Below are 268,446 nucleotides of genomic sequence, written 5' to 3' on the forward strand. Positions count from 1 at the left end.
TGTCTGGTTTGTTGTATTTTTCTTATGAAATTGGGACATATTTGTTTCTTAGCAAATAAAATGTAACTACAAGTGCCATCCTTTCTCTGGGAAATGTAAATGAATTATTATTACTTGCTAGGGAATATGTACATGAATACACATATTTATCCAGTCAGTCAGTAAATAAATATTTATTAAGCACCTACTATGTGCCAAATACTAAGCACAGGGGATAAAGGGAAATGCCAGAGACAGTCCTTGCCCTCCAGGAGCTCACAACCTAATAGGTAAGATAGCATTCAAAGAACTATGTAGAAACAATTGAATGTAGGCTTGTTCCCAAAGCCCATTGTTATGAGACTCTCTATTGGTGAAGATCCATGACCTGTACCAGCTTCAGGGCAGGGCAGAGTTGGCAAAAGTAGGAAGCAGAAGAGCTCTTCAGTTCTCTTCAAGTTTAAGAGTCTCTTGAGGTCACTTTAATTGATTCAGGTGCTTTCAGCTTCAAAAGAGAAGATAGAAGATGCCAGCCCCACTTCAGGTTGCTGAAGGAAAAGACTCTGAAGAAACTGGCATGAGAGGACCTGGTTGTCTTCATCATGTCCCTATCCCCACCTGGAGAAAACCTCTGTCTTGATTAAACTGATCTACCTTACTCCCAGGGGTAGAGCTCCTAGACTCTGTGTTGTCTGGTATACGTTTCACATGTATACTCCCTCGGACATCTATTTTGCTACCAATTTGGATAAATGGGCTTCTTGGCTAAGTGTTTATTATGAAACTGGTATTTGGTGGGAAGAGAGCCTTCGATATGAAACTTGATGTCTTGCTTCCCCCCATTAATGAAACAGTTAGCTTGAACCTGAAAATTATATCCCCTAAACTAATAATATTTAAGGGAACAGTAGACATAATTCTAGCCATGTACCTTTTCTCTCTGAGGATAGCAGGGTGGCCTAGTCTCTTTTCTCCTGCTTCCCCTCCTGGAAGGAATTAAAGCCTCCCTTGAAAGAAGTGGAGGTAGAAGAAGCTAGTCTCTCTTCAAGCAACACAATGATAGTTACATGCCCCATAACACCTGGCATCATGGATAGGCTCCTCCACATTTCAATTGTGAGTCAACCTAACCAATCCAATAAATTGGGAAGCATTCCAGTTCCATATTCTCATCATCCTCAACCAGTTACTATGCTCAAAGATCCCAAAGCAGAGAGGTGAAAATGGAGGTAATAGACAACTCCTTGCTCTCACTCAATCACCATTCTGGAATCACTTCCTGATCCCCCCACCCCCTCCCACCACCTTACAAAAAAGAAGGAAGCATCCCTGTCATATTTAGGAGACAGGACTTTTCCTGTATAAAAGAGAAAGTTGGGAGGCCATCTTTGAGAGAGCTGCTATACTACTACCCCAATCTAGATGTAGATTTGAAAGATAACAACACCCTTTTCCTATTTACAGCTGACTATAAAAAAATATATAGTCTTTAATAGATCTCATTTGAACTCATGTTAAGTCTTGTGCATGTGCTTTCTCTTTTTTCTTTACCTAATGCAGGCATTGAATTAACACACAATCTTTCATTTAGAAGGGCCATTGCAGCCAACTGTAGGAATTGAAAGAGGCAGGAGAAATTGATCAGTTCTCCTACATCTACTAGAATTAATTCACACCGAGCCCTCATTCAGACTGCTGCAGTGAATGGCCTTAATTTACCTAATAAAATAGGGGAAGCTTCATTTCTTGTCCGGTCTGAGGTTTGATTTAGGGGCTGGTTTCTTGTAGCCAGTAATAATATTTAATATAAACTTTAGACGTTAATAAGGGCCAAAGCTTGAATTAAGAAGAGCCTGGACCTAACAGTCTCCTTTGTTAAACTCAGAGAATGCCTTTTGATGTCAAGCAAGCAAATGGGACTTCCTTACCAGACCCTTCTTCTGGCATCTTAGTGATAAGGCCTGGGTTGTAACTTCAGCTTTGTCAACTCTGATAAGATACCACAACTTCAAAGGCCTGTTTAGGACAGAGTATCTGTCATCATAGTGGTGAGACTTTCTCCTTATCTTAAGTCACAGAGACATGCTACAGAAAGAAGATTCCCAGCTAGGGATCATAAAACCCAATTGACACTACCTTGTTAATTGTCTTACCAAATTTACAATGTGTTTATCTAAGAGAGCTCCTTTCTCATGGTAAAAGGTACTTAAGACAGTCAACTTCTGTACTGAGGGAGCCAGTTCTGATCCTGGCTCCATAGCGCTATGTAACCGTTATCTTTATAGGGAATTGTTTAAAATAATTAAATCATAAAATGTATGCATTTAGCCTGTTGCCTTTTCTCTAACCAAGTTTTCAGGTCAACAGTTATGTCACCCAACATGGATTGGAACTGAGGAACCGAATGGACATTTTCTCATCTTGCCCACTCCAGAACTCTGGCACCAATAGGAACCATTTTTCCTAGAGTCCTGGACCTTGACGGGGTCAGGGTAAGTCCTTCCATTCCCACCTTCCAAAGAACTCAAAAATTCCCTTTAAAGATAACTGCAGGACAGAGACCACTCTGAGTTAAATTGCCTCTGTATTAATTAGGTCTCCTCTGAAGCTCAATCTAGGGAAATAAGCTAGCTATGGGTCAGTCAAAAACTAGAAGTAGAAATCTGGCTGACAAGACCCCTGCTTCTCATATGTCAAGTCGTTACCAACCTGATGATCACAGGCATTGCTAGCACTAGTGTCAATCAACTAAAGATAGCCCTAAATTATGTTGGCCACCACAGGGCTCTTTTGGACCAGTCAAAGTTACTTTATCTTACAACCAAATTAAGTTTAAACACCAACAAAACAACTAGCCAGCAACAAGAATGTTTCATCTTGGGCTTGCTGACTTGGCTGAGTGAGAACAAAAGACAGGAAGCCTCTTCCCTGTAAGGCTGGGAGCTGCTTCAGCACCTAGCTGTATCTTGGCAAAAATCCTTTCTTCTTCAAGGGCTCTAGTCTGTCCTTCCCTTCCCCTATGCTATTCCTGTCCCTTTTCCTCCCTCCCCCTCCCCTTGAAGGCCTCTGATCTGGGGAAACTAACGGCACCTAGATGCAATCTTTCCCCCTCACCTTCCCCTTACCTGCCTTAGCCCTGAAGAAGGCAGCCTCTGTTCAAGCCTCCGTTGGCCCCCTCCTCCCCATTCCTCCTCTCCCGCTTCCCCTTAAGGACTCTGGTCTTGAAGAGGACAGTTACAATCCACCTAAGAACTAGAGGCCTGAACCAATTCCCATGGGACCTGTTTCTTTAAGATACTCAGAAACTTTGGGGCACCAAGGCTCCCTACCCCTCCAACAACAGCAGGGGTGCTCTGAGCAAAGGCTGTAGGATTCCCCCTTTACTATCAGATCTTGAATTCTTGCAACCCCATTTTCTTAGAATAATAATAGCCAATTCATGATGGGGATTTCTAACAAGCTTCTAATTGCCTTCTCTCTCTTTTGTCCTGTTGTCAATTTGTCTATTGGTATATGTCCTTGTTCCTATCATGTATGCTGCAAATAAGTCTGTTATCTTGTAAGATTTACATGCAAGCAGCCAGATTTCAAGGTCTGTAGCTAGGGAAATAGACAAAATTTTAACACTTTTCTTTGTTGTTCTGGTCTGGCCAACCTGGAATTACAATGGAAAGTTAGATCATCTTAGGTACAATCATTTTAGCAGATTTGTATGTTGTGAGATTAATCATAAAACATTTCAGGAACTGATCATTTGAAATAACTCCTAAGATTGTGGGTAGTCCACCTTTCCAGGTAAAGCTTGGAAATGCCACCTAGGTCCTAGACATTCTGCCCACCCTGTCCCAGCAGCCGCATATCGCCTTAGGGGCTCAGTAAATTCTGCTGCTATGGGAGGTTGGGGGAAACATGGAAGAATCAGGCCTGTAGTGAGCATTTTCTAAACTCTGCCTACAAAAATCACCACCCCTGGGACATCAGTTTCTCTGCTCTTGGTAAGCTTCACTTCTCTGTTCCAGCTGCAAAAAGTATTTTATCTCTGTTTGACCCATTTTCTGATTTGTAAAAGTAAAAATAATTATGGTTGTTGTTATGGGATCGAAATGATAAAATGATTGTAAAATGCTTAACATAATGACTGGTATATGTCACATTATTATCTTTCTAACATAGTTGTTAACTTTGAAGGGGTTTCAATTGCTAAAAGTAATAAGATCAATAATTTCTGGAAATGCAAATGATATAATCTGAATTTATTGTTGTGTTATTTCTAAGATTGTATTTCTGAATTTCTCTTAGATTGTGAATATTGAGTGACCACTGTAATCCAGAAATGGTGTTGATGGGGTTCAGACTCTGGGAACTTCCTTGAGCTCCCCTGGAATCTCCTCACTTAACCTGGCTTTTCGTATTCAAATTGAGCTCTCCTTGTATCTCCTCACAGAATCTGGCCTTTCATACTCAAATCTGTGACCATTGTCTGTTATCTCTTGATTGCCCCACCTGCTTCCCACCTAGGCACCCCTTAGTCTGAAGTTTGTTGATTACCTCCAGCTGTTTCCAGCCTTTGATCCTCCTTGGATTCCCACCTTGGACTTCTCCTCAAGACCCTCCCTAAACCCCTCCTCCCATCACCCTGGACTACCAGACCACCCCCCCAGATCCCTCCTATACTCTTTTCTGTATTTAAGTTCCATCTCGCCTCCATGTAGGCTCTCAGATTCAGTCCAGATCAGACTCTGTCTAGCTGAGATTCTATCTGGCCCGCTTGTGAATACAAGCATCACAAATGCTTAGGCTCCTTAAGAGGCAACCCCATTTGGCGAATCTTTAATAAACTTTGTTTTCTTTGGCTTTAAGAAGGTTTGAGTTGAATTCATTCGAGCATGACCTGGACTGTCAGTATTTTGGGGTCCCCCATCACCCCAAAACCTCGTCAGTGTTAGACAAAGCAATTTTTAATCTGAATTATGTTGCAGCTAAAAGATGTTGGATAAATTGTGTAAAACCAGTTATGTTACTTTCTCAGTCCTGCTAACCTTGTCTTATAATGTTTTGTAATTGCCACGTAGAAAACCAGGTATTTTCACCCATGTCTGTTAAAAAAGTTAAAGCTAAACAATTTGACTATCTTCTATGAAGTTGTAGGATTATTAACTAAGTTATTTGGGATTACTATTTGAATGTTGAAACCTAACGTTGTTAAGTGATTCCTATGTATGGAAAGGAGGGAATGGAGTGAAAACTTTATTTAGGTTCCCTTTGCCCATTCAGAACAGTCCCACAATGAGGTGAAAACTTTATTTAAATTCTTTCTGCCCATTCAGAACAGTCCTCCCATTCCTGTGGGTAAGATCATCAGCCCTAGGAAAGGAACTTGTTTTAGGTAGCTCATAACAATGAATACGACTTGATCAGAAGTTATAATAGATAGAGAGAATTTTTAACAATTGGCTTTTACATCAGGACAAGTTTTAAATTTGAGAAGGAAAGATGTTAAATGGAATCTCTTATGTGTGTGTGTCCTGGTAAATCTTTATTGTTTATTGTAACTCCAAGAGAGTGGAAATAACTGTTATCTGACTGTAAGTTCTGATTAGTGAGACTGGCTGTTTAAGGTAAAAGGCTTTTGGGATCGTAACTATTTTTGTTTGAGTTTACATTTGGGTATAGTTGTCTGTATTAAATCAGTATTCGAGACAAATGCCACAAGCTACTCAGAGGAAATGTGATCCTGTACTGTTAATAGGTGAAGTTTGTATCTGGAAAGGAAACACCAAGAGGACAATTCTAGACTCAATCTAGGATGGGATCCCCCTGGCTCAGTTTCCCTATTGTGTTCCTTTAAAAAGGAATGTTTCTCACCTGACTATTCCTGAGACTGGCTATGAAACAGATTCTGCATGACTGGAGAATTTCACTCCTATCTGTAAAGGATGTTTTATCCTGTCACATTTGGTATGTCACATGTCCCTGCTTTTACCTTCGATAGCAAATTTCTGTGGTCAATAACAAGTGACCGCAAAACGTGAGCCTTTTGTGTAATCTTACTGGGAAATCTAATATTATTTTTATGTGAAATTAGAACATATGCAGAAGTTTATGTAAACTGCTTAAGGGTCACCTTAAGATGTTCCCATTGTTTAAAAGAATTTTAAAAGCAACAGTATTTTTCTGTGAGTCAGTCGCTTATATCTAGGAATAATGCAATAATTAACAATTCAGTTTGTTATAATACTTTGGAAATTCATATTACTTAAGAACATTTTTGTAACAACTCAGCTTTAATGAATTCCAGTTTTAAAGGTTTATTTTTGCTTAAGAAAAAAAGACATATCAAACATTTTTAAAGTTTCCAACTAGTTTTCTTCGTAAAAGTTTAGTGGACATCAGAGTAAATTTTAAGCTGTTTTTAAAGAAAGGGAAATACTTTTAGAAGAAATGTTTTGAAAAATTATGTGTGATTCTTTGAAGGCCTACTAAAATTTCAAAATAATTTACTGTTAAATTAAGCTGTAAAGCAGAATAGATCTTGCTGTATGATCTGAATTTATAGTTATTCTATAGTCTAAGTCAGAGTTAAAATCTGCGTCTGAATTTATTATATGTAAAATATTTAATTCCTGAAGTATCTCATTCTTCCAGAGTGAGTATAATTAGAGAAGAATAACAACTTGTGAAACAAAGACATAATTCCATCAAATTATAAGTTTAGTCATTAACCTCTTTGCTTTGTTTAAGCTGGAATAGGATTTCAGGACAGTTATACTAGTAAAAAGTAATAACTTAGGAGCTATCTTGTCTTATGGTTAAAATGCAAAGGCAAATGGGATAATCTGGGTAATAGGGTTGAAAGATTTGGAAAGATAAATTAAGTTCTGATTGAAACTATGAAAGGTAAATAAGATTTGGGAATAAATATGGGTTATCTAAACCCCTCTTGCTCCTAGATAGTGTCAGTTTCAGATGGTTTAAAGTGTGAGGAAGTATTTTCTCTGAAGGACCAGCCAATATTGATTTGCTATATAAGACTGGGACTGCAATTTACTATTGTTTGAAGTTCTGATTACTGGAATAGTTGTCTAAGTTATCATAAAGCCAATTGACATGCTGCAGGCTAACGGTGGACGCTTGGAAAAGTTTTGAAGACGACCTTGGACACAGCCTAGGTAGGATCTTCTTAACTCTATTTCCCAAATGTGCTATTTCCTTTCTGAAAAAGGAAATTCCCCACCTGATTACTCCTAAGCCCTGCTTTCAGCACCTGCTAACCTCACAATTACACGTCAGATAATAGCTTATTCCTGGAAGCAACCAGAACTAAGGAAATCCTTTCCTTCTGTTAACATTGTCCCTCTTTTTCTTTTATAGCAAATCTTTATAATTAAGAAGTTCTGTAAGTACAATACTAAGTCTATCAAATAATAAATGGAAATTGGAGCATCTTTGAGTTACTATAATGGGGTGCAGGAATGAATAGCTTACAACTTTAACCTATGTTCCTGGACAAATAAATAAATATAATATAGAGATAACATCTAGGAAATTATTAGATCAGATAATAAGAAAAAGATGTAATGTGATAAATGCCTAATTAAATAGAGTAGCAAATTTTGAGGAAAAACAACAGGATCAGACTGATTCCTCTAAGAATTATATACAGGAGTATATGATTGGCTTCTAAAATTTGTCATGCATTTGATAATAAGATCTCAGATTTAGATTTTTGCCTAAAATTTGTAGAGGATAGTAGTAAAAGTAAGTGAAATTATTTCTTCTTTGTTAAAATATCTGTCCAACAATTTAAAAGGCAGATGAATTCATTTTACGGTTGAACCTTCACAGTTTAAAAGAGCCTTATTCCAGGTAGAAGATTTAAGTAACAACAGAAGCAGCAAATAAGATAAACTGAAATTTCAAAAATGGAGAACAAATTTTAAGTGATTGTACTAATTTATATTGTCAGGAGAATCTGGGAACTTCTAGATTTGAACCAGAAAGGCAGAATTCTCTTTTTGGATTGTTCCAAGAATAAAACCTATTGTCAAAGAAAAGATATTTAGGCATCAGATAACTATATGAGAAATCTGGGATTCAAAAAGTGTTTAAATGGACATTAAGAATGGATTACTGGGATACCAGGAACTTAATGTTAGTTAACATTGGTAATTGTTCAGTTAGCACTGATTTCTGTGGTTCATGTTTAAGCTTTCTTGTTTATCTTGGTGACATGTAAATTTCCCTTTCAAAACTAGTCTATTGTGAGCCATCTAAGTTTTAATCTGTACCTGACTTAATGTAAAAATGCAATTTGTGAATTGTAAAAACCAAAAAACAAACAAACTCCATTGTGTTGTTTGAACCTAGTCCTGCGCGGCTGAGAAACTGAACTATTGCTAAGTGCCTTTAGCCATGTTAACTATGTTGTACTGTTACATCTCAATTATCAAATCATATGTTTTTCTGGGAGACCCTGTCAGGTTTTCTGTATGGACTCTTGCATCTATCTGTCACTTCCATTGCCCTTGCTCCTGAGTGGACCATGCCCTCCAAGTCTGAAAGGACCTGAAAAAAATAACATCAGACAGAGATAGCTTTCCCAAGACCTACATGAAGATTTAGTTTTTCATATCTTTGTTGGTCTACAGGCAAAGCCTTCGGCTTGCCTTTGACCAAAAGGAGGGAATGATAATATTTAATATAAACTTTAGACGTTAATAAGGGCCAAAGCTTGAATTAAGAAAAGCCAGGACCTAATAGTCTCCTTTGTTAAACTCAGAGAATGCCTTTTGATGTCAAGCAAGCAAATGGGACTTCCTTACCAGACCCTTCTTCTGGCACCTTAGTGATAAGGCTTGAGTTGTAACTTCAGCTTTGTCAACTCTGATAAGATACCACAACTTCAAAGGCCTGTTTAGGACAGAGTATCTGTCATCATAGTGGTGAGACTTTCTCCTTATCTTAAGTCACAGAGACATGCTACAGAAAGAAGATTCCCAGCTAGGGATCATAAAACCCAATTGACACTACCTTGTTAATTGTCTTACCAAATTTACAATGTGTTTATCTAAGAGAGCTCCTTTCTCATGGTAAAAGGTACTTAAGACAGTCAACTTCTGTACTGAGGGAGCCAGTTCTGATCCTGGCTCCATAGCGCTATGTAACCATTATCTTTATAGGGAATTGTTTAAAATAGTTAAATCATAAAATGTATGCATTAGCCTGTTGCCTTTTCTCTAACCAAGTTTTCAGGTCAACACCGGAAAAAGGAATAGATACTATTTACTAGACTGTAATATGTGGCTGAAGGTTGGGAGGTGGGGCAGTGGGGAGTAGAAGAGGAGGGAGCTCAGAAAGAGGAGAGACAGTTCCTACTCTAGAGCTGTCTCTTGGGAGAAGTGGAAATATCCAATCACTCCAAACTACCAGCTTCAAAACCTAAAGCCTCTTAGGCTCAGAACAAGCTGAGAATGTTTTCTCTGTGCCCTGAACAATGACCTCTAGCACCGTTTCGATTGTCCCTTCAAGAGCTCCCACCTATTAGAATCATTTGTGTCCATTGGAGAAGTGTGATGACCTCAGATTAGACCAAAAGCAATTACCCAGAGTTGAAGAGAATGGAGTCTCCCAGTAGTCCAGGCAGGCCCCCTGGAGCCCAGTCTGATTTAATCCCCGTAATGGAATATGATTGAGATAACGCTTTTATCGGCCCGCCTGGGCTGCCTAATTCAGTGGATGCATCAAAGCAAGGAGCATTTCAGCAACTGAATGCTTTGCCTGCTTGACCCTGGGAAGATCTACTGGAGCCAGGATCTGCTGGGAAGGCAGAAGGAGCTTTCAGACAATAGTTAGGAGTAGTTTGCTTTGGAAAGGGTATAAAGAGAGGATGTAGGAGGAGGGGTGGTGAAAGATTCAGCATCAGAGCTAAAAAGTGTTGACCTGAAAACTTGGTTAGAGAAAAGGCAACAGGCTAGATGCATATATTTTATGATTTAATTAATTAATCAGTTCCCCATAAAGAAAACAGTTACATAGCTCTATGGAGCCAGGATCAGAACTGGCTGACTTAGTACAGAAATTGACTGTCTTAAGTACATTTTGCCAAGAGAAAGGAGTTCTCTTAGATAAACACATTGTAAACAAAGAGGCATCAGTTGGGTTTTATGATCCCAAGCTACGGGCATCTTCCTTCTGCAGCATGTCTCTGTGATTTAAGATAAGGAAAAAGTGCCATCACCCAGATGACAGATATCCTGTCCTAAACAGGCCTTTGAAGTTGTGGTATCTTAACAGAGTTGACAAAGCTGAAGTTACAACTCAAGGTATCTGTGTTTTTCCCTATCACTAAGATGCCAGAAGAAGGGTCTGGTAAGGAGGTCCCATTTGTTTGCCTGACATCAAAAGGTGTTCTCTAAGTTAAACAAAGGGGACTATTAGGTCCAGGCTCTTCTTAATTCAAACTTTGACCTTTATTAAAGTCTAAAATTTATGTTAAATATTATCAAAAGGCAGGGGAAACTATAAACAGATTGGTGCCATCTTATCAGCCAGAGAAAGAAGCGACCCTCCTAAAGAAACTGCACCTCCATCCTCCATGACTTGTAAACCCCCGCTCCTCTAGAGAGTCCACCAAGGCCATAGGAACTGAAGTTTCTACCAAACACCCCAGATATAACAAAACGGAAGAAGCAGAGGGAGAAAAAGTATAAATGAACGAGAACTCTGCTTTACCCACCCTGTAAATATTAGGTGCTCAATAAGTATTTATTGAAATGAATTACATTGAAGTGGTAGCTCCCTCCAATTTCAAAGGGTATGGCATTAATATGGGCATTAAAGGTGCAGTTTCACCTCATACTATAAGCAATAATACTCGTCTCAGAGTTATGAGATCTGGGTTCTGACACTAACCAGCTGTAGGACCCTAAATAAATCACTTCGCCTCTCTGACTCCAAGTTTCCACAACTGGAAAATGGAAAAATAATATTTACATTACTTAATTCACAAAGTTGTTATAAGGAAAGCACATAGTAAACTTTAAAGACTCTACAGAAGTAAGAGCTATTATTATTCTGTTAAGTGCTTCCCCTCTCTACCATCTATTCTTTGCTCTCTGTTCTATCCCTATCCCTCCCAGTCTCTTTGACTCTGTAAGTGTAGACACAAAAGGCAGGAGTGTGAAAAGATAGGAGAGAAGCTAAACTTCCAACATTGGTTTAGGTACAGTTAGCCCTTCCACCTCAAGACTCTCCTCATTGCAGTTTCAATATCTTGTGGGATGGTGTAAGAAATTAAATGATAATTTTGGAGGAATTTTGCAGAAGCCACAGATGACATGCGAAAGCCAGGAAAACACAGAAAAAGTTTAGAAACTCCAAAATGAAAAAAAAAAAAGCATGTATAGTATTATGAAATATCAACATTTTTTATCTTGTAATGCCTTAGTAATTTAGACTTCTCCAGTACAAAGGGAGGGCCAAAAATTTTTATTGGATTTTCCAGATCATGAGAAGGGGGAACAGTCACACCTCTAACACCTCCCCCCTATATAGAAGGGATAAGTGTATATCTCTCTACCTTCCTTGCTCCTCCCTCAACCACTCCCCCATCCCCATTCCCACCACCACTCGTCTGATTCGGAAAATGGAAGGAGTTTGAGAATTGAGAAACTGAGGGACTCCAGACTCAGAACAGCCTTGACAAATAAATAATAATTAGGTGTAGTCTAGTTTTCAGTGATTAAAACAGGGAAGCATAAGAAATGCTCCCAAAGTGTCATTCCTTTTGACCAAGGACGTGGAGTCAGGAAGACCTGAGTTTGAATCCTACTTCAGACACTATCTGTGTAACTCTGAGTAAGTCACTTAAACTCTCTTTTTCTAATCAGTAAAAAGGCATTTAATTAATAGTAGCACCTATCTCACCAGCTTGTTATAAAGATCAAATACGAAAATATGTGTAAAGTGCTTTGTAAACCTAAAGGCTCTATATAAGTGTTAGCTATTGTTATTGCACTTTGGGCAAGTCACTTACTCTCCCTGGGCCTCAGTCTCCTCAAATATAAAATAAAAGGGTTGGACGAGATGGCTTCTGAAGTCCCTTTAAGCTTTATATTGATATTTACTTATGCTCTTATAAGCATCAGTGGGGAAGAAAAGAAACATACAGGAAATGTGTGGCCAGGTTGTACACAGCAGGGCATATGGGAAGGAAGGAAGGAAGGAAGGAAGGAAGGAAGGAAGGAAGGAAGGAAGGAAGGAAGGAAGGAAGGAAGGAAGGAAGGAAGGAAGGAAGGAAGGAAGGAAGGAGGAAAGGAAGGAAGGAAGGAAGGAAGGAAGGAAGGAAGGAAGGAAGGAAGGAAGGAAGGAAGGAAAGAGGGAAGGAAGGAAGGAAGGAAAGAGAGAAGGAAGGAAGGAAGGAAGGAAGGAAGGAAGGAAGGAAGGAAGGAAGGAAGGAAAGAGGGAAGGAAGGAAGGAAGGAAGGAAGGAAGGAAGGAAAGAGGGAAGGAAGGAAGGAAGGAAGGAAGGAAGGAAGGAAAGAGGGAAGGAAGGAAGGAAGGAAAGAGGGAAGGAAGGAAGGAAGGAAAGAAAGAGAGAAGGAAGGAAGGAAAAAGGGAAGGAAGAAAAAAGGAAGGAAACATTTATTAAGCATGTACTCTGTGTCAGGCATTGTGCTAAGTGCTTTACAAATATTATCTCAGTTAATCCTCATAACAACCCAGTGAAGTACTAGGAACCCCATCATACAGAACAAAACCCCAAGCACTGAAGAAATCAGGACTACTCTCTTTCTCTCATCTTAAGAGAGGGAAAACCTCTAAGAGAAGTAGGAAATGAGCATAGCAGCTACACCACATATCCAGAGGGGATGTGTCCCCAGAGCAGCCTCTTTGGAGATCAACATAGGGCAACTCCATTAGAAGTAATGTGAGGAATTCACCATCAAACTTCAGCAGCCCTGAAGCATAGGCACGAGATGCCCTTCCATCCATGCATACATTTTCCCTACACGAGGCAGCTAGATGGCACAATGGATAGAGCACTGGTCCTGGAGTCAGGAACTCCTAAATTCAAATCTGGCCTCAGACAATTATTAGCTGTGCAATCACAGCTAAGTCACCTTAAAGATAAGTCAGGAATAATAATAGCTCCTACCTCACAGGGTTGTTATAAGGATCAACTGAGATAATATTTGTAGATCTTAGCACAGTGCCTGACACACAGTAGGTGCTTGCTGTGTGCATCCCAGTAGTACATTCCCTATATGTGTCTACTTTTCCCATTAATAGTTACAAGATCATTGTATCATAAATACAAAGCTGTAAGGGACCTCAAAAGTCATCTAATCCAACCCTTTCATTTTTACTAATGAGGAGAGTAAGGCCCAAGAAAAGTAAGTGACTTGCCTAAGGTCTCCCAGGTAATATGCTTTTGTGGGAAAGTGGACTCCAAGTTTCATGAAGGATTTCTTTTACTGTTACTTTTCTTACTATGCTAGATCATTTGCTTTTATGTTCAACTGAATATTAAAGATCAACACATCCATAGGGGCTCATAAACTATGGTTTTTGTTGAGGATCCACAGATCCACTATGAATTTATGGTAGCTTTGTCTAAGGGACCTAGTCCATTACTTGAGTGTTCCTTCCCTTGAGTGCTCCACCTCCTTTCTCATTACTCCCAACTGTGACTCAACCAAAAACTTATTTCATAAATATATCTTCTTCAGCCAAACAACACACATTTACTGGGAGGGAGAATAGCATAGAGAGGAAAGGACTGGCTCTGGAATCAGAGGACCTGGCTTCAAATCCTGCTTTTGACAACACCTATGTGACCTTGGGAAAGTCATTTAATCTCCCTGGGCCTCAGTTTCCTCATCTGTAGAATGAGGAGATTAAAGTAGATGGCCTCCCCTGACTCCATTTTAAGCTCTAAATCTAGGCTTCTAATGAGTCTATTATGTGCCAGGCCCATACTCAGGAGTATTGGGGTACAAATAAATAAAACATAACTCTTGCTCTTAGGGAGCTTATGGTCTAGGAGAGAGAAGACATAAACTTTGTTCAGTCATTTTTCAGTCATGTCTCACTCTTCATGACTCCATATGGGATTTTCTTGGTGAAGGTACTACAGTGGTTTGCCTTGTCCTTCTCCAGTTCATTTTGCAGATGAGGAAACTGAGGCAAACAGGGTTAAGTGACTTCCCCAGGGTCACATAGTAAATGTCTGAGGCCAGATTTGAATCCAGGAGGATGAGTCTTCCTGACTCCAGGCTCAGCACTCTATCCACTGCACTACCTAGCTGCCCCTAGACATAATCCTAGAGAGAGGAAAACCTTTTGTCAAAAAAAAAAAAGTAGTCTTCAAATCAACTTCCTGGACAGTCTTCCCTAATGAATCCTGCCTAGCTCTGCTTCCTCTTTTCTCTCCAGGCCCCCAGCCTTGCTTAAAATCTTGGCTTCCCACAGTTTCATTAATTAGCATTTGCTTTGTGGATTTCTTTGCCAATGTTCTCATGTTTGTGTCTCTGTTTCTGGGTTAGTGGAGTAAGGTGGAATTTCTGTGCCAAATTCCAACTGCAGTAGTTTCTTCTTTGCCCCTCCCCATACCAGGGAGATTTCCAAAGAATGTAAATTCACCCCCTACTGTCCAAGTTCATAGAACCAAGTCAGGTTAAAACAAACCTTTCATTTTAACTTCATATGTTGATCTATCTCACTACTTTGACATACAAATTGCACGCAAACAAATTCAACAGTTTAATTAAAGGGGAATGAACTAAGCTAAAAATATTCAGAGTAATTGATTTGGTCCAGAAATTTTACATTTTAACTCTATAGTCATGAATATAAGGTAGGGGGAATGTAAGTCCCCCTGCAATTCAGTGGATATAGTTATAGAATGTAGTCAAATGACAAGGTTTTAATGTGGTAATAAGATATTACACTAATTATGAAATTGTGGTCGTATTAAAGTATGAACCTTTCATAAAGTAGGAACCACCTCTAAAATTGAATTAGGAGGGAACATTATGATTGGTTGGACAAACAAATTAAGAAAACTCTGAGGACTTTAAATAGATAAGTCTTGGGGTGTTTAAAGTAGTGTAGACTCCAGAGCAATTAGTCAAGGAGACTCTTAAAGGGAGGGAGGAGTGACTTTATCTCCCCTCCTCCAATTGTTCATGATGTCTAACCACAACTTGTTCTGAGAGAGAAATCCCATGTAATTGTTCCGGAATTCACCAGTTTTAGAGTTCAAAGGTACAGCTGAAATAACAGATCAGTACTCCAGACAAAGAAGGACACAGGATAACAGTCACTCCAAAAACAGTTTCTAATGATGGGACCACTGGAAGCAAAGAAAAGACCCAGCTATGAACTCAAGAGAAAGACAACTAGCAGTTGAGAATTGAGCTAATAAAAAGGACTATACAAAGAGCTCCCATGTAAGTGGAGACAGCCTCCACACCAATGAAATCACAAATCTTTGGATGGATTGAAGTACATTTGCCCAGTTCTCCATATTTTGCAATGCATTTTCATGCCCATTATATCATTTGATTCTTACAACAATTCTGTGAAGCTGGCAGAGTGGGAATTTTGATCCCTATTTTGCAGGTGAAGAAATAGGAACTTAGAAAATGGAAGTGAGTTCCCCCAAATCACGCAGCTAGTAAAGTAACAGAGGCTGGGACTCAAACTCAAGTTGTCTGGCCACAAGTCCACATTGCCTCTCATCAACAGTCACTGCCTTTGCAAGGCAGAAAATCTTGTTAGGGAAGAGATTTCTAAGAATTGAGATATGTTTCTTCTGATTTGGTAAAATCCAATGTCTTCAAATATGTAAAGGTATGGTATGATGCATTAAGAGTAGGCCTGGAAATCAAGGTAAGTTCAAAGCAGTCTCTGATTCAATATAAAAACTGTGGGGTCCCAGGCAAGTCACTCAAGCTTTCAGTGCCCCCAGATAATACTCTCCACATAACAGAATAGTAGATATGTATAAGTAGAAGGAATTTCTTGGCCTGGAATTGCCACCATCAGTGAAATCACAGATCTAGACCAAAAAACACAAACACATGCAAGAGGGATTTTATCTATTCTGTTTGGCCTCGGAGGGAAGAACCAGGGGCAGCAGAGGAAAGTTACCTGGAGTCAGATTTTGGCTTAAGCTAAATAAAAACTTCTTAACATATAACTTCTCTCAAAGTAGAATGGGTTGACTCAGTAGGTAGTATAAGTTCCTTATCACTAGAAGTATTCAAAGCAAAGGTGGAATGGACATTGTTCATTAAGATGCTATGGAGAGAATTCCTGCTTGTAAGTGGACTGGACTAGAATTCAGAGGTGTCAAACACACAGCCTACTGGGCCACATTGTAACCCAAACATTAAAATGTAATTGAGAAATATTTAACCAAATAAATAGAAATATAATGGAGCATAGATAACATTAATATGTGGTTTCCTAAGTCAACACGTTGCCAGAGGGATCCTTCTATACAGATTAGTGGACCCTCTTTCTATCTGAGCTTGACACTGTTGGACTAGATGACCACAAATGTCCCCAGCTTCATAATTTTTACTTCCTTTTCTCTCAAAAGAATTTACTGCTGAGAATTCCATATCCATGTTATTAATGAGAAAAAGATATAAAAATGAGGTATGGTTCATTTTCTTGTTCAATTGGAGGAATTAGTTAGGAGCAAGGCAATTTTCTTATACTAACCCCCCTCACTTCTGCCCCTTACCTCTGACAGACCAGCTAGAAAACCAAACAGGATCCCAATTATAGGATCCAGAGAAGTTAAGTAGTTTGCCCAAGGTTATACAGGTGGGGTGGTAACAAAGCCAAGATAGAACCCAAACGAAAGACTCCTTGAGATCAGAAAACATTGCCTTTTTGTCTTTCTCCGTCTGCTCAGTTTTTCCTCCTTCCCTTATAACTTTCAGAACACACACACACACACACACACACACACACACACACACACACACACAGAGTTCAGGACTCCTCTCATACTTCATAGTCAAATACCTGGAGAGGATGTGTGTGTGTGTGTGTGTGTGTGTGTGTGTGTGTGTGTGTGTGTGTGTGTGTGTGTGTGTGTGTGTGTGTGTGTGTGTGCGCGCGCATGCGCGCGTGCGCGCACATCCCAGGTGTGAAGAATAAGGGTGGATGGTTGGAAAAGCCCAGAGAGATTCTGGCTGTAATTGTCTCTTCCTTGCACTGCCTGGACAAGCTTAGGCAGACTGTCTCAAACTGACATCTTGTTTAGCTTTGATAACACTACACAAGGTCCAATTAAAGTGTTCCGTGCAGCCACCCCAACACAAGCAAACATTGATTGCCTTCTAATGTGTATTGAATTTTAGCTAAATAAGGCCCCAGGTACCTGGAGAGAGCTCAAGCGATTCACTGTCAAAGGCTCTTAATTCTTTTTGTATTGATTTCGAAGCTAATGACATAACCTTTTCCTCTAATTAACTGACTTCTGCATTAGGCTATTCCTGCCCTCCCCCACTCCTGAGGAAGCTCCATTCATTCCTGGCTGCAGGGCTGGGCTGGACTCTTGACACCAAAAGACACACACAAGTGTTTCCAGCAGCACTCTTCCCTGAAACCATGTAGTCCCTAAGGAAAAGCTCAGTCCCTGAGGATCTTCCTCCCCCTCACTCTCTCCTCCCCATCCCAACTCCCCACTTCCCTCATTCCCTGAGGTTGGGCCTCTTAGATCCAAACATTCTTGCCTCTCATCTATCCCTCCCAGGAGCAAAAGGGGGCCTTCCAGGGTCTGTGTAACTTATCATTCAAAGAGCTTTTAAATAGACTCTAATTTGTGTGCTGTGAAGGGCTGTATGCTATACAAGGAGGGTTACAGAGTTGGTCCCCAGAGCTAGAATTAGGAGCAGGCAAAGTGGATGGTCACTGTACTTACTTAGGACACTCCCTACAAGTAGTAATACAAGGCGAGAGGAGGGGGGAGGAAATGCTTTTTAAATGACTTTTTAAATAAATGCACATATTTTTAATGCCAGAAAATTCTGCTCTTCCTGGCAAGCAGGAATTTTTACTGATATATCATGAATGTTTCTATGAAGGCCCAAAGCTTCCAGTGGGGGCAATTTTTCAAACCAGAAGGCAAACGCTGGCTTTGTCCTACCTTTACTGGCACTGATCTTGGGGAATTTATTAAAATTTTCATGTGAGGCTCAGAGCCAAATAGTCATTCAGTCATTCATTTAAGGAAGATGTTTTGAGCCCTCTGGTTCATGTTCATACGAGCATTCCGAGCTCGTATTGATCTGATCAGCCACAGTAGGACACACGGAAATTTCATTTAATCATGGTGATGTCATTTTGGTCCTCTTTGAAGACAAAGGGCAACAACCAACCAACCCATGCTGAGTACCTACTCTGTATTAGGACCTGTCCTTGGTGCTATAAGGAAAAGCGATGAACAAAACTTAGTCCCTGATTATAGTGGGAATATTGTTCAGTCATGTCTTACTCTTCATGACTCCCATGAACCTTAGCACACCAGGCCATTCTATTCTCCTCTATTTCTTGAAATCTGTCCAAGTTTGTGTTCGTTGTTTGCATGACACTGTCATCTCACCCTTTGCCATCCCCTTTTCCTTTTGCCCTCAGTCTTTCCCAACACCAGGGTCTTTTCCAGTAAGTCCTGTCTTCTCATTCTGTGGACAACATATTTAAGCTTCAGTTTCAGTGTTTGACCTTCCAGTGAATAGTCTGAATTAATTTCTCTAAGTATTGACTGATTTGATCTCCTTGATGTCCAAAGGATTCTCAAAAGTCTTCTCTAGCACCACAATTCGAAAACATCAATTCTGTGGTGTTGAGCTTTTCTTACAGGTCACCTCTCACTGGAAAAATCATAGCTTTGACTATACGGACTTTTGTTGGCAAGGTGATGCCTCTGCTTTTTAAAATGTTGTTCAGACTTGCCATAGCTTTCCTTCCAAGGAGCAAGCATCTTTTCAATTTTTTTTTTTTTGGCTGTAGTTGAAGTCTACATTGGTCTTTGTTAACTTAGGATAAGCAACTCCATTTTGTGACCGAGTCATTGTTATGTAAGTTGCTTTTCTGTAATAAGTTAAGGACTTGAGTCATATAGTTTGGCAATGACATGTATGTTCCCCAAATTTGGTAAACAACCACTAATTATTTGTTTTTGTATTCTAAATCTATAAATAACTTATAAACATTCATTTAGGAAACTAAAACATTGACTGATGGTTTCCCTTCATCATAAGCTTAGGTAATTGATCACCAATCAGAACGCACATGTAATTTGTAAATGCCCTTAGCTAGAACTATAAAAATCCACCTGAGTCTCCCCAGCCATCAGTTCACTTTTGGGTGTCCACCAGAGCTGACTCCTGCATTACCCAAATTCAGAGACCCAAACATTGTGTTCTCCTAAGAACACTTGTCAAAACACCACCTTGAAAAAACACACAGCCTCCAGCTGGGAAGAGAGAGATTCTAGTAATGAACACCTGTATGAGACAATTGTTGGGACTCTTAGGAATCATATTGGTGGTTTATTTCTAGAGGAGTTGATGTATGTATTGTTTGCATGCATTGATTAATAAAGCTTGATTCATTCATTGAGAAGTATAAGTCTACTTTGATGTTTCTATTGCCCTAGTTACATATATAACAGTAAATCAGTTTTACGTGTATACCACCCATAACATTTGATGATAAGGATGGGATGCTGTTAAAAGCATCTTGTATGGATAGAAAGGAGTTAGTTAGGGTTGACTTCTAGCATTTCCTTTTAGATTCATGTCACTGATGAAGGCTGGGACCAGTTTTATCTACAACCACATTTCTATGGACAAGGTAAGGTAAACAACTTTGCAGACACCCCCTACCTTCTCTGGAGAGAACAAGGGGTGAGATACCAAACCCAATTCTGTCTTAATGGCAGGAAACTCCTTCCTCTTTAGATTCATATGTTGCTGCTCAGAACTGAGACTAGGTTTCATGGCAGCTGAATCTTTGCTTATATCTTTTGTCTTCCCTTCCTCTCCTCTCCTCTCCTCTCCTCTCCTTTCCTCCCCTCTCTGTCCTTGCCTGAGGTGCTCTACCCAGGGAATGGTACACTTCCATGGCCAAAAGCTTCCTTTGGGTTTACTAGCTAGATTTCTTGTTCAAACACCAAGTCTTAAACCCAATTCACTCTGGAGGACGTAGATTGGACAACAGGTCCCTGCCCACCTAGCACAGAGTGAATGTAAATACTAAATAGCAGCTGTTTCTCTATTACCCAGAAACACTAAGGGTCTTCCCCTCCCAGTATGAGTTTTTTTTTCTTTAAAAGGGATATCCATTGAGTAACTACTTAAAGAGGTCTATTCATTGAATGGGTATATCTCACTCAAAGGAAGAATCTCATAAGATCTTAACCTAAAATGGACAGGGTCCCACATTGCATCCTGGGCCATCTCCAGTCATCCTGATGAACATCAGGCCACTGGACCCAAACAGCTCTGGAGGAGAAAGTGAGGTTGGTGACCCTGCACAGCCCTCCCTCCCTCAAATAAAAGTCAACTGCAAGTCATGTCATCATCTTGATGTCATGGTTCTCTTCAATAACGAAAGACAAATACAACAATAGAACAAAGGCTTCATTACTGAACCCCTTGTCTTAGCAAAAGGGAATCTCTTGGTGTCTCTGTCTTTGTGTCTCTCTCTTTCTCTCCCCTATCAAATCAATACAATTCCTGGATCTCTCTCCTTGAGATAGGATTCTGTTAAAGATGCCCATAGAGGAAAGTAATGAGCTCAGGTATAATATTACCAAGTGTTAAGAGAAAAATCTTTAAAAAGAAAATATCATACCAGACCCACACTATACCTATGTCCTGGTAGCATAGAGATAAGGTAAAACTTTGTAAGCAGCACCAACAAATTTATTGTGTACACTTAAAACCAATTTACTTTCCAGCAGATTTAGGAAGTACTTTAAGAGGCATGGCTAGCCAAGGCAAAGATACTTAGACCAGCAGTCAGAGGCCTCATGATTTTGAAAAAATCAAAACCACTGGAACAAAAAAATTTAAATTCCCCTTTGTAAGATGTTGGAAATTTCCTACTTAAGAAATTAGGAGAAAAGAAAAGATTTGACTTTGTGAAGAAAAGTGTATCTCTTCCTTTGGAACTAGAAAATAAGCTAAGAAATTGTAAAAACAATGAGCAGATGTTTCGAGTTTTATTAGAGGGATTATGCCAAGGAATTTTCAAACATGAAGCCAGAGCAGCAAGTAGAAAGCAAGAAGGAATAGTGACCCATTTGATGGTACGTCAAATAATTCACTTCTGGGGGATAGCAGGATATGAATGACCCTTGGTGAGTTTTGTGTTCTTTAAAAAACAAAATTTTAGATAGAGAGGAAATAACCACCAACTCAGAAACCAGAGTTTATACTAGCCAAAGTTAATAAGACTTTGTTCAAAAATCAGAAGACTTAGATGCCACTTAATTGTGAAGAGTCTATCAATTATAGAGAGATTAAATGTTTGGGGATGATTAGTAAGGATAAAAGACTAATCCAAACTATTAAAACTATGGCATCAAGGTAGAGGATTAGTGGAAGGCTAGTGGGCATGACATGGATGAAGAACCAGCTAGAGACACTGAGTGAAAGTGGTTGGACAAGTAGAAGAGAACTGGAAGAGAGCAGTGTCATAAGAAGCCAGGGAAGAGAGTATTTAAGGACATGATAATCAGCAGTGTCAAATGTTGCAGAAAAATAAAGAAGGATGAGCACTGAAAAAGGGCTGTTAGATGCAGAAAAGGCTTTTGACAAAATCCAATATTCATGTCTATTAAAAACTCTATAAATCATAGTAACTACATCTTTCCTCAACATAGTAAATAGAATTAATCTAAACCCAAGAGCAAATATTTGCAATGGAGAAGTTAGGGGTCTTTACACCAGGGGAAAGCAAAGGCCCTTTACCTATTTAACATAGTGATGGAAATGCTAGCTATAATAATAAAATTTTTAAAATGAGGGAATAGCATAAACAAAGAGAAAATAAAATGATTAATTTTTGCAAATGATATGACAGTGCACTTTGAGGTTTCTAGAGGGTTAACTAAAAATTAATTGAAACAATAACTTTAGCAAAGGTGTAGGATATAAGATAAATCCACATAAATCATCAACATTCCTATATGCAACCAACAAAATCTAGCAAGACCTAAGAGAGATTGCATCCAAAATAACTATGGAAGCTACCAAATATTTTGCTTGTAATTTTTAATATTTTATTGATCTTCCTTTCTCTTTTTTTTGCATCTAAATTAAATTGCATCTAAAGTAAATTAGAGATAATCTTACTTGGTAGAAAGGCAATAGGAGTGAGGAGTAAGGAGTGGTGGGGAGCAAGAAAGATCTCTCGCAGAAGGAAGGATTTGAACTGAGTTTTGAAGGAAGGCAGGAGGCCGAGATGAAGAGAGAGACCATTTTAGGCATGGGAGACAGTAAATGAAAAGGCAGAATTGGGTGGTGGAGTGGCACATGCAAGGATTATTCAGGAATCCACTGTCACTAGAGGAAGTAAAGTGTAATGTATCTCAATACCCAAAGCCCTTTGATTTAAGATTATCTCCTTATTGGTAGAGATCCACACAAGTAGGAAGCGGAGGGTGGAGCAGTCCCTTCCCACTCTTGAATCTTTTTAGGTTCATCTTCTAGCGTCCAACTTCAGAAGAGAAGATGGGAGATGCCAACTCCTCTTCAGATTGCTAATGGGAGGAAAAGACCATAGGAACAAGGCAACTGGAGAGGAGCCGGCAGTCTCTATCATGTCCCTATCCACATTTTACTCCACGAGACACTCCAGGGAACTTCCCCTTGGATGAGATCAAAGACTGTCTTTCTTGGTTGAACTAAGTCACCTGACTCCCAAACAGAGTCCATTTACTCTGTTTTTTTTCTGGTAAGTATTATCATATGTATACTTTCTCTGATTTCTGTTTTGCTATCAACTTGAATAAATGAGTTTCTTTGCTATCTGCTCTGTGTGCTCATTGTGAAACTGTCATTTGCTGGGAAGGAAATCAAGTCTTGGATATAAAACTTGAAGTCTCCCTTTCCTCTTTTAGAAATAACAATCAAGAATTTATCTTGATGGAGACAGATTGGTGGTCGGAAGTTCAACCCACAGTCTATTGTAATAGTTCAGGCATAAGATGATGAGGGCGTGCATCAGGATGGTAGCTGTGTCAGAGGAGAGAAGGGGTGAATAGGAGAGATGTTTTGAAGGCAGAAACAATATGACTTGGCAACAGATTGGATATGGGATGAAAAATAAGGAATAGAGGATGAAACCTAGTTTGCAAGCCTGAGTGACTGGAAGGAGAGTGGTGACCTTGACAATGACAGGAAATTTGGGGGTGAGTACCACTTGGGGAAGGGGGGAATATAATGAGTTCTGGTTTTGGACATGCTGAGTTTCAGATGTCTATGGGACATCCAATTCAAGATGTCCAAAACACATTTGGAGATGGGAGATTAGAAGTCAGCGAAAAGTTTAGGGTTAGATAAATAGGTTTGAGAATCATCTGCAAAGAAATAATAATTGGTCCCATGGGAGCTAATGAGATCACCAATTGAGAGGATATAGAGGAAGAATAGGAGAGAGTCAAAGACAGAATCTTAGGGTGTGACCTGGATGAAGATCCAGAAAAGGAAACTAAGAAAGGGCATTCAAATAGGTAGGAGGAGGAGGAGGAAGAGGAGGATCATGAAAAACCTAGGGAGGAGACAGTCTCCATGAGAAGAGGGTGAGCAACAGCTTCAAAGACTGCAGAAAGACCAAGAAGGATGGAGATGATAAAAAGTCATTAATTTGGCAATGAAGTGATCATTCATAACTGTGGTATGACCAGTTTTAATTAAATGATAAGGTCTGAATCCAGACTACAGAGGGTTTAGGGGAGAATGAAAGAAGCAGAGGCACCAATTGTAGCTGGTTTCTCAAAGCTCTTAGCCACAAAATGCAGGAGAAAAATCCATTAAATTGTAAGGTCCTTGAGAGTAAGGACTATCCTTTGACTCTGTGAATCTCTAGTCCTTAGCACAGTGCCTGGCACAAAGCACACACTTAATAAATGTCCATTGATTATTGATTGATTAATATATAGGATGATAACTAATGATGATGGATGGATCCAGCAAAGGCTTTTTGAATATGGGATAGACATGGGTGTGTCTGTAGGCCAGGGAGAAACAGACAGTAGACAAGAAGTTACTGAAATTAATGAGATAGTGGGGGATAATGGCAGAGTCGATCTGCTGGAGAAGATAGGATGGAATGGGATAATTTGTTCATGAAGAAGACTTTGCCTTGGCAAGGAGAAGGCCTGTCTTTTCATGTGAGACAGAAATGAAGGAAGAAATAGTTGGAGAAGGCATCTGAATGATGTAAAACAAAGAAGAGGGAAGATGAGAAAACTCATCAAATAGCTTCAATTTTTTCAGTCAAGTCTGAGGCAAGATTCTCAACTGAGAGAATAGGGGAAAGAGTTCCATGGGCATAAAATTGTTTGGAATAATCACTGGAGTGAGTGGAATTATGAAGGTTAATTAGGGAGGGGTAAAGGTTGCCTTGTCATAGTGAAGGCCTAGTTGACAACACTGAGAGGCAATAAAATTGTGGTCAAATTTAATGGACGATATTATCAAAGTTAGAGCATACATCTTTCCTTTCTGTTAACAATTAGTAACATGGAAAATGACTCATATTATTTGTTGCAATCATACTATTCCAATTTTGCTTAATAGTTTTCCAAGAAGATACTTTGGAGGCTGGAGGAGGAGGGGAAGGAGAGGTTGTTTGTGTATTTGTCAATGTCATGTCAGAACAAAATATACTGATTATTTCTAAGTGAATAAAAAAAGATAGGGGCTTTTTTCACTCAAAGAAACTTGAGGTTATTAAAAGAACTGCAAAATTCCCCAAATACTATCCAGCCCACTCTCTTCCTTTAATTCAATTGTAGCCTAATTATTGTCTCACTGAAATGTCTGCCCAAGACATTGATGTGATAGAAAAGCTCAATGGACTGTCCATCTAGCAGTAAATTATAATCTGGGCAATAGGCATTCTTCTTTACCTTTGTTTTTCCTTCATGGAAAGAAAGGTCGAACTGAAGCAATTTTCGGATCTAATTTAGGAAATTCTTAGACTCTCAGAAGTATCCTAGGCCTTGATTTAATTCATCACAACGTCATGTGCAAACAGTAGCATCAGGAAGACCTCACCATCTGGAGGGGGCAGTGATTCTCCCTTCCATTTGAATTTTATGCTAATTTTCCTTCAAGACTGTGGCTAGGACACTTGGTGAGCATACATCTCTGTTTTATGCCTTGCTCAACATTAAAAACCAGAGGGTCATTGAAAAAGAGTATTTCTGTTGTGTTGCTCAAGGAATTTTATGCGATTTTAATATATGCATTAGAGATACTGTTTTTGCTCAATGGAATAAAATGTTTTTTTAAAAATATCAGCAAACCATAAGCACCATGGGATCTTCCTTGGCTTTATTGTATCTTTCAGTCAAGTTGGTTTATGAAGATGTACTCTGTGACAGAATACTGTTTGTGAAGGCCCATAGCACACTACCAGTGAAGATTTGGGCAACAAAAGTTATAAAAGAGATGATCAAAGATATATCCAAGTAGAAGAGGAAATGGGCTAGTCAAGTAACAAGATTAAACAGCCCAAGTACTTTCCTGGTATCCATTCCACATCATGAGACCTAGTGGAAAGCTTCTAGCCATTTCTAGGATTTCTAGTGGAAAGCTTCTTCTCCATGTCATAGATCTAGAGCTAGAAAGAATGTCAGAGTCCATCTACTCCAACTCACCTCATTTTACAGATGAGAAGACGGAGGACCAGGGAGAAGAAAGGACTTGCCCAAGGTCTCACAGGTAAAAACAACAGAACCAGGAAGAACCCTGTGTACATCCAGGATGGTTGTTGGGTAGAGATCCTATGAGAATTTATTGGGATACCTAAACAAAAGTCAAACAGGATTAGAAAAAGAAAGTATGTATGGGTATTATCTGCACTGTGTGAAAGAGTACCAATTCAACGAGGTTATAGAACTAGTTTCAGATTGAACCCAATCTCCCAAACTGTTACAATCATGCTCTGGTACAATGAGAACTAATACATAGAATTTCAACCCAATGTTCCTATAAGATATTGGCTCATCATAAAAGTATTCCATCTTATTCAATATTCTTGGTCAGTTTACTGTGCCGACAGGATCACTGGCTTAGAGCTGGAAGGAATCTAAAATCCACATAGGCCAACTCCAACATTTTACAGATGAGGAAATAGATGTCCAGGGAGGTCAAGTGACTTGTTCAATGTCATACAAACAGTGGGCATCAGACGTACAATTTGAACCCAGCTCCTTTTTACTCAAGAGCCAGTGATCTTTCTGCTGTACTACACTATCTAACAATTTGGGAAAGATTTTCAACAGCAAAGAAACAACCAGAAAGGAATTAGGTAAAACTCTGATTTAATCAGAAAATTCAATTAAGCCAAACACCCCATTCTCCAAACATTTCTGTTAATGGAGTTTTTACTATATTATTCATATCCTCTGACACACCTATTTAATAAAATACCATTCCAGTGTACAGAAGAAGACTGAATGAGGGAGTCATTTAGACACTAGGAGAATTTTCTGCAGAATTAAGTCCAAATTCAAGGCCATCTCTGCTTCAGCCTTATCTCTCCTCCCCCCAAAAATATTTCTCTCTACTCTAGGCAACTAACAATTATTAATGACAATAGTCATTTGTGTAGCAGTTTAAGACTTGCAAGGCATTTTTCATGTGTTTTATCTTATCTAACCCACACAACAACCCTGAGTTAAGTTGACTTGACTGAGAATACCTTCCCCACCTTTCTGTTGTCAAAATTCTGTCCATCCTTCAAAACAATCATGATAACATTTTTTTATCCCAATTTGCAATTTGTTACACTACCACCAATCTGCCACTTAGAATCTTACTTGGAACACTGAAAGGTTACGTGGTTTGGCCAAGGTCCCAGAGCTAGTATGTGTCAGAGGCAGGATCTGACCCCCATCTTGCAGACTCAAAAATGGGTCTGCCATCCACTTTCTCCATATTAGTCTGCAACTGTAGTAATAATAATCTCTTCACTGCCAACCATAGAGTGGTTGTGAGGATGAAATGAAATAATTGCTGTTAAAGGGCTTTGTAAATTGTCAAGGCTATCCACACTTAAGGCATTGTTACTATCCCCCTTCCTTCCTGGTTCCCATCCCATTCCTTGAAACTCCTCCTAAGACCAAGACTTCAGACAGCTCTGTGGGCCCAAAGGAAATGAAGAAAGAATCTACTTTGAACAGTCATCTGAAAGAGACCAGGAAACCATCCCCCATCCAGGATCTTGCCTGGGCCAGCTTCTTGTCTCCATCTTGCTCAGTGTTGGCACAGCCTGGGTCCTCCTCCTTTCTCTCTCCATTCTTTTCATTCTCTCCCCAACACACATACACTACAACCCACCCCCAGCTCTTCCTTAGGGAGACAACTCTCTTCTCCTTGCCTGGCTGAGTTCCTGACCACTGTCTTCCTGGAAATCAATTCCCCACGCAAATATCAACCCCCAGCTTCTTGCCTTCCAAATCCACAGAATGCCCCAGGCTCCCTCCCTCATACATCCCTACCACCATCACAGCCAAGCCTGGGAAGGAGTCCTACCCTGAGAGGGAGTGAACCATTGTGAATCAGACGGTCTGTCCCTGAAAGATTGGGAGACACAAAGGGGCTTTGTGGGGGAAAGTGGTTGGAAGGGTCCAGCAAAGAACTGCCTGAGGCAAAGCTGAGAAACAGGGTAAAGTTTGTTTTCAGTGCTATTCACCAGCTGACTTCTCTCTCCTATTTATTCCCTGTGCTTTTGAAGGTTACAACTTCATAACCAGAAGCTGTGAAAACTAATGACTATGGAGACCTTGGACACCCAGCCCATGCACTGGCCTCTTGGGGATAGGGATCAGCCTGCTCTGGCATAAAGGGGAGGCATCTCTCACTGACCTCAAAATATAAAGAAGCCAGTGAAGACAGGGTCAAAGGAAGGAATGCCTTGGACTTTAGTAGAGGGAAGAGACAGAGAGGGGTCAAGGCAGGATGGAACTGAGCAGGCTTGTTTGTCACTGTCTCCCCAGTAGAAGAAAGGTCCAGTTTTCGTTCCCCCGTCATTAGGAACTCAGACACAGCCCCTGTTTCATTCGTTCTGTCCCTCACATACAATGACCTCTGCTCTTCTCTCCACTTTTGGCTGCAGAGGAAACAGAAGGAACCCTGGGCTTGGGGATGGCAAATATAATTCAGATGTTCAGTTACTAAAGGTTCTACTCGGGAAGCCCTAGGGTCAGATATCCTGAACAACCAGAAACTTTTATGAGGTATTCTGGGTGGTCTGTCACACTCTAATGATCCCTGTGGATGTGGAGACAACCCAGCCCAATCTCCACCAAAGACCTCGAGAGGGTCTATCAGAAAACTTCAAGTCTTGTTTCCTTCCCCTTGTAGCTTGACTTGGTGGCTATTTGGCTAAAGGAAAAGAGTAGGCCCTGGGAGGACCATAGGATCCTAGACCTTAGAGGTTATCCAGTCTACCCCACCTCCTTTTACAGAATGAGGAAACTGAGGCCCAGGGACATCAAAAATAACTCGCTCAAGGTCACAAAGCTAGCAATTGTCAGAGGCAAGATTTGAATACCGTCTTCTGAGGTCAGAGCCCATGAATGGGAGAATCAGATAGGAGATGCCCTGGATAGAGAAATAAGTCTTTAGTGTAAGGTTGAGGAGATACAAAAGAGAAGGTGGAGTCAGGCTACAAAAGACCTACAGAAGAGACTCAGAGTCAGAAGGGATTGATTTCTATCCAATGAAATATAATTCAACAAACATTAAAGATCTATGTGTAAGACAGTTTATAAGACTGAAGATAAAAAAGCAAAATTTCTCACCTTCAAGATGTTGGCAGAATACAACATATGTAAGTGTAGCCGTTCCTACAAGCTTCCAGGGATCAAGTATATACAAAGTCATTTTTAAAAAGGAAAGAAAGCTAATGATCAGGTCATTCTGAAATATTAGGAAAGGTCCCAGGTAGGAGCTGGTATCTGAGTTGCGTTTGAAAAGAAACTAACAAATCTATAAGGTCAAGGGAAGAAAGCACATTCCAGATGTGGAAGACGATGATGTGGGGAAAAGGAACACATCCTTCCTGCTCTTGCACCCTGCCTGTGCATATATGCTCCCCAAAAGAGCCTCATTATAAAACAGATCTGATGACTCTCATACTAAAATCTCTCTTATCCATTTCCTCCTAAATTCTTTCCTATTTCCAGCAAGATTCCCTAATTTTATCCCTAGGAGGATAAAAGAAAGATATGTTTGACATCACAGCAGAAACCAGACTCCACCTTCTCCCATTCCTTGTGGAGGAAAAAAGTTCGAAGAGATTCCTTCAAACCTAGGGTGGAAGGAAGCCAGGGGACAGAAAGGATGGTGCATTTCAGCTCTGCAGTGTCTCCTCCTACCAGACCCTGTTGCTCCAGGCCTAGAAGGGCTGTTTTAACCAATAGAAATTCTAAAGGAGCACAAAACCCCTCAACTTCTGACACTTCTGATACCTGGATCCCAGGTTACTCAATTCCAAAGAGCGCCATCACTTAGAATATAATTTGTAGCGCAAAATGGAGCTTTGGGAATCCTTAGATCTGAGGACTAGTGCTAACTGTCTCTTTGACTAATCTGTTCATTTACCTCTACCTGGGCCCTGGGGCAGCAGTTCAGGCATACACAGCCCATTTGAGACTGTCTAATAGGCAGAGTGACATTTTTTTTAACACACACACACACACACACACACACACACACACACACACACACACACACACTTTGTTCATTTAAAAAAAAAATCTTTCCTATGATTCACTGAATTCCGCCTTATAACAAAGAAAACCAACACACTGGCCTATTTGGAGCATTCCACAATCCTTTACAAAAAAGGAGGAAAGTAAAAGCTTCCATCACCTGTTCTCTTGAATTGAGTTAGTCATTAAAGACCTGGCAGAAGGTCCCTGAGGGCATTTTTCATCTTTGTATTGGGAGTGCCTAGAACAATGCTTGTTTTTCCCTACCCCCTACCCCTTCATAAATGTTGTTGAATGAATTATGTTCATTTGATTTGTCTTTTCAGCTTGATTTTCCTTCTTATTACTAGCCAGTGTGTAGATTTTCCTGTATAATTTCCAAATATTCCTATATTTGACTATGCCTTTTCACTCTTTGTCTTTTACACTTGTCTTTCCAGTTTTCTCTGAATTCCACACATTGGTCATTTTCATAGGACAACCCTATTCCATTCCAGTCACATTCCGAATTTGTTCTGCCATTCCCTCATTGATGGGCATCCTCTACGCTTCTAAGCTTTTTTTTTAGCTATTACAAGAAAAAAGTGCTACTATGAACATTTGGATATGTATCTATCTATCTATAGATATAGATACACATATCTATATCTGTATAGATATAGATGTATATATATACATACATATGTATATATATATATACATATATGTGTGTGTATATATATATGTATATATATGCATATAAGTTCTTTCCTTATGTCCTTCCTGGGTATATTCCCATTACTGGTAAAAAGCCTTATCTCTTTTCTTCCCCCAACATGCTGGTAACCGACCCCTACCTCCCTACTCTTTCTCCTCCCCCTCTGTTGTCCTCTCCATTCTTCCTTATTTATTAGCCAGCCTAATGGCCATAACTATGTGGGTGTGACTCAGTGGACCCTCAAAGATGAAGTCTTGACGTTTCATTTCCCCACCACAGCTCTTGGCTCCTGGCCCAGAAAGTGGGAGCTGCTGGTTTGTTTACCAGGAATTTGGTACCACATAAGAGCAGAAATGAACAGCCATCTATTAGTCTAATTCAAGCACTTAGCTGTGACTGTTCGGCTCCCCTGGTCCAAGGCTAATGGAGAGAGCCACGGCAAATGGAGACTGGGCACAGGGAGTGAGGGAGACATATGTGGAGGAGTTGGGAGGAGATAGGAGCTGGTGGGTTTGAGGAGATGACCCCTTGAGCCTATAGAGAAAGCAGTCACAAAGTGGGGAGGGCCATTCAGGGGGGACAGTGTGATGATGAGAAAATTAGAGCCAAGGAACCAGGTTTCTAGTCCCAGCTTTGCCATAATCAGCTAGGAGGCTTTAGGCAATTTGCTTACCCTTCCTGTACCTCTGTTTCCTTATCAAGAAAATGAGGCAGTTGGACTAAATAGTCCCTGAAGTGTCTGGCAGCTCTAAAATTCTCTGGGCTCTGATTTTCCATGAGGGTAGAAGTGCTGGGTAGAGACAGAAGGGGGTTTCCTGGTCTAGTCTTTCTCTGGGCTTCTTCATTGAATATCCTTCCAAAGTCAACATCCTCCTAGCTCCTCTCTGCCAAACTGTACTTCACCCCTTTGAAAATTCTGCTCAAGAGCTCACTTCTTAAAGGAAATCTTCCAGGATTTTTTTTTTTTACTTTCCTCACCAACTTCTCATATTTATTTGGTTCTCCAGAATTACTCCAGAAACATTCTCTTTCATATGGACGAGTGTTTTTTCTCCTTATCTGGACTCTGAAAGTGGAAGAAGCCAGACTTGTTTGAGGGCTGAGGGCTGAAAATTCAGCAAGGGGAATGGCTAGAAGTGTGTAGGGGGAACTGATTCTAAGGTGAGGGAAAGGTAGCTCAGAATTGGCTACAATGGCTGGAGATGCCTGAGCCTTCCTCCCACATGCACAGCAGGTTCATTGTAAAAAAACCAAGGCAGAGGTGAGGGGCAGCCTAGGTAGGCATGGGGAGCAGTGAAAGAGGGGGTCCGGTTTTTCCAAGGGCTTATGGAAACTGTGTTCTGTTTAAATGTAAAATGGAGCAAAAAATATGAAAAAGAACCGAGTTTTAAACTGAAATATTTAATGAGTATATAACTGAAGGTATGGGAGTTGGGGTGGAATAACATATCAGAGTAGGGCACAGAGGGACCCACTCAGGAATGTCTAAATCCTCTCTAAGGATCTGGGTGCCTGCTACAGAACAGTCCAGGCTGCCTCTTCTCCTCTCATTCAGATTAGGGGTCAAAGGTTAGAGCAGATGAGGGAATCTTATTTTAATTTTGGTTTTTTCTACTGGGGGGAGGAGAGGGACTATCTCATTCTATCTGGCTAGAGACACAAAACTGACAAATTATTACCCTAGGTGGTAGGACAGAACCAATGTTGTACATAGTAGGCATTTAATAATTTTTTTCATGAATGAATGAAAAAATATTTTAAGTAGGGGGAGGGAGAATAGTCCTTGGGGGAAAGGGTCATACACTAGGAAAAAGGAGAGAGAAACAGGGAGAGAATTTGGCTTAGTCAGTCATCGACTAATTCTCACTGCCAGGCAATTAGGGAAATACAACTCCCCCACTCCTCAAGACAGATGATCTAGGGTGGAAGAGACAGAGTTCAAGGGAGTCAGAGTCAATCAAGATCATCCTATCCAGCTCAATATTTACTCTCCTCTTCTCTTCCATCCCTAAGGCTGTTGCCTCATCTGGAACTCAGGACTTCTGGAAGGATGTGCCTTGGAGGAATGATCATAGGATCCCCTGTCTGCTGTGGAAAGGACAGCCTCAGAGGACAGTCTCAGTTCAGGCACCTTTGTCCCTACTTTCCAGTGCCCAAGAGGGCTCTGGGAAGACCCCCCTGCTATTTGACAGATTTTTTTTCCTGTTAGGCCTCTTCTAGTGATTACTGATCACAGAAGGTTTGGGGCAGGTAAGACACAGTCTCTTTTTTCACCCCTCCAGCTTCTCTCCTCTGCATTCTTCAAACAGCTCTGGCTGGGATTCTCAAGGAGGTGATATGCAAGGGGGAAGAGGGACCACAAACAAAGCACCATTACAAGTGACCAAGGACAGGGAGCAGAAGCAGGACCAAGGTAAAGGAACTCAAGGAGATGGTGGGGACCCAGGGTTGTAGTCTTCCAGCCAGATTGTTATCCTGAGAAGAAAACATGGTGGAAAGGCTGTGGTCAATGAGGAAGGCTCTGTCTCATCACACTTTGACCTCATTACCAAACGCCCCCATCTACCTCAGGAGACCCTTCTCCCTCCCATCAAGCATCCCTTGGCCCCTACAAAAGGTTCCTCAGACACAGAGTTCTCTCTTTCCTGAGTATCAGAGAGCCCAGAGGGACCATACCCCCTCCCCAGGGAGATGTCACTCCCTACCAAGTGATCTGGGGAAGATGTTGCAAGAAAAAGAAGAGGTCTGTACCTGGGGTATATCCACGGAATAGGAGGGATCCCCTAGGTCTTGAGAGCTGTCCTGAGAGATGGTATTGGGAGAGCTTTTGGAAAGCAGCTGGTGGTGAACTTGCATCTGAGTTTTAATGGCCTTGGCTAAGAACAGGAAATAAGACAGAAAGACTTGAGAGAGGGAGATGGGAATTATACCACAGGGTCACAAATCTAGACCTGGAAAGTAGCTTAGAAGCAATCCAGGCCGACAGTCTTGTTTTATGGTTTGGGAAACAGAATGCTAAAATGGTAAGGGGGTTATCTAAGATCCCATAGGTATTAGAGATCAAAGTTAGGATTTGGACCTCTGACTATAGTGCTACTATAACAGGGTGGGTCTGTGTTTGGGGGAGGGGGTTCCTTCAGCCCCTGGAGATAAAGGTGAAGCCCGTAAGGGGCATCTGAAGGTAGGGAGAGGAATAACATCATGGAAAATCACTGAACTTGGAGCCATAAGATTTGGGTTTGAATCTCAGCTATGCTACCTAATGCTGGACAACCTTGGTCATGTTATTTCCCCTCAAAAATGAAAACTCTTTGAGGTCTGGACTGTTTCATTCTTGTCCTGGTAATCACAATACTTTGCATATAGTAGGAACTTAGTAAGTGTTTGTTGAAATGTTAATAAAAATAGTAAAATGAAACTGAATATTATGTGATTACAAGTACCAAGGTTGTTTCCCCTGAAAGAGTTGAGAAAAATGACACATTATCTCCTCATTACAGAGGCAGGGGACCATGGGTATAGAACCTTGTCTCTCCTACCAAACTCAGTTGATATGGTGGTTAGTTTTGCTGAACTTTTTTTTCTTTCTTTTTCTTTTTTCATTCTTTCTTCCCAACATACACACACACACACACACATGTGTCCACACATGCATATACATGCATGCATACACAAAACTCACTGAGACAGGGATTTCTGGAGAAGGATTCCTGTATACGCATGCATTCTTCTAGTTGGTTGCCACTTCCCTGGCAGGAACAGCTCAAAGCAACATCAGCACTGAGGTTGCTGATGTAATTGGGGGTCATAACAGTACCTGTGCAGAAAGGTGGTGGCACAGGAAAATGATAAATGTTGGAGAAGATGTGGGAAGATTGCATTGTTTGTGCAGTGTTGATAGAGTTGTGAACTGATCTAACCATTCTGCAGAACTATTTGAATCTATGCCCAAAGGGCTATAAAACTATATAACCTTTGATTCAGCAATACTATTACTAGGTCTGTATCCCAAAGAGAGCATAAAAAAGGGAAAAGGGCCCACATGTACATGTACAAAATATTTAAAGCAGAAAGGTGCACTTTTTTGAACACCAGGCCTCCCCTGCCTAACTTTATGCTACCTTATCCTTGGTCTCATGTGTTTCAACCTATGGAGATCCTGATCCACCACTCCCTAACTGCCTCCACTCTTAGTCTTACCAATCAAGCCCATATATGCCTTCAGGCACCGTCCGGGCTGTATCCCCACACAAGTCCCCAGAGGGTCCATGTGACCGCAGTGCATCTGAAAATCAGCCAGGCGGGATCTAGAAAATAGGAGAGTTTGGGAGTTAAGAAAACTCAGGGAATGTAGGGAGCTAGGGCTGAAAAAAGAAAGAGACCTCTCCCATCCCTAGTCTTAGTGAGAATTCAATTTGTAGAATCAAGCATCACTTTGAGGAGAGAAATAGCAAAGTTGGGGGTGAGGAAAAGGGCTAAGGACTAGGGAAAGGGTAAAGGTTACCTTTATTCTTGAAATTCTCATAATGAATTCTTGGAATTTAGGAATCCATACCAACTTCAAGTGTTATTCTCTAGCACAATCCCCCAAAAAACCAGAATGCTTTTTGGGGAAAAAAAACCCTTAAGATGTAACACTAGGGGTGGTTAGGGAGAAGAATTCCACCAGTGTCACTCCATAAAACTAGTAAAGAAAGGACATTTCTTCATTATTCAAGGCAATAAAGGGACTGCAATAGACTCAGCTAACAAAAAATCATTTTGTCTTTGGAGTGAGTGTACTGTAATTGGTTTGCTTACATATTTCCATTTCTAATACCTCTTGGTTAGTTCTATTTGCTGAATGAAGAGATACAGGAAAGCCAGACCAAGAACAAAAGTTTGCCACAGAAAACCACTTCCATTTCTCAGGAGGGAGAGGGAGAGGGAGAGGTTGTCATCCTGCCCCATAAGGCCAGACCCACCTGCAAAGCAAATCTTGAAGGCAGGTCTCCCAAAGCATCAGGCAGTTGGGGGGATCTTTGGTTGGAGAAGAACAGCTGGGGGCAATGGTGTTGCGCCGTCGTGCCCCACAGACATCATCCCCAGCATCACAAGGGCAGAATAGAAGTGCTTGGGCATAGTTGTCTGCTACCTGCTCAAAGAAGACACGGAGCTCCTGCTGACACTTTAGGGGCTGACATCGAGCCACCGAGCAGACCTCCCCATAGGCCAGGCGCAACTTGTTACATCTGTCATTCAGGGTGCACAGAGTGGTGGACCTCAGGCAGAGATCAGAGCTGCTTTGAGATATGGAGCCTAGGAGAGAAGGGTGGCAACCCCCTACTATTCTTCTCCTGTACCAGGAAGCTGGACATGGGGTTGCAAACCACCCAGCATCCTCTTCCTCTCTTAAACATAACCCTTGGCTTCTCCCTACAGCCCATACAGGATCTGGAACTCTGGTAATATCTGGAACCCAGACTCTCTCTCAACCTACCTAGAACCCTGATCCCCAACAGAGCCTTCCCTATAAGCCACCAAAAGTCTGGAACTCAAACCTATCCATAACTTTCCCTACAGTTCACTTAGAGATATGAACACAAATGCAGATTCCAGCCCTTCCCACACTCTTCCAAGGACTGAAGGTGGCCAGAACCTGACAAGAAAGGTAATAAGAAATAGAATCACCTGGAACACAGGCCTCAGGTAGAGGCTCGACCCAGATCATATCTCTCTTTGGCTGTCTAGGCTGTCTAAGCATTTTCAATTCTGTTCCCAACTCTACCACACCTTTGCCCTAATTGAAAAATCCAAATGCCATCAACTTACACTTCTGCAAAACATACCTCCTAGTCCTAGATTTAGTGATGAAAGTGACCTAAGAGGTCATCTAGTTCAGAACTTTCAGTTTATGGATTAGGAAACTGAGCCTGAGACAGTTAGGTGAATTACCAAAGACTGTCAGAGCTAAAATTCCTGCCCAGATTTCCTGATCCCAAATCTAACGTCTTTCTGTCTGCACCAGTCTGTTCCTAATTATTATTCAATATTACAAGGTAAGGTGGTTTAATATGAATGAAAACTAGGTCTTGAATCAGAGAACCTGGGTTCAAATTCATGCATGCCTCTGATGCTTACTACCTGTAGGACGCTGGGCAAGTCATCTAATTTCCATGGACCTCAACTTCTCCATCTGTAAAATGTGAGGGCATTGGACTAGATGTTTTCTAAAATCTCTTCCAGCTCCAGGCCTATGAATCATGCAGGGGTGGAGTCATATATTTTTATTAGCTTCTTCTCTCCCACCACCCATTTGTAGAATATCTGAAAACATTTTCAGGTATTTGAGAATATAGATCATTTTCCAGGGTGCTAAGGATGAGGATTAATTATCTCATTAATTTCGGAGCTGATGTCACACCTGCTATACCTTTGGCTTCCCTGAACTATGTGGAACTGATAGACAGATGGTTTAGTCTGCCTTCCTTAAGAATTACTGTTGTCTAATAATTGTACTGTGACAAAGACACACAGAACAGGTCCATGTGCTATCCTGACAGATACAAACAGCCCTTTGTTCTCCCTTGGCTGTAGAATTCTTTATGCTATAACCCAAGAAAAAGGATTCTCCACCCTCCCCTGACACCCAACTCAAGCTCCCATCTCCTCAGCCTAGCCTGGCCCACAAACCTGATTCAAACAAGTCCATATGATTAAATTTCCTGGATCTGCTGATGACAATTTCCTTATACGGTGAGCCCCCCAAATTATAGTTACCTAGAAAAAAAGAGGTGAAAACATCAGAGACCTGTAGAGTAAACTCTGGCAAGGAGGGACATGAGATGAGGAGATGGGGATGAAAGCACATGCTGAAGACCCTCAAAAGACATAAAGCATAGAACCCTACCCAGCCAGAGGGAGACTACAGGGAGAGAATGACGAGGAAGGGGCAGGCTGGGTTCTCTGGCCATGAGGTATTTATGTGACTTGTCCAGGGCCAGGAGACATTGTAATTTTCTATGAAGAAAAGTGATAGGAGAAAGGACACTGTTTTCTTCTACGGAGGAAGGAACAGTTTGTCCTTCAGCCTCAGCTTTTAGAAGGAAGGTAACCGGTTCTGAGGAAAATATCCCATGATGAGGAAGGTGAAATGGAGTCTGACTTGGTGGGGGAGACATAAGACAGCAGTAGCCCCCTGATAGGAATTGTCTGGGAAAGATAGAGGAGATACAAAGTACTAGGATCTAAAACAGACTACCTTGTCTCACAATTATATGTCTATGTGTCTAAGCTGGGACAAGATGACCCATAAGCTACAGCTTTAAATCTATAACCCTATGATCTATGAGAAGAATGAGAGGACAATTGAGCACACTCCAGCAGGACACTGTGAGTTCAGTATCTGGCAAAGAAGGGCCAGGTCAGGAGAGGAAGTAGTGGGTATCAGGAGAGAAACAGTTGGGACACCCCCCCGCCCCGCCCTACCCCTCATAAGCAAATGGGAAGGAGTGAGGGGAAAGAAAGGCTATAGTACCAAAAGAGGTCTTTGGGGGTATATATCTACTGAGAAATGGGGTGATTATAATGGAGGAAAGGGTCAGGAGAGGAGAGTGCCTCAAAAGAACAAGAAGGAGAGACTCTTTTGCTCTTCTCCTGAATAGCTTTCCCCTTTGTCTTATCTTTGTCCTTCTGCTTCTCTGATTAGTGAATACCCTGTCTATCAACGGCAATGCCAAGCTCCCTAGGGCCTCTGCCAGGATGATGTCTGGGTACTCAATCTGCCCCACATCATACTCTACTTGCTGATACTGTGCTACTCTGCATAACTTCTAAGTCAATCTGTAGGAGCGTGTACTGTCTTTCCAAGAGCTTGGAAGCACCTTAGGAGAGGAACCACTTCAGGAAACACTGGGTCAAATACAGTACACAGTAAGCATTCAATTCACCAGATTGATTCTCAGGAGAAATAGGAAAATAGGGCAATAGATCGGGGATCCCATGAAAATAAAGACCTTTTTCCAAACCCCTAAATAAGTCTATGTAGTGCAGGCCTCTTTGGCCAATATAGTTTACCATGTTATCCTGCAAAACCAAGCAAAAGTCTCTAAACACAGTCCCCATCTCTATCCTCACATGGAACTCACCAAGGCCGTAAGCAGAGTGGATGGTCCAGTAAATAGCCAGGCAGGTGTCCTGATTTTTCATGCGCCACTGGCATCTGCAGCTTCCCAGAGAGCTATTCTGAATTTTCTGTGCTGCCTCCAGGCAGCCCTCCAGATTTTCAGGCTTCTGAGGAGCTGAGGCCATGAATGGAAAGCAGTTTTCCAAGTAATGGAAGGGACTGCTGCAAGTGAAGTCAGCCAAACACAGTTTTTTGGCACTGATGCAGGTGTTTGTAGACATGCTATCCACGGTTGGGAGGTCTCCTGCTGATAAGAGGTAGGGAAGAGAGCTGAGAGAACCAAAAAGGCAGGAGTGTAGGGAATACACTAGGTCATATAAAAATGGCAGTTATGAGGAAAGGGAGATTAAGAAGGCGCCAGAGGTAGGGATCCTGCAGGTACCACAAGCTAAGCAGAGGAGGGCCTGAATCAACCCCAGAGGCAGAATCATGAGAGATTCACTGTCATGAAGGAAACAGAGAGAGAATATTCCAAAAGGAATCAAGTCTAGAGACACTGCCATTCATTGTGGAGAATGTAAGCCTTAATAGGACCATGCTTGGATTATGGTTGGCAGCATCACAAACAAGAAAGGTAAGAAGAAACCTCTAGGTCTTTGGAGGGTTAAGTAGGTATACCGATTGGTGTCTCCAGTCCCCAAAATGGAAGAAGTTTAAGTACCAGAGATGGGGTACCAAATGCTGGTACGGTTCTGACATTCCATAAGGTGTACTTAAGGATGGAGGGGTAAACTCCACATCAATTCCCCCTCCACATCAACTGTTCCCCTGCTATCTTCATTCTCATAGCTGGAGGGAGGGGAAGGAAGCCAAACATCATTTCCCCCTCGCCCTTCTTCACCATAGGATAACAGAAGCTCTATTTGCTGAGTCCTTCATACTAACTCAATAACCTCTTCACTTCAGAGTTCCTTCCATTATCCCACATCTTCAAGCCTGTGATGTTGAGAGATCCCTGACATTAGTGGATTCTACATACCTATACATACTAATACATACCTACACATCCTAATTGTTGGTGGAGCTGAGAATTGGCCCAACTATTCTGGAAAACAATTTGGAATTTTACCTAAAAAGTCACTCACCCTTTCATCCAGTGATATCACTAGTAGATACATGCCCTAAGGAAGTCAAAGACAGAAGGCAAGTTCCCATTGATATAAAAAAGAAATTATCGTTGCATTTTTTTTTACTAGTAAAGAACGGAAGATAAAATCAGTGTCCATCAGTTAGGGAATAGCTGAACAAACCATGGCATGTGAATGTAATAAAATATCACTTTGATGTAAGAAATGAAGAGTATGAAGAATTCAGAGAAAATTGAGAAGGCCTGAATGAACTAATATAGAATGAAAAAGGTAGAACCAGAAGAGCAATTTACATGATGATTATAATATGTAAAAGAAAACAATACTGAAACACTTCAGAACTGTGATCACTGCGATGACTAATCATTTTTTCCCCACAGGAATGATGGTGAACTATGACTCCCATCTCTTGGCAAAGAAAAGGTGAACCAAAGGCACAGAATGAGGCATACATTTTCAGATATGACCAATGTGTATATTTGCTTTACTTGACTGTACTTTTTGTTACAAGGGAAGGCTATCCAGGGAGAGGGGAAGTCAGAGGGAAGGGACAATGATGAGAGAGAAAGAGAGGGAGAGGGAGAGAGAGAGAATAAGAAAAAAAAGTGAACCTATTCTCCCAATCTGCCTTGATTTACTAGTGATAGGGAAGTGGCTTCACCTTTGCTGTCAATTCTAACATGGTCATTCATACCATTTGGGACACAGCAGAATTGTCTGGGCAGGCAAATTAATATAGCAGCTGCCATTCCCTGGAACTGCTGATGGTGTCAAATAGTTTGGCTTGGTGGCCAGTATTTCCTGAATTTCTTCTGCTTCTGCCTTCATCAAAGGCAATGTCTTGAAGTACCACCTTGTGGACTAATGCTTCAGTGCAATTCTGGGAGAGCTGGCTGGCAATCTTTCTTAGTTAAAAAACTCAGACCATGTTCTGGAGAGCAAGGAGATTTGGAGACAGAAAGAGGTTTACCAGGAGCACAATGGACTCTAGTATCTCTTGGGGCCACCTGTTCTGTCTTTTCCCAGGAGGGAGGGTAGTATTAACGGCCAGAATTGCAAGATACTCGTTCACTTACTAAAGAATGTTTAAGCGTTGTGATGTGTAAGGCACTGTGCTAGGCACAATCAAGCATCACTGAGTTATTCAAAGCTTGCAGTGCGCAAGTTGTGTTGGCATGGGGAAAGCACTGGACTTAGTTGGGTTTGAATGCCAGCGCTGATAGTTTGTAGTTGCAATGCCACATGTGACCTCCCCAAACCTGTTTGCTCATCTATAAGATGCGGGTTACAATATTTTCACTACCTCACAGGGATGTGGTGAGAAAAGCACTATGTAAACCTGAAAGTGCAATACCATATAAATGTGAGTTATTTCATTCCCCAAATTCCATTAGATATTTCCGTTCCTTAATTGAGACTGGGGATGGGGGTGGGTAAGTCCTCCTTGCATGTGCTTAAAAGAAAAAAAAATCCCAGCAGGTTCCAGACTTGGAACAACCTTGACCTCTGACAAACTCTTCCTCGAATCTAACCTAAATTCCTTTCGGTTAAGCTTTCCCATTTCTTACAGAATTGAAAGAAGCAAGCCTCAGATGGAAGCTTGTCTCTGAACAAACCCCCTCAGTGCTCAGGGATGGTGGTATGCTTGGGTATGGGGAGGGCTTCAGACTGAGGGAGGCTGGGGTAAAGAGGGAATACCACTGCCTAACCTCTCAGATCTCTGCATACCAACAGAAGAAGACAGAGGCAAACAACACTGGGACCCGTTATCTAATCCATCCTTAGCGTTCAATTTGCCTTAGTTCAGATACGTACTCTAAATATCCAGCCAGTCTCCCCGGGCGGGATTCCTCTGACTCCAACCACCTGCTACCCAACGTCTTGCGCAAAGTTTTTCAGATCAACTTCACCCTAAGCCCTCTTGGTCTTTTGGGCAAACCCTTCAAAACTGCCTGAGGCAGCCTGGGGCCCCAGACAAACATTGATTCCTTCCTCTCAACTCCTACAGATGTCTCCGGACGCAGAAACTTGTCATTATCTTCGAGGACGCTTATTCCCCATAAGTGGATCTTCCAATCCAGGAGCCTCCGTGGCACGTTCCATCCTATATTCGCTACATATGCACTCAGAGGATTACATACATACATATATGCACACATACGCACGTATACCAATACCTTTACACTCACACCTATACTCACCGGCTTTGAGGAGAGGAAGCAAGGACAGCCACAAAGCGAACAGAACGGGTAGGACGCCCGGCGGCATAGTGCTACAGGCTCGGTGTGTCCGGCCCCTCTGGCACTCCCCTCTCAGCCAGTGCACCCAGCCCAGCCCTGTCCTGTCCTGTCCTGCTTTGCCCTGTCCAGTCCCGCCAGTGCTCTCCTTTCCGCTCCAAGAGTCCGTCTGAGGCACCGCCTTAGCCTCCGCCCTTATCCCCACCCTAAGCAGCGCCTACATACTAAGCCCCCACACCTCGGCCACACATCCAAGAACTCCCATGTAGAGGGAAAAAAAGCTAATGCAAACCTTGCCCAGGGAATGGGTAGGACCATGAGAATAGACGCCAAGGGGATGGGGAACAGAATTTTCTTGGGGGCGGGGTGTGGAGGGTGAAGAGGTTTAGGACCCTTCCTCTAAAGAACAGAATGAGATGGAATGGGGTGCGGTGGGGGACAGACTCCTTTGGTTCCATGTCTATACCTTAGGACTTAATTTAGGAAACTTTTGGTGGGGCCGGTGAGTGGGGTTAAGAGATGGGGCAAAGAATGAAGCTATCTGCTTGTGCCTAGAGAAAGAGGGTGAGACTCGTATCTGGGTGGCCCCTCCTGCAAACTGCAGGTGAGCAGAGTTCAGAAATTATCCAAGGGAAATATTTTCTTACTCTCCGGTATTAATCCAATCACCCAGAGAATACCCAAGATCAGCACTAAAAAATGAAACAAAACAAAAAAATTAAATATCACCAACAAAACCAATATAAAACCAACAAGTCACCATAAAAACTCCTCCAATTTCATCTTTACAACAGCCCTAAGAGATGATGTAGGATTAGTATCATTAATCCCATTTTGCAGATGGGGAAACAGGGGCCCCAGGAGGTGAAGTTACTTAGCTCATGTTACTCGATGATTGGAGAGCTGGACTTAAAACCTATTCTCCTGCCTCCCAGTCCACAGCTTTCTCCCTCTGCCCCCACTAGTTTATAAATGTATGCAACTGTACAAGCCCATCTCCCTCTGCCCTATCAGACAGAATTTGGCATCTGGCCTGTTATTGATTTGTGTGACCTAGAGAAGTCATCTGTTACCAAAGACCCCAACTGGAGGAAGCAGGGAGGTCAAGGGTACTAATGACAGTCTGGAAAGTTCTTCCTTATCTCTAACCTTCCTTTTTCATGATACAGTTTCAGCATTTCCTTTTGTTTAGTCCACAGTGAAGAGGGACCGAATGGCAGCCCTTGGACAACTTAGTCATATGACGTTGCTTGGCTCCATGGGGTTGGATGATGTGTCTTGGAGTAAAATCACTGGGTTTTCAAGTTTCATTTTTCCTCTTAAAGAATGCAATGAGAGATTGTCGAAAAATAAGCAGGGCTGCAGAAAAGGAGAGAAGACTTTCCTTTTACTGATAATGGAACGGGGACTTTTTTTTTTCCTACCCCTATCTACTCCCCTTTTCACCTCAGCCCCCTCCCCTTTACTACAGCAGCAGACTTGGCAGAGGGCCCAAGAGGGAGGGCATTGAGAGGCACTATATAAACCCCTGAGATTTATCAGCTGCTGTGCCTGAATACTCCCATTTTTCAGTGGCCTCTGGGGGCATTTGCTGATGTAATCAGCCCAGAGAGAGAGAGCTATTCCAGGTGGGGGTGTAAATCACCCTTCATGAAGCTGAAAAGGAGACATGTGGCCCCAGATAAGGAGAAAGACTGACAGTGGCCTCCGTGTCCTTCCACCTCTCATTAGCCACTAGTTTCTAAGCTTTAATGCACTTTAAATGGAGTTTGTGCTTCATTTTATCTGTCTGCACTGCCAGCATTAAAGGGGACCCAATAAAGCAAACATCTAGACTTCTCTCCTTTCATTAGAGAGGCAAGTGACTATGGGTATAGAACGTTGCACAAGCTATCAAAGGTGGCTCTGTTAAAGTATAAAAACAAAACAAAACAAAAACCCCACTGTGGTATAAGGTAAGAGAATGAGAGATGTATTTTTAAATGAATTATATTAAGAAGTTTATCAACAAGGAAAAAAAAAAAGAAAAAACCCAGCTGGCTTCCCCTTTTCTATGTCCTCCCTTCACTGAGACTTAGGCAAAGGCTCATATAGAATGCCACCAACTCCTCTCTCATGTTGCTAGAAACTCATGAAAAAATTGCATTAGAAAGGGAAAAAAAATGCTTGAGAGGTGTAGGATAAGAACTGAGACTCTAGAAAGCTAGGGGTTAATTACACCTCCAATCTCTTACCCCTCCGTCAGAAGTAAATCCAGGGGATAGGAAAATGGAGTGGAAAGGGACTTTTGTTCCATATGTCCCTGAAGTTTCAGCATCAGTGCTACTGACCTAGTCTAGAAATAAGTGTCGGGGAAAATGTCAGTCTAACCAGCTTGATACCATACCTCAACCTAACAACTTTGAGACTGATCTTTCTAAGGCCCTTAGAATGAGTGGGAAAGTCTTTAGGGACCAAGTCATGAGATTTTGTGAATAGTAACCAGGGCTAGGGGCTGAAAGGGTAAGATTATACTAATAAACATTCCATTCAGCTAAAACTACCATTTGCAGTACTATCCCTTACTAGAAATCCTTTGTGACATTGCTAGCAAAGCAGGCGACACATTCTTTGGATGCCCATCAAATAATATGTCATCCCATTTATAGAAAGATCATCATTAGAGGAGATAAGTTTGCATTTGGGTCCCTTTTATAACCAATTTATAAGATTACTGAGGTTAGGGATAAATTCGTGGCTATGCTAACTGACTCAATGGGGAGAATTAGTACCACATTTTAATCAACTGAGCTAAGCAGTCTTTGAGAGCTTAGCAGAAGCTTTGCAGCTCAGTATGGCTATGTGTTTCTAAGTCAAAAGGCTGTTCAGCGAACTCTGTACATGAAAGATGTGGACCAGCGGCTACACCATGTCGACCAGAAAGGTTAAAAGAGGCAAATAGGTTAGGTGATATATATGTGTATTATTTGTTCCCTTAAAGCTAGCAGATACATGACCATGGAGCCAGAAGGAAACTTCTAACTGATAAAAAGAATGAGAAGGTTTAAATACGCTTTAGAACAATCCCAACTTAAATTTATGGTCTCTATATGTTTTTATCCATACCATGAGAAAGGAAGTTTCTTAGTTGAGTAAGTGGTATATATACAGTAAGATAACTGACAAAGTAGTATTGATGAGGGCTGGAAGAAGGGGTGTGAGACCCCTACCAAAACCGGGGTACCAGTTTGTCTGGAGAAGAATTTACAGACTCAAGCTTTGTTGAGATCAAGGTAAAGATTTATTACGCCTTTCAGCGTGCAAGAATTCTTAGGGAACCTGCAACCTTAAAGGGGTACAGGGAAAGTTTATATAGGATATTCTATAGTATCACTTGTGCCAAATATGCTAACTAGGTGTTTTGGGGTGGGATTAGGGAGTGGTTAAAGAGTGGTCAGTTCTTAAAGGAACATGCACTTTTGGTATCTACTCTGCAGGTATTTTACCCTAAAGTCATCAGGAAATAGCCCAAGGTGGGGCTACCTGGAGGTGTGGTTTTAGGCCTGAAATGTCACTAAGTCAACCAATGGTCAGGGCAACCTGGTCAGTCAACCAGAAAAAATCAGGTTGCTCTCATCAATGTCTTGTTAGACAAGATAAATGTAAGGGAATATAGGTATGTCTAAGTCTAGGATACATATAACTGGTCAGTGAGTAGTAAATGTTGTTATGACCCAGTACACAGCCAGTTCAGTCAGTATGCAGCTGGCTCTAAGTGTTCAATTCTATGGGTGCATCTGGTTACTATAGCAGGAACGGAGATAACAGTTGTTGCTAGGGTAGGCTGTGTCCTTGGGCTGGGGAGAAACTGCCTAAGATAGTATTTTGAGGCTAGGGAGAAATGTGATTTTTAAAGACAAATGTGATTTTGGAATTGGGGCCCAAGTACATGCACCCAAGCACCCCATCAGTGTCAACTGGAAATTATGATCCCAGGATGTCTGTGTTTCCCCTGTATAGCATATGCCACTGGGATACCAAGACAAGAGAAGTCCTACTATTCTGGTTGCAGGTCTCCTGTCCTTTATTGGATACAAACTGGAAGAAAACTCCTTGTCAGCCTTATTTGGCCTTAAAGGTTGTTGTTGTATTTGTCCTTTGTTTTTGAAGAGGACCATGACATCAGCAAAATGATGACATGACTTGCAGCTGATTTTGATTTGAGTGAGGGAAGGCTATGCAAGGTCACCAGCCTCACTTTCTCCTCCACAGTCATCTGGATCCAGTGACCATCCATTCATCAGGATGACTGGAGATGGCCCAGGATGCAAAGGTCCTGGTCCTTTTAGGCTAAGGTCTTTACCTGGGCCTTAAAGGTGCTGACACAGCAAAGAACATTTTTAGAGCAAAGCAAAACATTGTTTATTGATTAGTTCAGGCTTTGGCCTTTATTGGAGTTCAAATGATTTGAAGGGATTATTAACTATTACTCATGCCTATCTATGGGAAGTTATCATTCCCATACCTCCTTGAAATCAACATAAAGAATTCGTTGTGAAGTATACTTACTGTGGGAGGATTGAATCTAGAGCCTAGAACCAAATGCCAGACCTTTCAATCCCACTTCCCTGAAATGATTTTGTTTTCTCATTTTCTTGTCAAACTGCTCTAATTCTGTCCTAGGACCCCAAGAGATGGGGGCAGCTGATGGATGGATGGAGAAACACTACAACATGTCTTTTAGCTGTGTTTGCCTTTCATTCTCGAAGAGGACCAGTGACATCAGGAGGAGAATGTCTTGACTTCCAAGTAAATCCTTTAATTTGAAGGCAGAGACACTAAAGACTTCTAGTTGTGTGACTTTAGGTATACCCACAGAGCCTCTCATTATTTGTAAAATGAGGGGCGCCAAAGGGCAATGTGGTATAGTGGGAAGAACACTTCACTCATAGTTAGGAGACTTTGGTTCCAGTTCTTGACCCCTGGCTTGAACTGAATTTGAAGTTATGAACTTCAATTTATTTATTTCTAAAATTACAATAAGATAAAATATACATGAAAGGGTGTTACATAAATTTTACTATTGAGGGAGCTCTTTATTTGGTTATGTTTCTGTGATAATAATGTTAGCATACATTTGAATGGGCTAATAAAACACTTTAAATACATTATCTCATTTGGTTCTCAGGAAGAGCCTGTGAAGTACATATTACAGCCCTATTTTATAGGTGAGGAAATTGAGGCTCAGGGAAATTAAATGATTTGCCCAAGGGACACAGCCAGTAAACTTCAAAATTGAAATTCAAACCCAGACCTTCCTGACTCCAAGTTCACAACTCTAGTTTAATAAACTAGTTTTCCTTTTTCAAGCCTGTTTAACTCAAAGAAAGTTGTTGGTCAGTAGCCTCAATCTCTACAGATAGAGTTTCTACTGTGGCAAGAGATTTAGATTAGATTTATGGGAGAATTTTGAGGCTATGAGATTGGTTGGACTGGAACAGATTATTAAAGAGGTGGTTGTGGTAATTACTTAAATGGAAATAGACAAAGATCTTTTTAGAATGGGCCATCCAATTGTGTATAGAGAGAAAAATGGAATAGATGGTTTCTTTCCATTCCAGTGATTCACATTAGAGAACAGTCTTTCAGCACCTTTTCTTGACTACATTATTTCTAAATAATGTAAGAAAGGTGGAATAAATGCTCCATTGTTCATTGTATTGAAGAGAAACTGTGATGATAATATTCCAAAATAAACTAGGTAATCTCATTTAAATGATGCTAATGGGATGTAGTATTTGTTCATAATAAAACTAATCATAACAAATAAATAATAAAATTAATAAATAATAAAATAAAAATTTGTTCATAATAAAATTTCTTCAAAATAAAGTTAATATTTGTTCATAATAAAATAGCTTTGCCATATTTAAGTTTACTTTGCAACTTGGGGGAAATGGTGGATTTATCAATAACACTGTTTTAGAACCTCACAGACACATGTCTTACTGGGCATAGGTTATGCCATGTCATTTCTTCTTTTGTATGTATGATTTTCTTTACATTGGCTTTTAAGTGGGAGACAGTATGGTGTAGTGGAAAGAATGTTTAATTTGAGTTAAAATCCTGGCTTGGCTATTTATTACCTCTGTGAACTTGGGCAAGTTTTTCTGGACTAAGTTTAAATATTGGACTAGATGACCTCTAAGATGTCTATATCTATATCTATAAAAAAAAATCTATAACTCTATGAACTTAAAAAAAAATTGATCATGTAGCCAACCAAAGGCCAGTTTTCTTCTCTTTCTGGTATATACTGAGTCAGACTTCCTTGGTACCTGGGGGACTGTCAAGGTTTATGAGCTTTACTTCACAAAAACAAGGGATAAAAGGAAGTAGCTCAACTATTGAGTTTTCTTTCTCTCTCTCTCTCTCTCTCCACACACACACACACACACACACACACACACACACACACACACACACACACACATATCTGTATGTATACATATTAAAGTATTTAAAGGGATTTGGTTTCCTTTAATCACAGAATTTGAGGCATCATGGCACAGTAGAAAAAGCACTGGTTTTGAAGTCAGAGGCTCTGGGTTCAACTCTTCCTTCTGATTCCTCCCCAAATATGGTCTTGGACAAGTCACATAACTTCCCTGGAATTCAATTTTTGCAAAATGAGAGGGATGGCCCAAATGGCTTTTGATATCCCTTCCAGTCCCAGATCTAGGACTTCACGGTCTAGGTTTGAGAGGCTCTTTCTCTCTCTAAACCTGAAAGGAACACTGTTCTCAGCTGAGGGCAGGGAGAAGCAGTTCTTCATACCTGTATTCCCTTCCTCTTGACCTCAAACTAACATCCAAACTTAGGGCAGTGTTTGGTACCACAGAAGCTCTGTTCCTTCTACACAGCACCCCCAGTTTCTACTCAGCTGCAGTAAAGCACACTTTATTAATCGTGAGCCTATCATCACGGGGACAATGTGAGCTTGGAGGGCTATTGGACTTTAGAGCCCATCTGAAATCTTCCCCCATTCCTACAGACTAGTTCCATTCAGGGCAGCACCTTCACAAATGCGTCACTGCCCCACCCCAACTGAAGCCAGTTAGTTGATCCCCAGTGGTAACAATCACATCTGGAAAACTTACTTTGCTTGGTGCTAACATTGTACAAACTAAAGGGATGCATACTATTTCATAATGGCATAGTTTAAGTGGAACCCACTTTATCCAATAAGAATACTCCCACAAATTTATTTATAAATCAATATTTTATACATACCAGAAAAAGTTTATTATTTAGAATTTTGCAAAGAGAATAACCACTCACAACATTTGCTTTATGAATCTGAATTTTCATATAATAAGCTGACTTAAAAAACATGCCACACTTGTAGGGTTCCACCTTCCTAGGAAAGATGCCCACCATTTTTGCCTAGAGGTAGCACCTTTATCTGAGGAGGTTTCTAGGAGAGTGTCTAGTGAGCCATTAGGTCAGGAATTGTTACATAAAAGTTCCATAAAAATGGAGTGCCTCCACTCTACATTTAAAGGACCAACTTAAGGATATGGTATTCTTTGGCCACTGAAGATCTTGCCATGGTAATGAGGGGGCACACAAACATGAGGTGGTCATTGTTTCTAATTGATACAGCTGGTGGGCAAGAGTTCTCTTTCAAGATTATTGGAGAGGAATTGGGAGGAGCTACTGACACTAATTGAACTCTCTTTTTTTTTTTTTTGGTAGCTAGGTAACATGGAGGTAGAAACCAGCTAACTTAGGATAGTGTAGTAGTGCCCTCTGCTGTAAGAAGTCCTTGTCACATGTCCTGTCTGAAAATGTGCTCCAGTTCTGCAACCAGCACATCACTCCCTTGTCATCTTACTCCTTTTTAAAATTTCCCTCTTTTTCAAAGACATATAAACTGAACTGTCCAGTCAAGATGAAACAAGAGATCCAAAACAAGTCAGGATTCTCACAAACCCCTCAAAAAAGAGGAGAAAACTGCTAATAAAAACAGAACAAAAACCTTGCAAAATAGAAATTCTGGAGTTTAAGGAGAACAGGTAATTTTAACTCTAGCCTCATCTCAACAATACTTTCCTAATCTCTTGCTTCTTTCATACCCAATCAGTTGCTGATTTCCTTCAAATTTGTTCCCCAGTTCAGATTTTTTTTTTTTTACCAACTCTCATCTATACTATGGCAATAACCTCCTAGTTGGGATCCCTGTCTCATTTTTTTCCTTTACAATTTCTCCCCCAGTTTCCAAAACAACATTTAGCCAAATCACTTTGCTCGTGTTTTGTATTTACTCATCTGTTATACACCTTGTGGTTCCCACCTACTCCCCACTCCTGAGAGACTAGCTTTCTTAAGGAAAGGGACATTCATTTTTATCCATTATCTCCAGTGCCCAGCACACAGCTGGCACTTGATAAATGCTTATCAGATTAACCTCCAGTCCTGGATCACCAGTGCTTCCTCCATACTCCCACCAGTAAATGTCATAAAGTCACAAAGTTTGATGGAATCTCAAGGAGCTGTCAATTCCCCCAATTCAAGTAGGGCTTTGGTATATCCACATGGGATACTCATTTTAAGATCTCTGGGGAAAAAATGGCCTAAGTAGCCTGAGCAAGCGATGGAAAAATACTGCCAGGAAGTGTTTGGACTCTATTCTTTCTAAAATCAATCAGCAACAAGGTTCATGGTAAATACAATGGATGATACTGGTGCTACCTCATTAAGATTTAAAATAAATGAAATCTTTATTAATCAGTAACAATAGAAGGGCCATTATGTATTTGCAGCCACTTTTTTGCATACTCTTGAATTGTTTTCAAAGATGTCTTTGCTCTTTGGTTTTGTTTTAGTGGGGCTTTTTGGTTTTTTTTCATGTTTTCTTTGGTTCTCACTCATAAATGAACACTTATAGGGAGACCAAGTATATCACTAGAACATTAGTTCTGTTATAAAGTGATTTATTTAGGTATGGCTTGGCCTATAGGGTACATGAAGTCCTAACAGATTTTGGGACTAACAAAAATTATCCATAAATTTTTTAAACTTTTTATAAATTTCATCTCATTTTCTTTTGTTCTCTAGTGATGTTTCAAACACCCTGATCCCCATTTAAAAAAAAAATTATAAACTTGTCAACAAACACAAACATTTCAACATACAAAGAACAGGAAAAATTGTACCTAAAACTACGAAGTTCTTTATGTAGTTTTTTTTAAAGTGTATATTAAATTTAATTAAACAGAACTCAAACTACCCTACTTGTCTGTATTTCTTTTTTAATTGGACTTCTGCTGGGGTTTTTTTTTTTATGGTGGTTGTTTCATTAACACAACCTAATTCTTTTTGAAAAATATTTTATTCTGCCCCAGTTACATGTAAAGACAATTTTTAACATTTATTCTTTGAAAAAAAAAATGAGTTCCAAGTTTTCTCTCCCTTCCCCCCTCCTTGAGACAGTGAGCAATTTGATAAAGGTTATACATATTCAGTTATGGGAAACATATTACCATATTACTCATGGTGTGAAAGACAGACCCAAAGGGAAAAAAATTCACATAAAAAAATACAGAAAGAGGGCAGAGCCAAGATGGTGGAGTAGAAGGACAGACCTGCTCTAACTCTATGCCCATAATCTGTAAAATACCTTTAGAAAAATGACTCTAAGCAAATTCTAGAGCAGCAGAAGTCACAAAATGACAGAGTTAAAGAGATTTCCAGCCCAAGACAGCCTGGAAGGCCAACAGGTCTATTGCCTTGGGCTCAGAGCACAGTACAACCCAACCTTGGCCACATGGCACAGCCCAGACAGGACTGGAGCAGGCTTCAGGGCACTAAATCATGGGCAGCAGCTGCAGTTCCCAGATTTCTCAAACCACAAACATCAAAGACAGCTTCAAAGGTCAGTAAGAAAGCTCTTTCACCTGGGTGAGGGGGGGGGGGGAGGGGCGTAGGTCTGGTCCAAGCCCTGACCCCGACCTCAGGACAGAGGAAGTCACTGCAGCAACATCCCCTTTTGGAGCCCTCAGCCTAAAGACCCTGGGGGAATTGAGCAGATGATCTGAGTCTCAGCCCTGAGTGGCGGTCCTGGGGTAAGAAGGAGCTCTGACGTGATGGACCTGGTGGTGACTGTGGAGAGGGAATTCTACTTGCAAATCCTGGGCAGAAGAGTGTGTTTGTGGTTGCTCACAGAAAAGAGCACAGGTCAAGAGAGGAGTAAACTCCTCTCCCTTGATTGTGCCACCTTGAAGGAACTGAGAACTTACAGATCCCTAGAGTATACCCTCCACTTGACAAAGGACTCAAAAGTCAAGTAACTGGCTAGAAAAAATGCCCAAAAAAGGGAAAAAAATATAAGACCAAAGAAGGTTACTTTCTTGGTGAAAAGGTATTTTCTTCCATCCTTTTGGATGAGGAGGAATAAAGCATACCATCAGAGGAAGACATCAAAGTCAAGGCTTCTACATCCATAAACTCAAAAAAAAAAAATGAAATGGTCTCAGGTCATAGAAGAGTTCAAAAAGGATTTTGAAAATCAAGTAAGAGAGGGGAGAAAAAATCGGGAAGAGAAATGAGAGTGATGCAAGAAAATCATGAAAAGCAAGTCAACAGCTTGCTAAAGGAGATCCAAAAAAAAATGCTGATGAAACTAACACCTTTAAAAATAGACTGACCCAAATGGCAAAAGAGGTCCAAAAAACCAATGAGGAGAAGAATACTTTAAAAAGCAGAATGGGCCAAATGGAAAAAGAGGTTCAAAAGCTCACTGAAGAAAATAGTTCTTTAAAAATTAGAGTGGAGCAGATGGAAGCTAATGACTTTTTGAGAAACCAAGAAATTATAGAACCAAACCAGAAGAATGAAAAAATAAAAGACAATGTGAAATATTTCATTGGAAAAACAACTGACCTGGAAAATAGATTCAGGAGAGATAATTTAAAAATTATTGGACTACCTATAAACCATGATGAAACAAAGAGCCTAGACATCATCTTCCAAGAAATTATCAAGGAAAACTGCCCTGATATTCTAGAACCAGAGGGTAAAATAGAAATAGAAAGAATTTACCGATCATCTCCTGAAAGAGATCCCAAAAGGAAAACTCCTAGGAATATTGTAGCCAAATTCCACAGTTCCCAGGTCAAGAAGAAAATATTATAAGCAGCCAGAAAGAAACAATTCAAGTATTTTGGAAATACAATCAGGATAACACAGGATTTAGCAGCTTCTACACTAAGAGACTGAAGGGCTTGGAATGTGATATTCTAGAGGTCAAAGGATCTAGGATCAAAACCAAGAATCACCTCTCCAGAAAAACTGAGTATAATACTTCAAGGGGAAAAAATGGAATTTCAATGAAATGGAGGACTTCCAAGCATTCCTGTTGAAAAGATCAGAGATGAATAGAAAATCTGACTTTCAAATACAAGAATCAAGAGAAACATGAAAAGGTAAACAGAAAAGAAAAGCCTTAAGGAACTCATTAAAGTTGAACTGTTTATATACATGGAAAGATGTTATTTGTAACTCAAGACACCTTCTTCATTATTAGGGTAGAGGGAATATATATATATATATATATATATTAATGTGTGTGAATGTTAAAAATTATCTTAGCACGCAACTGGAAATTAAGCTATACAGGCAATGGAGTACAGAAATCTATTCTGCCCTACAGGAAAATAGAGGGGGATGGAAGAAGGGAGGACAGACTGGAGGAGAGGGTGGTTGGGGTGCATGTTGTCCTAGGGTGGGGGATGGGGAGAAAATTTTGAATTCAAATTCTTGTGGAAGTGAGTTAAGAACTGAAAATAAATTATATATTTTTTAAAAATACAGAAAGTGAAAAATCATATGCTTTAATCTGCATTCAGACTCCATCAATTCTTTCTCTGGAGGGGGATATCAATTTTTATCATGAATCCTTTCATATTGTCTTGGATCACTGTATTGCTGAGAATAAGTAATTCACAGTTGATCATCACATGGGTATTGCTGTTGCTGTGTATAATATTCTCCTGGTTCTGTTCACTTCACTTTGCATCTGGTTCAAATAATTCCAGGTTTTTCTGAAATCCACCTGCTCATTTCTTTTTTTAATGTATTTTATTTTTTCCAATTACATGTATGGAGAATTTTAAACATTTTTTAAATAAAATTTTGAGTTCCAAATTTTCTCCCTCTCTCCCCTCCTCTAAGACAGTAGGCAATTTGATACAAGTTACATATGTGCAATCATGTAAAACTTAGTTCCATATTAGTCATGTTGCAAAAGAAGTTTGCAGAACAATTAGTTTGCAAAAGGAAAAAAATCATGAACAAAATAAAAGGAAAACAGTATGCTTCATTCAGACTCTATCATTATTTTCTCTGGGTGTGGATAATATTTTCCATCATGAACCTTTTAGAATTGTCTTGGATCACTGTCCTGCTGACAAGAGCTGAGTCGATCAGAGTTGGTCACTGCAGTTGCTGTTAGAATGTACAATGTTCTGATTCTGCTCACTTCACTCTACATTACTTCATGCACGTCTTTCCAGGTTTTCCTGAAATCTGCCTGCTCATCATTTTATGGAACAATAGTATTCCATTACATTCATATTCAACTTGTTTAGCCATTCCTCAATAGATAGGCATACTCTTAATTTCCAATTCTTCATCACCACAAAAAGAGTTTCTATAAATATTTTTTTATAAATAGGTCCTCTCCCCCTCCCCCTCCTTTTAATCTCTGGGATACAGACCTAGTAGTAGCATTGCTGGTTCAAAGAATATGCACAATTTGATTACCATTTGAGCATAGTTCCAAGTTGCTCTCCAGAATAGTAATCAACCTAATTCTTGAAGTTCATTCTGCTGGGCCATGACAAGAACTGGGAGGAGAGTTGTTTGGAAAGCTAGAATGAATATCCATCTCTGGCCGTAGTCTAAGAAAATTGTGTCCAGTTAGGGGTATATCTGATTGTGAGTTGTCAATAACCCAAGTCACAATGTTTTTCTGAGGCTGAGTGTCAGGTGCAGAAGACCCTGGAGCACTTTTTAGGGTAGTAAGTGTTACTGAATGGATCACATGGAGCTAGACAAAGGCTTGGGTAGTAGGCAATGAATGAAGATGGTCATACCATGGTGGTTTAAGGTTCTTTCTGGAATGTCACAAGTAACAGGGGGGTTCTTAATTCATGTGAAACTAACATGAAATAATCTGAGCCACTCTCATCTTGTAATGTTTATCTCATTTTTTTAAACCAGAAAAGAAGAGAATGGAGGGAAATTCAGAGAAAAGAAAGAATTTACTACCCCAACTCTGACTGCCTCAAGCTGAGAAGAAAAGCTGGCTGAAGGAGGTGAAGACATACAGTAGAGGAAGGAAAGGAAGAATTCTCCTTGGTTACTGTAAACTTTGTAGCTCAAGCAAGGAAAAACAGCCTTTGGCACACAGCCCATAGAGAAGGCTCCTATTCTCACTGGAACACAGGTTGACTTGACTTTTGCATTCAAAATCTTTGATTTGTTGAGTATTTTTTTGTAAACCATTGGGTTGGTTTTTCACAGAAGTCACTACTTCCTCTCTGGGGGGTCCACAGTGCGAGCCAGTGACTTTTCTGAGGACAGCTCCCTCTTCAGCTTGAATTCCCATCCTTCATGAGACAAGCGATCTGTTCCCGGAGCTGGCGCTCCTCAGTCCATGCTTTGCTCTGGCTACGACACTTCAAAAGTTCAGCTTTATGGTCCTGGTGATGCATTGGGCAATAGCTCTGGGGTTCACACAGTTCCTGGGGAAAAGGAAAAGGAGTAAGTGACCATCCAGACCCCAGGGCAGAAAATCAGCTCCACGCTCCAAACTTTGGCCACTAAACTCTAAGAAAGAGTAGTCTACACTCACTTCTACCATTTCCTTGTTTTTCAATTATTCAGTTGTGTCAGACCCTTCATGAACTCATGGACCATACTATCCATGGAGTTTTCATGACAAAGTGTGATTTGCCATTTCCTTCTCCAGGGGATTAAGGCAAGCAGGGCTTAAGTGATTTGTCCAGGGTCACAGCTAGTGGATGTCTCAGGCCAGATTTCAACTCAGGTCTTCCTGACTCCAGGCCCAGCACTCTATCCACTAAGCCACCTACCTGCCTCCTAGGCAGACAAAGGTTAAGTGACTTGCCCAAACTCACACAGCTAGTAAGTGTCTGAGGCCAGATTTGAACCCAGGTCCTAACTTTAGGTCCAGCACCCTATCTACTGTCCCATCTGGCTCCATTTCCTTACCACCCACTTATTTCTCAGACCCTTGCAATCTGGCTTCCAGTGGCAGTATTCTAGTGAGTCTAGTCACCAAGCTCATTAAGGATCTCTTAATCAAGAAATCTAATAGCTTTTTCCTCAATCCACATCCTCTTTAACCTTTCAGTTTTTCAACACTACCTCCTCTGCCCTGTATCTTCTATGAACACTCTCTTCTCCCAGGCTTCTTCTTACCCATCTGAATGTTCCTTCTTAGTCTGCTTTTCTGTATTCACCGCCCTATCAACACCAGCAAACTCCAAGGCTGTCCTGGGCCCTCTTCTTTCCCTATACTCTCCCCCTGTTGATCTCATCTACTACTATAGGTTCAATTATCACATCTATGCATATAACTCTCAAATCTACACATCTAGAAAGTAAGAAAACCATTGAATCAATAAATGAAACTAAAAACTGGTTTTACTAAAAAATAAATAAGTCATTGGTTAATTTAATTAAAAAAAGAAGGAAACCAAATTACCAGTATCAAAAATGAAAAAAGTGAATTCACCACCAATGAAGAGGAAATTAAAGCAATAATTAGTAGTTATTTTACCCAATAAATCTGACAATTTAAGCTAAGTGAAATGGATGAATATTTACAAAAATATCAACTGTCCAGATTAACAGAAAAGGAAATGGGAAACTTAAATAACTACATTTTAGAAAAAAAATATTGAACAAGTCATCAATGAATTTCTTAAGAAAAAAATCCTCAAAGTCAGATGGATTCACAAGTGAATTCTACCAAACACTTAAATAACAATTCCAATACCATATAAACTATTTAGGAAAATGGGTAAAGAAGAATTTCTACCAAATTCCTTTTATGACACAAACATGATGCTTATACATAAACCAAGAAGAGCCAAAACAGAAAAAGAAAACTATAAACCAATTTCCCTAATGAATATCAATGCAAAACTTTAAATAAAATGCCAGCAAGGAGATTATAGCAATATATCACTAGATCATACAGTAAGAACAGGTGGGATTTATACCAGAAATGTAGGGCTAACTCAATATTAGGAAAACTATCAGCACAACTGACTATATCAATAACAAAACTAAGAGAAATCATATGATTATCTTGATACATGCAGAAAAAGCTTTTGACAAAATAAAGCACCCATTCCTTTTAAAAACACTAAAGAGCACAGGACTAAATGGAGCTTTCCTTAAAATGATAAGTAGTACCCATCTAAAACCATCAGCAAGCATTATTTATAATGGGGATAAGCCAGAAGCATTTCCAATATGATCAGCAGTGCATTATCACCACTATTATTTCAATAGTGTACTAAAAATGTTAGCTATAGAAATAAGCGAAGAAAAAGAAACTGAAAGAATTAGAATATGCAACAAGGAAACAAAACTATCACTCTTTGTAGATGATATGATGATATACTTAGAGAATCCTACAGAATCAACAAAAAATTACCAAAGTTGTAGGACATAAAATAAACCCATATAAATCATCAGCATTTCTATATATTACCAATAGAGTCCAGTAGCAAGAGATAGAAAGAGAAAATCCATTTAAAGTAACTAGAGACAATATAAAATATTTGGCAGTCTACCTGCCAAGACAAACCCAGGAGCTATATGAACACAATTACAAAGCAATTTTCACACAAATAAAGTCAAACAAAATGTCAAGAATATCAAGGAAATAAATTTTTAAAAATGCAAAGCCATACCAGATCTCAAACTATATTATAAAGTGGAAATCATGAAATCTATCTAGTACTGAGAACAAATAGAGTGGTGGATCAGTGGAGTAGGTTAGGCACAAAAGACACATAGTAATCTAATGTTGATAAACCCAAAGACCCCAACTTCTGTGACAAGAACTCATATGACAAAATCTGATAAGAAAACTGGAAAACAGTATGGCAGAAACTAGGTACAGACTAATATCTTGCACCATTTACCAAGATAAGGTCAAAATGGGTACATGATTTAGACTTAAAGGGTAATACCATAAGCAAATTAAGAGAGCAAGGAGTAGTTTATCTGTCAGATCTGTAGAAAAAGGAAGAATTTTTGAGACAGAAAGAACTATAAGATATAAAATGGATAGTATATCAAATTAAAAGGTTTTTGCATAAACAAAACCAATGCAACCAAAATTAGAAGGAAAGCAAAAAGCTTGGAAATAATTTTTACAGCAAGTGTCTCTGGTAAAGACTTCATTTCTCAAATAAATAGAGAAGTGGGTCAAATTTATGAGAATACAAGACATTCCCTAATTGAAAAATGGTCAAAGGATATGAACAGTTTGCAGATAAAGAAATCAAAGCTATCTATAGTCATATGAAAAAGTGCTCTAAATCACTATTGATTAGAGAAATGCAAATGAAAACAACTGCAAGGTGTCACCTTATACCTATCAGATTGGCTAATATGACAAAAAAGGAAAATGACAGCTGTTGGAGAGGACGTGGGAAAATTGGGACACTGATGTACTGTTGGTGGAGTTGTGAACTGATTCAACCATTCTGGAGAACAATTTGGAACTATGCCAAAGATCTATAAAACTGTGATCCAGCAATACCCCACTAAAGAAATTTTTTCAAAGGAGGTGGGAAAGAAACTACATATACAAAAATATTTATAGCAGCTTCTTCTTGTGGTGGAAAAATTGGAAACTGAGGGGATGCCCATCAATTAGGGAATGGCTAAGCAAGAATGTAATGGTATACTATTATGTTATAAGAAATGATGAGCAGACAGATTTCAGAAAAACCTGGAAAGACTTACATGAACTGATGCAAAGTAAAATAAGCAGAATTAGGAGAATATTGTATATATTGCGGCAGCAACATTGTACAATGATCACCTATGAATGACTTGGCTCTTTTCAGCACTACAATGATTCAAGACAATTCCAAAGATGATGGAAAATGCCATCCACATCTAGAGAAAGAACTGTTGGAACTGGAACACAGATTGAAGCATACTATTTTCAGTTTATTTTTTTCATGTTTTTTTTTCCTTTTGGTCTGTTTCTTCTTTCACAGCGTGATTAATATAGAAATGTTTCACATGACTGCACATATATAACATATCAAATTGCTTACAGTTTTAGGGAAAGGAGGAAGGGAGAAGAATTTGGAACTCAATATTTTTTTTTTAAAAAAGAACACTATAATTGTCTTTACATGTAATTGGAAAAAATGAAATATTATTTTTTTAAAAATCTATATATTCAGCCCTAATCTCTCAACTCTTATATTGTCAAAATGTCAATTAAGCATCTTCACCTGCAGATCCCATGAAAATTTCAAAATCTATGTATCTAAAATAAAATTCATAATCTTTATCCCTAAACCACTCCTCCAAACTTCCTTATTTCTGTTAGGGACACTACCACCTTCCTGATCACCCAGGTTCATAACCTATATGCCAAGGCACTTTATTAAGTGCTGGTATTTAAGGCTTTCCAAAATCTGGCTCCAGCCACCTTTTCTACTCCTTTTTCACTCCGCTTCTCTTTACATACTTTTCATTGCAGCCAAATAGCATCATTAGCTCTTTCCTGAACTTAGTATCCCATCTCCTGCCTCCATGAATTTTCTAAGACATTCACTTTGCTTGGACCATAGTCCCTTCTTTCCTGCCTCTGAATCTTTGCCTCCAATGCTCAGCACAGTACTACTTTTTCCGTGAAATCTTCCTTAATCCCATTTGCTAGGGTTCTCTTCCTTTCCAAATTAGTATATATTACACTTACCTATGCAAATACAGCATTCCCTTGAGCTCCTGAGTACAGGAACTGCCTTTGTATTTCCAATGCCTACCACATCGTTATTTGACAAATGTTTGTTGAACTGAATCGATGACTAAGTTTAAGAGAAAGGGCAGATATACTTTAAGGACTGAGGATGGGGGCCCAACATTGTCACTCACTGAGGGCCAGGAATTGGCTCCCTCTGTATCTAGGACCTTGCTTTGCTCCCATGTGCTTTGTTCTCTTACCACATATTCCAAGAAGAAGTCTCTGTAGCCTCCCTTCAGGATGTAGAGTTCAGGGTAGTATAGTGCAGGGTACTTGTTCAGAGCTCTGTCTTCTTCTCTTAGATAGCGGCACCTTCAAAGGGAACCCCAGAGCCAGGATTGGTGTATCAAAGAGAGTGAGGGGGACTGCTGGGCCAAGCTATCTCTGAGCCAAGATAGAGAGAGATTCAAATACTTTTGGGAACTTCCTTTCTCTACTTCCCCACACACAATTTGTCATGGCTATATCCCCAATTTTTTACTCCTGGTTGAAACCCCCTCCTCCCTCCTACCACTCAAGCAATAAAATCCCCTTCTCTACTCCTTTTCCTCATGCTCCTCATATGACAATAGAGTAAAAACAATGGATTGATTGACTTCCAGGCAACTATGGAGATACTTTTGGGAACCTGACCCTAAATTCATCCTCTGTCTCACCCAGGGCCCCATTCTCACATTCGGGGGCCCCTTTCTGAGGAGAATTCACAATGAAACACGATGATTATTCTGCTCTGGGCACTGGAAGGGACAAAAGGCTTCTTCAGGAAGAAATCACGTAGTTCTTCCTGACTGTGCAGGTTCAGAGCTCCCTGTAGAAGAGAGGAATCTAAGCAGCAGATTCCACAAGACTCCACAGATAGTACAGACACTTAGAACCCCCTAAACCACTATTCTTGGGGTAATTAGGCCTACCTCATGTTACTGGGGCTATTGAATCAGTAAGTCTAATAACAGGGAGGGAATCAGAGACAGGAATTGTATTAATCTCCCACATACCAGAGAACAAGACTGGTTTCCAAATATTAAGGTAGATGTTTAAAACTACAGTCTACTATGGCACTAAGACAGTATGAGGACTCAGTTCTGAGTAGCCAGGACCTCATGATATTTCTAAATATGCATTCTCTGTCTTTCTCATCCTCACTGTTTCCTGCTATGGAGCATTCCTATGAAGTGGTCCCTTCTTCCACATATACCCATTCAGTTCCCATTTCCTTCTTGGTGGATGTATACCCATTGCCCTTACCTGAATATGACCGCCTTGATACTCATATGGGAATCGGCAATCAATAATATAAAACTTCTCAATCAGGTCTTGCAGCTGCCCCCATAGCAGAGCAGCTACCTGCAAAGAAGCAATCATGACTAAAGTGTTGGTCGCTGTAGCTACTTTGAAGAAAGTATTCAAGCAGTGGCTTTTTCTGTGTGTGGTCCTGCATTTGGCGCCCACAGATCCTGCCTTCTTACTGTATATTCCAGAAGAAATGGCAGTGACCTCCCTTGAGGACATGCAGCTCAGGAGAGGATAGTGACTTATGCAGTTCAAAAATAACAGTCCAGAGAACACAAGATCCCAAAGCTACCGTCCTGAGGCAGGAAACCAAGGAAGGGAAGACCAGGCTAGACTAGAGGCAACAATTGGAATTACTCTCCTTTGGATGCCTCAAAAAGTTTCCCCAACCATTTGTTGGGGAAATCAGGCAAGTGATTTAGGATGACAGTGACTCAGAACGCATACTTGTCTTTAAAAGGAAAAAGAAAGGTAGGAGATAGCTTCCTTAGTGGCCAAAAGAAAAGACTCTGTCAGAAAGGGCAAAGAAAGGCAAATGGGAAGTGAAGAAGAAGATGGATGCCTGTATGAATATCTGTCATCTCCAAAAACAAACTTACCGTCTCTGGATTGATGTATTTCAGATCCTGATGCTTTCCTGTCACTGTCGGTAACATGTAGACCTAGGAAAACCAAAAATGGAAGGGAAAACAAGTTTACATGCTTCTCAAATGTGTGAAAAAATGACCATGTAGAATCAAAAATTCACTGATCTTTATACTTTTCCTTTCAAATTTCCTTAGTGCCTCAATGACTTCTCAAAACAATAGTCACTGACCTTCCCTCTTTTTCCCCATTGTTCCATGGGGCATGGTATCTCAAAAAGCCCAGTGAGCCTGGCCTTTTACTGGCACCTTCAGCCTACTCACTACCACAGGACCCTCACCCTATCACCAGGGAGCAAGTGAAGGATAAGGCATGAAGCACATCCCTCATATCTAAGCCTAAGCGCTCTTCTCTCAGGGCAAAGAAGAAAATGTCCCATCCCAAAGTGGCTGAATGAAGACCAGGATGATGATAGCCATACTCAACTTGATGAAATCACCTATCAGTTGCCTCTGGTCAGAATTCTTCCACAAGATCTGAATGGCATTAACATCACAGAGTGAAACTGTCTTCTTTAGATCTGATGCCTGTAGATAGAAGAAAAAAAGCCCCCTATTTCCAACCTCAGCAGATTTAGAGCTTAGGTACATGACTTCTCAGCAATCATTCTCCACTAAACCATTTCAGAGAGTAATGCTGGTTCCTCCTCACTCCCTGTACACAATCTAGTATGTTTTTCTCCAGTGGTAATTTACCAACCAAAGATCTCTAACTGACTAGTAGACTTAGAAGGTAAGACTAGTATGACTAAAGTATTTCTAAGAATGTGATGCAAAAAATTATACTTAGTACTGACATTCCTTATACTGCGATGTAAAGATAGAAATGATGAGACAAAGATAGGGAAAAGCACAGTAGATTATTATCCACGTATTACTGAACAGGAAGGGATGGAGAAAATGGATCAAAGCAATCCTTATCCTGTAAAGGCTGAAAGAATAATTAAATAGAAGTTCTGAGCTAAAGTTCTCACTTTCTCAGGTTCTCTGATGCTACAGCAACATTTTTCGGTAAGTGATGTTTTTTGTTTTCTACCAGCTGTTTTAGTGTTGCCTTGTCCAGTTTTCCTAGGGAATGGGGAATCTGCTGAGGTTAGAAATAGGGGGCTTTTTTTTTCCCTCTTCAGGAATCAGATCTTAAGAAGACAGTTTCACTCTGTGATGTTAATACCATTCACATCTTGGCGGTGAATTCACGGACACCTGCTCAGAAATGCCAAGTCCCCTGGGCAAGTGCCACTCCTCCTCTCTCTCTGTAACTTTGTCTTCCCCTGCCTGCCTTGGGATGCCACGAGTTTCCACCTCCACCTCAATCCAGAGCCAACTTTTTCAGCACACTGCCTCATACAAGCCCATCCTTATAGAGGAAAGAAAGCTCCAGTCTAATTCCTTCATGTAATGCTGGGATACTGACAGTTAGAGGAGAAAACATGCAACAGAGCTCAGGAAAGTGATAAAAAGGAAAAAAGTAAGGCCACCCAAAAAAAGCAGCAAGCAATGGGAGCTGGTTGCCACTTTCTGCTTAGTGATTTCTTTGGAGATACTTTCTTAGAGTGATTTCTTTCCACAGGGGAGTGAGAAAGAAGATCATTTTCCCTGCCCTTTCCTCTTCTAACCATATATCCAAACTAGCTGTGGTGGGAGAAGGTGAGAGATGAGAGGGACGTTGCAAAAGTGACAAACAAGCACATAAAGAACTTGGAAGACAAAGCAAAAAAAAAAAAAACTTTGGATTACTTGGATATAAAGTTAAAACTGTCAAGGGAATACACACAATGACTACAATGTAAATGGAAAGAAAAATAACAAAAGAAAAACTCAACATTATGTAACTATAATGACCAAGCTTGTCCTCAAAAAAAAAAAAAAAAAGAGATGAGAAAACGTACCTGCGTACCTTTTCAGGGGTGGGGAAGTGGGGGCAATGGTGGGGACTAAGGGTGTGGAAAACTGCATTTAGTGTCAAATTCTGTTGATGAGTTTGGTAATGCTGACCTACTCTCCACCCTATCCTACCTTCTCTTTTTTTTTTTTTATTTTAGGAGGGGATATATATGGAAATGAAGATGATATGAAAACAAAGGTTAAAAAGTTAAAAATCATCAAAGAATGATTTTTTCATGGCCATGGAAGCATTTGAATCAAATACTAGGATATCCCTTGTAGATGGTGATTCTGAGAAGGATGTAGAACTCTTTATCAGGGAAACAGAACAAGAAGAAATAGTCACATTTCAGCATGTGAGAAAGAAGTACATTAGATACCACCATGAACTTTCTATATAAAAGTTTATCTCACTGCATTGGTCTGAGATCTAAGAATTACATACATAGACATTTATTTGGTGGGCATGGCTTAGGTACCATTCAATAAGTACTTACTAAAAGCATCTACTGCGTACAAGACACCATTCTAGACGTTAAGGATACCCAGATAAATGGGGGGTGGGGGAACTACTCCCTCTCCTTAAGGAACTTCCATTTTTCTGGAGGTACCTAACATTTAAACAAATAAATAAATATAAAATAGTCTGAGGAAGAAATCGACTATGTGACCCCTGGAGGTGTCTCCCAGTAGATTTAAATGGGTTTCCATACCTAATTTCTAGATTTTGCTGGCATCTCTCTAAATAATTACAGCTCTGGATTAGAGCTTCTTTCCCACACACTCAACTAGCTAATTGTGACATCCTGATCTAGGAGAGGACTAGACAATAGGATGGTCATATTGAAAGACAGGTAGATAGCTCCTGATTTCTGGGGAGGGAGGAAGAGTAGAGAATTATCAATGACAATTCAATTATTGTAAACAAAGGAATCATCTTAGTAAGAATTTAGAATCATTTCAGTCACTAGAAGAGAGTTCAAACAGTCAGCATATCTGTTATCTAACACAAATTTTGGTGTTTCACCAGAAGCTTCTCAATGGTAAAGACAATATCTTCTGTGTATTTGATTCAGCTGTGATTGCAACATACTGTGAATGTTTCAAAATATTAACTGCTAAGTGTCAGAGAAGTTAATGATCATCATGATGAGTTTTCATAATCTAAGAACAAGAAGCCAAGAATAAATGGACATCAGCAGACAGGGCCACTTCCATAAACAGAGGGAAGCACTACTGTTGTAGTAGCTTTATAATTTGTTTAAAAGGAAATAAGTTATTTACCAGAACCTGGCAACTTCTTACATCCAAAATGAATGTAAGGTAATTTAAGAATGGCACTTTGGACCTTTCTAGCCAATGAATAATTTGCCATTTCCAAGAAATTGATGAAGAAAACTGTAAGAACCAGCTGTGTCAAGTTGCACCATTCACTAATAACATCTGAAAAATAATGGTTCTCATTTTTAAAGGAAAAACTGGATCTTTTCCAAATGTCTGATGGACCTTTTAAATACTAGAAAATCCAAAAGGTTTTCAGGCCATGGTAAGCCTGAATCCTACCTGCAGCTCTTAAAAGATCATTTACTTGAATAATTTTATTTATGTTGCAATGAGCTAAGACCTGAGGTATGGGGCCCATTACCCAGAAATGAGGCTTCTATATTTTGCACTAAAGATATTTTCTAATTCTTACAAGATCAGCACAGCCATTAGGTTTAGACAGCTGGTCTACCCGCCTTGAACACTACAGTTTCCCTCTTGGTAGTTCAAGTTTTCTTTAAACGTGTTTAGATGTTGTTAACTTTACTGGCTGGCAGTGACCCAATGATAACCGGGTATAAGGTTATTGGTCCTTGATCTACTTCACTGGAGATTTGATGTTGCCTCACCTACAATCCTAATACAGGAACTCCACCCTCCCAACCATCAACAGTAACTCATGTATGCTAATTTCCGATAAGTTTATAATTTATTAGATATGAACTTGTTTCCTCTCTGCATCAAAAAGAGGAAATAGAGAACAAAAGACTTCTCACACTTTTTCTCACCTCAAACCACACTTTAGAATTGATAGCTATTCATCTATCACCTCAACTATCAATTCTTCACCTCTCCCTTTCACAATCAAACTTAGAAAAAACCATATAAAAATAACTATAATAATGTAAATGAAAAGAACCCTAAGACAAAGCTAACTGCTGTGTAACTGCAATGAACAACCTTGATACCAGAGAAGAAATGAGAAAATGAACCTCCTTCCTTTTCTTGAAAAGGTGGGTGACTATGGGAGTGGAATACTGTATACATGGATATAGTCACAGTGCTAGACATAGCTAGACATAGTCACAGTATCAGTTTTGATGAATTTTTTTTTCTTTTGTTTTACAAGGTAAAATAAAAGGGGAAGGGGGTAATGAGAATGGCATATCTGAAAAGGACTGGGATATAAAACCAAAACATGTCAATACTTAAATAATTACTTATCTACTCACTGATTCCATTGCCTTAACTCCCATCTACTTCTCAACTTCTTGCAATCTGTGTTTCAATCCCACCATTCAATTGAAGCTGCTCTCTCCAAGGTTACCAATGATCTCTCTTTTTAAAAAACAGTTCTTATGCCTTTAGTTTTTTACATACTCATAGTTTTCCCAAGAATTCCTCACCCTCCCAGAAAGTCATCTCATCAAACAAATAGTATTTTCTTTTAAATCAGCACAACCAGTCAACTCATGAACAAGTCTAAAACCAAGGGCAACACCTGTGGACTTCCCACCTCTTCAAAAGTATGGGCCTTAATATCTCTTCATTTGAGTACTGCTTGATCTTCCTAATTTTGCCAACTCACTTTTGATTTTTTGTGTGAGTGATTATTTCCCATTTGCACTTGTTAGACAATCATTGCATATACTGTTTTCTTGGTTCTTTACTTCATACTCTACTCCATAGAATGATTTACTCCATTTTATATCAGTTCATACAGATCTATGCTTCTCAGTATTCATCACATACATCATTTTTTATAGGACAATAATATTCCATTATATTCATGTACTACAATTTGTTTAGCCATTCCCAAGTCAGTGGCTATGTACTTTATTTCCAATTCTTTGTTACCACAAAAAGTACTGCTATAAATATTTTGGCATATACGAGGGTTTTCTTTTTATTAATGGCTACTTTGGAGCACAAGTCCTCTCTGAGTGAAAAAGTATCAACATTTTAGTCATTTTGCATAATTCCAAATTGCTTTCCAAAATGGTTGCACCAATTCATAGTTCTACCAAAAACACATCAATGAGCCTCTCATTCCACAACTTCGTCAACACTATTGCCATTTTTTCTCATCTTTGCCAATTTGCAGAATGTTCAGTAAAATCTCAAGGTTGTTTAGATTTGAATTTCTCTTATTATCAGTGATTTGGAGGATTCTTTCATGCCATTGCTAATGCACTGCAATTCTTCTGAGAAGTGTTTGTTTCTATTCTTTGACTATTAAGGAATAGCTATTTGTCTTTTACATTTGTTAATTGTTCATTTACGTTAGATGCCAAACTCTTGTCAGAGAAGTTCAATACAATTTTTTTTTTTTACTATTTGAGCATCCTAGATGCAAAGTTTTGTCTACATAGAAGCTTTTAAGTTTCATGTAAAAATTAAAGTTATCTATTTAATCTCTTGTTAACTGCCTCTATCTTTTATTTGGTTATAAATCCATTTCCTTACTTTTATGTGTAATTGAAGAAAAATAAAATGTTAAAAAAATTTTTTTAAAGGAATCCATTCCTTACCCACAGCTGTGAGAAGTATATGATCTATTTCTCTACTAATTTAATAGGATGATCTTTAATATTAAGGTTAAGTATCCATCTAGAATGTACTGTGGAATGTAGTATAACATGCTGGTCTAAGCCTAATTTCTGCCAGACTACCTTCTAGTTTTTCCAAAGGTTTTTACCAGATAGGGACTTCTTTCCTAGGTAATTTATGTTTTCCACTTTATCAAACACTGGGTTATTGAGTTCCATTGTTTCTGATTCTTCCTTGTCTAATCTGTTCCATTGATCTCCCTCTCTATTTTTTAACCAAGACTAGATGTTTTTGATGACTACTGCTTTATAATATAGTTTGAGCTCTGGAAATGTGAGTGGGTGGGGGGGTAGGAATTTGTCTAGGGGAACTTGTTTTTGTGGGGAAGACTGATAGAAAAAAGGCTTAAGATGTCGGCACCTCCTGAATTAGTGATAAGTACGCTGTTAGATCTTACTTTCTAGTATTCTAATGATGTTCCAAATAAATATTTTGGTTTTGCCTTTGAGGAAGAGAGTTTATTAAATAAATATTTTGCAAATTTATCCTGGAAATACACATGCATATTCATAGCGGCTGCTATGGGTATCACATTTCGTTACACATCCCTACCCTTTTCCATTATTTCTTTAGCGTTCTAGAGCTTGTGTTTTTCTAAATGAATTTTGGAATTATTTTTATCAAGTTCTATTAAGTATCTCCTTGGTAATTTGATTGGTAGAGAATTAAAAGTAGAAGTTAACTCTGATCATAATCAATGATCTCTTAATTACTAAAATCACTGACCTTTTCCTCAGTCCTCAGGCTTCATGATCTCTCTGCAGATCCTGCCACTGCTGACCAATTCTCTATCCTTTTTCCTCTCTGCACTTCTATGAGACTGTTTTGTTCTTGCTCTCCTCCTACTTGATTGCTCCTTCTCAGTCTCTGATGAATCATTATCTATCTCCTGCTCCCTGGGGCAGTTAGGTGGTGCAGTGGATAGAGCACCAGTGCAGGAGTCAGGAGGACCTGAGTTCAAATCTTACCTCAGACACTTGACACTCACTAGCTGTGGGACTTTGGGCAAGTCACTTAACCCCAGCTGCCTCATCCTGGGTCATCTCCAGTCATCCTGATGAATATCTGATCACTGGATCCAGATGGCTCTGGAGGAGAAGTGAGGCTGGTGACCTGCACAGCCCTCCCTCTCTCAAAAAAAAAAAAAAACAAAGTCAAGTGCAAGTCATGTCATTATTTCTCTGATGGCACGGTCTTCTTTGGCAATGAAGAACAAACACACATCTATCTCCTGCCCCCAAACTATAGCTGTTCCCTGAGATTCTGTCCTCTTTTCTCTTTTTTCTTCTATACTTTTTTCCTTGATGAAAGCATCAGGTACTAGGGGTTCAATTATCATCTAAGCACATGACTCACACATCTATGTATTCAGATCTAATGTCTTCCCTAACCTCCAAATCTGCCATATGAACTGCCTCTCATATATCCCCACCTTGATATACCATCAAAATCTCAAACTCAACGTGTCCAAAAAGGAACTTCATTCTATTCCATCAAAACCCACTCTTCCTCCAAAATTTTGTTTATTTCTGTTAAGAGTATTACATTCTTCTGGTCACCCAGGTGTGCAACCTCAGTGTCATCCCTGATTCTCCCTCCCTCCCATTCACAAACACCAAATCCAGTCAGTTGTCAAGTATTGCCAATTCTACCTTTACAACATCTTGAACCTCTGTCAAATGGTCTTTGCTCACATGATAACCACCTTAATTTAGGCCCTCATTACTTCTTGCCTGGATTTTTGTAATAACCTAATTGGTCTCCCATCTCTTTTCTCTCTAGTTCAGTCTTTACACAGCTACCAAATTGCTAAAGTCACAGATCAGACTATGTAACTTCATTACTCAAAAATCTTCAACAGCTCTTTTTTTCCTCTACAATAAAACACAATCTCCTGGGGTAGAGCCAAGATGGCAGAGTAAAAGCAGGGACTTCTAGAGATCTCCCCACAAAACACAGCCAAATACCTACTAAAAAATGACTCTAAACAAATCTCTGGAGTTGCAGAACCTACAGAATGATGAAGTGAAGCAAATCTCTAGTCTAAGAAAACCTGAAGATTCAACAGGAAACGTCTATCCTGCTGGGTTGCAGAGCACAGTACAACTTGGGCCACGCCAGCACAGATGGGACCTGAACAGGCCTTGGGGGGAATGAATCTCTGCATTTGTGGTGGTTTCCAGACTTCACAATCCCAAAATGCTGAAGACAAATTGGATAGTCAGTAAAAAAAACAAAACAAAACAAAAAAACAAAAAAAAAAACCTTTCTGACCTGTGTGAGAGAGTAGAATAATGGAGCCCTGGCCCCCAGGGCAGGTAAGGAGGTGAAAGAGTCTGTGGCAGCCACAGCATCAGCAGAGGCAGCTGCAGTCATGTTTCCGGAGCTCTAGGCCCACAGATTGTGGGGGCATATAGCAGCTGACAATACATCCCCCACCCCCACTAGAAGCAGAGAACTACTTTGACAAAGAGCTCAAAAGTCAAGTAAATGGCTGGGGAAATGAGCAAAAAACAGAAAAAGAATCAGACTATAGAATATTACTTTGTTGACAAGGAAGATCAAAATACACAAACAGAAGAAGACAACAAAGTCAAAGCTCCTACATTTGAAGCCTCTAAGAAAAAAGTGGATTGGTCTCAGGTCATGGAAGAGCTCAAAAAGGATTTTGAAAATCAAATAAGAGAAGTAGAGGAAAAATTGGGAAGAGAAATGAGAGTAATGCAAGAAAATCATGAAAAAACAAGTCAACTGCTTGCTAAAGGGTGTAACGGGACAAGTTAGAGCCGATCCCTGTCCATCGCAGGACACCACACTAAGAGCCTGCCTAAAATAACCTGGGGGCTTGTCAGTAGGGGTGGAACTAGATGGATTTCAGGAGGAAGGGTCTTGTTTTTGTTGGCAACGTGGCAGTTCTTTGTCCAGTTCCGGATGTCCAGTGGAGAAGACACCCATATAAGGAATAGTGTTAGGTGATAGGTTCAATGTATAGGCTTAGGAATGTTCACGTAATTAAGACTATATATGCATGTGAGCTAGCTGGAATAAACGGAGTTCTCACCACCTTGTCTCCTGCCTCATTTCATTACTCACTAGATCAAGGCCTCTTGCTGGACAAGAGCCTTGGGTCGGGGTTTAGGGATTCCTGTAATGGTCTAGGGGACCCCAACAAAAGGGGACCCAAAAAATGCTGAAGAAAATATTACCTTAAAATACAGACTAACCCAAATGGCAAAAGAGAGCCAAAAAGCCAATGAGGAGAAGAATGCCCTAAAAAGCAGAATTGGCCAGATGGAAAAGGACGTCCAAAAATTCACTGAAGAAAATAATTCCTTAAAGATTAGAGTGGAGCACATGGAAGCTAATGACTTTATGAAAAAGCAAGAAATTATAAAGCAAAACCAAAGGAATGAAAAAATAGCAGACAATGTGAAATATCTCACTGGAAAAACAACTGACCAGGAAAATAGATCCAGGAGAGACAATTTAAAAATTATGGGGCTACCTGAAATCTATGATCAAAAAAAGAGCCTAGACATCATCTTTGAAGAAATTATCAAGGAAAACTGCTCTGATATTCTAGAACCAGAGGATAAAAGAGATATTGAAAGAATCCACCATTCGCGTCCTGAAAGACAACCCAAAAGGAAAACTCCTGGGAATATTGTAGCCAACTTCCAGACCTCCCAGGTCAAGGAGAAAATATTGCAAGCAGCTAGAAAGAAACAATTCAAGTATTGTGGAAATACAATCAGGATAACACAAGATCTAGCAGCTTTTACATTAAGGGATCACAGGGTTTGGAATATGATATTCCAGAGGTCAAAGGACCTGGGATTAAAACCAAGAATCACCTACTCAGCAAAACTGAGTTTAATACTTCAGGGGAAAAACTGGTCATCCAATGAAATAGAGGACTTTAAAGCATTCTTGATGAAAAGACCAGAGCTGAATAGAAAATTTGACTTTCATTACTCACTGGATCAAGGCCTCTTGCCGGACAAGAGCCTTGGGTCGGGGTTTAGGGATTCCCGTAATGGTCTAGGGGACCCCAACAACTGGTGCCCATATGCAGGGTGGAAAAAAAATAGACGGAACACAGCGCAGGGCCAAAAGTGTAGTCCTTTAGCAGGGGAAAAGACACACCTGCGTGCCCTGAGGAGCCTTGGACTGGGATCAGTCCAAGACGAATTTTGGTGCACTCAACCTCAGGAAGACAAAGAAAGGAAGACAGCAATCAGTGAGTAACCTGTTCATAGAGCAGTGAAGTAAGAGAGAAAAGAAATCTTACTATGGGGCTAGTATAATCAATAGAGACCCGACAGAGAAACTTTTGTTAAGATAATTTACAGATCAGCTAAGACACAGGGGGTCGTCATTCAAATGAAAGTGATCATGGACTTCTTAAAGGAAGTAGAAAGAATTTGTCCCTGGACAAAGGAGAGACCTCCAGTCTCTATAAGCTCATGGAAGGTTGCAGGAGAACAGTTAACTAGCTATGACTCCGAAAATCCTGGGGATCTGGAGCTAGCAAGTTTCTTTCTGTATAACATAGTAAAAGCGGCCCTTCAGGCTGCAGATGGCTGTTGTGACCCGCAACCCAGGCAATTCACGGCCTCCACACAAACAACGCCTTCTGCTTCACCAGATTCCTCCCCCAAACCATCCCATGCGAATTCTCCCAGTCCACCTTCAATTTATCCTAATTTAGGACAGCTGCAGGAACAGAATCAGAGGGAGGAGGAGAGAGAAAGAATGCAACAGGAGATAGACGAGTTAAAGGGTAGATTACGGGACTTAGAAGTGGAAAAGAAAAAATCAGTTAAGTTCAAGGAGGAAGCGAGGGATCCCGCCAGAAGGGAGGACACTGAAACAAAGAGAAGAGCAGAAGTTAGCGGGGAAACAAAGGGAACTGGAATGGTCTCCAGGGAGAGAGAGCACAAGGGAGACACCTACTGGACAAGTAAAGACATTGCAAAAGGAAAAAATTCTGGTTAAAGGAATAGAGACATCTGATGGACAAGTAGAGGTATTACAGAAAAGGAATTTTTTGAAGGAATATGAGGAGTGAGTACTTGTCGCCATTACAACAAGCGATAAGGAAATTACAAAAGGGAGGTAAAGACGAGGTTCTAGAGTATCTTGGCTTTCAAAATGTTTTCCCCATATTAGAAACACCTAAAGATGGTAATAATCCGGCACAAAGGACACACTCTATGGTGTCTCCATATCTGATAAAAGAGCTCAAAAGAGCCATAACAGACTATGGACTTAAATCACCATATGTGAAAGTCAGGATTAAAGATTTGGCCTCACATGTACTTACCCCCAATGACTGGAAGCTTGTTATGAGGGCCATCCTCATGCCAGGAGAGACGGTAGTATGGTTAGGGATGTTTTCTGAAGAATGCAGATTAATGGCAGTACGCCATAATCCTGATAACCCTCAAAATGCTCAAAGATATTATGAGATATTATTCGGCGGTGGACAGTATAGCACAGATAGGGCACAAATTCAGCACCCCATGGAATTATATGAGCGGCTAGCACAATGTGTAGAGAGGGCTTATGACAAGTTGCCAGTTAAAGGTGAAAGTAAAACTTCATTGAGTACCTTAAAGCAAAAACCCAATGAGCCTTTCACTGACTTTTGTGCAAGAGTTCAAGATGCTGTGACAAAGATCATGGGGGAAGTAGAAGGGACTGTAGTTGTAATCAAAGATATCTTGAGAAACAGTTGTAATACAGACTGCAAAAAGGCCATGATAGGATTGAAAAAGGATGCTGGGTTGGAAGAGATGTTACAAAGATGTGAGATAGTGGGTAGTTAGGTCTATGCTGCACAAGTTCGAGCCCAGGCATTTCATGATATAAAAAATAGGCCGACTGAAAAACCAGACAAAAGGTGCTTTCAATGTGGCAAGTTGGGACATTTCAAAAAGGATTGCAAAGTAAGGCCGACACAAAGTGGGGGAGCAAGACCCAAGACACCCTGCCCAAAATGTAGAAAACCGGGGCATGGGGCATCAGAATGTCGTAACGGCCCACCTCAGCAATATTTAAACACCCTAACTGGCCCCTCCCTAGCCCAGGTACAAAGAGGAGGAATGGGCTTTCTACCGCCCTCTGCCAACCAATGGCAGGACAATCCCAATGCCAGCACGATGGCACTCTGCCAGAGATATCAGGAATTGGCAGGAATGAGTCCTTTCAAATAGAGGACTTACATAGTGCTGGATATTTTTCTATTAATCCAATGACTACAGTCATGGTTCCCATACAGGAAAAAATCAAGCTCAAACCAGATAGCATAGGAATACTGTTAGCACCCGCAGCTCATGAATATACAGGCATGATACCCATAACACATATGTTTCCACCTGATATGGAGTTTCATTATATTCCAATGATGAATACTACTAATATGGAGAGTTTATTAGATGCAGGACAAAAAATAGCAGTGTTATTACTATTTCCAAAAATGGCAGATTCGCAAGTATTCTTGACACAGCAAATTACTCTGGAGAGGCCACAACTTACAGTCATTATAGAAGGGAGGAGATGTACAGGCCTCATGGACACTGGGGCTGATCGTGCAGTCTTTCCTTTAGAGCAGTGGAATTCTGCATGGCCTTTAAGGCAAGCACAAAATTTATATGGTATAGGAGGTGTTCAGGCAGCGGTCGAAGCAAAACGGCCATTGAGATGGGAATTTGAAGGAAAAACAGGAAAGGTTTGGCCACATGTATTACCAGGACTCACAATCATTCTATGGGGTAGAGATCTGTTGTCACAAATAGACCTTACCATATCTACAATAGAAAATTTTTAGTGGGGCCCCCTGGAATGGCTGCACAACCCATACCTGTTCCACAATTACAATGGATCAATGATGAACCAATTTGGGTTGACCAGTGGGCCTTGACTGATGATAAAATAGCAGCGTTAAAGGAGATTGTCAAAGAACAACTTAGTTTAGGACATATAGAGGAATCTTTCAGTGCTTGGAATTCACCTGTGTTTGCTATTAAAAAGAGATCAGAAAAATGGAGAATGTTAACCGACCTAAGAAAAGTTAATGCATCCATGCTTACTATGGGTTCATTACAACCAGGACTTCCTTCACCAAATATGATACCAAAAGATTATAAAATATGGGTTATAAAAATTAAAGATTGTTTTTACAGTATTCCTATTCATCCTCTGGATCGGCAGAGATTTGCTTTCTCCATACCTTCCATCAATTTGCAGGAACCCTATATGAGGTATCAATGGAAAGTACTGCCACAAGGTATGAAGAATAGTCCTACATTGTGCCAATGGTATGTGCATAAAGTGCTTCAACCTATGAGAGAGAAATATAAGGAGGCCATAATAATACATTACATGGATGATATTTTGGCAGCACACAGAGATGGTGAACTGCTAAAAAATATGTTACACGAAGGGATACAAACTCTTAGCAAGCATGGGCTACAGGTAGCACCAGAAAAAATACAGAAGGCACTACCAATTGATTACTTAGGGTATAAGTTATCAGACAGAGAGATTCAAGTTAAGTTTCCAAATTTTGATATACAAAAGGTCAAAACTCTGAATGATTTCCAAAAACTGATAGGAGAGATTCAGTGGTGCAGGCCAAGGCTTGGTATCTCTACCTCTGCATTAGCACCACTATATGAATTATTGAAAGGCTCTCCTGACCTTAATTCAAGTAGGGATTGGACCCCTGAAGCTCTCACATGTATTAAGAATATTCAAAATACTCTCATACAACAAACCACTCAAAGATATAATAAGGGAGAGAAAACAAATTTAACTATACTTTTCACTCCAAACTTACCAACTGGGGTTTTACATCAGCAATTAGGAATCCTTGAGTGGATTCATTTACCACAGGTAAAGAACAGAACATGTTCTCCTTATACAAACCTAGTGGCTAAGGTGATTTGGAAAAGCATACAGAGGGCACAAGCTCTTAGTGGTATGGACCCTGCAAGTATTTTTACTTCTTATACCTCTCAACAATTAGAAAAATGTTTTATGGAAGATGCAGATTGGCAAATTATAATTGGACAGGATTATCATTATGGCAATCCTGTGCCATTTGCTGATCAACTCATTGCATGGCCATAGTCTTGGTCAGACAAGCATTCTGAGTTGCCTGTAGTAGGGATCAATGTTTTTACAGATGCCACAAAACATCAACGAGCATCTTTATACATACCATCTGAAAAGAGGTTACAAATGTTTGAGACATCATTTACCTCTACTCAACAAAATGAACTATTTGCTGTGCTTCAAGCTCTTTTAATTGATGTCCTTATTAATATTATCACAGATAGTAAGTATGTATCAGGGTTAATACCCAATTTAGAGACTGCCTATATTCCTACACGTCAGGATTCTATCACACATCTTACCTTAGAAGCACAAAAGGCTATTAGAGGTAGATTTAATAAATTCCATGTTTTACATATTCGATCACATTCTAATTTACCAGGCCCCTTAACTGAAGGCAATGCAATTGCTGATGAAGACTTGCAAGTTTTTCATGTGGAGTCATCTCCAATATTAGCTCATTCCAAATTTCATTTGTCTGCACAATCTCTTAGACATTTATTTGGCATAACAAAAAGGGAAGCAAAGCAGATTGTAAAGGCGTGCACCCAATGTGCTCCGTTTCTTCCACCACCACCTATACACCCAAAAAATCCTATAGGTGACTGCCCAAATGATATTTGGCAGATGGATGTCACTCACTATTCGTCATTTGGACGTTCTCAATATATACATGTATGTGTAGATACTTTTTCAGGCTTTCTTATGGCAACTGCTCATTCCAGTGAAGCAGTCAAAGATGTGACAACTCACTTACTAGCATGTTTTGCTAATCATGGAGTGCCAAGATGTTTAAAAACAGATAATGGCCCAGCCTATATATCAGCTGCATTTAAAAAATTCTGCTATGAATTTTCCATCTATCATGTTACTGGCATTCCTTATAACTCTACAAGCCAAGCCATTGCTGAAAGGGCAAATCATTCCCTCAAGGTTTACTTGCAAAAACAAAAAGGGGGAATTACACAAGGCCCTCAGGCATCTCTCAATTTAGCCTTATACACATTAAATTATTTAAAATTTGATGATAAGAATCTTTCAGCAGCCATGAAATATGCTATTGCTATAAAAACATCAAGAGGAACTTCACTTCTAGAAAAAATACAAATAGAGAATGAAGGAAAACAGGCAACGTGGCATGATGCAGAAGAACAATGGCATGGTCCGGGAAAAATAATCATGTGGGGAAAGGGTTATGCTTGTGTTTCCACAGGAAAAGAGAAAGAACAGTGGGCCCCAGTACGCAGGCATCGGCTGATAGAAGAAAGAGACAAAGGGAAGAAAATCACAGGCCAAGAGACCGAGAGCAGCAAAGCAGAGAAAGAAGCTGGAAGAACAAATAAGGAATCTTTGTCTTCAAAATGAGGAGGTTGATTCTGTTTCTATTATTGACTCTTGGGGTCGGAGGACGTCCAACTCCAACCCAGGAGACAAGTGGGAATGCACATCATTGGACGTTCATCCCGAATCCTCTGTGGGTGAGGGTCATAAGATGGGGTGAAAAGATACCAACACCAGTATTACATGGCAGATTATCACACATGTTTGGGGGTGCAGGCTTTGAATTTATAGGTAAATCAAATGGTTCACAGCCAAGAATGAACTTTACTGGATTGATCGCAGGATTACCGCTGTCTTCAAAAGAAAGTTGATGGACGATGGACTGGCACTGCATGGGTTTTTAATAATATAGCGGCCGATATGACATGGTGTGTGAACATAACTCTGGGACATGAGACTTTGGGTTATCGAGGGGACTCTAGATTCTTTCACCTATGGACTTGGGTCATTGAGGGACAAGATATGGATCTAAAACAAGAAATAGGTTTGAGATACAGACCATATTGTACAAAAATGGATGGGGCATGAGATATGGGACAAAAACAAGAAATGATTTTAAGATCTGGACCACAATGTAGAAAGAAGAATGATCCTAATGTCTCCATTTATCGTAATTATTCAGGTTTCGTACCATTTGAAAATTGTCAGTCACATCAATGTCAACAGACTGTGTTACTCTTAGAGCATTATAATGAGAGCGTTATTTCCTGTCACAACCTATCGTATTTTGGGCCAGATCGCTATGTTTCAGGATATCCTAGTCCTAGATATGTTACTAATAAGGGTTCTTATACAGCAGGGATTGAACGGGTGATTGCCGCTATTGGGGGACAGACAGTACAAGGTTTTGTAGGACCATTTATTATTGTAGGACCAAACAGTAATATAATTACAAACCATAATAGAGGACTTTCAAGCATTCTTAATGAAAAGACCATTACTCAATAGAAAATTTGACTTTCAAACACAAGAATCAAGAGAAGCTTGAAAAGGTAAACAGGAAAGAGAAATCATAAGGGACTTACTAAAGTTGAACTGTTTATATTCCTACATGGAAAGACAATGTTTATAACTCTTGAGAGTTTTCTCAGTAACAGGGTAGCTGGAGGGATTATATATATAGACAGAGGGCACAGGGTGAGTTGAATATGAAAGGATGATACCTAAAAATATAAAATTAAAAGAGAGAGAGAGAGAGAACTATATTGGGAGAAGTAGAAAGGGATCAACAGAATGGGGTAAAATATCTCTCACTTAAAAGAGGCCAGAAAAAGTTTTTTCAGTGGAGGAGAAGGGGGGGAGGTGAGAGGGAAAGAGTGAACCTTACTCTCATTGGATTTGGCCTGAGGGAATAACATATACAAACTGGGTATGAAAATCTATATTACACTACAGGAAAGTAGGGGGAAGGGGTTAAGCAGGGGTGTGGGGGGCATGATAGAAGGGAGGGCAAAAGGGAGGAGGGGTAATTAAAAGTAAACATATTTGAGGAGGGATAGGGTCAAAAAAGGGAATAGAATAAATGGGGGGCAGGATAGGATGGAGGAAAATATAGTTAGTCTTTCATAACATGACTGTTATGGAAGTATTTTGCATGATTACACACATGTAACCTATATTGAATTGCTTGCCTTCTCAATAGGGGTGGGTAGGGAGCGGGGAGGAGAGAGAAGTTATAACTCAAGGTTTTAAAAATGAATGTTAAAAATTGTTTTTACATGCAACTTGGAAATAAGACATACAGGCAATGAGGTATAGAAATCTTACTTGCCCTACAAGAAAATAGAGGGGAAGAGGATAAGAGAAGGGACGGGTGTGATAGAAGGGAGGGCAGACTGGGGGAAGGGGTAATCAGAATGCACGCTGTATTGGGGTGGGTAGAGGGGAGAAAGGGGGAGAATATATGGAACTCAAGATCTTGTGGAGGTGAATATTAAAAACTAATAAATAAATAAATAAAAACATTTTGATAAAGAAAACACACAATCTCCTCAGCCTGACATTTAAGGCCTTCACCTCTCTAGTGTACCTTTCCAGACTCATTTCACATTATTTCTCCTCACATACTCTATTTTGCAGTCAAATGCCGTCCTCTGAGAATTTTGCATTCCATTTCCCACCACCATACCTTTTCACAGGCTGTACCTATGCCTGGACTGTGCTCCTTGATGTCTTTCAGAATTCCTTCAAGACTCAATTCAAGTGTTACTCACTATTTAAAGCCTGTTATGATCCCTCCAGTTGTTACTGCTCTCCCCTTCTCGTATTAACTTGTGTTGACATATTGTATATCCCAGTAGAATTTAAGTTACTTGAGGAAAAGGACCATTTCGTCTATGTACTCTTTGCACCCAACATTTGGTACTTTGTGCTTTGGTAAACACCTAATAAATGTGTATGGAATTGAACTAAATTAGCTAGAATCTTGTATCAATCAATCTTATATCAATCTTTTTACATTCTACCTTAAGGGAAAAGAAATACAAGAAAAAAATTTTGGAGCTCATTCCCAAATCTTCCGAGCTAGAAAACATACCAGAAAAAAATCCAATGGGGAAATCCAAGAAAAAAAAATCCAAGTGAGTCATTTTTTCCAGTCAGAGTAAGCATAAGGAGACAGATGAAGGGTCTGTAGTCCCTGTGGATGGAGTCTAATCCAGAAGACCACTGGCAGAGCACTACATAGCAGAGAGAACCTGTGATATGAGAAAAAGAGGAGGTCCAAGACTTGACCTCAGGCAGGGTACAGAAATATGTGCTGATTAACAGCTCCGTTGATCACTACCCAATTCAAAGTCACAAATTCAGAGTGCTCTAAGGAGGGAACCTGTGCCCAGAGGAGGCCTTCCTGAGTAGTAGCAGGCCCTGGGCTTTGTACTTAGAAAAGATCAAGTTCAGAAGCAAGTAGCAATGAAGTGGTGACTCAGGAGCAGAGCAGGGAAGAGTTCCAACTTCTAATCCAGTCTCAAGAGCCTTCAGAAGAATAAAGCAGGACAAGAAACTCAGACCAAAAGAAAGTCTACAGTTCTATCACTCTGTACCCACAAAGCTTTCCTGACAGTGGCTAAGTGCAGCAGTTGCTCACTGTTGCTTAGATCCAAACCCAGGTCAAGAACTTGGAGAGTTCAGACCAGGGAAATAGTACATAGATCTTTCTCCAGGAGCAGATCATATTGAGAGCACTGGAAATTTGCAGGGTCCCAGCTTCAGTTGTCCCTGAGAGCCTGGGATAATACATTACACAATAATCCAAGAAAGCAGCAACAGGACCAGCATAGACATTCCCTCCAGAAGTGCAGAAAGCCTGGTCCTAAAATCAAGTTTGAAGTCATAGAAGGGGATGGGAGAATGACTTAATACACAAATCTAGAAGAAGAAAATGACTCCAAAGTATGCAAAAGTAAATCCTCAAAGAAAAAAAAACATTTGGGCACAAATTCAACTGGAATTTATGGAAAATATGAAGAAAGACTTAAAAAAACTCAAAATTTTTAAAATAAAATGAGACCACTGAAGAAAAAATTAGAGGAGAAATGAGAACAATGGAAAAAGTACTGGAAAGGAAATAAAGAGCTGTGGCACAAGAGGTATAAACTTTGCCCAAGAAACAAACTCCCTAAAAATTAGAATGGACCAGAAAGAAAATAATGATTCCATGAGACAACAAGAAATATTAAAACAAAATCAAAAGACCAAAAAAAAAGAAGAAAATATAAGGAATCTCACTGCAAAAACAACTGACCTGGAAAACAGACTGAGGAGAATAAAATGTAAGAATCATTGAACTATATAAACACTATGCCCCCTCCCCAAATGCAGACATCATACAGTAATATTAAATAAAAGCTTGCTTCATTTTTCTTTCTCCCCCCAACAGCCTTCAACTTATCATATTCTGCTAATTAATCCACACATACTCCTATGTTTCTACATTTTCAAAACACCAGATGTATCCATTATCAACAAATCCTAAAGAATGTTTATCCTTTTGGAAGGTCATTGGCAATCCTCATCACCTCTATTGTCCTGCTCTTTGCTTCTTTTGATCTCAAGTCCATGACATTCAGCTTTATCATGCTATCCAAGTTTCACTGCTACTTCTTCCCTGGACCTGTTTCTACTTTAACACCCTAGCTCACCTTTTTCTTCTCTACCCTGAACTCTACCATCATCCTTACCAAGAAGTCACTATCTGTTATCTTCTTTTACTGCCTCCCTCTACAAAACTTCATCTCTATCTCCTCCAAAATAAACTGTTGCTGTTCTGTCATGTCTAGTGTCACTAGCCTGGCACAGTAGACCTTGTCATCATACAATACTACTACACTACTGTGATCTCAAAGTGAATGTTTCCTGTCTCTTTTACATACTATCTCTCTCCCATCTCTTAACACCCCTTAAAGCACGCTTTTCTACCCACATGGGAGCTTCCAATTACCCAATAATTCCCACTTACTGACTTCGTTAGCTCCCTGACAGGTATACCTTGGAGATATTACAGGTTCTGTTTCAGACTGCTGCAATACAGTGAAGATTGCAATAAAGTGAGTCATACAAGCTTTCTGGTTTCCCAGTGCATGTAAAAGTTATGTATACTATACTGCAGTTTATAAAGTATGAAATATTATTATGTCTAAAAAAATGCACATACTATAATTAAAAAATGTTTTATTGCTAAAAAATGCTAACCATCATCTGGGCCTTCAGTGAGTCAATCTTTCTGCTTGATGTTGATGGCTGCTGACTAATGTGATGGCCATCAGAGTGATGGCCTAGCTTTTGGCATTATTCGGTTTTTGATATGCCTTCCTCTTTAAGCTTAATCTTTTCTAGTTTTTTATTTAAATTGAGAGATATGTGGCTATTTCTTTCCCTTGAACACTTAGAGGACATTGTAAGGTTATTAATTGGCCTAATTTCAATATTGTTTTGTCCCAGGGAATAGAGAGGCTGTAAGAGAGGAACAGAGATAGGGAAACAGCTTGTTGGTGCAACAGTCAGAACACATACAACATTTATTAAGTTTGCTGTAGTTCATGACACCCCAAAACAATTACAATAGTAACATCAAAGATCACTGATCACAAGCCACTACAACAGGTATAATAATAGTGGAAAAGTTTGAAATATTGCAAGAAGTACCACAATGTGAGCACACACTATTGGAAAAATGTCACTAATAGACTTTTTCAACCCGAGGTTGCCACAAACCTTCAACTTGTAAAAAACACAATATCTACAAAGTGCAATAGGGTGAAGCACCATAAAACAACGTATGCCTGTATACGACTCCCTCTTTAACTCTGATTGAATATACTGCTTCATTATTTCATGTGAATATATCTTATTTCCATAACTGAACAGCAAATTTCTCAAGGGTCATTGCTTTGTATCTTCCTCATTGATAAACAGAACTATGAACACAGCAGGCACTCAGCAAGTATCTGCCAAACTAATTCTTTAAACCACAGAATCCATTGACCAAAGGTATAAAGTTGGAATGGAAAGTAAAACTACCCAACAACTGTACAGGGTCTCTGGAATTTTATAAACTATTAGACCTAAGTATTCTTTCCAGAGATAGAAAGAAAATAGAATTAGAGGATATAACATGAACTACTAGAGTTCATGTAGGGAGCATACCCAAGAGTAGAGATTTCTTTGACAAGTTTAACTCTTTGTTGAGGTTAATTCCTTGTTTTCTAGGTTTACACAGATGGAGCCTTATTTTGACACTGATGATATCTCTATGAGGAGGTATAAATGTGCTTTGTCCTAAGAATGACTGAGTTAAACACACTTGTCCAATAAATATCTCATTCCTAAAGTTAAAACCTGAGCTATACCCACGGATGGAGCCTTTTTTAAAAAAGTTTTATTGAAGTCTTCTATTTCTTATATCATTATAGTTATCCCCATTATCTCTCTCCTTCCCAGAGTCATCCCATATAATAGTATTTTTTAAAGTGTAAAAAAAAAAATCAGCACAACTGATTAATATATTGAAAAGGTCTGAAAACATGTGCAATGTGTGACACCAGTGGATTTCCTACCTCTAGACATAACCCAGACAAAACCTTCCTCCCCATCCCAGGCAATCGGGGTTAAGTGACTCGCCCAGGGTTACACAGCTAGTAAGTATCAAGTGTCTAAGGTGGAATGTGAACTCAGGTCCTCCAGACTCAAGGGCTGGTACTCTATCCACCGTGACATCTGGCTGCCCTTATACACATAACCTTTTAAAAGGGACAAGATGAGCCTGGAGAGAGAGAGGGAAGCTAGTCACAGGGATACAGGTCCTTGGAGGCAAGCCTTCTTCTCCATGTGGTCCCTACAAGGTCCTTTGTACACTAAGAGAGCATTTGGTCTGTGACCTCAGAGACAGCAATGAGGCAAGCCAATGAAGCTGCAGGAATTGGAGTCAGCAGCAGGGGAACAGCTTCCACGGCAAAGCGATAGAGCAGTTGCTAGAACAGTAAGGCAGTGGCCACTACATGGAAAAGGAAACCAGGGATTTTCTTCTTAATTAGTACAGTGAGTTCCATGGAGCCCGTAAGTGCAGAGAGAGGGATGTGTGGGGATATGTTGACTCTAGCAGTCCTAAGTGTCTTTCCCTTGTGGAGAATACAGGGGCTAAACTCCAGGGTAGAACCAAAAGTTTGGAAGAGCCTATGATCCCTCTCCCCTTCCTCCAATGGGCCCCACCTCCCATAGTGACCTATATAGGTCTTCTGATATGAATTAGTACCCTGGGGTGAAGTTCATCTTCAAGGTGGAGTTAACTCAGCAATGTCTAGAATAAGGAAAGTTCATACCTCACAAAAAACCCCAACACACCTGAACAAAGGTTTCATCTGCCATAACATTGTTAATAAGTGGTTAACTTTGTAAAGTGAATTTTATGTCCTTAAGGAAACAGAAGAATGATTCAAGAGGGAATCGTCCTGGGCATAACCCCTACATACATTCCATTTATTACTGCAATTGTTGGACTAACGACAATTCAGAATTTCATCTGAGTCAGATTATATAGGTGAGTTCTGGGACTATCTGGGTCATAGTATCACAAAAAGATCTAAAGCTGGACAGGATCTGAGAGGCTGAGTTCAAACCCTTCCTTTTTGTAAATGAGAAAGCTGGGGCCCACAGAGGCTAACTGGCCTATCCAAGGTCACACGTTGAGTTCGTCCTTCATTTTCAAAGAGGACCATGACATCAGAGAAATGATGACATGACTTGTACTTTGTTTTGAGCGAGGGAGGGATGTGCAAGGTCACCAGTCTCACTTTCTCCTCCTGAGTCATCTGGATCCAGTGACCAGTTATCTTTCTTCCTTCCTTCCTTGTCTTCCTTAAAAACCTTAGACCCAATGCACTCTGAAACCCACAGATTGAACAACAATGGGTCCCTGCCCAAGTTCCACTAAATGGCTGTTTTTGGACCCTCCTGGCTTAGAGTGAATGTCAATAGTAACTTTTTTTGGTCAAAACAACAACCCCCTCTCCCATATCTCCAACATTTATCATCTTCCTGTTTTGTCACGTCAGCCAATCTGATAGGTGTGATGTAGTGCCTCAGAGTTGCTTTGATTTACATTTCTCTAATCAATAATGTTTAGAGCATTTTTTCATATGACTATAGAGAGCTTTAATTTCTTCCTCTGAAAACTTTGACCATTTATCAATTGGGGAATGACTAATTCTGTGTTGGTGGAGCAGTGAGTTGATCCAAGCATTCTGGAGAGCAATTTGGAACTATGCCCAAAGGGCTACAAAAATGTGCATATCTTTTGACCTAGCAATATTGCTTCTAGGCTGATGAATATCTGGTCACTGGATCCAGATGGCTCAGGAAGAGAAAGTTAGGCTGATGACCTTGCACAGCCCTCCCTCACTCAAAACAAAGTCAAGTACAAGTCATGTCATCATTTCTCTATGTCATGGTCTTCTTTGAAAACATAGGATGAACACAACCTGTGAGTAGACTGAGCTGCCTGAGTGGGGACCTAGCTAGCTGGGTAACCTAGCTCATCCTCTCCCTTGTCTCCCTCTCCTCTTCCTTTGGGGTTTACTGGCTAAATGTCCTTCCTTCCTTTCCTCCTTCCTTCTTTCTTTCCTTCTCTCTTTGCCTCCTTCCTTCCTTGTCATTCCCCAAACTTTAAACACAGTGCACTCTGAAGCCCATTGGTTCAACAATAGGTTCCTGTCCAAGCTCCACTTACCAGCTGGCTTAGAGTGATTATCAATAGTAACAGTTTCTGTTTCCCTCCCAGTTTGATTTTTTTTTCTTTTGCTCATTAAAAGGACCATTCCCTGACCAGTTCTTAAAAAGACCTATCCTCCCCATAAGTGAGTACATGAAAAGGCCTAGCCTAAAAAGGCCAAGGTCTCCCATTGCATCCTGGTCCATCTCCAGTCATCAAAACAAAGTCAAGTGCAAGTCATGTCATTTCTCTGAGGTCACGGTCTTCTTCAAAAATGAAGGACGAACATGCAACCAACAATCGCTTCTAGGACTGTATCCCAAAGAGGTCATAAAAATGGGAAATGGACCCTCACGTACAAAAATATTTATAGCAGTTCTCTTTGTGGTGACCAAGAACTGGACATTGAGGGGATGTCCATCAATTGGGGAATGGCTGAACAAATTGTGGCATATGAATGTAATGGAATACTATTGTGCCATAAAAAACGATGAACAGGAGGACTTCAGAGAGGCTTGAATGGACTTATATGAACTGATGCTAAGTGAAATGAGAAGAACCAGAAGAACCCTGTACACAGTAACAGCCACAGTGTACAAGGACTGTTCCTCGTAGACCTAGCCCTTCAGAGCAATGCAGAGACCTAAACATTCCCAAAGGACTCTTGCCAGGCCTAGAGGCCTGTGTGGGCTACCCGAGTCTTCTTACCTCACCTCCGAGGTCTTCGGTTGGCCAAAACCGGATGCTCATATGAGAGAAAGGACGTTCCAGAGTCGAACAAGGGTTGAGCTTTATTTCAGGGTCTAGTTACAAGTGCAGGGGGGTCTTCCTTAGGAGGAAGAGGGGGAGATTTCCTAAGGAGGCTAGGATCTTAAGGGATTGGAAGTAGAAGTACAAGCGGGGAGAGAGGGGGAGGGGAGAGAGGAAAGAAGAAAGCGGAGCCTACTGTCCTCTTGGCTCCTCACGTGCTAAGAGAGCTTTCAGGCTTCCTCAATCCTACTTAACCTTCAGCCACACAGTTTGCATCTGAATACCGTGCTGTTAGATAACAATAGTGTGCCCAGATCCGGGACGACCTCGAGGGCAGGGAGACTCCACCCATCACGTATCTCCCGGGGAGAGGCGGAAATACCCGAGCTAGCCGAGCTAGCTCAGTCTGACCTTCTCGAATCCCCGCTGTTCATGGAGGGCCTCGTAAGACTCTAAGATTTAGAAGTCCCACTTTTACCCGCCCGAGACCGTCCACACGGAATTGAGCTTCCAATCCCAACAGACTCTTGAGACAAAATGACATCCACGTACAGAGAAAGAATACAGAATGCAGAATGAAGCAGAATATTTTCTTTTGTGTTATATTTTGGTTTGTTTTTTCTCATGGTTCCTCCCATTCATTTTAATTCTTCTATGCAACATGACTAATGGGAAAATGTGGTTAATAAGGATGTATGTGTAGCACCCATATAAAATTGCATGCCTTCTGAGGAAGGAAGGGGGGAGGGAAGGGGAGAAAATCTAAGACTTACGGAAGTGATTGTAGAAAACTGAAAACAAATAAATTAATTTTTTTAAAAAATGGAGTACTAAAAAAAATAAATAAATCCTGTAGACTTAAAAAAGAAAGAAACAACAACCCTGAGGCTCCAGCCCCTTCCAGCCTGATTTGTTTATTTATTTATTCTTTTCTATTTAAAGGGACCATCCCCAGGATACTTTTTAAAGAGGCCTATTCACTGAATGGGCATTACCTCACTTTAAGTGAGTACTTGAAAAGGCCTTAGCCTAAAAGGCCAAGGTTTCCCATAACATCCTGGGGTGTCTCCAGTCATCCTGATAACTATCTGGTCACTGGATCCAAGGTCACCCAGCTATATATCAGAGGAGGGATTAGAAGCCAGGCTCCTGACTGGAGGATTATCCCAGGACATTCCTCATTAAAGTAAATGATGTTTAAGTAAAATATCCACAGTATTCCACTCTATCCCGATGACTTCAGGCATTGAGAATCATGGAATGACAGATTTAGAACTGGATCCCTGGGGGCCTTAGTAAACATCTTGAATCTTCACCTTTTAAAGAGGAGGAACTTTGACCCAGAACAGGTAAATCCCTTGCCCAAGATTACAGATGTAGTAAGGGACAAGGCCAGGATTTGAACCCAGGTTCTCTAGCTCTCCTTTCACTATACTTTCAAGAGTCTTTACCTTGGCTTCTTGCTCTTTCAGGAAAACCTCCATTAACTCAAGTGAAGTCTCCCCTGCACAGCCTTCCTCCCCATCCTGATGCAGTGGAATCCTGGTAATGGGGCTTCCCAGATCATTCATTTCCCCTTCCACAGAGTTTCTGCCATCCTGTCAAGAAAAATGATATCATAAGAAACCAACTGGCACAGCCAGAGACCTAAAATCTGAAGCATGATAACTGCACTAGCTACTTAAAATATGTATGGCCACTTTTCTACTGGGCTGGAAATAACACAAAGTTTGAATTCTGATCTAAAAGAAATGTGAGAGAATAAAAATAAATCAAATCACACTCTAGATCATTTCCCCATCTATGAGACACTGTACATCATCTTTAAATTAAGACTGAAAGGTCTAAGATGGTTATCTATTATTTTGAGTCCTTACTGATTCTGAGATGTGATTCAAGCTGATGGCAGTTGTGTCAGTAATTATCTGCTCTGCCTAAACTGTTTGCTCTGTTAGCCTTGTCCCACTCCCACTCCTCCAGACCAGTTTGAAATAACTAAATGTGTAATGAGTCCAGGTCTTCCAGGAGGTATACTCCTTTGCAGATGATCATCAGGCCCAGAAAGCTAACACTTACCAGTAGAGAAAGAGGAGACAAGAGCGGTCTTCTTGATCTTTCTTGAAGCCTTAAGGACCTGAATTTCGGCTGTGGAGGGTATTCCAAAAAGCTGTTCTCCTGCACACAAAAACAGAAGAGCTGGTATTGAGTTGGGAAAGAGTGAAAGAGAGGTGCTAGCAGGCTTGACCCTGCTTCTCATTTTACTCTATAATGGAACAAATTATTCCTTTCCATTTTCCACAGCATATAAACATTTTAAACACATCTTTTAGTTCCTTAGACAAACATTTTATGACACTATGGGATGTGAGTGCATTTTGGATGCTAATTTTATCATGACAGAATGATATACTCACAAGCTAAATAAGGCTATAGAAAAGAAGGGTGCCTGGTAGTAGAAAGGAAAGAGTGAAATAAAGAACCTATTGAAAAGAGGTAGCAAAAAGGAGCTAAAATCTAAAAAAGGGGATGCTAGAAAAGGATGAGAAAATTTGAGGTCAAAGACACTGCCTTGGGTAAGAAGGCCCAGGGAAATGGATCAAAGAGATATTAGTCAAGACATTCTGGGGAGCAAACAACTAGCTTAGTGCTCATATAGCTGTGGAAACTGTAAGATTTGTGCTTGGGGTCCTAGTACAGAAGACAGAGCTTCATCAGAACAAGTTTGAAGTAAAAAAGTCAAATTTGCATATTAGACCACACCAAGCAGTGTCTGTGACTAAGTTAAACCACTGTTAATCTGCTTTTCTGTATAGGTTCATCAATTTCTCCCCTTCCAGTACAGGGAGCACCCTTAACAACTGAATGAACCTGAGGTTCTTTCTGGACCTGCAGCACCAATGTGCAAAGGGAGAGGCTTCAAGTGTAAATTTACAAACTAAAGAGAAAACAAGGATAGGGATTTAGCCCTGTTACTTCATTAATATAAGAAGTCACAGATGAGAAAACTCCCTCTACCATGCAGGTCCATTTAAAGAGGACTTCAAAGAAGCTCAGCCAACTCTTCATTTCCCATTGCTGTTCTCCTTGGATTTGACTCCCCTGTCATAATGCCACTGCCTCCCCCTCCCCACCAGGTACCTTCCTCCTCCTCCTGCATCTCCCTTTTAGCTTCCTTCCTAAAAGCTGTCTTCACCTATGTAATTGTAAGCTCCTTGAGGGCCAGGACTATCTTTCCTTCTCTTACTGTATTCAGAACTTAGCATAGTGCCTGGCACATGATGAGTGCTTTAAAAAGATTTATAGTATTGTGTCATATTCAGGAATTGTCTTAAGCACTGGGGAACAAAGTGACTCGCCCAGAGTCACACAGCCAGTATGTGTTAGAGGCAGGACACAAGGAAAATTCCTTATATTTCCTTAGTTGGAAGCAGAAAAGATTAGCAGAAAACACAGGTGCTTCTATTTGCTGGTGTCCATCTCCAACCAGAACAGGGGACAGGAATGGTAAGCTCGCCAGGCAAGCCTCCATTCAGCAACTCAGGTGGCACCATGCTCACACAAATACTAATTTCCACTCAAGGGAAAGTGATTAGTGGAGCTCTCCCTCCCCAAAATACTTGGAGAAAAGGCAAAAGCCCCAAACCATTGAGTTTGTGAGCAAACTGGCTGGTCCCTTCCCCATTCACACTGAATACTTACATTTTCTTTGTCTGATGAGGAGTTACCTGTTGCATCTGTCTTTTGGCAAAAGGAACCAGGAGCAGTGGGAGTGCTACATAGTAGCTGTGCCTGGAAGAGATCCAAAGGGCAGTTTTGGAGGGATGCTGACCCACATGCAGCATTCTAGAGCTACAGTCTGATTAGCTCACCCAGCCCCCATCTCCTATGAGAAACAAACCTCATAAAAAGCCGATACTCACAGGGATGCATTTCCTAATATGCTGAGGATGATCCCTGCAAAGGACAAATTAGAGGTCAGTGAACCCCTCAAACCAAACTCCTCTTCTTTTACCATTTGGAAAATTCCAAAATGCTTCCTTTTCTTCTATCATAGGTACTCTGGACTGAACCTAGCCCCTTCTTGATCATCACCTGACATGGTAGTATTATATGTGATATCTGAGGGATAAGGCTATTCTCAAGTATTTTTTTCTTTCATCATTTCATTTGAAAAACTATATGCATAGTCATATCTCAATGATGAGTCATTCTGAATCATTTTTTTAAACTTTATTTTTAAATAAATTTTTATTTGTATTTAAACTTTATTTTTAAATAAATTTTTAAACTTCATTTCACTGGTGTATGAAATGCTCAGTGAGGAAACTTACTCTACCAATTCAGGTCACAAAAATTGCTTACTAATTTACAGTCTGGGGCAGGGATAGGTTAAGTGACTCATTCAAGGTCACACATGCATTCTACATCAGGGGCAGAACCTGAATGTAGCTTTTCCCAACCAAAGTCAACTCTCTATCACCTCTTATGTACTTATCTTGGACTACTTGTAAATTTTCATATATTTTCTTTATTGTCTCTATACTATTACCATCTATTCCAATTTCATACTTGGCCTTTGCCTGAACTCTTCACATTTTAAGCCAGTCTTGTCTATACTACACTGGTTGGCCATGTAAAACAAATGAAGGGAAAAAAAATTAAGATTTTCATATGTGTTAATAAAAATTTAGTGTACTGAACAATAGTATACAATTCACCTAAATAATTAAGTGGCAAGTTCTGAAGGGATACAGACTTCTAGGTCCTTTTGCCCACTGCCCCCTGGAGAAGCAGCCAAGTGAAATATAAAGGCTTATAGGACCAACGGAGGTAAGAGACCTTAGAAATAATTTGGTACAACGCCCTAATTTTACAACTGAGAAAAATAAGGCCCAGACAAGTTAAGTAAATTGTTCTAGCTCACATAGATTGTAAATAGAAGAGACAGGTTCTCAATCCAGATCCTCCTGAATTCAACTCCTTTGCTCTTGACACTGTAATTACTTTGCATTTGCTGAGTACATCCACGCTAAAAAGAGGTCACCTGGAATGTGCCAGGTAGCAAGGGGAAGGAAACTGATTTGCCATTAAAATTTACACCTGATAATCCATATGGAAATACAAGTATAACACTGTTTTTCATATTCAAAGATAGTATGACACCAATGACTAGTTGTATCTATGAATAAAAAGATCTGAAGTCTTTTCCACACTGCATATATGCTATAATATCTTTCATTTTATTGCATTCTTATGATATCAGTATTTTAATTATGCCTTGTTTCAGGAGTGGGGAAAACTTGAAAAGAGAAAAGCATTTAGGCCATAAACACCACCTGCAACCTAAAGTGAAAATTTCTTTATTTTACAAAATTCCTGAAAAAGATAAAATCCAAGCTGTCCCTTAGAGAACCTGATATGATTAAAAAAAAAAAAAAAGCTTGAAAGTGGAGGTATTTAATAAGTCCCAGGACTAGTAACTTACATTTCAGCCAACTGTACTTCCTGAGGTCCTGAGGAATTCAAGTTACCTGTAACCAGACAAGAAGAATCCATGACAAGCCAGCAAAATCTTCTGGCTCAGTGTTTTCGAACTCTAGCACTGAGATACATTAGTATACCACAAAGATGTCAATGGCATGTCACAAGTTAGTTTTCCTCATAAGTCAAACTCAAGTTGCTCCTTTCTTTGCCCATGTGCTACTCCCATTATTAATCTATATCACTGATAATTCACCCTCTAGAATGGACACCAAATTAGGAGTTAGCCAAGCATAAGTAGCATGCAACTATTCAGAAGCAGCCCAATTCAAAACAACTAAAGGATCACTATTGCTAGGTTCTATGTATACAGGTTCTATGTATGCCTTGTCAGCATACCCATTATTTTCTATTTTTTTATACCCATTATTTTTAAAAACTGAATTCCCCATTCCCTTTAAACACAGCACAAAATGTGAGCTCACTGACAATAGAAAGTATCCTTTTTATACCAGTATTTCCAGCACCTAATATGGAGGAGTCCACATGGTGGACTTTTGATGAAAGTTTAACAAATGACCAATTTTCATCATTATCAAGTTTCATCTAACACATTTCTTCCTCCAACTAAGTATTCTATGGTAATCTTGTAAATTTCCAAGTGTGTCATAAAAAGAAAAAGCCTTACAAACACCTATGGATGTTTTCCACAGGAAGGAAGGGAAGCTACAGAATTCAGGAAATCTAAAAGTAGATCAAATACTGGGATGAATTCTGAAGAAAATAATCTTCAGTCTAAAGGACAGAAATCTTCCACAAATATCAGGTTTTGGTAAAAAAAAAAAGGGGGGGGGAGGGGTCTCTTTGCTATCGACCTACTCAGTTCTTTAGAAACTACTGCAGCACTAAACCAATCTCACCTGGGTCACTGGCTTCTCACTGTCAATCAATCAAGAAAAATTGGATTCTCTTCCTTGAGTTAGTGCCACAAGTATTAATTGTTATTATTGTTCCTTCTTAGACACTGCTTTGAGCATGTCAAAATATTTTAGAGAGCCTTCCTAATTCCCCTCAGATAAAATTTCTAGTTTTTTTCCAAGTTCCTTTACCAACTTTCCCCATCTCAGTTCTTCTCTTCTATCCTTAGATACAATTAAACTATCCTTCCTACAGACATCTTTTTGTCTCTTCTTCCTACCAGTTTCATCAAGGTCTGGCGATGTGGTAAGTTGGATGGCAGCCGTCTCCTCAATGCTAATATTTGACAAGTCAAGGCAACGCTTTGGAGTTGCTCTGCAATCATTAAAAAAACAATATCAAAATCCTTGTTAGAATGTAACCTCCTCAAAGGCAGGGCCTGTGTCAATGTCTTATTTTGTAACACTCCAAAGTATCTCTGTGTTCAGTGGATGTAGAGATGCTATATAAAGAACCAGTTTTGGTAAAATTCAAGAAAAAAGAGGATCTATTTACACAAAAATATTTATAGCCAAACACTGGAAACTAAGGGACTGTCCTTCTAGTGGGGAATGGTGAAACAAATTATTGTATGTGACTATAATGCAATATTACCATGCCATAAGAAATGATGAAACAGACGACAGCAGAGGGAACTGCAAAGACTTTTATGAACAAATGCAGAGCAAAATGAGCAGAAGAGAAGGATAATTTATACGATGATAACATTATAGAGGAAAACTCTTAATGACATTAGAACTCTGATCAATGAAGATGAAATATGACATTTACCTCCTGACAGAGAAGTGATGAACTTAAAATACAGAGAGAAGGAGACATACATTTTTGGATATGGAAAATATGGGAATTTATTTTGTTGAATTATGTGGATACATATTGAGGGTTTTGTTTGTTTTTAGCTTGCTCAATGGGGAGGGGAGTAGAGAGAAAAATTGACTAAAAAAAGTTTGAAACATAAAGATAACAAAAAAAACGTTCAGTGTCCAAAATCAGATCATATTATTGGCTCTCCAAATTCTACAGAACTACCAAAGGACAGAAAAACTGAAGTGAATGACAAAACTAAGAAAAACTCTCATTTCTACACTATTCTAATAGTTAGTATCTCTTATTTGATTATTAAACACTCCCCCCTCAACATCATCACCGGCCAGGATTCAATTTAACTCAACAAACATTAAGCCTCTGCTATGTGTAAATCACTGGGTCAGACTTTGAGGACACATATACGGTTGGAGATTTTTGAAAAGGGAAGTGACAAGATCAGATCTACATGTAAGAAATACCAATCTGGCAGATATGAGGAGAATGGAATGGAGATGTGTGTGTTCATCCTTTGTGGCCAAAGAAGACCATGCCATCAGAGAAATGATGACATGACTTGCACTTGACTTTGTTTTGAGTCAGGGAGGGCTGTGCAGATCACCAGCATCACTTCTCCTCCACAGCCATCTGAATCCAGTGACCAAATATTCAGGATGACTGGAGATGACCCAGGATGCAGCAATTGGGGTTAAGTAACTCGCCCAAGGTCATACAGCTAATGAGTGTCAAGTGTCTGAGGTGAGATTTGAATTCAGGTCCTCCTGACTCCTGCATTGGTGCTCTATCCACTGCACCACCTAGCTGCCCCTGGAATGGAGATGAGAGACCCTAAGAAGGAATCAGGGTACTATTACACTTGATCTGTCATTCCCAGATAGCTATCATCCTACCTCTCACCTCCCTTTCATGGCCTTCATCATCTCACACCTAGACTATTGCAATAGCCAACAGAAGACTGGTCTTCCTGATCTTGAATCCTTCTCCCTCCCAGTCCATCTTCCCCTCAGCTGTCAAAGTGATTAAGGTGCAGGTCTGACCATGTCATCTTCCCACTCAATGGTTCCTTATAACCGCCAGGATCAAATATAAAAATTGTCTGTTTGGCTTATAAGCCCTTTTTAATCTTTCTAGTCTTCTTACACCTTATCCCTCTCCACATACTCTGCAATCTATCAGTACTGGTCTCCTTGCTATTCCTACCAAATGAAACTCCATCTCCCTACTTCATACATTTTTATTGGTTGTTTCTCATGCTTGGGACATTCCCTCTTCATCTCTGTCTCCTGATTTCTCAGAAATTATCAACAATTTACACTACACACACACATCATGTTTGTACATAGTTATTTGCATGTTTTCTTCCCCATTAGACTGTGAACTCCTTGGCAGCAGCAACATTTTTGCTTTTCATTTATCTCTATCAATTAGCATGTTGAATGGCACTACAGGAACTTACTAAATATTTGTTGATTTGATTTGAATATTGCAATAGTCCAGGCCAGAGGCAATGAGGTTCTGAACTACAATACTAGAATTGAGAAGGTTTGGATGTAGAGAAAGGAACAAATGAAAGAGTTGCTGCACAGGTAGAATCAACAAAATGTGGCACCTGATTGAATAAAGGGGATGAAGGAGAAGAGTTAGGAATGAGTGACTCCAAATGTGAGCTATCTGGACCAGCAAACAAATATAAGAAATAGTAAAGGGAAGTAGTGAAAAATGGATTTACCCTGTTAAAGAACTGAGGTTTCCAGAATCAACAAGGAACTTGCTAGATGGGGTCTTGGGATGTTCTGAGTTAAAGGAAAAGGAAGCATCTTTCTCTAGAAGCAAGTTCAACTTCTCTCTGAAGTTCGACCTGAAGCAGGATCTGAAGGCAGTCTCAGACATGGCCTCAAAAGAATCTTATCCTGGGGAAAAAATGAGTCCCTGAAAATCAAAGAGAAAACATACCTCAACCAGATATCCAACTCACAAGTCATAACCCTCTTCTCTTGTGTATTCCCTTCACCCAAATTACCCATCAAGAAGACAGCAACCACTAAGATCAACAGTAGAACCAAAAAGAAAAATCAATAGTCCCCAGTTACCAAAAGGAATGGGCAACATGCTACTAGAGTGAAAAGATCACTGGATTTGATGTCAGAAGACCTGAGTTGCAGTAAAGGATCCTACCATTCTCTATTTGTGGGACCTGTGGTCAAGTCCCTTCCCCTCTCTGAACTTCAGGTTTCATATTGTTAAAATGAAAATAATAACGTCTGACTTACTCCACAAGGGTCTTGTGAAGAAAGTATACTCTGTAAACTCTAAATTGCTACAGAATGAGAGTTGACTAGGAACACAGGCTAGAACCAAAACAAACTCTCTGCTGCCAAAGGTTCAGAGCTTTCTTCTCTCCAGGGTCGACCCCTTAAAAACACTCTGGATATTGTGTGAGGACTAAACATGGTATAGTATAAAAAAATTTGAATTTGGAATCAAATTACTATTTACTGCCTGTTATTTACTATACTTATGATCTTGGGCACAAGTCACATCCCTTCACCGAGCCTCAGATTTCCCCTCTGTAAAAACAAACGGGCTGGTGAATGGAAGATTGTGTAATTGTACTAATCAAGTTTGGTCAAGAGATAAGAAAAAATACACCTCTCTCCCTTCTTAGAAGGGGCTGATGTTCTGAGCCAGCCCAGTGATTTAGGCTTAGAATTGGAAGATATTATCTAATCATAAAATACAATATAAATGATTAAAGGCAAAAGTTAAAAAGGATACAGTTCCTAAGGTTTAAAAAAGATGGTAATCCACCCAACAACCTTTCACAAAAAGGAAACCACAGGCCCTGAAAAATAGGAATTCCACTAAAAATCTTCCATACCAGCTCCCCATTGGCTGGGCCCCAGACGGCTAAGAAGCCAGACTAATGATAATCTCCAGAATGGTTTCCCCAATTAGCTCAGCCTATATAAAACAGGTGTTGCTCATACCACAATGGGGGACCGTGGGTGTAAGAATATTGAATACATATGGTGTCAGGTTTGATTGATACATTAGTTTTGTTCAACTGCATTCTAGGGGCCCTTCCCTGCCCTGTCCCACCCCTTAAGTTTTTACCTTCACTTTCTACAGGTGAAATAGAAAGTTAGTTTCTACTGCTGGAGACCAATGGTTACACAAAACAAATACATGATTATACATTGTAATGTCAAAACACAGCTACACCTTTCAAAAGGTTAGAATAAAGGTGGGTGGTGGGAAGTAACATCCATTAGGAGGCTGTTCGCACAAATTTATCAAAATTATATAACAAAAAGTTTGATCGTTGACATTTATTCTTTCATACTTGCTTTTCTGATATACTATACATTCTCTTATTGTTTAGCTCTCTAAAGGTGCTCCTGGCCAATAAAGCCACCAACTTCGTCATTGGAAAAATCCTTTTCCCTCTCTCTTAGTTCACTTTAGTTAGTACTTTAGGACATTAGCCACGTGTATTTACTTATATGCATTTAATCTCACTTATGAGGACAGGTATGTTATCCTGATGTAATAGATTGAGGTTTCTGACTAAAACCAGAGGATGGAGTGCTGGTTAAACAAAGAAGTACATGAATATATGAGTGCACCATAAGAAACAATGTATTAAGAATTCAGAGAAGCCTTCGAAGATTCGTGAGAAACTATTTAGAATGAAATAAGCAGTACTAGGAAAATAACATACTCACAATGAATTTAACAACATAAATTTAAAGTAACAAAACCATAAAATGAATAATTATAATGACCTACTGAAGGACTGAGAAAATGCAACTCCTCTTGCTCGAATAAGTGAGGGAACGCAGCCTGCTGCCCATATCATTAAATTACATGTAGATTTATACACATTCACCAGGAACTTGGATGTGCGGGCTTGTTATAGTGATGTCTCCCAGGGAAGGGAGGTGATATATTCCTAAGCGGAGGTGATGAGGTATAAACCAGTGATTGAAATAAAATATGAGAGAAATGAACCAGGTATTGACAGTAGCCGCTCACGCTTAAATAGATAGTGCTTTACCTAGTGCTGTTTAATCCTGACTATCCCGCGAGGGAGGTAAGCAAGTACAGTTCCCATTTTCCAGACCAGGGCACCGAGGTCTTCCCCCGGTAAAACGAGGGATAGATCAGGGAATCTTACAGATCCCTTTCGGTTCCTAAAGCTAGGATCGAGACCAGGCAAACATACCTGCTTAACTCCGGGGATAGGAGGGCGTGTAGGGGGGAAATTGTGGCGGATGTACAAAGAAGGACAATTCTGGCAGGAGGTAGCAGACAGGAGCGTGCGCCGGATCCGTGCCTCTACTCCCCGGGACCTCCAGGGTAGGACCGGGAGCTATAAGTCAGGACGCAGCCCAACAGCTCGCCACACCTAGAAAGTTCAAACCTTCCGCCTGCCCCCAGAGCTGCGCGAGGAGCCTCCCGGCCAATCGCCGAGCACCTCCTAGAAGTCCCACCCCCAGACGCCTCCTGACCAATGGCCGTGAGTCTTCCCAGCGAATCCCACCCTCCCTCCCCGCCCCACCACGCGCGCCTCAGCCAATCTAATCTAGTCTGTAGACCCGCTCGCTGTGGCGTCACCTGCTGCTAGGCAGGACCCAAACTCAAAGAGATGGGCGGGACTCGGGATTGGGCGAATCTTCCGAGCAAGCGCGAGTCGGCGGCGGATTGGCTACGAGGTTACGGCGAAACCCGAGCTAAACTCCGCCTTCCGGGGAAAATCGGATACATGATTGGCTCATGCTTTGGCCATTCATCCCGTCCGCCCGGACCTCGCCCTTCCCACGCCTTCCACCCGGGAGATTTAAATCTCCACCCCCCTCACCCCCTCCCTTCGCTCCCTCTCGCCCCGCCCTCACCAGCTTATTTCTTTTGAATGGTGAATTTGAAAAACCTGGTGAGTGCAGGTGAGGGTTTCTGGGCTGTTTTATTCCCCCTACCTTCCTTTTCGCCTTAGCTAATGCACCGACTCCTCACCTTAGTGCTCTGAGAGGTGATGCGATGAAATGGAGAATCTGCCTTTAGAAACTCTGGAATTGAGGAGAGAGAGGTGTGTATTGGGGTGTGCAGGTTCTCCATTCCTTCCTTGGAAAGGAGTAGGGGAACGAAGGGCTTTTCCTGCTGCTGTCCAGTTTCAACTATTGTAGCCTGACCTCTCCTTTTTGCACCTTTCCGTGCTCTAAGCACGTATGGTATCGTGAATGACTGACTACCTCTGTCCTACCAGACTGTAGTTAAAAAAAACATCCTGAAAGGAAGAGAGTGTGTCTTATCTGAGCTCGATCTCCCCCAGGACCTGCAAACAGTAGGTGCTTAATAAAAGTCCAATGTAAGTTCGTTTGCTATTTATTGAAGCTCTGAGGATTGTGGAGGGTGTTTTAGAGATGTGGACACTAATTCAATCTGGCTGTCCAGGATCCAGATGAAGGATGTGTTTCTTTGGAAAAAGCACAGCAATCACCTAGTCATTCTGATACCTTCTTTACTTATAGAACCGATAAGAACATGCTTGGGCTTGGGAATTCTTCCTCTGGAGTGAAGATGGTGAGTGTGGGAGTCAGCACAGAGAACAGCTGCAGAAGGTGCAGGTGAGTTATGGAGTCTGGCAGATGGAGTGAGATGGCCGCAGTGTAAAGAGATGTTTAAGAACATTTTATGTTTTTCATAGCTATTTATTGATAGGACATTTATTTCTCCACAGGCAGGATGTAGAAACAGATGAGATTGTTCTTCGAAGGAGACAAAAGCAGATAGACTATGGGAAACGAACAGCTGGTTACCAGTGCTTCTCACAGCAAGTCCCTAAGTAAGAGCAGAGGGTTTGGGGATGGACAACATTTATCCTTTGAAGAACTGAAAATATCTTTTACCATCAATTGTTATCAATTAATACCAAGTCACCTTGATATTCATATTAGAATGCCTTAAGAAAAATTAGGAAGCCTATCAATTAATCTTGCTATTTTCTAAACATCTTTAAGCATTCTACATGGTCTATAATACTTGTTCTGATCTTGTTAATGGCTACCTTGTCTTCCTAAACCTTCTCATCACTTGCCTTTCTGCATCTTTATAAATAGAATCTTCTATTTAAAAATATTAGGCTAAACTTTCCTGGACTTATTCTGTCTCTTCTCTTAGACTTTGAACATGAGTCAGTACACTGTTATTCGTCAGTAAGGGAAGGCATTTTAGAGGGGTTCAACTTTGCAAGTAGCATGGTATAATAGAAAGAGTGGGGAATTTTGAGTCAGAGGACCTGAGCTCAAATTCTAGCCTTATTTACTGTAACTCATGTGGTCTTGTGTACAAGTCATTTAATATGCAAGTATTTATTAAGTGTCTACTATATGTTAGGTAGAAATGAAATAGTACCTTCCGTCAAGGCCCTTATGTTCTGAAGACAACCTGTACACAAAAGTATACAAGGTAATTTTTTTTTTTAGCGGGGGGAGCTGAAGGGCATAAAAACTTCATGTAAAAGGTGGACTTTGACCTTTGCTTTGAAGGAAATTAAGGATTCTGTGAGGTAGTGGTGAGGTAGGAGTGCATTCTAGGGATGGGATATAGCTACTGCAAAGTTCCAAAGCTCAGTCTCAGTTTTATCAGCTATAAAATGAGGGATTTGGTCTAAGCAGTCTCTGAGGTGTACCTTTCAGCTTTAAATCTGTGAGCCTATGAACATTGTTCTAAAGTTAGTCTCTGATACCTGCAAACAATTAATGAACTATGTCCAACAATGCTGAAGAATTCTTTCTTCAACTAGGCTGATTCTCAGTCATGCCAATAACACAGGAGCACTAAGCCTCTTCCATCTATTTATAGGTGTCTTTGACCATAATTTAAGATGTTCATTTTATCTCTAGGGCAACACGGCAGTCAGGACTTCACCCTCAAACACCTGACAAAAGCCGAAGGTACAGCCGACGTTCCTGGGATGCCCAGATCAGGCAATGGCGACGAGCCCTACATGCTTGGGATCCTCCCAGTCAGCCTTTGCTGTTCAAAGAGAATGATATGTGTTCTTGTACCTGGCTACAGTGAGTTGTGGGATTTGAGTTCTAAACCTTCTCTTCCTTTGACAAAAGCTAGGGTATAAGAGAAAGGACAAGGGCCAAAGTTTCTTAATGGAGTCATTGTAATGATACCTGAACCCTAGACTAATCTAAACCTTTTTCTTGCTCCCAGTTCTGAGAACAGCTACCTATATAAAAAATGGGTCTGCATTGGTCCTGGTTCATTCTGCCTTTGTTTCTTCTCCTAAATAAATATACCTTTGCTAGGCAGGGAGTGGAGAATATTTCAGGGAGCATGGATTCAGGATCTTCAGATGACTTCTTGAAAGGCTGGCTCAGTGTTCTGACTCCCCTGTGGAATCTAAATCAAGACCAAATGAGAACCCAGGTAGGTTCATAGGAACAGTATCAAAAGAGTTGTCTTTCAGGGTGTGGGTATATTTCATAATGAACAAATAAATCATTTTATTTATAATAATTTATAATACATGTTGTGTATTACATATTACATATAATAATTAATAATATATGATAATTTTATATAATAATTTATAATAAATAAAATATTACTTCATAATGGCTGAATTAAGGCTGAGTTCAAAACAGGTGTATACATACTAGATAAACTGGGGTTGGGATAGTTAACTGGGAATTGGAACGAGTAGAGTTTTCTTTTTATGCAAACAAGTCAATGATATATTGATCAGAAAGCTTAAATATGGAAATTAAACAAGTGTGGTGGGAGAAAGCAAGTATCTCAGAGCCCTAATTTTAGCCTCTGCCCCATAAAGTTACATTATCTACAAGCGTACTACCTTAAACTTTAGGAAGAATTGTCTGTTTAATACTTCACAGTCTGATCCTTACCAGGGTTTTACTTTCTGTTGTAAAATGTTTGCGGTTATTCTCTAGGAGTGGGGAAAAGGGGCATAATGAAGATCCTAATGAGTACTATTCCCTCCAAGCTAAGCTACCTCTGAGAAAAACAGGGAGGATAGATAGCTATTGTCTACCTACCTCTTGAAAATGGGCCCTTTCCCCTCTCTCTTTTCAGTTTGACATCTTGGCTCTTATCACCTCACTTCCCTGTCTCCAGCTGGAAGCTCCCTGTCACTGGCTATACTGCTTGGGAGATGGAAGCCACCTACCACTTTCAGTGTTGGGGCATGTGGAGTGTGCTGAGAAGACAAGGCCTTTAGGAAATTGGGCAGGGAGGCTGCCCAGCTTTCTGGGGCAAGACCCTCATTGACCCTTGATGAAGAAAATGCCCCCTATTTAGCTTAGTGTCCTGCCTTACTCTTTTTTTTCTTCTTTCCTGTTCCTTCCCTGTTTTACAAACTTGCCAGCCTGCAATAAGAAAGCCCTTCTCCACTGGCTCAAATTTGGGTTAAAATCACTTCTCTACCCCTTTGCCTCTCTGATGGCATGACTGTGGATTCATTTATTTCCCTTGGCATTCATTCTCAAGTCTCTGTCCCTGTTTTCCTCTATTTTAGCCTCTTTCATCTAGGTCTTTCTTGGGGGGGATGAGTTTTACTCGTAACTTGTGCAGTTACTTCAGACTGAAATCCTGTGGCTTTGGTGAAAGAATAGCCCTTTCCTCTCACTGACCACTCCTGCTTTATGGACAAAGAAGGTCTTTGCGAGGGTCTGACCACTTCTACACAAAGAATGAAAAGCGGGGTTTGATAGAGGAGTCCTGAGGGCGCTTCCTCTAGAATACATTGGGGGTGGGGGAGGGAGGAGGAAAAGAGCTGAGCTTATTATGATGTCATAATCACAATCCAATTACCTCATCCTGCTGTGACTGGAAGGGCGGGGGATGGGGGGCGTTGATGGAAGAAGAGAAGGGGCCCAGGCCCACTGAGTGTAGTAATGGACGTGCAGGCGCGACTTCGGGAGAAAGAAGAAAGGGCTGGGGATGGGGCTAAGGTCCTGGGATCCAGATCGGGAATTCGCCCCCCCTGCCCCTCAGCCTTTCCTGCTGCCCGTTGTTCTGGAACCCTATTCAAGCAGGCCCCAAGTCTGGCCAGCATTGGACTACACCTCCCATCTGCCCCTGGGTCGCAGACGAGTCCTCAGTGGCAGGGAAGAGGGGTTTTTTTCAAAGCAGTGGCAGTATAGGGAGAAATAGAAAAACGAACACCGGGGTGCGAGGCTTGTTCTGCTAGAGGTCAAGGTCAGAGAAGGCGTCTTAGTCAGACTGGAGCAGGAACTGTAGAGAGAGGGCCTGAGTTTGTTTACCTCTGTCTATTCTCCCCACTGGCCCGAAGTTAGTTCAGCCTAGAGCCGGTCCCTTCCACCTTCCGCAATTCGGTAGGGGAACCTAGTGGGGAGCAAGACCCCTTTGAGGCGAGGTACATCGAGAGGAGCAAGTGTTGCACCTTTTCCATCACGGACGCTACTGATTACCAGCAGTTTTTGGGGGAGGGAGAGGAAACCCCAGGAATTCTGGCCCTCGCACGGGGCTTCGGGGCAAGTCCTGGGAGTGGGGAAGCTACCCCCCCCTCTCTGGCAGGGGGACGATTGGTTCGCTCCGGCGTTATTTAAGGGCGCCGTGGGGCAAGTGGCGAGCTCAGAGCTGCTCCGGCTGCGGCCCTGGGAAGGGGACCGAGCTGCGGTACGTAGCGGGCGGGCGGGCCCTGGGGGCAGGTGGCGCTGGGCCCTGGGGCGGAGACCTCAGCTGCCCCTCCCTTCCTCCTTCCTTTCCCAGCTAGTCCCTCCTCACGGCCTGGCTTTGCAGGCCGCCCCGTTGCGGGGAGCCCAGGACTGGTGGGGGAGGGGGCCGCTAGAGCACCGTGTCCCCAGACATCTTCCCCCCCCCCCCCCCCCAAACTCCTTTACGGGCCCGGGTCCTGGGCCAGAAGGCTGGCGTTAGGGGGCGGGTAGCGGCTCCTCTGACGTCATCCGCCCCCACCCCCACAGGGTCATAGGTCACCTCTTGCCCCTCCCGTGGTTAAGGTAGCGGCAACCCAGGGATGGAGGGGGTAGTGTGTAGTCTTAATTGTGGGTGGAGAAGGGGTGGGCAGCATCCATCACACCCACCCACCCCAGGCACCACCAGGGCCTTGGAGAAAGGAACCCCTCCCCCGCCGTTGTTTTTATTCATACTCTAACCCCAAGCTGGGGGTGGGGGTGGGGGCGTTGTGATGGAGGGAGAAGGCCTGGAGTCCCCAGAAAATCTCCCGCCAGCCTGTCCCATTGAACTAAGTAGATCTACCCCCAAGGGAGACTTCTGCTCTTCAGCTCTGACTCTGTTTCTGAGACCCAAGTATCAGTGATCACTTAGATCTTTGGGGAGTGGGGAAATGTCAGTGCCCCATTGGGGAAGAGGGTTGGGTCTTCTGGGTACCTAAGAGGCCAAGCCAGATGCCTCCTCCCAAAAGGGCTTCGATCCTTGGCGGTTATTAGGCTGAGAAGTTTTAACTTGTTTAGTGTGGGTTCAGGACTTTCTTTATTCTGCAGTTAGAAGATAAGGTAATGAAGGAGCCAAGACTAAGCCTTCTAATGCTTTAGGTTTGGCCCTCTCCAAGCTAGGTTGCCTTTTTTATATCTTGGTTCAATTGTTTCAGGTTCCCTCCCCCCCCCCCCCACTCTGTTTTAAGAAACGTAGAGCCCAAAATGTCAGTTAATGTGATAGGTAGTAGTTGGCTTGTTGCAATGACTTGTGTATGACCACATCCCAGCAATTAAAATGCAGAAAATATGAAATTATCCTCTTCATCCTCTTGATTCTAGAGAGAAAAAAAACTAGGAGTTTCCTATGGCCCAAATCTTGAGAGCCTGAAAATGAGTTTACCTCACCCTCCAAAGGCTGTCCCTAGTATCTGAATGCAACTAGGTACCCTTTTCCATTGATGGATCTCCAAAAAGGCAGCTTTAAGAAACCAAGAGCATTTAGTATAACGTAGCTTGAGTTTTATCTTCTGTAACAAGGGCCTATATAGGGGAAGCAGCTGAGGAGAAATCTCAGTGTATAGGATTTCTGTAATGCTTTTTATTTTTTATTCTTTTTGAAGAGCATAGAGAACTTTCCCAGTGTCTCAGGAAACTTATCTTTCCATGAGATGGGTATGGATTAAGGAATATTCTCCCCATTTTACAGAAGGGAAAAAGTCGCATACAAAGCAGAACTTGTCATATACAAACAGTGCCCTTTTAGACTTATGTGAGTACACAGGCACAAGTGAATGAATGAGTGAATGGTGTCCAGCCAGAAAGGTAGAACAGATTGCCTTCTGCATCCTAATGATGTCATCACTCCCAGCATCCCTAGGCTTTGTGGTGCATTGAACAGGAAGAGTGAGAGATGATACCCTGCTGGACTCCTCTGAAATGATTCCTTGGATTTATGGAGTGTGTTGTTTCACAGAGCTCAAATTGCTTTTATCTCTTAATTACCGGTATACTATTATTTCTCCCTCATTTTAATTATGAAGAAACTGAGACCCAGAGAAACTGATGTTATTTGCCCAAGATTTGTACAGCATATAGCCAGTAAGGTTGGAATTGGTATTAAAACCTCGGTAGCCCTTAACTTCTTCCATTAAAGTAAGTTATGTACTCCAAAGGATTATATTGCCCTCTAGGTCATTCCTAAAATTGGATAAACAGAAGCCATTGACAGAGTAAGTTAACATCTTTTCAGTCCACTAGAAGTCCCACAGCTGATGTGGGTTTGGAGCCTGCTGTTAAATACATGTTCCTTCAGACTCGTATCAGGAAGTTGCTTCACTATCAGTATATATAGGATAGCCTTGGAGCCAGAGCAACCCTGAAATTTGGTAGAATGAGGTCATATAGAGCTGTAGGATTGGAATTGTTTTGCTCACCAGTTTTTTAGGTTTTCATTCAAAATTTTTAGGAGGCATTTCTCAAACATGATCATTCTATCAAAGAAAACAATAACTTAGTAATTCAGATTTAATGCAGGGCAAAATTCTGTTCCGCAAGAACCACACATTTTATCCTACTTCTCTGTGGTTTAGGCACATTAGAAAAGAACACTTCTCTCGTCAAGAACTACAGGTGAAGTTTCTTGGCCACTGGTTTCATTGTCCTTGAAAGAAAACATTCAAACTTACTATCTGACTGAGCAAAATTGAACTTTGGACATAGTGTGACTGACCCCTCAGCAATTGGCACCCCACTGAGGTCTCATGTTACTTTTTGTACAACTTGAGTGTATTATTTTGTATTGTTTGTTATATTTGTATATTTCACATCCTTCTTACAAAACTGTAAGTTCCGTGAGGGTAGGAAATTGTTTTGTCTAAACTTTGTATTTCCCCCAGAAACCTCTAGAGGCACCCAGTAGGTCTTATACATATTTGTTGATTTGAAGGTTGAAGAAAACATACTAGCAAGAGACCAAGATGGGAATGACCACTTGGGTGCCCCAGTGCTTTCCCAAAGTAGACGTTGATTAAAATAACTTTTGGCAGTGTTGGAACTGCGGTCTAGTCAGGTAACACAAAAGCAGGCTTAGTTAACTTAGATGGGAATATAATAGACCAGAAGTGCATATCCTCTAATATTGGTAGTAGGGAGCTTGGTCCTTGTGTACCTTGCAGATTTCAGCAGGCATGAATCCAGTGGGAAGTCCCGGTGATGCTAGAACGGTGATGGAGTGGCAGAAGGTGACTCTGAAGTGAGGTGATTAAAGGTCACAAAAGACAAAGGAGACATTCCACTTCTCCGCTCAAGTTGTGGGTCTTGGGCAGAATCATGATAACTTTGATTACTGAGCAACTACAGAAGCAGAGTTTGGAAGAATTGAAATGCACATGCTTCAGGATCAGTCTGGTAAAAAAAAAAAAAGTTTCCCTCCACATGCCCCATTACGCTTTTCCAATGTCTTGTTCGTCACTTGATGCTGCATGCTTCCAATCTCTGTATTGAAAGAACCCATAGGAGATTATCTAGATGAAAATGGGTGTAGGAAGGGAAGCATTAAGGAGAGGGAAATGCTGTAACCATGTACTTGGGGGTGAAAATTTTGGTTAGATTTTTTTTGCTTGTTTTGACTAAATTGAAGGAAGGAGTAAATTACTTTGTGGGAAGGAAATGGTCTGGTTCAATATCCAGACTCTTGTATCATGTGAAATTTTTTTGAGCCATATAGGCTAGCTGGGCTCTTAGTCAGAGATTCTTCAATGTATCTTGACTTCTTGTTCTGCTTTCTTTAATTTTAAGCCTTTGCCTGATCATTCTGATGTCTCTACCTGTGGAGACCCTTTCCAGCTTGTTTCCGGTAAGATCAAGAGTCACTTTTGATGTGTTGTCACACATTATGTTTTTGTATGATTTTCTACATTCAATAATAACTGATTAGGGCAGGGATGGGAAACCTTCAGCCTCAAGGGCCACCCCTGGACTAGTGGCTGACTTCGAGAGGTGTAGACTCTTTTCTGACATTGGCTGAGTCTACCCAAACACACTGAAGGGTCTCAGGGGCAGTTCAAGGATTTCAACAAGTATTTGTCTTGCCTACTGGAGTACTTTGAAGGATGTGAGGAGCTTTGCCCTGTTCTGCAGAGCTGGCTTGCCTAGGTTTAGAATTCTCCCACTTTTGTTGCTCTTTTTCCTGGATAATGTGGCCAGGGAAACAAAGAAAATACTACCTGGAAGGCGTTCCCAGAGAATTTGTGCTCCTTGAGGTCAGAGACTGTGTTTGACTTTTAGTTTTGTATCCCTTGGACAGCAGAACACCTTGATACTAGTATTTTCCCAGTGCTTGTTGGTTTGAATTGAGTCCTGTTTCTTGCTAGCAATGACCCTGTAAAGATAGGTACCCTATAAGAAAAGCTCATGGGCTGACCATATTAAAGGGGACTAGCTGGACTTGGCCTCTGAGGCAGATATTTTCCAAGAAGAGGTACTGTGGGAGAAGGTTTTGTCCCAGCTCTGCAGCCAGTATCCTTGGGAGGAACAATAGGGAAAGGTATAAAGCATGCAGTGTATGCCTGAAACTGAGGGAGGGGAGAGATCAGAAATGTGCACATAGACTCAGTTCATTTCTTAGGGTTTTGATTAGGCAGTCATGTGGGATTTTCCTGGTTTGGCAGACTCGGAGGAATAATTTAAAATCTGGTTTTCTTAATGTCTTTCAGAAGGTGCTTCCTGGAGGGGCCTGCCCCCCTGTCCCTGTGCAGGGCTCAAGGACAGCCTTAGTCTCAGTTATCACCATTCTAGTCTGAGTTTGCACTTCAAACCTCCAAGCCGGGGAGGCTCCCCACAGGAGAAACCCCTCTGCCAGGGCCTTTCCCCAGAGTCTCCAGGCTCAGAGAAAGTTCCTGTCCCTCCTGCCCCACCATCCAAGAGGCATTGTCGCTCTCTCTCAGTACCTGTGGACCTGTCTCGATGGCAGCCTGTGTGGCGGCCTGTTCCTTCCAAGTTGTGGACTCCTATCAAGCGTCAAGGCAGTAATGGAGGAGTGGGTGGGCCACTGGTACCGCACCAGAGCTCCCCAAAGCGGGTTTCCAGCCTCAGGTTCCTCCAAGCCCCGAGTGCCTCTCTTCAGTGTGTCAAGGCCAACAGATCCTGCAGTCCACCTTTCTTCAGTTTGGCCCTGACCCATCATGATTCCCCAAGACCCTGTGCTGCATCCCCTCCCAGTGGATCATGGGAGAGTGATCATGAGCCCTTATCCCCTTTCCCTCCACAGCGCCGCTTCTCCTTGTCCCCCATCCTCATCCCACAGGCAGGCCGGTTCCTGCCCTCTGCCCGGAGTTCCCCCTCCTCCTCCCCAGAGCTGACCTGGCGACCCCATGGTCTTCCCCGAAGCCGATCGCAGCCTTGTGACCTGGATGCACGAAAGGGTGGGGTCAAACGTCGCCATGATGATGACCCCAGGCGTCTTCGACCCTCACTGGACTTCAATAAGATGAATCAGGTGGGGCTGACGGGGATAAGGGAGCTTGGGGGAATCTACTCGGCTCCCACCCTTGAGTCAGCCCCTTCCCCCCAAGCAGCAAAAGAGAGCTCTGAGGCAGAGGGCTCTCTAAGATCCTTCTCTAAGCTCTTTCTGTCCCAGGAGTTTGGCAAAACCCAGGGCAAATTATACCATTGAGATAAGTACCTGAAGTGGATCATTCTGGTATACTTTCCTTCTTTGCCTCCTTCTGCCAACCCTTCCCACTCCCCTTTCCCAGTTTGCACCAAGAATGTTGGTGGTAAGAGAACCAAAATGCATAATTTTTCCCCATATTCCCAAGGTTTTACCACTTCCACTTTGCAGCTTTTCTCTCAAGTGAAAAAAGAAAAGGTAGGAAAGCTCTTTCTAGGGCTTTTTATAGCAGCAACTGAAATGACTGAGCATTAGGACACCTGAAACAAGTCTATAAGTGAGCACTTTGGGATAGGTAGGCTTGGCACATATGCTTATGTACTTTTAAAGAGCTCTGAAACTTAGAGCCTTTCATCTATTCCATTTTTTTGGGAGGAGGTGGCTCAGACAGGAGCAGGAAAATAAAAGACTGTTGAGTAGCTGGGCTGTTTGCCCATTAGAGCAGAAGACTGATGACTTGTACTCATGCTCTGGGATTTCCTAGGTTGGGAGGTAGGGACAGGGCAATGTTGCCTTTGTATGCTTAACTTTTGTTGTTTGTTTGACAGAAACCGTATTCAGGAGGTCTCTGTCTCATAGATACAGCCCAGGAAGGCAACAGCATCTCCCCACCGTGGTTCATGGCCTGTAGCCCTGCGCCCCTCTCTGCCTCCTGCAGCCCCGTTGGTGGCTACTCCCAGGTTCTGAGTGAAAGCGAAGAGGAAGAAGAGGGGACCAGGAGGTGGGGCCGATCCCTTTTTACCAAGAGGACACTCTGCCAGCAGGACTTTGGGGACCTGGACTTGAATCTGATTGAGGAAAACTAGAGCTGAGAAGCTGCTTCTTGGGGGGAAAGCAAACTTCATGTCTACTAACAAGTGATGAGGCCTCCAGGCCAGAGACTAAACCTGGGAACTGGGGTGAGTTGAGGGCTTCAGTTCTGGGCAGCTGGGAAACAGCACGCACCACGAAGCTCCACAGTGCAGACCCGAGAGCTCAATGAGAGGAGCTGAGTTGGGTTGTGGGAGAGCAAGGGGTCAGATGGTACAGAGTTCAACTTCTGTTGAAAGTCTTTAGCTAAAATCTGAGAAGAGCTACTGTGTGTGATATCAAGAGAGCAGTGAGATGAAGTCTAGAGGAGAGCTTTGTGGTCCCATGTTTCTGTGTGGGGATGTGCACAAATTTCTTTGACTTGGGGGATCTGTCAGGTCTTAGAATTTGCCCAAGATGTCAGATGATCTGTGTGTGGGGTTGGGGGTGTGAGGGTGTTTGTGTGAGCAGACCCAGGGAAAATGTGGCTGGCCTACCTTGGAGTATCATGGGGTATCAGTGGTATATAAGATCCCAAATTTTAATGAAAAATTAGGGGAAAATCTCTTAATGGGAGAAATGAGGACCCTGATCAGGGCACTCTCCTTCCAAATCTGTTCTTTCCTAACTGGTCATGTGCTGGTATATGGTCAACTTTTCCTCTGGTTCACTATGTTTCTATTTTGGGTGAAATTTTGTTCTTTTGAGGGGAGCTGCCCGAAACTTGTGGACTCACAGAGATGTCCCCTATAGGACATCTATATTGTCCTAAAATGTGCTATTAGCCTCCCAACTCTGGGATAGTACCAGCTGTTGGGGGTAAGAATATATATCCCAGTTTGATCAAAACCAATCTTTTGATCCCCCAACAGAATGGTCTTAGTATTCTGCTCCCCAGCCCTCCACTGTACACACAACTGGTTAATGTGGGGGAGGGGAGGTTTAAGAGGGACAGTGACTATGATAACCCTGCATGTTCATTTCTCCCTTTCTCTACTTAGAGAAAGGCAGGCGTATGTCACAGATACCTTTTCTCTCTGACCTTCCCTCCCCCTGCGCCCTCACCCTTTCGTCAGTCTGGGAGAGGGAAGCTTGGGAAGGCACCCTTCCTGTTCCAGATAAGACTCGCTGGCCTGCACCTTCACCAAGAGCTGATGAGCGAAGTGGCAGGAGGAGTGGCAGCGGCTCCCGGCCGTCGTGGGTGAGCTCACCACATCAGAGACGTCTGAGAACAGATGGGGAGGACAGGTGGGGGTGGGGGCCCAAGCCTAGCCTGTCCCAGTTGCTGAGCTTGACCCCACGAGGGAGTTGCATTGACTGTGTTGGATGACATTGAACTCCAGCTAGGAAATTTTATTGTTTCTAATTGGCCCTGGGAGATAGGAGGGAGGTTGGGACTTATCGAGGGAATTAATTGGCTGTAGATTTTGAAGCAAAACCTGTGACAAATAGCTGGGATTGTTTGTTTGTTTGTTTTGTATTATTTTCTATCCAGTGACCTGAGCCAGAGTATCAGGCCCTGTTGGTAGTGGTGAGGCTTTTAAGGGCTATGCTGGTGCCAGTGGGTATCACCTTTCTCTGCTGCTGTACCTGCTACCACAGTTGCTAAGTAGGTAGTTTGTCCAGTATTTGGCTGGATCTAATATAGCATCCTGTCTTTCCTATTATAGGTATGGGGGGGAATGTCTGTTTCCTCTTTAGTTACCAGGATGTTCTAGGGGTCTTTCTAGGTCCTCATCTCTGGAGGCTTCATATGGGTTTGAACCTGCCATTTCTTCTGCTTCTCACATTCCCATAATAGTAACACCAGTGAAAGATGCTGACTCTTGGGATCTGAGGGATCCTATAGTAGGTGCTAAAAGGGCCTTGCTGAGCTGGGCATGACTACTAAGGTTCTTTCCCTTCTGTCTCTTCACCATCCATACCTGATTTCATCTACACCTGACAGTTTCACTTTTCTTGAGTCTGTCCTGACTGTAGATGGGAGTGCAAGCCTGATAAAGACTGGGAAATACAGTGCTGGAAATTGTCAGTCCTTTGTTTCTCTCCCTTCTGCTTTTGTTTCTTCCTGCTTTTCTCCTTCAGGTTAAAATTTCTTCTAGCCCAGACTTCTACCATTTTTAGCATCATATCCCTATCTCAGTACTTAGGGAGTGCTTTTCTTCTATTGATGACTTGTCTGCTTAATCATCTGGTGTCTCCTTGTGAAGGGAGATATCAGCTAGTGATGTAGGAGGGTTAAATTCAGTAATGTGCACCCTTGACCTGGCTCTCATTGCCTTAGGGGGTATATTCAATTGCGGGGAAAAGCCCATAGGTACAATATCATTTAAAATTGAAAAGCTTGAAAGTGTTTTTATGAAATCTGCTGGAAGCACTGCCTTGCCCCAGGACAAGTCTTTTAAAGAGCAGATGGATTATGCTTTACTGAATATATTCCTGAAAAATTTTGTGTAACCTAGATCCAAGTATTTTAAATACACTAAAGGAAGTTGTTCACCATTTTAAAGCATCTGAAAGCCAGTTTTTGTCAACAAAAAAAAAATCTCCCCTCCAATTGATTTTACTTTGTAAAACTAGATTTTTCACATATTGGGTTTGCCTAATGTAGGGATACGTACCCTTGTACCAGATTTATAGTGGGCATTGCTGGGTGAAAGTCTCCATCTGTGATGTGTTGGGTTGTTTGGCTGACCCATGGGTGAGTATTTCTATGTGTGACTGAAGCTGCTGTAAGACTGGTGCTTTCATCCTCCTCAATCCTCCTGTCCCCTGGTAACTGCCCAGCAGCAGCCCCTGCTGCCATGTACACTTCCACCTGCTGCCAAAGTCCCTGTGCTAATGGGATTAAAACCCACACAAAAGAAAATTTTGGTAACTTTGTTTTATATTAAAAGAAAAAAGTCTGTGTGTATTAAACATGAGGTCCTGCCTCTGTGGCTGTGTTTGAAAAAATAAAGTTTTATTAGAATAAGTTTTTCCCAAGCAACCCTTGTGGGCTGCCGTGTCTTTGTCCCTTCCCAGTTTCTCCTTCTTCCTCAGTATTAGAGAAAGGATGTTTTGTATTTTACATATAATGATACTCCTTTTCTGTCCTCAGAACCTTCTGTAACTTCAGCTAGTGGCCAGAGACCCTGCCAGAGATAAGTTATTTGTCCCTTTCTGCCCCAGGCTTTGCTTTTCTAAAAAGCTTTGTCTTTTTTTGTCAATCTTGGTGTATACTTACTTCCTCAGTTTCTTACCTTTTTGCCTTATCTTCCCTATTGCCATGCTGGGCTCTTAGTTCACGGAGATGAATGCTTCCTCACCCCATTGTTTGATTGCGGGGGAGAGTGGGGGCGGAGTCCTCTATTCAGGAACCAGCACTGCAATTAACACTCATTTCTTTCCTATTTGAGAGTGTTACTTGATAACAGTGAAATCTCAGGACAGTGGAAAAATTATCAAAATTAAAACACCAAAAGTACAGATAGTTTTTTACTATCCTGGGGGCATTGATTTTGAAAATGACTCAGCTCTTTGTCCCATATGAAATGAAGATTGTTCTCTCTGCCATAGTAGGGGTATTTAACTCCTTAATTCTTCAATTTGTAGTGTTAGTTTGTTGAAGAAAACAGTGGGCTTTAGCCTTTAGTTCCTGGCTCTGAATTTTCATGCTCCAAGAGTCAAATTTTGCTTAGCCTCCACCTTGGGTTCCAGTTCTGAATTGGTAGTACCTCTGTAAGAAGAGGGGTGGTTAATTATTAGATATCTCTAAGGATAGATAGAATTCCTTGGACTACTTCAAATAATATCCTTTGAAACTAGTAAAATCTCATGAGAGAAATAAATGGAGTTGCAAGAAGTAACCAACAGTGAAAGCAGAAAATGGCATGCAACTGACTGCCTGGCTTGCCATGGCAGGACAACTAAGAAATAAAAGCTGAGCTTCTGCTTTGATTTTTTTTTTTTAACACTTCTAGCCCACCTACTTCATGAGAGTTATTAATGAAAAGGGGTAGATGGTAACAAGGGTGTGAGGACAAAAATTGAGCAGTGTATTGAATTTTCTTCAACAAAGGATCGTTTCAGATTGAAGGGTTGGGTTTCCTGACCAGAGAAGTAAGGAGAATGTTATGTTTTTAGGCATTTGTTCCAATATTACTTAACTAATTCAACTACTAATGGGTGCTCATTCTCCTGTTTTGGTGAAAATTTGAGGACATAATTGTTTTTCATGTTTCTCCTTTCACTACTGAATTAGAGGATAATTTCTCTTATTTATTTAGTAATATTTCTGGTTATAGTGTCTAAAGGTTGTATCCCCTTTCCTCTACCAACTTCCCTCCTCCCCAGCATCCTCCCTCCAGTAACTGAGCACTATGTGGAAAATGGCTCCAATACTATTAATATTGGCTAAAAGGCCATTGGGCCCTGGGTGTGATTGTAGTCAGTCAGCTCTCAGCCCTGATGTTGACAGAAAGACATGTTAGCCTAGAGAAAAAACATATTGAAGGGTTTGGGGTCAGTCCAAAGAGGGAGAGGTGCTGAGGAAAGAGGCCAAGGCAGAAGAGGAACCCGTTGATTTTGTGCATGTTCCAGAGTAATATTCTGAACACCTAGTAGTCATAAAGAAGTAGTCCCCAGCCTGAGAACTTGGAGGCATGTGTGCAAATAAGATTTAAGGAGACCAATAATCAGTCTCACTTGGGAATCCTAGAATATCTTGCAATACTTGCCAGAACACAGCAGTATCAGAAATGACCATCCCTCCCTAAGAAAACTGATGAGGATCTTTGGTCATTTAATACTTGTATCTTTTCTAAGGTAGTTTTTCTTTTGGATACAGTTGCCCTGTTCTAAATAACTGCATATGCTTTTTAAAATCTTCATCTACGTATACATTTCTTTACTTGGGACTTCTGAAATAGATACCACCTTGTTCCATTACTAGAGTTGCATAATATAAGTTGCACACCTGCAATGGGCGTTTGGATACTCTGCTCAGGTAGCAGATTAATTTGACAGTATTTCCCATGCCCCAACCCCCCCAGAAAAATTTTCAAATGATTCATAAGGTGGCATCAACCTGCTGTGCTTTATTACTAAGCTGGTCTTGCATACAGAAGCAATGAGTCTTGGAATCAGGGTCTTCCATTATCATCATCACCACGTTAGCTTTCAGAGGGTTTTAGAAGAAACCCATGAGTACACAACAAGAGAGATGTTTAACTGGGTCACTGGCTTATTCCCAGGTTTACACGGTTAAGGAATAATGTTTGTAAACAAGGAAAGGAAAAAGTGCTAGGGAATACGCAAAAATGGGCATCGATGCTGAAGAATGCTAGATTGGCCATGGGCCAGTGGAAAGGGAAACAATAACGTTCCAAGGTTCACTGGCCAATAGGGAAAAGATGAATTTAGGCCATATGGACCTCGGACCAATGGGAAGGGAAGAGTGCAATACCATGTGCTTTGAGAGCCAATGAGAAGAGAGAGATTGCACCTATGAGCCAATGAGAAGAAAGAAACTATCTTATGGGCCAATGAGCCGAAAGGGATTGAACCTTGGGTCTACAGGGTGAGAAGTCAAGAGGTTTGGGGCCTTGACCCCATTTATATTGGACAGGACCACTAAAGATACTAATCCTCCCCAAGTTAAAAATCTTTAGTCCTCAATCCAAGGAAGATGACCTCCAGGGGCTCAAGGGGTAGTGAACCCCCTGATTGGGGAACCATGATTCCTACCTCGAGTGCGTTCGTAGAGGGCGCTGTTTATCAGAGGCCAAGAGTAGGGGGCAAGGGGAAAAGAATACCCCACCCACCGGCGTGCAGTTCCCCTCCCGACCGCAGGGGGCGCTGCAGCGGGGAGACGGGGTGGGGCGCTGTGAGGGGCCCGGGGCTGCGGCCCCGCTCCAGACCGCGGGGGGCGCTGTGAGGAGCCCGGGGCTGCGGCTCCGCTCCCGGCCGCGGGGGGCGCTGCGCGGCGGCGGTGGTTGGTGGTGGCTTGGGGGTGGGGGGGAGGGGGGTAGGGGGTGCGGAGGCCTCGCGGGCGGATCGGGCGCTCGGCGGCGGCAGCTTCTGGGCTTGGGGAGGCGGTGGGAGCGGCGGGTCCGGCCGGCCCTGGTCATGGCGGACGCGGCGGCCTCCCCGGTGGGGAAGCGGCTGCTGCTTCTGTTTGCGGATACGGCGGCGGCCTCGGCCCAGGCACCGGCAGCGGCGGCGGCGGCGGCGGCGGCGGCTGCGGCGGCTGCAGCAGTAGCAGCAGAGAGCGGGGATCCGGGGCCTGCGCTGCGCACTCGGGCCTGGAGGGCCGGGACAGTGCGGGCCATGAGCGGGGCGGTGCCCCAGGATCTGGCGGTGAGTGGCGGGCACGCTAGGCACGCAAGGCCGGGGCTGCGGGGCCTGCGGCGGCCCAGGGGGCGGCTCCTGCCCTCTCCTAGCCAGTAGGGACCTCCGTGAAGGGGCGGGTGGGGGTCCAGGGCCGCAGGAAGGGGCGAGCCCCCCGGAGTGCCCCCCATTTCCTCTCAGGAGACGTGCCGGGGGCTGGGAGCTGCTGCTTTCCAGCCATCAGGCCCCGCCTCCTGGGCGACCCCTTTCCCGACGCCCCCCTCTCCCCAAACACGCCTTCTCCACAGTTCCCCGGAATCCTTCCCCTCAACCCCGGGGCCCTGCCGGGCCTGCGGGCCCCGGCCAAGTGTGGGCGCCCCCGCAGTTGCAGCCCCTTCTCTGCCAGCAGCTGCCCCCGGGAGGGCTCGGAGCTCGGGCTCCTCTCGCCCGCTCCCCCTTCCAGGAGTCCCGCGCCCCATCCGCCGCCCTCGGCCAGCCCCGGAGCCCCGGCAGCGTGCGGGGGAGGGCGCGGGGCTGAGCTAGTCCCGGCGGCCGGCTGGGCCTCAGAGGAGGCCCGCAGCCCCTGGCCGGCCGCTCCGGGTTTCCCGCACCCGTAGTGTTCCCGGAGGGTGACAGCAGCCTGCGCCGGGCCGCTGCTCGGGGCTCCCGCTTGTCCTCCGGGTCCCGTTGGTTCGCCGGGTCCTTCAATTTCCTGCTTCTGGACCCAGGTCCCACCGCCCCCGGAGAGGTTCTGGGTTCTGGGTTTTGGGTTTTGGTTTTGGTTTTAACTTTGCGTTTGGCCTCTTCGGTTTGAGGAGAAATGGGGGTGGGGGGGTCGTGATCCGAGTCAGGAGCATCCGAGCTCGGCTGCCTGCGAGCTCCCGGGTGAGGGTTTGTCAAGGGGCGGCCACATCGAGTCCTGGAGCTGCTGCAGGCCTCCGCTTCCTCCTCCTCGGGCTGGTCGGAGCTTCTCTTTTGTGGGGTGAGCTTGTGAAATTGGGGGGTTGCCCGTGGGGTACGTGACAGTTAAACGTCATGCTTTAAAAGTTTGGTTTTCTGGAGTAGTTTGCACCTGCCTATATTTATCAGCAGTTATCTTCAAAACAATTGTCCATGATTTTTGAAGTTTGGGAGTGGTATAATTCAGTAAGTATTAGTTTATCTGATCTGTTTTGAGGGGGGGAAAGGTGTAGGATTTCTGTAGTTCTGCGGTGTCGTTTGGTTTGTAGCTCTTTGGTAATCGCGGCCACCTTTTTAAAAACTCAGTCTTGGTGTTTTGTGGATTATTGTTAGGTGACTAGACCCAGGGATTCGGAAGGGCACAGAGGAGAGTTGTGTGTGTGTTTTTTTTTTAAAGATAGAGGCCAAGGATAAGGGAATTTGGAGGGAGATCTGTGATCCTGTTTCATACTTGTACTTGAGGAAATAAGGTCAAAGTGGAGTTGGTATTCCCCTCACATTTGATTCCCAAAGTGAAGTTCATATTCCCCTCACTCTGCACTTGGAAGTTAGGTTCCCATCAAGGTTTAGCGCTACTTTAAGATCCTTGGAAACGGATTGGTCCACAGCTCTGCAGTTTAATTCTTACTTACCAGTACACTTATCAGTGTAAGAAATGAATTAGGGTTAGCCATATTTTTTACATCTCATTTTAAAGTGATGGTCTTTAAATAACAACTTTCGTGTCTTCTGAGGGAGTTGGATATTCGAAGCAAGTTGAGTAAGCTTAGCACCTACTAATTCAGGAGGAGGACCATAGACCTGGTTCCACAAAGTAGGTAATGTTGCAATAGAAACTGGAGTGAACACTTTGAAACTTCATTGTGACCTAGCAGTGGGGCTCTGCATGAAATCAAAACAAGTTTTGGTTTTTTTAAAAACTTTCATAAAAATGAACTTGTGGAAATTTTGACTGGTTTGCGGAATATTTCTTGCTCTTCCACACTTAACCATTGTCATGGTAATAATCTGGTTAAGTGTATATTTAAAGATGTATAGAAGCCAAACTGTATGCCATTTTTTCCATTTTGATTAAATATCTTATTTATCCACCATCCTATTTCTTTTAGGCCTTGGGCTTGTGGGCCTTTCTAATTTGCATGGCCGTTGTACAACACACTGTAGTAAACATATCACACTGTAGTAAACATATTCATCCACCAATCACAAGTGCTCTTCCTGTACTCATGGGTGGAGTTTGTGGATAGCAGGCCAATGATTGGGCACACGTTCTTTCTGTTATTTTTAAGATGTTTTCAGGCATTCATAGTTTTGAGTAATGCATAGCAGGGCTCCCCTATTTAGTATGAATAATTGAGGGTTGACTGAACAAACTTCTGGATTGATTCAAAACGTTCCTCTTAACTTTAGGCACTAATGATAGTGTAAATTTCTGAATACACTTTGATGTTGAAATTGCTCAGAAGTTAATGCTCCTCCATCAAATCCATAGTGGCAAAATAGCATGAAAGTTTACACTCTACTTGAGATGGAAATGAATATATAAAAACCTGTGTCTTTTAACTTAGAAATTTAAATTTATCTGGAGCCACTTTGGATTTTTAGGCACTCAGGTACCTTGTGCCATTTGGGTTTTTTTTTTAAATGCCAGTTTCTATCAGATCAGATGCTTCTCTTGAACAGCCAACTAGAGTTTCTAAAACAGCACGATCTCAACTTTCCTTTTGTCTTCTACTTATTTCATATTTGTTCAGATTTCTTCCTAAGTAGGTACTCAATAAATGGTTGTTAAATGAGTAAATGAATCATAACTTCCTCATTTTTCTTAGAATATTTTCTATTAACTGATCTGCCCCTGATATCTCTGTAAAGGGTTCCAAGTGAGAGATGCTCACTCTTCACAAACCTTTCAGATAGGCTAGGCCTAATTATTTTCTGCTTCACTAAGTATCTCTCTTTCCATGGATTTCCTTTCCTGAGAACAGGATTTTACCAGTCTTGCTGTTCCTATTGCTTTTCTCAGCAACCATCTAACTTCCACCTCAACATGACTACGAGAAGGTAATGTGTCAGTTTCGTTTGTCAGTAGCATCCTAAACAACAGCTGGGGTGGGCTTCTTCAGGCTTTTCTTGCCAGAAGGGCTGGGGGCCATAGCACCTGCTACTGCTTCTCAGCTTTCACTTGCCTTTGACAGGTTGGTGTTTTTCAGGACTCCAAAATGCCTTTGCTTCTTGAGATGACAGTTATTGTCTGGCTGTTTCAGGAAGGTTTTCATATTGTAAATGCCTTTTAGGAAGGTGGAGGGGAAGTCACTCTGTTTACAGTATTTCAGACTGTGAGAAGCTTACTTTTGTCTCTTCACCCAGGAGCAGTCATGATCTTAATCATGAAATCTAAATTCATAAGAGACTGGTTTATAAACCCAAATACCATTTTATTAATTTACAGTGGAAACTATGCTTGGCCTGAGTTCTCAGGCCAAGACTGATAGACTGATATAGACTGGATAGTCTATACAGACTTCATACTCCCTACACACTACCAGGAGATTAAGACAACTCCAGAGATCAAATTAAAAGGTTCAATATGTAGCCAAAAAAGAAAAACAATAAACAACAGCCCAGTCAGTCAGTAAACATTTATTAAATGACAACTGTGTGCTAGGAACTGTGCTAAATGAAGGAGAATAAATATGAAAAAGCAGCCTTTCTCCTCGAGGAGTTTACAATGCGGGGGGAGGGTAACAACCCATAAAAGGAAGTTGAAAAGGCTAGAAGGAGAAGGAAGGGAAGGGAAAGGAAAGGAAAGTGATATAGAATCCAGTCCAAACTGAAAAGTGGGAAACAGGGAGATGGCTGGACTGGAAGACCTCTTTAAATGAAAGCCTTGAGAGGAGCTCTTTTCTGTCATCCAATCCTGCTATAATCAGAGGGAGGAAGGTACGATTGAAAAGTGAGGGTCTTGCCTGATGAAGTCTAGTAGGATGATTAGTTTCCTGTTGATGAGTTTCCTGGGGGCTTGATAGAGTCCGGTCCAAACCAGTAGACTTGAATAGGAAGGGTGGAAAAAAACGAGTCACCAAAAAGACAATTGACTTCAAGCTAACACTTAGCCTATTGTGTTATCTTATTCTACTTAAACAGTATTTATTACTTTTATTTGACGCTTATTAAGACCTAGGCTTTGTGCTCTTTCCGGATATACAGATGCAAAGCAAACAGTCCCTGCCCTCAGGGACCTTACATTCTTATGTGGGAGGACTACACTTAAAGGGGAGCTGAAAAGAGTTGGGGGGAGAGTGGGGGAGGGTTTAGTCATTCTTTGGAGCTATATCCAGGAAGTGAGGTTGGAAGGCAAAAGGTCACTTGTTGGGAGTCCTGAGGTTGGGGGTGGGTATGATGGCCTGGGTGGAGACTTTGTGGTTTGAATCTTTTGGCAGGAAGTAAACCTGGAACAGTGTTATATTAATGGAACATGGATAATATGAAAGACATACTAACCCATTCTTTGTTAGCTGTCATTTTTTCCTTAGGTCTCTTGGCATCCGTTATCAGCACATTCTGTTATTTGACTTGCTTCTTTTAGTCTATTAAAGTTTCCAAAACTAAAGCTTAATTTATATAAGATAGTAGCCTAATTGTATCTGCAACATTTTTTTTAAGTGTAGGTTACCACTTCAAAGATTTCCAGAGGAGACTTTAACTCATCTATTTATGTGAACTTTCGTTATCCCTTCTGGATCTTATCTAACCTTTATGCCTCCATTTGTAGTAGTATCATTCATTTTCTATACCTCTTCCTTTTTGGTACCTCTAAGCCAGATCCCTTCTCACTTGCATTTATAGATAGTATTTCTGTCAAGTTGTACAACTTTATTTCCTAGCTAAAAAAAAAAGAAAAATAGTCATCTTCCCTGGTCTTTTTCTTACTTTCTTTGTTGTTGTTTTTCTGAGGCAGTCGAGGTTGTGACTTGTCCAGGGTCACACAGCTTGTAAGTGTCAAATGTCTGAGGCTGGGGTCTTCCTGCCTCCAGGGCCAGTGCTCTATCTAGCTGCTCCAGTCTCTTTCTTTGTCCGATAAATACAAACTTAATTTTTTTTTTTAAATTATGTGAAAGAAGGAAGAATGTCAAAGGGAGGGGGATATACTTACATCATACCAGTATCAAAATAGAACTTACTGTTTCCCCTGCTCCTCAAGCTACCTCTCCTCCAAATTTCCCTGCTTAATTTTGAGGGCGTCATCATTCTTCTGGTCACCCATTTTCATAGCAGTGTAAGTATCCTTGGCTCTTAACTCTCCATTAGCCCAATATCTAATTATTTGCCCCCTCACATTATTACTTCCTCCACAATACACCTTTCCCATTCTCAACCCAGATCATCCTACTTCAGGCTTTTATCATCTTATCATATTATACCTGACTATTGTATTCTCTGTAGAGTTTCCAAAATAATCTTACTTAAAGCATAGGTGTAATCATGTTAGGGCTCTCTCAAAAATCTTCAGCGGCTGTCTGTTGCCTTTAGGATAAAACATATTATTTTGTTGTTTGGTCATTTCAGTTGTGTCCCACACTTTGTGACCGTATTGGGGTTTTCTTGGCAAAGACACTAGAGAGGTTTGCCATTTCCTCCTTCTCCAGCTCATGTTACAGATGAGGAACTGAGGCAAACAGGGTTAAGTGACTTGCCCAGGGTCACACAGCTAGTAAATGTCTGGATTTGAACTCTTCCTAACTTTAGGCCTGGCACTCTAACCACTGGGCCACATAACTGCCTGTTCATTCCTTCCTTACCTTGGCACTTAAAGCTCATTGTAACCTGGCTCCAGCCTACTCCTCTACATTCTAGTCAAACTCTGTTTTCTGAATGTGGCATTCATTCTCTTTCCATTCTGTACTTTCTTACTTTCTCTGTATTATCATTCCCCCATGTTTGAAAGTTACTGCTTCTTAGAATCTTTATCTTCATTCAAAGCTCAGCCCAGATGGATGCCCTGCTTCCACCTCCTCAAATTTCTTGATATTTATTTCTGTGTATATTTATATCTGTGTATAAGTTCCCTCCTATCGCAAATTCCTTGGAGAGGCAGGGGCTGTATTGATTTTTTTTTTATTTGTATCCTTAGCTCCTAGCCTGACTAGTTGGTAGTAGGCAGTTAAATGCTGATTGACTGATTGAAATTCTAATGCCTTTGTCCTGGTTTTCTTTAAAAAATAAGGCTATGAGTTAACCCTCTTCTACAATATTGTTCTATAGGAAAGTGTGTTCTGGATGCCAAGCAAGACTAACTTACAATTTTTGGAGGACAATCCATTCATAAATTGGTTTAACCTGTAGGGGGTAAATCCAATTTGGATTTCCTGCGGCATTCCCACTCTGCAGCTTACATTTCAGTGATGTACTTCACAGAGTTTACAATCAAAGTGTTTCTTCTGGATTTATCTACTGATGGTGGAATCATGCCAGTAATTTATTTATCTTGAGACTACTAAAGTCATAATATATCAGGCCCTTTTAAACTGTTTTTCTGGATCAGAGTTGCTAGAGAATTGCATGTCTTAGTGAGCAGTGACTGCTTATTTGTTTAAAATAAATTACTTCTGGTGTTCCCTGTTACCATTCTGAAATTTTATAACCTTGTTTCAAGACTATAAAGTGGCTGTTGCTGTCGCATATGAATCTCCTTCTTAAACTATCCTGGGATCTGATCTTCATTAGCCTTTGGAAAGCTGAGATCATCTATACTTTCTGCATCCTAATTGGTACATTTAGAGTCTTGAATGGAAAGTCCTCCTGGGTGTTTGTCACTGGCAGGGACCAGTGTCTACTCCCATTGGGAGTTTCCTCCATCATCTTCCTTTGGGATATTCTTTTTAAATTAATTAGACTAGGATGTAAAATTGCTCTAGTAGACAATTTTTATACTGATTTGAGAATATTTAAGATTTACCTTTAAAATACCTCCTCATAATACTTTAGTCAGATACTCAAATAGATTTGTGATTATAAGGATGTGGTTATTGCCTCCAGGTATGAGTATTGCAACCCATTCATACCTAAACGTTTTGTGTGACTCTTGCCCAAGTCTGGTCATAAGCTTGCCAAGGAGATAATTAAAAAGTACTGGTATTCTTCAGATATGGTAGGAATGCCAGCATAGCGCAAATATCCATCAGTTTCAATTATACTTATCTCATTTGTCACATGACCAGCCCATCCTGGGGTTTTGCTCATACTTTTTTTTTATAATGTCCTTTAAACCTGTGCTCCATTGGAATTCCTGACTCAGAACAAACTACAAAAGTTTATTTTGATCTCCTGTATTAAGTCAATACTTTGGTGAGCCAAGAAAAGGGAAAAGTTTGACAATTCTAGTGACTAATCTCGAGTGAGTTAATGGTTTGCTGTTTGAAGTTGGGCAGGTGGTCTTTTTATGTTGGGGGTGGGAGGAACAGGAGGGCGGTAAAGGAGGAGGGAGCTTCTAGGGAAGCTGGGGGAAAATACAAACTAGAATAACCTATGGGAAGTCTTTGGAGTAGTTTGGAGAAGGACTAAGTGTAAATTGAAGGTATTTTATTTTATATACATGTGTTTTTAGAATGTATCTATGAGGTGCCTACACTATTTAATTTTAAAAGTCACTCTGTTCAGGAATGTTTGAGCTAAGTTTTTAATAGGGGAAGCCATGAGAGAAGTGAAAGGGAGGAATAATATCTACCAAAGTGAAGGTTCTCCAAGAGGTCCCTTGCAGCCCCAGAAATTATGATACTGTGAAACAATTGGTTCTTCCCCAACATTGTCTCAGTTTGCTACAGTTTTGTAGGATGGATATTTTGGAAGACTCCCATTTTGTTGTGAAATGTAGCGAATATTGGGAAGGAAAGTTCTGTCATCAGTGATTTCTCAAATGCGGGCAAGCCATGTGAAAACTAGAACCAAACATTGCTGTCACTTTATGTCACTTTGGAAGGCTTGTATATTTTTTTCCCTCCTCTCTGGAGAATTTATGAAAATGCAGTGTTTCAGTATCTTTTTTCTTTATTTGATTTTAAAACTAAGCCATATCAGTCTGGAGGGAATCTTTTAAAGAAAAGCAAAAAGTTATCTCTGTTCTTTTAGAATAACTTATCCTCTGGTTCCCAAGTCCCACTTGTAGCTTACTGTTGCCTTTTCTCATCTTTGAGAAACAGTGCTATTTGTCAACTGTTGGACTTTTTTTTTTTTATCATATTCTGTTTATAACTTATCATTTTGCTTTCAGTATTCTGTGGGTTGAGCCATATACGGTTACCTATTTTGTTGTAATCTTTACTACCGGCTAAACTGTGATCCAACTACTACCAGTTATCTTGTGTGTAAAACTTTTCTGACCTTAACTCATTTCTAAAACCTTTAAGAATTAAGCTCAATGTTAGATGCATATCCTTCAGCAGGTATCTATCAACTCATCAAAAACACTTTACACTTTTATTTTAATCATTAATCTTTAAGAAAAGAGATGCTTTTTGTTTTTATATTACATTCATTTAAGAAAAATTTTAATTCTAAACTTTAGAAACTAAATAAAATGAGTGTCTCCATATGTATAGAACAGAAAAAGATTGATCATACATGAAACCGGGAATCTTATCATATATACAGCTTGCTTTTATTCTTAAAGCATGTAATGAACTCAGCATATAATTTCTAAAACCATCCTGCTTCTGATGTTTCCTAGTTTCTTCATTCCTTGTGACCCTGACTTCTTTTTTTGGTTCTCTCTTCCCCCCCTCCTTTTTTGGGGGAAGAAATATTATAGCAAATATGCTTAGTTAGGGAAAACAAATTCCCACATTGACTATAGCTGAAAATATATGTCTTGTTTTGTGCTTTATCATCATTTCTCTGGAATCATAGTTGGACATTCCATTAATCAAGAGTTCTTAAGTCTCAAAGTTTTTTACTTTATAATTTACAGTTGTTGCTGTCGTATAATTCTCTTGGTTCTTTTCATTCCTCATTAGTTCATAGAGATCTTCCTAGTTTTCTCTGAAATTGTTCATTTCATCATTTCTTACAACATAGGAATATCCTGTTATATCTTGTGCCATAATTCGTTTGGCCATTCTTCAATTGATGGGCACTCCTTTGATTTCTAGTTCTTTTCCCCTACAAAAAGCTGCTATAATATTTTTGTAGATATCAGTTCTTTTTCTTTTTCTTTGATCTCCATGGAGTATGTAGTTCTAGTTGAGTTTAAGGGACAAACAGTCTGTGATTTGGGGGTTTGAAAGACTGGTGGTAACAGTTGCAGAATGACTGAACCAGTTCACAGCTCTGCCAACAGTACATTAGTATGCTGTTTAAATACTAAATAGTAATTGTTTCTCTTTTGCCCAGGAACTCTGAGAGTCTTCTTCCATTTTGATTTTTTTTTAAAGGGTCCATCCCTTGAGCAACTACTTAAAGAGGCCTATTCATTGAATTGGTGTACCTCACTCAGAGTGAGAATTCTGTAAGACTTCAACCTGAAAGGGCCAGGGTTTCCCAATGCATCCTGGGCCATCTCCAGCAGACCTGATGAACATCAGGCCACTGGACCCAGATGACTCAGGAGAAGAAAGTGAAGTTGGTGACCTTGTACAGCCCTCCCTCACTCAAATCAGTCAGCTGCAAGTCATGGCCCTCTTTGAGAGCAAAGGACACACAACAAGTGTGCCTGTTTTACTACAGTCCCTTCAGCAATTGTCGTTTTCATTTTGTCTTTGCCAGTGTGAAGGATATGAAGTAGAAACTGGAGTTGCTTTAATTTGCCTTTCTCTAATTATTACTAATGTAAACTGTTTTCATATGGTAATTTATAGCCTGAATTTCTTTCTTTGAAAACGTCGCATCCTTTGCCCATTTATTTATTGGAAATGGTTCTTTTTGAACATGTTTTAATCAGTTTCTTATGTATCTTGGATATGAGACCATTATATGATCACTTATTGCTTAGTCTCAAGAAAGTAGTTGTTCTTGGTTTGGGTTTGCCAAAGAAAGGCTCATTAGCCATCAGTCCTTAATATACTCAATAGCCAGTTTGATTTTACCTCAATTAGGTGACTTACTGTATCCCAGCTCTTCCTTGGAATTGTAAAGCAGTTCAGAGAGTACTTAAAATGTTATCTTTTAAATTATTGTTTTATTTCCCAAGATTAACTCTAATTTTATGTTCCAATGTGTGCAAAAGGTTTTGATTTATTCGTTATTATTTTTGCTTAAATTTTAGTATGAGTTTTAGATGAGTATATTATGTTAAAAAGGCAGTATGGTGTAGTACAGGGGTAGAGGACCTGTGGCCTTGAGGCAGCATATGGCCCTCTAAATCTTCAAGTTTGACCATTTGACTGAATCCAAACTTCGCAGAACAAATCCTCTTAATAAAAGGATTTATTCTGTAAAACTTGGACTCAGTCAAAAGCCTTCACCCAAGGACTTAGAATGACAGGTCCCCCATCCCTAGTAGGATAGAGATCTGGCCTCAAAGCCAGGAAGCTCGGGACTCAGATCTTCACCTCTGACACCTATGAGTTGTGTGACCTGGGTCAAGTTACTTAATCTCTCCAAACACTGAGATTTTGGACTGTGAATTTCAGAGAATCAATTAGTTGACCAACAAGCATTTATTAAGTGCTTACTATGAGCCTGAATGATCATATGAGATAATATTTGTAATATGAGTAGTTATAGTGCCAACTACAAAGTACTTAATAAATGATTGTTCTTTTCCCCTTCCTGAGTGCTGGGCTTGTAAAGAAAAAACAAAAACAGTTCTCTGCCCTAAGCAAACTTACATTCTAATGAGGGAGAGGAAACAACATAAGTACATAAATCAGAAAATACAAGGTAAGTACAGGAAGATAGCCAGTAACCTTAGAGTGCAAAGGAAATGCCTCCTGAAATAAGTGGAACTTGAGCTGAATGTTCAAGGAAGCTGGGGATTCTAAAAGTTAGGTTTGGAGGGAGAGCTTTCCAGGTAATAGCTGGTAGAAAGGCTCTATGGAAAGATGGAGCATGTTACATGAGGATTAACCAGAAGGCCAGTATGACTGGATCATAGCATAGAGGGAAGTAGAATGGAAAGGTAGGAAGAGGCTAAGAGTGAGGAGATCTAACTGTCAAACAAAAGACTTTCTATTTGATCCTGGAGGTAATAGGAAGCCACTTGAGTTTATTGATTGGGGGGGGTGTGGGGAGGGGGGTAACATGATCAGACTTGCACTTTAGGAAAATCACCTTGGCAGCTGTGTGGAGAACATATTAAAGTAGGGAGAGACATGAGGCACTCAGATCATTTAGAGGGTTATTGGAATAGTCCAGGCAAAAGGAGATAAGATTCTAAATGAGGCTGGTTGGGTAGATGGGTGGCTTTATAACTGTAGAGAATTGATTATATTCTAGATATGTTTTAGAGAAAGTATACATGATTTGGCAGCTGATTGGATAAAGGAGTCAAGAATGACAGTGACATGGAAGTTGCAAAAGTGAGTGAAAAGGTGCTGGTGCCTTGACAAAACATAAAGGAAGTTCAGAAGAGGGGAGAGTTTTGTGGAGGAAATGACTTGAGTTTGACAACAAGGTCAGTAAGGATAGGTGGTTTGTTTTTTGTTAATTATTTATTTTTATTAATATATCAAAAGGCCTGCTTTAATGACATGCTAGTTAGTTGCACCAGAAAATAAACATATACAACCATTCCTCCCCATTCTCCCTCCCAGCCAGCTCAGTCCCTTTTAACCTCCCTCTCAGGGAAGCGTGCTTCATTCAGTATGTGCTTGTTAAAACCACAGCCACCAAGAGCCTTTACACTGGAGGTCAAAAACTCAACCACCACCACAAGCTGAAATAAAAGATGACCAGCAATCAGAATGGACTTTTTTGAGTCCCAGTTCCCTTCTGCTATAAACAGTCCTTTTCTCCTTAGCAAGAGAGCTCTACTTCTGACTGTATCTTCCATTTTCTCTGCCTCTCTGGTAGCTGCAGTAATGGCCACAAGGCTTTAATCTTTGAAGTTCTAGATGCACACCTTTACCCCCATGTAAATATACTTCATATAGGTTTTTTTTTTATAATTTAAATATAAAAAATACTACTTTGTTTCTCGTGAAGGGGAGGATAATTGGCAAGAAGTTTCCTTTTTTTCTAAAGTTGAGCAGTCCACATTGGTTCACATAGCCTACAAACCATCTTTTGGCTGTTCCCCCTCTAGGCCATTGAAAATATGAAGAGGCCCATACTGTTAGAAGACAAGGGTTTATTTTCCTATCTAACAAAGCTGAGACCACCACCCCTTACTAAATCTTACCTTACAGCCTCATGAATTTAACATTCTTTCCCTCCACCACCCCCAACCCCACCCCTGCCAAAACCCCCCTAGTAAATCCCTCCCTCTACCCACCCCAGCCCCCAGTTTCAAATATTAATTCCTTTTTTTCTTCCTGGAAACCACGATTCTCTGCTAATGTACAAACCTGATTAGGTGGAAGCAGCGGTTATGTTTCTTTAACCCCTTTCTCCCCAACACACTATTTCTTAGTCTTCAAAGTCATCAATGAAGGGAAAAGAAGGACTAAAAACATCCCCTACCCCTACGCCCTTGAGTGCATCACTCATACACACACATGCAAGCAAGGAGTTATCTGTGGACCCAGAGAAAAGGTATTTTGTGCCCTGCATTACATCTAGTAGGGGATTTTGAGATAGGGGAGAGATGAGGTGGAAGGAGGGCATGAAGTTATGAGATGGACACTATAGAAGGTATCTGCAGGTCTTGAAAGACTTAAGAGAAAAAAAGATTTGGAGTATGTGGAGAATGAGATCAGGAATCAGAAAGGACTGCAGTACCAGGGGCTGGGTAGAAAAAGTTCTAAAAGGTGGAGGGAATCGAAGGTTGTAAGGAAAGTGAAGAGGCTTAGAAAGGGTAAAGCAGGCATGGAATGTGAGAGGAGGATTTGGCCATATAGAAGAATGTCAGAATTTTTGATCAAGGAAGTGGAACAATTGTAGATCATAGTGAGATCCTGGCTGTGATCCCTGTGTGAGTACAGTGTCCCAAAGGAAAGAGATTGACGATGTGAGAGGTTAGGAAGTTTGAGGGAACATCAACAAGGAAGTTGAAGTCTCCTCAGCCCAAGCTGAAGAGGAGAGGAAGACAGCGAGCCAGCCAGGTGCCCAGCTCCTGGAGAAAGGAAGGAGAATGAACTGGGTAGAAAATTTAATTGGCCAAACTTCAAAGGAAGACAGGGAATGGAATTAGAAGGTGGCAAAAAGGGAGTCTCAGAGTGACAGCGGGAAACAAAAAGTCTTTCCACGGTCCTTCTCCAGGAAGGCCCAGCAGGTGCTAGAGAGGATGGCCTGGCTGCACTGTCATCAGGGGGAACAACAAGTAGATAGAAGAAGGTCCAAAAGGAAGGAGAGTTGTTCACTATGGAGGGTGCGGGAAAGGACCAGGCCAGAGATGGAGACATAGTGGAACAGGATGGAGAAGGATAGAATGAGAGAGCAGGAGGTGTCCTGTGACTGAAGAGTAGCAGAGGGAGAATGTTAGCCACTGGAGCAGTGGTGACAACAGTGACCAGTTGTCATTTCCCTCTTGTTCCTTTTCACTGTGGAATGAAGCCAACGGCTGTTCTTCCCACTCCTTAATTTGGATTGTTTTTTTTGGTCCCAGAATAATTACGTGAATTGGAAGATGAAATCTGAGCCCGTAGTATGCAGCATACTTTATAGAATATTGGGAAATTAGAACTTTGCATATATCACTTCATTGTTTAGACAACTTTTTAGTAGCCTCTATCAACAAATATTTTATTGAGAATTTGCTATGTATTTAGTTACTGAATAAATTGTTTTTTACATTTATTCCACATCTGTATAGATACATCTTGGGTACTTTGTGACTTATTTGATGGAGAGCCAAAACCAAAAACGGATGGAATAGGAGCTTGTTATTAAAAGTAGCTTTAGTAAGAATTGTTTTCATGTAGTAATTTCCAGTTAACTACATTTTAAGTAAGTGAAAGGGAAGAAGGGAAAGTTTTATTGTGACTAAAACATTCTTTGGTCAACAGATTAAAATCACTAATGGCAACAGCAATTATAATTATTTGTTACTATTCATATGCCCCCTTATAAACCATTTTCAGCATAGGTACATAGAGAGTATTGATACACCCTGTAATCTTGCCATAAAATCCAAAAAGGGATTTAGAAGCTAAAATCATAACTTCATTTTAAGTGATAAGATGGGCCTGAAAACCTGTCTTCTGTCTCATTAAACTGTGCTCAGTAACTCTTAAAATGATTTCTAAAGTAATTTTAAAAGAACTTAGTTTTTTTTCTTTAACCTTTTGCAGAACACAAGAGGTTTGTATGAGTGTGTTGTAAATTGAAGAAATTCCAAAATAGACCTTCTAAATCCTTTCTTGAATTCTCTGGCAGATATTTGTGGAATTCGATGGCTGCAACTGGAAGCAACATTCTTGGGTGAAAGTCCATGCGGAAGAAGTTATTGTGCTGCTGCTAGAAGGCTCATTAGTCTGGGCTCCTCGAAAGGATCCGTTTCTCATCCAGGGGACCAGGGTCTCAATTGCACAGTGGCCAGCCCTGGTGAGTATAGTGGACAGCAACGGATTTAACCTTCTGCCTTTTGAGTTTGATTTGGAAGTTATATTTGTAGTAGGTATTTGATGGGATAACCAAATCTGTAGTATATGTGTGAGGTTTTTATTAACAGCTATACTTTTTGAGAATTAATATGCGTAATTTAGAAACATGGACCTTGCTGTCAAATAATTTTCTGCAGGACTAGACAAACACAAATAGGAAATGTTTTCTCAAATGTGCTCTGAAAGTTTTTATATCTTAAAATATTTAGTTTTTTATCTCTGGGGAATTTTGTCATCTTCAATATGCTCTCATAGAAAATTTTTGGAATGGGCATATTATCCTTGAAGATTTTTTAAATGATCAAAAATTTTCCCCTTTTAAGGTATCAGCTAGAGACCTAGCCTCAGAGCCAGTAAGATGTGGGTTCAAATGTTGCCTCTGGCACTACTAGGCTCTGTGACCCTGAACAGGGCCTGATTTAACTCCTCAGTGCCTCAGACAATTCTCTACTCCAGGCAAGTTTGGGAAACTGAGAAGGTGCAGACTGCCTTGGTAGCCGTTTCCTCTCGTGGGAGTTGCCCTTATCAGCTAAATTACCGGTCTAGTCCTTTTCCCTATCTCTAAGGTAGGATATAATAAAAAGAATTTAATTCTAAAGGTAAGTACTTTTTTCTTACTTATTCTGTTGTCGAAAACATTAGGTGAAAAGTGGCAACAACTAAAAAAAAATTAAATTGTTTTATAGTTTAAATTTAAATTCATGAAAAAAACTGAACATTAAACTTTTAGTGACCCATTGTCAGTGTAAGACATTTTCACTTTGCTAAAACAGTTTTTCTTTCCTTTTGTTTGTTTTGGGAGTGGTGTTAAATGTGTTCTTCCTTTTATAGAATTTTATTTAAAAGTATATTTAACAAGGTAGAAATAAAATTGTCCTGTTGGTTTTTAAGACCCTTTCTGTATTTCTTTTCTGTATATTTTATGGATTTTGTTTTTGTTATAGTAGTCATCTTTATTTCCATAGTTATCTGCTTTCTTCTTTCTGCATTACTTCTATTTGCCCATATTTCTCTGTATTCTTCCTACTCAACATTTCTTATAATCTATTATATTCATATACCATAATTTGTTTAGTTACATCTTGTTAGAGCTTTGAATAATATTTGTGGTCAGTTTATATTTGAAAAGTTATTGTATACATATGCACATACATTTTTAAGGACTTGCACATTTTAGACAATTAATGTTTGTCAAATTAAAGAATGATTAATTTTTGGAACCCCTCAGATTTCAGGAACACTTTCCAGAGGTCTTAAATTTGAATCTGTTTTCCCTGGGTCTTTACCCAGGCCCAATTCTAATAATACCTGTCATAAAGGTTAAGTCCCTTAGGGATCATAGAGAATTTTAGAATTTTTGCATTTTGGCCTTAAATTAACTGTTCTTGCACAGGATTGCCTTGCTTATGATGCTGATCAAAAAAAAAAAAAAAAAGGACCAAGAAAGGAATGGTTATTTGAGGGATTTGGTGCTGAGTTAGGAATAATTTTGCAGGGCTTTGTGCTTTAAATTGTCAATCAACTTTATTTACTATAAAGTGGCTTAAGTTTATGAATAAATGGAAGCTTTGGGGGTCTGTCCAGGTAAGAATTGGGCCATATTATGCTTCTAGATATTTAATCTACTTCTTCTTTGCTTCACAGACCTTCACTCCTTTAGTGGATAAATTGGGTTTGGGGTCTGTGGTTCCAGTGGAATTTCTTCTGGATCGAGATCTCCGATTCTTGTCAGATGCTACTGGATTACGCCTATTCCAGGTACTTGAACTCTGCTCTAGAGCCTAGTAACTATTCTTGTTCTCATTTCCTTAACTAATATATGAGCATTCAGTCAATCAGCAAACATTTCCACAGGCATTTGCTCAGTGTCTACTTTAAGCATGGAGAAGATATTGTGGAGAAGAGTGAAGAAAACAATACAGCCCTTGCCCTCCTGGAGCTTATATTAAGAATGTATGCCTTCAGCTTTAAACTTTGTATTTCCTTGAACTATTCTTCTGTACCATAGAGTACCTTGACCAGCTGCAGTGCTACTCTGTAAAGGAAGCTTTGATGATAAACTTAAAGCTTCCCAAAATGAACAGAAGACATTGTGGCTAGAGAAATTGATCAGCAAGAGATAGTACTGGAAATCTGTTTAATGGAAAAGATGGTAAGAAAAACAAGATGGTGGAGAGAATAAGAGGTACTAAGTTAAGTGACTAATAATTAACTTAATTATGCTTGAGAACCTAAATAATGATTGAAAGAGTCTGCCTTTTGGGATTAGGCAAGAATTGGCAAATTGCCTATCAAAAGCTGCTGAGCAAAGTAGCAGTGTGCCCCCTAAATCTGCTATAACTAAGTGACATCTCATTTAGGAGCTCCTGTCAGCTGAACTGCCTGTACAGCAATATGTAATAGACCTGGTAACCTGGCACTTTGCTACAATATTTCCCCAAAAAAGTGGCCAATAAGAAGGGTAGTGGAAGGCTTTGCTTCTAGCAAGTTTAGGGGCCAGGGAAATTTTTGCCGTGGCATGCAGAGAGTACACTATGTTTGTGTTTTTGATAGGTAGATATGAAGATAGAATGCTCCACTGATAAAAGAGAAAGTGACAGGTTGGGAGGAATGCTTCCCTACTCTCCATCTTGTTAGGGAGACCAAAGTATTTCTGATAATAATGAATGAAGTACATTGAAAAAGAAAAAGTTGTTTAAAAAAAAAAAAAGCAGAGGCTGCTGTTGTTTGTCCTTCATTCTCCAAGAAGATCATGACATTGGGAAACTGGTGCCATGACTTGTGAATGAATTGAATTAAAGTGAGGGAGGGCTATACAAAGTCACCAGATTCACTTCCTCCTTCGGAGCCATCTGAGTCCAATAGCAAGAATTAGATCAAGGGGACAGGAGATGGAGGAATGTACTTTAAAAGAAGGATGAGAAGAAGGACCACTGAACATTTAAAATAAAATCTGTTATGGAATGGGTCTTGGCAGGGCAAGCAGACAGGGAGCTTGATCATCTCAGAAGGAAAAATGAATTTGGAATTAGAATATCTGTTGAATATCAGCTCTGCTAGTTATCACCTTTCTGTCTTTTTAAGTATCTGCTGTGTGCTAGGCACTGTGCTAAGCATGAGGACATAAGAAAAGGCAAAAGACAGTCCCTGCCCTCAAGGAGCTCATGATTTAATACAAAAAAATAAATATGTAAAAACAGTTTATACAGAATAAATAGTAAATAATTAAGGAAGAAACTAAATTAAGAAGAGTTGTGAAAGGCATCCTGTAGAAGACAGGAATTAAACGAAACTTAGAGGAAGGCAATAGGCAGATAAGAGGAAGGAGAACATCCCAGGCATGGGGGAAAGCCAGGGAAAATGGTCAGAGCCAAGAAGAGTCTTGTTTGTGGAACAGCCAGGAAGCTAGTGTCAGTGGATTGAATAGTATGTGGAAGGGAGTAATATGCAAGAAGACTGGGAAAATAAGAGGGAGACTAAGTTTTGCAGGCCTTTGAACACTAAATAAGATTTTATATTTGATTCTAAAAGCAATAGGTAGCCACTGGAGTTTATTGAGTAGAGGTGACATGATCAGACCTGAATTTTAGGAAAATAGCTTTTGTGGCTGAATGGAGCAAAACTTTAATTGTGCTATTGCTATTCTAAGTGTGAGGTACTTGTCCGATAGCTATCATTTGAGCCTATGCTAGAGGTACCAGATCATATCAGTCTTGACATTCTCAACACAAATGAAACCAGAAGAAAGCTAAATGGAGGGCTGACTCACAGGTACTTCTTGGATTATTCTTTGAAGAAGCAAAGATAGTAATTGGTGGGGTGGATAGGTTTTATTGTACCCCTAAAGATAGTGAGAAACAGTATTGTCATGAGATATTTGGTCAGCATATACAGTAGTACTGGTGATAAATAATTGTTTTAAAGATCTCTATTAAAAAAATTGGAATTCATTCACTGACTTCCAATTGCTGAGACCCTAATGTAGTCCCATATGTGCTAAAGAGGAGATATAAATAACACTTGGAGAATAGTCAGGCAAAGGAACCTGATTGGATTAAGTATACATAGAAAATATCTGTGCTGGAGGTGACATAATTGTGAGAGTATTGATGGATCAGTGGACTAGTATCTGAAGAGGAAGAAGATAACAAAGGCAGGGGAAAAAATCTCACATCTTATTAGTACTGAAAAAAGTTGACCAACATAACATCGGTACTATCAACCTATGTGCCTTCTTCATCTATGCAGAATCTTTATGAGAGCCACATACATTGTGGACATCGTTGAAGAGGATTTTAGTGAAGGACAGGCAGGTTTTCACAAGCAATATTCACAAGTGGATCACATCACATAATTCACTCTTTTAGTGTAAAATCTTTTGTGTAGAATGTGAGTCTCACTTTGCTTATTTGTTGATTATTAAAAAGCATTTGATTGAGTAGAGTGAAATCATTCAAGATTACTTGAAAGAAACAACAGCAGTAGATGTTGGAGTAGAAAGACAGACCTGTAGAAGCTCCCCCACATAGTCCATAAAATACCTGTAAAAAATGACTAACCAAATTCTAGAGCAGCAGAAGCCACAAAATGACAGAGTGAAAGAGATTTCCAGCCCAAGACAGCCTGGAAGGCTCACAGAAAAAATCTGTTGCACCAGGTGCATGGGCCACATAGTGCAGCAGGGACAAGACGCAGAACAGGCTTCAGGAAGCCACTGGCAGCAGCAGTTCCCAGATTGCTCAACCCACAGATGCGAAAGACAGCTTCAAAGGTCAGTGAGAAAGCTCCTTTACCCAAGAGAAGGGAACACAGTCTGCATCACTGCCAGCTACCTCTTGCAGTGTCCATTTTTGAGCCCTCCGCCAAAAGTTCAGCCCTGGCAACTTACCACCTAAAGCCCCTGGGGGAATTGAACAGCTGATCTGAATCTCAGCCCTGAGCACAGCCCTGGGGTGAGGAGGAGCTTCAGTGTGGTAGAGCTGGAGGCAGTTGTGGAGAGGGAATTCTACTCTCAGATTCTGGGCAGAAAAGTTTTTGGTTGCTTCCAGACCAGTGCGCAGGCCAGGAGAGGAGGAGACTCCTCTCCCTTGATTGTGCCACCTTGAAGGAACTGAGAACTTCCAGCTCCACAGAGTATACCCTCCTCTTAACAAAGGACTCAAAAGTCAAGTAATTGGCTGAGAAAATGCCCCCAAAGGGGAAAAAAATACAACTGTAGAAGGTTACTTTCTTGGTGAGCAGGTATTTTCTTCCATCCTTTCAGATGAGGAAGAACAATGCATACTATTAGAGAAAGACATAAAAGTCAAGACTTCTGCATCCAAAACCTCCAAAATAAATATACAATGGTCTCAGGCCATCAAAGAGCTCAAAAAGGATTTTGAAAATCAAGTAAGAGAGGTGGAGGAAAAATTGGGAAGAGAAATGAGAGCAATGCAAGAAAATCATGAAAAGCGAGTCAACAGCTTGCTAAAGGAGACCCAAAAAAATGCTGAAGAAAATAACACCTTTAAAAATAGGCTAACTCAATTGGCAAAAGAGGTCCAAAAAGCCAATGAGGAGAAGAATGCTTTAAAAAGCAGAATTATCCAAATGGAAAAGGAGGTTCAAAAGTTCACTGTAGAAAATAGTTCTTTAAAAATTAGAATGGAGCAGATAGAAGCTAATGACTTTATGACAAACCAAAAAATTACAAAACAAAACCAAAAGAATGAAAAAATAGAAGATAATGTGACATATCTCAATGGTAAAACAACTGACCTGGAAAGTAGGAGAGACAATTTAAAAATTATGGAACTATCTGAAAGCCATGATCAGAAAAAGAGCCTAGACATCATCTTTCATGAAATAATCAAGGAAAACTGCCCTGATATTCTAGAACCAGAGGATAAAATAAATATTGAAAGAATACACCAATCACCTCCTAAAAGAGATCCAAAAAGAGAAACTCCTAGGAATATTGTAGCCAAATTCCAGATTTCCCAGGTCAAGAAGAAAATATTGCAAGCAGCTGGAAAGAAACAATTTGAGTATTGTGGAAATGCAACCAGGATAACACTAGATCTAGCAGCTTCTACATTAAGGGATCTAAGGGCTTGGAATATGATATTCCAGAAGTCAAAGGAACTAGGATTAAAACCAAGAATCACCTACCCAGCAAAGCTGAGTATAATACTTCAGGGGAAAAAATTGTCATTCAGTGAAATAGAGGACTTTCAAGCATTCTTAATGAGAAGACCATTACTCAATAGAAAAATTGACTTTCAAACACAAGAATCAAGAGAAGCTTGAAAAGGTAAACAGGAAAGAGAAATCATAAGGGACTTTCTAAAGTTGAACTGTTTACATTCCTACATGGAAAGATAACGTTTGTAATTCTTGAGACTTTTCTCAGTATTTGGGTAGTTAGAGGGATTATACATACACACACACACACACACACACACACTATATATATTATATATAGACAGCACAGGGTGAGTTGAATAAGAAGGGATGATATATAAAAAATAAAATTAAAGTGTGAAAGGAATATATTGGGAGAAAAAAGGGAGAAATGAAATGGGGCAAATTATCTCATGAAAGAGGCAAGAAAAAGCTTTGTCAATGGAGGAGAAAAGGGAGAATGTGAGAGGGAAAAAGTGAAGCTTACTCTCTTCACATTTGGCTTAAAGAAGGGATAACATGCTCACTCAATTTGGTATGAAAATTTGTCTTACACTACAGGAAAGTAGGGGAGAAGGGGCAAGTGGGGTGGAGAGGATGATAGAAGGGAGGGCAAATGGGAGAAGGGAGTAATTACAAGTAAACACTTTTGAGGAGGGACAAGGTCAAAAGAGAACAGAATAAATGGGAGGCAGGATAGGATGAAAGGAAATATAGTTAGTTTTACACAACATGACTATTAAGGAAGTCTTTTGCAAAACTACACATATATAGCCTTTATTGAATTGCTTGCCTTCTCAGAGGGGATGGGTGGGGAGGGAGGGAGGGAGACAACTTGGAACTCAAAGTATTAGGAACAGATGTTGACAATTGTTTTTGCATACAACTGGGAAATAAGAAATACAGGTAATGGGGTATAGAAATCTCTCTTGCCCTAGAAGAAAAGAGAAAAGATGGGAATAAGGGAAGGGGAGGAATGTGATAGAAGGGAGGGCATATTGAGGGAAGTGGTAATCAGAATGCAAGGCATTATAGGGTGAGGGAAGGGGAGAGATAGGGAGAAAATTTGAAACTCAAAATTTTGTGGAAATAAATGTTGAAAACTGAAAAAGAAAGAAAGAAATAACAGCAGAAATGACATCCTGTTAAATGACCCTCTTATAAACATGAGAGAAGGCATAAAAAAGGGAAATGTGTATGATGGAGGACATTCAGCAGAGTACAAACTGAGGGATTTCTTGTAGATGGTGAAGTCATCCAGATTATCCTGTTTGCAGATGACATTATGCTTATTGCATCAAGCCCCAAAGCATTTCAGAATGTCCTAGAAAATATCAGTAATCACTTACAAGAGTTTGGCCTGACAACATAGGAGAAATCAAATGGTTTAGGATGTGTGTTGCCCAGGTAACAACATGTATTTGCATAGACAAGTTGGATCCAGAGTTGAACAAGAAGAGGAAAGTAGTCAAGATTACCTTCTGAAAATTGCAAAGCTTTTTAATGACCATAAGCTTCCACAACAGCAAAGCTCTTTCCTTTTAATACCAATATTAAAGTTAGAGGATAGGTAATGAAGAGGTACACAGGGGATGTTCAGAGGTTGTGACATTTAACTAATGAGGAACTTCCTAAGAACAAGAGTAAAAAAAGTGTCATCAGGAAGTTTTATGGTAGGAAGAAAGGCTAGTCCTATTTTAAAGGAAACGGATGACAGGTAGACAGCTAGAGTGCTCTACTGGTACCCTGGAGATTTCAGGAGAAAGCAAGGAAGGCCTACAAGACTGTATGCCTAACATGGAAAGCTATGGAGAAGAATTGTATAAGATGATAAGACATGTGTAGATTGTGATTTCTGTCATTTGAGGAAATGTCCAAATCAGTCAGATCACAGATCTGTTTGAGTATACCCAGCACTTGGCAGGTACATAATTGATCCTTAATAAATGAATATTGAATTGCATCCCAACTTCTTGTTTTCCATGAGATGGTGAGGATCTGCAGGTGCCAACAGGAGAGAGGGGATTTGGGAATAATCAGAGGAAAAAGAGACAGAAGTGATTGTGTGATTCCCTGCTTAGGGGTACTGAGGCAGCCATTGTGAACCCAACATGAACATTAGAGAGGTCTGCTGACTTCTGGGGGGCTTGCATTGGAGTTCTGACAGAGAGCTTCAAAGAGATTTGTCAGACCTGGAGACCCTTACCCTCTCCTGGTGAATTATGTAGAGACAAATGAAAGCAACATAATGGAATGGAAGAGAACTGGACTTGGAGAAAGAGGAACTGTCTACCTATCTTCAGAACCCCTCTCCTACATTATGCCTCCATGACCTTGTGGGGGTCAGCTTCTCCTGATCTGTAAGATGAGAAGATTGGACTATATGATCTAGGATGCCTCTTCTTGTTCTTAAATCCTCTGATACACCAGAAGAAATCTAGGGAAGTATTCCTAGGGATTATGAAGTCTTTGGCAAGAAATTCAAGACCTTAGGGCATACAGTTAATGTTTCATCACTACTCCCAATTGAAGGCAGGGGCTTCAAAAGAAAAAGACAGATTTGGGAAATGAATAGATAAATATCATAAAATGTAATTTGGATTCTGAACCACAGCTTAAGATAGAGGAATTATGAGCTTTTGGCTAGGGATGAAGAATACTCAACCAGGACTATTAAAAAATATATTTGTCTGGAGATTTTCAAATCTTATGAAAGTGGAGGAAAAAGAGAAAGGAAACTGCCTACATATCTTGAAGAATAGCAGTTACATCTTAGGAAAGAGGACTATTGGAATATATTCCTTATTAGTAAAACCAGAAATTAATGTGTCTTATTGGCATTAGAGGCAGGCAAATGTTCTAGGATTCGAAAAGGAAAAAGGTGGAGTCCTTGATTTCAATTCCTGGCAAAGTTTTGGGTTTTTTTTAAGGGAGGAAGGCAAGGCAATTGGGGTTAAGTGACTTGCCTAAAGTCGCTGGCAAAGTTCTAAGACACTGTCTTTATTCTAAAAGTATAGTTTGTGAGCATTTGGAATCAGGAGCCATGATTACTAAAAGTCAATATTGTTTTGTCAAGAGCAGGTAATGCCACTAATCTCATTTCCTTTTTAAATCAGGACCATTAGTGTGTAGTAATGTGGTAGAGAGTAGATTTCAGCAAGGTGTTTTACAGTCTCATATCTTTGTAGACAAGATGAACAGATGTATCACTTCTCTACTCAGAAAATTCTAGTGGTTCATCTCCTTTATAATCAAATGTAGATTTCTCTATTTGCCTTTGTCTGTATCTTGGTCTTTGAACTGTATTCTCAGTTCTTAGCATATAATTGACACTTTATAATGATTGGTTGTCTAGGTTGGTATAGTTAGGTAAATTCTGAATAAGGGGTCCATCAGCTTGGAGAGAAATTTCTAGTGGAGTGTTTGGCTGTGTGCTTATCAACAATTTTATCAATGACTTGGATAAAGGCACATCTGGGATCCTTATCAAATATGTAAATTTCTCCAAGTAGGCTGATTAGCTTATGGAAAAAGTAACAGGAATCAAAAAGATATTGATGATGGGCCAAATGTTAGATGAAATTTAGGTGATAAGGTGATAAATGAGTTTTAAGAATCAATTTAGAAAGTATAAAATGAAGGAGATGTGGCTACGTGACAGTTCTTATGAAAAAGATTCTGGAATTGAGTATACTGCAAAGTAGATAAAAGTGATATGGCAACCAAAAGAGTTAATGTAATCTTTGGCTAAGTTAAGAGGAGTGTAGTACATGGAAAGTCATAGGCCTGCTCTGCTTGGCCCTGGTCAGAATATTGTGTTCGTTTCTGGAGATCACATTTTAATCAAGATATGTTTTTTTCTTTAACGTGTGCACTTTTATTTGAACTGGTCTTAAGTCAGTGTACAGGTAAAGCTCCTCCCCTTCCCCAAGGGGGAAGTCTCATAAAACTGGCAGGGAGGCTGTAAAGTCTTCATTCACATCTATGTTGGGGGCAGGGAGGGAATTTAGGGGGCCATTCAATATGGCTGACAATTTAAAATAAAAAAAGGAACAAGTATTAAGGCAGCAGATACAAAAAGTTTTTTTTAAAGGATTACATTAATTTACATGTAAAGCAATACTAGTACCTTCCCCCCCTCCCCATCTGAATTTGTTACTTAGCTCCTTTGCTCTAGCAGAGGACAGCCTTCATGGAGGCTCATAACTCTGTAACAATGCATTATACAATATTTGGAATGATTATTAAAAAACCAGAAAACAAATGTACAATCATAGTCCTGAAGACACACTGTAGAATTTTGGGGATGTTTGCCTCCAACATACTTAGACTGCTCATCACCATCACTGTTCCAGTTTTTAAATCCTGAGTCAAGTGCCAAAAAAACAAAATAAAACCAAAAAAACCAAAAAACAAAGCCATGCCAGTCTCATCTCTTTTTGGGGGCAATTATCATGTCACACCCTTCTGACAAAAAAAAAAAAAAAGACAATGGAAAAAACATACAGACCATTTAGAAGCATTTGCAGTGGACAATGGAGGGCCCAGATTCATCATACTCTTGCTTGCTGGTCAACATCTGCTAGAAGGTGGGAAAATACACCAGGATGGAGCCTCCAATCCAGAGTATTTGTGTTCAGGTGGGGCAGTGATCTTGATTTTCATTGTACTGGGAGCTAGGGCTATAATCTCCTGCATCCTGTCAGCAATGCCTGGGTACATGGTGGTACCACCAGCTGATATAGTATTGGCATACAAATCTTTATGGATGTCAACATCACAGTTCATGATTAAGTTGAAGATAGTTTTGTGGATTCCATAGGCTTCCATACCTAAGAAAGATGGCTGGAAGAGAGCTGGGCACTGGAACCTCATGTTGCCAGTGATGGTAACCTGACCATCAGGGAGTTCATGGCTCTTTTCCAGAGAGGAGCTAGATTCAGCAGTAGCCATCTCTTGCTCAAAGTCTAGGGTGACGTAACACAGCTTCTCCTTGATGTCACACAGTTTCCCTCTCAACTGTGGTAGTGAAACTGTACCCTCTCTCGGTGAGGATCTTCATGAGGTAGTCCATCAGATCACAGCTAGCCAGATCCAGATGGAGGATGGCATGGGGAAGGGCATAGCCTTCATAGATGGGCACAGTGTGGGTCACACCATCACTGGAGCCCATCACAATACCAGTGGTATGACCAGAGACATACAGGGACAGCACAGCCTGTATGGCAATGTACATGGCTGGGGTGTTGAAGGTCTCAAACGTAATCTGAGTCATTTTCTCTGTGTAGGCTTTGGGGTTCAGGGGGCTTTTGTGAGTAGCACAGGGTGCCCTTCAGGGGCCACACAGAGCTCATTGTAGAAAGTATGGCCAGATCTTCTCCATGTCATCCCTGTTGGTGACAATACCATATTCAGTGAGGTACTTCAGGGTCAGAATACCTCTCTTGCTCTGGGCCTCATCTTCCACATAGCTATCTTTCTGGCCCATGCCCACCATCACACCCTGGTGTTTGGGGCACCCACCAATGGAGGGGAAGACGACCCAAGGGGCATTGTCTCCGGCAAAGCCAGCTTTGCACATGCCAGAGCCATTGTCAACAACGAGAGCAGCAATGTCATCATCCATGGCGAACTTGGAAGTGGCAAGTTTAAACCCTTAAGAGAGAGAGGAGGTGGTGCCGCACCTGGAGGCAGGGGAGGGCGAATGCACGCTGGGTGGGAGAGCTCACAGCTCTAGTCAGGATATTTTCAAGCTAAAAAGATAATGTGAGGAAGGGAAACCATATGATATATAGATCATTTGAAAGAGGTGGACTTTTTTTAGTTTGGAAAAGAGAAGACATCTTCAAGTATTTAATAGCTATCATGGGATACTGAACTTGTTCCACATGGTCCCAGAGGACAGAACTCCCTCTGGACTTTGTAGATTTAGGCTGAATATTAACAGAGACAGCTCTAATAAGCAGAGCTGTCCAGAAGTGAAATGGGATGCCTGAGAAAGTAGTGACTTTCCTCTCTCTGGAGGTCTTCATTTGGAAGCTAGATGATTTTTTTGTTGAGGATGATGCAGAAGAGATTTTTGTTGGAGTGCACATTGGACCAGGTGACTTCCGAGGTTCCCTTCAGCTGTTGAAATTCTGTAATTTGTGATTCTGTGCCTTTGAGCCGCAAGTACTATTGTGACTTCAGTGGTAAGGGTAGCCCTAAAGTGGCTGCTATGCCTTGTGATAACTGTGGCTCATGCCATACCACCCTAGTACTAGAGTTTCAGGGGACCCAGGCCTGCTGCAATGGTAGGAATATCCAGAAGTGAGAAGAAAGTTCAAATAGGAGTTTGATTGGAGAAAAAGACTAAGGAGAGTAGATGGTGGGAATTATATTCTGGCAAATGCAGTATGTATATTTTAGCTTCTTTGGATAAAGTTTTCTAAAAGTTAGAGATGAAGTCTCTATAGAGATTCTTTACTTACTCTAAAACTTTAAGAGGTATGTAGGTACAGTAGAAAAAGAACTGAATCTAGTGTGAAAAGGACCTTGGTTTAAATTCCACAGGTGTTACTTACTGCTAACTGGACAAATCACTTAACTTCCCTGGGCTGCAAAATGGGGGGGGTTGGACTAGCTCAGGGTTCTTAAGCTGAGGCCTACTTACTCACTATGAACAGATTTCAGAAGGTCCATGAACTTGGATAGGGAAAAAAATTACATCTTTATTTCAGTATAATTGGTTTCTTCTGGAATCCTAACCCTATGTACTTTTAAAGCATTCTCCTGAGAAGGGGACTGTGGGCTTCACCAAACTGCCAAAGGGCTGTCAGGCACAAAACAAGTTAAGAACCTAAGGACCCTCTCTGCACTAGTATTACTAGCCCAAATCTAGCAGCATGGCTGCTCAGGGCTAATTCTTTTCTGTTCTTACTAACTAGATGCTATTGCTTTTTAACTCTAACATTTGGTGTCTTTTTCATTTATTTTTGGCAGATGGGAACAGAGAGCCAGAATCAGATTCTTCTAGAACATGCTGCATTGAGAGATACAGTTAATGCTTTGATCAGTGACCAAAAGCTCCAGGAGATATTCAGTCGAGGTAAGAACAGGTAGTTTCCTATGCCTGAACTACTTAGAGCAAGCCTATGGCCAGTGTTGATGATAGTGAAATTGTGCTCCATGTTCTTTTCTTGACTAAAATAACCTGAGTGGTACAGATTAGTAGTCATTGCTTGACAGTAAAGATGTGCCACTGTAGAGTTATATAAAATTTCTCTTACATATGTTATCTCACAAGAGATTAAAAAACTCAGTTCTCTCCCCTGGCACTGCAGCATACTCAGGTTTCCTCCAGTGATCTGGGTTGGAGTTAACTATTGCTTTGCTTGCTTTTTCCCTCTTCTGCCACTTTCTTTTCCTCACTGAGCCTTGTAAACATTTAGATTCAGTGGCATAAAATGCTCAAATAGGATTGTGACTTGTTCCCCAGAGGAAGTCTAAGCAGGTTCAAGCAGGAAAATTGACATGCTGGTAGGATGAAGGAAAGGGAAAAAACAGGGGAGAGAAAAGATTTAAGGGGACAGGTTGTGTGTGACATGTGACTGAGTGTGAAGAATAACTGTGGTTTTTGACTTAGTGAAAGCTCAAATGTGCAAAGTGGGGGGGACATGATGTGGCCATCTGGGTCAGCAGGATAGTCTGTATTTGTAGCATGGGAGGGACATTGCTCATCAAGAAGACCAGCTGAATAAGGAAAGCTGCTATTTCTTGCTGGTGGAATAGCACATAAAACGTGCTACACTCACCTAGGAAGAAAGATGTTAAATTCGATCAAACAGTTACTAGTGTAGAAGCTATAGCTCTTTTGCCTACATTGAGCTTTCCACCCACTGTTTTTGAAAGAGGTGATCATTCCTAAGCGTAATGCTTTATTATGTTTATTAATTTCCCCTTTTTTAAACCTTATGTATATATCAGGCGTTTCACCATATATCAGGGCAACTTAATTTTTTCAATAATTTTCCTTGTCCCATTACCAGGGAAAGTAAATCCCAGGGTTTAGGAAACTGAGGAGTTCCCAGGTAAATGACAAAATTATGGAAGGTTTGGGATGGAGCAGTGTAAAGGAACTGGACAAAACCATCAGCTTTTTCTTTTGAAATTGTCTTTTACTTTTGGTACTTCCCTATCTTTTAGATGGCTGAATATAGTGGCTCTATCTTTCCTAATTTATTCACTTAACTGACAACACAGATATTAGTGCTGTGCACTATCCTCCTCCTTTGATTGCCTTGGTGAAATGGAACTTTTGGTTCCATTGGTGAACCAAAATGGTGAAATGTTGGGCCTTTTATCATTAATGCTGACTGATTTCACCTCTAGGTCCCTATAGCGTCCAAGGCCAGAGGGTCAAAGTGTACCAGCCAGAAGGTGAAGAAGGTTGGGTTTGTGGTGTTGTAAGCCGTCAAGACTCCATCACTCGTCTTATGGAGGTGTCTTTATCAGAGGTAAGAACCTTGGGGTCTTTAGTTTGCATTTTCTTATATAGGATACTATCATGTCTCAAATTCACAGCTGTAGTTTAAGAACAGTAAGTGACTGCATTTTAAAAACAATTTTCTTACAAGTTTCTTTTTTTTTTGAATTTGGAATGAGAATGGAAAGGAGAGAAAATAATATACTTGTTAACTAAAAGAGGTGAGAGGGATGGTGGAGAATAGTAAGCAAATATGGATTTCAGAGGTTCTTGAAATGTACTCTGCCTATAGAACTCAGGAAATAGTTTCTAGCAAAATAGATGGACCAAGAAACTTAGTCTAGACTCAGTAATAAAATGGTTTATGATCAAGAAGTGGATGAAAATATTTCTTAGAAAATAAATGCATATACAGTAACATCTCAGAATTGGTTTCATACCTCTACTTTTGCAGGCACATTTACTGCAAGTAGCAGGGGTTGTATATGATTTGTTTCAGAAGTATTTCCATTCTTCTGGTCTCAGTAATATATAGAATGAAGAAGAGTTTGATAATATAGAAATAGAAAATGTCATTTCTAAAAAAGAAACAAAGATATTGGATTGGTATGTGTCATGTATTTCATTTGGCTGATAAATTTAAATATCTTTCTTTCATTTTTGTGTTCCTTGCCATCCTGCTCCAACCTCTCATCAATTCTGAAAATTATCAGAGTGGTGAGATCAAATCAGTGGATCCCAGACTGATACATGTGATGTTGATGGACAGCTCTGCTTCTCAGAATGAGGTACAGTTATGCACTGAATCTCTGGGAGTAAGGCAAGTTAGGTCTTGGCTTTATTATTAATAGTAATATTAATCCATACTTACTCTGCATACTAAAGGAAATGTTGGTTATTAATTATATGTACCTACAGACAAACAGACACATGCACAAACACATTCTCTTTCCCCATGGCACCTTTAATAGTAGTTCTACTTTCTGGGTTTATTAAGGTAAGGGTGAATAAAAGGGAGTGCTGTTATGTTATATATTCCATAGTGAGCATTTCCATTTACAGTCCTGTTACCAGTCACTCTCAGATTCAAAATCAAATGGCCAAACTCTTGTCTTCTTAGACATATCTAGACTCGTATGTTTGAAAGATTTACTGGACCATATTATTGTATTAAACTTTAATAGGCAGTATAACATAGAATCATAAATAAATTAAAGAGAAACTGCATCTTACTCGTTGCTTCATTGATGGATTCCAAAGGGTATGTGTGAAATCTTATGATAACATTTTGTTAGTGCCTCCTACAGTGTGCAGCACTCACTGAGTTACTCAGAATTGTTGACGGTAATACAGTTAGTGTATTATAGATCAGGGCTTGTATCAGCTAACTGAATGTGAAACTCCTTCAAGTTAAAGCCTCCTATCAATGACTTTTCAGTATCATTTGCACAGTTCTTTATTGATGTTCTGCCTGAGTTCTTTCTGCTATGAAAGACAATTTTTCACAAGGCTCCCTAGGCATCATCTTTGTCTTCATTGACTACTTATCAGGGCTGGGTGAAAAGAACAAGGAGTATTCATAACTGGAATATTTATTATCCTTTAGTATGAAAGCTCTGATGGTGAGATGATAAGAATAATGAAGAAGATGATAAAGTGCAGAATATATGGAACTGGAAGTAAGGATCAAAACAGTGAAGGAGCTTACTAGTTTTTTATCGGCTAAATAACATAAGAATAAAAATAAGGATATAGATCCAAGACCACTCTGTAAATGAATTGAAGTAAAATGAGATGCCTTAACGCTCAGAAAAGACTTAGGGTTAATAATTGACATTGTTAGCTAATATGACCAACATTCACAATTAAAGAAATGCTTATGGCTAGCACATTGCAATACTTCATCTAGCAGGGCACCTCACTGTGCTCTCCAGACAGCCCTGAGAAGAATGACTGATTCAAAATGGGATGCCCAGGCCAAGAAAATCAGAAGTTGTAGACAATCAACAAAAACTGTCCAAGACTATCTAGTGACTGACATGAATCACAGAAAAACAGCCGGATCTCTGGGCACCCTTTAAAGAAGATATTCTTCAGAGTTGTTGATGGTCCCTTCTAGTCCTCTGTTGCAGTGAACCTCTTCCATCCAGCCTCACCAGTGATACCTGACTTAATTTCATGGATTCTGACATTGTTACTACTGAAGTGTAATAATAGACCTACCTGTGAAAACTATGGTAGTTTATACTTCTTTCCTCCCTTTCAGGCCTATTCTCTTGTGAAATAGAAAATTGGGAGATGGTTAGCAAAGCTCCCTAGCTCTTTTTTGGCCAAATAGTCTAAATAATAATAAATACATATACTTAACATTTTAGAAACTACTTAGGTATACAAGCCACATCTTTTTTTTGGTGGGGGATGATATAGTTAGCTTTATGATAAAATGGGTTTTCTTATTTTATTGCTATTCGTACTTATTACACATATTGTTCACTTGTTGCTAAAGCAAATAGTAGTTTTTCTGTAACTGAGGTGTTTGTTTATATGTTAGAAACAGATACACAATGAAATTTTTTTTCTTTAAAAGGCCCATAAATCCCTTATCCTGGAAAGATTGGGCACTGTCATTTTGTGCTGGAGCATTCTAGTATATGAGAGCCTGTATATTTGAAGCCTTGGGGGTTTCCCATATGACCTAAGCCATACAGATATTCTTTTCTTTTTATTAGTTTATTTATTTTTAGTTTTCAACATTCACTTCCATAAGTTTTAAATTTTCTCCCCCTTCCTCCCTCTCTCCCTCCTCAAGACAGCATGCAATCTGATATAGGCTCTACACATACATTCCTGTTAAACACATTTTCACATTAGTCATGTTGCATAGAAGAATTATAATGAATGGGAGAAACCATGAGAAAGAAGAAAAACAAAAAATAAAATAGTCTTGTTTCATTCTGCATTCTGACGTCATAGTTCTTTCTCTGAATGTGGATGGCATTTTCCATCATGAGTCCTTTGGAATTGTTTCAGGTTCTTGCATTGCTAAGTCCATCAAAATCAATCATCGAGCACTGTGACTCTTTCTGTGAACAGCATTCTCCTAGTTCTGCTCACTTCACTCAGCATCCATTCATATAAGTCTTTCCAGGTTTTTGTGAAGTGTGTCTGTTCGTCATTTCTTATAGCACAATAGTATTCCATTACATTCATATACCACAACTTGTTTAGGCATTCCCCAGTTGATGGGCATCCCCTCAATTTCCAGTTCTTGGCCACCACAAAAAGAACTGCTATAAACATTTTTGTACATGTGGGTCCTTTTCCCATTTTTATGATCTCTTTGGGATATAGCCCTAGAAGTGCTATTGCAGGGTCAAAGGGTGTGCACACTTTTATAGCCCTTTGGGCATAGTTCCAAATTATTCTCCAGAATGGTTGAATCAGCTCACAGCTCCACCAACAATGAATTAGTGTTCCAACTTTCCCACATCTTTTCCAATATTTATCATTTTCCTGTTTTGTCATGTTAGCCAATCTGATAGGTGTGATGTGGTATCGTAAAGTTGTTTTGATTTGCATCTCTAATCAAGAATGATTTAGAGCATTTTTTCATATGACTATAGATAGCTTTAATTTTTCCTCTGAAAACTGCATGTTCATATCCTCAAATACTCCTTTGGAGTGGCAATAATGAGCCAGTATTAGAGCAATGTCTGTTATACAGAGGATATATGAAATCCTTCTGAGGTGACGGGCCTTTATAAAGGGGAAAGGTATGCTAGAAGTAGAATAGACAAAGGGCATAATAAGTTAAAATAGTTGACTAAAAAGGAATATAGGTTAAAGCTGAAATTAGAACTTAAACACCTTTGCTTCTTTGTTATTTGATTATTTCTTTCTGGAAACATAAAAAAAAACATGGTTTATGATATTAACAAGATAGAAGTTCTTTTTTAGTAATTTTGTTCTGATTTTACATTTATAGGGAGGCACATTAAAAGCGGTAAAGCCCTCTAAAGGAAAGAAGAAAAGAGAGAGCATAGAGGGGAAAGATGGACGAAGGAGGAAAAGTGCTTCGGACTCTGGGTGTGACCCTGCAACAAAGAAATTAAAAGGAGAGAGGAGTGAAGTAGACAGTAATGGGAGCGATGGGAGTGAGGCCGGTCGAGGGCCATGGAAAGGGAGTGCCAGCGGAGAGCCAGGGCTGGATCAAAGGGCCAAGCAGCTGCCTCCATTTGTTCCCCAGATCAATCGGAACATTCGATTTGCCACATACACCAAAGAGAATGGCAGGACTCTGGTGGTTCAGGATGAGCCTCTAGGTGGGGACATACCTATACCTTTCACTCCATATTCTTCAGCCCCAGGTCAGTCACCTGTGGTCACAGAGGTGGGTGGAGCTGGAAACAAGGAGGCTGGAAAATCACTGGATCAAGGTGCTCAGAGTCTGGCAGTTTCAACAGCTATGGTCACAACCACCAGCTCAACACCAACCACCGTGAGAATCTCCGACACTGGCCTTTCAGCAATGACTCTGCAGGAGAAACAGAAAGTCAGCTGGTCTCAGACTCAGGGAGAGGTGAGTGACTCAAACTTGGGGCAAACATTTTACAACCACTATTCATTTTCTTTATATTATCTGTGGTTTACACTTTAGAAGCCATCATCAATTGCAATAGGAAAATATAATTTCTAAGATACTGTTAAATTATACTCTGTAGACAGGTCATTTCCCTCTTTTGGCAAGTGCATCTGTTTTAATAACTTTATCAGTTCTTGATAAGTGCCTCAACAATTGAGCTAATCAAAAACTGATTATGCAATCCAGTTTAATGAGATAGTTAGATGTTTCCGGTGGAGAATCTTTTTAAATTCAATTATCTATTTGGTTCATGTAGCAGTTGCATCCTTCACTAGGTCTGTAAAAGACAAGGTTAATGAATTATAGTGTTCATGGTTATGAACACTATAATTAAAGCTTTGTGTAGGCTACCATTACCATCCTCTGTTTTTAGTTCATAATTTTCTAATAAATTTTTCCTAAAGGCTGAGATTTTTCTATGATTGGGTTCAGCAAAAATTCTTTCTCTAAATTTTTCACATTTCAGGTGATTTCTTTGGAAAAATTAGCAGGATTAGTCATGATAAACGGCCACCTCACATATTCTTAATCTACTTTTGATATGTAGTTGGTTACTAAAATGTAAATTTAGTTTTATCTAGATTAAAATAAGCAAATTTCTCCAATACAGTTAAAATATTGATGCATTTTTATGTTTACCACTATAATGTATGCTACTGTGTTTTTTTTAAATTGTCTGCTGACCCATAACTTAAAAGAAAAAAATGCAAAAATCAAAGGTGTCCACTGTGTGTTAAGCACTGAACCAAATAGGTAGAATTGTGATTCATACTTTCAAGGGTCTTGCATCCTTAAAGATAAAAAGATTATAAGACACAGATAAAAAAATAATAGACATCTTAGCTGATATTTGCCAAGTTTATGATAAAAAAGAGAAACTTTTAAAAATAATAAATACATTTCACCTGACTATCCATCAGGATAAAAGCTTGCTTCTTCCATGGTAATCTCTTGGTATCAAGGGAAAAGTAAAATTGGATGTGTCTAATAGAAGAGGAAAAGGGGACTTCAAACGAAGATTTTACACAGGTCATTGTTCTTTCTGAAGGGGAGACATATACAAGTGTAGTAATACCTCTCTGTTCACCTCGGTGAGCCAGCTGAGGTTCTCTAGGGAGCCCCAGCTGAGGATTTTAAGTTGTCACTTCCATCATGTTCCAGTCATTTCGTTGTTTTTACTCATTTAAAATAGACTCTACCTAAGGTGATGTGGCTCTAAATAGTGTTTGAAGGAAAAAATAGACTAAGCTTTACATATTAAGGAAAAACCACAAAATGCTGCAGATCTACAAAATTCTTTAGAAGCTGAAGAGGTAGAAATGTATGTTAGAAAACATTTTCTAGTCAAGCTGTCGAAATTTCTGGGACTGTTTCTGTCATTTTGCTGATACTTCAGCCTGGGTCTCCTCTGGGACTATAATTTAAAATACAGGAAATGATGCCTACTTTATAATGCCAGATTCCAAAATGGGGACATCTGGCCACTGGGAAACTTCGTGCCCTAAATACCAAGTCCAAATGTAATTTTTCATCACTTATCCTGTGAGCAGATTTGGAATTGAATTATTTGAGGGAAAGTAGAAAATTTTATAAATTATATTCCCTTTTTTTCCATTTTGATTAAAAAATATAACTTTAATGTTTGAAACTTATACTACTCATACTTTTTTCTTTTAGTAATGTAAGTATCAAAGAGTATGACCAAACCTAGCCAGTAAACTAACAAGGAGTTTTCAGTACCCAAGATAGAGTTAGCTTCTCCTCTGTAACATTGTTAGTGCAGGGGATTCAAGTCAGTGATTATAGACAAACAGGAAAAGAGAAAAAAAAAATTAAATGAATGGGCATGATTATTGGGGGGTGACTGAGAAATGATTATTCTATTTTAACTTTAAAATAGCCAATAATAGCCAGCATGATCCCTTTAGAATGTGCAAATTACCCAGAAATTAGATACAAATATCTGATGAGCCCTCTGATTTATACTGTAAATGGTCCTCAAAAAAATCCTGATATCCTTGTCCTGAATTGTTCCCTGTTCTGTGATATTAAGCAGGAGAAACCCTGATTGACCTCAAAGAATAATTAAATCACTAATTTAATTATTAATTAATGTTAATAATTAAAGAATAATTAATCACTAATTAATCAACGAATTATGATTAAGCTTTACATTAAAGAAAAGAGAATGTTTGGCATGAAGTGGAAAGTGTTGGATTTGGGGTCAGAAGAACTTGAGTAGAGTCCTAGATACTCTGTGAGCAAGGGCAAGTCATTTACTGTTTCTAAGCCTCAGTTTCCTCTGTAAAATGAAAGAGTTGGAATAGATGGTCTCTTTGGCCCCTTCCAACTTTAAATCATATCCTATGACCAACTGTCAAATTGGTCAAAAGAGATAATATTTGTAAAAAGCAGTTTACTCAGTACCTAGCACATAGTAGGCACTATATGAATGTTTATTCTTTTCCTCCCCTTGTCAGGAATGATATAGAAGAGATTTCTGTTTAGGTATGGGTTAGACTAAATGAACTTTTAGGGTCCTTTCAGCTCTGAGACTCTGTGTGTTTTGCTGTAAAATCAGGAGGAGAATTTATACCTCCCCTAACCCCTACACTCCTCCCCCTCCCCAAAGTCCTTAAGACTTCATTATTTTTTTCAAGATACTGGAATTAAATTGTTACAAATTTTTGTTATAATTATCAAAATAATTGTAAAGGACATTTTGTGATTAAAAAAAAAATCCTTTCTCTGTGTCATCTGATTTCCAAAATTGTCCTTCTGCTTATTTCTAGCATTTTCACCTGTAAGGCATAGTTTCAAATACGTATTGTGATTTATGCTTCCTCATCTCTTACACATCATGATTAAAATCTTTCATACCACAGGGTTGTTTTTTTCATATGCAAAATACCAGTGGTTGGTTTTTTCTTAATTAAGTATGTCTTAGTCATACATCTATAAACTTTTTTTATATTTTAAATAAATGAGAGACAGCTCAAGCAGTTTCTAATGTAATTTAGAGTGTTTCTGGACTCGTGATCTAAATATGTACTATAGGGGTGGGCTTAGAATCAAAGAACATTCACTGAATTCTAAAAAGACTATCTCTGAGAGTTTCCATTTAATAAAATATAATCTTTTTCCATAGCATAGAATTTCTTTGCAGAACTAAGCTCACCACTCAACAAAATGGTTTAGCAGTTTAAAGTAAGCTTTCTCCTCTTTAACAGTCTCTTAAACCAGTTGCATTGGGTTAATATTGCATGGACTACTAGACATGCTTCTGATTAATAGCTGATAATCCTGTGGGAGTAGTAAGGAAGAAGTCTCTTTCTCAGGGGACTCCACACTTTTGAATCCTGTATAGGGGTCACAAAAGTCTTAGTTTAGCCTTAAGCTTTATGTTTTTCTGGGACAGCTGTGGAGGGAAGGCTACAGATTGAATTATGTTCTTCTGGTTAACTTCATTAAATAAATCATTCATATGCTTTTTTTAAAAATAAATTTTATTTTGTTATCTATATTTCCCAGTTTCCCTATTTCCCTTCCAGAGAGCCATGACTCACTCTATAACTATAAAAGAGGGAAAAAATAATTGGGGAAAACTGATCTGATGTTATATGCACTGTTCTGTACCCATGGACCCTAACCTCTGCAAAGTAGCCTGGAGAAGTGAGGTGGAGAGGAGGCACCTTCTCATATTTATCTTATTTCATCTTTAAGGTCAAGCTTGAAGTCATTATAATTTCATGCCTTTCATTTTAGATTGTCTTGTTCTTTCCATTTCATGTGTACGTTCTTTTCCTGTCACTGCTTCCTTTACTTTGTATTAGTTTATCTGTCTTTCTGTGCTTCTCTGTATTCAACATTTTCAGTCAATAACCAGGCAGTGTGGACATAAACGAAAGGCAGAAACAACCCCTACTCTCAAGGAGCTTACTTTTTGATGGAGCAGAAAAGATGTATATAAATAAGTACATACATGATACATTCTTAAAAGTACAGCAACATTCCATTATATTTATGTACCACAACTTGTTTAACCATTCCCTGGGTGGTGGGCATCAACTTTGTTTCCAGTTTTTTTATGGTAAGAAGTGTTGCTATAAATACTTTGTTGTATATGACTCCTTTTTGTCATTGAACTTCTTCAGGTGTATGTCTAGTAGTGGAATCAGTGGATAAAACATTGTATACATTTTAGTCACTTTCTTTGAATAATTCCATATTGTTTTCCAGAACGGTTGGACCACTTCACAGCTGTACCAGTAAAGCATTAGTATACCTGTTTTTCTATATCTCTCTCCTCTAGCATTGATTATTCCCATCTTGTCTCATCTTTGGCAATTGGCTAACATCTATATTCTTTTAATTGGTGTCTCATGTGACCAAGACACTGTGGCTGTACCTCTGTGGAATTATGGTGGTGGGGAGTAATAGAGTATTTGAGTCATGGGATTCACTGATGAAAAATATGAATGGTACTATCTCCCAGGCCTGAGAAAGAAACTGTAAGATTTGGCTGAGTCATAATAAATAACTCTTTAAAAACTCACTAAATAATGGTTCCCTCCTGTTTCAGAATTCCAGAAACTCCCTCTTGGCTTCTTCTGGATTTGGATCATCTCTCTCAAGTTCATCCCAATCTTTGGCTTTTGGAAGTGTTAGAGCCCAGTCCAATGGGGTCTTGGCTACAGAGAGCAAGCCTTTGGGATTTTCTTTTGCCTCCAGTTCTGCTGCAGAAACCCAGAAAGATTCTGATCTCTCAAAGAACTTGTTTTTTCAGTGCATGTCACAGACTTTGCCCTCAAGTAACTACTTCACAGCTATTTCAGAGAGTTTGTCAGATGAGTCCTCTGGTCGGGACTCATTCACACAGAGTTTAGAGAGCCTGAGCTCTGGGCTTTGTAAAGGCAAACCCACCCTGGCAGCAGATTCGAAGACTGGCAGTGCCCTGGATCGGAAGATGCCTGCAGAGTCCATGCCTACCCTCACTCCAGCCTTCCCAAGGAGCCTCTTGAATACCCGAGCCCCAGAGAATCATGAAAATCTATTTTTGCAGCCCCCTAAGTTGTCCCGTGAAGAGCCATCCAACCCTTTCCTGGCATTTGCAGAGAAAGCTGATTTCAGTCCTTTCAGCAGTTTTACATCTCAGACAGCAGGTGGCTCAACTTCTGCTACCACTGGAGCACTCAAGGCAGCTTCTGGCTGGCCAGAGTCTCATGCCTCTGCAGATTCATCATCCTTAGCAAAGAAGAAATCTCTCTTCATCACAACTGATTCTTCCAAGCTAGCCTCCAGTGCACCCAGCTCAGCTGTGCCTCCTAGTGTCCCAAGCCTCTCTGCCATGGGAAATGGTCGCTCTAATTCACCCACCAGCAGTCTTTCACAACCTATTGAGATGCCCACCCTCTCCTCCAGCCCAACGGAGGAAAAGCCATCAGTTGGGCCTGGGCAACAGGACAATCCCCTTCTGAAAACCTTTACTAATGTCTTTGGCAGGCACCCAACTGGCTTTCTCTCCTCGACAGAGTTTTTGCAGGAGAACAGAGCTCCTTTTGAAGCTGTAAAAAGGTTCTCACTGGATGAGCGGAGCATGACATCTAAACAGGACTCAGATTCCAGCACCAATAGTGACCTATCAGACCTGAGTGACTCTGAGGAGCAGCTACAAGCCAAGGCTGGGTTGAAGGGAATCCCAGAGCACCTAATGGGAAAGCTAGGCCCCAATGGAGAGCGAAACGCTGAACTGTTACTGGGAAAAGGAAGAGGGAAGCAGGCCCCTAAAGGCCGACCGAGAACAGCCCCTCTGAAAGGTGATGGTGCTGAGCCAAGCTGAGCTACCAGGGTATACACAGGATTGATTTTCTGTGCCCTGGCACATTCCTTTGGTTATAAGGATCCTTAATTCAGAACTTTATACCCTGGTAGCACAGAGAATCTGAGGGAAATGACCTGTGTTTCTAGGTCATTCCTTTGTCTCTGGGCAGGATCTCATCTAAGCCATAAGAATTAAATGATTTGTCTCTCCTGTTCTTAACATCCAGAAAAGTAAATCCTACAGTCTTTCTTGGCAGTAGTCCCTGTAAATCCTGTTCCATTCATTTTTTTTAATCAGGAAGTATTTTTTGTCTTCCATTACCCTTGCTTCAGTTTGAGCCCATGTTCCCTTGTTTTATCTTTAACAAAGGTGGATACTAGTCCGTTACCATTCTCCATGTGAAAGGAATATTGGTTGTACACATTCTTTGTGTGTTATGCTGTAGCCTTTAATTACAGTGGTTTGGAGGTAATCATAGTCATGTGCACAACAAGGTTATTGACTCAATGTCCAAGTACTTTAACATCATTCCAGTTTGTGTAAAAGGCATGGTCAAATAGTGGGTGGAGAGCCAGCTTTCAAGTCAGTCCTTTGTAAATAGATATGAAGAGAATTAATCTACCCCTCATCTTTGCTTCCTTGGTCAAAATATTAGGACCCTTGACCTGGGAAAGAAAACATTCTTGTGATAATGTAGTTCTGATCAAGAATGGTACAAAGTTTGTTTTTTTTTTTTAAATGATGCAAAGTAGAGTTATGGTTCACCTGGGAAGAATATGTTATTAATGGGGGGGGGGGGAATAGTCTTTTGAAACTCATGGGGTTTAAAACATTGATAGCATGGATTGGGGTTAATTAATTAGCACAACTGCTTACTTAAATGCCCAAGATAAGTGGCAAGTGCAACCAGTCTATTGGAGTCCCTGGTCTCTTGCATTCATCCCATCTTTAGGATGGAACAGCCAATATGGTACAATACTAGCCAAGACAACTCCTTTCCCAAACTCTTGGCTGTCCTCAGTTTTTAGCTTCTGTGTCCTTTCTCTCTCCTCTACCTCTTCATGAGCAAACTGGAGAGGAAGTAGACAGGTAAGTTATACTTTTTTAATAAGACTAAGTAAGTAGTGAAAAGACAGCAGTAAGCCAGGGGAGGGTCTATGGGAACTAGTAGCTGTCTTGGCAAAGAGAAAATTGAGTGATGTCCTTTTAGAATGACGTAGTTGCAGTCAAAGCTTTAGTTTAGGCTATTTTGACCAGTGTTTGTTATTTGTTTGTTTGTTTTCCCTCTCTCTCTCACTCCACAGTTGGCCAGTCTGTGCTGAAAGACATGAGCAAGGTGAGAAAGCTCAAACAGTCAGGAGAGCCTTTCCTCCAAGATGGATCCTGCATTAATGTAGCCCCTCACCTGCATAAGTGCCGGGAGTGCCGCCTGGAGCGATACCGCAAGTTTAAGGAACAAGAACAAGATGATTCCACTGTGGCCTGCCGATTCTTTCACTTCCGGAGGTGCCAAGAATCATCCATTTTGTCTGAATACCTTCCTCCTACCTGGTCCCTTATTTCTCTCTCTCCACTCCCCACTCCAACCAGGCTCTACCTATTATTCTCAGGTTCTGAGATTGTAAATACAAATAACCTGTCCTGCTTCTACAGTTTAAAGTTTACTCAGTAGTCTTTCATTTGATCTTGTAAACAGTGCTAAATGATAGAGATTACAAGTAGTATCATTTTATAGATAAGGAAATTAAGGCTTACCAAGAGGGTACTTGACCAAGTACATACCATGAGTATGTGCCAGTAGGAGCCAAAACCCAACGCCAAGATTGTTCACCATTCTTTCCAATACATCATATTGCCCAACAAAGAAATTAGCTGCCCTTGGTTTTTAGTACAGCAACTCAAATCTTGGGTCTCAGTTTAAAAATCTCTAAAAAGTTATTACTTAATTCTGTAAACTAGAAGTTCTAGTAAAATGGCTCAACCAAGATTCTGTGTTTATCTTTGGAGGATTGAAGCACTAAGGTTTGTGAGCTTTAGCCATCAGCCCTCCAGGTCACTTTAGTTTCCTCATTTGAGTGGTTAAGGAGAATGAATCTGTCCCACATTCCTGGTCTTCTGCTGTGCTTTCTTCCTTTTTTCAGTCTTCAGAGTAACTTGACTTATGATTGAGAAAGGAAAGTTATAGGGTATGTTCAGCAAATGTAACTATGCCACTGAACCACAAAGAATTGACAGTAGGTCTTGGAAAGATCCCATGCCTTTACCAAATAATGACCATTCCTCTTAGATACATAACCACCACCACTCAGGAAACAGAAGAAAAGCTACTTATTTCTTCCATTTCCCCGTTACATTATTTCCTTCATTACAGAGAAAACAAAGGAGTTGAGGCACTCAGAGGGAACATTTGTTTTAAATAAAGGCGCTTGTAGGAGTTTTGTAGTCATTTATAAAAAGCTTAAGACCCCTAAAAATTGTTGCTAGTCTTTCTCATTTTCAGAGGTAATGCATACCAGAGTGGGGAACATCAGAAACCTGAAAGATAGGACCAGTGCTTCAGGTTAAATTTTCAAAGTCAGAATTTTTACTTGCCCTCAGCCTTGTTTCTTTAAGCCTGAACTGATTTCAGACCATGGAATTGCACAGATGAACTGATTTCTGTGGCTGCTGTGCTTTTGACCAGCTTTTGTTCCTTTATAGGCTTATCTTCACTCGGAAAGGCATCCTCCGGGTAGAAGGGTTTTTAAGTCCACAGCAAAGTGACCCAGAAGCCATGAACCTGTGGATTCCCTCTTCCTCCCTTGCAGAAGGAATAGATCTAGAGACCTCAAAATACATACTGGCCAATGTTGGGGACCAGTTTTGCCAGCTTGTTATGTCAGAAAAGGAGGCCATGATGATGGTAGAGCCACACCGTAAGTCATGCTTTTCTGTAGTTCAAACTGCCCAGTTGAAGAAACTCATTTCTTTTACTTAAATGGAGTTATGTTTTGTTTCCTTCTTTCTTTCGGACTGAAATAATCACTGTTAGAATGTAGGAAATTTTTCCCCTTTATTGAGAAGAATAAATTTTACTTATAGCAGTTTTTCTAACTGCAGAGCTAAACTAAATTCAAAAATTTTGTTTTAGGGCCTCTGGAGACTGATAGACACAGTGTATTCTTTCCCCCAATTTGGGTGCTAATAAACTAATTTTATTCTCCATTTTGTTTTATTTGTACAAGAAGATGGTGCTCTGTTGTTTTCCCTTCTGTAAAATGCTCCTTGGTACCAAGACATATCGATTGACTTATGATTCTTCCAATCTGAGAGGAAATTGGGAATTTCTTGTGGTCATATACACAAAGTGCCACATCCTATTTTCAAAGCAAGGTAAAGTTTGCTTTGGAACAACCTTATGACCTCTCCTTATCTCATTGAAGGAAGGATTCTTGATTTTCAGTCCTCAAAAGTTTCAGGGACATTGCACAAAAGCTTCAATGCCTTTATATCCCTTTATTCCGTTATCTTGGCATGATCATGAGCATTTGAAATAAATTCTATTGTAGTTTTTTTTTAATACAATCTGTTTAGAAACATTTTTTAAAATTTAGTCTACCTTTTCAGTCTCCCGGGATGCTAATTTTATGGATTAGTAGGGTTTTTATCCTGCAAATGCTAGATTGAAGAGTTACTGCTATTTCTTGGGTTAGCAACTATAAATTACCTTCCTTTTGATCTTCTCCAGAAAAAGTGGCATGGAAACGAGCCGTACGTGGTGTCAGAGAAATGTGCGATGTTTGTGAAACAACCCTCTTCAACATTCACTGGGTTTGTCGCAAATGTGGATTTGGAGTCTGTTTGGACTGTTACCGACTTAGGAAGAGTCGTCCACGCAGTGGTAAGTGATTTTTTTTCTCTGTCTTGTTCAAAAGAGAACACAGGGAAATTCTGCTAGAATCTGTTCAAGAGGTGAAATGAGTTGAGATTTCAGGGCTAAGAATTGGGAAGGCAGTAAGACTATCTTGTGCCTCAATCATTGGCTAAACTCACCAGCTTATTCATATCACAGGATAATAGAACCAAACCTCAAAGAGACCTTAAGAATCGTTCATGCTAATGCTTTCATTTTATAGAAGAAACCACAGCAGAGTGAGGAGGAGACATGTCTGAGGTCGTAGTGGTGGTATGTGGACCACCTGAGAGTGGAACTTGTATCCACTCACTCCACAGGCATCATTCTTTCCAGAATAATTTTTTACCAGTTTTCACCTATTGGGAAAACATTTACAAAATCAAGAAAGTGGGTTCTTCCTGTGTTTTGCTTTCTTGGTTGCCACAGCACATGCCAAGAATGTCTTCATACCTGCTTCCCTGGTTTCTTCAGTATTGCCTGGTTGCACAGACATGCGGATACATTCTTTTCAGAGAAACTCCAAAAATCTGAAGGGGGTCTTAGAAAGAGGAGTTAGGGATATCATAGGTCCATGGTAGAAAACATACCCAGAAAAAAAATAATAAAGGCTCTTCCCATTTCAGAGACAGAGGAGATTGGTGATGAAGAGGTTTTCTCTTGGTTGAAGTGTGCAAAGGGGCAGTCACATGAACCAGAAAATCTTATGCCCACACAAATCATCCCTGGCACAGGTAAGTCCTAGACTATACTCTGCTTGTTGAGAGGATGGTTCTAATCTTTTGCGTAGATACTTTACATTAGTGAAATTTGCAACACAGGTCTTAAAAAATTAGGGTTTAAAAAAACAAAGTCGTAGAACCTTAATAATGACACTGGCCTTAAGCCTTCTGTACTAATTATTTATTTTTTGTACTAAGTATTTTTTTCCGGTTACACATAAATATAGTTTCAACATTCATTTTTGTAAGATTTTAAGTTCCAAATTTTTCTCCCTCCCTCCTTTCCCTCCCCAAGACAGCAAGCAATCTGATATAGGTTACATATTGTACTGATTCTTTGAAACTTGAAAATTCACCCTTGTTTGTTTAGGAAAAATGTAACTGAAAACTTAATATTTCCATTGTGTTATATGAAGGGGCCAGCTAAATAGTATTAACAGATACTTGTGATTGTGTCATGATAGAATTTTAATTCTTGGATTTCCTCTATCAGATCTGTATGTCTGAACTTATATTTTGAAATATTTGTGTTATAAATAAAATGAATCCAGAAAACTCTATCGTCTACATTTTCTTTACTTAAGAACTGTTTACCATTTAGATGATGATCTCAGTGTATTCATAAATACTTATAGAGAAAGAATACTTGTCAAATTTAGGGGTAGTAATTATCTCTCTTGCTGAGTTGTTAATTAATTTTCTGAAGTTTTCAGGTTGACATCTATCCTTTGTCTAAAGATCTCTAGCACATGGAGAATTCCCTAAAGTTCCCGTTCCTGGCCTTTCAGATTTTTTCCAATAAAATCATATTTTGCTTTCTTTTCAGCTCTTTACAATATTGGAGATATGGTACATGCAGCCCGGGGCAAGTGGGGAATTAAAGCCAACTGCCCTTGCATTAGTCGTCAGAATAAATCTGTATTGAGACCTGCTGTCACTAATGGGATTTCACAGGTAAGCAAGTCAGGAAGCTACTTATAGATTAACTATAAACTCTGTCAGCTGAAGCAGGTGCTGTGGAGCACTTAGAGCTTGGTCAGGCATCAAAGACATCAAGGTCATCCACTGCATCCTGGGCCATCGCCAGTCCTCTTGACTTTTGTCCTGCCACTAGACTTTGATGACTTAAGAAAGAGAGAGTGAGGCTGATGACTTTATGCAGCTCTACCTCACTTAAATCCAATTCATGAGCAAGTCAAAATATCACCTGGGATGTCACTTGTCCTCTTTAAAAAAAAAAAAGGATGAAGAACAAGTTATATGTGTTCTAAAGCAACTATGTAATATAGCTGCTTATTGAGGTTAAACTCCTTTTGTCTGAGATAACCAGACCTCCCGTTGAGGTTGTTCCAGTTCATCTAGTGGGAGCCAATGAAGGCTTTAGAAATTTCCCAGTGACTTCCTGGTTTCCCTTCCTTCATTTGTCTGATCAGTTTTGATATAGGTAGAATATTAAAACACCTTTGATTTTGAGTCAAGATTGCTATGTCAGAATCCACAGAGACTATTGAAACTCCATTAGTCCTTTCAGTGACACTGCACAAGCAAAACACGATCACCATCTGGGGCATCATTATCTTCAAGCCTGCTGGTAGAGAGTGATTCATTTGTTTGAAATTGTCCTTCTGAGGACTATTCCTAGCAATCCTGGTGTAATTTTTTAAAAAATCCTAAAGTTGATTAATTTTATCCCAAAATCCTTTCAGGGTGAAGAATACAGCCAGTAATGAAGGCACAGGAATTGAAAATGCAGGGGGAAGAGTAGATAGGTAGAAAGAAAGTAAGACATGAAGGTGTCTACAGAAATGTTTATATTTTTACTAGGGTTGAAGTGTTAGGCCAGACATGAAATGCAATGCATTTTTAAATTAGTCTAAAACAATTATGGTACACTAGCTACACTTTTTTAGGTATCCTTCTGTGTTACTATGTTTAATTCACCTATATTTCTTTCCCAAGTATTTTGTTTTAAGTATAGTTGATGACTATATATGTTTCAGCTTCCCAGTATAAATCCCAGTGCTTCCTCTTCTGGAAGTGAAACTCCCTTCTCCAGTGGCGGAGGTACAACAGGGGTGACAACACCAGAGTCTGACCTTGCACCTAAACCTGACACTGTGGACAGCAGGGGTGAGGAAGCACCAAAAACAGATGCATCGAGTAGCAGTACTGAGACAAAGACCAGCAGGCCACTCTGCCCTGAAACAACACCACCATCCTCTGCTCTGCACTGGCTGGCAGATTTAGCAACACAGAAAGCAAAGGAAGAAACAAAAGGTAGGTATATCAAACCCAATCTTAAGGTAGGGAGCAGTGGTCACTATCATTTGGCACATTTGCCCTGAAGCATTGCATGAGTGCAGGAATTGAATTGCATGTGCCTTGGTCATACAGAAAAATGTAGTCTTGTCTAACTTCTCTCCAGAACGATATCATGGCAGAGGGGATCATCTGGAGGAGGGCAGAGGGCTAGGGAAAATTGTGAAGTGAGAGTGAATGCAAAAAGATTTGGATGAAAAAAGATAGAAGAAAAAAAAAAGGAAGTGAGATGAAAGAGAGCAAAATGATAAAAGTGCATTATCTGTGTTCACTCTTGGTTGTCCCTTAAATGTACAGTATCTTTCCCTCCCTAATGAAGGTTGTAGATTGAAAAACCAATATTCTTTTCTACTTTTCCCATTGTTTTTATGGTTGTCACTGTGTTATAACATTTCAGAAATTCACTTTCTCTCTGTTTTCTTCATTACGTTGTCTTTATTTACCTCCTTGTTATGAATCTTTTCTTAACAGAAGCTGGATCCTTGAGATCAGTACTCAGTAAGGAGTCTCATTCTCCCTTTGGGCTGGATTCATTCAACTCTACAGCAAAGGTTTCTCCATTAACTCCAAAGCTCTTTAATAGCCTGCTACTGGGTCCTGTTGCCTCAAACAACAAAACAGAAGGCTCCAGCCTTCGAGACCTCCTACATTCTGGACCCGGAAAGCTTCCCCAGGCCTCCTTGGACACCAGCATACCTTTCCCTCCAGTCTTCTCAGCGTCTTCAACAGTGAGTATCCTCTCCATAATTTCAGACATTGAATCTAGGTTTTTATTTTTGTTTGTTTTCATATTTACTATATTTACCACTTCCTGAACTGGAAAGACGGCAGCATGCTCTAATATCAGGCGTCTGGATTCAACTTCGTTATTGTATTCAACTGAATTCTGTTGTCTCTTAGTGCTGTTTTCATTGACATTATCTTCATCGGATATATTGTTCTTTTGAATCTGCTTTATTTTTCTCTGCATCATTTCATACAAGTCCTACTGTATTTCTTTGAATCCTTCATATCCTTCATTTCCTACAGTTCAGTCATATTCCTTTGCATTCAGATACCACAGTAAACCCTTAGATCCCACGAAAGGATCTTTGATGAAAGGTTTAATGGCTTCATTTTTGTGTAGGTCTCTAGATTGAAAGCCATACTGACAGACTCCTTCTGTGCTATTAAAGCCTTGTGAAAATGCCAGATTCTGTTGAATAATCTCTGAAGTGCAGTGATGCATCATCTCATTGGTTTTGCTGGGGAGGAACAGAGCAGAAATTGGACCATTCCCTTCTCAGTAGTAAAATTATGTAGCACTGACAAAGGGTAAAGCAGGGGCAGATGTATCTGACTTGGGTTATCTGATAGATAGTCTTTTGACTGGATAAGGAACCTGTTTCTAAAGAAGAAATAGACTCAAGATACAGGTGTTTTTGTTGGCTTTTTTAATGTCCTCAACACACACTCAGGTTTATTACCATTATATACTTTTGACTATGAAAATAATTTCTTAAGTCTTTTATAAACTTATTGTGCCCCTGAGTGAAAGGTAGGATGAATAGAAAAAATACATTGCTTCTTAGTACTCCCGCCATTTGATAAGGGATATTTTGAGAACCTACATAGACAGTTACTGTTTTTCTGTGTAAGTATGAGCCTTTGATTAGCTTTCTTTGCTGATGATTGTGAAACTATAGAAATGTTGGGCTTCTCTCTCTCAGGGTGTGAAGAACAAGGCCAGTCTTCCCAACTTCCTCGACCACATCATTGCCTCAGTGGTAGAAAATAAAAAAACTTCTGATGCTGCAAAACGGGCCAGTAACCTCACCGACACCCAAAAAGAGGTGAAGGAGATGGTGATGGGGCTGAATGTACTGGACCCACACACCTCCCACTCATGGCTCTGTGATGGGAGGCTCCTGTGTCTCCATGACCCCAGCAACAAAAACAACTGGAAGATCTTTCGGGAGTGTTGGAAGCAAGGCCAGGTCAGTTTGAACCTCGGGCCCACAGAAAACACATGGCCTGCTGGTTGTGGTTTGGGCCTGGCTGCTATTCCAGAGAATATCCAGTCTGTTTACCATATCTCAGGAAAATAGTGGTGGGATTGAGAAAAGGAAGAGGGAGGGAGAACTAATGACAGAACAAACAGATTCTTGTAGATAGTAGTGCTTTTGGAGAACCCTCTTAACTACAAGCTCTCTAACTCTCTGAGTTCTGGAAAAGACCATGGAAATTCTTGTAAAATTAGTGATCTGGCTTGGATATTGTCTTTGGAAATGAAAGCAACGTTAGGTGTAGTGTGTGTGTTTGGGGGGCTGGGGGGGAGCAGAGTATAACACTTTACCAGATAAATATTTCTTGGCTATACCAAGCATATGTTAAAGCAGTCATTTATTTATACATGTTTCAGATGCATAAGGAAGGGAAAGAGCATGAGATTTCTGGAGTTATCCTTTACAAATATGAAATGTTGCCAAAAGTTGATTTTGTCAATGTTTGGCCTCCCACCTTTCTTTTGTATAGCAGTAGGTATCCAGAGCAACAGAAGTGATTTATCTGATTGGATCTGGAAGGTGGAGGAAAAGGTGATAATAATAGAGTGGAGGCAGTGCCTTTAAGCCTCAGCTCATGTTAAAATCAAAGATCACATAATAGAGATGTCAAGCTAAAGAAGAAGAGGAGGAAGAAATGTTACTAGGGGATCCTTATTCCTGTTACTCCTCAGCCCTGGGGGCTGTTAGTGTTTTTCATGCTGGTCAATGTATTTCCTTCCACAGCCTGTCCTTGTTTCTGGGGTGCATAAGAAGCTCAAATCTGAACTCTGGAAGCCAGAAGCATTTAGTCAAGAATTTGGAGACCAGGATGTGGACCTAGTGAATTGTAGGAACTGTGCTATCATTTCTGATGTGAAAGTGCGTGACTTCTGGGATGGTTTCGAAATTATATGCAGTAAGTGGCTTTGAGGTCATATCCACTAAGTGCAACCTGGGAAGAAAGCCAGCTCTCTTGTCTTCTCAGTATTGCTCTTCAGCACAGCATGCCCCTGTAGAAACAGCCACAGAGGTCACTGCAGCATAGTGGGAAAATCTTGTGCTTGGACAACAGAAGCCCATCTAAAGGAATAAATTCATAGCCCTCAGTTTGTGGTCTACCTAGGTTTGTTGTCACTGGCAAACGTTGGAGCCCCTTTTAGCCAGATGTGTATTGATCTCTGAAGCTGTGGGCAGGAGAAAACTCTATCTAGTCTACTATGGGGGACAGAACTGAAAATTAAAAAGCTAGTCTTCTGTGAGGTTGAGCATCAGATTTTCCATCACTCAGTTCAGTGAGCCAGGGTTAGTAAATGACTACTTTATCTCTCACAGAACGGCTAAGGTCAGAAGATGGGCAGCCAATGGTACTGAAGCTCAAAGACTGGCCTCCAGGGGAGGATTTCCGAGACATGATGCCTACAAGGTTAGCAAACTAAATCAAGCTATAGCATCTTTAGGGGTCTGTTGCAGGAGAATAGTTATAAGGGACTAAGTTTTGACAATCACCAGAACACTGGCAACTAGGCTATGAATTGTTTCAACCATAGCAGCTCAAAACTGTCTTCTAACACAAGCAGGGAAAGCTTACCATTGGTTTTGTTTGAGCAAATGTTCAAGTCTATGAAATCTTAGCTCCTTGAAGTATTTATTAAAGTAAGTTAGGGGGACTTTCACTTAGTGTGCTTTTCTTCTATAGCACAGTATGTCCTTTCCTTTCTCTTCCCCTTCTTTAGGTTTGAGGATCTGATGGAAAATCTCCCTCTGCCAGAGTACACCAAGCGAGACGGAAGGCTGAACTTGGCTTCTAGGCTACCCAGCTATTTTGTACGGCCTGATTTGGGTCCCAAGATGTACAACGCCTATGGTATGAGGGGCTAAACTCAGGGACGCCCTCACCAACTCCTCTCATTTAGCAGCTAAAGAATGATTTGTGAGCAGTGAAGAACCAGGAACCATTTTTGACTAGAAAGCAGTCTAGCAATTGACCTTTATTTATGGCAATAATCTGAATATTATTGACAGTTTTATTTTTTTCATATTGACTTATGTATTTATATTTGTTCCCTCAATAGGTAGAAAATACCCTTTTAGAATTTCACATATATTAAATTTAAGAGACTATTTTCTTATCTGTAAAATTGAAATAGTCATATTTACAACAACTATTTGATTTTTAAAATGGAAATCACTATATTAATGTGAGTTGTTATTGTTAAAGAAATATGACCTAATTGTATGAAGAAGTTTAGATGTCAAGAATACCTAGCATGTCAGGGAGTACTAGTAATGGACATAATAGGGAGAGAGAGAGAAGTCTTTCATAGATGTCACTGAGCCCCACCTTACTATCTTTTTAGCTTTAGATGGGTAGAGTAAGGTAGGATTTTTTTTCATATGATTTGTTTGGTTTTGGTGGAAACTGGTTGTTTAGGCAAAGATTTGGTTTGGTGCGCTTACTATGTTAATGCTATCTGTCCACTGTGTTAACCTAGTTAGGAGTAATTGCTGAAATAAACTGGAAAAGTTTTTAAGACAATAATTTCTTTGGAAACAATCTTAAAACAGAACCTCATTACCCATATAAAGCCATCCTAACAGATGTTCTTGGTAAATAGTTTGTCTGGATTATTTGTATTGGCTTTTCATCCTAATTTTTCTTTTACCTTTAGGGTTAATCACTGCAGAAGATAGAAGAGTTGGTACAACAAACTTGCACTTAGATGTGTCTGATGCAGTTAATGTGATGGTGTATGTTGGGATCCCCATTGGGGAGGGAGCCCATGATGAAGGTAACATCCCCAAGACACATTCATTAACATATTGCCCTACATTGCATCAAGGTTGTAGCAAGTAGGAACTGGTTGGTGGCCCAGTAGATAGGGCACTAGGCCTGCAGTCAGGAAGTGTTGAGTTCCAATCCAGTTTCAGACACTGGAAAAGTTACTAAACAGCTCCCTGCCTCAGTTTCCTCATCTGTAAAACGAGAATAATAATAGTGCTTAACTCCCAGGGTTGTTGGAAGGACCAAATGAGGTAATAATTATAAAGTGCCTTATACATTGTCTGGCACATAGTAAATCCTATATATGTTAATTATTATTATCATAATTAGCTATTATTATCAAGTTCTTGGTAGGAAATAGTTGATATCCTTTTCCTTATTTTAAATCCCTAAGCAATATATAGACCTCTTATTGAATGCATCCTCCCCTACCAGCACCACCCCACCCATCTCCCATCAGGACAGAGACTTCAGACTAGACATAGGAAATAACTGTAGTTTGGCAGACACCAAAACACTTTCCCAACATGGGAGAGGGGTAGAAGAGCAGGGTGTTAAAATTGCCTTCTTAAGAAAAAAGAAAGAGTCTGTCAGTGGAAGGTTTAAGTTGTTTTTCCTGAAGGCTTATTGATGGCATTTTGCTCCTTTGATCTTCTAAAGTTCTTCAAAAAGAAACTGAAGTTGTGATTTTACAATCAGTGGGCTTCACTTTTTTTCAGTCTGTGGCAAACAACTGATTGAGTCTGGCTGGGAGAAATCTGTTTACGATTTCTGTTTGCTCTTTCAGAGGTGCTAAAGACTATTGATGAGGGTGATGCTGATGAGGTGACAAAACAGCGGATTCATGAAGGGAACGAGAAGCCTGGAGCCTTATGGCATATCTATGCAGCGAAGGACGCTGAGAAGATCCGGGAACTTCTCCGGAAGGTGGGGATTGGTCTGCCAGCCCCCTTTCATATTCACAGAAATAATTCTGGTTGCCCAAGAAAGGGCTGAACTGAGCTTTTGGGGCATGACCTGGCCACTCACCTAGGATTTCTCAGGATATTAATCTTTTTGTGAACCTAATGTCTGGACATTTTTTTTTTGGTTCTGTCCCGATTGCTATAACGTACACATATTTTAAAATGCTTATGTTCTAAGCAGAGGTTGCTTTTTTGTGCCTTGTATTAAATATCCATTTGACCTAAATTCCTGCCCACAAGATGCGGCAGAGTACTTTTTAGCTCAGGATTATCTCAAACCCTGCTTCAGGATGTCAGGTAGCTCTGCAGGATGTGAATTCTGCTACTTTAGGGCTCATCTACATTTTTGTTTGGTGTCGGGCATTAGGTTGGGGAAGAGCAAGGTCAAGAAAATCCTCCAGATCATGACCCAATCCATGACCAAAGCTGGTACCTGGATCAGACCCTTCGTAAACGTCTCTATGAGGAGTATGGAGTGCAAGGCTGGGCAATTGTGCAGTTTCTGGGAGATGCTGTCTTCATACCTGCAGGAGCCCCTCACCAAGTAGGTGTAATGTTTTCTAGGCAAGAAAACATGGAATTTGAGGTAGTTGAAACCAAATTGTCCTTTGACCATTGAAAATCTAAAAGGTTGAACTCTAATATCTCTAACTCAGCTGACACTCTGTAACAGCTATATTCTCTGTAGAAACCAATTTCACACACTGCTGTCTATACTCTTGTATACAGGAGCTACCTGTATTTCTTCCATGGTGAGGCAAGAGGTACAGTGGCTAATGGTTAGAACATTCAATATTTCGGTATGTTTTCAAATGCCTATTTACTTTCACCATATTTTTCTCAGGTTCATAATCTGTACAGTTGCATAAAAGTGGCAGAAGATTTTGTATCTCCTGAACATGTAAAGCACTGTTTCCGCTTGACCCAGGAGTTCAGACATCTGTCCAACACCCACACAAATCATGAGGATAAACTGCAGGTAATTATGAGTCTCTGCAGACATACTTCCCATTTTCTGGGAGAAACCATAGAGGAATATTCCAGGGGAGACTGTCCACTTTCTAGAGATGTTGTCCTAGATCTTTCTAAACCATATTGCTTCAAGATTTTGCTTTTAAAGAGTACACTTATTTTTTTCAACCTAGTATGTTTTCAGGCGTAGTTAGCCTTTATTCTACTTTAAGAGACATTCCTTGTGCTAATAACTGTCTAAAATCTAGCTGCACCAACTAGATAGAAAGAACATTTTACCAATTAGTATCTGCCAAATGGAGTGGAAGGGATATTGTTTTGTGGAAAATGGTCCTCCTTGAAAACAGATTGATTTTTTTTAGGTATAAAATCCTCTAGACCCTGACTATGAAAAAAAGTGGTTAATGATCTTAGTGTTACCAGTCAGGTGACTCTTGAAGTATGACCATCCAAGAGATCCATCAGAAAATGGATTCTTAGGCACAGATAGTTCCTTGTTCTTCCTTTAGAACTCCAATTTCCTTGCCCAGCATTGGGTTAGATATTGATTTGATTTGCTCTGCCATAATTCTCTTATAGAAGCAGGTAGGCAGTACAGTGGGAGCTCTGGGCCTGGGGTCAGGAAGATCTGAGTTCAAATCCAGCCTCAGACACAAGCTTTGTGACCCTGGGCAAGTCACTTAACCCTGTTTGCCTCAGTTTCTTCATTTGTAAAATGAGCTGGAGAAATGGCAAACCACTCCAGTATCTTTGCCAAGAAATTCTCAAATGTTGTCACAAAGAGTCAGACATGACTTGAAAACTACTGAACTGAATTTCTTTTATCCTTCATGCTCTACTCTTTTTTTATTTTCAAAATTCTAATTTATTTATTTAATTTTAGTTTTCAGCATTCATTTCCACAAGATTTTGAGTTCCAAATTTTCTCCCCATCTCTCCCCTCCCTCCACCCCAAGACAAGACAGCATGCGTTCTGATTACCCGTTCCCCCAGTCTGTCCTCTCTTCTATTGCACCCTTCCCTTCTCTTATCCCCATCCCCTCTATTTTTTTGGAGGACAAGATAGATTTCTATACCCCATTGCCTATATATCTTATTTCCCAGTTGCATGTAAAAACAATTCTTAACATTTGTTTTTAAAATTTTGAGTTCCAACTTCTCTCCCTTCTTCCCTCCCCATCCATCCCCACTGAGGAGGTAAGCAATTCAGTATAGATATAGTTATGAAAAGACTTTCATAAAAGTCATGTTGTGGAAGACTAACTATATTTCCCTCCATCCTATCCTGTCCCCCATTTTTTCTATTCTCTCTTTTGATCCTATCCCTCCTCAAAAGTATTTACTTCTAATTGCGCCCTTCTCCCATTTGCCCTCCTTTCTATCATCCCCTCAATCCCCACTTATCACCTTCTCCCCTACTTTCCTATAGTGTAAGATAGAATTTCATAGCAAATTGAGTGTGAATGTTATTCCCTCCTTAAGCCAAATGTGATGAGAGTAAGGTTCATTTTTTCCCTCTCACTTACCCTCTCTTCCCTTCCATTGAAAAAGCTTTTTCTTGCCTCTTTTATTTGAGAGATAATATGCCCCATTCCATTTTTCCCTTTCTTCTCCCAATATATCCCCTTTCACCCCTTAATTTTATTTCTTTGATATCATCCCTTCATATTCAACTAACCCTGTACCCTCTGTCATATTTAATACCTCCAGCTACCCTATTACTGAGAAAACTCTCAAGAGTTACAAACATGGTCTTTCCATGTAGGAATGTAAAAAGTTCAACTTTAGTAAGTCCCTTATGATTTGTCTTTCCTGTTTATATTTTCATGCTTCTCTTGATTCTTGTATTTGAAAGTGAAATTTTCTATTCAGCTCTGGTCTTTTCATCAAGAATTCTTTAAAGTCCTCTATTTCATTGAATGACCAATTTTGCCCCTGAAGTATTATACTCAGTTTTGCTGAGTAGGTGATTCTTGGTTTTAATCCTAGATCCTTTGACCTCTGGAATATCATATTCCAAGCCCTGTGATCCCTTAATGTAGAAGCTTCTAGATCTTGTGTTATCCTGATTATATTTCCACAATACTCGAATTGTTTCTTTCTAGCTGCTTGCAGTATTTCCTCCTTGACCTGGGAACTCTGGAATTTGGCCACAATATGCCCAGGAGTTTTGGGATCTCTTTCAGGAGACGAGTGGTGGATTCTTTCAATATCTATGTTATTCTCTGGTTCTAGAATATCAGGGCAGTTTTCCTTGGTATTTTCTTGAAAGATGATGTCTAGATTCTTTTTTTGATCATGGATTTCAGGTAGCCCCATAATTTTTAAATTGTCTCTCCTGGATCTATTTTCTAGGTCAGTTGTTTTTCCAGTGAGATATTTCACATTGTCTGCTATTTTTCATTCCTTTGGTTTTGTTTTATAATTTCTTGCTTTTTCATAAAGTCATTAGCTTCCATGTGCTCCACTCTAATCTTTAAGGAATTATTTTCTTCAGTGAATTTTTGGACGTCCTTTTCCATCTGGCCAATTCTGCTTTTTAGGGCATTCTTGTCCTCATTGGTTTTTTGGATCTCTTTTGTCATTTGGGTTAGTCTATTTTTTACAGTGCTATTTTCTTCAGCATTTTTTGGGGTTTCCTTTAGCAAGCAGTGGACTCATTTTTCATAATTTTCTTATATCACTCTCATTTCTCTTCCCAATTTTTGCTCTACTTTTCTTACTTGATTTTCAAAATCCTTTTTGAGCTTTTCCATGGCCTGAGACCAATTCATATTTGTCTTGGAGGCTTTGGTTGCAGGATCTCTGACCTTGTTGTCCTCTGTTTGCATGTTTTGGTCTTCCTTGTCACCAAAGTAAGATTCTGTAGTGTGATTCTTTTTTCGGTTTTTGCGCATTTCCCCAGCTTGACTTTTGAGCTCTTTGTCAAGGTAGATCTCTGCTTCTGGTGGAGGTGGAGAGTGTATTATCAGCTGCTCACTAGAGTTGCTATCTCTGCCCCTGCTGCTGCTGTGGTTATTTCGGGTTCCTCTGCCCCCTTACCTCTCTGGGGCTGGGACCAGATCACTTCACTCTCCCACGCTGGCCCCACAGGCTTTTTCCACTGACCTTCCAATTTGTCCTTGGCGTTTTGGGGTCCTGAAGTCTGGAAACTGCCATAGGCATAAGAAATTCATTCTCCCTAAGGCCTGCTCAGGTCCTGTCTGTGCCAGTGTGGCCCTATGCTGTACTGTGGCCTGCCCCCTTCATGGCACAATAGAAACTTCCAGGTGACTTTCCAGGCTTTCTTGGGCTGGAGATTTGCTTCACTCCATCATTCTGTGGGTTCTACAGCTCCAGAATTTGTTTAGAGCCATTTTTTACAGGTATTTGGCTGGGCTTGGGGGCAGCGCTCTTGAAAGTGTGTGCTGTTACTCTGCCATCTTGGCTCCGCCCCCTCCTCTACCCCCACCCCCGCATACCCTTCTTAAACTCTGAAATTTAAAGGTCAGAACCATGGTACCTACCAGTGCATCTAGATTTTGTAACATACAAATAATGAAGAATAAGAAAGCAAAATAACTCTGGACTAGAAGCACTTTCCTTACCTATCAGTCTTGCTTTACTTGCCTGTGACTTAGTCACCACCTCAGTTCACTAAATTAAGTCATGGACCTCCAATCCATGTTTTAAGACAGTTCATTCTGATGCTGGGATCTCATTGTTGAACGTAGCTCTACGTATTCTTGATAATGTTTAAGTTGGGGGAGGAAGGCTAGAATTTGGGAGTTCTTTCTGTGGTATATGAAACACCATGCTTTGCACTACTAATAAGAGGTATTACAGTTAGAGTGCACCACTCATTTGTCTTCACAGGGATAGGCAGGGACTGACTCTGTCCTTTTGATCTCCCAGGTGAAGAATATCATTTATCACGCAGTGAAGGATGCTGTTGGCACACTGAAGGCTCATGAATCCAAACTGGCGAGGTCTTAGTTGTGGCTAGTTTCCAAACCCTTGTGAAGCAGGCCTTTCACTCACAGTACTTACAGGGAACGGGCAAGGGTCTCTGCTGGAGCAGGGACCCCCTCACTGGAAGCCAGTGCGGTCAGTATTACAAACTCTCCAGCCACTGTTTTCTACGCTGCCTCAAACACTGATGGTTGAAACGGGAAAGTCGCACTGTTACACACACAATTCCAGACTTCGAGCCGAGGGTGCCACATCCCCCATCCTGCGGCCTTTTGGGAATCCAGATCACCTAAACACCACTGGGTTTTCCTGCATATTGTTGTGATTAGACTCAAAACCAAGAATGTGGGCACTTTTTTCTCCTTTTTTTTCCTTTTCTTTCCTCATGCCTAGTTAGTTGGGAATATGTTTGGAGGTGGGGGGATCTGATAGCAGGTACAGTAGGTGGCATTTGCTGAAGCGTGACCCATAGAAGCCTGACAGCATATCTCTGCATATGACCTTCTGTGTGACCCAGCCTGAGGAAGAGGGGTGAAGCTGTCCCTACACTCCCTCCCTTGTACACCGTAGACTTGCAGAACCCAGGGAGAACCCACTGCTTTTTCCAGGAGGCTCCAGGAATAGGAGAATTGTGTATTTAGTGAAAAACTAGGTTTGTAGTGAAACAGTTACTATTTCATGAAAGTAGATATTTTTAGAATTTTTGAAATACCACAACTGTTTTCCTGGATTATGAGGAAAGGCACATTACATTTAGTCTTCCTTTCAATAAAATCTTTGACGAGAAATGATTTTTAGGAATTAAATGTCCATAATAGCACAAAATTAGCCAAAGCAGAGCTCAAAAGAATTGGCTTTTTAGGGTTTCTTTTCTTTCTCCCCCTCCCATCCCAACAGTCTCTACAGAGAGTGAACCTTAAACCAAGAATGAACTTTTGTCATGTCTGTGAGCTGTGGTGTGTATGTCCCTGCACTGGTGACTCCAGGAACCATTCCACCTGTTACCAGCTTTCCCTTGGGACTCAGAATACTTTCCAAACATGAAAGAAAATTTAATTTCCAACATCAGGTTTTTTGTCCACAAATATTTCCAACAAAACTTAACAGCTCAATGGAGTTTTATTCAGATTTCAATGTCAGCATTTGAAAATGATGGATTTCATTGTCCCATAATAAGTACATTGGGAACTGTATCTACCTTCTTTTCAGCTGTACTGTAGTGCCCCCTGCAGGCTTGTTTATATGTTCACAGTTACTTCATTTTTTAAAAAATAAAAGTCATTTACTGTAGAATACTTTTAATTTCATTTTCTGTATTTTCATTTTGTGAAGGGCTGATTGGGGTTTCCATGTTCTTATTAAAATATAACAAATCTCTGTGGAGTGGACTAACTTCTTATCCCCTGAACCCAGGCCAGACTTTGGCTGCCATTACAGATAGGTATCCTTTGGTTCTCTGTGTGTAGGACACACCAGAAAATTCACTGTGGTTTTGACACTTTTAGCTAGCACCTTTGCCAGAGTGAGGCCAGATGCTGTTTTTCTAGTTTCTTTGGCATTTTATTGAAATGTAGTGAGAATTTCCAAGGGTAAAAAGTGAGGGAAGGGTTTTTGTGCAGTATCTTTGAATGAATATGAAGTCTTCCAATCCCAGCTGGGGCAGAAATCTCAGATTCTAGTCCAAGTTTTAAACAACATTTTTCTTCTTTGTTCCTAACAAATGCCACCCTGTAAACTTCCTGATTACTTTAAAATAGGCTATGAAGTTCTTAAGTCTCAGCATGTTCCCTAAGAAAGGAGAGTCAAGTCATACTTTTCCTAGTTAATCTTAAAGGTAGTTGTCCTACATGTTTGAAAAGGGTTCAATTGGCAGATTGAAGAAACCTTCAAAACTGAAGTCCTTGACAAAAGCAGGAAATAATTTTCTGTGTGACCTAAAGAAGGCCACCAACCCAATGCTGAGGAAGAAGGAACCAGTGTGAACCTTGACATTTTGTAACTAGATAGTAGAGTGAGTGGTTTACATGTTGTTTTGGTCAGAAAGGGTCGCAAACTAGGTAGAACAAAGCTTTTTGAAGGAGGAGCTTTACTGACTCTGGAAGTCTCTGAGATACTGATTCCAGAGCATCTGAGATTCAAAATGAATCACTTCAATGAAACTTCAGTTTTGGAGTTCATGGAAATGGAACAGCACTTCAATTTGATTCTTTGACATTCCTGGATGGTAAGTTTGGATGTCATGGTTTGGGAGGGCACCAAAAGGCAAGATGTACCACCTTTCTATAAAGACAATAGGACCGAGAAGAAAAAAAAAGCTTTGAAAATGTTACACCAATAGGATCAGAAAGGAAAACAGTGGTTCCAACATTTGTGTAGATGTGAAATCTAATGGAAATTGGAATTTTGCTGCTTCAGCAAAAGTTAGCATGAGAGATAGCCTACATTTTGGCTATAAATGTCTCAGTAATTAGGGCAGCTGCTGGAGCAGGTACTGCCGCCCTGTGGGAGCAGTGCCCAAGCTCCCTGCCCGGTTCAGTTCCTCCACTGGCCTTCTCGCTGCCTCAGACCTGTGGCTTCCTGGTTGATAATTTTCCTTGTGTTTCAGTGGGTCAGCAGCCCCCAACACCTGTCTCCACACCATGTTTTCGTACCTAACCCAGACCAGTTTACTTTGTCCCAGAATATGCTTTTCTTAGTCTTTTGGTGCCTGGTTCCTGGCATTGTCGATATTACACCCACACACCCAAAAAAGTACACCACCCCCACCCAAAAAAACCCAAACCAACAGATAGTGATGGTACGCAGCCTTTTCTGCAAAGATTTTTCTTCTCTAAGAACTCGGTGCCTGGATTCTCCTTTCCCTTATTCATGAAGATCACAAACTCAGAGGCTGTGGAAGCTCTTTTCCTAGGAGGTCCTAGGGTCATGGAAGAAGCTTGGTGACTTACACACAGAGCTGTAACGTGAACCCCAGCTCCAACGCCCTTCCCACTGACAAGGCCGGGGTAACCTGGAGCTGCACGAACGTTACCGCCCTGGCAGTGCGCGACGCCTAGTAGGTGCTGAATAGATGCTTGGCTCCTGGGGAGGTGGGGTGACGGGCGCTCGGGCCCCTTGAGGTTTCGGGGTGACTGTGGCCCCTCTAAGGGGGGGGCGGGGATTTAGGCCGGAGCTGTCCGGTTGGGGAGCGGAGGGGGCAGGGATGCAGAAAGGATTCTGAAATCCGCGGATGGCCCGGGGCGGGCAAAGGAAGGGAGTCCGGCTCGCCCAGGCCAGAAAATGAGAGGGGTTCCAGGCAGGGTCGGGGTGGGGGGCGACTAGAATCTGGTAGAGGATGAGCCCCCCGCAACAAGGCCTCGGAGAGGGCGGCTCGACCGCACTGGGCTGGACCAGGCGGAGCAGGTGCGGGAGGGGGCGGGGGAGGGGCGGCCCGCAGCAGCGGCCTCCCCTTTAAGAGCCGCCACCGCCCGCAGGCCCCGCGGTTGCTGCAGGAACCTCCCCTTTAACGGCCGCCGCTGCCCCGCTCGCCCTCTCGGGCTTCTCCTTCCTTCGGCCCGGGGCCCCCGGCCCGCGGACCTCGGCGCTCCTAGGGCGCTGCACCTGGCCCGGCCCCGCCATGGTGTCCTGGATCATCTCCCGCCTGGTGGTGTGAGTAGGGGCGGGGCGGAGGCGGAGAAGGGATGCGGGGTTGGGGTGGGGGGTGAGAATGCGGGGTAATTGGGGCAGATGGGAAAGGGCATCCAAGGCTGGGGGCATTTAGCGGGGCCTGGAGTCTGGGAGGAGGCGAGGACCAAGCCTCTTGTCTTCTTGGGGTCCTCATCCCCCCGCCCCCGAGGTCTAGGGGTCCCGCACCTGGCGGAGGAGGCCTGACAGGGATGAACCCCCCGACCCCCTCCCCCACAGCTCCCCACCCAGGATGGAGGGCACATGGAGGCAGATGGGGCTCCTCCGTACCTCCTCCCTCCGAGCATCCCTCCCCAGTGCCAGGCTGCCAGCCTTTCTCTGCCTGCCTCCGTCTCTCCGGGCTGTGCGCTCTGTCGAGTGCCATTAGATGGGTGGAAATCACCCCTGAGCACCAACCCCCGGGAGCTGGGAGCATCGGGACCAGCTGTGGGCCCCCTGGGGTGTGAGGAGGCACCGAGGGCGGGGAGAGCTGCCCCACTGAGATCCCCCAACAGGCAGGTGAGGGCCGTCATCCAGGGCCGCGTGGGAGCTGTCAGCAGAAACGAGCCTGCAGAGGCAGCCGGGGCAGAGTATCACAGAATGGGAGAACCCAAGGGACCTGAGGAACTCTGGGTCTTGAATGGACCTCAGAGGCTACCTAGTCCAAACCCTTCATCTTACGGATGAAGAAACTGAGGCCTCCGGAGATCACATGATTCTCCCACAATCATACAGATGTTACTCCCTATTCCAAATCTTTGACATTGTATCATTCTACCTCTGCCCTCAATAGAACTAAATGGTGCCTGAGTGCTTAGCTTTTTCATGCATTTTAAAGGGAGAATGGTGGGCAGGACATTATTTCTGGATAGATTCCACAACATGTAATGCTTCTTTTGATGCATCTTGGTCCTCTCAAGGTTCCTAGGATAGCTAGTTGACTCCTCAGTACAACTAGGCCTGGCCAAGTTCTCCTAAGGCTTCATCTGATCCTCTAGGGAAATTTGGTCCTGAATTCTACCTTATCTATATTCAGCTGTTTAGGGGGCAGGACTCTGGACAAAACTTCATCAGTTTACTTAGCTGAGCCATCCTTCTCCCTATCCCCACTCCCCAGGGAAGATGGGTTACCTCAGATGTGGGGAAAAGGAAGGCTCATGCCTTCTGGAAACCAGGGTATGATGGGGATCTGGAAAGATCATGGTTGTGAGGCAGAGGAATTTAGGGTAGGGGAGAGAATTTTTTGTCTTTGATATACCAAAGCAGAGATAATTCCCAAACTGCCTTAATTCTAACCTCTACCCCATCCCCCGTGCCATTCTTCTTCAGCTCTAGGCAGAAAACTCTGCCCTCCCCTTTCCCCAGGGAATTCCTCGTATTGACCAGGTCTGAAGTCCCCTGGCAAGAAATCCTGACTCCCTTAGATATCCATTAGTCAGGAACAGGAAGAAACTGAGAATTAAAGCCCTTAGTTCAACCTAATAACCAGGACCTATCCTCTCAGCTACCCAGTTGTCCTCAGAGCTAGTAAGAAGTCGAAAAGAAAAATTGTGTTTCCTCTTCTTTCCCAGCCACTGTGTCCCCAACTTCCCTACCCCTAACTCATAGCCTAGAGAAAAAGGAAGAAGCAGGACCCTAGAACACTAGAGTAGAATAGTTGCTAGATTTCACCTCCCCTTTGGCTAATGGCTTCGCTGCCGCCCTCCCCCCTCCCCATCATTATTGTTGTTTAATCTTGTCAACTCCTTGTGACCTCATCTGGAGTATTCATGACAATGATACTGGAGTGATTTGCCATTTCCTCCTTCTTTAGCTCATTTTACAGATGAGGAAACTGAGGCAAACAGGGTTAAGTGACTTGCCCAGGGCCACACAGCTAGTAAATGTCTGAAGCCAGATTTGAAATTAGGAACCTGAGTCTTTCTGACTCCAGGTCCATGCTCTATCCACTGTACCATCTAGTTGCACCTCTCCCCCCTTAATATACATATATATGTATGTATGTATCTATCTATCTATCTGTGCACATACTTTTTCTCCCAATACAGTATAAACTCCTTGAGAATGTGGATTTCTTTTTTTTTTTTTATCTTTGTTTCTCCAGAGCCCTGCATAGTTACTGGCACACACTGGGCAAGGGGGTTAGAGCTAGGGATTAGATCTATGATTTCAAGGGTATAAGTAGCTCCTGCTTAAGGAAGCTCCCTTTACCAAATGTAGAATGGCACCGTCTCTGCCATTTAGAGTTGCGTAGAGCGTAATGACTTGTTCAGAATCACATAGTCATTCTGTGACAGAGGTAGGATTTGAACTCGGGTCTTTCTGGCACATAGTAGGCACTTAAATGTTTGTCAAATAAACATTTAGATTAGTGTCCAGGGTAGTCTTTAATGCTTTCTCTCCCTAGCCCTGCTTTGTTGCTTGGGACAGTCATTGACCTTTTCCTAGTTTACCTGACTGAGCCATCCTTCTCCCTACCCCCACCTCCAGGGAAGATGGGTCACCTCAGATCGGGAAAAGCTAGACTGCTCTGCTTTCCAGAACAGTTCAGGGGCTCTCCTCCAGGACCCACACAGTGGAGCTGTGTGATTGAGATGCTCTTTTTCTTCCTGCTCCATTCCCTCCTCCCTGTGGTTCCCAGTGTCTCAGGGTCTTCACACACATCCCCAATCTACCCATCTGATCCCCTGCCTTCCCTCACTCCAGCTTACACACTCTTACAATTCTCTTCTCTCCCACGTCCTCATGAGCCTACAACAGTACCCCACCCCTGGCTCTTTGGTCCCCTAGACATCACCAGTAGTATGCCATTGTGGTTACCTTTCATTAAGCACCTTTTGTGTGCCAAATACTGGGGATCACAGACAAAAATGAAAGAGCTTGTCTTCAAGGAACTTCATTATATTGAAGGGAAATAATGTGCAGAGATAGATAAGAGACAGCGACTAGGCCTGAGATTTCAGTGATACATAGGAGAGGAAATTCTCTCCACCAGTGCAGGTTGGCACCTTTGCTACAACTTAGATTTTTAAAGAGTGGCCTAGGAATTGAAAGGTTAAGTTACTTGTCCAGAGTCACAGAGCCATTATTACATTACATTGAACCTAGGTCTTCTTGGCTCCAAGGCCACTTCTCTCCCCTGTGTGACACATTGCCTCTTGGTACATAGAGAAATGAATAAAACATACAAATTAAAGGCAAAGCCATGGGGAGGGGAAGGACTAACAATTGGAGGTGGGGAGGAACTGCAGTAATTGGTGTACTCTGTAGGAAACAAGCAGGCCCCAGTACCAGATCATTCCCCTCCTTACCAGGCCTCCTACCCTCCAGTCATACCTCGTGATCATCTCAGGCCCTTTAACTGCAGGAAGGCATTGATGTTCAGTTCTCTTGAAGAGCTGGCTTCTTAAGACTTAACCTTCTCCTCCCAGACAGTTCTCTGGGAAGGGCAGGGGTGTACCAATAAATGTTTAACACTTGGCTCTCCAAAAACAAAATAAGACAAAACCAAAAACCCTTAAAAATGTTTGTAAGACACCCTTTCAGATTTAATCTTCATTACTGATGTTTTCTTCATCCCTTTATAAGTCTAAAAAATCAACAAGGCAATAAATCAAGCCCTGATTTATACTCCCTGAAAATTCACCAATCTGCTGTGTGAGTCAATTCAAGCTGGCTTTAGCACATCCCTCCCAGGGGATTGGAGATGGATGTGCTGGACTTATGGAACAGAAAAGGGCCCTTTGTGCCCTTTGGCCACAGTGAGCAGTTTGGGCTGGGAGCTGGGCTAAGGGGTACTCAGTTACTGAATGGGATCTGTCTAGCAGGCAAGGCTGAACAGATTCTCTGGCTCCTGGATTGGGAGTGTGGATAAGAAAGGTGGGCAGTGGCTCTGGCCCTGTTCTGAAGGACCTCAAGCTGGCTCTTGGAGCACCTCCTGGCCTCCTCCCTCCTTCTACCTACCCAAAGAAATGTTGGTGACTTTCCCCTCAAACAGGAGCTCTTAACCTTGTTTATGTCCTGTCCCGCTTTGGCAGTCTGGGAAGGCCTGTGAAACCCTTTTCAGAATGCTATTTTTAAATGCAGAGAATATTAGAATTGCAAAGAAAACTGATGATGTTGAAATAGAGTTATCAAAATTAAAAAAAACCAATCTCATTGGTCCTAGACTGAGAATCCCACCCTGCCCTGGAAGATCTCTCAAATAAAATCTCCCAAGCCCTTTCTGCTCCTGCAGACTCATAGCCAGAAGCAATGCAGAAGGGGAGGATTGTAGTGGTGAGGGTTATGAGCCACAATGATTGTCTCTGCCTCTCCCCTAGGCTGATCTTTGGCACGCTGTACCCAGCCTACTCGTCCTATAAGGCTGTCAAGACAAAAAATGTGAAGGAATATGTGAGTGTCTGGGGCTTCCTGCCTTCTGAGATGGGAGCGGGGTGAGGTGACCCCCACCAGGGTCAGCTGGGGAACTGATGGAGGGGATGTGTGATTTACATGACTCCTCCCACTCACACCTCCTGCTGTGCCCACAGGTGAAGTGGATGATGTATTGGATCGTATTTGCCTTCTTCACCACTGCTGAGACCCTCACTGACATTGTGCTATCCTGGTAAGCACTGTCCCCAGCCCACATGTTCCCAGCCCCCTTCTCATTATTCTTCAAGGTCCCTTATATAAAGAGTCCCACCCAACTAACCAAACTCCCCTGGGTTAAGCAGATGATGGAGACTCCAGAGTCTAGTCAGGAAGTTTTTCTGGAGCTCTTGTACCCTGTGCCCAGTACAGGCTCTCATCTCCCTCTTCTTATTATAGAAATATTAATGCCTCTCATGTTTGCATTAGCATTTTATGCTTTTTAAAACCCTTTTAGATCCTTTATTAGGTCATTATAACTGTCCTGAGAGATTAGGCAGGACAAGAATTATTACCCCCATTAGGTAAAGATACTGAGGTTCAGAAAAGATAAATGACTCAGAGGCAGCATGTTGCAATGGAAAGGAAGGAAAGAAGCGAGCATGTGCCAGGCACTGTGCTAAGTGCTTGACAAATATCTCATTTAATCTTCATAACAGAGGCAGGTGTGATTAATATTCTCATTTTACAGATGAGGAAACTGAGGCAGACAGAGGCTCCTTGACTTGCCCAAGGGTCATACAGTTACTAAACGCCTAAGGCTGGATTTGAACTCAGATCTTCTTGACTCCAGGCCATAAGACTATCCACTGGGCCACTTAGCTGTCTCTTATTCACTGGGACATCTAACAGCCTTTAGAAAAGAGCATTGAACCTGGAGTAAGATGATCTGGAGTCAAAGCCTTCCTCTGACAATTTACTACTTGTAAATTCACTACTTTGGCAAGTCACTTAATGCCCCTGGTCTCAGTTTTCCCATCTGTAAAACAAGGAAATTGGACTGGATGGACCTTCTCTAGGTCTGGGTGTGTGATGGTATAAAGCACAGAATCTCAGAATTGGCAAGGACCTCAGAATTCAAAGATTCCAAGCCATAGCTGGCCAAGAATCTCCTCTTTGATCTACCTTATGATATCTGTGTGGCCATCATGAGAAACCTCCAATGATGGGAAAGCTCACTACCTGCCCCCCCAAGCATTAAATAATCCCCTACTATATTTTAGGCACCATGTGGCCACTGGGGATACAAAGAGAGACAAATATTGACTCTACTCTCAAGAAGGTCACAGTCTAATGGGAGAGACAAGGTGCAAACAACCATGTGCAGCCAAGATATATTGGATAAATTAAAGGCGGTCCTAGGGGGAAGTGTTAGGATTAAGGAGGACTGGGAAAGGCTTCTTGCAGAAGGTGGGACTTTAGAAAGTAAGACTTGAAGAAACCCAGGGAAGCCAGGAGATGAAATGATGATGGAGAGGATTGCAGGTGTAGGGGCACTCAGTGAAAATTCACAGGGAGAGGAGCTGAAGGGTCTGCAAGGACAGAAGGTCAGTGTCACTGTGTCACTGGATTGCAGAGTACATGCAGTACGTTTTAAGAAACTGGAAATGTAGGAAGAGGCAGGGTTATAAAGAGCTTTAAAAGTCAGAGGATTTTATATTTGATCCTGGAAGTAATGTAGAACCAGTAGAGTTTATTGAATTGGGAGGCGAGGGGTTAGTGGCCAGGGTGCAAGGTGTGTGTGTGTGTGTGTGTGTGTGTGTGTGTGTGTGTGTGTGTGTGTGTGTGTGTGTGTGTGTGTGTGTGTGTGTGTGTGTGTGTATCTGATATATTTGACAGCCAGTGGAGGGTGGCCTGGAGTGACTACAGTTAAGTCAGGGAGGCCAACCAGTAAGGTATTCCAGTCATCAACATGTGAGGTAATGAGGGCTTATAACAGAATGGTGGCAATATCAAAGGAGAGAAGGGAGCATGTACCGGAGATATCACAAAGGAAAAATCAACAATTCTTGCCAACTCACTGACTATGGGAAGAGAGTAAGGAGTTGAGGATAACCCCTGGGTTGTGAGCCTGGATGACTGATGAGATCACCAAGGAAAATGGTATCAAGGGAGAATAGAAGAGGGCCCAGGACAGAGCCTTGACGGACACCCATGATTAGTGGACATTGACTATCCAGCAAGAGAGACTGAGACAGGAGCAGTCAAACAGATAGCAGAGGACTAGGAGAGAGCAGGCTCGTGGAAACTAGAGAAGAGAAGAGGGTAAATGATAGTGTCAGAGCCTGCATGGAGGCCAAGAAGGATGAGGATTGAGAAAAGGCCACCGGATGTGTGATTATGAGATCACTGATAACCTTGGAAAGAAGTTTGAGTTGAGTGATGAGCTCAGTCAGTAAGCATTTATTAAGTACATATTGTGTGCTACATTTTGGGGATACAAAAAGAGGCAAAAGATAGTCCCTGCCCTCAAGGAGCTCACCATGTTGGAAACAAGCAAACAAATATGTACTAACTACCTATATACAGGATAAATAGGAAATAATTAAAGAAGGAAGGCACTAGGATGAAAGGGGGTTGAGAAAGGCTTCCTTTAGAAAATAGAATTTTAGTTGGAACTTAGGGGAATGACATAGTTGGATCTGTGCTTTAGGAAAATCAGGTGATTTGAATGGAGGATGGATTAGAGTGGGGAGAACCTTGAGACAGGCAGACTCATAAGCTGCCTACTGCTGTAATCCAGGCAGGAGATGATGAGGTCTGGTCCTAGAGTGTATGGAGGAGAGGAGATGTATTAGAAAGATGTTATAAAGGTAATAGGCCTTGTCAACAGATTGGATTGGGGAAAGAGGGTGGGGGTGGAGGGGCAGAAAAGGTGATGGTGAGGAATCAAGGATAACTGCTAGGTTCTAAGCCTGAGGGACTGAGGGGATGGTATTGCCCTCAGTGGGAAGGGTTCAGAACAGGATTGTGGAACCTGTGGCCTTGAGGCCACATGTGGCCCTCTAGGTCCTCAAGTGTGGCCCTTTGGCTGAGTCCAAGTTTTATTGAACAAATCCTTTTATTAAGGGGATTTGTTTTATGAAGTTCAGATTCAGTTGAGGATCTAACGGGCCACATGTGACCTCAAAGCCATAGGTTCACCACTCTTGGTTTAGGAGGAAAGATGATGAGATCAGTTTTGGACATGTTAAGTTTAAGATGTCTACTGGACGTCTATTTTAAGATATTTGAAAGGCAGCTGGAGATGTTAGATTGGAGGTCAGCAGAGGGGTTAGGACAGGACAGGTAGATTTGAGAATCCTTAGTGTAGAGATGGTAATTAAATCGATGGGTTCTGATAAGATCACCAGGTGAAATAGTATAGAGAGAAGAGAAGAGGGCCCAGAACAGACCTCTTTGGGCTACGTACAGAGGGTGAGGATGTTGTTGTTCAGGCATTTCAGTTGACTCTTCATTTGGGGTTTTCTTGGCAAAGATACTGGAGTAATTTGTCATTTCCTTATCCAGCTCATTTTACAGATGAGGAAACTTAAGCAAACAGTATTAAGTATGACTGGTCCAGAGCCATACAGCTAGTAAGTTTTTGAGGCCAGATATGAACTCAAGAAGATGAGTCTTCCTGACTCCAGGCCCAGGGCTCTATCCATTTTGCCACCTAGCTGCCCATAGGGTGAGGAGGAGGATTCAACAAAGGACACTAAGAAGGAATGGTGAAATGGTAGCAGGAGAACCAGGAAAATATGATATCCCAAAAACTTAGAAGAGAAAACCAAGGGGGAAAGGATGATTAACATTGTCAAAGGCTGCAGAGAGGTCAAGGAGAATGAGGATTGAGAAAAGTCCATTGTATTTGGCCATTAAGACATCTGTAGTAAGTTTGGAGAGAGTAGTTTCAGTGGGACAGTAAGACCAGAAGCCAGATTGTAAGGGGTTAGGAAGAGAGTGAGAGAAGGGAAAGTGAAGGCACCTATTGTGCCTTTTAAGAGGAGTTTGCTACAAAGGGCAGAAGAGATATAGGAAAATAATTGGCAGGGATGGAAGGTTCAAGTGAGGGTTTTTTCAGGTTGGAGGGATACATGGGCATATTTATAGGCAGTAGGAAATGAGCCATTTGAGAGGAAGAAATTGGAAATGAGTGGGGATGACAAGAAGGGGCAATCTGTTGGAGGAGACAGAATGAAATAAGATCAATTGACCAGGTGCAGAGGTTCCCAAAGTAGGTGATATCCACCCTCTGGGGGGTGCTGGAACTATCCAGGGGGGTGGTAGTAGCCTTAGGTACAATTGGGAGGTGTTGAATAAAAAAATAAGAGGATGGTGGAAGAATAAGGAAAAAAGAGAAGATAATTTTGAAAAACTGTTCTCACTTATCTCATCTATTGTGTAATAGAGTTAAAGTCGTAGTGATTACGTTCTTTTCCAAATAAATATACAAAATGCAAGTTATCACCAATCATTGATCGAGTCTGTCAACAGGTCTTAACAAGCAAGTGTGGGCAAGCAAACATGTCACACATGGTTGGAAGTTCAGCAGGCATCGGTAGGAATATGTTCATGTAATTACTTGTTTACAGTACAATACTATACAGTTACATGATACAATATTGCATCTTTAAAATTTCAATGCAGGAAAATCCCACAAATTTACAGTAAACTATTAAATATAAGATACATCACTTAAAATTTACATGATTCAAATTTCAAAAAAAAAGATAATTGGTTAAAGAAAGTAGATTTTCAGTGGGGCACTGAGTAATTTTTAAAAAGGGGGCAGTAGGCCAAATAAGTTTGGGAACCTCAGAGGTAGAGGGATTAGCCTTGATAAGGAGTGAGACCCCTTTCCTAATGTGAGGCAGGGGTGAAGGAAAAGATAGGGGGTGATAGAAGTCATCAGGAGATGAGGAAGAGGAGAGAGCGATGACACATGTCAAATAGCCTCAATTTTTTCTGTAAAATGTGAGGCAAATTTCTCAGCTGAGAGGATGAGGAAGGGGAATCACAGGAGATTTGAGGAGGGATAAAAAGTTTGGAAGCGCCATTGTGGAGAGTGGAATAGTGAGTTGGTGAGGAAGTTACTATAAGATTGCCTGGTGATAGTAAGGACCATTTGAGGTTGTGTAATATAAATTTGTAATAGACTCAATCAGAACAGTTACATGATTTTCTCCACCTTAGTTCAGCAGCATATTTAGAGGGGAAGGTGGTGGATGTTGAGAGTGATGCAAGGCTGAGGCTTGGCAGGGCACAATTTTCAAAATGATAAGAATGCTTGGAAACCAAGGGAAGAGGACAGTGGAGAGCTGAATTTGTTCACTAAGGGATCAAAGAGTGGCTAGTCCAGGGGAGATGACTTCAGAGAAAACAGGAAAGTTCAAGGGATTGGAGGCTAGAGTGTGAATGAAGTGTAGGGTTTTGTAAGGGAAGGCAGAGGGAGAAGTGTAAAGCCAATAGATTATGGAGGGTGGTGCATTTATGGATGTTAGTAAGATCAAGGGTATGACCATCTTTGTGCATGGCTGAGGTGGATTGGAGGAGTAGTAGGGGAAGTGAGTGGTAGGTTAAGGAACTGAGCAGTTAGGGTGTTTGAGAGAGTCAACGTATAAGTTGGAGTCTCGTAGTATGAGGGCAGGAATTGGTAAGAAGGGAAAGATTGTGAGCCATGTACAGAATTCATTGAGAAAGGAAAGAGAGTATCCTAGAGACTAGTTACTAGGATTTTGGTCAGGTGATAGAGATGAATAGCAGAAACTTCAAAGGAGGAGAAGTAACTACTGGATGATAGGGATAGGGAGAAAACCTGGAAGTGGCAACGGGGAGCAAGGAGTAGTCCATCTCCCCTGCCATGGCCAGTGAGCTGAGAAAAATGAATGAAATCACAGCCAGTACTTCCCAGTGGCTGGGAAGGCTGTGTCATCAGGGGGAAGCCAGATTCTAGTAACAGCTAAAAGATGGAAGGACTGGGAGAGGTAAAGATTTAGGATGAAGGGAAGGTTGTTGCCAATGGAACAGGTATTCCAGAGAGCATAGTGGAAGGGGAGGTTTGGTTGGAACTTTGGAGTAGGGGGGTGAGGGGGATGGGAATAAGAAATTGGCTGGTAGGGAATGGGGTCTGAATGATGACCCACGGGTTCAGAATCACTGAAGAAGTTTAAGTTGAATGATGAGGTCAGAAGCCAGAATGAAGAGAGTTAAGAAAAGAAATGGAAGCATCAGTTGCAGTTGCACTTTCTCCAGAAGTTTAGCCATGAGAAAGAGGAGGAATCGAAGATGGAAGCTAGTGAGAAAGGAGATCAAGTCAGGGTTTGAGCAGGGAATGAGGCAGGGAGAGACTGACAACTAATAAGAAAGAGGGGATGGCACGGAGATCAGTCTGCTGGTGGAGACAAAGGCAGGGATCACTCGTGCATGTAGAAGGGTTGTGAGATGAGGATGAAGGAGGAGATAATGGCACAAGACCATTGAGATGAGGAAATAGGGACAAGAGGGAACTCTGATCCAATGGCCTTCACTTTTTCAGTGAAATATGATGAGGTTCTCAGGAGAGAGGATGGGGGAAGGGAGCCCTCGGAGGCTTGAGAAGTGAGTTTATGTAACATAGATTTGTAGTGGACCCCATCAGCAGTTTTTCATGATTTTTTCTAGCTTAATTCAGCAGCACATCAATAGAAGTGAAGGCAGTGGATGGTGCCAAGTAATCTTGGTGGTGTAAAATAAGCAGTGGAATTAAAGGGGAAAGAGCCTGGAGAGATGAGGACAGTATAAAGTTGCACTGGTTCACCAAGGAGTCAAGGCAGGGAAGGGAGGAGAATGTAGGGGTGATCGCCTAGGAAAGGCCTGAGAGGTGGAGGGCTTAGAGATTCCAGGGAGGAAGAAGACCTAAGGCAACCTGTTGTACTTGGACGTTTGGGCAGCCTTAATTGTTAAAAATAATAGCTAGCATTTATAAAAGATTTTAAGATTTGCAAAACGCTTTAGGTAATTTTGAGTCTTACAAAACCCTGAAAGGCGGGTGTTATTCTCATCTCTATTTTACAAATGAAGAAACTAGGATTGGGAAAGGTTGCCCAGGCTCACCCAGTTGGTAAGCACCTGAGTCAGGATTTGAACTCAAGTGTTCCTGAGTCCAGCCTTCCATTCACCATGCCTCCTTGCTGCTTGCATCAAGCCCCAGCATTCCTCAATGGTTCAGGCCACTGACCCTCCATGCAGGTCTCCTTCCTTCCCCAACATCTTAATGCATTTCTTGGCCCTTTCCCAGGTTCCCTTTCTACTTTGAGCTGAAGATTGCCTTTGTGATCTGGTTGCTGTCCCCATATACCAAGGGTTCCAGTGTGCTCTATCGAAAATTTGTACATCCTACACTCTCCAACAAGGAAAAGGTTTGGCCCCTGATAACCTGCCCTTCCCCTTTCAGCCTCATGGACCTTTTCCCCCAAATCATTGTCCAAGATGGGAGGGGGAAGGAAGGGGCTCAGGGTCAGTCTGAGGCTTGTCATCTCCGGGTGCCATTGCAGTCTCAGGGAACTGAGACCTGCAGGGTGGGCAGGCAGTGCCCAGGCTCTCTCCTCCAGGACTCCTGACACTACCACTTGGGTGGGGCTTGGAGGGAAGGGCTCCATAACTTGGGATGGGACCTTTCATCAGAGGGGGCTTGACTCCTCACTCCATCCTCCTCCCCTGCTGCAGGAAATTGATGAATACATCACACAGGCCCGGGACAAGAGCTATGAGACCATGATGAGGGTGGGCAAAAGGGGCTTGAACCTGGCAGCCAACGCTGCAGTCACTGCAGCTACCAAGGTAACAGAGGGATCAGGGTCAGGATGTGGGCTCTTGGGGCTTCCGCCACCTTCCCTCTCCAGATGTGACTTCAGAAGGACATTGGCCCCATCGTCCCCTTTCTCCACCATGTCTCATAATCACCATCTGCTCAGCTCTTGTTCTCCTCTCCTCTTGACTCTCTGAGGGAAGTCTGTGCCCCTTCTCTGTGAGCTTGTCTTTTCTGTTGTCCACACTGGTCAGGGGGAGGGGGAGGCTTTCCCTCCTTGAGTCTGTGTGTGTCACCTGCCCAGGGCCAGGGAGTGTTGTCAGAGAAGCTGAGAAGCTTCAGCATGCAAGACCTGACGCTGATCCGAGATGATGAAGGTTTGCCCCTGCACGGCCCTGATGGCCGCCTCCGACCCTCAGCTGGTGGCCTCCTGGATCCCATTGAAGACTTAGGTACCTGGCAAGGTTGGACCAAGGGGAATAGCACCCAGGACGCAGCAGGACCCCCAAGCCAGAGGAAAGGCAGAGAGGGCTGGAGTAGATGAGTGTCATGTCTGTAGTGTGGGCACCCAGAACAGCGCCTTCGTTTCCTTAGCTCCCAGTGGCCTGTCTCCACATCCTTCCCCTTGCTTCTAGCCTTACTCTGCCTTTCCCTAGGGGATGACCCTGGCCTGAACCTTCGGTCCTCAAGTGGGAGCCAGTCAGACACACGTACAGAAGCCTCTGAGGATGACATGGGGGACAAGACCGCCAAGCGAGTCAAATCAATCAAAAAAGTGCCAAAAGCCGAGGTGAGGCCCAGGGACCTTTGCCCCACCCCATTGGGCTTTCTGACTTCAGTTGAGGTCCCTGCATGGAGCCAGGGGAAAGGGAAAGGGGATCCTCCCTCCTGAGTACTAAACCCCATCCCCTCCCCTGCAGCCAATCCCCAAGACACTGAAGACCCGCCCTAAGAAGAAGCCCACAAGTGGGGGAGAGTCAGCCTGATGTGAACCTTCCCCCCCCCACCTCTGCGCAGAGACCCTGATGGGGGGAACCGTGTACAGAACTGCTGCTGCTTCCTAGATTGAGGGGTCCCCAGGGCAAGGGTCACTCCTGGGGATCCCAATCCTCAGGCATACCCTCCATGGGAGCAGCCCCTGCCCCTACCCCTTTCTCTCACTGACCAAGGCTGAGGACCAAGATGGGAGCTGCTGTGTCAGGGGTCTCCCAGTGAGTCATCTGGCCAGGGTTGGGTGGGTAGATCCAAGGGATCACAGGTCTGGGAGCTGTTTAGAGGAAGCTTACTGGAGCCAGGCATTTTCTTGCTTTCGACCTACCAGTGGTTTGGGAACACAGGGGCCAAGGTTGGGGATGGAGGTTGGAGGATGCTCTTATGTCCATGGAAGAAATGCCCCCGTGGAATAGCAGTGTTTGGGACCCTTTTGGTTGGAGGCTTGATGTGTGTGTGTGAGTGTGTGTGTATGTGCGTGTGCACACGTGTGTGTGTGTGCACGTGTGCATGTGTGCGTGTGCATGTACACGCCCCTGAAATAAAAGAAGGATCCTGAGGATAGCGCCACATCAGGGGATTCATTAGAGCATCTCTCCTTTGTCTTTGTCCTTCAGCCTTCCTTCTTGAATGACCTCCCCCACTCTAGCCCACTTAGTGCCTTGCTGGATGCCATGGCATGCTATGGGGGAAGGGCTAAGGGCCAGAGGGTTCTTCCAGCCTTACCTCATATATTCTGCCCCTCTTCACCCATCCCTTTTTTATTAGACCTTGGCTGCCCCATAGCCTCTGGCTGATATATGGGCTAAGCCCCCCACCCATCAGGTGTAGGCCCCTAGAAAACTTCTCCCACTGGGACCGTATTACCTCCAGACTGAAAGGGGTGACTAGGAGGCGTGAGATCCCGTTGAAAGCCCCAAGTAACTGTAGCCAGGATTTGGAGTGGAGTGGGGGCAGGGGGAGACCAGGGCCTACCTGAATCCACACTTCCCTCTGCTGTCCTCCCAGAGGCTATTTCCTTGAATAATCCCTCTTTTCCTCTCCCTTCCCCTCTCTACTTTCCCCCTCCTCCAGCTTCTATTCTTCTAGTTCCTAGGGTGAGGGTGGGGGGTGGGGAGGAGTCCCTTGGGACATCTGAAGAAGCAAAATAGCAGAGACTGATTTGGGCAGGGGTTGGGAGGGGGTGGGAGGGAGGACCGGAGACTGCTCTGTGAGTGAGCGTGTGAGACAGTGTGAGTGTATGTGAGCCATCGTGCGTGCGTTTGTGTGTGTGTGTGTGTGTGTGTGTGTGTGTGTGTGTGTGTGTGTGTGTGTGTATGAGAGTGTGAGGTTTGAAGTGGGGAGCATTCCTCAGGAAAACCAGACATGAAGCAGGGCAAAGTAAGTATGTCCCAGCTATTTAGTCTCATCTCCTGGCCTAGGAAGAAGAGGAAGGCACTTGTACTGTGTGTTTACATGAATTCCCATGTTGCTCCTTGGGTCTGTGTCTTTACCTCTGGGTCTCTTGGTCTTGACCAATGTCTTTGTATCTCTGTGCAAGTGTCCCCAATGTTCCCTACTCCCCTTCCCTCCATCCCTACTCCCTTCCCAGGGGTGGGGCCAGGCATAGGGTTAATGCACCCGAGGCACTGAGAATTCTTATTGCAGTTGGCATGAGCCCTGCTCTTGTGTCTCCACGCTTCATCCTGCAGCTACCCCAGGCTCCAGCTCCTATTTGCCTTAGGAGAATTGTGAGGTTGGGAAGGGGATAGTGGGAGGCACTCCCCAAGGCTGCTTCTGACTTCCCCTCCCATCCCTCTGCAAGCCCATTCCTGTTTGGGCCTCACCAGAAAGGAGAGAACAGAGAGAAGGTATTCCCAGGGGACCCTCCTCCACAGAAGAAGCTGCTGATGGGAACAGGACCTGGATTGGGGGGTCTCTCCCTTCACTCCTTTCCTGCCCTAGCCTTACCTTTAGCTCCTGTCTTTCTTCCTCCTCCAGCAGTGATTATACTGAACTGAGCCCAGGCCAGGAGGATTTAAAAAATTCTGTCCTAGGTCTTCCAAAAGTGGAGTGGGTTGGGGAGCATGTATGTGTGTGTGTTGTGTTTGTGTGTGTGCCGTGCATTGGGGAAAGTGAGGAAAGGGAAAGCTTGAACCCTTGGCCGTGGGATGATCCAATAAACTAAAATTCTGCACCCTGTTGTTTCTTTGTTTCCCAGCCCAAACAGAAGTAGAGTGGGGGTGGGCTTGGGGAGAAAAGCAGAGATTGACCTGTACTGGATCTGGGCAGTAAGAGGTCAGCACTGCCTCCTCAACATTGTAGCCTTGAGGAAAGAAATGGGGAACCAGCTGTATTCCCCAATCAAACATGATAAGATTGGAAAGGCAGCAGGAGAATTAGGAAGAGGTAGGGCTGGAGTCCGCTCTTCCCCAAAAAGATAATGGATGGTCATCTGGGGGCCATGTGTGGTTGAGTTCCTTGATATACAGTAAAAACAGAATCCAGGGAGGAGGGCAGTGTGGAGTACATGTCCTTGAAGGTGGTTGGGACACATGTAAGAGGTCATCCATTTGTTCTCCCCATCTCCTGAGACCTAGAGATGCAGCAGGAGGGATTCAAGTTAGACATTGGGGGAAGTATTCAAGAACGAAGAGAAGTAAGACCCTGAAACGTACAGGCTGGGCACCACAGCGGGCGCTGATGTCCTGGAGCGTACACTTAGACCTCTGGGCCCCACTGGGAACAGAACCAAACTAATGCCAGAGGCAGTTCTTTGACTTAGGCCTCCCTGCACCCATCCCCTCCCCCAGTGGGGAGACAATGTAGAGGGAGGGCAGAGGGTGAGCCTGGCAGGGGCAATGCTGAGGCAGCACAGCTCTCAGATGGCTGCAGCTGGAATTCTGAGGACAAAGATCAAAACCCCTGGGAGGCCCAACTGGGGGAGGGGAATTCCAAATCAGGCCACAGGACCAAGGAAGGCAGAGCCTCAATGTCCAGGAAGAGTCCATTCTGGGACATGGACAGAGGAGAGATCAAAGGGAAATGAGCCCAGGGACACCTAAAGAGCTAGAGACTGGTGAGGAATCAGGGTCAGAGACAAAGGGAGCAGAAATGGTAAGAAAGGGAAAAAGTCGAGAGAGTCGGGTTGTTGAGGTGTAAATTCTCATTCCCCTGACCCCAGCTGATAAGGAGGGAGATGGGGAGCTGTAGGCGATGCCAGAGAGGTAGTAGGAGCACTGAAGGCCTCTGCCAAGGGCAGGAGAAATCTGAAGAGAACAGCTGTCAGCCTAGAGCATGGAGTCAGACAGAGGGGAGGAAGCAGTCTGGGACAAAGACATTCAGGGAGAAGCAGGGAGTGATGGGGCATAAAGAAATCCAGGGGAGGAGAAAGAACAGGGCACTAGGAGAATCAGAATTGAGCCCACCTTGTTTTAGGGGGAAGCAATGAGCAAAAGTGGGGGTTCCGAGGGGGAAAAGATCAGGAGAGGAGACAGGGAGATGACTGTTGAAGTTTCATGATGTGTTGTGGTGGAACCTTCTAAAAGAATTAAGAGTCAGACCACCTCTAATCCAAGTGTAGGCATTTATTGAGATTGACGCTTCTCCGGAAGCAGGCTAAATTCCAAGAGGAACCAGTAACTTCAGAGAAAGCAAGATGGATTTTTATAGAGTAAAGATGCAATTACATAACAGAAATTTACATAGAACATAGAAATATTATATTAAAAAGGAGGAGTTAATGGGATTAGGTAATGGAGAAGGGGTCCCATCTGTGGTCGGGTAGTCTAAGCATTCTGGCCATGCTGCCTTCCAATTGGCTAGCTGTGGTGGTCCTGTCTAGTCAAGATAGATAATTAGGTATTGTGGTCCTATCTTGGGCTAGATGGACGATGTGATTGTGATCGCCTACAAGAGCACACCTGTTTCTGTGGGAATGGGTTTGGGGTTCATGGCTGGATAGAGACAGTGGCTGGGTTCCCACACACCTGCTGTTTCTGTGAGAACTATGAGTTTCAGGGACACACCTGTTGTTCTAGTGAGCAGTGAGGCATGTACAAAGAAGTTAGGACATTTGGTGGGGGGGGTTGGTAGGTACAGCGAGTCTGTAATGAAGTTAGATTGTTGGGGTTGGGGGCAGCTCTACTAGGACTCCAGCAGCAGCAGCACTCTGGGACTGGGGCCAGGGACAGGGCAGGGCAGGGACAGGTCCAGACAGAGTTTAGCTCAACTGTGCTGTAGAGAAACCCCAAAGAAAGAGGAGGAAGAAACCTGAGCAGCAGGAAAGGGCACCAAACAAGGGGAGGACAGAGCTAGAGAAAAAAGAGGTAGGGAAGGGAGTCAAGTCCTAAGGGCAGGTGTCCAGTTGGAGGAGGAAATTGTCCAGGGAAGGGAACCTGGGAAATGGATTTTAGTATACATCTGAAGGAGAACAGAAGCTCATTGAAGTGGGAGGAGAGAGGGAGAGTTAACGTAGAAATAGGGGAACATTCGAAGTAGGTCATGGGGCTTTGTTTGGTCTAAATGGATAAAGAATGAGGGTGGTCCGTGTCTGAGAAAAGATGAGATTAGAGCAGGGGTAGTGACTGAGAAGGGGTAGCTGGATGGAGTGCCAGGCCTGGAGTCAGGAAGACTCATCTTGATTTCAGATTTGGCCTCAGACAGTTCCTTTCTGTGTGTGACCCTGAGCAAGTCACTTAACTCTGTTTATCTCATTTTCTTCATCTGTAAAATGACCTGGAGAAGGAAATGACAAAATACTCAAATATCTTTGCAGAGAAAACCCCAGATGGGGTCATGGAGAGTCAGACACAACTGAAACAATTCAACAACAGTGCAAGAAAACAACCAGGACCGATAGTGGGGCCAAAAGGGCCACCTTTCCAAATAGCTTGGCATGCACTGCCCAAATGAGGCACAGGGCCCTTCTCATTGTCATCGCATAGTTTTATAAGAAGAGGCAACACCATTCCCCAAGATGCCTGCCCAACAGGACCAGACAGAGGGCATTGGAGGACAGAGGAGAAACAGAAAAGAACTCAAGAAATCCTCTACAAGACCTCTCTGAATCACCCCCTACCCACACCTGTGCTTCCTAACATAGTATGCATATTATTCACAGAGCATCAGGAGAGACTTTCCTAGTTTCCTCAGTTATTTAGAATGGGTAGGAGGGTCTCTCATGTAAATTATGCTGAAAAGATTTGAGGAAACCCTTTGGGATGAGTCTATAGAGGAGAGAGGAGAAATTTGTTGGGATAACTCCCTTTGAAATCTCCATATTAAACCAGGTTCTTCATGAATGTCATTCCCTTTGCTCTCTGCTCCTCTCTCATTTCAGAGGCGTAAGGTGGGATGGGGGAACAGATATTCCCTTCTGAAAGATCTCCAAAGAGGGAGAGGCCTTGACCTTTGTTACAGCTACCAAAGTAAGACCACCGGGAAGTCCTTCCCTGTGTCTAACCTAATTCCCTCTTCAGAGTGTGCACCAGGCACCCATGTCCCTGTGATGGTTAATGAGAAATGAAGGCATCTTTCCTTTCCAGGTATTTATTTCCTTGCTATGTGCAGCAGGGCTTCCCTCTCCAGAATGAGCAAATCTAGGCTACCAGGCACATCTGTCCGTTGCCATGGAAACACCCAGGGCTTCTCAAACTACAGGCTTGTTCCTATGCTATTAATGCAGTGAGGGAAAAGATAAATGGGGATTGTTTGGAAGACATTAGAAAGAAGCCTCTGGCTCTGCCCCAAATCTGTCCTCTCTCCTCCCTTGCTCCTCCACCCAGGACTGTGTGTGACAGCCCACTCTCCTCCATCGTGTTTCACTCCTCTGGGTAGATAGCAGCAAGAAAGTGAGAGGAGCAGAGGTGAATGAAAAGAGCTGGCTGTGAAAGGGAAAACAGTAGGAATTCAGTCCCGTCCCAAGCTCAGGAATACCCTGAGATCATCCTTAGCGGCCCAAGGAAGATGAGGTGAGAGTAAAGGATTGCCTTTGCCCTTGCCTATAAAAGTCCCTCCACTGAGCAAACCTTCTTCAGGTGGGATTTCTAGCCTGTGATGTCAGAGGGAAGTCAGTCAGATCTCAGAACCTAGGTTTGCTTCCAATGTTGGTGCCTGGAACTAGGGTCCTTGCATTGCCCCTAGATGGTCCTAAGGTGTTGGGAAACAAGCATGAGGAGGTGGAGGAAAAGAAACTGTATCTAGGCTAAGAGAAGCAGCTCGACAGTACATGCAAGTTAGGCCCCTGCTCCCAGGCAGAAGAACCCATTCCCCATTGTTTCAGATGTACCCCCTCCCCTTCTTAAAGGCACAGAGAAACGTGATGTCACATCTGACTTCTGTAACCAGATCTCTAACTGCCATTCGTCTCTCACTGAATGAAGTTCAAGCCCCTCCCTCCCTTTGGGTTTGGTCCTCTGGAAACAAATCAGGCATGTCTGACTTCTGTGATGCTTCAGGAAAGGGGACAACAGCTCTTCACCTCACACCAAGACCAGTCTTTTCTTGTCTGGTTAGACCAACCCCGGCCAGGTAGGGCGACCACCTCCTGACCTTCCTCTCCACTCCCCAGCTGTGCAGGTGTACATTCCCATTCTCCCCTGAAATCAGTCTGCCTGTACTAACGTGGAAATTCCACAAGGTGGCACTGCTCCCCTCCATGTCTTTCTCCAGTGCACCACACCACAGGGATCTGGGTTTCTCATCCCAAGCTGAAAGAACTGTCTTGTCTTTCAGTCCAAACCTTTGCAAGTCTTTCTGTCCTCTGCCACAGTCTACACAGGACTCGTGAGGAGACATGGCAGGATAGATGGCTTCTAGGGGCTACACGGGTGGGGAACATAAGGCCTCAAGGTGCTCAAGGGTGGCCCTTTAAATGAAGAGCCGCACTTGAGGACCTAGGGGGCCACATGCAACCTCAAGGCCGCAGGATCCCCACCCCTGGACTAAGACATTCTCACCTTGGGGCAGCGACATGATGAAGTGAATAGAGGACTGGCCCTGGAGTCAGGAGGACCTGAGTTCAAATCCAGCCTCAGACACTTGAAACTTAGGCAAATCCTTGGGCAAATCACTTAACCCCAATTGCCACACACCAAAAAAAAAGAGTAGCTCCTACGTTGTCCCCAGCCCCTCCAACCCAACAGAACTCCTCCAATACTTATTTCCCTTCCTTGATCACTCATCGTGTTAGAGATTTTTGGGAGGAGGATGTTGACAAGATCCGTAGTTTCTTTATAAGTAGCTCCAAGTGAGAAATTCCCCTCTACAAATGCAGATTGTCACCTTTACTGTAACTTCTGGTCTTAGAGTAGCTAACTATGTAGTCATACAAGTAGCATGTGCCAAAGGCAGAATTGGAACCCAAGTCTTCTTGATTCAGTTCTCTACTATATTTCGTAATGGGGAAGCAAGGTTGGTCCTGTGTCTCCCCTTGCCCTATGACCCATACCGGCTATGAGACCCTGGGAAAGTCACAAACCCTCAGTGCCCCTCTAAGATCACAATCTGCAAAGATGGGGATCTGCATGGCTAGGGCAGGTTCCTCACCAGGTGCCCTGTATACTGATGAAATCATCGGATCATTGGCTCTGTTTAAAAAAAATTATACATATGTGTGTCTGCTCAAAAAAACAAGGGTATGGTCAAGATACTCTTAGAAATTCTCCACCGCACATGACTAAGGTGAAAATATATTACATGAAAATGTATTCAATGGGAATGTATGTGTAGAACCTATATAAAATTGTATGCCATCTCAGGGAGGGAGGGAAAGGAAGGGGGGAGGGAGGGGGAAAAAATCTAAGTTATATGGAAGTGATTGTAGAAAACTGAAAACAAAATTAAACAAAAAATTCTCTGCCAGAACAAAGAATAGTTTACCTGTCAGATCTATGAAGAAGGGAAGAATTTATGATCGAACAAGAGATAGAGAAAATCATGAAATGCAAAATGGATAATTTTGATTAAATCAAATTAAAAAGGGTTTTCACAAACAAAACCAATGCAACCAAGATTAGAAAGAAAGCAGAAAGCTGGGAAACAAATTTTCCAGCCAGTGTTTCTGATAAAAGCCTCATTTCTGAAATATATAGAGAACTGAGTCAAATTTACAAGAAAACAACTTATTCCCCAACTGATAAATGGTAAAAGGATAGGAACAGGCAGTTTTCAGAGAAAGAATTAAAACTACTTCTAGTCATATGAAAAATCATCTAAATCATTATTGATTCGAGAAATTAAAATCAAAACAACTCCGAGGTGCCACATCACACCTCTCAGATTGACTAACATCACAAAACAGGAAAATGATAAAAAGTTGAAGAAGATGTGGGAACATCGAAACACCGATGTTTTGTTGGCAGAGTTGTGAACTGATCCAACCATTCTGGAGAACAATTTGGAACTATGCCCAAAGAGCTATAAAACTGTATACCCTTTAATCCAGCAATGCCACTTCTAGGTCTGTATCCCAAAGAGATCATAAAAATGGGAAAAGGACCCATTTATAGCAGCTCTTTTTGGGGTGGCCAAGAACTGTAAATCAAGGGCATGCCCATCAATTAAACAATGGCTCAACAAGTTGTGATATATGAATATAATGAAATGCTACTGTTCCATAGGAAATGATAAGCAGTTGGATTTCAGAAAAATCTGAAACAACTTACATGAACTGATGCTGAGGGAAGTGAGCAGAACCAGGAGAACATTATACTCAGTAACAGAAACATTGTGCCAAGATTAACCATGATGGACTGAGTTCTCATCAATAGAATGATCCAAGATAATTCCAAAAGACTCATGATGGAAAAGGCTAACCACATCCAGAGAAAGAACTATGGAGTCGTGATGCAAATTGAAGTAGACTATTTTCACTTTTTTTGGTTTTTTTTCTTTCTTGTGTTTTTTTTCCCTTTTGTTCTGATTCTTCGTTCACAACACGACTAATGTGGAAATATGTTTAACACGATTGTACGTGTATAACCTATATCAGTTTGCTTGCTGTCTTGGGGAGAAGGGAGGGAAGGGGAGAGAAAAATCTGGAACTCAAAATTTTACAAAAATGAATGTTGAAAACTATCTTTACGTGTAATTGGAAAAATAAAATAAAAAGGGGGAGTAGGGCCATTAAACCTTATATAAGCTTCCTTTGGGGTCACATTTGACTTAGTTTTAAAATGTATTGTTAGCTTTGTTTTATTGTATTTGTTTTATCATATTGTATTTTTAGTTATTATGTTCAGTATTTCCCAGTTACCTTTTAATCTGATTTGGGCTGCATTTGGGAGTGCTGTAGGCCATATATTTGAAACCTCTGATTTAGAGTACTGAGGGCTTCCAACACATCCACATGATCACATAGCCAGTATGTGTCAAAGGTAGAACTAGAACCCGGGTCACTTGGGCTAGCTCTGTATTCACTACACCATGAAAACCTTAAATCATCATGTCAATATTAGCCTATTTGTTATCATTAAAAAACAAAAGAAAAGAAATTCTCTGCCACCCCCAAGGAGACACATTCTCAGATTATGAAGGCAGTTAGCCACTGTCGACAGAATGAAAGCTGTCTTTTGTGAAAAGGTAGATGCCCCAGTATGCAAATGCCACCCTCCAATCCCATGTCAGGCCTTCAGAAATGGTGGTAAAAATCACGCTATGTACCGAGTCTCAGAACCTGTAAGTGAGCTGGCAGGTGTGCGCTGAAGTCTGTGCAGTGGACTTAATTCAGCTTTAGTGGCACCCCTCCCCATGACTCATTCCAGGGGAGATAAGGATATTGGTGATCATGATAGAGGCAGGTTAAGCCTGGGAAACCTCCAAGGTATGGTAGACAAATGGGGGCAGGGAAGAGGAAAGAGTTACATGGAAAACGACTGTCCACATCTCTCCTTGGAATCCTGTCACGCAAGCAAGATGTTCTTAATATCTAACCCTTTTCTCTGTTGCTACACTCTGAGCCCATTTCCCCCAAGTCCAGACCCTTCTAGCCCTAACTTTCCAAATAGGGTAGGAATGAATTTAAAGGTACAAAGAGAGCTAGAAACCCTTCCTCCCCAAATGCCCAAGGCGGATGAGTTGTAGCCTCCCAGACCCCTCTGAGGCTGTATCCACCTTTGAGTTCTGCCTGATCTAAGGGGCATCAGAGTGTAGTGGAGAGCACACTTGGGTTTGGGTCCTTTAAAGTGAGTGTGCTGCAGTAGACGATTTCTAGGTTTTCTCGCAACTCTAGATCTATGAAACTATGCCTGTCATTCACTTTAAAAAAGCAAGAGAAGGAATAATGTCGTGTATGTGCAGCACACACACATGCAAATAACTGTAATGTTTTGCTGTCTGTCCTCAGTTCAGTCTAAGTATTTGTTAGGCACATAATGCCAGACAAACTATGGACACAGGTCTGGTAGCTCAGGTAGCTCTTTAAAACTAGAGGTTATAACAGTGTAAGTGCATCCGTCAGTAGAGGGGAGTTTCCACATGACTAGTTCCCCACACTGATAAAATCAAAAGGTGTATGTGTGTATGTATATATAGCAGATGCCATATATGTGGTATGGGTATATATATATATATATATATATATACACATATATATATGATACACATATGGCAGATATATATTTTTGTATATGTATGTATACACATATATAAATGGTAGGAGTATATAGGTATAAATGTTTGTATATGAGTATGTATGTATATAGGTATAAGTATTCATGTAAATAGTATCTTATCAGTTGAGTGTGATATGATTTGCATATTCTTAATAAATCAACTTTAATCTCCCATCCAAGAAAGCACTACTTATGTATCTTATCCTTGTACCTAGGGAAACTGATGTTTGGGAAGGGTGAGTAATGATAGTTTGTTTTCTGTTTGCGTTGTATGTAAATATACACATATCCATACACTAAAAAAAAAAACCTACCTGGGTTGTCAAGCTTTGATAAGATAAAGTATGTAAAATATTGGAAGTTTGGAAACTTTAAAGTGCTATGTTGATGTTAATTCTTATTACTTGAATCTTTTTCTTTCTCTAAGAAATTCTTGGTCCCCAGTTCCTTAGGGGAAAGAAAGAGAAACTGTGGTCCAGGTCCATAGCCGTAGGATCAGCTTGGTCTTTCTACTCCACCTTATCCCTCTACCGGCTATAAACTGCTAAATCTTGTCCGTTCTCCCCCAAGATCGTCCTTTCTCCTTCTCTCTATTCACCTCCACCACCCTAATTCGACCCCTCTTCTTTCCACTGAATTATTGCACGACCCTCCTAGTTGGATTTCCTGCCTCCAGTGTCTCCCTTTCTCAGTCCATCTTCCCCATAGCTGCCAAATGTATAGATTCCTAAAGCTCCGATTGGCCTGTGTCTCTTCTCTACTGAAGAAACCATAATGACTTCTTATTGCCTCTAGAATAAAATATATCCTCCTCTGGCACTTATAACCCTCCTTCTTCTGACTCCAGCTTATCTTTCCGGATTGATTTACTGTTCTAGCCAGACTGGCCAACCTTCTGTTCCCTGTAGATGACATTCTCTCTCTTGCTTCCCTACCTCTTCCTAGGCCTGGAATACTCTTCCTCCTCACTTCTGCCTCTGGGCATGCCTCGCTCCCATCGGGGGTCAGCCCTAGGGTTACCTCTTGGTAGAGACCCTTCTTGATTTCTCATTAGTTTAAATACTTTCCCTCTGCTGATGTTACATTGTATTTACTTGGCAAATACAGCATAGTATAAATAGTGGCTAGAAAGCCTGTCCCAGATTCAGGAAGTCTCACCTTTTAACACAATCTGGTGGGTGAGTTAATTAGCCTGTCAGCACCCCAGGCAATATCTCTAACACTATACGTTTCAAGATAGTTACCCATCTGGGTCAAGACAAGGGGTTTCCTCTCCAAGTATTCCCTGTGTCTATGAAATCACAGATCCTGACTAAAACTCAAATTTTATTTACTTGGAGTCATAAATCATGAGTTGGAAGAGCCCTCAGAGGCAATCCTCACAGTTCGATCCTCACAGAACATGTGAGTTTCTATCCTGCCAGAGACAATAGATGGGGGTTACCCTGAGCAAGTCACTTCACATCTCCCAGCCTTGTGTTGCAAACCTTAAAGTGATATGTAAGTGCTGGTTATTAATATTCTGTTATTAGTATTAACAGTTCAAGTGACTTGCCCAAGGTCATATCAGCAGTAATTGGCATATGTGGGACTTGAGCCCAAAGCCTCTAACTCAGCTCTCTTCCTTTTGTGGATTCTTCACAGCTCTGTGACGGCAGGGACTGGTTCATTTCCATCTGCATCCCCACCTCCTAGCACAGTGTCTGGCATTATGTGCCTAAGAAATACTTAGACCGAACTAAGGACAGACAGCAAAACATTATACTTATTTGCATGTGTGTGTGCACGCACATACACGACTTTATTCCTTCTCTTGCTTTGTTAAAGTGAATGACAGGCATAGTTTCATAGATCTAGAGTTGCAAGAAAACCTAGAAATCGTCTACTGCAGCACACTCACTTTAAAGATTAAACTGAAGCTCTGTTAGGTTAAATGACTTGCCCAAGGTCGCACAGGTACTAAGTGGGAGCATCGGGATTTGAACTCAGGTTCTGCGACTCCAAAGTTCAGTGTGCTTTGTCTTTATCAAGCTGCCTTTTGACTCCCTTCATTCAGAGCGAGAAAAGCCAACCCTAAAATCAAAGAGCTACTTTCCAAGGTGAGGGCAGAGGGCCCCAGGTGAATGGGGAAAATGCCCCAGTCATTTTCCCCCTGCCTCGGGGCTAGAATGGTGAGTGGATTCTCTCTGCCCACCCCCTGCATACAAAGTAATGGAAGGCTGTCTTCCAGTCACTTCCAATTCTCACTTTAATACAAAAGCTAAATTGGGAAGAAGAGTATCTTCACACTCCCAATTTAGCCCTGGAGAGAAATCCAGAAAGTCCTGATTGTTACCAGGGGAAGACAGAGGACTGGGGCTGAGATCCCAGCAGGAGGGCTGAAGCGGAGAGAAATCTAACTGGAATCAAAGGTAGGGTGGAGGGAAAGCCCTCGCAGCAGCAAACGAAAGCTGGCCCTCCACCAGCTGTGATATCAGGCATGGCGAAGCCTCTTATCCCTGGGCATTTCACTCCTTCCTTCACTCCTTCATGGCTGCGTGGCATCGCCTCATCCTCAGATGTGAGGAGTGCCGTCTAGACTGGGGTCCTCAGCCAGTGCTAATGTTCATATAATAAATAATAATAAATATTATTATTAATAAAATTAATATCAGGCTCAACTGAGAAGATACTATTTATATAAATACATATACCTATATACATACATACCCACATTAATATTAATAATAACAGGCCCGGCCCTCCCTCAGCACCTTGCCAGCTCTGTTCACAGCTCAGGGCAATGGCTTTCATCAGCTTGTTTCTATTGACTGTAGCTGATCGCCTCGCTTTCTCTCAATTTTGTAACTCTTTTTACTTCAGGCTGTTCCTCTTCATTGGAGTTGACTTCCTCCCTTATTAACTTTATATCTATCTATTTGATTATCTGGGCTAAAATTCTTCCTGCTTCCTGGGGTATGTGTCTCACTCTGTACTTCACCTCTCCTAACCTGTTGTCCTCCTTCGACACACTCTCCAGTCACTAACTACCCCGCCTCCCTGCCTCTCCAGATTATTGCCCCTACTCTGGATTAACATCTTTTCAAAATTGAAAATCAGTTCAATGTAATGCTGTCCTTAATCCCTCATCCAACCCACCCACCCCTACCTATTGCCCCTCATCCCTTTCCAGATCCCAGTTTTGGATTACTCCCATCACCCATCTTCTCAACTCCTATTCTCTTGCTGAGTACTGCTATAGATAGTCTCAAAGCTATGGTAACTGAGTCCAATACAAATTTATCTTACCTAATATCAACTGAGGGCAGCTTAGTGGTGCCACAGAGTACCAAGGTGTTAGGAAGATTCATTTTCCTGAGTTCAAATCTGACCTCAGACACTTACTAGCTGTGTGACCCTGGGCAAGTCACTTAACCCTGTTTGCCTCAGTTTCCTCCTCTATAAAATGAGTTGAAGAAAGAAATGGCAAAACACTCCAGAATCTCTGCCAAGAAAACCTCAAATGGGGTCACAGAGAGTGGGACACAACTGAAAAATGGCTGAACAACGCCACCATCCACTGAGGACTTACTGCTGCGCACCAGTCCTGCTCCTCGTTAGATTCTCTACTATCTCACCAAATCAGCTATTTCAAACTTCCTGTTATCTCCCCCCTCCCACTTATCAGAGGAATTTTATAATTCACCATATAAAAAATTTTTAAATGGAGGCCTTCAGTCACAAATCTCCTCCTTTCCTCAGTTCTACACCTCAGATCTCCTCAATATCAACCCCTATTCTCTTTTTCCTTTGCTCCTATCTTGGAGGAATTAGTGGTCTTCCTCCTTAGTAAAATCAAACCCTCTGATCATGTCCTTGATCTTTTCCTCCTGAAGCTTCTGTTTCCATTATCATCTCCACTAATTTTCTGCCTGTCCTTATCTATAGGCCCCTGCCATGGTGTTTGTAAACATGGAGATCTCAAAACTTTTCTTGACCCTCCTCTCTCTCTCAAGCTATCATCTCCTCCCCTTTCTCTCTCTCTCTCTCTCTCTCTCTCTCTCTCTCTCTCTCTCTCTCTCTCTCTCTCTCTGCCCCCTCCCCCTGCCCTCCGCCTCTCTCTTTTTTTCTTCCATTCACAACCAAACTTCGAGGGGAAAAAAACCAAACTGCTCACATTCCTTGCTTCTACTTCCTCACATCTCTCTTAGTTCTCTGGTTTCTGACCCCACCCCACCCAATGAAACTGCTCTCTCTGAGACCAGTAGTCTCTTAATTGCTAAATACAGTGACCTTATTTTGTCCTCATTTCTTTTGATCCTCCTTTGACATGGCTTTTCCTCCTGAATATTCTCTTCCCCTGGTTTTGGTGACCATCTATCTCTCTATTCTTTCCCTACATGACCATCCCTTCTCAGTCTCTTTTGTAGGATCAACCCTAATCCTCCCCTACTTCCCCCTCAAGTTGGCTTTTCTCTTCCTGGGGCTTCTTCTCTCTCCAGGAGAATGATCTAGTGAACTCACTCCTCTCTGAAGATGCCTCCCAAATCTATTTATCCAGCCTTTATCTCCCAAACTCCACTCCTTCATCTCTGCCTGTATGTCCCATAGGTATCTCAAACTCAAATCATCCAGAATAGAACTCTCTTTCCCCTTACTCTCACCCTTTCTTTTAAATTCTCTCTTTCTATTGAGGTGCCCTGAGCCTTTGAGTCACACAGACTTGGGACCTAAGAGTCATCCTAGAATCTTCATACTTCCTCACCCAAACATATTCAATCAGTTGCCAAGATTTGTTGATTCTAACTCTACAACATCATCAAATCAGTCCTTTCTTCTCTCATCCTTCTCCCTTCCTAACCCCAAAAGATTAGACTTTCACTGTTGTTGCTGAGTTGTTTCAGTCATGTCCAACTCTTCATGATGCCATTTGGGGTTTTCTTGGCAAAGATACTGAAGTAGTTTGCCATTTCCTTCTCTAGTTCATTTTACAGAGGTGGAAACTGAGGCAAACAAGTTAAGTGAGTTGACCAAGGTCACACAGCTAGTACATGTCTGAAGCCAGTGATTATAGTCATCACAGTCTTCCTGATTCTCAGGATTAAAGTCTCATGTTATGGTCTTATTATCATAGTCTCCGTGATTCCAAGTCCAGTGCTCTATCCACTTTGCCACCTTCACCCAAGGCCCTCGTCACCCTCCACTAAACCACTGCATCCAGTGTCTCCCCTTTCTAATCCATCCTCCCCACAAGTGTTAAATCAATCCCACTCAAGCACAAATCTGACTGTCACTTCCCTGCTCAAAAAGATCAAGTGGCTTCCTACTGCCAGGATAGAAGGCAAACTTTCCTGGTGTTTATAGTCCTTCACAATATGGCTCCAAAACTAATTTTTCACATTATTCCTTCTCACACATTCTACAAGATGCCTTTCCTAATTTCCCTAGTTCTTAGTGTTTTCCACATATGCCCAAAATGCCTTGATGTGTCCCAGCTCACAGTGAGGAAATTCTTTCAAAAATCTAAACTAAATCCTCAGGATTTCAGCTTAAATCTGACCTTGTTTCCCTTTTGTTCTCCCTCATTTTATTTCCAAGACAAGCCCGTTCCCTTTTTATTTTGTCAGTGGTAACCTGCTATCACCACCTGGCACACAGTAAGCACTTAATAATTTCTTGTTGACTGATAACATCCTTTAAACATGGGTTGAGCCCCCACCAAGACACTTTCTTTTCCAAGATTACTCACCCATGTGCTTGACTATCAGTAATGCAGAGCACACATTTTGGAAATTCAAACTATTTGTAATTATTAGGTACTTGATTATATTTTCCTTCTTATGGAGCATAATCTTGAAAACAAAATATTCCTCTCTCTCTGTCTCTCCTTTTCTCTTTCTTGCCCCTACACCAAACATTGAGCTTGGTGCTTGACACCGGCTAAACTGACCTTTAAAATATTCAAAGCATTTTACTAAATATTCTATTTGATCCTCATAACACAATTGGGAGGTAAGTACTACAGGTATGCTAATCTTATTCTATAAATGAAAAAAAGTAAGAGTCAGAGAGGGTTAGTTTCTTTGTAAAGGTCACACACTGGTAAGTGATAGAGCTGAGATTCCAACCTAAGTCTCTCCAGCTTGTTTCAGGTCTGGCCCAGCATTCAACCTTCTCTTCAGTCATTTTCTCTGACTCAGCCCAGTACATGGATGCTTTGTGATTGTAGGAGGTTAAGGAGGGAATCTGATCCCCTCTAATTACAAAATTCTCACCTTTTCCTTTTCTAGTCATTTTATCGTATGGGAGGGAAACACCCTCTTGGGGTATTGAATTTTTGGATTTGACCAGCTGTCCAGGTTGACTGTGAATATGTCCCACAGTGTGTACTCTATGTGTGCCCCCCACAGAGCCCCCACCCCACTCAAGGCTGAATCAGTCCTTCCTATAATTCCCACACAACCTGAGTTAACCCATAGAAAGGCTAGAAACCAGAGCAGCTTGGCCTGGGAAGTGCAGAGGGTGGTGGGGAGGGAAACAGAAATAACATGCAGTTTCTATTCCTGCCTTTTTGGGGCTGGATTAAAACACCGCCTTTCTAATCTAAAGGCTGCTCTTTACTTCCTGGCCATCGGTGGGCTCTTATGTAACTCTCTCCTCCCTCTGCCTTCACAAGCAGCTTCCAGAGATTTCTGCAGTCAAGCTTTACAGCACACTCCAGAGGGAAACAGCAAAGAGAATCCTGGATTGTCCTTTGTGCCCAGAGCCCAGAGCTGGTGGCAGGTAGGAGAGGGCCAAGCAGAGGGGTCTGCCATCTGACAGGGCCTCTCCCTTAGGGTATTGAAAAAGGACTGGAAAATAAAAAATGAGCCAAGTGAATCTCAGGGGTCATGCCTCCTCCCCAGGGTAGAAGAACCCTTTCAGGTGACCTTGAGGGATCATGCCAATTATAAGATACCTGTAAACAAAAAGAGCTCTCCTTTCCTTAGACAAATCTGAGTAAGAGCAGACTTCACTATCTCCCAAGGTCACATGCCCTGACGTCTTGAAGTGAGGAAATTCTTTCAAAGAACTAAGCTAAAATCCCTGAGACTGCAGCTTAAATTTGACCTTGTTCTCCCTAAAAATACATTTTCTTTCCAAGAAAGAAAGCCTGTTCCCTTGTTCTTTGGTCAGTGGCAACCTACCATCATCACCTGGCACACAGTAGGCACTTAATAATTGCTTGTTGGCTAACAATGCCCTTTAAACATGGGTTGAACCCCCAGCTTTTCCAAGGTTACTCACCCATGTGCCTGTAGCCTGTTGCTGCAGCAGCTTGATTATCAGTAATGTAGAGCACACATTTTGGAAACCCGAAGGACCTCTGCACTGCCCCAAAATGGTCTAAAATCTTTTCTCTTTATAAATAACCTGAAATTTAGTATCAGTTCTGCCATTCACTCTCTGTGGTGTCAGGGAAGCCACAAGCACTCTAGGCCACAGTTTCCTCATTTCTAAAAGGCAAACAGGATAGACTTATTTCTATGGTCTCTTCCAACATCACATATGTTGTTCTGTCTAAGTTTGTTGTCTTTCCTATTTCTTTCTGTATCCCCCTGACTCCTCTTTTATAACCTCTCACGTTTATCCTCTGCCTACTGGTTGCCCCCATTTACCCCACTCCAGCCCTGGTTTTGCCCCAAATTCTCCCTCTCCATTCCCTCCTTCCTTCCCCAACCCCCCAATTCCTTCCCCACTTTTCTTTGGGGTTCCCAGCACAGAATGGGACTAGATTTGGGATCCTACTAACCTCCCATTTAAGGTCAAGTTCCTCAGTGTTTCCGGCTGGTGCCTGTCACCCTGTCAGCCATTGGAAAGTGTGACAACTACTCAAGTCGGAGACAGAAAGAATCACTTCCTGAGCCCCAGTCACAAAAATAAACCATGGGGCCCGAGCTGATGGGGAGCCATGCTGACGTAGTTGGGCGGAAGTTGTGATGGAAAAAGGGGGGTTTGTTTTCCTCCAAATGTCCCTTTCTCAGCTAAGGGCCTGGGGGAGGTCAAAGCATTGGTGAGGGCTGGGGATGGTTTTGACACTCTCTCTCTCTCTCTCTCTCTCTCTCTGACATTCCAGTGGAACCCAATCTGCCATGTCTCATTATATTATTTTGTTTTTCTTCCACAGGCCTGGTCAAAAGAATACACATCTTCAGTGAGATAGCTAATCCAAACTTGATTTAAAAAAATTCTCCCTTAATAATATTTTATTTTTTCCAATTGCATGTAAAGATAACTTTCAACATTCACTTTTATAAGATTTTGAGTTCTAATTTTTTCCCCTCCATCCTCTCCCCCTTCCCCAAGATGGCAAGCAATCTGATATAGGCCATACACATACAATCATATTAAACATATTTCCACATTAGTCATGTTATGAAAGAAGCAGAACAAAAGAGGAAAACCATGAGAAAGAAAAAAAAGAGAGTAAATAGTATGCTTCGATCTGCATTCAGACTCCACAGTTTTTTTCTCTGACTGTGGATAGCATTTTCCCTCATGAGTCCCTTGAAATTGTCTTAGATCCTTGCATTGTTGAAAAGAGCTAAGTCTATCAAAGTTGGTCATCACACAATGTTGCTGTTACTGTGTACAATGTTATCGATTATTTTTTTAAAGAATATTCTCAAATCCAACTCCACATGAGTTGCCAGAGACAAAGGTCCCCTGGCAGAAAGGTTGGGCTAGGAGAGGCAGCCGTTAGCTGAAAGACAGAAATAGTAGGGTCAAGGGGAGGGCACAAGATGGGGGGAAGCTTCCATATATGTAAATAGCCTTTCTTGCCCAAGAGAAATTGCTGGTGCCTAATCTATGCTTAGCTCTAAACTGCATCAGCTGGTTACAATGTTCAAATCCCTTTTTCTGGAACTCAGATGTCATACAATTATAGATTTTAGAAAGATCCATTTAGAAAAGACCTTAGTAGTCATCTTTATTTCATAGATGAGGAAACTGAGACCAAAAGTGGTTTAGTGACTTGACTCAAGTCATACAAGTAGTAAGTGGCAGAACTAGGATCTGAATTCAGGTTCTGTGACCCTAAATCCAAGGGTCTTTCTACAAAACTGATCAAGCTCCCCTATCCCCTCCTCACTCTATTTCAACAAATCCTTCACTTCATAGTTCCCATCGTTGTTGTCATTTTCAGTCATGCTCAGCTCTTCATTGGAATTTTCTTGGCAAAGATACTGGAGTGGTTCTCCATTTCCTTCTCCAGTTCATTTTACAGAGGAGAAAACTGAGGCAAACAGGGTTACGTGACTTGCCCAGGGTCACACAGCTAGTAAGTGTCTGAGGTCAGATTTGAACTCAAGGAAGATAAGTCTTCCTGACTCCAGACCTGGTACTCTATGCACTGCACCAACTAGCTGCTCTCTTATAGTTCCCAACATGCACCTATTATATTCCAACTAGATTAGTTTATTAATTAGTTCTTTAAACCTCAACTGTCACTTCTCATCCCAGTCCTTACACACACACACACACACACACACACACACACACACACACACACACACGAACATCTACTTATTTAAATCCAACTTTTTTTTATTTTAAGGCTCAAGTGGAATCATGGAATCATGTTAAGAGCTGGAAGAAGCTTTAGAGAAACAAGAAGTCTCATCATCTCATTATACAAATGAACACTGAAGACCTACTTCCTCCAGGAAGCCTCTCTTGAACATCCAGCCCTCCATGATCTCTGACTTCTTTGAACTTCTTACTTACTGTTTATAGTCCTTATATGACACTTACCTTTTGTATTGCAGGCAGCTAGATGGTACAGTGGATAGAGTCCCAGGCCTGGAGTCAAGAATACTCTTCTTCCTGAGTTCAAATCTTACTAGCTACGTGACCCTGGGCAAGTCACTTAACCCTGTTTGCCTCAATTTCCTTATCTATAAAATGAACTAGAGAAGAAATGGCAAACCACTCCAGTATCTTTGCTAAGAAAATCTGAAATGGGGTCATGAAACGTTGGACATGACTGAACAACAATTTCTATAGCTATCTGTTCATATATTTTGAAGTATCTTGAACTCTCTTGCAGACAACATCGTGCTGGTTGCCTTAAGCCCTGGGACACTGCAGGGTTTCCCAAATGAGATCCATAATCACTCAAGAATTTGGTTTAACTATCCACACAGGAAAAAACAAGTGGATGAGGAATGTCTGTTGTCCAGATGATTATTTAATTGGATGGACAACTCCATGGAGCTCATTCATTAGTATATATGGCCTGGCACTGTAAATGAATCATGAACTGACTTGATTCCAGAACTGAACAGAAGGGAGAGGTTGGGTTGCCTTTGGGAAACTGCACAGTTCTTCTAATGGCCCCAAACCTTTGTTTTTCCCTCAAAAGTTGGACACTGATATTCTTCTGGTGTTATCTACAATCTCAAAGGCAAGGGGGTAATGCATAATGGGCATGAGTAGGCAGCAGCAACATTACATACGAGGAACTGCAGTAGAGAAGTGAAAGGGTGTCATCAGAGAAACTTATGACTGGAAAAAAAGATGAATTGGTCATGTAGCAAGAGGAAAAGTTGGAGAGTGCACAGGCTTCACCGGTATTGAAGCAATTCAAGAAAACAAGAAGGCTCCCTACCTCGAGGGGTGGAAGCCCTGTGGTGAATTCAGGATTTACATGACCTGATCTAGACTATGAAAGAGTTGCTATGTGCATTACTGAAGGTAGTATCCACATTGATGAGATACAGCCCATTGGAGTTCTGGAGCACATTTTTTGAAGAGTCTCTCAGTTAGACTTTAAACTCCACAAGGGAGTGGTTCCTCATTCATCTGTACCCTCAGTGTATGTCAATAAATGCTTATTGTTGATGATAATGATGACGGATCCGAATTCTCAGACCAAGCTATCTCTGGGGCTTTCACAAGAACCCTGGAGAGGCACCAGAGTGCTATTTGCATAACGGCCTAAATGTCTGAGTATATTCTCCCTAAACAGGATTTCAGACCCTGGAGTTTCCAAGCTTCTATTCCCTAGACTATTTTTGATTGTTTGGACTCTGCCCTTGATTCTCACCCACTCAACCCACAAAGGAATGGGCTTCAGGGGCAACGTGGGATTTCATATAGATATTACAGAGAACTTTATGCCAGCCAAGTTATTACCTTTTGCCTCCTTAGAGAAAGGTTTTCAGGAAAAAAAAAAAAAAGAATCAACCACCTGTAATGCTTTAAGAGCAGACCACCAGGGGCCCAGAGGCTAGATGGCATGGCCTTGGGAGAGTCCTATCAGTTTCACAATAATCAAATATCACAATTTATTAACCCTTCTGGGGCCCACTAGTTGTAAGTATATCACACCTGTATGCTGGAAGGGGCAAATAGGGCAGATGTAGTTGGGGAGGAGTAGGTAAATTACTCTCTTGGGGTGGGTGGGGAGAGTTTAAGCCAGGATCCTTTTAAAATCTGGATAATAAAAAGCTTGCAAAGCTTAAAATTGCAGAGACTTTTGAGACACCTTGTATAAAATGGAGTTTCATTCCCAGGCTGATTAAAAGGAAGAGAAAAAACGCACAGAAAGAAAGTGGAGAAAATCTTTTCTTCTTAAAATTTAAAGAAAGCCCTTCATCGGCTACTTCAAGTGTGACTGACAGCTAGGTTCTCGGAGACCCTGGCTCCTATCCTTTTTCTGATCTCAGTAACCCCAAGGGTTGCTCCATGCTTCGGTTTCTTTTTTCCATCCCCAAAAAACACTTCCCTTAGATTAAGGCAATAGCTTAGTTGGGCTGGGGATGCAACGCTAGGGGGAATCCTGGAGATCTGCCCCCGACCCAAGATGAAGAGGCTTCACTCCTCCAAGGAAATTTTCCTCCTTGGTACGAGAAAGGAAGGACGCAGCGGAATGGGCCAGTGGGATGGAGGTGGTACTGGTGGTGGAGAGTGCCCGTTATTTTGGAGGAGGGAGGGGGGCAGGGGAAGTTTCCTTGTAGTTATCTTGGTCCTGAGGAGCCCAGCAGAAATTCCCTGCTCTTATTTCTTTGCCCCTAGAAAAGGGAGGGGGCACTAGTGGGGGCGGCTGGCTCCGGCTTCCAGCCCCGGCAGCAGTGGGAAGATCCCGGTGTCTGGCTGCCTCGGCGGCGGATCCCCGGGGACTGCGGGGGGAGCCCGAGCTGGCGGCGCCTGCTCACTTCGCGTTCACTGCGTCGGAGGCTCCCCTAGCCTGGCCGGGTGCCCAGCAGCTCCGGGAGGAGGGGACCGAAAGCGGCGGTGAAAGGCCTCTCTCGGCTCCCCCCGCCCGCCTCTCCTCCTCTCTCTGCTTTCCTTTTGGTCCCAAGAGACTGGAGTGACCGCTTCAACCCCTAACCTCTGCACCCTCTGGCCAGAGACGGGAAGGGGGCAGCATTGAGTCTACATGCCCCCCACCCCCAAACTGGGGCGGCTGGACCGAGCCTCCGGGCTCCCTCCATCACTGAGGGGCCCGCCCCAGCTTTCTGCAGCCCTTGTTTTCCCAAACAGATCTGGACGCACCGCCCCCCATCCTCATCTTCCTCCCCATTCCCCGGTCCTCCGCAGAGGCCAGCTTCAGGCTTACACTATGGGGGGGAGGGGGAACCTTCCTCCACTGGGCTCCGCTCCCCCATCTCCCTAGGACTCTGCCTCAGAGCTCCAGGAGAACCCGGTGCTGGAGAGGTAGTGCGGAGGAGGGGGGAGGTGGCGACCCCTGGCCCTGAAAAAACGGGATTCCCTCCAGCCCCACACTATTGCCCAAGCGGAAACACGTCTGCCTGGCTCCAAGGGGGCTGGAAAGGGAGCTTCCCCGCCTTTTCTGCTGGAGGAGCCGGCGAGGGGGCGAGGGTCTCGGGCTCTTACGGCTCGGTGTCCCAGTTACGTCCCCTTCAAAAGGCTCCTAAAAGGCGGCTCCGGAAGGATTTCTACCCCCGACCCGACCTGGCCCGGGCTGACCCCCATACTCCCAAGGCTAACCTGGGGGCAGTCACTAACTCCTGCCGTCGCCAACAGGTGCATGGAATGAGCTACCCCCGCCCCTCCTATCCCACGGGGACTAGGGCTACTACAAAGGAGGTGGGGGCTGCATGCAAAAGAGGAGTGGAGAAGTCCCAGCCTCAGTTTCCCTTTTCTCCCCCAGGGGCACCCCTTCTCCCACGGCCTCACACCACGGGAGTCGTTGCCCCGCCCCTCCCAGCCTCGGCTTCTGCCCTCTTTGCCCAGTCTACTCCTCCCCTGCCCGCTCGGCTCTCACGGTCCCAGGAGGTGGGCGGGTAAACCCGGGGATGACGGCTGAGCTCCCGAGCCCGGGCTCGCCCTCGCCCCCGCCCCAGGGACCGGGGTTTCCCAGCCTCCCCAGCCTAGGGCAACAGTCCCCGTGGGGAAGTCGGCCGGCGCTGCCGGGCCCTGGTGCTGCGGGATCCCGGCCGGACCCCCGCCCCCCACTTTGCCTCGCTTGCGCTCCCCTCTCTCGGTACAAGCCGGGAAGGAGGAGGGGGGAGGAGGGAGGGAGCGAGCGAAGTGCAGGGGCCCGGAAGCACCATATATGGAGCAGGAAGGATCCCCCGCCGGAACCGACCTTATTTGGGCAGTGCCTTATTTGGTGTGGCCCAATATGGCCCGGCTGCCCGGGGCTTCCGGCAGAGGCGGGGTGGGAGGGGGGAGTGGGAGGAGGAAACCGAGGCCTGGGGGTTGGGGAAAACACCGCCCCGGCCCGGGCCCCAGCGGGCTTGATGGAGCCCCGGAGCCTCGGCGTGGGCCCCGGGGGTCTCCGGCTCAGGCTCTGGCCCCGGGATCCCCGGAGTCCAGGGGGTCAGGGAGAGCGGGGGGAGGGGAGGCAAGAGGGGAGGCCTCGCGTCACGTCGGGTCCTCCTGTCCCGCCCTGCCATATAAGGGCTTCCTGCTTCCCATATATAGCCATGTACGTCAGGAAGGGGGAGGAGCCTCACAACTCCAAACCCTTCAAATAGAGGCGGATCCGGGGGAGTTGCGAGAGATTCCAGGCAGCAGAAGTGGGGGAGCCGCCGCAGCCGTCGCCACCGCAGCAGCAGCAACAAGCCGCCGCAGCCGCCGGGACCAGCCCCAGCCTCCGCAAACAGCAGCAGCGCCACCTCCGCACTCAGCAGCCTGCGGGGGCAGAGCCCGGAGGAAGCCCCCTCAAAAAAAAATACATTTTCTGCCTCCTTACCATGCTCCACTGAACCCCGCATGTGAACTGCCCAGTCTCCCCGCACAAGTGCCCCTCCGGCCCTAACCCCCGCGCCCGCCCGGTCCAGAATGGCTGCGGCCAAGGCAGAGATGCAGCTGATGTCCCCGCTGCAGATCTCAGATCCCTTCGGCTCGTTCCCTCACTCCCCCACTATGGACAACTATCCCAAGCTGGAGGAGATGATGCTGCTGAGCTCGGGGGGCCCCCAGTTTCTTGGCGCCGCCGGCGGACCTCCTGAAGGCAGCGGTGGTGGGGGAGGTGGTGGAGGAGGCAGCAGCAGCGGCAGCACCGGTGGTTTTAATCCCCCCGGGGAAGCTGGGGAGCAGCACTTCGAGCACCTGGCTGCAGGTAAGCGGTGGCCCAGAGCGACGGACTTCCTTCCCCTAGCCTCTCCTCCCGCCCCCGGGTTCTTTGCCACTATTAGGAAGAGGCTCTTTCCTAGCCTTCCTAGAGCAGACAAACCAAAACCAAAAAAAAAAAAGGTCCCCATCCCGTCTTCTCAGTCCCCGGGGGTTTGTGCCCGGGAGGGAGTTTGTCTAAGGAAGACGCGGTACCCACTATCCCGTCTGTCTGAGGCCAAGTACTGCCCTGGACCCGGGCATGCCCGCTGGAGGATCCCTGGGCTGTTGTTTTGGCTGGAGCTGTGCTGGGGCTGCGTGGGTGGGGGTGGAGGAGGACTTGTTTTGAGGAGGAAAAATGAGCTCTCTAGACAGGAGCCAAACCCTGTCCCCCTATAGAAAGGGACTGATGCACTGGGCTGGGAATTCTCCGAGAAGAAGGGGGAGGGTGGGGGGGGTCCTGGTGTTGCTGGGGCGGCGGCAGGACTAGCTGGGAATCCCTTGCCTACCGTGATGCGGAGCCCTGGTAACTGCAGTAGAGGGGGGATTCTCCATATTTGCGTCAGCTGTTGTTGAAATGGGCTCTGCCGCTGGAGCTCTTCCAGGAACATTGCAATCTGCTGCTATCAATTATTAACCAGCCCAGTAGTCAATGGCAGCAGCGGCCGCCAGGAGCAGCTCTCTACCTCTCCAAATAAGATCTTGCTCCAGTAACACGGATTGTTCTCTTTTCCTCCTCACTAGACACTTTTCCTGACATCCCACTGAATACGGAGAAGGTGCTATCGGAGACAAGCTACCCTAATCAACCCACCCGGTTGCCCCCAATTACCTACACTGGCCGATTCTCCTTGGAGCCAGCCCCCAACAGTGGCAACACTCTGTGGCCAGAGCCACTTTTCAGCCTGGTCAGTGGACTTGTGAGCATGAGTAACCCACCGGCTACCTCTTCGGCAGCCCCATCTCCAACAGCTTCCTCTTCCTCTTCCTCACAGAGTCCCCCACTGAGCTGTGCTGTGCAATCCAGTGAGAACAGCCCTATCTACTCAGCAGCTCCCACATTTCCTACTCCTAACCCTGAGATCTTTCCTGAGCCACAAAACCAGGCCTTCCCTAACTCAGCAGGCTCAGCTATCCAATACCCACCACCTGCTTATCCCACGTCCAAGGGCAGCTTCCAGGTGCCCATAATCCCAGACTATCTGTTCCCACAGCAGCAGGGTGAGTTGGGGTTGGTCCCTCCAGATCAGAAACCCTTTCCAAGCTTGGAGAGCCGAACCCAGCCTTCCCTCACCCCATTGTCCACCATCAAGGCTTTTGCCACACAGACTGGCTCACAAGATCTGAAGACCCTCAACACCACCTATCAGTCTCAGCTTGTCAAGCCAAGTCGAATGCGCAAGTACCCTAACAGACCCAGCAAGACACCCCCCCACGAGCGTCCCTACGCCTGCCCCGTGGAGTCCTGTGACAGGCGCTTTTCTCGTTCTGATGAGCTGACTCGCCATATCCGAATCCACACAGGCCAGAAGCCCTTCCAGTGCCGCATCTGCATGCGAAATTTCAGCCGAAGTGATCACCTCACCACTCACATCCGTACTCACACGGGAGAGAAGCCCTTTGCCTGTGATATCTGTGGGAGAAAGTTTGCTCGGAGTGATGAGCGCAAGAGGCACACAAAGATTCACCTTCGACAGAAAGAAAAGAAAGCAGACAAGGGTGTCTCAGCCTCTGTGGCCTCCTCCTCCCTCTCTTCATACCCATCCCCTGTCACTACCTCCTACCCATCCCCTGCTACCACTTCCTACCCATCTCCAGTACCCACCTCCTATTCTTCTCCTGTGTCATCATCCTACCCCTCTCCAGCGCACAGTGGCTTCCCCTCACCCTCTGTGGCTACCACGTACTCCTCTGTCACTTCTGCCTTTCCACCCCAAGGTATTACCAGCTTCCCCTCCTCAGCCGTCACCAACTCCTTCAGCGCGTCAACAGCGCTTTCGGACATGACGGCCACATTTTCTCCCAGGACAATTGAAATATGCTAAAAAAACCCCAACAAAACAAAACCAAAAACAAACCCCTACATGAGACTCAACTGGGACAGGAGGGGAAGATGGCCAGGTGGGAAAAGGGGGAGGACTCATACCTTAAAGAGTTCTGACCCTGCTTCCCAGTCCCCAAAATATGAGTGGGGAATATTCATCAATAACCCTTTCTACCCTGTTTCCCTTTCTCATCATCCCCTATTACCCTTTGACTTCAGCTGCCTGAAACAACCATGTCCAAGTTCTTCACCTTCTATTCAAAGGACTTGACTTGCATGGATTTTGGATATATCATTTCAGTTTCATTTCCATCACTGCCCTCCCTATCTCTCCCTTTGATGCTAGAAAATTGAGTTGGTAAGATGGGGAAACTGAGCTTTGAAGCCTCAGCCCCTTTCCTTTTTGCCCCTGTACAGTGTCCGTGCCATGGATTTTGTTTTTCTTGGGGTACTCTTGATGTGAAGACAATTTGCATATTCATATTGTAATTATTTGGAAACTAGGACCTCATTTTGTTTAAGGGGGAAAAAGACAAAGAAAAACGTTGAGCAATGGTGATTCTTTTTTTTTGTGAGATGCTGTGATGATGAGTTTGAAGCTTCTTTTTGAAACAGCAATTTTTAGGTATTATTCAGCATGTGTCAGAGTGATGTTCCGTTTACTTTGTAAATATCAAACCAACTTGTACTCTCACATGTGGCAAAAAAAAAGTTGTTTTTTTTCCGTTCCCCCCCCCCCCCTTATTTTGTTTTCAAAGTTCCATGTCTTGGTGCCTTTTTGTGTGAATGCCTCGCTGACGCCTTGACACGTACAGTTGTGTAGGAATGAGTATTATTACCCACCTCTGGCCTTAATGGGGTGGGGAGGCAGGGAAAGACGATTCCAGGGAGGCTTTGGGAGCAAGAATGGGGAAAGAGGGCTGAGCTCTGCTTTCATTTCTCCGGAATGTAAGCAGCAAAAAAACAAAAACTAAACTAAATCTGAACTCTCAAAAGTCTATTTTTGTAACTGAAAATGTAAATTTATAAATATATTCAGGAGTTGGAATGTTGTAGTTTACCTACTGAGTAGGCAGCGGATTTTTTGTATGTTATGAACATGCAGTTCATTATTTTGTGGTTTTATTTTTACTTTGTAATTGTGTTTGCTTAAACAAAGTGACTGTTTGGCTTATAAAACACATTGAATGCGCTTTACTGCCAATGGGATATGTGGTGTACTATCCTTCAGAAAATTAAAAAGAAAATAAAGAGTTGTGGTTGGATGCATTTTTCCCAAGAGGAGGAAAGAACCTAAACAGTGGTTCTAGTTGAGGCAGACTGGGGATTTTCTGAAGGCCCTAGGGGAGACTGAGGCCTTTTCTGACTAGGGTAGCCTAGAAGAGGGGGGTGGAGGGAGGAGAGGGGAGGATTACAATTTGTCTAGTTTCTTCTGGCTTAGTCTACACTGACAGGGGGGGAAGTCCTTTGGGGCTTGAAGACAGTGTGGTTGTTGCTAACTTTGGCTGGGTCCCAGCTTGCTGCCAATCTCTGGGGAAAGCCCCTAGCACTCTTCCTTGTGTGACTCCTGCCAAAAGTGGGGAGGGGAGGAGTATCAGACCAGTAAGAGAGTATGAGGATGCTCGCCTTGAGGACTCTGGGGAAAGATAGCCAGGGTTTGTTGGAGAGTAGGGTCTGTGCCCTTCTCTCTGTTCACTTGAGTTGTGGAAATCAGAGGTCAAGGGAATTACTGCTGCCATGTCACCCTATAAAAGATGTTTTTTTGAAAGGGGTTGAGGGCCTAAAATATACTTTGGGACACTGTGAAACCAAGATGAAGGCCAGGCCAGGCCTGGTCTGGGTCTACCCATCTACTAGCTGTCTGGGGTGGGGAAAAATAGAAAGAGAAAACCAATTCTTAAGCCAAGAGGCCTTCCAGGAAGAAAAACTTGTCCATTTGCCAGCTGGAGCCAATACACACCCCTAGCAGTAGCCAAGGGAGCAAGGCAATGAGGCAAACAAAGCATGTCAAGGTTGATGTCAAGGGTCTCTGGTTACTGCCAGGACAGTCTCTGGAATAGAGAAGTATCTGTCACTCATGCCCACCTTCACCTCCACCACCTCCTCTTTAGATTTCAACCACTCAATTCCCACTCCTACTTTTCACCTTTCCCTTAGAACATACCTGAACTCTGGAGCAGCAATTTTCTTAAATGTTAAGGGAGTGAAGGAGACAGCAGTGAAAAAAGAACCTCATGGATATGTTTACTAAGCTGTTACATAGATAGCACTAGCCCTGATTTATGACGGGCTTTCCATGAGTCACCAGTGATGGGGAAAGGTCCTCATTTTCCTCTTTCTTCCCATTCCTTCCCTTCTTCCTTTCTCCTACCCACCAAGGCAGCCAGCCACCAGGCCCCATGTTCTTGACAGCAACAGTTGGGTCAATGAGGCTTAAACAAATAAGTATCCAACCCAGACTTTCTGCTAGCATCCAATCTTAGCCATATGGTCTTTTGGCTTCCACTTTTCCCTTAACAGTTTTCTTTTTATTTAGTGTTGCACTCCTTGTCCTCTGCTTGAGACCATGAGATGTTATCAGGCTTCTGTTTCCTAAAATTCCAAACTTCCTCTGCTTAAGGTAATTGTGTGTGTGTGTGCGCACATAGGTTGACCGAGCAGTGATTCCTTTTTGAAAGCAATAAGCAAATAGGTAATATAATATCACCTTGGAGGAAGACATTATAATGTAATGTCATTAGTCATTAGACTATAATATAATGTCAATGTAATTCCATGACTTTTTATTTTTCCTGAAAAAAACTATTCTGAATGGATCATTGAAGGAAAAGGTTTCTTAGTAAACATTTTGTCCCAGGGTTCTACATGTAATCCACTAGGTACCACCCACCTTCCAAGCTCTCTACCCCACACCTGGACCCAACTTTTAATATCATTTCCAAGACCTAGGGGAACACAAGCTGGCAAAAGCAGACCTTTAGGAATGCCCCCTCTCAGGAGTCTATTCAGAGGATCATTAATTTAAGCTAGAAGGGACCACAGTCACAGGAATTTTAGAATTAGAAGAGAACACAAGTAGAGCTACCTAGTCCCAACACACACCTGAAAGAAATCTCCACTATGATAATAATGTACCTGACAAGTAAGCAGGTCATCTACTTCAAAGACCTTCAATGAGGGGGAGCATTGCTTCTCTACCTCTCAAGGCAAGTCCATTCCACTTTTGAAGAGCTCTAATTAACTTTAAGCCTGAATTTGCATCTTCAGGACATTCGCTCTGGGGTCAAGCACAACAGGTCTAATGCAGCCCATCCAATACTTAAGATTATCTATTATGTTCCCTTATTAAATTCTTTCAGGCTACATTTGAAGATATGACATGAACTTTTCAAGGATGAAAGTTCTTAAAACCAATTTATGATTGTTCTTAAACTGCTGTGCCAACAGGATTTTAAAACGGTACCCCACATGGGGCTTACTCAGAATGGAGCTTTCACCTCTTATTTCTCAAAGCTAAGGCTGTCTTAATAGTTCAAGGTTAAACCATATCTCTTTTTGTCTGCCACATGTGGTACCCTCCCAGATCTTTTTCAGAAAAGCTATGTATGACATCTTACACTTGTCAGTTTTTTGAACCTCATACTTTTAATTCAAAACTACCAAATTTCATTATTAATTCAATCCAATGTAATCTAAGCCTGTAGATATTTTTTGAAAACTTGCTGTCAATCTAGTATGTTAACCCCTCTCAGCTTGTGTCCACTTGAAGAGGATGTCTTCTAACTACCTTGACATCCATCATAAATTAAGGAATGGATATCCCAGGGCCCCAAGTACAAATAGATCCCTAGAGAGTTCCATTGGAGACCACTTCCTTCTAAGCTGACATTGAACCACAGTGTAGTTGATCATTCAACCAATTCAAACTTCACCTAACTGGTATTATCAAGTGCACTTTTCTCCATTTTTCTCTAAAAATAGCATGAGAGAGATCTTTTATCAAACAGAATGCTAAAAATCTAGGTAAAATAGTATATCTATGACATTCATTCCCTCACGCCACCAGGTTAGTAACCCTGTCAAAGAAAGAAATAAGCATTGTCTGGTATGACCTGGTTCTTGCTGAAGCCCGTTCCAGCTCTTTTTGATGACTTCCTCCTTTTCTAGATGTTCAGTGAACCATCTCTTTAAGGAGCATTGCATTCTAAGATTTTCCCAGGAATCAAAATCAAGCTAACTGACCTATATATTGTATCTACCCTGTTCTCTTCCCTCTTTTTAAAAATCAGGTCATTTTTACTTCTTCCAATCCCCTTCATATTTCTCTATGATCTTTCACATATGAGAGCAGTATGGTTCAGGTATAATAATAATAATCAATCGAGTTATCAGTAGGTTTATAAACAGGATATCAAAGGAGGAATAATGTACATATATACATATATATATATATAGTTTACCTAGAACAATTTTGTGCTACCAGATCTTTCAGCAATCTCTGAGCAAAATCATGAATTTTATAGTTTCATGGCAAAGGTTTTGACAATCTCATCTTATGTTCTTCAAGAGAAGATGGAAAGCTGTAGACTAGATAATGATACAAAAAGATGGATTCAGAGCTGGTTAGAGGGTTGGACCTCAGGATTGTCTTTAACGGTTCAATGTCAACTTGGAAGGAGGGGTAATCCCTAGTGGAATACCCCCAGGTATGTGTAGGTTTGGTCCTGTGGATGTTTTAACATTTTTAACAATCATCTTGGTAGATGATTTTCATCAAAATTGGGAAAGATAGCATACTCTGTTGGCAAAGTCAGGATCTAAAAATTGGGCAGAATCAATAAGATGAAATCCTAATAGTCTTGACAAATATGTAAAAAGATAAAATGTGGGAGGGACTGCATGGTTAGATGACAAGTTTGCTTGAAAAAGTCCTGGTGGAGGCAGACCTCACTGGAAGAAATAGTAGGAAGTAGCTGTAACAACAAGGACCCTGGCATACACAAAAGGACCTGCTGTGCATGTTCTGAGGTCTACTTTTCTAAAAGGAAAGCAGCTTTTGAGGGGTCGACCATCTACTTTAATCAAGCACATGTATCATTCACATAGTTCAGGGGAAAAGGTCAGCACCCTGAACTTCAGAGAAAATACAAACGGAAATTACAAGCAGAAAGACCCAACAAGACAGGGCTTCCAACTGTCTGACCATGGACAGTACAGACATCTTTACCAGAGAGAAGCACCAACATCTGGGTTTTCAAAGCTGGGGGGAGAGGGGGCTCCTTAGTGGCTGCCCAGAGTCGCATATGGCATATGAACCTTCTTCCAAAAAATAAGCCCCAAAGTAAATTACCTCAGACTGTATATACTCTTTTCAAACTGGAGGGCATGACCCTCATGACCTATTAACAAAAGGTATCTGAGGCCCATTAATGGGTGGGAAAGATCTTTAACTCTTCCTCTCACCCACCTTACCTTAACATTACAGTAGCACAGTGAGCTTCTGCTTAAAACTTCTCCAAACAAATCTAGAAAATGCACCTGATGTGCAAAACTTGCCCTAATGGTCATGAAGAAATCAAAGTTGAATCATTTGCCAGCCTTGATCAACATAGGGAGACAGACAGAGATGAGAGAAGGAGGTCTTATGGATGCTGGGGGACAGGGTTTTGACCAGTGAGAACACACTTCAAGGAGCATATTCCAACTCAGGGAAACTTAGAAGGTCTACTTTTTTCCCCCTGTACTATTTTCTTGAGTAAGTGTTCTTGGGTGTATAAGACAAATGGCTTTTGGAATATCTTATTCCCAGCTTTCTGACTCTTTATAGTGGTGACTGCTAAATCATGTGTGATTAAGACTGTGGCTGCTTGCAGTATTTTTTTCTTTGACTTGGATGGGTTTTTAACTATATGTGCCCGGGATTTTCATTTGGTGATTTCTTTCAGGAGTTATTTGTGCATTCTGTTTTCACTTTGCCCTTTGCTCTTTTTTGGTCATAATCTAGCTCATAATGGTTCAATAATACTTATATTTTGTCTACTCAATCTGTTTTCCATATCAGTTATTTTTCTATGAAATACATTATTTAAATAAATCTTTTCAGTTTTTTCACTTTATTTTTAATATTTCTTGTCTCATGGAATCATTGGCTTCTATTGAAAAGGACTAAAGAAGGATAAACTGTTTACTTTCTAATATGAGGAGATGCATTATGTATGCCCTCTGAATCCTATCATCATCAGGAGTCATAGAAGGAAGGAATCTAATTAAACAGAAGGCCTGGGAGTGCTTCTGTTGTGTCTTGATGACCTTAAGAAGAATGGAAAAAGAAGGGAAGGAAAGATACACTAGAGAGGAAAGGAAAGAGAGAAGTTAGGGAATATTATTATATCACATAACTAGGATGTTCAAGTAGAAGTCTACAAAAATGAAGAGGAAGGGGAGTAGATGATAGTTGAACCATATTCCCATCTGAACTGGTCAAGGGAGCAGGAAGAACATGCAACAGAGTATACACATAGAGGTGGGTACAGAAATAAATTTAACTCATCAGAGAAATAGGAAAGAATGGGGAGAAGAAAGGGGAAAGGAGGGGAATTAGAGGGGAGAGTAGATTAAAAGAAGGTATGTTCTAAGCAAAACAAACTAAGTTAGATTGTACAAAAAAGTAGCTCTTTTTGAGGTGGAAAAGAATTGTGTTTTATGGATGTCCTGGAATGCTACTGTGCTGAAGAAATGATGAAGGGGATAGTGTCAGAGAAACCTAGGAGGGACTTGTACGAACTGACAATGCAGAGTTAGATCTGTGCAAGGTGACTGGTATGAAGTGATGATGCTGATGGTGTTAGCTTGTAGAGGTAAAACACACAGTCATCACATCATCCGTCTCCTCCCTAAGGAATCACAAGTTATGTTTAGAGCAGGGCTGCCTGTTATTTCCTATTTGCTCATCAAAAGACCTCAAAGCACTCATTGACATAAAACAGCTCCCAAGATAGCTGACCTGATCGTGTTAAGAAGTTGATTGCTACTTGGTGACATTTTCTTTGGTTTCCAAGTTCAAACTCCTTCTCTGGCATTTAAAGCTCTTCACAACTTGTACGTTTCCAGGGTTATTGTGAGTTACTTTCCTTTATGCCCTCTCTGATCCAGCTGAACGTCTTCCCTGTTCCTATTCCATGGCATTTTTTTTCCCCATCTCTGCCCCTTTTCATAAACCTTTTATATCCTTCCTTGCTTCTGCTTCCTGAAATCCCTGGCCTCCTCCAAAACTCAGTTCAGGTGCCCACTATCTTACCAGATCTCCTCAGCTGCTGCTAGTGCTCTCCCTTCCACAAAATTACTTTGTTATAACATTGTACATAGATTTTGTATATGAAAGGCAACATGGTGTAATGGATAGACTGCTTGTAAACCTTGGAGCCAGGAAGGACCTGGGTTTGAGTACTACCTCTGACACATAGCACCTTTGTGATTGAGCAAGTTACTCAATCTTTTGGTGCATTAGAGGCAGTCTCTAATACTATAATTTGCAAAGAAGGTTCTCACAACATGCATTGAATGTAGAGAGAGTTTGTTTGCCCATCTGGGAATTGCCTGTACTAATGAAATCACAGGTCTAATTTTAATCTCATGTGCAGGGTGTCCCAGAAGTCTTAGTGCACTTTTAATTTTTAATAGTTTATACATGTGTAGTCTTGTTCTCCAATCCACCAACCAACAATAGATATAAGCTTCTTGAGAGCAAAGACTGATTTTATTTTTGTCTTAGTATAAACCTAGCAACCCAACAGAGTGTCTAGCACATTAATAGGCCCTTAATAAGTCTTGTTGACTAAACTGAGTGATAGAGGAGTGGCAAATAGATATAGAGGGGGGAAAGAAGAGAAAGATGGAAGCACAGAAAGAAAGGAAAAATCATCCAGAACTTCTCAGGTGAATATGAATTAATGTATTTAAGAGATAGGGAAACAGGAGTTGAGGAGTAATATTGCACCAAGTCAACATAGAAGGGGGATGGTTTTGTCACCAGTCCTTTGCCGCCATGTCTGGTGGCTAGCTAGGTTCTTAAATGTAGGTGGTTGGGGAAGCCATCTTGCATGTGCCTATGAGCCTGTCTCTAGAGACTGATTGTGTCAATCTAGCCATAAATGATAGAGAGCAAGAAGGGCTGTCAGAAGTCATCTTGTCCAACTCCCTTCAGAGTCCTCACAGAGTCAAATAGAGTCTTACACACACTGCGAGTAAGAGCCCAGGGAAGGGAAAATGTCTTACCCAAGGTCACACAGGTCAAGTGGTAGAGCCAAGATTTGAACCCAGGTCCCATGACTTCAATGAGTTAGTCATACTGACTTCCCTTCATAGCTTTAGGGGTAAAATCCCAGGCCCAACCAACTGGGGGTGTGTGTGTGTGTGTGTGTGTGTGTGTGTGGTTGCAGAGAAAGATCCCAGAATAACAGAACCTTAGAACTGAAAGATAATTCATCAAGACCAACCTCTTCATTCTTTTGTTTGCCACTTAGTCTTTCAGTTGTGCATGACTCTTCATGACCTTTGATATGGCATGCCGGCCCTTATGTCCTCCATTCTATCTCTCCAAATCTGTCCAAGTTCATGAACACATTGTTTCCATGGAACTATCCATCCATCTCATCCTCTGCTGTTCTCCTTTTCCTTTTCCTTTTCAATTGTTCCCAACGTCAGAGACTTTTCCAATGAGTCTTGTCTTCTATGTGGTCAAAGTATTTAAGCTTTAGCTTCAGTGTTTCAGTGAGGAATCTGAGCAATCAAAGTGATTAATGCTCAGGGTCACACACTTAGTACATTTTTAAAGGGGAATTTGAATTCAGGTCCTCTCCACCTTCACAGATCATAACAAACCCCTCACCTGAATAAGAATTCCCTTTACAGCAAACCCATCAAGAGGCATCCAGTTTTTACTTGAAAACTTCTCGTGGCAGGACTTCCTTCACCTCTGGGGGCATTGTCCTTCTTTTGGATAACTTTAACTGCTAGGTTTCAAACCTCCTGAGGCTTGCCTCACTCTGCCCCTCTGAAACATCCTAGTTTTAAAAGCCCTTTGTGAATTTTGCCACACACTAAATATCTAAGAGCTAAGTGTTACTGGCAAAGTTGAGTTAAAGGCAGGAGCACAAATTGGGCTCCAAGAACTGGAGGTGCCCTGCCCACAGGGGTCTCAGTAATCTTTAAACATAGGGTTGGATTAGGAAGATTATGGCAAGCTACTCTCTCTCTCTCTCTCTCTCTCTCTCTCTCTCTCTCTCTCTCTCTCTCTCTCTCTCAATTAAATTAATAGTATTTGGCACCTACTGTGTGTAAGGCAGTGTTTGACATTTAGACTCAATGAATGGACTCATGATCAAAAAGATTTACAAAAGTACTGATTTGTCTGGATAAGTTACTTTGGGGTTGATAGACATACTTCTAACCCTTCCTTCAATTCAATTCAATTCAGTTTAATTTCATTCAACAAACATATTAAATGCCCTACTATGTGCCAGGTACTGCCTGGGAAAGAAATACAAAAATAAAACAAATCTCTGCCCTCAAGCACTACATTCTACTGGGAGGAGACAACATTGATGCAGATAGATATTACATACTGTTTACATATAACCCATAATTCAGGGTTTACCCAAGGATTCTTACATGGGCTCTGACTTCTCCTGGGGTATCCTTTGCCTCCTTGCTACCTGGAGTACTTCAAGAAAATCTCTAAATATACTCATGGTGTCTAGCTAGGTTTCCCTAAATGTGTATAATATATGGCTCCCAACTCTTAGACAGGCGCCTGCTCAAGGTTGTTAAATACATACTGGGCATAAGACAGCTTTTCATTTTAGTGCCATGGAAAACACAGAAGATGAAAGAGATTCAGAGTTTATGAGCAGATCCATTCTACACATAGAGTTGTAATGAGCCATTATATTCTTTCCTCATCCCCACCTGAACTCAGAAGACAAATCCCGTTTCGGGGCTGCTGAATGATCTCCTCCGACTGACTAAGAGCCTGTCTGAGCGACTCACATCACTGGGAGGGGAGGTGGCAAGATCCATCTCCAATTTCTCAGCCAGTGAGTGGCTCCAGTCCAGAGACCATATTGGTAATATTTGCATATTGGGCTCACTCCTCTAAAGCCATGTAAAAGTAATTGCATTTCTCCATCTGCCTTTATGAACTTTGGCAGAAACTCTGTCAATGCCCTGGGTCCTGCCAAATCTTGGGCACAGAAAATTCATTCTAAGGAAGTTCTTCATAGCTACTGATCTGTGCTCAGAAAGACAGACACCATATAGCAACTTGTGATCTTGAACTCCCCTTTCAGAGGGCAAGGCAACTTTTACCCATGGATTTCTCTTGCACTGTAGTCACCATTAACTGAGTAGTATAGTGGGGGTATAGGATTTCTGCCTTCAACTTGCTGGATTCTGGAAGAAGGCACTGGAAGAAAGTCAAAGAAGGAATCCTGAGTATAAGAAAGCCACCTACCCAGCTCAGTTTTTATAGATCACAAGGGAAAGGAAGATGGTTTCTCTGACAATTAATAAGCATTAAGTTCCTACTGTGTGTCTAGTACCACTATACAAAGACAAAAATGAAGCAGTCCCTTGGGCCTTAAGAAGCTTACATTCTGTCAGCAAAAGCAACACATGCACCTGTAAGCATAGTAATGGGAAGGGGAAACATTAGCAGCTGGTGTGATCAGAAAAGGTTTCTTTTAACTTGAGATGAATATGAAAGCAAGAATGTGATCATGACCTAGAGTCAATAAACATGTTGGAGGCAAGTTCCAGACACTAAACCAATCAAAAGTTTTCCATAATCTTTTAAGGACCTGGCCCATTATGGTTTACCTTCAAAGGAGAGGAACCCCTCAGAATGCCTCCAAAGAGGTCAGTAAGTCCTGCAATCTCACCAAGCTGATTGGCAAATTCACATACAAAATAGGAGAGAGATCAGGGGAAATCTTCGAAAAAGGATCTAAAGATAAGAGAGCATAAACTGAGCAAAGTCAGCCTGGGCAGAAGAGATCACCTGAGATCTCTCAGATCACCTGAGAGGAATTCATTCAAGGATCTCTCCAGTTCCTAGCTGCCTTCTGGCTTTCTGATACACACACACACACACACACACATGTATGTATGTATATGTATATGTATGTATTTGTGTATATGTCTATGTATTGGAGCACAGATCAGTGAGTTGAGTTCCTGACAAACTAAGTCCAAGAGAAAGAGAGTGTTAACATTTGGAGGGTTCAAGACTCTCCTAGCTGAGAATGGCAGAAGAAAGCCAGGGATTTAGGAGGCAGAGAGGAGCAGGAAGAACATTTCCCATATGGGGAACTACTTTTACAAAGTCAGAGAAGCAGGAGATGAAATGTCATTTACAGGACCAGTTAGCAAGCCAGTAGGACTGGAATGGAGAATGGGAGTAATCCCGTTTTAAACCAAAGATTAAAATCTATTTGTTCCCTAACCCCAGTTGTCTCATCCAGGATCCCAAGGTTCCCTTTTCCCATTCTTGAGGAATGAATGAATAAAATATATGCATGCAAGCATGAATCAATCAATCAATAAAAGAAAGATGGGAACTTATGCATCCATCTTTGTACTCTCCACAGCACCAAAGGCAAATCTTGCCGTAACAGGTGCTCATGAAATGCTTGTTGAATTGAATCTGTTGAATTAGCTGGTCACACCCACATGTACGAAAATAATTATAACAGCTCTTTTTATGGTGGCAAAGAATTGGAAATTGAGGGGATGCCCATCAATTGAGAAATGTGGTATATGAATGAAATGGAATAATTATGCTGTAAGAAATGAGCAGGCAGATTTCAGAAAAACCTGGAAAGACTTAAAACTGATTCTGAGTGAAGTAAACTCTACACAGTAATGGAAACTTTGTTCAATGACCAGCTTTGATAGACAGCTCTTCTCAGCAATGCAATGTATAAGACAATTCCAAAAGACTCATGATGGAAAATGCTATCCATATCCAGAGAAGAGCTTAGGAGTCTGAATACAGATCAGAGCAGACTATTTCTCTCCTTTTTTCTTTCATTTTTTGTTCTGATTGTTCTTTTACAACATGACTACTGTGGAAATATGTTTAATATGATTATACATGAATAGCCTAGATCAGATTGCACGCTGTCTTGGGGAGGGGAGGAGGGGAGAGAGGGAGAAAACTTAGAACTCAAAATCTTATAAAAGTGAATACTGGAAACTAAAATTAAATTAATTTTTTAAAAAGGTGAATGTTGAAAACAATCTTTTGATGTAATTGGAAAGGAATACTATTAAGTGGAGAAAAAAAAAGAATTAGCTGGACACAGAGAATGAATTTATATTCTTTCTCTTGGGATTGCTTCTCCTGTTCCCCAGCATCCCAGATTCCCCTGTTAATCTACAGAGCTCCCTCTCACACAGGCCTGCTTTGCTCAGGCTTTATACTCTCTTATCTTTTGTCCCTTTCTCCAGTTTCCCTCCTGACTCTCTGGCCTTACTCCTGTCCCCTAACTGCAGGTACTCTCTGAATACTTGTGCCCCTCTCAGAGGAAAGAGATAGCTGCCCGAGCACTCAGCAGGATTCAACCTACCTATAATAAAAATGGGCTTCTTTTTATCTTTCTCCACATAAATAGAGCTATTAATACCCTTCATAATTTTTATTGCTCTGTACTAAACTCCTTCCTATTTGTTTGTATTTTCTTTGGCAAGAAGCTGCCTGGGACAGAACTGGGCATATTGTCATTAGCTTATTCAGTTCAGGAGAGGAGTATGTTGGAAGAACTTTAAGTTTAGGATGAGGACCTGGTATAGGCCAGGAAGTGGAGGAGCCCACAGATCCAATGGACTTTCTCACTTGGGAAAAGAAGAGAGGGAGAACCTAAGGAAAGAAAAACTAAGCTATATAATGACTTAGATCATTAGATCTACCCTTAAATCTTTGTCCTTTCTTCCTTACCATGTCTACTTGTTTATCTTTGAACTTTATCTCTCACCCAGTTATATTTGCTAAGAAATTGTCTCCCTTGTGATTGTAGCCCACCCCATTCCCTACCTTTTAGATCCGAGATCATATGCTAGACTGGACACATAGTCTCCTCTCTTTTCCAGTCTGGCCTCAGACACTTCTAGCTGCTTGACCCTTGGGCAAGTCACTTAACTTCTCTCCACCTCAGTTTTCTCAGCTGTAATATGGGGATAATAATAGGCCTACCTTATAGGGTTGTGAAAATCAAATGAGATATTTGTGGAGCACTTATTTAGCACAGTACCTATGGCATACATTTGGCATTAAGCAAATACTTTTTCCTTCTCCTCCCTTTCCTTTTCCTTCCCTTCTCCTCATTTGAAAAGATAGTGGGATGAGGCTAGTTGATATCTACTTCTGCTCCCTATACATTCTTTTTGCTGCTGGGGAAATGTATCCACATGGCCATCTAGCTTGGGATGGCAGATTCACTTTTTAAAATCCTCTTTGCCTTCCCATCCTTGGCATCTATTCTTCATGTGGGGGGTATTTATGTTTCCCAATATTAGCCATTGGGACTCCCACAGATTTAATGCCACTTCTGAAAGTTAACTACTATCTGCCCTCTATTTGGTTAGCAACCTATTCACATCTAAGAAAAAGTAGCTTCGTGATAAGGTTGTCTCCTTCAGATGAGGCTGAAACCTAACTAAGACTGGGCAGAAGCAGGGGGACAGGGTTGACCCCAATGGAATTGTCAGGAAAAGAATCCCCCTTTCCACCTTTCCATCTAATTTCAAGGGAGGAAAGTTGGAAAATTTGTTGAGAAACATGGTAGTGAATAAATGGGCCACAACTTCAATTTCCACAGAACCAATCTTTAGTTTCCTCTTAACCAGCTGTCAATGGGTCAGCTAGATGGTGCAGTGGATAGAGCATCAGACTTGGAGTCAGGAAGATCATCTTCCTAAGTTCAAATCTGATCTCAGACACTTACTACCTGGGTACCCTGGGCAAATTACTTTACCTTATTTGCCTCAGTTTCCACCTCTGTAAAATGAGCTAGAGAAAGAAATGGCAAACTACTTCAGTATCTTTGCCAAGGAAACCCCAAATGGGGTCATAGAGAGTCAGACATGACTGAAAACAACTGAACAACAAATCCAGCCATCAACTTCCTCAGAACCAAATCAATTATTAATTTTTGCTTAGAACCAGTTTCACCTCTTCAGAACCATTTTTATTGTCAAAATTCATTGCTAGTCTCCTCAGACCCAACTGTCATCACTTTAACTTTGCCTATTCAGATCCATCTTTTCTCCTCCAAACCAACTTTTTCTAATAGGAAACACTTTTATTCTTCTCAATAACAACTTTGTTTCCTCAGAATCATCGCTTATTTCTCCTTAGAACCAAACTCGTAGTTAACCTCAGAACTAGCTTCCAGAATCTCAGTTCATTCAATAAATACTAACTGAGCCTTGACTATGTGCTGGTCCTTGTACTAGGTGCCACAAAGATAAAATGACCTGCTTCTGGTCTTAAGCCACCTTGTTTTTTCATCACAATCAACTTTTTGTTTTCTCTCATCCCATTCCCAATCTTTTCAGGTCAAAATGTCAGCCTCTTTAGAAACAGCTTTCTGGCTCTTCAAAACTCACTTTCAGGCAAGCACACTAATACACTTCTAGTGGAGCTGTAAATTGGTCCAACGATTTTGAAAAGCAATTTGGAATTTTGCTTTAAAAAATAGTACCTAAAATATCTATACCTTAAGGCTCAGAGATCCCATTTCAAGGCTTATGCTTTCAGAAAGTCAAAGACAGAAAAAAGGGTCCTATGTATACCAAAATATTTTTATTAACATTTTTTGGATGACAGAAAAGAACTGGAAATAAAGTAGATGCACATCAATTAGAGAATAATCAAACAGCTTATGATGTATGAATACAATGAAATATTAGTGTACCATAGGAAGCCATGAACGTTGGTCAAGAAGAATCTTGGGAAGACTTATAAGAACTGAGACAGGGGAAAGTACACAGAATCAGGAAATATATATACTACAGCAAGGGAAATCAAAAGAAAAATTTGGGTCAGGGTTGGGGTGGGGAGAAGTAATTATAATGGCTCAGCTCAGACCTGGAAAAGAGAAAAGAAACGTACCTCCCTCCCTTCTTTGCAGAGGGGGAATTATGGGTGCTGAACATTGCAAATTTTCTCAGTTGATGAATTGCTTAATTGTGTTGAAGAGCTTTTTTTCCTCTTTTTCATTCTTTGTTATAGTTTATGACTATGTGGGGAGTGCAGGAAAGATGGATATATTTAGAACAAAAGTGACGTAAAAACTAAAATATCAATAAAAATAGTGTAAAAATAAATAGGAAGAAACACAACAAACACTTTTAGTCTCCTTACATCTGTCAACAGATTACTTAGAGTCAATTTTGAGTTTTCTCATAAACAGTTTTCAACATTATTTAGTCTCCTAAGCCCTCAGTTTTTCTGACTGTAAAATTGAGAGAATACTACTTAATGGATAAATTACTGTTATTATTATATGAATCAGGTATATATTAGGGGGCTTTATGAAGGCCCTCAGCAATTTATTCTTCTCACCACAAGGAAATGTTTGTCATTGTTAATGTTCTATGGGAGATTGCTGGGGAAGAGGCAAAGGTATCCTACTTGCTCTGGGTCCTGGGCTCCTACTATCCAGGCTGAGTGGGTGCAAGTTGGTTTTTTAATATTCCTCGTAGGTGGATTATCTGTCAGAAGCTGGCACAATGGAAACACCAGGCAGCTGCTATTGCTGTTGCTGGGTTTTAGGTTCTTTGAACTTCAGGCTTTTTAAAAATCAGAAACAGTTATTTTGATCAGTTCACAGAACACCCTCCAATCTGGTGTTTGGGAAGCCCTTGGCCTCCTGCTCATTCATGGAGGCTTATCCAAATCCAGTTCTAACAGGCAACTCATGCATTTTCTACAGCCAGGGTTCTTAACTGAGGGTAGAGTCCATAAATTTATTTTTAAAAATATTTTGATAACTATTTTGATAACTTGGTTTCCTTCATAATCCTGTGTATTATGATCCAAAACAATTCCAAAAGACCCATGATGAAAAATACTGTCCACTTCCAGAGAGAGAACTGATGAACTCTGAGTACAAACTGAAACATCCATTTCCCACTTTCTTTATTTTTCTTGCTTTTGGGAGGGGGGGGCAGAGGTTTGTTATTTCCAGCGATGTTATATCCAGCTATTATGGAAATACGTTTTGTATGACTTCACATATATAATGGGCATCACATTGCTTGTTTTCTGAATGGGTAGGGTCAATTGGTGGAGAGAGAGAATTTGGAAAAAAAAAATTTTTAACTTAATGAATTTTTAAAATAAATAAATAATCCTGTATATTTTAGTGTATGCATTTTAAAATGTTATTTAGAGAAAGGATCCAAAGGTTTTACTAGACTGCCTAAAAGGTCCATGACACCAAAATCAGGTGAAGAATTCCTGCTCTAGAATATGATCATATGAAGTGGGGTTGGCATCATTCATCTCCTCTCTTGAAGCTGGAAGCCAAGAGTGTCAGAAGCAACTGCAGAAGAGACAGAAATCTGAAGAGACTGAAGAGTTCTCTTCTCTCCTGCTCCCCCCTATTCTGCTAGCCCCTCATGCTGGGGCAGGGTATTGATCTCCACCAATAAGGAGAGAGCCTATTCATAATGTTGGGCTTTGGGACCTAGGTTACACATAGAATTATGGAGCTAACATAAGAAAGGACCTTAGAAAGTCATTAATCCACCCTACCCCCCAATTTCACATATGAGGAAACTGAGGTCCAGAGACTTGAAGTGATTCACCCAAAGCAACACATATTATCCATGATAAAATCATGATTCTAGCACAGGTCCTCCAACTCCAAATCAATGTAGTCCAATCAGTACTCAGTTTTGAGGCTCTCAGACCTAGTCAGAACCTGAAGATTAAGTCAGATCCTCCCTCCTAGTGGAGACCTGGGTCCCCAGAATCCTTCCCTGGTGATACTGGTGTCTTAATGCCCACTCCTGGCACAGTTGGCTGGGTGTGGCCTAGATCTCAGATTATCCCTTGAAGTTTGGCTGCAATTTTCTATCTGCACTGCCTTGACCTAGCCCTACCTCCCCAACCCAAGGACAGACAAGTGGGCCTTTTGCTGTTTCCCTCTAGAATTTCTTAATTTTACTTAATTTGGGATCAGTGGCTGATCAGAATATCTTCATGTCATCTGGTTCTTGAGGCTTGTCCTGTCTATGCTGCTATTGTATGATTTCAGGGGGGACCTCTGTGAGAGCAAGGTCAGTTTTGTGTAACTCAGTTGATATATCACTTACATGACTCAGAGTCACACATACTAAACATATGAGAAGATCTGCAACTGGCTATGTTTTCCCAGTCTCAGAAAGAAATTTGGGGGGCAGAACCAAGATGGTGGAGTAGAAGGATAGGCCTGTAGAAGCTCTCCCCCCACAGCCCATAAAATACCTGTAAAAAATGATTGTAAACAAATTCTAGAGCAGAAGAAGTCACAAATGACAGAGTAAAAGGGATTTTCTACCCAAGAGATCATGAAAGGCCAACAGGAAAGGACTATCACACCAGGCATGGAGCAGAGCACAGCCCAGCCTTGGCCGTGAGGCAAAGCTCATACAGGACTGGAGCAGGCTTCAAGGTGCAGAATCATGGGCAGCAGCTGCGGTTTCCAGATTTCTTAAACCACAAATGCCAAAGACAGTTTCAAAGGTCAATGAGAAAGCTCTTTCACCTGGGTGAGAAGGGAGTAGGGTCCTGGCCTAGCCCCAGACCTAGGCAGCATCAGTGTCCATTTCTGCTGCCCTTGGCCTAAAGACCCTGGGAAAACTGAGCAGCTGATCTGGGTCTCAGCATTAAGTGGCAGCCCTGAGATGAGGAGGAGCACTGGCTGGTGGAGCTGGTGAAGGTTCTGGAGAAGGAACTCTACTTGCAGATCCTGGGCAGAACAGAATCTTGTGGTTGTTCCCAGACCAGAGTGCAGGGCAGGAGAGGAATAAACTCCTCTCCCTTGATTGTGCCACCTTGGAGGAACTGAGAACTTACAGGTACCTAGATTATACCCTCCTCTTGACAAAGGACTCAAAAGTCAAGTAACTGATTGGGAAAATGCTGAAAAAAGGGAAAAAATATAAGACTATAGAAGGTTACTTTCTTGGTGAAAAGGTATTTTCTTCCATTCTTTCACATGAGGAAGAACAATGCATACCATCAGAGGAAGACATAAAAGTTAAGGCTTCTGCATCAAAACCTCCAAAATAAATATGCAGTGGTCTCAGGCCATGGACGAGCTCAAAAAGGATTTTGAAAATCAAGTAAGAGAGGTGGAGGAAAAATTGGGAAGAGAAATGAGAACAATACAATAAAATCATGAAAAGTAAGTCAACAACTTGCTAAAGGAGACCCCAAAAATGCTGAAGAAAATAACACTTTTAAAAATGGACTAACTCAAATGCTAAAAGAGGTTCAAAAAGCCAATGAGGACAGGAATGCTTTAAAAAGCAGAATTATCCAAATGGAAAAGGAGGTTCAAAAGATCACTGAAGAACATAGTTCTTTAAAAATTAGAATGGAGCAGATAGAAGCTAATGACTTTATGAGAAACCAAGAAATTACAAAATAAAACCAAAAGAATGAAAAAATAGAAGACAATGTGAAATATTTCATTGGAAAACAGATCTAGGAGAGATAATTTAAAAATTATGGGATTACCTGACAGTCATAATCAAAAGAAGAGCTTAGACATCATCTTTCATGAAATTATCAAGGAAAACTGCCCTGATATTCTAGAACCAAAGGGTAAAATAAATATTGAAAGAATCCACCAATCACCTCCTGAAAGAGATCCCAAAAGAAAAACTCCTAGGAATATTGTAGCCAAATTCCAGAGTTCCCAGGTCAAGGAGAAAATATTGCAAGCAGCCAGAAAGAAACAATTCGAGTATTGTGGAAATACAATCAGGATAATACAAGATCTAGCAAATTCTACATTAAGGGATCAAAGGGTTGGAATATGATGTTCCAGAAGTCAAAGGAACTAGGATTAAAACCAAGAATCACCTACCCAGCAAAACTGAGTATAATACTTCAGAGGGAAAAATGATCATTCAATGAAATAGAAGACTTTCAAGCATTCTTGATGAAAAGACCATTACTCAATAGAAAATCTATTTCAAACACAAGAATCAAGAGAAACATGAAAAGGTAAACAGGAAAGAGAAATCATAAGGGACTTACTAAAGTTGAACTGTTTACATTCTTACATGGAAAGATAATATTTGTAACTCTTGAAACTTTTCTCAGTATTTGGGCAGTTAGAGGGATTATACACACACACATATATATTATATATATGTATATATATACACATGTGTATATATATACATATATACATACATATATAATCCATACACACACACACACACACAGAGGGCACAGTATGAGTTGACTAGGAAGGGATGATATCTAAAAAATAAAATTAAGGGGTGAGAAAGGAATATATTGGGAAGAGAAAGGGAGAAATGGAATGGGACAAATTATTTCTCATAAAAGAGGCAAGAAAAAGCCTTTTCAATGGAGGGGAAAGGGGGGAAGGTGAGAGGCAAAAAGTGAAGCTTACTCTCATCACATTTGGCTTAAGGAGGAAACAATATGCACACACAATTTGGTATGAAAATGTATCTTACACTATAGGAAAGTAGAGGAGAAGGGGATAAATGGGGTGGGGGGATGATAGAAGGGAAGGCAATGAGAGGAGAGAGTAATTAGAAGTAAACACTTTAGGGGAGGGACAAGGTCAAAAGAGAGAATAGAAGAAATATGGGGCAGGATAGGATGGACGGAAATATAGTTAGTCTTTTACAACATGACTTTTATGGAAGTCTTTTGCATAACTACACATGTATAACCTATATTAAATTGCTTGCCTTCTCAGTGGGGATGGGTAGGGAGGGAGGAAGGGAGAGAAATTGGAACTCAAAGTTTTAAGAATGAATGTTGAGAATTGTTTTTACATGCAACTAGGAAATAAGAAATACAGGTAATGGGGTATAGAAATCTCTCTTGCCCTAGAAGAAAAGAGAAAAGATGGGAATAAGGGAAGGGAGGCATATGATAGAAGGGAGGGCAGATTGGGGGAAGGGGTAATCAGAATGCATGGTGTTTTGGGGTGGGGGGAGGGGAGAGATGGGGAGAAAATTTGGAACTAACAACCTTGTGGAAATGAATGTTGAAAACTAAAAATTAATTAATTAATTAATGAAAGAAAAAAATTTGGTGAAGCCTTTTGAGAATCTTGAAGTTTCTTACCACCTTAGAAGGGTCGAGGTACCTTTCTGTGCCTATTTTATTCTTGCTGTTGTGATAATAATAATTACCATATCTGTTAGAACTTTAAGGTTTACAAAACACTTTACAAATATTACCTCATTTATCCTCATGACAATACAGGAATTCATGTTAGTATTATAACCATTTCACGGATGAGGAAACTGAGTCAGACAGAGGTTAAGTGACTTGCCCAAGATCACAGAGCTAGTGTCTGAGATAAGAGTTAAAGTCAGGTCTTCCTGGCTCCAAGTCCATCATTCTATCTACTGCTCTATCCTAGTTGCCTCTAGGATTCCATTCACATATGAGCCCCCCAGTAGCTTCTCTGGTTAAGATACTATGTGGGTCAGCATCCACTCAAAAGCATAGCTCACAAGCTCCCATTGATACATTTACTTGCTAGACCAACTAATGGACATATTAGTTTTAAGTGAAAGACATATCAAACAGCATAGCAAACTAAGTAACAAAAAAAATCCCTCTCATACCCAAGGAGCATTCTCCCATAGAGTGTTGGTGTTGTTCAGTTGTTTTCAGTCATGTCTGACTCTTGGCTCTTTGTGACCCCATTTAGGGTTTTCTTGGAAGAAATACTATAGTGGTTTGCCATTTCATTCTCCAGCTCATTTTACAGATGAGGAAACTGAGGCAAGCAGGGTTAAATGACTTGCCTAGGATCATACATACATACATAAGTATCTAAAGCTGGTTTTGAACTTAGGTCTTCCTGACTCCTGGCTCAGCACTCTATTCACTGGGATACTTAACCGCCCCCTCCCATAGATTACTGAACCACTAGTGGGGATTAAACATATGCTGGGAACAGGCATGAATTCAGAGTAACTCATATTTCAGATAGTAAAGAGCTATGAGTGTCATGGGGGCCATTGCTAGCTCTGCTCATCTAGTGTTCTCTGCTGCTCTAATTATTGAGGTTTACTAGGCTTCCTAATCAATAAATGTTGATTAAGCACCTATTCTGTGCCAGGTACTGTGTTAAACACTCATTCCTGGATACTGATACTCTGCTTTCAACTGGGTCTCTTCCTTGATACCCTCTGGTGCTGTTCCCCAGTTTTCTGCTGTAAGGTGATTTCTTCTCCCCAGAGGAAGCCGTTTAACTTATAGCCCAGAGGCAAATCTTAGCTCTTTTTGTAATGGCCATATCCAGGTACCTGCCCCTAATTCACTAGGTAATGAAGCTCTTAAGTATTTTTAGGTTTATCAGTCTTAACTTCTTAACTGTGTTATTGTCAGAAAATTCCTTTTCAGGGAGAGAGAGAGAGAGAGAGAGAGAGAGAGAGAGAGAGAGAGAGAGAGAGAGAGAGAGAGAGAGAGAATGTGTTTTTTATTTGGAAGTTGAATTGCAGAGAGGAACAGGTCCAGGGAACCCCACTGAACATGCCCAGCTCAGGGAGAGCAGCCTGAGGATACCATGAGAAGGGAAATGACAGGGGGGAACTGCAGTGCCAGAGGTGTGAATTATCTGGACCATATGTGTTCTCTGTGAATGTGTCTCTCTAACTAGGCATTATGTGGGCAGACAACTCTATGTCTGAACCAACCCTTTCCATGGAAGTTGTGTGTCATTGTGGGAGAGTGTATCCCAGATGTCCTCGAAGGAATGTTTTATTGTTATTGTCCTTAGGATGTCATCTCATGTCTTTGCTTTGAACTAAAAGAAAACAAATCTTTGTAAATTCTATTTATCCACTGGCCCTGGAAAAATCACTAAGTGGCTCCACTTCAACGTTGTTAAACTGAAAACTAGGTGAAACTGTGGTAAGACACAGTTAACCCACCATGTCTCTTGTGTACCATGCAAATCACATGGACTAGGTAGAGAAAGATGAAAGGGTTCCCCTTTACCCTATTATCTACCAGAAACAAAATCACTGTCTTTCTCTACTCATACTAATACTCAGTATCTGCTTTATAGGACAATAAACAATAAAAACAATGTTTACAATGACACTATATAAGGAAAACCATTGCTCACTTCTCAGATTAAGATGAAAATTTATATGTGCCTGCTAAAACAATAGAAGAGAGACTCATCATCTTTCATTTATAATAGTTAGATCCCTTTAAATTTGTAACAATTTTTTACTTTGCTATCTCATTCAAAGCATGCTTGAGGCGTGACATAAGGATCACCTCTAAAGTACAATAACCCTGTTTGTTTCCATTCTTCTCAACATAAAAAAGGAATTGCTTTAGAACATAACTTCTACATTCACTCACCAAATATTTATTTCTGTAATCCTACATTGTTTCTATAGATACCTGAATTCTGTATGAGTAATGTGCATTATCTTCAGATCATAAAAACAAGCACATTTAAATAATCTGTACAAGTGTCTTACTAGTTGGAACAATCCACAATACTTACTGAGAACCTTCTCTGTGCAGAGCCTTGAACTAAGCACTATGGGATTTTTGGTAGAAGGAGATTTGGTTAGTATGTAGTTGACGAAAGATCTTCCTTATATTTCCTTATTTCAATAAGTATCTATGATCTTATCAGTGTGGATACTGTAAACCAAACCATACCTTCTCATACTACACAATTCTTGGTCAAGTCTTTTCATAAATCCTCCATAGGGGACCTAGTCAAATACCTAGAGACCTTCCTTTGGGTCTTTTAATATGTTGTGGATACTCAACAGTGCAATACTCAGGTTATCTTCTAACTATCTGTTATCCCTTTTTATATATGACCAGTCTACCTCCTAGTTCTCCACTATAGAGCATAGGCAGGCATTCTGTGACTGATTTCTATTTATTTACTGTGTGTTGAAGAAAAGCTTTTTAATTAATTGCCAAGTTGGAACTGAGTATGCACAAAAAAGGCACTAAGAGGCCAAAATGTCTCTCTCTTGCCCTGGCAGTTTAAGTTAAGAAAAATATGCTGTAAACCTCTGGCTGGAGGAGCCCCTCCTCCACCTAGTTACCATATGACTTGGAAGTCCCATGATGCCTATATTCCGTCTGTCCCTATTGTGTCTACTCTTTCCTGCTCTTAAGTTAAGGAATTTTGGAGACAGAGAAGCCCTGAAAGATTCAGCAGATCAGAGAAACCACCAGAAGTCAGTGATGTGACTGCCCTATTTGCCTGAGCCAAGATGAGTTGAGACATCATCCAAGCCCCAGGAACAACCAGCAGCTGAGACATCATATCCCACAAGCAAAGAAATAACTCCATCCATTTGTGGTACAACATTCAGAAGTGAACTTGATGGGTTAATTACTGGGTAGCGACTCCTTTGAGTTTGAGCCCACTCTCCTTGAGGACTGAGGTGATAGAATGGAAAGTATACACTTTTTCCTACAATCTGGGAATATGTGTTGGTACTTCTATCCTTGCCATATCTTTTTCAGTAAATATCCCTCTGTGGAAGCTAACTGAAATTAATTGGTTAGATGATTTTTGAGGAGATACTTGATGTATATAAGAATAGGGATTCAAATTGATAACATTAGAAAAGTCCCAATTCTCTTCAGCAGTTATTCCTAGAATCTCTTACCAGAAATGTAGCTGCCATCTGAAGATCTGACTTGCCAGTGGGAGGAGGAGTTGGGATATGGACCCTAAAAGCATATGCCTACAAGTATTTACTTGTCTGTGTACATGCTATAGCCCCAACCTGGCTCCAAGTAGAATGTATGTTTCTTGAGGTCAGGGACATTTCTTTTTTTTTTTCTTTGTATCCATAGTCTCACATTGTTGTTCAATGATTCAGTCATGTCTGACTCTTTGTGACCTGATGGACCATAGCATGCCAATGCTGTTCATCAGGTTTTCTTGGCAAAGATACTAGAGTGGTTTGTCATTTCCTTCCCCAGTGGATTAAGGCAAACAGAGGGTAAGTGACTTGCCCACGGTCAAACAGCTCGTAAGCATCTGAGGCTGGGTTTGAACTCAAGTCTTCCTGACTCAAGAACCAGCATTCTATCCACCAAGCCACCTGGCTGCCTCCATAGTCTCACATAGTAGGTGCTTAGTTCATGTTTATAGAATTGAATTGAAGAGGGAATGTCATGCACCTACTTGTAGATATGCAACCATCACAATGTCATCTGTAAAGAGGAACACCTAAGAGACCTCTAATCATTCTTCTGTTTTCAAATCTATCGCAGGACCTCTCAATGTCACTGCTCCCCTCCCCCAGCGACACTCAGATTCATGATATTTTTAGAGAGTAGATATCTATTAAAAATCATAACACTAAGGCCCAACGTGCCACTTAATAGAAGACTGATGCAGATAGCAAGTGAATTCACTGCAAAAGTTGTTTAATTAAGCTAAATAGCAAGATAAATAATGAGGGGAAATTCTCCACATGCAAAGGAATGAGTACAATCTCCCATGCTGTCAACAGGAAAGAGAAATCTCCCTGGATAGCTCATATTCCTAAAGCTTTGAGATGGAAAAAAAAAAATCTCATGGTCATATTGGCTCTGCTTTCTGGTAAGCTCACGTAAGTACTCATGATTTCCACTCCACCTCCATATCTACTGCTTGTGACTTTCCCTCAGAGTTGCTGCTGTTATCTGGCAGTTGGTTACTTTTCCACTGAGCTACTCTTCTGAGCTGCTGCTGCAGCCCTCTGCTACTAGTTTTCCTGTTAAGATGCTCATCTGCTGTGTAACTTTTGTTCATTTGCTGGGGTATTTCCTCAAAAGAAGCACTATCCCTCTTTTGAGAGATTGCCCATGACCAAGGCTATTTTAGCTCTTTTGTTAGTCAGGTCTTTAGTTTCAGCCAGCAAGAAGACAAGCCCTTAAGACACAGTCTTTCTTTTTCACCATGACATTCTCCTTCATCCAAAGGTCCCCCAGGTTCACTTGCTATGAAGGTTGGAGTGAGTCAATTCCTTTCAAAGTCTACCTTAGGTCTGTCTTGCAGCTAGCTCCAGCTTCATTCAAAATCTCCAAGAGCTTCATTAAGCAACAATGAAGAAACCCACAGGACTGGTAACTTTTGCCCTACAGGCATACATTTAAAAGTAAAAGGAGCCCCAGAGGACATCTAGTCCAACCTCCTCATTTGGGATAGGATAGGAACTAGACCTGTGATTTTATTTGTGTAGCAAACTACTAGATCAATAAACTCTCCCCACCGATGTAGGCCAACACCTTCTCTGCAACATAGTCTGAATGTTGCCTACAGCAATAAGAAGTTATCACACACAGTCAATATGTGTCAGAGATAGGACTTGAACTCAAGTCTTGGTGGGTCCAAGGCCAGAATACTACACTACACTATATTGCCAAAATAGCCAAGGTGGGTCAAGATACTTGCCCAAGATCACACATTTAATGTTTATCCAGAGATGTGATTTGAATCTGGAGCCAGAGAGTCATACTGAGTCTAGTGGCAAGACTGTTATTCCCTGATCACAAAGATCATTCTTGATGAACATGGTGAACACACGTCTCCCAGTTTTAAACCATGCTTGATAGCTATTTCATATTTAGTGGCATCTTTTTTAAACGAATTGATACAATAATAACATAATTGTAAAATATATTCTCCCTCTAGGGGGAAAAGCAGAGGAACAAGTATTTATTAAGAACCTAAGGGGCAACCAGGTGGCACAGTTGATGGAACTCTGACTCTGGAGTCAGTAGGACCTGAGTTCAAATCTGGCTTTAAACATTTCCTCAGCTATGTGACCCTGGGCATGTCCCAAAAACAAAACAAAAAACAAACAAAAAAACCCACACATCAAAAAACCTACTATGTGCCAGACATTTTGATAGGCACTTTATAATTACTGTCTCATTTGATCCTCACAACAACTCTGAGATGTAGGTGCTTTTATTATCCCCACTTTTCAGGTGAAGAAACTGAGGCAGAAAAAACTTAAATGTCTTAGCTGTGATAAGGTGTGTGACATATCTAATAAGTGCCTGAGGCAGGATTAGAATTCAGCTCTTCCTGACACCACATAGCTGCCTATATTCAATATACTCATCACGTCAGATTCCCCACTGAAGACTTGGCTAAAGGTATTCAGAATGAACAAAGCAGGGTTTAAAAGATAATGTACCCAATGACACCAACAAAGGCAACCACATTCAGTTCAAATAGAACAGATAATGTTGATATCTTATATCACAGGTCTTTTCTGTTAACAATGGGCCAAGTGCAAAAGTGGGAAAATGATGAGTGCTATCAGTAGCAATCTTGCTACTAGGCAGTTTTGCTTAACTGTTTTCTGGGAATGTACTTTCCGGGAAAGTTTATTTGGGCATTCATTGGGAAGCTTGTCGTGTCAAAACAAAATCTATCAATGAGAATGGTTTTCCTTAAGGAACAGGGAGCAGAACCATGATTCTACTGGAATGCTGTAGAGAGGATATATCTTCTACCAGTACAGCTTGGTACTTTCTCTGCAATTTACACCCTAGACCTGGAACATGGAGAAGTTGTTCCACTTGCCCGGAGTCACAAAGCCAATAAGGGTCAGAAACAGGATTTGAACTCAGGCCTTCTTGGCTTTGAGGCAATTCTATCTACTCCGCCATGTTGCCTCTCTTTAGTTTAAGGGACAAGATGGGGGGAAGAGGGGAAGGAAATAGATAAGGGCAACCATTACTTAGTGGTCTAGTCCCAGAAGGAAGAAAGTTGGAGATGAAAATTACGAAGTATTCTTTCGGCCTGAGATTGGCCCTTCTTATCTCAGATACTACTGACAGAGCAGGACAGGACTTCAGGTTTAGAAGACAGCATGGGACCGGGAAAGGAGATTAGCATTGTCTTTTTGTTTGTTTGTTTTTTATTTTACCAAAAGCCCAAGGGTCTCACATATTACTGCATTCCCTTTGGGAGTAAGAAGCTGTCTTAGGAGGAACCTGGTCTTCCTTCCCTCTTTGTTGCCACCCACTGTAATGGTCCATCTTTCTTCTCTGCATAGCCCCCATCCTCATCAGTCAATCTCTCAGCAGCCTCGATTTCCATTCCAGGGAAAGTGAAGTGGAACTTTTCCTTTGTATCTACTCTGACTCAGGTTTTCAAGCATTTCCCACCCCCACAGCATCTGCAGCGGGGGGTGGGAGCAGCATGGAGTCATGCTTCTCTAATGGTGTTACAGAAGCCTCCTGGAATGGCCCCTTGGGACCCAGCCTGGCTAAGAGGGCCTCATTGCCTAAGGTCATTTTCTAAGTGGCTGCCAGTTTCTCTGTGTGTGTGACAGAGGCTGGTTTGATGGCCTGTCCCTTTCTCCAAAGAGCATCACCTTCTTGGGCATCAGGTCCCAAGGGAACCTCCTCAGGACTCTTTCTAGGTCATATAAGTTGGAGGGATTTTTTTCCCTCTCTCGGATGTCTGGAGGCCAGGGGGAAGGACCTGGCAGACTCTTAGGGTTCTCTCCTGCTTAACGATTCTATGATCAGATTAGAATCAGACCCTTAAGGAAATAGGTGATGAAGCAGGACCCTTAGCCACAATGGTGTGATTTCCCACCAAAATGAAATACAATATCCAGAGCCTAACCAAAGTCAAGCAATGGAAGCTCATGACCTGTAGCAAGCTGGCCCTGGTCATGTGCTCAAGGCAGTTGGTGTATGGAGGTGGGGCAGATTGTTGAGTATAGCTGATACAAGCAGGCATATGCTCTTAGTTTATTAATGTGAGGACCACAGAAGGAGTCAGATAGAGAATGATTGAGGATGTGGGGAAGTCATTCTCAAAGCTGTTACTGGAATATACAGTGCAGCTACAGAGGAGTATTTTGTGCCTTTATTCCAACACCACCCCCTCCGCCCACCATGCTGCTCTGAACAGTTCCTTTTCTCCTGGGGCTGCTCCCTTTTTTCTTAGCTTCCCAGTGAGCTGTGCCTACATTGAATGTCCCAAGAAACTGCTCTTTATGGTAGCTGTAGTGCCCTAAGCAGAGAAAGTACTTAGGGTCTCCTGAGAGTTGGTCTCTTTTCCAAGACCCTCAAATTCCTTATTAAGCTCCTGAACCAGTGAAAAGCAAAGTCTGGGTTTGCTCCTCTTCGTCATAGCTCTGTGCCTTACTGCTCAGTTCCTGCTTAGTCTAAGAACTTCCATAGTGGGTCCAGAAGGATGGGTCCAGGAGATCAGGTCCAGGAACTCATTGAAAAACGTGGTTTTCCTAAAGGGGGTCACATTGTTATACAGATCTCCTTCCTAGGAAATAAGTTTACTGATAGGCCTCACTGGTATTTCTGTCTGACCTTTCAGTTCTGGTCTTTTTTGTATGTGTCCAGCCTCTTGCCATAAAAGTCAAATCTAAAGGCATAGCTCAGGTGTTTGAGCTGGGTATAAATCAACCAGTCACTTTTAAAGAGATATCAGTGGGGTACCTCAGGAATTTATAAGGATCAAGGAGTGAATTTGCTAAGGGAATTTCATACCTTCTTAAGGGGATGTCATCAATGCCAAAAATTTTCCATGAGGGGAAAAAGAGAATCCTGAACAATATTAGGTACACCCATGGTATAGAAAATGAGAGGACTAGATGATTCAATAGCTCATCCAAGAGGCTAAAAAACCCCTAAATGTGATTTTAGGCTACATTATGAGGGACAAAGTACCAGAACATGAAAGTTCTCTTTTAGGTACTATATTTTAGCTTATTGATAACTTTTATTGTGACACAACAGACATTTCCCCCAAATACCCAAACATCCTTTCTCCCTCTTAAAGATACATTTTCCCTCCTCAAACAGTTACTATCAAAACAGTTCAACAAAACTAATAAACTAATAGCATGATTTCAACTGAAAGTACATGTTACTCTCCATTTTGATCAATGATTGATTGTTAACACAAAGTAAGGCTGTTTCCTTTAACTTTGACAGTATAGTACTAACGTTGCCTGTTGGGATGGAATGGTGTAAGAGCCATGGGATCAGGAGGACCAAGTTTCAAACTCTGGCCCCATCATTGGCTCTTTGTTTGACCCTAGACAAGACAGAAAACCACTTAGCCCACTTAGCCCAGTGCCTGTCACTTAGGTCAATGGGTAGGAGCTTAATGAATATCGATTGACTGATGTACATTTGCTGTGTACATGATTCTTAGGGCTCTACTTTCTTCACTTGACTGTAGTCTTCTCATGTTTCTCTGAATACTTCCTATATGCCTTCCCTCTGGTGGGCACCACACCACATTTTAGGAAGGACACTGACAGAGTGGAAGGCATCTAGAGGCGAGTATCCAGAACAGCAGGGGAACTAGGAACCATGTCACACAAGAACAGATGGAAGGAGCTGGTATGTTTACATTCTGTAGTTGAAGATTTCTAAGATCCCTTTCAACTTTTCAATTTTTTGATTGTTTAATTCACCAGATCAGGAACTTGACCTCTCTTCTGACCTGCCCTCTGGGGATACTGTACCTAGAAATTTTATTAAGAATGTCTGCTCCACCATTTCCTTCCATAATTCTAAAGAGGGTCAACATTAATAATATTCAGCTTAGGAGTGGGGGCTTTTGGCTAGGAATTCCCATCAGAAGAAGGAGAAAGAGGCAGAGGAGGAGATGTAAAAGAAGAAGGAAGAGGAGGGGGGGAGGTGGAGGAGAAAGAGAAGAAGAAGAAGGAAGAGGAGGAGGAGGAGGAGAAAAAGGAGGAGAAAGAGGAGAAGGACAAGAAGAAAAAGAAGGAGGAGGAGAAGAAGGAGGAGGAAGAGAATTTTTCTTTTAATAATAAGAAAAATGTCTCTTTTTCTCTTCCTTATATGAGGAGCTGAAAGACCTTGGGGGACACAGGAAATAGAACCTAGCTGTTACATGATATTGTATGGATGGAATTTGCAACTTAGAGCCTTTTCCCCTCTGTTTGACCTCTACCCAGAAAACCCCAAAAGAAACTATGTGGCTGCCTGAGGGGAAGCCAGTGAAGAAACAAGACTTATAGAAACCCAGGATTTAGATAGAGCTAGAAAGGGACCTCAGCTCTCTAGCCCAAAGTGAAAGAAATATGTCTTTACCTTATATGAAGTTACATAACATGTCTCAAAGCTGCTAGTAGTGGGGTTCATTTCAGTCAAATGAACTCCCACCCCTCCTTTACTCCAAAAAGCCAGTCTTCTGGAGCCTTGTGCTCCTGAATTAGAAGAGAGAGTGTATTACTGTATTATTACATTATGGTTAAAGGAGGAGACCTAAGGGCCCAGTCCCTAAGAAATATTATATATTAATTTAGTGCTTATCACAGTGATGTCTGTGCTGACTAAGAATTAGAAAAGCCTAGGTTCAAATCCTGCTTCTAAATTTTATTAGCTATGTTGCTATGTTAAATCCAGCCCTAGACACTTACCAGCTGTGTGATCCTGGGCAAGTCACTTAACCTTGTTTGCCTCAGTTTCCTCATCTGTAAGGTGAGCTGGAGAAGGAAATGGCAAAGCACTCCAGTATCTTTGCCAAGAAAGCCCCAAATAGGGTCATGAAGATTAGACGTTACTAGGTAAGTAACTCAGCAGTTACTTCTTATTGTTCGGTATTTTTCAGTCATGTCCAACTCTTCATGACCCCATATGGGGTTTTCTTGCAAAGATACTGGAGTAGTTGGCCATTTCCTTCTCCAGCTCATTTTACAGATGAGGAAACTGAGACAAACAGGGTTAAGTGACTTGCCCAGGGTCACACAGCTGGTAAGTGTCTGAGGCCAGATTTGAACTCAGGAAGATGAGTCTTCCTGATTCCAGGCCTGGAACTCTACCCATTGTACCACCTAGCTGCCTTGGAACATACTGTAGTAGGTACTTAATAAATATTTGTGGATTGATTGACTTCATTGGAAAAGACATGTATGTAGTCTCAAGAGCACAGGGTGTCCTCACATTCCCTGATTATTAAGCTTTTATTAAGTACCTGTGTGCCCAGGTTCTGTGCTAGGTACTGGAGAAACAAAGAAGGGGCAGAAAATTTTTTTCCCTTAAGGAGCATACATTGTACTGGAGCGGGAGGTGGGGTGGGCAGGGAGTCAACAGAGGTAAACACAAAAATAATTTTGAGTTCTGGGAGAATTAGAAAAGGACTCGTAGAAGGTAGTACTTGAAGTGAGTCTTGAAGGACTAGGGATTCTGGGAGTGGAAGTGAGGAGAAAGGCCATTAAAGGCATGGGGCACACCTCTGCAAAGACTCAGACAGAGGTGAGAGACAGGGTATTCAGAGACCAAGTAGGTCAATTTGGTAGAAGGGTATGTGAGGAGAAGTTCTATAAATTCAGTCTGGAAAGATCAGTTGGAATCAGATTGTTAAGGGCTTCAAATGCTAAACAGAAGGGTTTGTATTTGTTTAAAAACAACAATAAAAAACCCCCAAATGATAAAGAATTATCACACTGAATAGAAAAACAAATCTACTTTGAAGAGAGTGAGACCAGATAACACCTCTGTCCTTGATAGATTTCATGAAATAAACCACATACATCTAAGAGAAACCACAGGAATGTTACATAACAAAATAGGCATTAGTGACTCCATTATACTTTTCTTCACCATTTTTGTGTAGTTTCAGTTCCCTGGGAGTCACCTGATTTCCAGGGACATAGCCAAGTATCAAGTGCATCTTCAACAGGGAAAGAAGCACCCCTTTTGGAATGGAAAAACATCCTTGAAGGCTGCAACTTATAACTGGAAGGTTACCATGCCAACCATTCAGGCTCCTTGTCCGACAGAGACAAAAGAGAAGCAAGGCCACGAGGGAAATGTATGCACTGTGTGGCTACAAATTGACTGGTAGCTCATTAGGAGTTGATACTGGCTATTAGGAGCTGCCAAGGAAAGACATCCCCAAATGCAAATGGACTTAAGTGTTGGAAGATTGAAGGAGGACCTCCTGATGGGGAAGGTTTTCTAGGCGAGGCTCAAAGGAGGAGCATGGAATCTTTCCTCCTGATTGATGCCCATATATATATATATATATATATATACACACACACACACATTAGGACATGGTTCAGTATGGTACTGCCTAAAGGAAAGCAGGATGGCAGTGTCCCAAATCCAAAGTGTCTGGGAGCTCTTCCTGCCCTTGAACAGAAACTCAAATCAGTTAAGCAAACCAAGTCCCTGCTGCCATCCACTAACCTCCGAAATTCAGTTCAACAAAGATGAAATTAACTGAGGGCAAGAAGGGAACTTAGAAATCGTTTAGTCCAAACCCATTCATTTTACAGATGAGAAAAATGAGGACTCAGCTTGCCCGAAGTCTCAAGTAGTAAGTAGTTTAGCATGATATGAACCCAGTCTTCTCCAGTCTAGCAGTTTGTTCTCTATGCTACACTGACTCTTCAGGTGAGCAGGATGTCAACATTCTGAGCATCATCAGGTAGACAGGAAATGATGGGGATGATTCTCTCAAACACACCTTCTTACTCGGTGGTGCCAATCCACTGAATCAGTACCTCAGAGACTTCTAAAGTGAAATCAGATTCCTCCCTAGGGATAAGACCCAAGTAACTTCAGGGTGTGTGTGTGTGTGTGTGTGTGTGTGTGTGTGTGTGTGTGTGTGTGTGTGTCTAGGGGGGATGAATGTGGCCTAGAGGACAGTTCCCTTTAGATGTAGTGAAAGGGAGGTTTGTTCCCCCAGAAAGCCCTGGTCCTCAGCCCTTTGTAGTTGGGCTTAGGTGGAGAGGAGAAAGGACTTGGGAAGGAGGACAATTGTAACAGACCCCATAGAGGGGTTGTTATGGAATGGTTGGGCTCTACGTCTCAAGAATCACAGGAAAGGTGGTCATCTTAAGGAGGTGGTTTACTCCAGTAAGAAAGCATATCTTGATGTCAATGACCTATATTAAAACCTCATTTTGTCCTAGCTAGCTAAGTCTCTGGGCACTTAGGTGGCAAAGTAGATAGAGTACCAGGCCTGGAGTCAGGAAGACTTGAGTTTAAGTCCAGCCTCAGACACTTACTAGATTTGTGATCTTGGGCAAGTCACTTAGCCTTGTTTGCATCAGTTTCCTCATCTGTAAAGTGAGCTGGAAAAGGAAATGGCAAACCACTCCAGTATCTTTGCCAAGAAAGCCCCAAATAGGGTCATGAAGATCAGACGTGAAACAACTGAACAACAGCCAAAGATATGTCTCTGAGTAGAACATTCTCCCTCCCATCCCCCCTTGTCTTACCTCCTTAAGCAGGTTAACATTCTTACAGTAGGCCAGGATCCTGGATGTAGTGTCTAAGCGTTCTGCCTCCTCCGTCCCACCACTACACAGACACTACTTAAAAGGAAAAAGAAAAGGAAAACAGGTTTATGTCTCCTAGGGTATATGCTCTATTGCCCTCTGGAAAAGTCCACCTCCATATATTCCTGCTTGTGTCAGGGAGACTCTTGGGATGGGTCATAAAAGAAGAAAGTGGCTGGTTGCCTCAATGGATTGAAACTGATCCAGATGAGTAGAAGAAATGATGCTCTGATAGCCCCAGAGGAAATAGCAAAGTGTCCTGGACAAGATATCTACCCTTGTCAGCAATCTTGGGTTTTCGACCCTAGTCTGTTACTCATTGTGTGATCTTGGGTGAATCATTTATTCTCTTCGGGCCTCAGTTTCTTAATTGATAAAATGAGAAGATAGTACATTACTAAGGTTCCTTTCCATCTGAAAATTCTATGACTTTGAGTCTGTTGTTCTCTGGATGGTTTTCCACCAAATTTTTTTTGCTCTTTTTGGAAGAAAAGTGCAACTAGGTGGCATAGTAGATAGAACACAGAGCCCAGAATCAGGAAAACCTAGTTCAAAACCAGACTGTATGACCCTGGGCAAGTCACTTAACATTTGTTTGCCTCAGTTTCCTCAACTGTAAAATGAGAATGATAATAGGACCTACCTCTCAGGGTTTCTGTGAGGATAATATTTGTATATATTAGCACAGTGCCTGGCATGTAGTAGGTGTTAGGTACATACTAGCTATTATTATCATGTAGAAGAAATAAATCCACTTCAAGTAGTGGATGGAGAAGTAATAATTATCCCCCTCTGCCACATAACCAGCAAGTGGCCATCCAGCTCCCACAAGAAGACCAGTGGTGACAGGGGGCTCACTCTCTCCATTTGGAAAACTCTTTTTAGGAAACTTTCCCTTTATATGTCAAGTAGAAACTTGCCTCTCTGTAACTTCCCCCATTGCCCCTAGTTAGTTCTGTCTACTGGAGCCAAGCAAAACAAGCCTAATTCCTTTTCCATATGGCAGCTCTTCAGAAACTTGAAGACAGCCATGGCTCCTCTTCCTGGAGCCCTGATTGGAGTCATCCCTGGGATGCTGACCTCCTGGACGGAGCTTCTGTGTGAATTCGAAGGGTAGGAGGGGAAGGGGAAGCCAGGCGGTAACAATGCCAGGGCTCTGAGCCAGGTCCCCGACCTAGCTTGCAGCGATTGTAATCCACAAACCATTACAGCTCCCAGTGGATTGGGGATTTAGCGTCTCATCAGCGACCCCCTCCTTTGCCCACCTCTCGCCTTTTGGATGGGTGTCCTACCCTGGAAAGGAACTTCGATAATGCAGTTTGCTGTCTTGGTACTCCTAGTGTGGGGAGAGAGAAGTGACTAAGGGGGAGGGCGCAGAGTCGAAGTGTGTACTTGTGAGTTGGGGGTGGCGGTGAAGGGTGAGTGACCAGTGGGACACACATAGGCAAAAAGGCATACTGAAGAGAGGACCCTGGGGAGCGGGGCGTGGGTTAGGAGTGGTCAGCCGGCTATTGGAGTAATGGTAAAAGTGATGGAGAGGAGAGTGTGGGTATCCCTGGTCCAAGGATAAGACCTGATGTGGCAAAATACCAGGAGATGGGATCGAGAGCTTTGGAGAGCAGAATACTCGCCCCTTAAGGGCAGAGAATTTTGAGCTTATATTCGTAAGAAGTAGCAGAGCTTGGTACATAGTAGCGCTTACTAAATGCTTAATGATTGGTTGGTTTATAAGAGGGGAGGGGTGAGGATTAGATAAAGATGCTGCAGGATGGATTGAAGACAGCGCTGCAGAAACTCAAGGATGGGGACTGGTAAGGAGCAGAGAAAGGAAGCTGGATTCGCGGGCAGGATTTGGGGAAGAATGGCCGAGGGAGGGAACTTCCATATTGAGGGATCTCTCAGGGAATCCCTGCCCCTGCAGCTGGGGAAAAGGTGAGGAGTCCGGCTGCGCCGAGAGCTGGGAGGGCCCAGCCTGGCGGAAGCGGCTGCCTTACCGGGCGCTGTCCCCTCCTCCTCCGACAACCCCCTATTCCCAAGCCAAGCCGGCCTCCCCGTCCGCCCATCCCCATTTATGGCGTTTCCTCCTGCTTCCCTAAAAGGCTCTTCCTCCCTCCCCGCAGCCCATACAAGGAGTTTCCTTTCCGGCGCGGCTGGCTGGCGGCCCGGGGACCTGGCAGACTGGGAGCAGAGCCTCCCGGGGCCTTCCCTGCAGCTCTCTGCCTGGCCGCTCCGGCGGGGGCCCCTGCCCTTGGCTTTGGGGGAGCTCCAGAGACCGGGGCCGGACACTGGAAGCGAGGAGAGGGGAGGCGCCAGGGAAGGAGTGGAAACGGGCCCCCGGCGCTGCCCAGAAATGCTAGTTCTCTGCCTTTCTCCTTGTCCCGGGGCTGGAATGCCCCACAACTAAAATGTAGTGGTAACTCATCAGCGAGGCCCTACTGCAATAAGCAAAGCCGCCCCAGCCCACCCCGCAGAAGTCAAGACTTTCCTACCCCTCCCATGTCCCTTAGTTTCTATTTGTGCCCCCCTTCCCCTTCAGAATGTGTCCTTTCAGGTGAGGGCACTAAGGGCTTCGACTTAGGTTTGGGGGAGGGTTAGTTCAGGCGTCCCACTGCTTAGGATGGCTTAACTCTCCTCTTTACATCTTCCCCAAAACACAAACACCCATCGGCCCATGCACGCAGCTCACAAATCCTGCCCACAGCAAACAGGGTATCCTGCTTGGCCTCATTCTCTAGGCGTCACTCAGTTTCTTGACGCTACCCTCTTATCAGTTGATTCTCAGGCAACAAACGCCATGGCTTGGAATCAGAAACTCTGAGCCCCATCCCAGCTTCTCATCTCCTGCAGCTCCAACTCAAAGTGGAAGTGAAACCCGGCTCTCATCATTCTTTCTTGGGCTATTTGAATCCGGGAGTAGGAGCTCCTGATGGAAGGAAATAGGGCCTGGAGTAGAATTCCCAAATGTAGTCTAGATCAGGAGTCAGGAACCTGTGGCAAGACCACATGTGGCCTTCAGACCACATGTGGCCTTCTAGGTCCTTGGGTACAGCTTTTAGACTGAGTCCAAGTTTTACAGAACAAATCCTTTTATTAAGGGGATTCAGTCAAAGGGCCACATGTGACTGTGACCTCGAAGCTGCAGGTTCCCCATCCCGGTTCTAGATAAGAACCCCCAGACAAGACAGAGGTAGGGGTACACCCTGGCAGAGTAAGAACTAGAACAGGGGCTGTTGGAGAAAGACTTCCCAGGCTCCAGATACACTGATAAATAGTTTCCCAACCTCAAACTTCCTTGGCCTAGCCTCTCCTGTTTATCCACTGCGGTAGGGTCTAGTAAAGTCAACACATGTCCCTACAATGTGCCTCCTCCCATACCTTCAGGCTAGGGTGAGGGTTGAGGGGAGGGAAGAGAGAGGGAGGCAAGAACCTGCCTCCATTCTTCCAGCAGCAGCAGGCTCCCTGAAATACAATAAACATGTGTCATCACCTCGACCTTAGTTAGCTTTCACTGAAACGAGCAAAGGTCAGAAGATTCATCTCTGTCCTTGATGCCCTCCTGGGCATCTAACAACCCTGGCAAAACTAAGGGCCCTAAATAAGGATTAGCCAGTAGAGAAAACATTAATCTCTGTCCCCTTTGGTTCCTCCACAAACTTCTCCCAGCAGTCTGGGATGGTGAAGGAAGAGGAGACCAGCTTTCTAAATTAGACATTGCTGGGGACTGCCATGGCTGTGGTAAGAAGATGAAGGAGCTGGTTCTGTATGGTGGGGAGATAACCCCATTTTCTTGACAGAATTCATCAGAAAGAGGCTGAAAATAAGGGGACAAGTGCTTGAAGTATGGAGGTGAGAAAAACTGGGGTTGGAGGAAAGAGGTAAGGGGTTGTCATCTTGAAAAACTGTTATATAGGGAGAATGGGATCCATTCATACTCCTGGGGCTTTCTGGAATGAAAAAGGGGCACGGTGATGTAGAAAGTCAAATACACTCATCATCACCCAAAAAAATTATTGTGCCTTATTAGGCTAGGCCAAACTCCCAGAGCCTCGAATACATACAACTGAGATTTAAGGTCAGCTAGGAGAGTCCCTGCTCAGCTCAGTGTATTCCAAGCAAGTAAGAACAAAGAGGGCTGGCAATTTTGATTTCATGACTGTTCTTTGAGAGGAGGGGAAGGGAGGAGGGAACCAGGGAAAAGGCAGGGTTGGGAATAGGGCATCTTGCCTCCTTTCTAATGCGCCCTGTTTTCTCTTAGCCTCTCCGTCAGCTCCTGTCCCACATGTCTCCATCAGGGCCTCCTAACCAGTGTCAGGCAGTGGTGCAGGACAAAGTCTGGGGGCTGAGGACAGCCCTTGCGGCAAGATGGATGTTAGAATCCTAAACCATCGTAGCCTTCTGAAACTCCCAGGGTTCTGAACCTGGGAGTGTTTTGTTTTTCACCTGGGGCAGAAGGACCCCAGTTTACCGTTTCCTCGTTCTCTGAAGCTAGGATTGTGGGTAATGTAGTTGAATTGGAGCTGAGGTTCCCGCAATGGCTAACTTTAGCCCACTAGGTCCCCATCCTTTGCTCCTCCCCCAACTGTTAACCCTCCTCTCCGCAGCAAAGCCTGCCTGGGAGGGCAGCTCAGGTTGGGTGGGGCTGTGCTTTCTCTCCCTGCATGCAGGCAGGGGAAATCCCCAGCTGGAAACAGGCCGGTTATTTATAGCTGCAGCACCAGAGAAACCAAATGGGGAAGGAGAGGGGAGGAGAGCCCCAGGCAGCCTCTTCCTCAGCTCCAGAGTCTGTGAGACTGGTACAAGCTTGAGAGCCAGTGGGGTGGGGGGCCCTCTGCTAATGTTGAGGATGGCAGTAGGTCTGCCTGGTGTGTCTCTTTCAAGAAAGGAGCTGTCAGGCTGTCTGGAAATTATCAGGGGACTTGGAGGCCACACAAGAGAAAAATCAGGCTAAGGACTAGGACCATTCAAGGTCCTACAGGACACGATGCACCCTACTTTTCCAAACTTATATTATTCCCCTTTCGGTGCTCTTTGCTCGAGCCAAACTAGATGCCTTTCTGTTGCTCTAACATAAACTGTACTCTCCTGTCTCCATGCCTTTGCTCACACAGGTCTCTGTGTTGGGAATTCCTTGCCACCCTCTTTTCTGTTATATTCTAACTTATCCTTTATAGCTCTAGTCTAACCAAATGCTGCTTCTTCAGAAATTTCCCTATTTGTAAGGATTATCCCCTTGACCTCACATTCTAGCCATATGTCACATAATAGTATATATTATTGCTACATGCTGTCTTATCCAACTGCTAGACTATAAGCTTCCTGAGGGCAGGAGCCCTATCTAGTTTAAAATTTCTACCTTTTCTATCACCTAAGACAGTGCTGAGCACACAGTCAGCATGTAATATGAATTTGTTGTGACTTTAATTATAAGAATATTAGTAAACATGACATTTGGGCCCCATATCTCCCGTTTGCACTTTCTGCTTTCAGAATCTCAAAGGCTGGGAATCTGATACATGAGGGCATGATGAGAGGTTGGTCTGTTGAACCTCTTTGCAAATTTAATTTAGACTTTCACATGAAGGCTTCAGATGATTTTCCCAGGTTTGCAATGCACCTTTCATTAATTGTTTCCTGTGTATTAGACTCTTCTCTCTAAACAGACTATAAATTCCTTGAGGGCAGGGCCATTGCCTTTGACCTGACTCATTACAAGCACAACTCTCTTAGCACAGGATCATCAAGTCACGTTCTGAGTACATTCCTTCTGATTGATTCTCTGGGGAAATTAAATTCATTTCAACCCAACAGTAATTTATTTAGTACTTACTATATGCAAGATACTGTGCCAGGCTCTGTGGATATAAAGGTGAGAGAGAGAGAGAGAGAGAGAGAGAGAAGGAGAGAGAGAGAGAGAGAGAGAAGGAGAGAGAGAGAGAGAAGGAGAGAGAGAGAGAGAGAGAGAAGGAGAGAGAGAGAGAGAGGGAGGGAGAGGGAGAGAGAGAGAGAAATGGAGACAGAGACAGAGAGAGAGACAGAGAGAGAAAAAGAGAGAGAGAGAGAGAGAAATGGAGACAGAGACAGAGAGAGAGAGAGAGAGAGAGAGAGAGAAGGAGAGAGAGAGAGAGAGAGAAGGAGAGAGAGAGAGAGAGAGAGAGAAGGAGAGAGAGAGAGAGAGAAGGAGAGAGAGAGAGAGAGGGAGAGAGAGAGAGAAATGGAGACAGAGACAGAGAGAGAGACAGAGAGAGAAAAAGAGAGAGAGAGAGAAGAGAGAGAGAGAGAGAGAGAGAGAGAGAGAGAGGGAGAAAGAGAGAGAGAGAGAGAGGGAGAGAGAGAGAGAGAGAATGTCCTTGCCCTCATTCTACTAAAAGGTACCACATATAAACAGGCAAGTAAATGTAAGATAATTTGAGAAAGGAGAGACATTAACACTTAAGAGAATCTGAAAGGCTTCCTGTAGGAGGTGGCATTAGGGTTGAATGTCACTTCCTAAGAATCTAAGAGTCAGAGGTAAGAAGAGGGTATATTCAGGTGCAGTCCTAGGGATACTCCTTCTTACAAGAGCCCCCAGAAAAGTCACTCCAAGAGTGAGGTTCTCTGTGGTTCAACATCTATTAAAACCATAATATAGGACTAGCTTCTGCCACCAACATGTGCATTTTTTTTTAATGCTTTGATCTGCATTTAGCCTTCATAATTCTTTTTCTGGATATGGATAATATTTTCCATCATGAGTCATTTGGAATTGTCTTAGATCCTTGCATTGCTAAGCAGAGATAAGTTTATCAAAGTTAGTCATTGCACAGTGTTGCTATTACTGAGTACAGTGTTCTCCTGGTTCTGCTTACTTCACTTAGCATCAGTTCATGTAAGTCTTTCCAGGTTTTTCTGAAATTTGTCTGCTCATCATTTCTTGTGTAACATTACATTCATATACCATAACTTGTTCAGTAACATCTGTACTTTTATCAGCTAGCCAGAGGAAACATTAGTTAAAAAAAAGACATTTAACAGTGTGGGGGAAAGGTGACAAGAGAAGATTCTTCTCATGCACACATGGGTATGTTCTTGAGAAGTTCGCCATACCTCCAGTTGGGAAGACCCAAAAGCAGGGAACAAAGGTCCATATCAGGAACCCATGTGGCTAGGGAACATACAAGAAGGAGGACTAATGGGGGTGCAGAATACACAGGGTCTATACAACCCGTACTTTCACCATTATAGGGTAGCTGGTGCTCTTTGGTGGGCATTCCTTCTCTTCTTTCAGAGAGGTCACTCCATCAGTCTCATGGTTCCTGTTGGGTTTCATTTCTCTGGTTTGCTAGGGTGTTAGGATATAATAACTAGAAAGTGTCTCCCTAATAAAGGCATACTGACAGTTCTTTGGTCATGGTTGGAAGTTATGAGCCTCCGTACATATTTAAACACTTCTTAATTCCAGTGCCTTCCAGAGGGGCACTGGAATTCCTATTTATCCCATATATAGCTAGCTTTGTATATATTTGTTTGCATGTTGTCTCCCCCGTTGGACTGTAAGCTCTTGAGGACTGTCTTATTGCCACTTTATGCATCCCCGTGCTTAGCACAGTGTCTGGCACATAGTAGGCACTTAATAAATGTTTATTGATTGATCAACAATCCAAATGAGAGATGATAACAGCTTGAACTAGAATGGTGGCTATGTAAGCAGAAAGATGTAAAGCTAGAACCACAAGATTTAGTGGAGGAGGGGAAGTGAGGGGAGGAAGAGGTGTGATTTGATTATGACTCTGACAAGATACATAGTTGTGGTCACCTCAACAAAAAGGAGAAGCATTTCTCTTCCTACAAGTTCTTCTCATTCTCATTTCTGAAACCTCCCTCTTAAAATGATTTTTTATACATTTTGCATTTGCCTGTGTGTCTAGTGTATCTTTCCAGCAGAAAGGATCTCAGGGATTATTTATTACTACCTTTCCATCTCCAGCACCTACATAGTGATGACTTGTACGCTGTAGGCACTCAGTAAGTACTTGTTGAAAGACTGATCAGTCAGAGAAGAGGAAAAGGACTAGTTTTGTTGAGCTGAAGTTTGGAGGAGGGATGAGTTTAGGGAGAAAAGATAATGAATTCCATTTTGTTGAATTTGAGATGTCTTTGGGCCACTTACTCGGATGGCAGCAGATGATGACATGAGTGGAAAATAATGTGTGCCAAATATTAAGACTGATAACATACTTTCCAGCCCCAATCCAAAGCTGGCATGGGAGCTAATCTATTAAAACATCTCTCATGGAAAAGTTCCATAAGATCCCTTATTCTGGGCTGGCCCCAGAATTACATTCCCTTTCTGTCCAGAACCCATTAAAAGATATTTGTAGTGGTCACAAGTTGGCACTGTCCTTCATGGTTACTTTTACTGTTTAACTAGTAAACTAACTTGTCTTTCCTTGTTTCAGGTTTTTATTTTTGTGTCTCAGGACGGATGAACCCAGGAGACACTGGATAGATAGATGTTTAGGACTCTTCCTAGGAACGCCCTGGGAGGCACCCTGAAAGTAAATTATATCTCAGTTGGGTTGTGTGATGGGAGGAGGGTGAACAACAAATATATCCTTCCTCCTTCCAAGAATTTTTCCTCTAGACTGGACAAGTAGCTGATAAGGAGTCTCAGATGCTTTAACTTTCCAAGAGCTCCTCTTCTCTCTTTTCTGAGTTTGCCCTAAGTCACTTCATTCTCAGTGCTCTGCAGGTGACTGATGCTTCTCCCCAACAGGAGAGAGAATGCTCAGCCCTGGGGAGTTGCTGAGTCCCTTGGGTCTATTGCTGTAATGCTAATGAGATTAAAGATCTTCCTCATCCATTAATGGGCTTGTCCATTAAGGGGAGTTTGATTAGGGGAGATTTGTAGGAAGGTCCACACCTTTTGTTAATGAGGCACTGGTTCTCAAGGGTCGTGATGCCCTCTGGCTCTGAGAAGTGTATAAATACTCTGAGGTGAGGTTTTACTTTGGGGCTTACTCATTGAAAGTGTGTTTGGCTGCGTAGCTGTTAAGGAGCCCCCCGACTTTGAAAAATCAGAAGTTGTTGCTTCTCTTTAACTATGTATGTATGGTCAGACAGTTATCTGTCTGTTGATCTGTGATGTGTGTATAGCTTACGCTCAGACAGTTGGAAGCCCTGCCTGTTGGTTGATTTGTTTCTCTGTATTTTCTCTCAAGTTCAGGGCGCTGACTTTTTCCCCTGAACTAAGTGAATGATATATGCTTGATTAAAGTGACTGCTGACCCCTCAAAAGCTGCCTTTCTTTTTAGAAAACTAGATCAAAGAACCTGGACAGCGAGTCATTCTGGATGTGTCAGGGTGCTTGCTTTTACAGGTGCCATTTTCTGTATTGTATCAGACTGCGGAGCACTGAGGGAATCCTCGAAAAAGGCTGTCTCTTCTGGCCACTTTGGTACATGATGGCTGTTAAACTTTCCTTTTTGAGTGTGTGAGAGGGTCCATTCTGAGGGCTGCTTTTCTGTAGCCTAGGCCAATAAGGGTATTGTACAACAGATGGACTGGGTGGAGGGTGTGTGTGTGTGTGTGTGTGTGTGTGTGTGTGTGTGTGTGTGTGTGTGTGTGTGTGTGTGTGTGTGTAGGGGGGAAGAGTCAAGTTACTATAATGATAACAAAAAATACATTAAGTGCCTACAATTTGCAGAGTTAGGCACCATAGGCAGGGAAATCAACTGGGATTGAAATGATCATACAAAGCACTAGTTAGTCCATGGTTCCAAATTAGACTCCCCATCCCCCAATAAAGTGTGGACATAGAAAGATTCTCTGCTCCAGTCAACAAGCCAGGCACAAATATTGGCTATCTCATTATATCTATGGAAGAGAGCTCCAGCTGAGAGTGAACAAGATCACAAAGTAAGGGGTCAGCTGGCTGACCAGAAGTGGACCCAGGTTTCCTGCCTCTCAACCCTTTTTGGTGTCTGTAATCAGAAACTATAAGCAGCTTGAGAAGGGAATTTCCAGGGGCTGATCTTGATTTCCTGGCTCTTTGGCTTAAGGCCATTTGACAAAGTAATGAGTCCATGGGGAAGGAAACTAGGAGGATGTGGGTAGTGGGTAGCTGAGCTCTTTTCTGGTCTCTTTGGCACTCCTAAACCCCTGGGTGAGAGGAATCAGGAGTTTTTGCTGACGTGGAATGACTGACCAGCTGGAAATAAGTCTAGGCTCTCCACAGAGTCTTCCTTGAGCGGCACTATTTGCAAACACATATGTAACCTATATCAAATTGCTTATCATCTTAGGGAAGAGAGAGGGAAAAGAGGAAGGGAAAAAAATTTAGAACTCAAAATCTTATAAAAATGAATGATAAGGATCGTCTTTACATATAATTGGAAAAAATAAAATGATATTTCAAAAGAAAAAAAAATACTGCTTTACCTTGGGCTTTGATTTCCCCCTTCCATGAAATAAGGAAAATATGTGGGAGAGCAAAAGGGATTATTAATAAAAGTTGAACTTAACATGTCATTTTAAGATTTACAAAGTGCTTTACGTATATTACCTTCTTTAATGCTCACATGTGAAACATATTCTTTGGATATTATCATTTCAATTTTACAGAGAAGTTGAGAGGTTAAGTACTTTGCCCATAGTCATACAGCTTGTAGAAATAAAAATGGCTAATGTTTATATAGCCCTTTACGGTTTACCAAGCCTTTTATCTCATTTGATCCTCACAACAACCTTATAAAGTAGGTGCTATTAATAGCCCCAGTTTATATATAAGGCTGACAGAGCTTAAGTGATTTGCCAGGGTCACATAGTCAATAAGACCTGAGTTGAAATCTGGCCTCAGACACTTACTTGCTGTGTCACCCTGGTCAAGTCACTTAACCTTTGTTTGCCTCAGTTTCCTCATCTATGAAATGGGGATAATAATAGCTCCTGTCTCCTAGGGTTGTTGTGGAAATTAAATAATATAATATTTGTAAAATGCTTAGCACATAGTTTCTGAAGCAAGATTCGTACTCAGGTCTTCTTGCCTCTCCAAGCACTCTTATTCACTATCCCACTTTGCCTTCCTATGAATTATGTGTGTAAGGGCTTTTAAGACAAGATTCCCAGAAACCAAGGATATTATTACTTTACTACCTCATTGAACAGATTATTTTTTTTGACAATCAGAAATTCGGTAGATCTTGATTCAACTGGAAACAAATTATAACCACCAAACAGCCACAACACATGACAGAGAGTTCATAATATTAAGGTTCATGCATGTAACTCACTGAAGAAGCTCTCAGGCCTAGCTCATAACCTATTTACACTTATTTTAGTCATGGCTCCAATTAACTTGGATACCTGGTTTCTGGCTTCAGTATAGGTTAGAAGCAGCAGGACAGAAGGAGATCAGGAGGGCACTCAGACATTCAGCAGTCTAACATTAAAGGAGAACAAAAAATAACAAGGAGAGTAATCTAGAGCTATTCCGTTTAGGAGCAGATAATTCTTTTTAAAAAATAGTTCATTTTTTATGCTCTAAATCACTATTGGTTAGAGAGATGCAAATCAAAACAACTCTGAGGTACCACATCACACCTATAAGATTGGCAAACATGACAGAACAAGAAAATGATAAATGCTGGAGAGGATGTGGGAGAGTTGGAACACTAATTCATTGTTGGTGGAGCTGCGAGCGCATCCAACCATTCTGGAGAGCAATTTGGAACTATGCCCAAAGGGCTACAAAAATGTGCGTACCCTTTGACCCAGCAATATCGCTACTAGGACTATATCCCCAAGAGATCATAAAAATGGGAAAGGGTCCCACATGTACAAAAATATTTATAGCAGCACTCTATGTAGTTGCCAAAAACTGGAAGTCAAGGGGATGTCCATCAATTGGGGAATGGCTGAATAAATTATGGTATATGAATGTAATGGAGTACTATTGTGCCATAAGAAATGATGAACAAGAAGACTTCAGAGAGGCCTGGAAGGACTTATATGACCTGATGCTGAGTGAAAGGAGCAGAACCAGGAGAACTTTATGCACAGCAACGACCACAGTGTGTGAGAGTTTTTTCTGGTAGACTTAGATTTTTGTAATAACACAGGAACTTCTTACAAAAAAAAAAAAATCCCAATGGTGGTTCTCAAGGCAAAATGCCTTCCACACTCAGAGAGAGAAATATGGAAGTCACTCACGTAATGTAACAGATCATGTTTGTGTATGTGTATGTGTTTGTGTATCATGTTCTGATTTGTTATACGATTTCTTTCATTTATCTTAGTCTGACTACATAGCATGACTATAGTGAAAATATACTCAATAGGAAAGTATATGTAGAATCTATACAGAATTGTATGCAGTCGTGGGAAGGGAGGGGGGAAGTGGGGGGTAGGTGGGGGGGATAAAATCACAATTGTACGGCAGAGATTGTTAAACATTAAAAAATAAAAAAAAAAAATAAAATAGTTCATTTTTTTCCCCAATTACATGTAACAATTTTTAACATTCATTTAAAAAAAATTTTTTGCGCTCCAAATTCTTTCCCTCCATCCTCCATCCAGAAGCAATTTGATATAGATGATACATGTGCAGTCATGCCAAACATATTTTCATATTAGCCATGTTGCAAGAGAGAACAGACTGAAAAAAAAATACCCAAGAAAAATAAAGTTAAAAAGTATGCTTTGATCTGCAGAGTGAAGGACAGATATTTCTAACAAAACTCAGTAGTTCCAGAAGACATCATTGTATTATATATCGCAGTGTTTACTTGTAAAGGCTTAGCATGGTGCCTGGAACACAGTAGGTGCTATATACTGAGTCTTCTCTCTTCCCTTCTCCAGTATAATATTGGATAGAATCAATTCTAAGCAGATGCCAAATGGCACTGGTAGAAAGAATTCTCCATACCAACGAAATCACAGATCTGATGCTTCCCTCATCTCCCACCAAATAATAATAGTAACAATGGATATTTACAATGGTGATCCTGACTCATCAATAACAATTATGTTCAACATTACTCTATTTAGGGTCAATTATGTGCCACAATGGATAGAGTGCCAGTCCTGGAGTCAGGATGACCTGAGTTTCAATTTGGCCTCAGATACTTACTTGTTGTGTGATCCTGGGCAAGTCCCTTAACCCTGTGTTTGTCTCAGTTTCATTATCTATAAAATGGGGAGAATAATAGCTCCTACCTCTCAGGGTTATTGTGAGGATCAAATGAGATAATAATTTTAAGAGAAACATTAGCTATTATCATTATTAGCTTAAAGAAGGAAGAGAAGGGCCAGGCATGGTGGTACATGCCTGTAAATTCTGCTATTGGGGAAGCCGAGGCTGGTGGATCCTTGAGTTTGGGAGATCCAAGCTGCTGGAAGAGCACTTATCTGATCTGATCTTCAATTTCCCCATCAGTAAGATGGAGAGACATTCCTATAACCTGGGAAAGGAGAGACAGGTTGCCCTCACCAAAGTTAATCATCTAATCAATCAGTTGAATTTGTATCTGGAAGGAGAAGAAAGACTGTAGGTAGAATGAGTGCTAATTAGTTCCCTGTTTTCCCCATCCTATGGCTAATGCTACCTCAGATTTCTTCTGAATCCCTCCAGAGCCCTAACTAGACCAAAATACAGCCCCAGTAAACGTCAGGCTGAGTAAGAAATTGTGTCAGGTGAGAGGGGTCAGTACGTTCACCCTTCATTTATCTGACATTGCCAAGAAATGAATGAAACTAAGAGGAACTTGTCCCTGTCAAGGATCAAGACTTTATGGAAACATTGGCATAATATGTTGTGTCCTCTTCCCCCTTCATCTATTTTTTTGGCTTTCACCCATTTTTTTGGCTTTCACCCAGGGTAGAAATGCAAATTACATGGGAAGATGATACTTGTACCTCAAAAGAATTTTCTCATTTTGAGTAGTTAGAAGGAATATACATCAACATCACAGGTGTGAGGTGAATATGAAGGGATGATATCTAAAAAATAAAATGAAGGAATGAGAGGAATGTACTGGGAAAAAGAGAAAGGGAGGGGTAGAATGGGGTAAATTATCTCACATAAAAGAGGCAAGAAAAAGCTTTTATAGTGGAGAGGAAGAGGGAGGAGGTGAGGGGGAGTGAACTTAACTCTTATCAGAATTGGCTCAAAGGGGGAATAACACACACAATCAACTGGATATAGGAATCTATCTTGCCCTGCAGGAAAGTAGGAGGGGAAGGGAATAGGAGGAGAGGGATGACAGAAAGGAGGGCAGATTGGGGGAGGGGATGATCAGAAGCAAAACTTTTGGGGAGGGACAGGATGAAGGAAGAGAAAGAAAAGAATAAATGGGACTGGGGAAAATAGGATGGCAGGAAATACAGTTAGCAATAGAAATTGCGAAAAAAACATTTTGAAGTAAGTTTCTCTGATAAAGACTTCATTTCTCAAACAGAGAAAATGGAGTCAAATTTACGAAAACAAGAGCCTTTCCTCATGATAAATGATCAAAAGGTATCAGTTTTCAGATGAAGTAATCAAAGCTATATATAGTCATATGAAAAATATGCTCACTATTGATTGGAAAAATGTAAATTAAAACAATTCTGAGGTACTAGCTCATACCTATTAGATTGGCTAATAGGACAGAAAAGATAAATGACAAATGTTGGAGGGTATATAGGAAAATGGAGATGTTAATGCATTGTCAGCAGAGTTGTGAACTGATTCAACCATTCTATAGAGCAATTTGGAGCTATACCCAAAGGGCTATAAAACCATGCACACATTTTGAACTAGCAATACCACTACTAGGTGGGTATCCCAAAAGAGATTAAAAAAAAAAGTGCCTAGATGTACAAAAATATTTATAGCAGCTCTTTTCTGGGAGTAAAGAATTGGAAATTGGGAGGATGCCCATCAGTTGGGGAATGGCTGAACAAGTTGTGGTATGTGATTATGATGGAATAATATTGTACTGTAGGAAATGATGAGCAGGATGCTCATAGAAAAACCTGGAAAGACTTGCATGGGCTGATGCAAAGTGAAATGTACTGTGTACAAAGTACCAACAAAATTGTGAGATGATCAGCTGTGAATAACAGATATTCTGAACAATGCAATGATCCAAGACAACTCTGAAGGACTTATGATGAAAAATGCTGTCCATCCCCAGAGAAAGAACTGATGGTGTCTGAACACAAAATGAAGCATACTTTAACTTTCTTTTTCTTGAGGTTTTGATTTTGTCTATGCTTTCTTTAACAATATGACTACTATGGATATGTTTTGCATGACTACACATATATCACCTATATCAAATTGCTTGCCTTCTCAATGGGGGTGAAGTGAGGAGGGAGGGAATTTGGAATTCAAGGTTTTAGAAATGTGTTAGAAGTTGTTTTTACATGTAACTGGGGAAAAATAAAATACGAAATAAAAAAAATAAACTGCACTGGCTCCCTGTCACCTAATAGCAGGAGTGTCAAATGTGGCCATGTGACGCTCCCAAATGCAATGAGAACCAGATTAAAATAAAAGATAATGTTAACTGGCCTCCTTATTGCTCCTCAAGAAGACATCTCCTGGGCATTTTCAGTGCCTGTCCCCCATACTGGAAATATTCCCCTCCTCATCTCCATCTTCTACTTGCTTTAGCTTCCTTCAAGTTGCAGCTAAAATTCCACTTTTTACAAGATTCTGATCCCTCTTAATTTTAGTATTTTTCCTCTGTTGATTATTTCCAGCTATTCTGTACATTACTTGCTTATACATAGTTGTTAGCTTGTTTGTGAACTCTAGAGTAGGGATTGACTTTTATCTTTCTTTGCATCCCCAAAAGCTACAGTACCTAGCACATAGTAATAAGCACTTACATGTTTAGTAACTGATTGCCTTGGATTCCTCTACCCCAGAGATTCTCAAAGTGGGGTCCATGGTCCCCAAAACACTTTCAGGCAGTCTTTGATGTTAAAAATATTTTTCACAATAGTAAAATTTTATTTGCCTATAAAAATTTATTTTTTCCAATTACATTTCCATGAAGGCGGATTTTCATGTACGTCAACCAAAATGACATTGCACCAAAAACTGAATGCAGAAGCAGACATTAAAGAAATTCACAAGAATAAAGAATGCCACTCTTCTCATTAAATTTTTGTTTTGGAAATCTTGTCTCAATACAAATATTATTTGTTACTATGTAATGGATTTTTAAACGTCTTAAAATTTTGTTTCTATTTCCAATATAGTAGATAAAGACAGACAAAACCCAAACAAACAGAAACTCTTTGGGGTCCTCAATAATTTCTAAGTGTAAAGAGCTTCTGAGACCAAGGTTTAAGAATCCCTGTTCTACTCTAATGTCTTCCTTTACACTTCCATTAGCCTTAGCTGAAGCGCCATCTAGTGGTCCGCAGGGCAATGTCACTTGTACCAAATGGAAGATCCAAATGGGAAGTCCTACCAGACTCCCAGTTGATCTTTACCTGAGACCAATAGATGAAAATCAAATGAGATAATGTATATAAAGTTCTTTGCAAACTTTAAATTTTTTGTTAGCTGTTATTTAATTAGACTTTATTAAGTTGTTTTTGTCCGACCCATTTGGGGCTTTCTTGGCAGAGATACTGGAATGATTTGCCATTTGCTTCTCCAGCTTCTTTTACAAATGAGGAAACCAAGGCAAATAGGGTTGTGACTTATAGCTAGTGTCAGGCTGGATTTGAACTCAGGTCTTCCTGACTCCAGACCTGGCACTCTATCCACTGTTCCCACTAGGTGCCCTTCTTATTAAGTACCTATCTGCAAAGTACTGTGCTAGGATCCAGTTTTGGAACATGGCAAGGAAGCGATAGTATACTTAAAATATGTACACAACATGTATATACATATATACACACACACACACACACACACACACACATATACAAACACACATATTTAAATTCCTCCATAATGTTTATGTGTATATTATATAATATATAATAGTACAAACCATTCTTGGATATTTGCTGATAACCTGGGCTTCCTCACTGACTTGTGGGACTTTTGTCGCTCTCCTAAGAGAACTGTCTTCCAGGTTAATAGCCAGGTTTCTTGTTGCTTGAGGACAAGATGTCACACTTGTAAGGGGTGGAGCTTGACAGGTGAGAAATGGGAGGTCTCACAGCTGGCGCTCATTCTAATTGGCAGCAAGAGTAAAGCTGGCCCAGGGCTGAAATTTCATCCTGGCTGATAGCCATGTAGACGCAGTGCCAGGCTAGAAGCAACATGAGCTTGGGAACAGACCCGTAGGTGCCGTAAGATTTTCAAGAGCGTACCAGAAGCCTTGACCTATATATTGGACTATTGTGGTTTCCTGACAGTGAACCTCCATGCCCAGTGCCATTCTTAAAATAGACTTACTTTTTTCCACTCTGGTCCTGAGCATGTTGAGTTTTCTGGGTCTCGGGAGCCAGTCTAGAAGTTTCATGGTCTCAAAAAGGAAAAAATCTTTAGGTAAAATTAGCCTATCAAAACTTACACCTCAAACCAAGAAACCAGTATCAATTTTTGTGTTACGGTAAGCACCAAATAATATGTGGAAAACACCTTGAAAAAAACTAAAATGAGAAGTACAGACTTATGTGAACTAAGGTAAAGTGAAGTAGAATCAGGAAAACTATACAGTGATTCCAACAATT

The 268,446-nt window shown here is 41.8% G+C and overlaps 7 protein-coding genes and 1 long non-coding RNA gene across 17 annotated transcripts; 6 read left to right on the forward strand and 2 right to left on the reverse strand.

Moving 5' to 3' along the window:
• Positions 1-32,040: 32,040 nt before the first annotated feature.
• GFRA3 (GDNF family receptor alpha 3) lies at positions 32,041-42,326 on the reverse strand. 3 transcript variants are annotated; one of them, XM_072630398.1, is made up of 8 exons: positions 42,109-42,326; positions 38,782-39,063; positions 37,328-37,414; positions 35,620-35,953; positions 34,856-34,962; positions 34,338-34,472; positions 33,407-33,531; positions 32,041-33,130 (listed from the first exon to the last, which is right to left on the reverse strand). In XM_072630398.1, the coding sequence occupies exons 1-8, from the start codon at positions 42,173-42,175 to the stop codon at positions 33,029-33,031; spliced, it is 1,239 nt and encodes a 412-aa protein (XP_072486499.1). In that variant the 5' UTR covers positions 42,176-42,326; the 3' UTR covers positions 32,041-33,028. The 3 variants fall into 3 exon arrangements, with proteins under 3 accessions (XP_072486499.1, XP_072486500.1, XP_072486501.1); XM_072630399.1 differs by lacking the exon at positions 34,338-34,472 and having other exon boundaries at positions 38,782-39,066; positions 42,109-42,309; XM_072630400.1 differs by lacking the exon at positions 34,338-34,472 and having other exon boundaries at positions 42,109-42,308.
• Positions 42,327-54,245: 11,919 nt separating this feature from the next.
• On the reverse strand, positions 54,246-100,989 carry CDC25C (cell division cycle 25C). Of its 3 annotated transcripts, XM_072630404.1 has the most exons (14): positions 100,918-100,989; positions 98,621-98,673; positions 95,337-95,536; positions 93,003-93,097; positions 91,809-91,854; positions 90,244-90,277; positions 90,023-90,112; positions 88,400-88,498; positions 87,775-87,921; positions 62,107-62,169; positions 61,463-61,561; positions 60,892-61,025; positions 60,418-60,529; positions 54,246-55,931 (listed from the first exon to the last, which is right to left on the reverse strand). In XM_072630404.1, exons 3-14 carry the CDS (start codon positions 95,495-95,497, stop codon positions 55,779-55,781), a joined length of 1,233 nt encoding a protein of 410 aa, XP_072486505.1. In that variant the 5' UTR covers positions 95,498-95,536; positions 98,621-98,673; positions 100,918-100,989; the 3' UTR covers positions 54,246-55,778. The 3 variants fall into 3 exon arrangements, with proteins under 3 accessions (XP_072486505.1, XP_072486504.1, XP_072486506.1); XM_072630403.1 differs by lacking the exons at positions 98,621-98,673; positions 100,918-100,989 and adding an exon at positions 97,833-98,098; XM_072630405.1 differs by lacking the exons at positions 54,246-55,931; positions 98,621-98,673; positions 100,918-100,989 and adding an exon at positions 97,833-98,067 and having other exon boundaries at positions 60,440-60,601.
• On the forward strand, positions 98,422-102,265 carry LOC140518337 (oocyte-specific histone RNA stem-loop-binding protein 2-like). 3 transcript variants are annotated; one of them, XM_072630413.1, is made up of 7 exons: positions 98,472-98,540; positions 98,626-98,693; positions 99,136-99,231; positions 99,345-99,449; positions 100,510-100,683; positions 100,927-101,047; positions 101,714-102,265. In XM_072630413.1, exons 2-7 carry the CDS (start codon positions 98,650-98,652, stop codon positions 101,906-101,908), a joined length of 735 nt encoding a protein of 244 aa, XP_072486514.1. In that variant the 5' UTR covers positions 98,472-98,540; positions 98,626-98,649; the 3' UTR covers positions 101,909-102,265. The 3 variants fall into 3 exon arrangements, with proteins under 3 accessions (XP_072486515.1, XP_072486514.1, XP_072486513.1); XM_072630414.1 differs by lacking the exon at positions 98,626-98,693 and having other exon boundaries at positions 98,422-98,540; XM_072630412.1 differs by having other exon boundaries at positions 98,474-98,693.
• Positions 102,266-102,776: 511 nt separating this feature from the next.
• FAM53C (family with sequence similarity 53 member C) lies at positions 102,777-110,415 on the forward strand. Its single transcript, XM_072630406.1, has 5 exons — positions 102,777-103,279; positions 106,233-106,464; positions 106,855-106,912; positions 107,772-108,553; positions 109,276-110,415. Exons 2-5 carry the CDS (start codon positions 106,387-106,389, stop codon positions 109,531-109,533), a joined length of 1,176 nt encoding a protein of 391 aa, XP_072486507.1. The 5' UTR covers positions 102,777-103,279; positions 106,233-106,386; the 3' UTR covers positions 109,534-110,415.
• A 5,143-nt stretch (positions 110,416-115,558) lies between these two features.
• Positions 115,559-174,505, forward strand: KDM3B (lysine demethylase 3B). Of its 2 annotated transcripts, none has more exons than XM_072630401.1 (24): positions 115,559-115,855; positions 130,253-130,420; positions 132,124-132,237; positions 143,626-143,731; positions 145,015-145,139; positions 145,822-145,896; positions 149,094-149,687; positions 154,333-155,566; positions 156,876-157,077; positions 158,272-158,486; positions 159,299-159,451; positions 160,090-160,197; positions 161,012-161,139; positions 162,186-162,462; positions 162,976-163,232; positions 164,214-164,480; positions 165,273-165,444; positions 165,861-165,951; positions 166,262-166,392; positions 167,198-167,317; positions 168,098-168,237; positions 168,643-168,819; positions 169,120-169,254; positions 173,142-174,505. In XM_072630401.1, exons 1-24 carry the CDS (start codon positions 115,625-115,627, stop codon positions 173,220-173,222), a joined length of 5,301 nt encoding a protein of 1,766 aa, XP_072486502.1. In that variant the 5' UTR covers positions 115,559-115,624; the 3' UTR covers positions 173,223-174,505. The 2 variants fall into 2 exon arrangements, with proteins under 2 accessions (XP_072486502.1, XP_072486503.1); XM_072630402.1 differs by lacking the exon at positions 115,559-115,855 and adding an exon at positions 116,480-116,807.
• Positions 174,506-175,966: 1,461 nt separating this feature from the next.
• On the forward strand, positions 175,967-194,932 carry REEP2 (receptor accessory protein 2). 3 transcript variants are annotated; one of them, XM_072630408.1, is made up of 9 exons: positions 175,967-176,253; positions 176,672-176,846; positions 181,184-181,256; positions 181,394-181,470; positions 188,536-188,656; positions 188,964-189,077; positions 189,350-189,497; positions 189,702-189,835; positions 194,792-194,932. In XM_072630408.1, exons 2-9 carry the CDS (start codon positions 176,815-176,817, stop codon positions 194,831-194,833), a joined length of 741 nt encoding a protein of 246 aa, XP_072486509.1. In that variant the 5' UTR covers positions 175,967-176,253; positions 176,672-176,814; the 3' UTR covers positions 194,834-194,932. The 3 variants fall into 3 exon arrangements, with proteins under 3 accessions (XP_072486509.1, XP_072486508.1, XP_072486510.1); XM_072630407.1 differs by lacking the exon at positions 194,792-194,932 and adding an exon at positions 189,966-191,174; XM_072630409.1 differs by lacking the exons at positions 175,967-176,253; positions 194,792-194,932 and adding an exon at positions 189,966-191,174 and having other exon boundaries at positions 176,669-176,846.
• A 12,320-nt stretch (positions 194,933-207,252) lies between these two features.
• Positions 207,253-211,496, forward strand: LOC140518338 (uncharacterized). The gene is made up of 2 exons (XR_011971905.1): positions 207,253-207,389; positions 210,205-211,496. It is a non-coding gene; the product is annotated as an uncharacterized lncRNA (long non-coding RNA).
• A 3,117-nt stretch (positions 211,497-214,613) lies between these two features.
• Positions 214,614-218,468, forward strand: EGR1 (early growth response 1). Its single transcript, XM_072630415.1, has 2 exons — positions 214,614-215,181; positions 215,916-218,468. The coding sequence occupies exons 1-2, from the start codon at positions 214,902-214,904 to the stop codon at positions 217,214-217,216; spliced, it is 1,581 nt and encodes a 526-aa protein (XP_072486516.1). The 5' UTR covers positions 214,614-214,901; the 3' UTR covers positions 217,217-218,468.
• Positions 218,469-268,446: the final 49,978 nt, after the last annotated feature.

This window comes from Notamacropus eugenii, chromosome 1, assembly GCF_028372415.1.
Source record: "Notamacropus eugenii isolate mMacEug1 chromosome 1, mMacEug1.pri_v2, whole genome shotgun sequence".
NCBI classification, from domain to species: Eukaryota; Metazoa; Chordata; class Mammalia; order Diprotodontia; family Macropodidae; genus Notamacropus; species Notamacropus eugenii.

Bases quoted from the DNA above. Each gene is read 5' to 3' on its own strand.
- EGR1 (XM_072630415.1), top strand. From the start codon at position 214,902: ATGGCTGCGGCCAAGGCAGAGATGCAGCTGATGTCCCCGCTGCAGATC. The intron at 215,182-215,915 runs GTAAGCGGTGGC...CCTCCTCACTAG, and splicing joins CTTCGAGCACCTGGCTGCAG to ACACTTTTCCTGACATCCCA.
- KDM3B (XM_072630401.1), top strand. From the start codon at position 115,625: ATGGCGGACGCGGCGGCCTCCCCGGTGGGGAAGCGGCTGCTGCTTCTG. The intron at 155,567-156,875 runs GTGATGGTGCTG...CTCACTCCACAG, and splicing joins GAGAACAGCCCCTCTGAAAG to TTGGCCAGTCTGTGCTGAAA. The intron at 158,487-159,298 runs GTAAGTCATGCT...GATCTTCTCCAG, and splicing joins GATGATGGTAGAGCCACACC to AAAAAGTGGCATGGAAACGA.
- GFRA3 (XM_072630398.1), bottom strand. From the start codon at position 42,175: ATGCCGCCGGGCGTCCTACCCGTTCTGTTCGCTTTGTGGCTGTCCTTG. The intron at 39,064-42,108 runs GTGAGTATAGGT...TCTTATCAGCAG, and splicing joins GCTTCCTCTCCTCAAAGCCG to GAGACCTCCCAACCGTGGAT. The intron at 34,473-34,855 runs GTAAGACTAAGA...CTTTCTGCACAG, and splicing joins GGCATATATGGGCTTGATTG to GTACTGTTATGACCCCCAAT.
- CDC25C (XM_072630404.1), bottom strand. From the start codon at position 95,497: ATGTCTGAGACTGCCTTCAGATCCTGCTTCAGGTCGAACTTCAGAGAG. The intron at 88,499-90,022 runs GTAAGTATTCAG...TTTTGTGTGCAG, and splicing joins CCTCATCAGACAAAGAAAAT to GAGAACAGCTTTTTGGAATA. The intron at 62,170-87,774 runs GTAAAGACTCTT...TGGTTTTCCTAG, and splicing joins TGAAAGAGCAAGAAGCCAAG to GTCTACATGTTACCGACAGT.
- LOC140518337 (XM_072630413.1), top strand. From the start codon at position 98,650: ATGGAGAATCTGCCTTTAGAAACTCTGGAATTGAGGAGAGAGAG. The intron at 100,684-100,926 runs GTGAGTTGTGGG...TACCTTTGCTAG, and splicing joins TGTTCTTGTACCTGGCTACA to GCAGGGAGTGGAGAATATTT. The intron at 101,048-101,713 runs GTAGGTTCATAG...CTCTCTTTTCAG, and splicing joins AAGACCAAATGAGAACCCAG to TTTGACATCTTGGCTCTTAT.
- FAM53C (XM_072630406.1), top strand. From the start codon at position 106,387: ATGATAACTTTGATTACTGAGCAACTACAGAAGCAGAGTTTGGAAGAA. The intron at 106,465-106,854 runs GTAAAAAAAAAA...TTTAATTTTAAG, and splicing joins CATGCTTCAGGATCAGTCTG to CCTTTGCCTGATCATTCTGA. The intron at 108,554-109,275 runs GTGGGGCTGACG...TTTGTTTGACAG, and splicing joins ACTTCAATAAGATGAATCAG to AAACCGTATTCAGGAGGTCT.
- REEP2 (XM_072630407.1), top strand. From the start codon at position 176,815: ATGGTGTCCTGGATCATCTCCCGCCTGGTGGT. The intron at 181,257-181,393 runs GTGAGTGTCTGG...CTGTGCCCACAG, and splicing joins CAAAAAATGTGAAGGAATAT to GTGAAGTGGATGATGTATTG. The intron at 188,657-188,963 runs GTTTGGCCCCTG...CCCCTGCTGCAG, and splicing joins CACTCTCCAACAAGGAAAAG to GAAATTGATGAATACATCAC.